General features: G+C 42.1%; 3 protein-coding genes across 6 annotated transcripts; 2 read left to right on the top strand and 1 right to left on the bottom strand.

Annotated features, from left to right (window-relative positions):
• The first annotated feature begins 34,943 nt into the window (after positions 1–34,943).
• On the top strand, positions 34,944–58,162 carry SLC14A1 (solute carrier family 14 member 1 (Kidd blood group)). Of its 2 annotated transcripts, XM_004266050.3 has the most exons (10): positions 34,944–35,083; positions 35,753–35,816; positions 41,375–41,531; positions 42,094–42,283; positions 44,853–44,981; positions 46,736–46,928; positions 49,848–49,995; positions 50,201–50,335; positions 54,948–54,997; positions 56,891–58,162. In XM_004266050.3, exons 3-10 carry the CDS (start codon positions 41,396–41,398, stop codon positions 57,062–57,064), a joined length of 1,155 nt encoding a protein of 384 aa, XP_004266098.1. In that variant the 5' UTR covers positions 34,944–35,083; positions 35,753–35,816; positions 41,375–41,395; the 3' UTR covers positions 57,065–58,162. The 2 variants fall into 2 exon arrangements, with proteins under 2 accessions (XP_004266098.1, XP_004266097.2); XM_004266049.3 differs by lacking the exons at positions 34,944–35,083; positions 35,753–35,816 and adding an exon at positions 36,670–38,206.
• Positions 58,163–138,220: 80,058 nt separating this feature from the next.
• Positions 138,221–150,977, top strand: SIGLEC15 (sialic acid binding Ig like lectin 15). The gene is made up of 7 exons (XM_033421330.2): positions 138,221–138,313; positions 139,175–139,285; positions 145,949–146,018; positions 146,404–146,787; positions 147,846–148,226; positions 149,365–149,395; positions 150,715–150,977. Exons 1-7 carry the CDS (start codon positions 138,221–138,223, stop codon positions 150,794–150,796), a joined length of 1,152 nt encoding a protein of 383 aa, XP_033277221.1. The 3' UTR covers positions 150,797–150,977.
• A 5,459-nt stretch (positions 150,978–156,436) lies between these two features.
• EPG5 (ectopic P-granules 5 autophagy tethering factor) lies at positions 156,437–285,984 on the bottom strand. Of its 3 annotated transcripts, none has more exons than XM_004266052.4 (44): positions 285,847–285,984; positions 271,713–272,657; positions 270,144–270,387; positions 268,776–268,912; positions 267,777–267,884; positions 266,827–266,900; positions 264,814–264,919; positions 262,203–262,317; positions 261,633–261,783; positions 259,013–259,168; positions 254,040–254,197; positions 252,840–252,994; positions 251,019–251,159; positions 245,532–245,696; positions 243,132–243,251; positions 241,984–242,243; positions 237,010–237,150; positions 229,814–229,958; positions 229,387–229,584; positions 228,889–228,999; positions 227,374–227,496; positions 226,206–226,372; positions 225,164–225,385; positions 223,008–223,131; positions 216,292–216,436; positions 213,562–213,733; positions 212,270–212,432; positions 204,080–204,222; positions 202,504–202,660; positions 192,893–193,087; positions 191,669–191,882; positions 188,647–188,795; positions 187,506–187,707; positions 185,731–185,803; positions 184,251–184,354; positions 178,186–178,361; positions 175,120–175,305; positions 174,288–174,497; positions 173,465–173,609; positions 167,783–168,025; positions 166,245–166,461; positions 165,520–165,735; positions 163,700–163,814; positions 156,437–161,277 (listed from the first exon to the last, which is right to left on the bottom strand). In XM_004266052.4, exons 1-44 carry the CDS (start codon positions 285,913–285,915, stop codon positions 161,095–161,097), a joined length of 7,743 nt encoding a protein of 2,580 aa, XP_004266100.1. In that variant the 5' UTR covers positions 285,916–285,984; the 3' UTR covers positions 156,437–161,094. The 3 variants fall into 3 exon arrangements, with proteins under 3 accessions (XP_004266100.1, XP_033277228.1, XP_049553717.1); XM_033421337.2 differs by having other exon boundaries at positions 285,805–285,979; XM_049697760.1 differs by lacking the exons at positions 271,713–272,657; positions 285,847–285,984 and having other exon boundaries at positions 270,140–270,280.
• Between the last annotated feature and the right edge of the window lie 2,374 nt (positions 285,985–288,358).

Here is a 288,358-nt window from a genome sequence, read left to right as displayed (position 1 = left end):
TTTATTTTAAAGGTTATTTTGTCTGATATAACTATTGTTACTCCAGCTTTCTTTTGATTTCCATTTACATGGAATAGCTTCTCCCATCCCCTCATTTTCAGTCTGTATGTGTTGCTATAACTGATGTGGGTCTCTTGTAGACAGCACATATATGGGTCTTTTTTTTTGTATCCATTCAGTCAGTCTATGTCTTTTGGTTGAAGGATTTAATCCATTTACATTTAAGGTAATTATCAATATGTATCTTTTTATTGCCATTTTGTTAATTGTTTTGGATTTGTTTTTGTAGGTCTTTTTTCTCCCCTTCCTCTTTTGTTCTATTCTCTTGTGATTTGATGACTAACTTTAGTGTTGTGTTTGGATTCCTTTTTCTTTTTTATGTGTATCTATTGTAGATTTTCAGTTTTCAGTTATCATGAGGTTTTGATATAGTAGTCTGTATATAAATAAGATTGTTTCAATTTGCTCATCTTTTAATTTCAAATGCATTTCCAATTTCCTGCATTTGTACTCTCCTCTTCTCACGATTACTCATTTTGATATCATATTTGTGTGTGGTTGATTCCCTACATTTACTGTATGTTTGCCTTTACAAATGAGCTTTTCCATTCGTAATTTTCTTGTTTCTAGAGGTGGCCCTTTCTTTTCCTCCTAGAGAAGTTCCTTTAGCATTTGTTGCAAAGCTGGTCTGGTGGTGCTGAATTCTTTTAGCTTTTCCTTGTCTGTAAATCTTTTTATCTTTCCATCAAATCTTAAAGAGAGCCTTGCTAGGTAGAGTATTCTTGGTTGTATGTTCTTCCCTTTCATCACTTTAAATATACCTTGCCACTCCCTTCTGGCTTTCAGAGTTCCTGCTGAAAAATCAGCTGATAACCTTATGGGAATTCCCTGGTATGTTATCTGTTGCTTTTTCCTTGTTGCTTTTATTTATTTATTTTTACATCTTTATTGTAGTGTAATTGCTTTACAATGGTCTGTTAGTTTCTGCTTTATAACAGAGTGAATCAGTTATACATATACATATGTTCCCATATCTCTTCCGACCTGCGTCTCCCTCCCTCCCAACCTCCCTATCCCACCCCTCCAGGAGGTCATAGCACCGAGCTGATCTCCTTGTGCTATGCGGGTGCTTCCCACTAGCTATCTACCTTACGTTTGGTAGTGTATATATGTCCATGCCACTCTCTCACTTTGTCACAGCTTACCCTTCCCCCTCCCCATATCCTCAAGTCCATTCTCTAGTAGGTCTGTGTCTTTACTCCTGTCTTACCCCTAGGTTTTTCATGACTTTTTTTCTTAAATTAAATATATATGTGATAGCATACGGTATTTGTCTTTCTCTTTCTGACTTACTTCACTCTGCATAGACTCTAGGTCTATCCACTTCATTACAAATAGCTCAATTTCATTTATCTTTAGGACTGAGTAATATTCCATTGTATATATGTACCACATCTTCTTTATCCATTCATCTGGTGATGGACACTTAGGTTGTTTCCATCTCTGGGCTATTGTAAATAGAGCTGCAATGAATATTTTGGTACATGACTCTTTTTGAATTATGGTTTTCTCAGGGTATATGCCCAGTAGTGTGATTGCTGGGTCATATGGTAGTTCTATTTGTAGTTTTTTAAGGAACCTCCATACTGTTCTTTATAGTGGCTGTACCAATTCACATTCCCACCAGCATTGCAAGAGTATTCCCTTTTCTCTACACCCTCTCCAGCATTTGTTGTTTCTAGATATTTTGATGATGGCCATTCTGATTGGTGTGAGATGATATCTCATTGCAGTTTTGATTTGCATTTCTCTAATGATTAATGATGTTGAGCATCCTTTCACGTGTTTGTTGGCAGTCTGTATAACTTCTTTGGAGAAATGGCTATTTAGGTCTTCTGCCCGTTTTTGGATTGAGTTGTTTGTTTTTTTGTTATTGAGCTGCATGAGCTGCTTATAAATTATGGAGATTAATCCTTTGCCAGTTGCTTCATTGCAAATATTTTCTCCCATTCTGAGGGTTGTCTTTTGGTCTTGTTTATGGTTTCCTTTGCTGTGCAAAGGCTTTTAAGTTTCATTAGGTCCCATTTGTTTATTTTTGTTTTTATTTCTATTTCTCTAGGAGGGGGCTTAAAAAGGGTTTTGCTGTGATTTATGTCATAGAGTGTTCTGCCTATGTTATCCTCTAAGAGTTTGATAGTGTCTGGCCTTACATTTAGGTCTTTAATCCATTTTGAGCTTATTTTTGTGTATGGTGTTAGGGAGTGATCTAATCTCATGCTTTTACATGTACCTGTCCAGTTTTCCCAGCACCACTTATTGAAGAGGCTGTCCTTTCTCCACTGTACATTCCTGCCTCCTTTATCAAAGATAAGGTGACCATATGTGCGTGGGTTTATCTCTGGGCTTTCTATCCTGTTCCATTGATCTATCTTTTGGTTTTTGTGCCAGTACCATACTGTCTTGATTACTGTAGCTTTGTAGTATAGTCTGAAGTCAGGGAGCCTGATTCCTCCAGCTCTGTTTTTCGTTCTCAAGATTGCTTTGGCTATTCCACATCTTTTGTGTTTCCATACAAATTGTGAAAATTTTTGTTCTAGTTCTGTGAAAAATGCCAGTGGTAGTTTGATAAGGATTGCATTGACTCTGTAGATTACTTTGGGTAGCAGAGTCATTTTCACAATGTTGATTCTTCCAATCCAAGAACATGGTATATCTCTCCATCTGTTTGTATCATATTTAATTTCTTTCATCAGTGTCTTATAATTTTCTGTTTACAGGTCTTTTGTCTCCTTAGGTAGGTTTATTCCTAGATATTTTATTCTTTTTGTTGCAATGGTAAATGGGAGTGTTTTCTTGATTTCACTTTCATATTTTTCATCATTAGTGTATAGGAATGCCAGAGATTTCTGTGCATTAATTTTGTATCCTGCTACTTTACCAAATTCATTGATTACCTCTAGTAGTTTTCTGGTAGCATCTTTAGGATTCTCTAGGTATAGTATCATGTCATCTGCAAACAGTGACAGCTTTACTTCTTCTTTTCTGATTTGGATTCCTTTTATTTCTTTTTCTTCTCTGATTGCTGTTGCTAGAACTTCCAAAACTATGTTGAATAAGAGTGTTGAGAGTGGGCAAACTTGTCTTGTTCCTGATCTTAGTGGAAATGCTTTCAATTTTTCACCATTGTGGATGATGTTGGCTGTCATATATGATGTTGGTTTGTCATATATGGCCTTTATTATGTTGAGGAAAGTACCCTCTATGCCTACTTTCTGCAGGGTTTTTATCATAAATCAGTGTTGAAATTTGTCCAAAGCTTTCTCTGCATCTATTGAGATGATCATATGGTTTTTCTCCTTCAATTTGTTAATATGGTTTATCACGTTGACTGATTTGCATATATTGAAGAATCCTTGCATTCCTGGAATAAACCCCACTTGATCATGATGTATGATCCTTTTAATGTGCTGTTGGATTCTGTTTGCTAGTATTTTGTTGAGGATTTTTGCATCTATGTTCATCCGTGATATTGGCCTGTAGTTTTCTTTCTTTGTGACATCCTTTTCTGGTATTGGTATCAAGGTGATGGTGGCCTCGTAGAATGAGTTTGGGAGTGTTCCTCCCTCTGCTATATTTTGGAAGAGTTTGAAAAGGATAGGTTTTAGCTCTTCTCTAAATGTTTGATAGAATTCGCCTGTGAAGCCATCTGGTCCTGGGTTTTTGTTTGTTGGAAGATTTTTAATCACAGTTGCAATTTCAGTGCTTGTGATTGGTCTGTTCATATTTTCTATTTCTTCCTGATTCAGTCTTGGCAGGTTGTGTATTTCTAAGAATTTGTCCATTTCTTCCAGGTTGTCCATTTTATTGGCATAGAGTTGCTTGTAGTAATCTCTCATGATCTTTTGTATTTCTGCAGCGTCAGTTGTTACTTCTCCTTTTTCCTTTCTAATTCTATTGATTTGAGTCTTCTCCCTTTTTTCTTGATGAGTCTGGCTAATGGTTTATCAATTTTGTTTATCTTCTCAAAGAACCAGCTTTTAGTTTTATTGATCTTTGCTATCATTTCCTTCATTTCATTTTCATTTATTTGTGATCTGAGCTTTATGATTTCTTTTCTTCTGCTAACTTTGAGGGGTTTTTGTTCTTCTTTCTCTAATTGCTTTAGGTGCAAGGTTAGGTTGTTTATTCGAGATGTTTCCTGTTTCTTAAGGTAGGATTGTATTGCTATAAACTTCCCTCCTAGTACTGCTTTTGCAGCATCCCATAGGTTTTGGGTCGTCATGTCTCCATTGTCATTTGTTTCTAGGTATTTTTTGATTTCTTCAGTGATCACTTCGTTATTCAGTAGTGTATTGTTTAGCCTCCATGTGTTTGTATTTTATACAGATCTTTTCCTATAATTGATGTCTAGTCTCATAGTGTTGTGGTCAGAAAAGATACTTGATACAATTACAGTTTTCTTAAATTTACCAAGGTTTGATTTGTTACCCAAGATATGATCTATCCTGGAGAATGTTCCATGAGCACTTGAGAAAAATGTGTATTCTGTTGTTTTTGGATGGAATGTCCTATAAATATCCATTAAGTCCATCTTGTTTAATGTATCATTTAATGTATCATTAAAGTTTGTGTTTCCTTATTTATTTTCATTTTGGATGATCTGTCCATTGGTGAAAGTGGGGTGTTAAAGTCCCCTACTACGAATGTGTTACTGTCGATTTCCCCTTTTATGGCTGTTAGTATTTGCCTTATGTATTGAGGTGCTCCTTTGTTGTGTGCATAAATATTTACAATTGTTATATCTTCTTCTTGGATCGATCCCTTGATCATTATGTAGTGTCCTTCTTTGTCGCTTCTAATATTTTAAAGTCTTTATTTTAAAGTCTATTTTGTCTGATATGAGAATTGCTACTCCAGCTTTCTTTTGGTTTCCATTTGCATGGAATATCTTTTTTCATCTCCTTACTATCAGTCTGTATGTTTCTCTAGGTCTGAAGTGGGTCTCTTGTAGACAGCATATACATGGGTCTTGTTTTTGTATCCATTCAGCCAATCTGTGTCTTTTGGTGGGAGCATTTAGTCCAATTACATTTAAGGTAATTATCGATATGTATGTTCCTATTCCCATTTTCTTAATTGTTTTGGGTTCGTTATTGTAGGTCTTTTCCTTCTCTTGTGTTTCTTGCCTAGAGAAGTTCCTTTAGCATTTGTTGTATAGCTGGTTTGCTGGTGCTGAACTCTCTCAGCTTTTGCTTGTCTGTAAATGTTTTAATTTCTCCATCAAATCTGAATGAAATCCTTGCTGGGTAGAGTAATCTTGGTTGCAGGTTTTTCTCCTTCATCACTTTAAATATGTCCTGCCAGTCCCTTCTGGCTTGCAGAGTTTCTGCTGAAAGTTCAGCTGTTAACCTTATGGGGATTCCCTTGTGTGTTATTTGTTGTTTTTCCCTTGCTGCTTTTAATATGTTTTCTTTGTATTTAACTTTTGACAGTTTGATTAATATGTGTCTTGGCGTACTTCTCTTGGATTTATCCTGTATGGGACTCTCTGTGTTTCCTGGACTTGATTAACTATTTCCTTTCCCATATTAGGGAAGTTTTCAATTATAATCTCTTCAAATATTTTCTCAGTCCCTTTCTTTTTCTCTTCTTCTTCTGGGACCCCTATAATTCAAATGTTGGTGCATTTAATTTTGTCCCAGAAGTCTCTGAGACTGTCCTCAGTTCTTTTCATTCTTTTTTCTTTATTCTGCTCTGCAGTAGTTATTTCCAATATTTTATCTTCCAGGGCACTTATCCGTTCTTCTGCCTCAGTTATTCTGCTATTGATCCCATCTAGAGTATTTTTCATTTCATTTATTGTGTTGTTCATCGTTGTTTCATCTTTAGTTCTTCTAGGTCCTTGTTAAATGTTTCTTGCATTTTTTTCTATTCTATTTCCAAGATTTTGGATCACCTTTACTATCATTATTCTGAATTCTTTTTCAGGTAGACTGGCCTATTTCCTCTTCATTTGTTAAGTCTGGTGGGTTTTTATCTTGTTCCTTCATCTGCTGTGTGCTTTTCTGTCTTCTCATTTTGCTTATCTTACTGTGTTTGGGGTCTCCTTTTTGCAGGCTGCAGGTTCGTAGTTCCCATTGTTTTTGGTGTCTGTCCCCAGTGGCTAAGGTTGGTTCAGTGGGTTGTGTAGGCTTCCTGGTGGTGGGGACTAGTGCCTGTGTTCTGGTGTATGAGGCTGGATCTTGTCTTTCTGGTGGGCAGGTCCACGTCTGGTGGTGTGTTTTGGGGTGTCTGTGGACTTATTATGATTTTAGGCAGCCACTCTGCTAATGGGTGGTGTTGTGTTCCCATCTTGCTAGTTGTTTGACATAGGGTGTCCAGCACTGTATCTTGCTGTTCATTGAGTGAAGTTGGGTGCTGGTGTTCAGATGGAGATCTCTGGGAGATTTTCACTGTTTGATATTATGTGGAGCTGGGAGGTCTCTTGTGGACCAGTGTCCTGAAGTTGGCTCTCCCACCTCAGAGGCACAGCACTGACTTCTGGCTGCAGCACCAAGAGCCTTTCATCCACACTGCTCAGAATAAAAGGGAGAAAAAGTAGAAAGAAAGAATTAGTAGAAGTAGAAAGAAAGAAAGGAAGGAGGGAGGGAGGAAGGAAGGAAGGAAGGAAGGAGGGAAGGAAGGAAAAAAGAAAGAAAGAAGATAAAGTAAAATAAAGTAAAGTAAGATAAAATATACTAAAGTTATTAAAATAACAAATAATTAAGAAAAAAAATTAAAAATCAAAAAAAAAATGGACGGATAGAACCTTAGGACAAATGGTGGAAGCAAAGCTATACAGACAAAATCTCACATAGAAGCATATACATACACACTCACAAAAAGAGGAAAAGGGGAAAAAATCATAAATCTTGCTCTCAAAGTCCACCTCCTCAATTCAGGATGATTCGTTGTCTATTCAGGTATTCCACAGATTCAGGGTACATCAAGTTGATTGTGGAGCTTTAATCCGCTGTTTCTGAGGCTGCTGGGAGAGATTTCCCTTTCTCTTCTTTGTTCTCACAGCTCCCCGGGGCTCAGCTTTGGATTTGGCCCCACCTCTGCGTGTAGTTCGCTGGAGGGCGTCTGTTCTTCGCTCAGACAGGACTGGGTTAAAGGAGCAGGTGATTTGGGAGCTCTGGCTCACTCAGGCCAGGGGGAGGGAGGGGTACGGAGTGCGGGGAAAGCCTGCGGCGGCAGAGGCCAGCGTGACGTTGCACCAGCCTGAGGCGCGCCGTGCGTTCTCCCGGGGGAGTTGTCCCTGGATCCCAGGACCCTGGCAGTGGCAGGCTGCACAGGCTCCCCGGAAGGGGGGTGTGGATAGTGACCTGTGCTCGCACACAGGCCCCTTGGTGGTGGCAGCAGCAGCCTTAGCATCTCATGCCCGTCTCTGGGGTCCACACTTTTAGCCGCAGCTCGCGCCCATCTCTGGAGGTCCTTTAAGCAGCGCTCTTAATCCCCTCTCCTCGCGCACCAGGAAACAAAGAGGGAAGAAAAAGTCTCTTGTCCCTTAGGCAGGTCCAGACTTTTCCCCGGACTCCCTCCCAGCTACCTGTGGTGCACTAACCCCCTGCAGGCTGTGTTCATGCCGCCAACCCCAGTCCTCTCCCTGGAAGCCGACCGAAGCCCGAGCCTCAGCTCCCAGCCCCACCTGCCCTGACGCGTGAGCAGACAAGCCTCTCGGGCTGGTGAGTGCCGGTCGGCACCGATCCTCTGTGCTGGAATCTCTCCACTTTGCCCTCCGCACCCCTGTTGCTGTGCTCTCCTCCACGGCTCTGAAGCTTTCCCCCTCCGCCACCCGCAGTCTCCACCTGCGAAGGGGCTTCTAGTGTGTGGAAACCTTTCCTCCTTCATGGCTCCCTCCAACTGGTGCAGGTCCCGTCCGTATCCTTTTGTCTCTGTTTATTCTTTTTTCTTTTGCCCTACCCAGGTACGTGGGGAGTTTCTTGCCTTTTGGGAGGTCTGAAGTCTTCTGCCAGCATTCAGTAGGTGTTCTGTAGGAGTTGTTCCACGTGTAGATGTATTTCTGGTGTATGTGTGGGGAGGAAGGTGATCTCCATGTCTTATTCTTCCGCCATCTTCCCCTAGTCTCCTTGTTGCTTTTAATATTTTGTCTTTGTCTTTAATTTTTGTCAGTTGATTACTATGTCTCTCAGTATGTTCCTCCTTGGGTTTATCCTACCTGGGACTCTCTGTGCTTCCTGGACTTGAGAAACTGTTTTCTTTCCCATGTTAGGGACAGCTATTATCTCTTCAAATATTTTCTGAGGTCCTTTCTCTCTCTCTTCTCCTTCTGGGACCCCTTTAGTGGAAATGTTGGTGCATTTAATATTGTCTCAGAGGTCTCTTAGACTATCCTCATTTTTTTTCTTTCTTTTTTCTTTATTCTGTTCTGTGGCAGTGATTTCCACCATTCTGTCTTCCAGCTCACTTATCCATTCTTCTGCCTCTTTTATTCTGCTACTGATTCCTTCTAGTGTATTTTTCATTTCAGTTATTGTATTGTTCATCTCTCTTTGTTTGTTCTTTAGAACTTCTCGTTCTTTGTTATACGTTTCTTGTATCTTCTTGGTCTGTGCCTCCATTCTTTTTCTGAAATCTTGGATCATCTTTACTATCATTACTCTGAATTCTTTTTCAGGTAGAGTGCCTATCTCCACTTCACTTAGTTCTTCTTCCAGGGTTTTATCTTGTTCCTTCATCTGAGACATATTCTTCTGCCATCTCACTTTGTCTAATTTTCTATGATTGTGGTTTCTGTTCCACAGGCTTCAAGGTTTTAGTTCTTCTTGTTTCTGCTCTCTGTCTCCTGGTGGATGAAGCTGGTCTAAGAGGCCTGTGCAGGCTTCCTTTACAGTGGTGGGTGCAACCAGGTCTTGTCCCTCTGGTGAGCAGGGCCGTGTCAAGGGGTGTATTTAGTGGGCAGCTGTGGGATCAGGAAGACTTTATGCAGCCTGTCTGCTGATTGGTGGGGCTGTGCTCCCTCCCTGTTCATTGTTTGGCCTGAGGTGTCCCAGCAATGGATCCTACTGGCTCTTGGGTAGGGTCAGATCTTGGTGAGACAATGGCGGCCTCCAAGAGGGCTCATGCCAATAAGTACTCCCCAGAAGTACTCCCACCAGTGTCTTTGTCCCCAGAGTGAGCCATAGCCTCCCCCCACCTCTGCAGAAAGCCCTCCAATACCAGCAGGTAGGTCTGGCCCAGGCTTCTATGTAGTCACTGCTTTTTCCTCTGGTTCCTGGTGTGCAGGAGACCTTGTATACACCCTCCCAGAGTGGAGTTTCTGTTTCCCCCACTCCTGTGGAATTCCTACAATCAAACCCCACTGACCTTCAAAGCTGGATGTTCTGGGGGCTCCTCCTCCTGAGGCCAGACCCCCAGGTTGGGGAGACTGATGTGGGGCTCAGAACTTTCACTCCTGTGGGAGAACCTCTGTGACATAATTATTTTCCAGTTTGTGGGTTGCCCACATGGGATTTGATTTTCATCATGAATGCACTCCTCCTCCCATCTTGTTGTGGCTTCTTCTTTGTGGATGTAGGATATGTTTTCTGGTAGGTTCCAGTATTTTTTTCATTGATGGTTGTTCACCAGTTAGCTGTGATTTTAGTGTTTCCATGAGAGGGGGTGAGCTCCCCTCCTTCTACTCCACCATCTTGTCTCCACCACCCTTAGGAATATATTTTTTTTAACTTTATGTCCTTATTATCATTTCAGCTCAGGCAGGCAGCAGCTCTTGTTGAAGGTGGCAAGATAGACTAGAAACTCAGTTTTAAAATAAATATTCCTTTTCATACATAATTCTCAAGGACTTTCCATTGCCTCTATGGAAGAGGAAACTTATAGGATTTATTATAACACCTTTATTGAGATATAATTCACATATCATCCAATTCACCCACTGAAAGCTTATAATATCCACAGACTTGTTCAAGTATCACCACCATCAATTTTAGAACATTTTCTTCACCCCAAAAAGAAACTCTGTACTCATTGGCAATCATTCCCCTTTTCTCCCCAGCCTCTCGAGCCCTAGGTCAACACTTATCTGCTCTCTGTCTCTATAGATTTGCCTAGTCTGAATGTTTCACATATATGAAACAATAGAATATATGATCTTTTGTGACTGGTTTCTTTTACTTAGCATAAGTAAGGTTTTCAAGGTCATCACACTGTAGCAGGGATCAGTACTTCCTTCCTTTTATGGCTGAATATGTTCCATTGTGTTGCTATACCACTTTTTGTTTATCCATTCATCAGTTAAAAAATATTTTGGTTGTTTCCACTTTTGGCTGTTATGAATTATGCTGCTATGTACATTCATGTACAAATTTTTGTGTGATTTAATTTCATTTTCGTACATCCGTAGGAGAGGAATTACTCAGGTATATGGTAACTATTTGTTTAACCTTTTGAGGGGCTGTCAGACTATTTTCCAAAATGGCTGCACCATTTTACATTTTCACCAACAGGAATGTATTAGAGTTCCAAGTTCCTCCACTTGCTCCACAGTTATATTATCTGTCTTTAATTGTAGCTATCCTAATGGGTGTGAAGTGGTATCCCATTATGGTTTTGATTTGCATTTTCTTGAGGACTAATAATGTTGAGCGTCTTTTCATGTTCTTAATGGCCATTTGAATTATCTTCTTTGATGATATATCTGTTCATATCATTTGCTTATTTTTAAAATTAGGTTGCCTTTTTATTATTGACATGTAAGGATTCTTTATATATTCTGAATACAAGTTCCTTATGAGATATAGGACTGGCAAATATTTTCTACCACTCTATTAGTTGTCTTTTCACTTTCTTGATGGTGTCCTTTGAAACGCCAAAGCTTTTAATTTTGATGAATTCCAATTTGTTTTTTTCTTTTCTTTCTTGTGCTTTTGGTGTCATATCTAAGAAACCATTGCCTAATCCAAGGTCATGAATACTCTTCTTCTAAGAGTTTGACAGTTTTAGCACTTATATTTAGTTCTCTGATCCATTTTGAGCTAATTTTGGTATGCAGTGTGAGGTAGGATTCTCAGTATTTTACAGGTGAATATATACTTGTCTCAGCACCATTTATTAAAGGCCACTCTTTCCCACTTATTGGAGTTTTCTTTCAGAACTCAGAAAAATCTTTAATTTGCATTCTTATTATTCTAGGGTAGTATTTCCCAAGGTGGTCTATTGAGAACTTTAATAAACATGTTACTAGAAAAAAGGGAAAAAAGTCACATGATCCAACAAGTTCCAGGTACATTAAGCTAAATAAAATTAAACATCTCCCTTTACTCTAGGCTTCTCAAAGACTTTAGTGCCAGCACACTTTGATGGATCTCTCACCCTTAACTTATCAGTGAAGGCTTTTTATGTGGCCGCATATTAACATCTCTAGAAGCACACTTCCAGAACACTCCCTAACACCATACACAAAAATAAACTCAAAGTGGATTGAAACCCTAAATGTAAGGCCAGACACTATAAAACTCTTAGGGGAAAACATAGGCAGAACACTCTTTGACATAGTGTTCACAGCAAGATCTTTTTTGACCCTAGAGTAATTAGAATAAAAACAAAAATAAACAAATGGGATGTAATTAAACTTAAAAGCTTTCACACAGCAAAGGAAACCATAAACAAGACTAAAAGACAACCCTCAGAATAGGAGAAAATATTTGCAAATGAAGCAACTGACAAAGGATTAATCTCCAAAATATACAAACAGCTCATGCAGGTCAATATCAAAAACAAGCTAATCCAAAAATGGATGGAACACCTAGACATTTCTCCAAAGAAGACATACAGATGGCCAACAAACACATGAAAAAATGCTCAACATCACTAATTTATTAGAGAAATGCAAATCAAAACTACAATGAGGTATCACCTCACACCAGTCAGAATGGCCATCACCAAAAAATCTACAAACAATAAATGCTGGAGAGGGTGTGGAGAAAAGGGAACCCTCTTGCACTGTCGGTGGGAATATAAATTGATACAACCACTGTGGAGAACAGTATGGGCGTTCCTTTAAAAGGTAAAAATAGAATTACCATGTGACCTAGCAATCCCACTCCTGGGTATTTGCCCAGAGAAAATCATAATTCAAAAAGACACGTGCACCCCAATGTTCACTGCAGCACTATTTACAATAACCAGGACATGGAAACAACAAAATGTCCATCAACAAAGGAATGGCTAAAGAAGATGTGGTACATATATACAATGGAATATTACTCAGCCATAAAAAGGAATGAAATTTGGTCATTTGTAGAGATGTGGATGGACCTAGAGATTGTCATACAGAGTGAAGTAAGTCAGAAAGAGAAAAATAAATATTGTATATTAACACATATATGTGGAATCTGAAAAAATTGGTATAGATGATTTTATTTACATAGCAGAAATAGAAACACAGACTTAGAGAACAAACGAGAACAAATATATGGATACCAAGGGGGAAGTTGAGGTGGGATGAATTGGAAGATTGGGATTGACATATATACACTATTGATACTATGTATAAAATAGATAACTAATGAGAACCTACAGTATAGCACATGGAACTCTACTCAGTGCTCTGTGGTGACCTAAATGGCAAGGAAATTCAAAAAAGAGGAGATATATGCATACATATAGCTGATTCACTTAGTTGTACAGTAGAAACTAACACAACATTGTAAAGCAACTATACTCCAATAATTTTTTTTTTTAAAAGAAATTAACAGGGCAAATGACCCCCCAGAATGATCCCTGCAGCTTATCATTGACACATAAATAAGTTCTGGTCAGCAGGGGGAGAAAAAAAAAGAAGACACACACTTCCAAGAAACTCAAGTTTGGGATCCACTCTTTTAATAAACTTATTCATTTGAATGCTCTTAAAATGTTTTAACTTTTTGAGAATTAAGCCACCAGCGTGGCTGGGGGTTGTTTTGTAGAGTTGTATCTTTTATTTTTAACCAGGTGGTAGCAGAAATAAGACAGTAACCTGTGAATTCCTCTGGATCTTTTTGGTAACTGGTTTAGCATGCATATTTTTGGTTTACTAGTGAGGTATCAATTTTTAAAACTAAATATTAAGCAGCGTGTTTTATTTATAGTGTGGTACAAGAACCATCTGCATCAGAATCACCTGGATGTGGTTTTAAAATGCAGATTTCTTTCTGACCTAATAATCAGAAACTCTCAAGCTGGAGCCCAGATGCTGCGCTCTCAGGCGCTCTGTTGATTCCTGTGCACACCAAAGCTTGAGAACTACTGCTCAACCTTGGATCAATGGAGAGGGCCAAGTAGTCTGTAGCAAGATGGGGGGCGGGGGTGAGGGAGCGTGGGCAGAGGCTGACAGGTAAGTAGGACCAGGATGGCTCTTCCTGTACTTCTTCCTTTCCTTCCCCATCTCCACTGCCCACTTTGTGCCCTTTTGCATGTGTATATGCATGTATCCTGTGTACACATACCATCACTGAACTCAGGCACACAAAGCACTCCTTGGTTTCTGATACCTTCATGTTGTCACCAGAGGACGCCAGAGCATCTCCGAAAGCCACGCAAGTCTTGCCTTCCTCTTCACTCTCCTTTTGCACTACAAGCTCTCCAGCCAGAGTCCAATCTCCCAATCTCAGGCCTGTCCCCCACCTCACTGATTCCCAAAAGGATATTACATCACACAAGAGTGCACAGCTGTTTTTTAAAAACCTCATATTAGTTGTGAGGCCCTGAGGAATTTGTCTAATGCCTCTAAGCCCATGTTTCTCATCTTAAGGAAAAATACGAACCTATTATCGTAGTTCTTTTAACAGTTCATTGAGATAATAAAATTAATGCTCCTTGATCAGCTCCTGGATATTATTATTCTACCATGGGCAGTGATTTGCACTGCTAGAAAACCAGAAAACTTGAACTGCAAAAACAGTTTTAAAAATTGTATTATCGGGCTTCCCTGGTGGCGCAGTGGTTGAGAGTCCGCCTGCCGATGCAGGGCACGCGGGTTCGTGCCCCGGTCCGGGAAGATCCCACGTGCCGCGGAGCGGCTGGGCCCGTGAGCCATGGCCGCTGAGCCTGCATGTCCGGAGCCTGTGCTCCGCAACGGGAGAGGCCACAACAATGAGAGGCCCGCGTACTGCTAAAAAAAATTTTTTTAAAAATTGTATTATCAACAAATTATAAACAAATCCAAGTTCTGTCTTGGCTGTCTTTCATCCCTATATTCAGAAGCTTTTCTGCCTCTTCGATAATTTTTGGTCTGGACCTTATCATTTTGCTTGCAGCACAGTTCGTGACACCAGTGGTGAGCAGAAATGCAGGTTAGCAAAGCAGTGCCTCCATTCCCACCAAGGGGCTCAGCTCCAGGCTCCACACTCACAGAGTTCTTCCCCAGGCCATGCTAGGTAGTAACAAATAGATGTCATCTAAGTGTTGTTCCCTAATTAATTGTGCTATAATTAGCATTATGATAGTTCATTTTGTGGAGGCAGCTATTGCAATAGGTGCTCTAGTGGTGGAGGTGGAAGTGAGGAGAGTAGTGGAGGTGGAGGTGGTGAAGAAGGTAGAGGTGACGGTGAAGTTGGTGGTTATGGAGCTGCTGAAGTTGGTGATGGAGAGAGGGTGGTGGTGGTAGAAGCGGCTGTGGGCTCTCCTACTTAGCAGCCTTCAGAGATTCCACCTGAAGGATAAATCCCAAACTCCTGAGCTTAGCAGCCAAAGCGCTTCACAAGCCAGCTGCTGCTTACTTCTTTAGCCTCACTTCTCACCAACCACACACACACACACTCACTAAGCTCTGCCACATTAGATATGTTATGAGCCTCAGACCCAATGCACCTTAATTTTATTCTGTCTTTGTACTATTCTTGTCATCCCATTCTTCCCACCAGAAACAGTCTTATTCAGCCTTCAATACCCAGTTCAAATGTCACTGGCATCTTTTATGAGGGGTTCCCTGACTCTCAAGGCAAAGTTGTTTCCTTCCTTGACACGCTCGTGGTATTTTTTGCATACCTCCAGTCTAACATTTTTGATCTGCCTTGTAACAGGCTGATGGGGTCTCCTTGCCCACCAGAGGTAGCCTTAAAATGACCTCTCCAAGGACCCCTTTAGACTGATCCAAGACCTTTGACCCAGTGCCCTCAGGCTGAGCCAGCATGCACTCCGTTACAGTCTTGAATGCCTACTATGAAGTTAAGCGGCAGAGCTCAGAAAACCTGTAACAAATCCATTTTTAACATATATCCAGAAGAGTGAAAAAGTAATAAGTGAACATAAATAAATTTCCAATTAATGAACATACTCATGTAACCAGCACCAGGTCAAGAAACAGTATCACCAGCATCCAGAAGCCCTTCCACAATTGTACTGTAAAATGCAATTAACTCTTGGGACTTCCCTGGTGGCACAGTGGTTAAGAATCCGCCTGCCAACGCAGCGGACACAGGTTTAAGCCCCGGTCCGGGAAGATCTTACATGCCGCAGAGCAACTAAGCCCATGCGCCACAACTACTGAGCCTGTGCTTTAGAGCCTGTGAGCCATAACTACTGAGCCTGCATGCCACAACTACTGAAGACCGTGAGCCTAGAGCCCATGCTCCACAACAAGAGAAGCCACCGCAATGAGAAGCCCATGCACCACAAGGAAGAGTAACCCATCCTCTCCGCAGCTAGAGAAAGCCCACATGCAGCAATGAAGACCCAACGTAGCCAGAAATAAATAAAATAAAATAAGCAAATAAATAAAATGCAATTAACTCTTGAAACTTATGATTTTTTAAATGAGCTATCAAATTCAAATATGCAAGTAGTTACTAGCTTTTCAAAGACATTTTAGAAATTACAGAAAACAAATGTCCCTGAGGAAGTCACTCAGAGGATCTGGAGACACTGTGTTCTTTTCCAGAGCAACACCAAAGCCCTTAGCCAACCTGGGCTGCACAGTGGGTGCTCCTGACCCTGGGAGCTGAGCCAGAATCAGGGGAGGCAGGTACACTATCTAATTAGTGAAACCACTTGAAACACAAGGTCATGTTGACTATCAGGACATTCCAGGTAGAGGTTAATGGAAGTGAGATGGAGAACAACTACTATTTGTTTTCTCTCTACCAGGGGCTTCCCGGATGCTACCTCAGCCGTACCACTGGGGGGGAGGGGGCATCCCCACCTTAAAGACAAGGAGACTGAGTAGAGTGCACAGGACTTGCCCCACATCTTCATATTATCATGCTCAGGAGCCCCAGAACCAGGATTTCCATCCCTCTAACTCTCAAGAACATCTTTCTAGGAGGAACAGCCTAGCAAAGGTATGGGGTGGAAATGAGGACCATTAGTCCTGGGGCACTTGTACACTGAGGAACTGACACACCCTTCTGACATCCCATTGAGGAGCAATGAGAGTTAGTGATGGAGGGGTGGGAAGCACCCCACTACAGAGGGAGGGTCCTAAAAACAGGTAGAGGAGCTTTGATGGAGGGCTTCTACCACTCACCCCCAACCAGCTACTTTGCCACTCCTGCCATCCCATGTGTAATGGTTAAGAATTCATGGTGGGGACTTTGGGGCGTGTGTGTGTGTATCTTGATATGTATTTTTCTTCTGCATTTCTGCAGATGCCTTGATGTTTTATGTGGGTGTGTTTAGTAGTCCCTACTGCCCTGGTATTTTCCATTAGAGGAAATGTACTGGCTCTGTTATGGATATATTGCCTTGGCCCCCAGCACCACGCAGGTGTTTGCGATGGCACCCTGACCTTCTGACCTACCGTGCTTACAGGGAAAGCACCAGCCCAGGAGCCCACATGAAGCGGTGGGACAACAAGCCTGTGTCACCTCTCTTTGTGTGCACGGATTCCAGCACACTCCTCCTTTATCTCAAGAGGCCCCTGTATTCCAAGGAGGAGAACCAGGCAGCTCATTGCCTACTCTCTCTCAGGCTAACCTTCAAGACCCTTCTGTGGGGCCTGCCCACCTGCCCAGATGCCTTGATGCCCTCTGCTGTCAGCAGCCGCAGGGTCAAAGGCATCACATGTCTTGCAGGTGGACGGCTGGGCTGGTGGCTCACTCCACCCTCACCAGCGTGAACCATTCACCTTGCCAGCCAGTCCTCTGTTTCTTCAGCTTTTAGGGGAAGATGATGGCACCTGAAGGGATGAATGAACATCTTTCCTCCACCCCATCAAAATAGAAGTCCCAAAAGACAGAAATCAGGCTCACAGAGCAAAGCAGAGGGTCTTAGTGGAGGGAAGTGCTGAATAGGCTTCTGATAAATGGCCCTGCTCACTCCTCACCCTTTTTCCTCCTTCTAATGGGACCTACTGCTCTTCTAGCTGACTGTTGTTTTAACTGCTCCCCTATTGTCCCAAAAACTTGCCCACACTCTCATCTTCCTGTCTCTTCTGAGTAAACAGCCCCCAAATTAAATGTCTCCAGGCCTGGGTTCTTGCCCAGACCAGAGTTCCCCATCTCCAACTGCATCCTGGGCATTTCCACTTGCCTGTCCAACCATCTCAAGCTCATTGTCACAAAATGGGCTTTCAATTGTCTTTACTTTATACTGTCGTTTCAAAAACTTTTATTAAAGTATAATAATAGATATTAAAGGGCAGATATCATAAGTATACAGCTTGATGACTTCTCACAAACTAACACATCCAGGTAGCCAGTGATGGGTCAAGACACAGAACATTGTCAGCACCCCAGAAGTTCCCCTTGTGCCCCCTTCCAATGGTGATTGATACCCTGACTTCTCTCAGCTTAGCCTGTGTTTGAACTTTGGGTAAATAGAATCACACAGCCTGTACTGTTTTGTGCCTGGCTTCTTTTGTTCAACGTTGTGAGATGCATTCATAGCATTGCATGGAGCTGTAGGTCATTAATTCTCTTTCTGTGCAAATAAATCATTATCTACTCTACTGTTGATGGGCAATTGACGTGTTTCCCTTTTTTGGCTGTTAGGAGTAGTGCTGTGTTGAACTTTGTGGTGCTTGTCTTTCGACGTGATCATGTATACACATTTCTTTTGTGCATGTTCCTAGGAATGAACATTTGGACTGTGGATGTGCAGCTATCCACTCCCGTAGATGCTGCCAGGCAGTTTTCTAAGGTGGTTGTGTCCATGTGTGTCTCCTCTGGCACCGTGTGTGAGTCCTGGTTGCTCCACTCCCTTACGCTTAATGCCATTTTTGATTCATCCATCCTTCACCCCAATCCTATCTCTTTCTTCCTGAAAGGCTGTTCCCTCTTTTCCTGCCTTCACTAAGTGCTACTCAAATGTTAAGGGCCTTGGACTTCCCTGGTGGTACAGTGGTTAAGAATCTGCCTGCCAATGCAGGGGACACGGGTTCAATCCCTGGCTCGGGAAGATCTCACATGCCACAGAGCAACTAAGCCCATGCGCCACAACAACTGAGCCTGCACTCTAAAGCCCGAGAGCCACAACTACTGAGCCCGTGTGCCACAACTACTGAAGCCTGCACACCTAGAGCCAGTGCTCTGCAACAAGAGAAGCCACCACAATGAGAAGCCTGCACACCACAACAAAGAGTAGCCGCTGCTTGCCACAACTAGAGAAAGCCCGCACACAGCAGCAAAGATAAATATAAACGCAGCCAAAAATATAAATTAATTAATTTTTTTTAAATGTTAAGGGCTTTATGAGGCCCATATCCAACACAGCCAAAAATATAAATAAATAAATAAAGTTATTTTAAAAAAAATGTTAAGGGCCTTATGAGGCCCATATCTTCCGTAAAACTCCCTCTGCCTATTCCAGACGCCACCGATATTACCCAAACTCTTTTAGCTCTAAACTGTGTCTGCTCACAGTTTAGCACTTAATTGCACATCATCTCATATCATTTTAGAGAGCCTTAAAATCTGTCAGTTCTCAATTAAACTTGACAGGCATTCTGTCCCTCCCTGGAAGACTGCATGATGGGCTCCCTCATAGGCCAATGATATTATAGATCCCTTCTGTGCTAAGAAAAAAGTACTATTCTGCCCATAGAATGACCAGTGATCAGACACAGCCTTGACCCTGACACTAATGTTCCTTTGTGTCTTGTTGCTGCACCAGGATTCGAGAACTACACTTCACACCATGCCCTAGGGTCCCGAGGATTTACCTTTATCCACAGTAGGATGGGGAACCAGGGATGAACAAATGATGGTTAGTGGAGGGGCAGTGGCTCAGAGCATGGCCTATAGCCTGAGAGAAGATGCTGAGTCCTAGGACAGCTGGAAGGAAGTGAACCGGCCAAGACATCATGAATTTATAGCCTAGGACCTAGGATGTAAAGGGAGGAGGAGCCAGCCATGATCCGCACCCAGTCTTTGGAGAGCCCAGGCTTCATGGGTTTGGATTGAGCCAGGTTTTGGCAGCTGGGGTTGGAACTGTCTTGTACCATCCACATTGATCTCTACCAAGGAGGCCCTGAAAATGCAGCTTTCTGTCTGCTTATCCACCTTCAAGATGACTCAGGTGCTTCAAGAACTGGCCAGTCTACACACCTGGAGCCAGAGCTTGGTCCTCCCCAGTTTTAGGAAAGTCTTAGAGGAAATTCAAAGCCTCTAATCACAGAGGTTGACCTGAAAACTGGAGTGCTGGGTGCCTGGTGCCTTAGGTTGATTGGCTTGTGGCAGCAGAATGAGAGCAAGGGCCACCCGTGTGTGTCCAGATGGCAGGGGCTCTGCCCCATGAGCTATGTGTTCCAGCCATAATGCTGTACCCTGCTCTGAGGACTGTATTTGGGACAGATCTACACCGACCCCTTTGCCACACCAAAGACATACATGCGCATCTCAGTACAGTACTGTGCAAGAACTTGCCTTACCCTTCAAGTTCCCAGAGTCACAGAGTCATTCACCCACTCATTCACCTATGTGCTCAACTAATAGCTTACGAGGATCTCTGTGAGCCAGACACGGAGCCCAGAACAGGAGCCACAGCATGAAAAAGACCAGCCCGACTCTGCCCAGGAAGCTTGCAGTCCAGTGGGCAAATTCAATGAAACAAATACTCACAAAACCATGTAATTACGAACAATGGTCAACACTGTGAGAGAAAAGAGAAACACTCTGGGAGGTGTGTCCAGTGGTTCCAGCCCTGCCCTGAAGTGTCACCTTCCCTCAGATAGTGAGTCTTCATGGGGTAACATGTGTGGTGTGAAAGGTGTATTTAACATACCTACTGTTGTAATGTAGGCTGTAAAAAGTACAATTCCACACACAGATTTTTGCCTTTTGGCCAAAGGAGTTGTATACCAGAGTGGGATGGGGGGAAATCACTGAAGGGACGCTAGTGTAAAAAGGCCAAGGAATCCAAGATGGAGGATTGAGGGATGGGGACCACCAAGGAAAATGCTAGAAAAGATCCCCAGAGCCTGGGGCCAGGGGCTGCTCATGCAGTGCAGGGAGTATCAGTCCTGTGAGTGGGCAGGATGCCGAGGTCGCTGGCTGGACACAGGAACAGGAGCAGTCCAGTTAGGCATGCATCACCCTCCCGTGACCTGTGATAATCTGTCATGGTGACTGGGAGCTGTGAGGCACTCACCAAGCCCATGTGAAGCAATTAGTACCAGGCAGAGGGTGGGACCTGACAGAGTGGCTTGATGGAGTCTAATGAGATTGAAGAGGCTTCGCCTAGAGTCCTGCCTTCTAGCGGCATGGCCCAGCGTGTGACAGCATGCTCCCCACTGCAAGTTGGAATGCAACCATGACTCACTTGGGCTCACCATGGCATCTCCAACCAAGACATTGGACTCTGTAAGCTGTCACCACTCCAGGAGCTTGAGTCCATCCCTTTTCACTTAATCCCAAGGACAGGGAGGCTTGTGAGTGGTGCTTCCCAAACTTTACAGTGCATGCAAATCCCCGGGGGACCTGGTTAAAATGCAGATTCTGATTATGAAGTTCTGAGAGAGGTGGAGATTCCTTGATTCTAAAGAAGTTCCCAGGGAATCACACATTGAAGACTTGAGAACCTTAATAAGAGTGAATGAAAGTGAACCTTCCCCTCTCCTTCATGAGTGAGTATGGTCAGATCTACCAACTATTACTCATTCAGCAAGTATTAGTTGAGCCTGAGGACTGGGATAATGATGGCACCAGTGGCAGAAGTAAGGAAGTCAGAGGTAGGAACTATTTTAGGGGGAAATAATAATAAAGGTTACCTTTGCTTGAATGCCTGTCATGTGCCATGATCTTGTTTTATCTGTATGTTTGGCAAGGTAGATATTAGTAATCTTTATTAATTTCATAATGGAATAAAGTCTTGGAGAGGTGAAGTAATTTCCCCTAGGGTGTTATATCTGGCTGAAATTTGAACCTGGTCTGTCAAACTCCGAAACCTATCTGATCCCACAATGACACGCTTCCTCGTTTTGAAAGGTAAGGAATTAGAATTAGATTCAGTCCAGTGGTTCCCAACCTTGCCTTCATGTTAGAATCATCAAGAGGACTTTTAAAGCTGCCCCACCCCAAACCAATGACATCAGACTCTTTAGGAGAAGGAGCCACTATCAACATTTTTAAAAGCCCTTCAGGTAATTCCAACGTGCAGACAAGACTGAGAATCAATGAGTTAGTCCAACTCCTCTTCTGATAAGTGAGGCAGTTGAGAAGTGATGGATGAAGTGCCAATCTTGTCAGAAGTAGCACCTCTCAATTCCTACTCCAGGACTCTTTCCAATAAACCAGCTAAACAAAAATTATGTAGAGGGTTGAAGTAGAGCGGGAGAGGAAGTAGGATGGAGGTGCTTGCCAAAGGAATATACAGAGAGAAGAACAGAGAATTTTAGTGAACAAGAGGCATTTCACATTTAAGAGATGAGGGAAAGATTCAGAAAGATAGAAAAGCTCACCAAACGGAAATCCTTGAAGTTAGAACAACATCAAATTCATCCATGAGTCCTCTACTTAGCATACGTTAGACGATGGATGAGTGAATGGAGGGAACAAGAAGGACAGGGTGCGTCCAATGGGCAAGAAAGTCTAGAAGTCAAGTTGAGTAGAGAAATGGGAGCCACACTGGAATTGAGGAAAGGGATAATGATAGAACAAAAGGACTTTACCTGGGATGAAGCGACTAATGTAAATGTGAAGGGTCACTATCAGGAAACCATGTTTGGGGATTTTATTTTTAGGACTTGGATTATTTTTTATGATAGGATGAAATGCACCAAGTGGAAAATAAGTGGACAATGTGTTTGAAGCAAAAGAGGCTTGAGGCTCTTCTAGGGATTTCAGTGCTTCATCTCTTGCCATAATCAAGGTAAAAGGCTGAGGCTTCCCACCACCTCCACAAATAAAAATCTCAGATTCTACACTGAACAAAGCTCTGGGTCCTCCACCTGCCCCCCAGGCTGCCTTTAGGTAACTTTTTTCTCCCTTCAAGGCTGTAATGGATATTAATTTAAAGCTAGTTTCTTCTTGTAAGTTGTTGGGCATGAGAAGCTATTGAGAAATTGGTTGTCAGATTAACATGGCCGTTGACTCTTTCTGAGGTCTGTAAACCCCAGATTCTGCAAAAATGTGAGCCAGGAGGAGCCAAAAATCTAAATGATGCTGTGTATTAAGAATCCACATGGGGATATTGTTTTGCTCATCACTTACCAGTATGTTCCTTTAAATTTCTTACTGGATTTTCCCCCTCACTCAACAGTGTTTAACTCATCATCCATGTCATATCTGGGTTCAATCATGAGCCCACAGACCCTTGTCTTCAAAGATGGCATCCCTTGAGCTGTGTCCTAAGCATTCTTCTGTAAGGAGGAAGGACTTTTCCTCATCCATCCACTCTCCCTGGCCCACTCTGTGACCTCAGCTGACACGTGGGTATGGCTGGCCAGTGCATTGGGGGGCCAGAGAGCTTAGGTAACCTACTCAGGACTCTCATAAAACTACTCATAACTTCTGTGACTTCACTTACATCAGCACATCCTAACCGCCAAGGCCACCTGACATAATTAAATATTAGCTCTCTATTCAAATATGTCCCTTGATCCAGGTATTGGGAGAAAATAAACAACAACCTGGGCTGAGAGAGAAAAGGCTGTAGGCAGGGGAAGTGGATAAAGCAGTGGAAAATCTATTCTTCCCTGTCTGTACCCTACTTCTTCCCATATTAATATTTCTCCCAGTCCCAGAGTTACCCCTTAATTGGGAGAAGGCACCACTAGCTCCTAGAAGCTGAGTTCTAACCTGGCTTCTTCCATTTAGAAACAAAGTGAAGCAAGTCATTTCTCCAACTAAGGATAACAACAGGGAAATTCTCTGGCTGTCCAGTGGTTAGAACTCCATGCTTTCACTGCCAGGGGCCTAGGTTCAGGCCCTGGTCGAGGAAATAAGATCCTGCAAACCGCACAGTTCAGCCAAAAAATAAAAAAGGATAAAAACAGTGTTGAGAATTGCTATATTTTATTTTTTAAAAAAGTGTTCGTGATTAATTATGAATGTTTCTAGTTCTATCACTATTTTTGCATCATAATATTAATAAATTAATTTTTATTTCAAGTAACTATCTGCAGAGAATAATGGTGCTATAATGTTCAGCTGAATTTTTTAAGTTCTAATAAAAATGGTTGCATCAAAAAATATCTAAGTCCTTCTTCACCAGGTTTACTTTTTTTTTAATACAGCACGTTCTTATTACTTATCTATTTTATACATATTAGTGTATATATGTCAATCCTAATCTCCCAATTCATTCCACCACCAACACCATCACACCCCCTGCTTTCCCCCGTTGGTGTCCATACATTTGTTCTCTACAACTGTGTATCTATTCTTGCCTTCTGAACTGGTTCATCTGTACTATTTTTCTAGATTCCACATTATTATATGATATTTATTTTTCTCTTTCTGACTTACTTCACTCTGTATGACAGTCTCTAGATCCATCCACATCTCTACAAATGACCCAATTTTGTTCCTTTTTATGGCTAAGTAATATTCCACTGTATATATGTACCACATCATCTTTATTCATTAGTCTGTCAATGGGCATTGAGGTTCCTTCCAAGTACTGGCTATTGTAAATAGCGCTGCAATGAACATTGGGGTGCATGTGTCTTTTTGAATTATGGTTTTCACTGGGTATATGTCCAGTGGGGGATTACTGGGTCATAAGTAATTCTATTTTCAGTTTTTTAAGGAACCTCCATCCTGTTCTCCATAGTGGCTGTATCGATTTACATTCCCACCAGCAGTGCAACAGGGTTCCCTTTTCTCCACACCCTCTCCAGCGTTTGTGTTTGTAGATTTTCTGATGCTGCCTATTCTAACCAGTGTGAGGTGGTACCTCATTGTAGTTTTGATTTGCATTTCTCTAATAATTGGTGAAGTTGAGCAGCTTTTCATGTGCCTCTTGGCCATCTGTATGTCTTCTTTGGAGAAATGTCTATTTAGGTCTTCTGCCCATTTTTTGATTGGCTTGTTTGTTTTTCTAATATTGAGCTGCATGAGCTGTTATATATTTTGGAGATTAATCCTTTGTCCATTGATTCGTTTGCAAATATTTTCTCCCATTCTGAAGGTTGTCTTTTCATCTTGTTTATAGTTTCCTTTACTGTGCAAAAACTTTTAAGATTCATTATGTCCGATTTGTTTATTATTCTTTTTCTTTCCATTACTCTGGGAGGTGGGTCAAAAAAGATCTTGCTGTAATTTATGTCAAAGAGTGTTCTGCCTATGTTTTCCTCTAAGAGTTTTATAGTGTCCGGTCTTATATTTACGTCTTTAATCCATTTTGAGTTCATTTTTGTGTATGGTGTTAGGGAGTGCTCTAATTTCATTCTTTTACATGTAGATGTCCAGTTTTCTCAGCAACACTTATTGAAGAGACTGTCTTTTCTCATTGTATATCCTTGCCTCCTTTGTCATAGATTAGTTGACCATAGGTGCATGGGTTTATCTCTGCACTTTCTATCCTGTTCCATTTATCTATATTTCTGTTTTTGTGCCAGTACCATATTGTCTTGATTACTGTAGCTTTGTAGTATAGTCTGAAATCAGGGATTCTGACTCCTCCAGCTTCGTTTTTTCCCCTCAAGATTGCTTTAGCTATTCAGGGTCTTTTGTATCTCCATACAAATTTTAAGATTTTTTGTTCTAGTTCTGTATAAAATGGCACTAGTAATTCGATAGACATTGCATTGAATCTGTAGATTGCTTTGGGTAGTACAGTCATTTTCACAATATTGATTCTTCCAATCCAAGAACATGGTATATCTCTTCATCTGTTTGTGTCATCTTGGTTTACTTCATCAATGTCTTATAGTTTTCTGAGTACAGGTCTTTTACCTCCTTAAGTAGGTTTATTCCTAGGTATTTTATTCTTTTTGTTGAAATGGTGAATGGGATTGTTTCTTTAATTTCTCTTTCTGATCTTTCGTTGTTAGTGTATAGGAATTCAAGAGACTTCTATGCATTACTCTTGTATCCTGCAACTTTACAAAATTCATTGATTAACTCTAGTAGTTCTCTGATGACATCTTTAGGATTATCTATATATAGTATCATGTCATCTGCATACAGTGACAGTTTTACTTCTACTTTTCCAATCTGTATTTGTTTTATGTCTTTTTCTTCTCTGGTTGCCATGGCTAGGACTTCCAAAATTATGTTGAATAATAGTGGCGAGAGTGGATATCCTTGTCTTGTTCCTGATCTTAGAGGAAATGCCTTCAGTTTTTCACCATTGAGAATTATGTTTGCTATGGGTTTGTCATGTATGGCCTTTATTACATTGTAGTAGGTTCCCTCTATTCCCACTTTCTGGAGAGTTTTTATCATAAATCAGTGTTGAACTTTGTCAAAAGCTTTTTCTGCATCTATTGAGATGATCATATGGTTTTTATTCTTCAATTTGTTAATATGGTGTATCACATTGATTGATTTGCATATATTGAAAAATCCTTGCATCCCTGCGATAATTCTCACTTGAACATGATGTATGATCCTTTTAATGTGTTGTTGGATTCTGTTTGCTAGTATTTTGTTCAGGATTTTTACATCTATATTCATCAGTGATATTGGTCTGTAATTTCTTATTTTTGTAGTACCTTTTTCTGGCTTTGGTATCAGGGTGATGGTGGCCTCATAGAATAAGTTTGGGAGTGTTCCTTCCTCTGCAATTTTTTGGAAAAGTTTGACAAGGCTGGGTGTTAGCTCTTCTCTAAATGTTTGATAGAATTCACCTGTGAAGCCATATGGTCCTGGACTTTTGTTGTTGGAAGATGTTTCATCACACTTTCAATTTCATTACTTGTGATTGGTCTGTTTATATTTTCTATTTCTTCCTGGTTCAGTCTTGGAAGGTTATACCTTTCTAAGAATTTGTCCATTTCTTCCAGGTTGTCCATTTTATTGGCATAAAGTTGCTTGTAGTAGTCTCTTACATTGCTTTGTATTTCTGTGGTGTCTGTTGTAACATCTCCTTTTTCATTTCTAATTTTATTGATTTGAGTCCTCTCCCTCTTTTTCTTAATGACTCTAGCTAAAGGTTTGTCTTCTCAAATAATGAGCTTTTAGGCTTATTGATCTTTGCTATTGTTTTCTTTGTTTCTATTTCATTTATTTCTGCTCTGATCTTTATGATTTATTTCCTTCTACTCACTTTGGGTTTTGTTCTTCTTTCTCTAGTTCCTTTAGGTGTAAGGTTAGATTGTTTATTTGATATTTTTCTTGCTTCTTCAGGTAGGATTTTATTGCTATAAACTTCCCTCTTACAACTGCTTTTGCTGCATCCCATAGATTTTGTGTCATTGAGTTTTTGTTGTCATTTGTCTTTAGGTATTTTTTGATTTTCTCTTTGATTTCTTCAGTGATCTCTTGGTTATTTAGCTGCTTATTGTTTAGCCTCTGTGTGTTTGTGGTTTTTACGTTATTTTCCCTGTAAATTGTTTCTAATCTCATATAATTGTAGTTGGAAAAGACGCTTCATATGATTACAATTTTCTTAAATTTACCAAGGCTTGTTTTGTGACCCAGGATGTGATCTATCCTGGAGAATATTCCGTGTGCACTTGAGAAGAAATTGTAATCTGCTGGTTTTGGATGGAATGTCCTATGAATATCAGTTATGTCTATCTAGTCTTTTGTGTCATTTAAAGCTTGTGTTTCCTTATTAATTATCTGTCTGGATGATATGTCCATTTGTGTAAGTGAGGTGTTAAAGTCCTCCACTATTTTTGTGTTACTGTTGATGTCCTGTTTTATAGCTGTTAGCATTTGCCTTATGTATTGAGGTGCTCCTATGTTGGGTGCATATATACTTATAATTGTTATATCTTCTTCTTGGATTGATCCCTTGATCATTATGTAGTGTCCTTCCTTGTCTCTTGTAACAGCCTTTATTTTAAAGTCTATTTTATCTCATATGAGTATTGATACTCCAGCTTTCTTTTAATTTCCATTTGCATGGAATATTTTTTTTCATCCCCTCACTTTCAGTCTGTATGTGTCCCCAGGTCTGAAGTGGGTCTCTTGTAGACAGCATATATATGGGTCTTGTTTTTGTATCCATTCAACAAGCTTGCGTCTTTCGTTTGGAGCATTTAACCCATTCACATTTAAGGTAATTATTGATATGTTTGTTCCTATTACCATTTTCTTAATTATTTTGGTCTTGCTTTTGTAGGTCCTTTTCTTCTCTTGTGTTTCCCACTAGAGAATTCCTTTAGCATTTGTTGTAGAGCTGGTTTGGTGGTGCTGAATTCTCTTAGCTTTTGTTTGTCTGTAAAGCTTTTGATTTCTCTGTCAAATCTGAATGAGATCCCTGCTGGGTAGAGTAATCTTGGTTGTAGGTTCTTCCCTTTCATCACTTTAAATATATCATGACACTCCCTTCTGGCTTGTAGAGTTTCTGCTGAGAAATCGGCTGTTAACCTTATAGGAGTTCTCTTGTACGTTATTTGTCATTTTTCCCTTGTTGCTTTTAATAGTTTTTCTTTGTCTTTAATTTTTGTCAGTTTTATTACTATGTGTCTCAGCTTGTTTCTCCTTGGGTTTATACTGCCTGGGACTCTCTGGGCTTCCTGTACTTGGGTGGCTATTTCCTTTCCCACGTTAGGAAAGTTTTCAACTATAATCTCTTCAAATATTTTCTTGGGTCCTTTCTCTCTCTCTTCTCCTTCTGGGACCCCAAAATGCTAATGTTGGTGCATTTAATGTTGACCCAGAGGTCTCTCAGGCTGCCTTCATTTCTTTTCATTCTTTTTTCTTTATTCTGTTCTGCAGCAGTGAATTCCACCATTCTGTCTTCCAGGTCACTTGTCTGTTCTTCTGCCTCAGTTATTCTGCTACTGATTGTTTCTAGTGTATTTTTCGTTTCAGTTATTGTATTGTTCATCTCTGTTTGTTTGTTCTTTAATTCTTCTAGGTGTTTGATCTTTCATTCTTCTAGGTCTTTCTTAACCATTTCTTGCATCTTCTCGATCTTTGCCTCCATTCTTTTTTCTGAGGTCCTGGATCATCTTCACTATCATTATTCTGAATTCTTTTTCTGGAAGGTTGCCTATCTCCACTTCATTTAGTTGTTTTTCTAGGGTTTTATCTTGTTCCTTCATCTGGTACATAGTCCTCTGCCTTTTCATTTTGTCTATCTCTCTGTGAACGTGGTTTTCATTCCACAGGCTGCAGGATTGTAGTTCTTCTTGCTTCTGCTGTCTTCCCTCTAGTGGATGAGGCTATCTAAGAGGTTTGTTGAAGCTTCCTGATGGGAGGGACTGGTGGTGGGTAGAGCTGAGTGTTGGTCTTTTGGGCAGAGCTCAGTAAAACTTTAATCCACTTACTGATGTATTTCCTCCCTGTTGGTTGTTTGGCCTGAGGCAACCTAGCTCTGGAGCTTACAGGCCCTTTGTTGAGGCTAATGGCGGGCTCCAGGAGGGCTCATGCCAAGGAGTACTTCTCAGAACTTCTGCTGCCTGTGTCCTTGTGAGCCACAGCTGCCCACCATCTCTGCAGGAGACCCTTCAACACTAACAGGTAGGTCTGGTTCAGTCTCCTATGGGGTCCCTGCTCCCTCCCCCTGGGTCCTGATGAGCACACTACTTTGTGTGTGCCATCCAAGAATGGAGTCTCTGTTTTCCCCAGTCCTGTCGAAGTCCTGCAATCAAATCCTGCTAGCCTTCAAAGTCTGATTCCTGGGAATTCCTCCTCCCATTGCCAGATCCCAAGGTTGGGAAGCCTGACGTGGGACTCAGAACCTTCACTCCAGTGGGTGGACCTCTGTGGTATAATTGTTCTCCAGTTTGTGAGTCACCCACCCAGCAGTTATGGGATTAGGTTTTATTGTGGTTGCTCCCCTCCTACCATCTCATTGTGGTTCTCCTTTGTCTTTGGATGTGGAGGGTTTTTTTGGTCAGTTCCAGTGTCTTCCTGTTGATTTTTCAGCAGTTAGTCATGATTCCAGTCCTCTCACAGAGGGAGTGAGTGCCCGTCCTTCTATTCCACCATCTTGAACCAATATCCGGGTGCATATTTTTATAGACCGGGTTTAATTTTTGTTTTGAATAAAACATGGAATCAAGTTTATTCTTTAAGAATAGAATGCAATATCAGAGCTCCATGGGAATTCTCCTCCATGTCTGTCATAATAACCCCACACAACTGCATTTCCTTAGCCAATGTTATTATAGGATTACTAAGGCTCTGTTATAAATCTGTGGCCAGTTGAATCATAATAGCTCAATTTACCAACTCAAGAAGTTGAGGGTGCAGTGTAGTCCAACTTTAAGCCAATTGACCAGACATGTAGTTGAATAATGTCCTGTCAATGTCCCTCTGCCTTTGGTCCCCACCCCAGCCTTGGCAGGTGCCGACAGTAGAGAAAGAAGAGGCAAGGGGAATGGGAGGAGGAGTGAGAGCCAAGAGACTCTGAATCCTTCTGTAAATCTTGGCAGCCAATTGGTGTGAGGCAGGGAGATGATAATAGGGAGCATTTCTGATCTTTAAATCAGGCGGAGCTGGCAACACTGTGCAACCAGCAGACATTAAGCCTCTAGTTAGGGCAACTGTGAGGAGGCTGAGCCAACTGCCACCTCCTTAGCTCCCGAAAGCAACCTTAGTTTAACATATCTACCCTGGCCTTTGCAGCTTCTTGGCTGCATTAATGCCAGCTCTCTCCAAGAGGCCCCCTAGTGAGTAACCCCGATTCATGTGCCTGGCTAGGAGAGAGCCTCAGCCCATCCTACTCAACCTCCAGTGGCTGACGTCTTTGCCAAGAGCCTGTAACCCTTGGCCAGCCCACTGGCTCAGAGAGCCTCATTCGCAATGCTTGTGCTAGGCCATCCCCCTTCTCTTCCTGGCCCAATTATAAAATAAAGCTCGACTTCCTAAGTTTAGGAATATTACAGGTAAACAGGGCCATGCCAGTCCCCAACACTCATTTTCCTCTACACTCCAATCTCTTCTTTCAACCTAGTCTATGTAGATTACAAAAATTCTCCTCCTACGCTTTTCCCTATTGTCCCTCATTGGGAAATTATTATTATTACTTTTTTTTTTTTTGCGGTATGCGGGCCTCTCACTGCTGTGGCCTCTCCCGTTGCGGAGCACAGGCTCCGGACGCTCAGCCCCAGCGGCCACGGCTCACGGGCCCAGCCACTCCGCGGCATGTGGGATCCTCCCGGACCGGGGCACGAACCCGTGTGCCCTGCATCGGCAGGCGGACTCTCAACCACTGCACCACCAGGGAAGCCCGGGAAATTATTATTTTTAATCCTGAATAAACAAAAGCACCAGCAGGACCATTGTTAGCCAGTATGACCCTTTCATTCAAAGGCACCCCAGCACCCCTTTCATCAAGACATTTTAGCACCATCTATAGGAGTTTTGTTGCAATAAATACATAAATGTCTAGGATGTTAAAGCTGCCCCTTTAGCCATGGTGCATTTTTGCAGTGCACACCCTTAGGTACTGGCTGAGGACACCAGATACCTACATGATGGGCCTGAAACTCGCCTGAGTTTAATTTAAGAGCTGGAAAGAAGGTGATGCATGGAAAGAAGGAATCTGATAGAAGTTATAGGTAGGGATGGAGGTTTTCTCACCCTTCTGCTGTGTGCAGAAGGACAAACAACCAGATACTCAATGGGGCTGAATAATTGCACAAGTGCATTTAAGAGCTAAAAATGTAGGTGCCTCAGTGCTTCCTACCATCTCCCATCCCCATGCTCCCCTGGCCAGGTGGAGAGATGTGTGCACTTAGTGCCTGCCTGCCTCTTGGCTCCACATCTAGGGAATGCCTACCACAAAGGGTACCCAGAGTGGTGTTCTGGGCCAATGGGGGTTTTGGCCCTTGTCTGGAGCCTCTTTGTCTGACTGTTTACCAAACCAAACACTGTGGTCCCAGAACACAGTGCAGAGGGACACTCTGTACTCCATGTGCTTTTCTCTGTGGGGGGCAGGAGGACAGGAGAAGAAGACTGAGGCTGCTTTTTCTTTAGTGCTCTCTCTCCCGTTTAGAAAAGCCCTGCTCAGGATGCAGAATAGCCCTCTGCTTGCTTGTTCCTCTTCTGCAGAATTCCTGAGTGTGGACACTGTCCTGTTATGCTGTGGTGCAAATTATTTGTAAAGTTAAATTGCCTATAGAAACATCAATATCAAGCAGCAACCAAAATGAAATAATGTTGGGATAATTTCTGAGTCAAACAATACATATTTTAAAATACCTACAAATGGGGGCTTCCCTGGTGGCGCAGTGGTTAAGAATCCGCCTGCCAATGCAGGGGACACAGGTTCAATTCCTGGCCCGGGAAGATCCCACATGCTGCAGAGCAACTAAGCCCATGCACCACAACTACTGAGCCTACACTCTAGAGCCCACGAGTCACAACTACTGAGCCTGCGTGCCACAACTACTGAAACCCATGCACCTGGAGCCCATGCTCCCCAACAAGAGAAGCCACGACAATGAGAAGTCTGCGCACACCCCACTCACCACAACTAGAGAAAGCCTGCACACAGCAACAAAAACCCAACACAGCCAAAAATAAAAACAAATAAATAAATTATAAAAAAAAAAAAGTATCTCTTATAAAAAAACCCTACAAATGCAAGACACTGTAGGAAAAATACTTAAATCACATCATTATCCATAGTTTTTTCCTCCTTTCTTCCCCATTTGTTTATCTAGTTCTTACTTCCTCTCACATATATTTTTATGAATTTCCTCAAAACCTTTCTGGAAAGAAAGAGATCTGTTATCAATAAAAAGAACAATTAGTATCCTCCAGCCCAGGTGGGACTGCACACCATAAAGTATTTTTTTAAATAAGAGACAATAGCAGAGCTGTCGCAGGGTCCAGGGGGATAGCCACTTCTCCAGTGAGGAACATGGACATAATTGCTTTCATTTCCCAGGAGCATAGTGTGGACGGGCCGAGGAAGAAAGCTGGGTGTGGATGCTTATGCAAAGTGGGTGGGGAGAGAGGAGAGAAAGAACTTTCTAGGGGCAGGAACTCTATGGAGAAAGTCAGAGGAGGGAAACCTCCTCATATGTTCATTGTGATTGAGGCAGAGAGAGGGTGACAGATGAGTTCCAAGAACGAGGAGAGGGGGGCACCTCCACCATGAGGAGGCCTGGGGACAACTCGGGAAGGAAAACAATGTCGGTGCTCAAACTCTCAATAAATGATACCAGGAGAGGCTGAAAAAAAGTCATTGAATTGTGTAATTAGAGCTGTTTAAAAGCACCTAAGAACCTATGTATGCACTTGTTATTGGGTGCCCAATTTTCCCTCTAATGTCCAGCTCAGTGTTCTCTCCAAAGCCACAGCCACTAGGCAAGGGCAGACCCTGGCATCTTGGGGTCTTGCAGTGTGAGAACTTGACTCCCACCTACCCACTTCAGGGTTCTTCCACACTCATAACTACACCACTTTGGATGTCAGAGCCAAGAAGTCTTTTCCCCTGGTTCAGGCAGGGAAGAGGGACCCTTTCAGGAATCCCCAAGGACAAACCAACCCAAATTGAGAAGAGCAGACATCCGAATGGTGACACCTCCGTGTGTCAGGTAGAGATTTACATACATAGTTACAAAACTTCATCACAACCTTACAAAGTAAGTCAACTTACCCAGCTTTACAATGAGAAATCTGAGGTCCAGAGACAGTAACATATCTCAGGTCACACAACTAGTAAGGGACAAAGCCAGGATTCAAACTCAGGTCTGCCAGGATTCAAACTCAGGTCTGCCTGACTTGGAATCCCACGTGCTTTGCACTACTTTAAGTAAACCGTATAGTACGGCTCTATCTTGTAATCAGCAACTTAAGGTGTGTCTTTACAAAGATCAGGGAAGAGGGCAGGGAGGGATGGTGGGTGGGGAGGAAGTTGCTCTGCAAGAAGACTTAAGACTCAGTACACACCCTCCACCCCTGAGCAGCCCACTCAGGCCACTGAGGCAGAAGGCTGCTTGGGTACCATGTGGAGGTGGCTTTAGGATGAGTTCTAGAGATACATGTTGATGGCTGAGCTCATTGAGTTAATTAATGAATTAATGAAAGACAAACAATAGGCAGAAGTTGGAAATACTGGATGATACTAGAGTACATCCAAGTACAAACCTCAGCGTTAGACTTGGGGCAAGTTATTAAACCTCCTCTGCAAAAAGGGGATAATGGCATTCACCTCAGAGGATTTTAGTGATGGTTAAATGACTAATGCATACAAAGCGCTTAGCCCCAAAGTGCAGAGCCCAGCACATAGAGTGAATGCCCAACCATTTGTGCAATTCCAATCATTATCATTACTACCACTATTACTATTATTACCACGAGGGATTGTAGCCCATTTGCATAAGGAACTCATGGAAACACTAGTGTGATTCCTTTCATTCCTATACCAGGCCCTCAGACTATCCTCTTGTGATTCATTTTTCTCCTTCAGGGTAACCCGAGGAATTTATTTTCTCCTTATTTTACCAGGAAGAAAATGTTGAAGGGAGATTTGCCTGAACCTCAAAATTCTGGTCATAAACCTGGACCTGTGGTCTCCCTCCCAGGCCCCAGACACACATACCCTGAGCTGCAGGGGGACACTTGGAGGTAGGGAATCCCCCCCACTCCCCACCGCATGGAGCCCTGTGGTTTGGCTGCTGTCCAGGGGGTGGAGCCAGAGACTTGCTGGCCGCCTCCCTGATGAGGATTATCAGCTCGTCCAGGTGGGCGGGAGGCCCCGCTGACACCTGCACAGCTTTCTGTGTGTTTTATTGGTTTTTAAAATTCTGTGCTCATAGAAGTGAACCAGAGTTCCCGTGATTTCTGTCATCACAGAACAAGCCACAAAAATGAAATTTAAGAAAAATGGGGAAGAAAGGGATTTCTCACTTGAATTTTAGATTCCTCTGCTGTGGAGTGTTTGCCTCCTGACTTTTAAAGGCAGCAGAGTTTGTCCCGGGATTCTCACCTGGAAAGGGGGACAATTCCAGAGAAACATTTATATTTTTGTTTTCCTCCTCACTGGGGACAAGGGCAGGTTGGTTTCCAGAAAACAACTTGTGGACCCCGGTTCTCCCCCACGTTCGCACCACACTCTGCAAGGCTTTGCTGGATTCCTACACCTGTGCAGAAGCCACGTCAAGTCTGAGAGAACATTCCACCCCGGGAGCCGATACTTAGCTCCAGAGTCTACTGTGTAGCAACGTGTCTCTCAGTTTTTAGTTTGAGTGACACTTGTTGATCCTTTTCAGTTACAAATCTTCCCCAGAATATCTCAGGGTAGAGGAAACAGCACCGGGAAAACAACAATGAGCTTGAGCAGGATTGCTGCTGGACAAAGACCTGGGAACCCGCAGAAACGATGGCAAAGCTGCTGGCACCCAATCAAGAACAGAGACAGACAGACAGAAGGCACGGGACAGGGGGCCATTTGCTTGGCAGTACTTTGGCCCTGGTGCCTGAAGTGGGAGGAGAAAAAAAGCAGCACAGATTCGCAGAGTGGGTTCTGAGTATCAAAGTGCTGGGTGCCTCCCCCAGCACCCTCCTCCTAAGCACCTCCCTTTTAATAGAGCCCAGCAGGGCTTTATCAGCCAGTGCCTTCTGCCCAGGAAGCCAGCTGCAGTGTGAGTACTCTCATCTCTGTTCATTTCTAACTGTTCCTTGTCGGGGGGTTGTCTTCTTAGACCTCTCTAATTTTTGCTCTTTTTCGCTTTTCTTTTTTTAATGGAGAAATATATTCAGATGATTGGAACTGAGTAAAAGCAGCAAAGACAGAGTTCTGGTATACTAGAAAGCCATTTACCCAAACCATGGGCTTCTTCCTGGACGCTTGCAAGCAGCGTCTTGGTTCATGGTTTCTACAGCAGGTGGATCAAACTACAGCATGGTTTCTTCCACCGGAGTTCGTGTGGAAGAGGGTTTCAGCAAGGAGTCCACTTGAGGTGCTAAAGGACTCAGGTCACCGACGCTCTATAGGAGTTTCAGGCTGTGTTTTTGAAATAAGTAAAATTGGAGATGTATCAATCCGACTCAAAAAAAAAAAGTGGGTACTGGGAATGGCCCTTTCCAACTATGGTTTTATGTGCTGTCGTGCTGGAGGGAGGGTGCTGGAACACCCATTGGGAGAAAGAATCAGTCCCACTACAGGCACGAATCTGGCAGCTTCTTTGCAGCTACCCTTTCTGATGTGGAATTCAGACCTCAAGGCTTCTAGGGGAGTGTGTTCTGAAGAGAGAAGTGTTTTAATCAGGAGACAGGATAGCTGACAGCAGTTTCTTTGTTTCTGATTACAGCTTTAGAGAAACCTGAGCACCTCCCACCGCTTAGAATCAAAAACTACCTAAAATAAAGATTACTGTAAGTATCAGATAAATGTCAATGCTGAAAATTCTCTTATGTATGATAGAGCATGAATCTTTATATGCTTTCTTCTATATCTATATCCAAAACTTTGTATTATTTGTAAAAGTGATACTTGAGGCATAGAAAATTAACAACTTTCAGGGCTCTCTAATTGTACAAATTTCTAATGTATGTTGACAATAGAATGAGCTGTACTTCCTGTAATAAAACAAGGAATGTAGTTGAGCTGAAATCTTGATTTTTCAGAATGATGAGTACTGCTTTGCTGTACTAGTGATCTGGGCTATGAAAAGTGCTTTCTAACTCCTGCTGTAAGCTCATCGGGTGCAGCTTCCAGAACATTCTTGGGATGTTACCTTCAGCACATATAGGCCTTGTTGTAGATACGTCAGCGATGCAGGAGAGTGAGGCTTACTTTGAGGCACAGTGAGATGTTTGTCAGGAGAGTCACTGCTTCGGGCAAGGGCATGGGGTGAAACCAGACGTAGCAGAGCCCTTTGCTGCTGTGCAACACTCCCTCCCCAGGGTTATGTCAGGGAGGCCACGAAGACAGGCTGTGTCTAGTGTGTCACTGAGCCCTAATGCCCCTTGCATCCCAGCATTCAGAAGCTGCTCCTTCACTGTGTGTTGACTTGAATAGAATCTTGGGGGCATCAATGTGTGTGGCTCCAGCCCGGAAGACGAAGAGCCACCAGGGCTTACCTATTCCATAAGGCTGACCCTGCTGAGTGAACGTGGATGGTCCCCACTCTGGACCCCAGTTTTCCCTTCTATAAAATGAAGCCTCAAATTATATGCTCTCTCAACTTTTTCTCTCTCTCTCTCGGCTAAGGAAATATCGTTGTTGAGCTCAAGGTTGTCATTCTCCAAGACATGGTGATTTTGGTGGTGGGGAAATGTAAAAGGGGAATGTAACAGTCCTACCTGTCTCTTTCTCTCCTTTTTTTGTTTGTTTTGTTTTTGTTTTTGTTTTTTTTGCGGTACGCAGGCCTCTCACTGTTGTGGCCTCTCCCGTTGCGGAGCGCAGGCTCCGGACGCGCAGGCTCAGCGGCCATGGCTCACGGGCCCAGCCGCCCCGCGGCATGTGGGATCCTCCCAGACCAGGGCACGAACCCGTGTCCCCTGCATCAGCAGGCGGACTCTCAACCACTGTGCCACCAGGGAAGCCCTCTTTCTCTCCTTTTTATTTCATTCTTTCTTTCTTTTTTTTAAAGTTGTGTATGAGTGCCCTACAGTTGGGTTTCTGCATGTTGTTCTTTATCAAACAAAAATATACATAATGCAACCCACTGGTCAGGTATTTGCCAGATTGTTTAACCATGGATAAACATACACATACACAGTTTTTTCCTAAGAAATGTCAGTAATATTTTCCACGGTTGTGGATTTTTCTGAGTCACTCTAGTAGAGTGTAAATTTTCAGATTTCAAACCAAGCCAGTAGAAGAAAGTAAAAATTAAATAAAAGAGGAAGAAAAAAAATAAAGAAATACCACACATACGACTTTCCTGGGACCTCTGAAGGAAGAATACTATCCTTGGATGTGATGGAATTTTTTTTTTAATAAAAAAAAAAAAGGAAACAAAAAGTTGCCACACTTGTTGAATTCAACTAAGAATTGTTTCTTATAAACAAGGCGATGTCCAATTTTTAACAATTCCTAATCAGATACAAGGAGGGGGAAAATGCCATTTAGCAGTTTCTTAGACTGGGCTTTTGCTATGCATACAAAGTGTGGCTAGCATCTTATCACAGAAAATAGAACCCATACCAGGCCTTCTCCTCACATTTGTAAAGATCAAGGCTGAGGGAATTTGTGGCATTGGCTTTGACCCCCAAGATGGAGCCCTAACAGTTTGCCTGAAGTGTTTCAGAGCCTGAGCCCACCCCTCCTTTTGGAACAAGCTTCAGATCTGTCAGCTTCCTGATAGTGGAGAAACGCAGCAGAACAAAACCTATGCATAGGTCTCTGTGCAGGATGATTTGCCATATTTTTCTTTTGTTCTAAGTGAAGTAAAATGAACATTCAATGTCTGCAGTCAGCTCATCATCTCTCTTTGCTGATGGAGCTCTTGTTTATGGAGAAGTTGGCCTTCTCTGTTAATATCTCCTCTCCCCAGGAACTCTCTGGGAGAGCTCCTGCCTCTCTCTACCTTGCATTTCACACCACAGCCAGGGCACGAATCCTGCTGATTCATCTATTTTTGCCCTTTGTCATGTATGGAAAGAAAGGAAGGATGAATGGATGGTCTTTGATTGGCGCCGCTGGTGACGCCCCTCCTGGTCCTCTTTGGAGGGACCCTTTTGGAAAAAAAGCTGGTGAGGCAGCACGCAGAGGCTTCCCCTGGCTAAGCTTGGCCCTGGCCCATGGGCCACCAGAACAGGTATGCTACCTTTGTGCAGCTTCTCTCTGTGACTCTGCTGTGTCTTTTCTGAACAGAGCCTGGGAAGTGGGTCCTCATGCTCTGCTGAGCAGTGCAGCTTGGGCTGAGCCAGATGCACAGGGGTCTTGGTCAAGAAAGTCACAAGACACTCATCTGGGGTTGGATGCCGGACCTTTGTGCTGCAGAGTTTTGACAACCATGGAAAAGCTAGGAAAAAGTAGTCTGGGATTTTTAACTTATGCTCCTCCTATTTTATAAAGTTTTTTCCTTTTATTTTCTGGTCCTGTCTTTTTAGTTGAAATTTAATGACCTACTTAGATTTGAAAAGCTTGAGCATCAGTTTAAGTTCCTGCTTTATCACCTTGCATTGCCTTTCCAATTAGGATGTGTGGATTCTTAAATTTCCCTAAAGAAATGCAAACAGTCTAGCATGATAAAATTCTAGGGTGAACCACAACCTTTAAGTTACTGGTTTCTCATAACCAATTCTCATGCCTAGGTTCTGGAGCAAGTAGTCAGGGTTCCCAGGGCTCCAGAGTATTCAGGATTTCAGAATAAATGGTTCCTGGGGGGTTCGGCCACAGCAGCAACTGTCTGCTCAACTCATGAGAAGACCCCTCTCTCTAGGACATGGCAACCACACAACCTACCCCAATATGTGGATACTGGAAAGACAAAGCACAGCAAGCCTTCTATACGTTGGGCTGTGGATTCAGATAAATGATTCAATCTTTATTCAGCTTCGGGTGGCTAGGCAGGGAACTCTGGCCAGTCAGGTTCTCAGTCATATCTGGCCAGTTAGAATATCAGGTTTCATATTTGTTATCTCTAAAATCTCTGAGGTGATGATGTATTTAAAACCCTCTAAAATAAATAAATAAATGCTGGAAATTTTGAGAACATGAATTTGTTCACCCTGGAATAACCCATATACCTAATTGTTTCTGTACTTGATGGAAAATGTCCACTTTAATGTTTTCATTCGGTGCTGCCTCTGTAGGGCCAGATCTACTCAGTCACAGAAACTCAAGGCAATTTCTTGTCATTGCCTGGACTGGAGCCTGATGCCTCTCATAAGATGCATGGCTTTGAGAATGGGGTCACTGTAGCTGAGGAAAGGGCCTTCCAAGCAATATTTTCAGTTATGATGTTTAAAGAGGGAGATAAATAAAAATAAATGATAGTCATCACTTAGATTATGAAATAAAATCCAATTTTTCACAATTGCTTAATAATTCAAACAGTTTTCCTTGTTTAACTTTGGGGCCAGCTGAGTTCCATATAGACTTAGTTTTGGTTCCTGACCTCCAGCAGTTTTCAGTTTAAGAATTTCTTAATGCAAACGTTCATTGGAAGTCTCACAAATGCTGGTTTCTATCACTATTTTGCCAAGACAAAATGACCTTGGTCTAGAATGCATTGCATGAACAGCTTCTACTTTGTGGAATGGTTGGCCATTGTTCAAAAGCAGAATGGTTAGTTGGGCAATGAAATAATACAATTGAAGTGAAATTGTGACTCAATAAAAAATGTTACATTGATTTCTGTACTGGGATTAATAGAAGCCAAACCTAAAATCTGGATGGCAAAAAATAAAAATTTAAAAAGCCATAACTTTTATTATCTGTTAATAGCCATTTGTTGGCTATGGTAAATGGAACAACGATGGGACCAAAAATAGCCACGAGAACCCCTTATTCACAGCCTGGCCACAGAGAGAAGACGAGCTGGTTTAACTGCACGAGTTTGGGGTATTTCCTTGGTCATGTCTTACATGCCTGTGGCTTCCACATTCCACACTTGTGCCTTCTGGGGTCTGATGGTTTTGGTGTTCCCCTGCTTCACACTGGCCTGGCTGTGCTCCTTGCTTCCTTGCAAACTCAAGGTAGTTTTGCCATTGTCTTTCTCCCTTTGCCTGTTTCTGGGACGACATCATTGGTATTCTTTTATATCTACCATCGGCACCATAAATCCATTTTTGTCTACAGGGTACCATATTCTGTTGATGCTGGTGCTTAGTGCTATTAACACTTATCATGAGAAGTGAGGAGTCTCATAGTGAGCACCAGTCGCGGTTATACTGTTAGTATTTCCCCGAGGCATGCTTACTGTAAGTATGCCCTGTACATTCTTATAGCATACAATTCTTTTTTTTTTTTTTTTTTTTTTTTTTTGCGGTACGCAGGCCTCTCACTGTTGTGGCCTCTCCCGTTGCAGAGCACAGGCTCCGGACGCGCAGGCTCAGCGGCCATAGCTCACGGGCCCAGCCGCTCCGCGGCATGTGAGATCTTCCCAGACCGGGGCACGAACCCGTGTGCCCTGCATCGGCAGGCGGACTCTCAACCACTGCACCACAAGGGAAGCCCCATAGCATACAATTCTTAAATTGTAATTCTTTGGTTTTCAACAGCTTGGTCCGCCTCCACCTTTCCCATTTCCTACACCTTTGTGGAATATTATTTTTCCAGTCTTTAAACATTTAAATAACAAATTCCAGAAATAAAGAATATCTGAGGCAGTTGCCTGATGTGACGACATAGTCAAGCAATCTTTGACTTGGAGAGTGAGTAAGAGGCGGTTTTCTTAGGCTGTGTTAACACACACACACTGTTTTGTAAACATTTTTTCTCTTTCAAACTTTTAAAAACAAAACTCTTTTTTGTAAAATAAAAATTTAATTTAAAATGGCTGCTTGTCTTGGAAAGTAGCTGATTGGTCTGTAACCTGACATCTGGCTCCTTTCATTGGCAGCAAGAAGCTTAAGTACATATCTTAGCTATTTCTATATCATTATCTGACTCCTTACGTTGAAATTAACTATTTTTCAGTCTTTCCCACTAGACTGAGCTCTTTGAGTGTAGGATATAGGTGCTCAATAAATATTTGTTGAGCTAGAAACTGAACCTTATGAAATTAAAGACCAGAACGTTTTTTCGTGATGGCATTGAAAACAGTGATAACAAAAGTAGTATGGGGTTTGGGTCTTGGTAATAATCTCCGTGACAACATTTCAAGAGGAAAATGGTGTTTTCTTAGTTCCATGGGATGTCATGGTCCAGATAAAGTGCCTTTAAACTCATCCTCTGTGGCTACTGTGACCAGGTCCCACACTGGCCAGTCCGAAGTGTTTTACATTATGATGTTTATGAGCTCTGTTCTTTCCTTAAGGAGCCAGAGGAAGAGCTATCCATGGAGGACAGCCCCACTGTGGTTAAACTGGACCAGGGTGGAAATCAGGGTCCACCAGTTCGCAAGAGAAGATGCCTCCCCAAGGCACTTGGCTACATAACTGGTGATATGAAAGAATTTGCCAACTGGCTTAAAGGTATTTACGCTTCCATCTCTTGGAGCAGTGGCTTTGGGGGAAACGGTTTGCTGGTTCTTCTAGTCATATCTTTAGTTATACTCCCCTACCTTCTATCTATCTCTTTCCTCTCCCTTTTTTAACCTTTTATCTTATAACCAGCAAACTTCTTCAAATTTTTTTTAATGGAGATAGTGGTCAGGGCCGCAGTCCAGTTGATATCAGAGGAAGGCACCTGGTTCCTCCTTATAATTTCGGTACTTAAAAAGTGAAATTTTACTATTGGTAATTTATTCCTTTGCCGTATGAATCTGAACCTCTAAGCATGGTAAATAAGTTCATCCGATGCTTTCTGGAACTGAGATTCTAGTAGGGGCAGTTGGATTGAGAGGAAAGAAACTGGTTGCTTTCAGGGATCTGAAGGTCACTAAGGGGAAAGGGTTCAGAGAAAAAGCTTCAAGGAATATCAAAAATTAGCTTCACCTTCATGAGAGGGGATTTTGCTCAGGGTGGGCCCTGGACTTGGGAAGGAGCCCCATTTGCCTCGCTGTTTCCTTAGCTCTGCCCATCTCATCTCTTCCAGACAAACCCCAGGCACTCCAGTTCGTCGACTGGGTCCTTCGGGGCATATCCCAAGTGGTGTTTGTCAGCAACCCCATCAGCGGAATCCTGATTCTGGTGGGACTCCTGGTCCAGAACCCCTGGTGGGCGCTCAGTGGCTGTGTGGCAACTGTGGTCTCCACCCTGACAGCCCTGTTACTCGGTCAGGACAGGTAGGCGCGTCCCTCCAAGCCTCCGCTTCTTGCTCCTTAGAACACAGGAGCCAACCAGTTACTCTGGGCAACAGTGATAAAGCCCCACCCTCCCCAGGAGAAACAACCTTTATTGCACAGAATGCTTTATATGTGCCTTTAGTCAGAGGTCAGGAAATCATTTATATCCTCTTATTCGTGGTACCTGAATAAGCGGCCAGTCTGAATGATGCCAGATGCTCCTGGCACTACATGGTAACCAGAACAAAGCTATAAGTAATTCCCAGGGTAGGGTCCAAAGGGATCTGCTTTAATGATTGATCAATTATTTATCATCAGCATTTTGTTTATTTACAAAAAATGAATATGGGTTCAGGAAAAGTTTTAGTGGCTTAAAAATCCCACTAATCCCATTATATCCTATTTCCATGCTTAGCTTAGTAAATTCATTCTTCATGGACAGTGCAAAGATTAGCTCAGCTTCCAGAGAGACAAACTGACATAAATTCCAAGTAAGCAAGTTCTGACTTAAGTAATGTTAGTGTGTCTTCTGAACTATGTGTTAGGCTAAACATAGCGTGTACTTTATAAACTATCTGCCACTGAAGAATTGATGAGCTAACTCCTACCATGGGAGGAGACGGCTCCTGCCTGACCAGTTCCTTCAGGGAGGCTGCTGGTCTTCTAGGTGGCCAGGATCCATGCATCATCCCCAGTGGATGGTCATTATACAGCTAAGCTCCTGTAACACTTACTGTAAACTGCCTAAGGGGCTTCTCGGGGAGAGAGTCCGAAAATGCTCCACTTTCCCATCAGGTCCAAGGAGCCTGACTTGTTCTCTATGGAGGGTGATTTTGTACCTTAGGTCAAATTCTGTTCTAATGCACATCAAGAAACAGTCTGTCCAGTTTGGAGGTGCGGTCCAGGATTGTATCATATCAAATCTTCTTCATTGTTTTGCCCCAGTAGAAGTTGATCCATTGTCCTTATCACGTATGGTTTAAAACAGGGGTCCCCAACACCCCCTGTTAGGAACTGGACCACACAGCAGGAGGTGGGTGGCAAGCTAGCAAGCAAAGCTTCGTCTGCCACTCCCCATCGCCTGAACCATCCCCCCGCCAACCCAGTCCGTGGAAAAAGTGCCTTCCATGAAACCGGTCCCTGGTGCCAAAAACATTGGGGATCAATGGATTAAAAGACCAGCCATATTTACATGGGTTAGTTTTCAGATCTCTTTTACTCTCCTCGGTCCTAAAGGGCACATGAAAAAGGTAATTCTGCTTTAAGTGAATACACATCTTCCTGTTGATGAAGCTGTGGCATTCCACAACATGTAGGCATTGCAGTTAATTTTTTGTTGATCAAACTCAAGCCTTCAATCCGAAAGTCAGTTGCTGAGAGGACAAGCCTTGCATAGCTCCCCACTGCCCTCAGGTATGGCCTCAATTATCATTTCCTGGGTTAAACCAATACAAGTCGCATCACCTGCCACATATCCTGAAGGATTGTTTAAGGGGGACAAAGGGCTTTTGAGCATGGAGTCTCACCTCTAATACTCTTGCCCAGATGAATATCGCCCTGCTATTGGACTGGTGCCTCCTGCTCCAGTGACAAACAGGCCGGGAGAAGCTTTCACACCATCCTGTACTGCCCTGTAGCGTGACTCATTGCTACATCACCTCCCCCTCAGGCCCTGTGTTCAACCTCGCCCACCCACTTCACCATCTGCAAACCCGTGACTCCTACAGACTTCATCCTTGAATGCTGGGTACCTTCAAGGTGCCAATTCTCAGAGCCCTGGGGGGCCTGGCTTGTCAGCCCCGGGGCTTATTCTATACAAATCATTCCATTTCTCACTTGGAGCTTCTTGTCCCCAAATATGAAATGGGAACCATTTTGGCCAGGAGTAGAAACTTACCCAGGACAACATTTAGAAGTGAGGTTAAATGCTGGGAAGCAAAAAGGACCCAAGAAATAATTAGGTGCTAAATATGCACATAATTAAATGGAGTAATTTGCCCAGTAAAAGTGATTGTTTTTCTTTGCAATAACTTGGAAATGTATATCTGGAGACAACAAAATGGAAGCACAGGAAGATGAAAATATATGCTAAGTTGGAAGATCTGTGTTTATAAGATCAAAGACACCATGGAAGTAAATTTACATTTTAAGAATCTTACATCTCTCACCAAGAAAATCAGACTTAGGAAACAGTTTCACATCAAAGCTCTATTCAAGTCAGAGGTCCTAATGACTTAAAAGAAATAATAACTTTTGGAACAAAAGGGTAAAAGGAAGCAGAATAGGTTGGATTGCTGATTTCCCTTTCCTTCCCTAGATGCTGGAATTCTATCTTTAGCTATGACACCTCTATAGGGGTTGTTCTATGTGCACATTTGCATTTTATCCATGTATATTTTACTTTTTCATGCTTTTATTAGTATTTGGCTTCTACAGACTTTGCAATAAAATCCTAAATATAATCTCATTTTCAAATGTAAATATTATCTGGAAGTTACAAGTGTCATTTATGTGCACGTCCAGCCAACATCCTCCTGGAAGCTGTCCAAGCTGTGCCTTTTGCCCACAGGTCCGCCATTGCAGCAGGGCTCCAGGGCTACAATGCCACCCTGGTGGGAATCCTCATGGCTGTCTTTTCAGACAAGGGAAACTATTTCTGGTGGCTATTATTCCCTGTATCTGCTATGTCCATGACTTGGTAAGTTGTACCTGGTTTTCAAAATGCCTTTTTGAAAAATGTATAGGGGGAGAAGGCAATGGGGGAAGTTATTATTTAGGGAGTATAGAGTTTCTGTTTTGCAAAATGAAAAATGTTCCGTGAATGGATGACGGTAATAGTTGTACAACAATGTGAATGTACTTAATGCCGCTAAACTGAATGCTTTAAAATGGTTTAAATGGTAAATTTTATGTTATGTATATAACACAATCTTTAGAAAAATATATTTTTAAATTTAGATTCAGGATATGTCTATTGGAAACATTCAAATACACCGATGCGTGTGGCCTCCACACACACCTCACAGCCAACCCCTCACAAGATTCTGATGTAATTGGTCTGGGGTGTTTCCAGGGTATTGGGAGTTTGAAGGCTCCCAGGAGGGTCTAAAGTACAACCAAAGTTGAGAACCACTCCCCACATCAGTGGTCCTCAAACATGCACACTATCGGCCTCACCTGCAAGGCCTGTTAAAACACGGACTGCTGCTCCCTCCCCCAGGCTTCCTGATTCAGTCCATCTGGGGCAGGGCCTCAGAATCTGCATCTCTAACAACTTCCCAGATGATGCTGTTGTGGCTGATCCAGGGACCTCACTGAGAACCCCTGTGCCTGTATGAACTCCCCTTACCACCTGCCCCTGTCCCCTTCAAAATAGTTCTTTACTGAATTTGATTCCTTTTTTAACCCTAAATCCTTCAAACTAGTTTCTATGTTGACACTGTCTTAAATACTTTTTTTCTTTTTCGAAAACAAACATTTCCTTCTTACCACAGTATATTCGGAATATAAAATATTACTATCCACACAAATGATACGTGTAGCCCACTATGGACAGCGTGCCCACCCTGGATGCAGCACAGATGTGTGGAGGAGAACCTGCCGGCATGGCCAACCTGCTCAGGAGGGACTTCCCACCTATTCTGAAGATAAGGCTCAAGGGCAAGAGGCATCACCTGCACATGGTCACTCACCCTCTCCCCCAATTCCGGAAACCTGGGATTCTGACCTTAAAGTGATGGCTCCTTGATTGGATCAACAAGTGAGGGAACAAAATGGGCCCAGAGACCATATAATCCAATCTCCCAGTTTACAGATGAGGGAACTGAAAGTACCTCCCTGCCCTCGGCCACACAGTTCAACTGCTCAAGGACTTAGAACTCTGCCCTCCTGCGTTTAAGATCTCTTTCCTCCAGTCCACACCACCTGCATCCTTCCTGGGACCATTGTTTTTCTTTTTCAAGACTAAATATACTAAGACTCGTGGAGATGGTATACAAGTTCAAGATCAAGTTTGCCTCTGGTGGGGAGGGAGGTGCATATGATCAAGTAGGTTACAGAAGGGGCTTTAACTGTTTAGACAATATTCTTTTCAGATGTCTTAAATACTTCAAAAATATTTTTAAAACCTAGATTTATAACTCACTGTGAGCAAACCCAGAGGATAATTTTCCACAAGCCAAATAAGCTGAGAGTTTATTTTTGACTGTATGTAAGAATTATTCTATGACAAGATTTATTCCAGGTGTGTTTGGGTTTGGGTTTGTTTTTATTTTTGGTTTTTTTTTCTGTGAAAAGTTTGGCAACACACTTTAGGGACATATTTGCCAATGAAACAAAGCCCCTCCATAGTATAGAGATTCAGTTTGTCAACCTGGCTTCCATTCCAGGGCATTGGGAGCTTGGAAGGCTTCACATGCATATTCTTCCATTCTGTTCTGTTGTTGTTTTTAGTCCAGTTTTCTCAAGTGCGTTGAACTCCGTGTTCTGCAAATGGGACCTCCCTGTCTTCACTCTGCCCTTCAACATGGCGTTGTCAATGTACCTTTCTGCCACGGGACATTACAATCCATTTTTCCCAAGCAAGTTGTTCACACCTGTAACCTCAGTTCCCAATGTCACCTGGTCTGACCTTAGTGCCCTGCAGGTAAGATACACTATCTTCTTACACCCCCACCCCCAACCCCTCCCCCCAACCCCACCCCCACCACTGGCTCTGGAAGACACCCCGTGTCCTCCTGGTTAATTATTCATGGGCATCAGAAGCTTGCAGAGACTCAGCACTGGGGGGACCTTGCCACCTTCCTCTTTTTTCTTTAAGAATTTTTTTTTAAATACTTATTTGGCTGCGCCAGGTCTTAGTTGCCGCACGCGGGATCTTCGTTGCCGCATGCGGCGTCTAGTTCCCTTACCAGGGATCAAACCCAGGCCGCCTGCACTGGGAGAGCAGAGTCTTAACCACTGGACCACCAGGAAGTCCTTTAACGCCTTCCTCTTGCCGTCTAAATGCTTATTTGTTCTACTCCAAAGCTTTGGGCTCTAAGGGATTTTTTAAATGACTATTTGGTCAAAGCTAATTTTTCTTCCTCTTTTCCTAAAATCTGCAGTGCTAACTCCAGAATATATCTCCACTGAAATTTAGACACTCTATTTCAAACTTGGCCCTTATTTGTGGGGTATGATGGAGGCCAGCCCTTGAGGCAGGGGCCTCCAGCCTGGTGTTAAGTCGTCCCTGACCTACCTCCTCCAATCAAAAGAACTGGCTGCTTACTGTTAGATCCTGTTGCAGAAGCTCTCTATTCTGCTTTTTCTTATGGTGGATCTCATAGAATATGTACAGTAATTCAGATTTCTCAGGCTTTGGAGGCATAAGAATCACTGTTTTTTAAATACTAATACAAGCTCCATCTCGACTCCCTAAATCATAATCATTGGGGTGGAGCCTAGGAGCCTGTATTAACAAGCTCCCCAGATAATAGTGACGAGGGCCAGAGTTTGAGAACCACTATCCTAGGATGTATGCTGTGTATTTCATTACAGTTGTGCATAGAGAGAGCACTATTTTTAAAAGCCTGGTTAACCCAAATCAAATTCCAGCTCTTTGTATTGGTGTTTAGTTAATAAATCTGTTTAAGGTTTCTTGATTATTTAAAAAAAGAAAAAGAAAACACTTGAAATCAGAAGAAAACCAACCTTACCTTTTTTAGGGTGCAAGAGACTGATTTTTCCGCTATCAGGTTATAAAATACCTTTTGCTGTCCTCTTTGCTGAGCAGTCAAAACATGTGAGGAGTTCAAGTAGCCTTTTCTTTAGCTTCTTGCCCAGAAAATGAATGGGAGCATTTGGAAATAACTCAGAAGGAAAATTAAAAATTTATCAGAACTGCCCATGAAAAAATAGCATTAGTTTAACTATCTAAAACTGCCCTATCTAATACAGTAGCTATTTTAATTTAAATGTAAAGTTAATTAACATTAAATAAAATTTAAAATTTAGTTCTTTAGCCTCACTAGCCACATTTCAGGTGCTCAATAACTGCACGTATTGGACAGCACAGATACAGAATATTCCATCACCACAGAAAGTGCTAGTGGACAGTGCTGACATGGGGAAGGGGAGTCTTGTCCTTCTCCTCACTCTGAACTACCTCTCCAACATCAGCATACTTATTTCCCATCTCATCAACTCCCCATTTCCCTGGGGAGGGATACCTGAGGGATAGTTCTGCTGTCCAGTTCTGTGATAAAAGACCACACAGTCTGCCTGTGTCAAGTTCCCTGGTCTAGAAGAAACAGGAAATGATCCTGTGTAGACGTGAAGATCCAGCATGGGCTGGAAGAATTTAGGCCCATCTTAGGTTAGAATCAAACTCACAGTATGATCCTGTGCCCTGGGCAAGGACCAGACTAGCATCAGAAACCAGCATTGGATCCAGCCTAATTCATGGAAGGAGCGGACACTTCCTTGTGCCAAAGCTGGCCTCCTTGCATCAGAGTCACTGCCTCCCAAAGGTCCTTGCCAAAAGGTGGAAGGAGTGAGATGGGAGGTAGGGAGGACCCCTTTCAGTGATAGCCTTGGTCAAAACAGAACTAACACAATTAATTATGCCTATCCTAGCCCTACCAGAAGTGTTGTTATAAGAAATTATCATTTGTTAGCTTGAATCAAACCCTGTACCTTGTTCCTAGGAACTGCCACTCCGTGAACACATTACCTGAGTTCAGAACTCAGCCAGAAAGCTAGAATTGTGATATTTACATGGATTTTTGTGTTCTGAGGACTGGCAGTTGTTGATAACTGGAATAAGCTAAGGATATCTTGGTTTAAATTAATACAAGCTCTCTAAAAATGTATATATAATGAAAAATAAAAAGAATTTTTAATTAAAAAAATTTTAATAAAAACTAATAAAAAACATAAAAAGTAAATAAATAAATATAAATTTTAAAAAATAAAGTAAAATTAATTAACTAATACATGTTCTCATTAACAACAGAAGTGTAAATATGGTCCTGACTCATGAACCTGCCAATAATTGCTTCGGAGTTGTGGATAAGATAACCCGACTTTGGGTCTCTGGCCTTAGCACTAATAACTAAATTACGTGGGAGTAATAATACTTCTATTGACCATAGAGATGCATTAATTTATTGGCCTCAGATCTGATAGAGAGTTGAAAGCAATAGAAGTGTGAGCTGTGGTTCCTGCCATCCTCACTGGGAGGCATGGCCGATCCTCACAGGATCAGTGAGGAGCAGTGACACAGCACTGGGAGCTTATCAGTGACCAAAGCCAGGTGACAGTGCAAGCAGTAGAGCCAGTGAGTGAAGGGTCTGGGAAAGGCATGCTCAGCACGCAGCAGGGAAGGGCTGGTGTATCTCTGGGGATAAAGCAGAAGAATGACTGAGATTTTTCCATAGAGAGAGAGAATTTTAAAAATTAGTAGCACTGATCTTGAAAGATAAGATACGCTAAATCTAAAATGACATCGCATTGTGTTTGTGGGTGCCCTATGAGTTTCTGTACGGTAGTTTTAATGACCGCATTTTCTAAATTGTTTCTGCAGTTACTGAAGTCCCTGCCTGTGGGTGTTGGTCAGATATATGGCTGTGATAATCCGTGGACAGGGGGCATCTTCCTAGGCGCCATCTTCCTCTCCTCCCCACTCATGTGCCTACATGCTGCGATCGGGTCGTTGCTGGGGATGGCAGCAGGTGAGTGTAAGACTTGTTACCAGATACTGAGCGCCTCCTCTGCTCCATCCATTGTCTCAGGCATCTTCTATACCCCAGACCTTTCTTGAAGGTCTGCTTCCAAGGGACCAGTGGGAGTTCTCGGATGACTTCCCCACCCCAAGACTCCTTCCAGAGCATCCTGTATTTAGTCCGAAGTTCTGACTCCTCCTGTCTTGCCTAATAGGACTCAGTCTTTCAGCTCCATTTGAGAACATCTACGTTGGACTCTGGGGTTTCAACAGCTCTCTAACCTGCATTGCAATTGGAGGAATGTTCATGGCGCTCACCTGGCAAACCCACCTCCTGGCTCTTGCCTGCGGTGAGTATCCTGTGCATCTGGGACATGGTTGCTTATGATTATGGGATCAACATCAAGAACAAATAGTCAGAAAGGACTGTGTGAGAAACTAGAGCAGGAGTTCTAGTTTGAGCCCCCTGCTATCTGCTGAGGATGGGACCAGGGCAACTGGCCTCCCCTCTCTGGGAGGGTTTGGGTCTGCTCTGTCTACCTCATTACTCATTTTGAAGATGAGAGAACCATTTTACAATATGTGTATGTTGAGGGATAGAAACTTGACTTGTCCTATGTTCTTCATACTAATTGTTTGACCCAAGAAACTAAAAGGAAACAAGCTAAGTATAGAGTCGGTTCTCCTGGTGAATCAGGTGGTATTAAAGGGCCCTTAGAGAATCACCTTAATCCAGCTGTTCTCAAAAATGGAGCAAACATCAGAATCACCTGGAAGCCTTGTTAAAACCCAGATTGCTGGGTCTCACCCCCAGTCCCTGACTCATTGTTAGAGGCAGGGGGAGGAATTTGCATTTTTAACAAGGTGCCGGGTGGTGCTGATGCTGTAGCTCTGGGGACCACATTTTGAGAACTGCTATATTAATCCTTTCTAACCTCTGTTTTCTAGCCAGACTCAGCCTATGGGAGCTAGAAAGGGTTCTGGAGATCTCCACTCCATCCTTCTCATTTTACTGTTGGGGTTCTACATAAGGGCAGAGAGAGAAAGTGACACACGGAAAGGCATCCATTAGGGGTAAATATAAGTCCAGAATCCACATTTGCTAACAACTTCCAGAGTTACGCCCACTACACTACTCTCCTTCCCTTTAGTACCATTCAGGCACTTAGGTGAAAACAGACCTCAAGTGCTTTGGATATGAAAAGCTACCATGGATTTCTCTGGCCATTATAGCTTCTGGCATCCCTAATTCAACACAAATAAAAGTGTGTAAGATAATGTGCTAGAATGAAGGAAATGACACTTCCTTGGGGACAAAGGGGTGGAGGGATATTGGAACATGCAGAAACTTTTGTAATCTCATGGAAACATTTGTCTAGAGTCATTTTATCACCAGATTAATCAATCCAGCCATTATTAAAGTGGTGGGCTACATGTCAGGCAGGATTTAGAGTGAGTTCCTGCATTGGGCAGGACATGGGATGGAACCAAAGATTTCTAAGGCCTAATCCAATTTTGATTGTCTGATGCTCTAGGAAGATTAACAAAACTCAGGTTGTTGTGGTGTTGCCATTCACATGTCATTTTGTCAATTTCTTTATAGTTACATAACTATTTCACCTAATAGTCTTGTCAAAATTTTTGCTCATTTTTCCATACTTGTTTAAAGCTTAGGGCAAAGGAGAAGGGTAGAAACAGATTATGTGGCCTCCTGAGCTCACCTGGGTTAGACTCTTTATTCTGAGGTTGGTTTGAGGTTTCAAACCTTTATTTTTTCTGTATTGGCAGTAGCAGCAAATATGTATTAAACACTCATGGTACAACCGAGACAGTACTAGGAAGAGCTAGAGGTTCAGAAGCTTTAGATCCCAGATGGTTTTCTGTACAGAAAACAGAAGCCAGGTGAGTAAGAGAGAGAAGCCCACAGAGACCACAAGATGCAGAGCTAGGAAACACCTACAGTGCAGAGTGAGTCCCTGGGGGAACATTATAGTTCAGAATCACCAAAAAGCACCTCCTAGAAAGGGTGGCTTTTCTGTAAGTCCTAAAAAGTAAGAGGAGGAATTCCAGTTGGTAGAAAACATGGTCTGGGCCAGCATAGGGACAGTCTGAGCACATCCTTAAAGATAAGCAGAAACTGTCTTGGTCACGGGTGTTGTTGATAAGGTCTGTGAAGGTCGCTTCACAGACTATGGGAAAGGAAAAGCCAAAGATGTTTACAGATGTGTGTTTCCCAAAGCTGTGATATCATCATTATTTTCTTTCTATACTTCTATAGTTGTACAGGCCTATTCTACCAAACAAAACAAACAAAAATTCAATCAGTACAGAAGAGTATAAAGCAGAGAATGAAAACACTCCATCCTACTCCCTAGACAGAACTTTCTTGCCTCCTTCTTATAAGGACCCTGTGATCACATTGGGTCAACCTGGCTAATCCAGGATAAACCTCCATCTCAAGATCTTTAACTTAATCACAACTGCCAAGTCCCTTTTGCCACGTAAGATAACATATTCACAAGTTCTGGGAATCAGGACATGGACGACTTTGGGGGCCTTTATTCTGCCTATCACATCTCCCTTCCTTTGGATAGATCAGATTTTCATTATTAGTAGAGCATACTGGTTAAGTCAGTATATTGAACTAGTTAAGAGCCCAGACCCTCCCTCGTGCCCAAATCCCAGCTCTGCCTATTTTCATTTCAAGAGATGCCAAATGCAGCCCACAAAGGCCGTACCAATTTCCCCTGCCACTGACAGTATATGAGAGTGCCTGTTTTACCCACACTGGGCACTGTCTTTTTCATCTTTGGACATAAAGTTTTGAGACAGACCTCTAGTCCCTCTTAAAAAGCAAATCTCACAGCAAGTTTATGCTTGCCCATATCACCCCGATACTGCCAAACAAAAGGTAAACCTTGTCAGCCAAGGTAGATAAATAACAGGCATTTATCACAGAGGTGCTCTTTTATTAGCTCCTATGGCTCTATCGGAAAGAGGACTTCGGAGTCACTGATAGAGCCTGGTAAAGCTGCCTTCCCTGTGTCCCTAAGCCAGAAACTGCATGGCCAGGGAACTCCTCAATTTTGTTATTTTATCAGTGCAAACTGTAAACACATTTTGTATCTCTTCTTACAGTTGGGTTATCATAGTAGGACTCACACATGGTGGTCTGTGGGGAGGGACGTTGTCTATGAAGGACTAGGATCCAGTCCTCCCTTCCACACTCAAGGGCCTTTTCTCTCCCTCAGCTACTCAGAACGCTGTCAGGGTCATCACCTCCAAACCATGGTGTACAGAACTTCACCTCTAATATAAGGTTTTCCTAGCCCAACCCAGCTAGTCTTAAGTGATGGGCAGCAACTGTTAGACAATCTGATACTCTTACTATAGAAAGAAAAGCAACAGGGAATTGAAAGAGCATTACAATATGAGACTCGAGCACCAAAAGTACGTTAATAGGTATTAAGCTATTGCACTTCTAGGAGAGAAATAAGGTCTCACGTGCTCAAGGGAGTGTCATAGAGAAGCTGGTACTCAGGAGAGAAGGGACAGAGTGTCCCCTCTACTTAGCCAATGGCCAGTGAATATTTCTTGAATGAGTGAATGAATGAATGAACTAAATGGGGGGAAAAGAGAAAATCTTCTAACCCTTCTCCTCAGAGCAGTACTTCCAACCCATGGTGACAGAGATGAGTTTATAGCTACTGTTTGTGAAAATATATGATTTCATTTGAGATTCATTACCTCCCTGTAAAAAACCTCTTCAAGTTGCCTTTTTACAGATGATGAAACTAGATTCCTAGTTCAGTGATTTGTTGCACAGCAAACAAAATTGCAGAACTGGGATTTGAAGCCCAGATCATTTCCAAAGATCAGCCTTTCCCATTAGCATGAGACAATTCAGATGTGAAAGAATTAGGTATACTGTAGAACAAAAACTATCAGGATAAAAATATAAAATATTGATAAATGGATGGAAGTCTATAGTAAAGGAGGATCATAAGGTCCCTCCCACCACTGCTGCCCAACTCCCCAGAGTAGCAGATGTGATTTCTCGATGGACTTGAGGATCAGATGATGAGTGTGTCTAACGCTGAGTGTTGCTGGCCCAAGTGACCATGTGGCCATTATAAGAAGGTTATTCTTCAGGCCGCCTCTGTGAAACCTAAGGGCTTCCGCGAGCCCCCTTGGGGCCAGGAATTGAGTTAGCTAGTTGAGATCTTTGATTTTGTTGTTTTACATTGAAAGTCATACATATAACTCAAATTACCTACTCTAATTTGTGCTCAAAGTAAATAAAAACAGGATGTTAATTAATTCATTGACCTGTATGCCAACCTTAATGGTATTTGGGAAAATGTTATTATGGGGAGGAATCCCAGGTCTGTGTTCAGTTTCTGCCAATTTCTGAGTTACTACATATATATATATATACACTATGGTTTTTTGGAACTGTGTATTCTAACCATTGATTTGAGAATCCCAGATGCCATGAGATTGTATGCTGTCTCAAGGAACATAAATTTAATTTTAATTATTATGCTTGGATAAAATAATGGGGAAGTTTATTTGCCATGGAAGGCCTTTTCCTTAAGTGTTATCAATAATAGCAACAAAATAGTACCACAGAAAAGCTACCTTTATTGAGTACTTACTGTGTGCTAAGCCCAAGCATTATCTTCTTCACACTCACACCAACCCGTGAGAGAGAGATTCCTATTACCTCCTTGTACAGGTGAGGAAACGGGACTTCGAGAGGCGGCACCGAGCTCGTACAGGGTGGAGTCTGGATTTGAACCCAGAGCCGCTGACTCTAAGCTCATACTTGTAACCAGGATGCTGGGCTCGCTGGTGAAACGCACAAGTTTACATTCCAGGGATTTATACCTAAAGGCAGTCTTTCCTGTAATGAAAAGTGCACCTACCAAGCATTCTTCTTTCCTTTTTTTTTTTTTGTAGCCCTGTTCACTGCCTACGTTGGAGCCAGCATGTCCAACCTGATGGCTGTGGTGAGTTTGCTTTAATCTCATTTTCTCATCAGTGTGATCGATCAGTTTTCAACGATATGGAAGCCCTCCTGAAGTCCACTTTCGTGGCATCCCGGGGCAGAATCCATGACAGATAGCCACTACTTTCCATCTGCCAGACCCACCTGTCCTCACTTACCCTCCAGCATCACAGTAAACCTTAGTCCAAACTACAATCACCAGGCTTGCTAAAAATATCAGATTGTTTGATTTAAAGGAGTGAAATTTAGGGTGTATAATATATTATCAAGTTCATACTTTAACTCTGAGTGTCAAGAAGTTGACTTTAGAATATCTTTCACTTAAACAGAAAACTGGGACTATGTATTAGTTGATAAATCAGAAAAGGGAGGAAAAGGATAGTTGGTTAAAGACCCAGATTTTTTTTTAATTAAGCCAACAGTTTTTCATACCCCTTATATTTTTTTAATCCCCAGTCAGTCATCAGTAAGACTTTTTTAGACCCATGTCCTGGCTGAATTTTTTTTTTTTTTTTTTTTTGGCTGCATTGGGTCTTCATTGCTGTGTGCGGGCTTTCTCTAGTTGCAGCGTGCAGGCTTCTCATTGTGGTGGCTTCTCTTGTTGCGGAGCACGGGGTCTAGGTGCACAGGCTTCAGTAGTTGTGGCTCATGGGCTCTAGAGCACAGGCTCAATAGTTATGGTGCACCGGCTTAGTTGCTCCACAGCATGTGGAATCTTCCTGGACCAGGACTCAAACCTGTGTCCCCTGCACTGGCAGATGGAAGTCCCTGGCTGAATTATTTAGTAGCCAAAATGGTTGCCCATTAAGAGCCTGCTGCTACTCTCTCCTTCCTTTGACTTTGTCCTTCCCCTCCCCTGAGGAGCCCAGTATCCCCAGAGTATTCTGGGGTCCCCCACCTCTCAGTGCTCTTCCTCACCGACCACTGCAGATGATGCAGGGCCGGTTCATGATAACTCTATCCATGTAGATGTGGTCATGGCTGCCACTGGGTTAGGACAGCATCTAGCCCTCTCAACAGCAGCTTCGAGAGCTTACCTGGGAGGGTCCTTCTGGAGACACAGTATCTTTATGGTGGAATGTCAAAGCCCTGTTACAGGCATGATGGGATGCCTTAGAGCTTGTGGGGCCCTTCACATCCCAACAAAGGTTCACAGACCTTGGCCTGTGGGCCAGAATTGGACAGGCTGCGAAACAGAGTCAGCTAGGGAGATTTTGAAAAATGCAGATCCTCAGACCCTGTCCCTTGGCATTTCTGGTAGAGTAGATCTTGTATGATGCCTAGGCATCTGTGTTTTTTTAAACTCTTCCAGATGTGATGTGAAGTCAGGTTTGTGTACTATCATACCCTGGGGGTCCATGTATAAGGCCAAACCTAACCAAGTACGTGGTGTGTGCTCAGAATTGTGTGAGTTGCCATGGACGCACAGAAGGAAGAGCTACCATCAAGGAGCTTACAGTCTTTTTGAGAGATGGAACAAAAAGCAGTAAAGCAAGTAGAGTCCAAGACCTAGTCTGGGTAGAGGTCAAGGGGAGAGAGGGCTGAACTAATCAAAAATGGCTCTGTGGACCTGATGAGTGGTCAGGAGCCATTGGTGGTTGGTGAAGTGTCATCTCTGGGAGCAAGGTGTCATGTTTGCTCATCCAGTGTAGGAAGTCTGACTGCATGAGAGGGAGGGAAAGACATACATCAACACTAAGGAATGCATGCTGACATTTCAGCGGCAGAATGCCCTGAGATCTTAGACTCAGTCTCCACAGGGACAAGCAGAGTCCAGAGCAGTGCCCCCAGCAAGTCATCCCCTGAGCTGAATGACAGTGGAGTGAAGCATGGTTCCTTTGAGATCCTCCGACAGGATCTCAAAGGAATGTGTGACTTGTCTCTTTTGCTCCAGGTCGGATTGCCATCTTGTACCTGGCCCTTCTGTTTGGCGACACTACTGTTCCTCCTGCTGACCACGAAAAACCCCAACATCTATAAGATGCCCCTCAGTAAAGTCACTTATCCTGAAGAAAACCGCATCTTCTACCTACAAGCCAAGAAAAGGCTGGTTGAAAGCCCTTTGTGAATGCAACCCCCATCCACAGCCATGGTCACAAGTCATTTCTGACTAACTACCCCAGTTGACTTCGAGGGTCTCAAAACTGTTGTTTTTACTACTAACAAATTTCATACTAAGCCATCGGTGATCTGTTCTTTTTCCCATTTTGTATTTTTCTTTCAGACTCCAAAACATGCCCAAACAAGTGACAAGACACATCAAGGTGATGTGCTCTGGCTATGGAATTTAAACCCCAGTGGGGCATTGGCACTGAGACTGTACTGTATTTACAAAGTCAGAATGGTCCACCAGAAAGAGGAAGGAAGACCAAAGCTAATTATTGATATTTATTGATATTCTTGGTGCTTGGTTGCACATGATGTTAACAGTATTAAAAAATTAATCTCTATAAACCAACTAAGCCTTAAGTGAATGGAATTCAGAGTCACAAAATCAAAGTCAACCCAGAATTCTCAGATAAGCCATCTGGCTTATTTAAAATCAATGCAAGTTACACATTACAGCAGTGGTCAACGTCGCAGGGCCCATCACTGAGCTCTTTCCCCAGCTCCTCAGCAGAACTGCCTCCATGCTGTCCCATGTGTGTGACATTCTCTTACAGGAGACGGTCGGTTTGTTTCAGGCTGGCAGAGTTGCAGGAGGGAGAATGGGATCCCGTCCTTCAAAATTATTCTGTATTGTCACTTTTCTTGGATATTGCAAAGGATTTTTTAAGTAGTTTATTATCTTTTTTTTAGGAGGATAGATTTGTTTTCAATGAGGTAAAATAAGAGAAGTTCCTGGCTTTACCAGTTCCTAGGTATTAAAAAGAAAAAGTTACATTTTTCTAAAATACTCAGCATAGCTATTTTTACTTTAATCTACCTAAACTGATTTTGTAAATGCCACAAAAGCAGAGAATCGAATACCAAATCATCAACATCCAAGGGCCCTTTAAAGTCACATTTTCAATTCATTTAAGGATGTTATATATTATAAAGACTGAAGGTTAATGCCAGATTGCTTCTGGGTGTTTAGAAGTTGTTTAATTCTTACTTTAAAAAAAATCACTATTTTCTGCACGCTTACAATATTCTCACTCAGAAACCAATGGTATTTGAACCATCAAGAAGAAACACAGGTAGGGGGCTTCCCTGGTGGCACAGTGGTTAAGAATCCACCTGCCAATGCAGGGGACACGGGTTCAAGCATTGGCCTGGGAAGATCCCACATGCCGTGGAGCAACTAAGCCTGTGCGCCATAACTACTGAGCCCATGTGCCACAACTACTAAAGCCTGCACACCTAGAGCCACAACAAGAGAAGCCACCGCAATAAGCCCACGCACTAAAACGAAGAGTAGCCCCCACTGACCGCAACTAGAGAAAGCCCACGTGCAGCATCAAAGACCCAACGCAGCCAAAAATAAATAAAAATAAAATAAATTTATTTTTTAAAAAAAGAGAAATACAGGTAAAGGAGTCTCCTGTTTTGCTTTGTTTGTGTAAGTTATCAATCCTATAAAGATTCTATAACCAAACATGCTGAAGACGGCAGTGGGAAGCTCCGAAATTTTGGAGAATTGGAAAATGACACTGGAATCCTGAAGGTGTTTTTCTATTTGGGTTTGAAGTACTCAGTGCAAACTATACAGTTTGCTGAATGAACAAACAGAAGAAGGGAAGTAAACCTACAAATATTTTAGGGAAAAGTTCACTTCTTCATTTTCTCAGGGAAACACTGTTCCAATTTAAAAACCTTGTGACCAAAGCCTTTTGAAACCATGACTTTGCAGCTGTCATAGAGTCATGTATATTCCTGTGGAAAAACTAAATTTTCAGTGTTGGAACTGAAATCTCCCTTGTTAGGGAATTTGTAAAATAAGAGTTGGGGGGGGGGGGGGGGGACAAAAATGCAAGCAGACCAAAGATCACCAGGACTGGAGACCCTGGGGCAAGGTTGAGGGAACCAGAGCCTCTCAGTGTCTCCAAGTCTGTGTTCACAGGAAAGCCCTAGCGGGCTGACCATATGCCCTTTTCCCACGTGCTCACACAGACTTGTAAATAGGAACATTTTAAAACCTTGTACATTGTCTAATTTAAATAGTATTCATTTTCTCAAGCTATTTTTGTTGCTAAGTGTTATCCTAATAATTTTAGTGAATATTTTATTGATTTTCCTAAGGAGTGCTTATATTCTTTTCTATTGCCTGTATGACAAATTTCTATGTAAGAATATGAATAAATTATACACACAGCTCAGTTTTGTGTAAATTTTGTTTAGAAGTCATATATGCCTTTTATAGCCATTGTGTACATTAACAATCACACGCATAGGTATGTATTGCTTATATTTCAATGTACTAGAATCCTTATTCCTTTCTTATACTTCATAGTCACACCAGATGCGTAGTTGAGAAAACCCTGTTCAATTTCAGATTTATGAGCCCATCCCCTTGGTTATCCCCTCAACTATCCATTGGTCTCCTCACTCAAGAATTAAAATGCATTACTGAGGACAGTTACAGATGTTCAGGGCACTCTCCTAACACTTGGAGAAGAATATCCTGAGAGCCAGCTTCCATGCATTCCCAGACAGGCCCTGGGTACCCATCAGGACTGACCCTGGGCCATGACCTGCCTCAGGGGTCAGTGTTCTAGGACAAACTACTGTTCAGAATGTCATCCCCCGAGGGTGAAGGCCAGTGCTTGTCTCTGCCTCCTTTAACCCATGGTTAGCATATTTGAAAGAAAACACACTAAAAATGGAAAGTTAGTCCAACCAGTTTCAAAAAGCTGCCCAAACAGGAAGCAAAAGGAAGCCACAATGACTTGGACCCTTGGAGTGCTCTCTGTCAAAACAAAACCACTCCCACCTATCGTTTCAAGATAATAAATTTTACAAGAGTGATCTGCCTCCTTTGGTATGAGGTAGAAAACAGCGAGAAGGTTTTGAGCCCTTTTTGCTAAAGACTCCAGACACTATATAATTTCTGAGTTACAGGTGCCAATTTTCTTGCTACCCAGACACTTGATGACTGTGGAATATGTTGAGATTGGAAGGTTAAGCTCCAGGAGATCAGGAATTTCCAAGGGGGCTTCTTACAAACAAGCTTGCAAGAATATTTTCAAGCTTGTTAAGTATAGAACGAGGTTTTACATATGTGACTGTGTTCAGCCTCCCCCTTATCTAACAACTTCCTTCCAAAAAGCTTTAATCTTAAGAGTTAAATATCCTTCTTGAACGTGCATTGACAACCCCCCAGACCATTAGAAGACTTGTAGATTCACAGCTACAGAGTTCCGTTTGCTAAAAAAATCTGCAGTGCAGATCTTGAAGGAATCTAAACAAATACAGTGAATGAAAGACTCTTAAAGAAGTGAATATAAGTCCTATAATAGTCTGCTTTCACAGCTGTTAAAATTGAACTATGAAATACATATAATAGGTCAGAGCAGACATATGCAAAGTCATCTAAAAGAAAAGAATACTTCCAGATCTGACCTTAACCTTATTAAGTATTAACCAGGTAGGTGTTAACATAGCTGAAGCAAGCTTACATCTGATGCAGTAGCAGGTCAACTACTGAAACTTAGGATTTGGAGGCAAACATACGCAGGGGTCTTCAGCACAGGGGGTGGTGGTCCAAGAACAGGTGTCAAGGGAGATCTCTGTGGTGGAAAACGATGCACTGGGGTATCATGGTTTAGCTAATGATCATTTAATCAAGCAGCAAATGCCTCTTATATAATCCTGTATGCACAAGCTACCTGGCTTCCTGTGTAGATTTGTCTTCCAGAGGAAAAATGTACTTGTCCACACTCATGAGTTTCTGATCCTCGATAGTTACATTTCTCATTTTAATTAATAATTTAATTCAGATACACAAGTCTTTACAAGTTTTATTTGACGTTATATGTCACCAAAAAGCAAATCACCCATGGTGTTCCAACAAATTTAAATTTCTGAGGCTACAAAGGTGGGTGGGGTTGGGGGTAGTCAGGGAAGGCCTCCCTGAGGACATGACATTTAGGCTGAGACCTAAAAAATAGACTGGAGTTGCGCAGGTGGAGGAAGGTAGAGGATGGAGGGAGCAGAGTTATTGGTGGAAGAAGTCCTCGTGGGCTTTAAGCCTTGAGATGGGAAGAAGATTTGTGCTGTCAAGGAGAGAAAGATCAGTGTGGCTAGAGCATGATGAAGGGAAAAAGCATCAGAGTGAACTCAGAAAACCAGTTAGAAGGCCACTGCGATAGTGCGGAAGAGAGGAGGTTGGACTGGACTCCAGTGGTGGCAGGGGGGGATGGAGAGAAGTCCATGGGAATAGAGGCTCATTCTTTTCCCATGCTCCACAAACCCATCTTTCTCAAGCTCCAACACAGACCCTATGTCCAACTGTCTACAGGGACCATGCCAAAAATGTCCCCTCAGTTTCAACACATCTAGGACAAAACCCAACTCCTTCAACTATTCTGCTCCCTCCCATGGTGGCTCATGGTAGAGGCAGCACCCTCCAGCCAACCACACAAGCCAGAAACACTGTGCCAGCCCTGACTCATTCCCTCACCTCTAGGTGACAGCCACATTCTAGGGATTCTACTTCCTGGACAGACCCATTCATTCATCAATTGGCAAATATTTATTGAATGACTATTTATTACATAATAGGAACCAGGACTACAGTAGTGCACCAGACAGTCAAAATTTCTTCCCTCAACAAGAGCCTTATGAGGTGAACTGACAAGTAAATGAGTAGATGGAGGAGTGTGGTGATGAGGATGAGAAATGCCAAGTGACAAGTTTGAGGGAAGAGTATTCCACTAACCTCTTCTTTCCAAGAAACAAGAAACAGGAACATATCATTAAATATCAGGCATGCATACCAGTCAGGATGCTTTTGGCTGCCAGCAACAGAATACCTGACAAAAAGTGGTTTAAACAGCATCCTAAAAGTAGGAAGTTCTGTTCCAAGTTCGATGTAGCTGTTCAGCAATGTCATCAAGGATGTGACCTCTTTCCACCCATCATCATTCTCAGCATCCTCAGATGGCTTCACTTTCATCCTCAGGTTTGTTAGCTCATGGTTCCAAAACAGCTGCCTTATTTGCAAACATCACAACCACATCAGGAAGAAGGAGGAAACCAGAGCTTCAAGAGAGTCATTCTCTCACGTTTCTGTCTTCTTATCAGGGAGAAAAATCTTTCCCAGAAGCTCTCCAAAAATACTTTCCCTGGGACTTCCCTGGTGGCGCAGTGGTTAAGAATCCGCCTGCCAATGCAGGGGATACAGGTTTGATCCCTGGTCCAGGAAGATCCCACATGCCGTGGAGCAACTAAGCCCATGCACCACAACTACTGAGCCTGCACTCTAGAGCCCATGAGCTACCTCCTGGAGAGCCCCCATTCAGTGGGCAACTACTGAAGCCCACTCGACTAGAGCCTGTGCTCCGCAACAAGAGAAGCCACCACAATGAGAAGCCCGTGCACCCACTCGCCACACGCAGCAACAAGAGCCCACGTGCAGCAACTAAGACCCAACGCAGCCAAAAATAAATAAAATAAAATAAAATAGTTTATTAAAAAAATAAAAGTACTTTCCCTTGAGTCCTTTTGGCAGAACTGGGTCGTATGGCCATTCCTGGCTACAAAGGAGTCTGGGAAAGCATCTATCTGGCACACTTCTATTATTTGCAGGACACTTGTTATTGCAAGTGAGCTCTGCCATATTGCAGCAAAAGCAAGAGGAATGGCTACTGGACAGGTGCCAACATGCCTACCTCAGTTGTATATGGTACCACTATACAGCATACAGTACCTTTGTGCCCAGACCACACTGGAGAGAGGCCATGGTGACAGACAAGACTGTCTATTTTGGGATTCACAAAGATTTGGGACAGACACCTAAACTATTACCTTTTACACAGTGATACTTTGTTGAATACTTACTGAAATATTCCCACAGTACTTTAGCTACCCCAGCCTCATACAAGGTTTTATAGCCTCTGACTAATAGGATTCTAAACAAAGGGTGAGACAACCAGTGATAACGATCAAAGCAAGGAAACTTAGGGTCCATTCATGTTCTAATCAGCCCTCTTAATCCAACAGTTGAATCCTGTAAATCATTCCACGTTGGAAGGCCCTTTTGGAAACAGCTGAGTTTCAGTTCAGTTCCAGCTCAATGAAACACTGAAAACAAATGTCCAACGTTTTCTACTTCTTGGTTCCAAATAAACAATGAGAAAGCCAGTTTTTTCCTGTTTGGGTTGGGTCCGTGGGATCCTAGCCCATAGAAGCTTTGAATTATAGCTCAGTGACATGCAAGGACTTGAAGGGATAGAAATGAAGCACAGAGGAAAGTTGGCACAATACCAGGAAACCTGGTTAAAATTAAGCCCATCAGACCAAGGAAACAATAGCAGCCAGGACATGAGTTAGTGACCCAAGAGCAAGCACATCTTAGGGCAACAACACGGGTGCCACAGGAGGAGCCAATCCAACAAGGAGGACTTTCTACATTCTGAGACCCCAGGTTGTCCTCTCAGCAAGAGGCTAGATCTGTGATAGCAACTAGCCACACACAGCACTTGAAATAAAGCTAGCCCAAATTGAGGTGGGCTTTAAGTATAAAGTACACACTGGATTCAAACATGAAGGACAAAAAACATGTAAAATATCTCGATAATTTTTTTTTACGATTTTTTATTTATTTATTTATATTTATTTTTGGCTGCGTCGGGTCTTAGTTGCGGCACACAGGATCTTCATTGAGGCGTGCAGGATCTTTCGTTGCAGCACACAAGCTCTTTGTTGTGGTCCGCAGGCTTCTCTCTAGTTGCGGCGTGTGGGTTTTCTCTTCTTTAGTTGTGGCGCGCAGGCTCCAGGGCACGTGGGCTCTGTAGCTGTGGTGTGTGGGTTCCAGAGCACATGGGCTCTGTAGTTTGTGGCACACGGGCCTTAGTTGAGGCTCGTGAGCTCCGTAGTTGTGGCACGCAGGCTTAGTCGCCCTGCAGCATGTGGGATCTTAGTTCCCTGACCAAGGATCAAACCCGCATCCCCGAAAAACAAATACCATATGCTAACACATATATATGGAATCTAAAAAAAAAAAAAAAATGGTTCTGAAGAACCTAGGGGCAGGACAGGGATAAAGACGCAGACGTGGAGAGTGGACTTGAGGACATGGGGAGGGGGAGGGGTGGGCTGGGACGAGGTGAGAGAATGGCATGGACATATATACACTACCAAATGTAGAATGGATGGCTGGTGGGAAGCAGCTGCATAGCACATGGAGATCAGCTCGGTGCTTTGTGACCACTTAGAGGGGTGGGACAGGGAGGGTGGGAGGTAGACACAAGAGGGAGGGGATATGGAGATACGTGTATACGTATGGCTGATTCACTTTGTTATACAGCAGAAGCTAACGCGCCATTGTAGAGCAATTATACTCCAATAAAGATGTTGAAAAAAAAATCATTATGATGCGACAGCCACCATCATCCATTTTAAAAGTACAAGACAAGCTCTTTAACAATCAGACATTTTACATCATTCATTTTACTCCTTGAAACTATATTTCCATTTCACTTCTCCCACAGAATTTTATCCTGATGTAATACGTTGATATTTTTATGCTTGACAGTCTTTTATTGATCACTCTCTCATATATCACAGCAACAAAACATGTATGCAAATTTGTTTAAAATTTGTTTCCTATAACCGTAAATAATAAATAATTATTAAAAAAAAAAGTGTCCCCTGCATTGTAAGGTAATTCTTTACCACTGGACCACCAGAGAAGTCCCTCAATAATTTTTTTATATTGATTAAAAGTAGAGATGACAATACTTTGGATACAATGGGTTAAATAAAATATATTATTAAATTAATTTTACCTTTAAAAAATTTTTTAATGTGGCCACTAGAAAATTTTAAATCATATATATGACTTGCATTTGTGACTCACGTTATATTTCTATTGGGCAATGCTGGGCTAGACCATGCCCAAGCCCTGGGTTCTTAATGGTTTATAAAGCCTCCATGGCAACTCAAATGGCACTGAGTTGTCAGAACTCACTTCTGGAGAATTCATTCTTCCCTTTGAAAGAATGAATGGGTAAAAAGCCTTTCCTCTATTACATTGCTAGCTAATTCTGGAGTCTTTATCACAAATCTGTGAGTTCAAAGACTATAAATGTCAATTTCAGGTAAAATTTTATACATTTCCAGGACTACCCTGTGCACAGCAAGTGTGTCATTTTTTAAAATAATTATTATATAGCTACAGAATGAGGAGACTGATTTTCTTGTGTGTGGTATGAAGTTATTCTGAAGTTAGTGCCTGAAAAGGACCCTCAGAAACACTCAGAGCTAGGGCAGCACCACTAGAAGAAGTGGGGTGCCTCCCAATGTGCCCATGTAAAGATGCCATCACCCAGATGTACTAGTACCCATCAGTCACAGGCAATGAAAAGAGTGGCGCACTAAGGAATAGTGGGAGACTGGCAAATTGAAGATTGCACCCCCCCCAACCTAAAAGCATTCACATTCAGATTTTTTTAACACTGTGCTAGGCAAACAAATCTCATTTGGCAGCTAAATTTCTTCTAATGGGCTCCATTTTACAAGTTCTGTTCCTAGGCACCTCTTATAAATGCTCTACAATGCTTCTCAACCAAGGGCATTTATCAGAATTATGCATAATAGTCTTTGAAAAATGCAATTGTTCCCATCCCATCCTGGACCTACTGAATCTTTAGTGACTCTACAGATGTTTCTAGTGTGCCTTCCTATGTAAAAGTGACTGCAAACTCAGAAAACTCAGAGATCCATGGAAGCTGGAGTCATTAAGGATGGCTTCCTGGAGGAGGTGTGACTCTGCTCTTTTTCTGACACATTCCCTCCCTGACTCACCTGGACTTGGTCTTGGAAGCTCATTTGGGTTCCTCCTGGATCCCCTGACTACCAACCTTTCCAGAAAAACTGCTAGGGTCCCAGAAAATGATGCTCTTACCAAGGGGCCATGTTTTGGTGGGCCCTGAGATTGACAGTGTAGACAGTGTATATAGAAGGTGGTCAGGGGCAAAAGGAAGTGCCTGTGGTGGAGAATCTATTTCCTTTAGGTGCACAAAACTTACATGCGCCAAGTCAGCCCATATTGACCATCATTCCCATCTCGCTCTGACCCTTAGCCAAGATGATGGCACAGAGTTCATCTTGCCCACCCTAATGCGCTATTGTTTTTCATCTGTAAGAATGAGCTAGAAATAGCCAACCAGATTTTACATAGACACAAAAAAAGCCAAGAAGGCTGACATTGTGATTCGCCAGGCCCTGCCCCTCCCCCTGCCTCTACCTCTCCACTCATTGTGTGAGGAAAGCTTGTGCTTCTCTCTCCTTCTACTGGGGACCTCCCTCAACATCCACACCTGTCCCACATGTCCCGCCTCTGACCTTCCTTTCCTCATCCAATCACCTGCAGCCCCGCCCACCACTGCTCATTACAGGGCCCTCAAAGGCCCCAAGACACAGGCCCACTGCAGCCTGAGGAGCCCCTTCCTCAGCATCCTGGATCTGATGGATCAATACCCTTACCAGACCAGTGGATAATGTTTTTATTTTATTTTTATTTATTTATTTTTGCGGTACGCGGGCCTCTCACTGTTGTGGCCTCTCCCATTGCGGAGCACAGGCTCCGGACGCACAGGCTCAGTGGCCATGGCTCACAGGCCCAGCCGCTCCGCGGCATGTGGGATCTTCCCGGACCGGGGCACGAACCCGTGTCCCCTGCATTGGCAGGCGGACTCTCAACCGCTGCGCCACCAGAGAAGCCCGGATAACGTTTTTGATGGTCACCCTGGAATACACTCGGTCAAACAGTCCAATGCAGACAGACTTTGTGTGCTTAATGCTGTGTTATAATTTGGTGCAAAGCATTATTTCTTTCCAGGCCGTGAGGTGAGGTCTAAGGATCAGTGTTAGGTGCCTGAGAGGCATGCATGCACCTGGCATCAGGATCAGCACAGTCACACCTGGACTGGATCAGGCCAACGCTTCCATGATCTAAGAGGTACCAAGACCCTAAGATGCCTTCACCAGCAGCCCCCTCCCATAGAGCCTGAAATTTCTCCATTGAAGTCTCAGTAAAAGAGCATTACGCTGTGACAGCAGCAACTCATTAAGATCTCAGATGTTAAAGCCCTAGTGGAATTAGTTTATCTGGTCTCTTCCCACCTAATAGCTGGTAAGATCAAATCCTACAGGAAAGAGATTCTAGACAGATTAGTTGTTTTGTTTGTTTGTTTGTTTTTGCAGTAGGCGGGCCTCTCACTGTTGTGGCCTCTCCTGTTGCGGAGCACAGGCTCCGGACATGCAGGCTCAGCAGCCATGGCTCACGGGCCCAGCTGCTCCGCGGCATGTGGGATCCTCCCAGACCAGGGCACGAACCCGTGTCCCCTGCATCGGCAGGCGGACTCTCAACCACTGCGCCACCAGGGAAGCCCACCCCTTTTTTAAGTGGACGTTTTTATTTTTCTCCTGCTCCTCCCCATAATGGCTACATATTGGCTGTGTTGTGGATGGCACATTTATCCCTTCACGAGGTCACGAGGAGTACATCCAGACCTGAGGGGGAAGGGTATTCAATAGACTTCTGGATGTCTCCCATGGGAAGGAGGTCGGAGCAATGCAGTTTTCTCTTAAGCAGGGACATTTTTGGAATTGTGTATATGGGAAGAAGAGGGTGTGTGAGCTCAGTGGCAAAGTGACTGTCATCTTTGTCCAGTCTGTGCCCACCTCCCAACCCTGACCCTCTGGTTACAGACCTTGAACCCCTGGCCACTGAGGGAGGCCCATGAGCCAGGTTAGGACAATCACTGCACTTTACCACAGTGATTGATTCAGGAGGTCATATGACAGCAGTTGCTGGAGTCGGTGAGAAAGAACTCCTTTCTTTCATGATGATGCAGCTGCTGAAATGTGAGTTCAAGGCTGTCAGTAGCCACGTTCCCTGCTGTGTGGAGAAAGTCCCCTGGGAGTAGGAGAGAACGAGGAGCAGGTAGAGAGAGACACAGAGTATGCTCTAGAAAGCTCAAGTCCCTGACGTCCCTATAAATTCACTGACTCCTGCGTGTCTTCCTCACCTTTTGATTCTGTGAGCTTCCTCACCTTTTCTGCTTAAGCTCGTGTAAAAAGTATAACTGTCTCTTTCACCTAAGACTCCCAACTAATCAACCAACCCGAACATTTGAGTTGAACTTTCTTAAACCATGACCTTTTACAATACTTTTTCATTCTGTTTGTCTGTCCTTGCCAACCAAATAAATTTTATTGAGCTTCATTTTCAATAGTTTGTATTTCAAAAGAAAATAGATAATTGACTTAATTAGAATTAATTATGACTGGAGATATATTTCTGTCTCCTCGTGGATAAGTCTAGAGGTAAGCTGTCCACAGTTGTGTGCCCCCAACTGCTCGGGGACCCAGGCCCCTTCTGTCATTCCCAAGGGAACCTCCTGTTCTCAGGTGACTGTTCTAGATCAGCAGTTGTCAACGAATGGCATTTCCCCCCTGAGAACAATAGGCAATGTGTGGAGACAATTTTGAGTGTCACAGCCGGGTTGGGGGGAGGGGAGGGGTGCCACTGGCATCTAGAGAGTACAGGCTAGGAATGCTGCCAAATGTTATACAACAGCACACCCTGGAGAATCGTACAAGCCCAAAGTGTGAATAGTGTCAGGGCAGGGAAACCCTGTCTAAATCTAGCTATAACACCTGTGATCCAACACTGTTGGTGGGAATGTAAATTGGTGCAGCCACTATGGAAAACAGTACAGAGGTCCCTCAAAAAACTAAAAATAGAGCTACCATATGATCCAGCAATCCCACTCCTAGGCATATATCCAGACAAAACTATAATTCAAAAAGATACATGCACCCCAATGTTCATAGCAACACTATTTACAATAGCCAAGACATAGAAGCAAACTGTATGTCCATGGACAGATGAATAGATAAAGAAAATGTAGCATATATATATGTATACATGTATATATATACACATGTGTGTGTATATATATATACATGTATACATATATATATATATATATATGATGGAATACTACTCAGCCATAAAAAAGAATGAAATAATGCCATTTGTAGCAACATTGTTGGACCTGGAGAATATCATACTAAGTGAAGTAAGTCAGAAAGAGAAAGACAAATACCATATGATATCACTTATATGTGGAATCTAAAATATGACACAAATGAACTTATTTATGAAACAGAAACAGACTCACAGAGGTACAGAACAGACTTGTGGTTGCTAAGTGGCGGGCGGTGTAGATTGGGAGTTGGGATTAGCAGATGCAAATTATTATATATAGGATGGATAAACAACAGGGTCCTACCGTATAGCACAGTGAACTACATTTGATATCCTGTAACAAACCATAATGGAAAAGAACAAAAAAAGCTGGAAAAGTGCAAATGACCCAAATGGAGAGAGCGGAGAGGAAAAAGGGAGCTGGCGAGTCCCTGGGGTTGTTTCTGTTTGCGGAATAGAGGGAGGTAGAAGAATCAGTGAAGACAGCAGGTAAATAATTCTGAGTAAACCTCTACTTAATTAAAAATAAATAAATTTTAAAAAATAAAGCACTTTGGGAGATAGAATTAAGACTTAGTGATCGATTTCATGTGGGGAATAAGACAAAGGACGTCGTCAAGGATGACTGTCCTGGACAACTGAGGTGATGGTGACACTCACTGAAAAGCGAAACACAGAAAAGAAGCAAGTTGCAGCCAAATCCTAGTAGAGGCTTCCAGGAGGCAGCTGGCCATAGCGTCTGGGCCTTAGGAAAGTGATTTGGACTGCAGGTGATGACTCAAACCATGAATCAATAAAATGACCTCAAGGAGTGAGAAGATGAACAAGCGACCCCAGAGAAAACCAGCCTTTAAGCTGAAACAGAAGAAAAAAGGCATTAGAGAGGCCAAGGAGCAGTAACCAGAGAGGTGGGAGGAGAACCAGGAGAGTGGGCACTGCAGAATCCAAAGCAAAACAGATTTAAAGAAGGGAGTGCTAATAGTGGTTTCTGTTTCTGAGAGGTTGTCCATGTGATTCCACAACAAGGAGGTCCCTGATGACCTTAGGAGGAAGAGCTTGGCATGGTGGGAGCAAAAGTTGGAGAGCCTTGGATTTAGGGGAGAGTGGGGGACAGGAAGTAGAGACAGTGAGTTGGAAAATGTTTGCTAATCTGTAAATAGTTTTTATAGGTTACATTTTTTTTTTTTTTTTTTTTTTTTTTTTTGGCGGTACACGGGCCTCTCACTTTTGTGGCCTCTCCTGTTGCGGAGCACAGGACGCGTAGGCTCAGCGGCCGTGGCTCACGGGCCCAGCCGCTCCGCGGCATGTGGGATCTTCCCGGACCAGGGTACGAACCCATATCCCCTGCATCAGCAGGCGGACTCTCAACCACTGTGCCACCAGGGAAGCCTACTAATGCTGTTTTTTTATAATCACTGACTGCACACTAGGCAAAGTTTGTGTCTAGCACCTTCCCAGCTCCTTGTCAATGCTCAATGTCAATGCTCCTTGTCACTCAAGAGCCAGTGCTCTTCTACTGCCACACCCAAGTATCTCCCTGCAGACACCCTCCCAGATCCCCCTCCTTCAAGATGCCCCACACCTCAGAATCCTTCTTATCTCCATCCCTCTTACCTCCCTTTCCCAATCTCCTGTCATCCTTTCCCTCTCTCCTTTAAGGAGTGTTCCAGGTGTTTGTACTTTAAAGGAAGACTTTGGCAACCCCAAAGAGACTCCAAGTTGGAGACTAGAAAGAGGTAAATTCAAACGGCATCTTTTGGGGAGGTTTGGGAGGAGAGCGCTTGAACAATCAGCAGTCTCCCTGGTGTGTCTTCTCCATCTTCTGGCCATAGCCTCCTACACGAACCAGAAGACCATCAATTTTACACCAGCTGTGAGAAGATACTTACTCCCAGCCCCCACCCCCAGCAGTAGGTTCTCATTAATACTTGCTACCTTCTAAATCTAAAAATGACTCAGGGACTTCCCTGGTGGCACAGTGGTTAAGAGTCCTCCTGCCAATGCAAGGGATACAGGTTCGAGCCCTGGCCTGGGAAGATCCCACATGCCACCAAGCAACTAAGCCTGTATGCCACAACTACTGAAGCCCACACTCCTAGAGCCCATGCTCTGCACCGAGAGAAGCCACCACAATGAGAAGCCCGCGCACTGCAACAAAGAGTAGCCCCCTGCTCGCCACAACTAGAGAAAGCCTGTGCACAGCAACGAAGACCCAACGCAGCTAAAAATTAAATAAATAAATAAATAACGTGTTTTCTAAAATGACTTGACACCTCCTTTCCTTTGATGTTGGGGTGTTCTTTTCAGGGAGAAAGTCTGTTAGGATAAATAAAACATTGGTATATATAAGTATTTTTCAAATTGTCTCAAAACATCAGTCCTTCCCTGGGAAGCCTCTCTCTTCCAACCCTGCTCTGATTATTAACTAAGAACCCATTGAAACTGAGATTTCCTTCAGCCCTGCATAACTGGCATTTGAATAAGCCATTAATGGTGTCTAAACAGGCCTTCTTAATAAACAGGATCACCCTGGAAGACAAATGTCACACTCCTATTATGCAGCTGCCCATAAAACCCCAGACAGCTTCCTGCTTCCCAGTTTGGACCTCCTGTGCCCACCCAGGGCAGGTGCCATTTCCCCAGTGGCTCAGTCTTTGTTCTAGGTCTCAGGTGTCACACCCTGTGGTCTTACTGAGATCACTTGAAATTCAAAGGCAGCACCGTATCTGCTGGAGGAGAGGAGGTCTCACAGGCCAGCACACACTTCCCCCCAACGAGAGAATCCCCCCACCCCCACCTTGGTCATACCTCATTATCCCTCAACTCGCTCGCCTCCTACTCTACTCCCAACCGGGAAGAGTCCTCCTTCTGTCCACCCAGCTAAGGGCTGCCTGTTCCTCCAAAGTCCGCTACAAGCCCCACCTCCTCTCTGAAGCCTCTGTTGCGCACTTAAGTGACCTTTCCTTCCAACACTCACACTGCAGATGGCAACATGTGTTTGGTTTGTGTAGCTCCTGGAGACACCTCCGAGAAGATGCAGTAGAAAGGAGGGCGAACTCTGCCAGCGGTAACTGTCTCCCGACATTAAGTTCCCGGAGGAGAGGAAGTGCGCGCTGCCACATGCCTAGCAAAGGGCGATGTAAATGGCAGACACATGATAAATACTTTCTGGTTAAAGAGAACGGGGATGACACCGTTCAGTCATTTGTTCATAATATAACCAATAATATTAGTTGCTTAAGCCTGTCGTGGACTGAGGACATCAGGACAGACACGGGACCGCGCTCCAAGCTGTAACACTCCGAGAACTCCGCCAGCTGGAGAAATCGCTCTGGGGAAGGATGCTGCCCTCGCTGGGGGCTGGGAGGCCGGCAGGTGGGGACCCCGGCGGGGCGGAACCACGGGGCGGGCAGCGGGCGGGAAGGAAGGGCGCTCGGGCTGCCGAGGCCCGTCCCCGCCATGCCCAGCCCCCTCTGCAAAGTCGCTCTTGCGACCAAGGACTCAAGACCCCCGGAGCCTGCAGCCGGCGCTCGGCGGTGCGAGCCCGCGGCGGACGGGGCGGCACCGGGAGCGGCGGAGGCGGCAGCGGGGCCTCGAGCGCGGGGGTCTCGACCGTCCTGCCAGCCCGGGTGGTCACCGTCTGCAAAGACCGCTTTTCTCGGCGGTGTAGGGAATCGCCTGCCGCCGTGCTGGCTGAAAACCCGACGGCTTAAATGCATTTTCTTAGGCTCAAACGTTGCCTTCTTTAGGGACCTTTTTAAAAACTGAAATAAGGCCACTTAAGGCCCTCACTAGTCTGGTACTGACGAGACTGCCCAGTCCCTTAAGTCAACAGACCTCCTCAGATGCATAAAACTGCTAAAAATTTCCTTAAGCACACTTGCTCTTTGAAACTCCGTGCTTTTTACATGTGCTCTTCCTTCTTCTGAAACAGCCTTTTTCTTCCATCTCCTATTTGTCCTTCAAGACTGTTTTAGTGGTCACCTCTTCTAAGAAGGCCTCCTAATACCTCCCTTTCCAGGTCAGGTGCCTCCCCTCTGTGCTCTTTCAGCACTTTAGAAATATCTCTGTTACATCACTTGCCACCTTTATCTGGTCTCTGTCACTGAAAAATTATTCACAACCTAAAAGCTGAGAGTTATGTTTTATTTGGCGGGAATTTTTAGGTCTTCAAGCCTGGGAGGCTGCATCTCAAGTAACCCTGAGAGAACTGCTCCAGGAGGTGAGGGGGGAGCCAGGAGACATAGGAGTTCTGCAGCAAAGGGCAGGTAGCCTGAACGGCAAAGATTATTGTTAATTAAAGAAAACCAGATCGCTCAAATTAAGGAATTTAGTGCTTTTCTATGTATGGGAAGAGGCAAGAGTCTGGGCTCACTGAAATCATTCCTTTGATATGTACCTCAGCTATTTGGGGCCAGTATCCTGTGTTCTCCTGTCCTGAGTTTCCTCAGCACTCGCTGTGGGTAGTGGCCGCAGTCTGATGGCTGCTAGATGGCAGGTATCCTTTTCCTTCCTGAGTTCAGGGCTCACCAGCTCACCACAGGCTGTGGCTGCAACTGTTGATGCCTATGACATCCTTCATCCCCAGCAAACTGAGCTGGGTGTCGGCAGAAACTTTATTTCTGCACACCCAGTGCCTGACCCAATGCCAGGCACATAGTACATCTCAGTAAACATTGCACGTATGAGGGAATGAATGACTTGAATCCTGGTACCAGCTACCCAAGGGCTCAGAGAATGACTTTCGGTTCTTATTGATCTCTAATTATTGAGAGTTTAATGTTCTTCATGCTATAAATTTCCAATAACTGCTTAATCACTGCTTTATAGCAAATTTATAATCCAGGTTCTTTCACATCTGTTAAACCATCTTCTGGTCTTTCACCGAGTTTGATTTGACAGTTGAGGAAAGTGGGGGCTCCCTGGCAGAACTGAAGCAGCTCATTCTCGGAGATGTAATAGGTTTGTCTCGGTGCTTGAATGACATCTACATCTCCAGGGCCAGAGAGGAGTAGAGGATGATGTGTTAAATTGCTCAGCAGCACCAATCACTGGTACAGGAGACCAAAGAAAGGAGAAGTCCTCAGAAGCAGCAGGAGCCAGAGCAAGGTTCAGGGAGAAGGTGGGACTTGAGGGAGGTCACAAAAGATGAATAAACCCCAAATGGATCCGTGGTTCCATTGTCCCCCAAGGGGTATCTGGCAATGTCTAGAGCCAATCTGGATATCACAACCAATGGCAGGGGCTGGCATCTAGTGGGAAAAAGCCAAGGATGCTGCTAAAAAGTTCTACAGTGCACAACACAGCCCCTGCAACAAAGACTCACCCAGCCCAAAATGTCAATAGTGCTGAAGCTGAGAAACCCTGGAAAAGATGGAGAGAGGAGGGAGAGAAGGCCGAGCAGAGAAGATGGTGTGAGCAAAGGCACAGAGGCAGAAATGCGCAACAAGTTACTTGAGAGCAGAGACTGCATCTTCTCTGTATCCCCGACACGTCAGGATGTGCCTGATGGGTAATTATTTGTTGGATAAATGAATGAACACTGGCCATCCTTGAATCCTATCCTACCTCTTTGGCAGCAAAGTCCTCTGCTCAGAACAAAGAAAGAAGTCAGCCTGGCTGATGTTTCTTTTCCTGATTTCACCTGCCCTGCTTTTTTCCTCAACCCGAATCTTCAGAAAAGGAAGGTTGCCTCTCTTACCCAGTTACTCATCCTCCTCAATTCACTTATCTCCTCACACCCAGCCCACTCTCAATACTCATCAAAGCTGACGGCTGGTGTCATCCTGCAGGTTTCAGGAAAGAGCAGTGCCGGCCCTTAACCCTCACTGAGCAGGCAGGTGGCAGGTGCTGGGAAACGGTATCCATCCATTTCATCCACTATAGGCCTTTTGTGACTCCCAGCAGCTCAGCCCGACCTCCCAGCCCCCAGCGTGACACCAGGGTGGAGCCTCAGGCCCTGAGAGTTCCACCCTCTTCTGGAGGACTTTTGAGTAAATGATAGGTGCCCTGTGGGCCCAGATCCATTGAACATCTTTTTATGCATATCTCAATCAGGGCCATCTCCTTAAAATCTAATTGCTTCACAGAACTTAACACCACCCATTTTAATGTGTACAGAGTGGCCAGTGAAACTGCTCAAGACAACAAATGTAGGCAGGGCAAGCCCATGCCTCAAGGCATCTGGCTCAGTAAACAAGTCCGAGAAACAGAAGAGGATGAAACACCCATCAGCACATGCAAAGCCAGGAGGACTCTGTCTATTGCCTGCCTCCAATCTGTCTACTTCCTGATTTTCCCACTCCTGCTCTCTTTTCAGGCCTCATAGCCCTCAAGGTATCTTCCTCTCTCTCTCTCCCTCTCTCTCTCTCTCTCTCTCTCTCTCCTTATCGAAACACACTTTCATGAGATTTGCTATCAGTCACCGACCCTCAGGCTAGTGTAGCCTGTGGCTCCAGAGGGCTAGAGTCTCTTATCTCTGGTTATAGAAGAAAAAACAGTTTGTCCTCCACAAAATTTATTTCAGGCTCTGGGGCACAGAGAATGTGGGATTTTGTGTGGTGTTTGTATGGGGTTGGGTGGGGGACCTCCCTGGGATTCCTGAGGAAACAGCATTATCACCTCCTTCACAGAAGCCCAACTCTGATTCTTCTAGATCAATTCATTCCTCAGATGAGCAATAGCAGTTCCAAAGCTAAGTCACATAGTTTAGTGGCAAAAACAGTATTTAAATTCAGATCTGTTCCACCCCAAGGGCTGCAGCCATAACTCCTAAGCAGGGGGAACGGGAAGTGGCACCGAAGAGGACAGAAGTATGCACGCAGATTGAAACCTATAGCAGGCCTGGCAGTTCAGGCAGGGTAAATGGAGTGTCAGACGTGCACTCATACACACAGGCACGCACGCACGCAGGCAAACACGCAGGCACACGGCCAGATCAAGGGAAGGGCCTGGAATTTCCTCCCCTAATAGACATCATAGAGCCAGATGCAGCAAGCTGGCTGGTGGGGATACGGGAGGAGCCTCCATAAGCAATCACGTGCTGCTAAGTATTGCCTTATCTCTCTGACAATTTTAAGTTAGGAAAGAGAAACATTAACAAGTAGAAGTGGTGTGGCAACATACTCTGTAATGACCTATATGGTAAAAGAATCTAAAAAAGAGTGGAGGGCTTCCCTGGTGGTGCAGTCATTGAGAATCTGCCTGCCAATGCAGGGCACACGGATTTGATCCCTGGTCCGGGAAGATCTCACATGCTGCAGAGCAACTAAGCCCGTGTGCCACAACTACTGAGCCTGTGCTCTAGAGCCCATGAGCCACAGCTATTGAGCCCATGTGCTGCAACTACTGAAGCCCGCGCACCTAGAGCCTGTGCTCCACAACAAGAGAAACCACTGCAATGAGAAGTCCACGCACTGCAATGAAGAGTAGCCCCCTCTCGCTGCAACTAGAGAAAGCCCACATGCAGCAACGAAGACCCAACACAGCCAAAAATAAATAAATAAAATAAAAAAGAGTGGTTATGAAACAGGAGGGAAGGAAGCCAGGCACAACTTTTGAAAGAATGACAGAGCCCAAGGACACGACATAAACTGAATAGAACCAAATGAGTCCAAGATGGCAGACAAGTCGACTTCCATGAGACCTTGAGCCTAAGTATACACTCATATCAGCAAGCTAAATGACACACCTATAGGTGCCATGACAGTTCCAAGACCAACCATAAGGATCAAAAAGTGGACGGTGGCCCAATTCCTGGAAATCCCCGCCCCTTCCTAAAATAGTGGAATACTCCTCCCACTCATTAGCCTATGAAATTACCCACCACTATAAAAACTGACAACCCCATACCCTGGTGCCTTTCTCACCTTCTGAGATGGCCCACACTCTGTCTGTGGAGTGTGTTTCTCTCTAAATAAATCCACTTCTTACTCATCACTTATTCTCTCACTGAATTCTTTCTGTGATGAGACATCAAGAACCTGAGCTTCATTAAGTCCTGAAATCAGGACCTTGTCTATTGCCTGCCTCCAACCTGTCTGCTTCCTGATTTTCCCACTCAGGTGTGTGATCTCAGTTGGAAGACCGTGGGTTTGGGCTGGATTCGAGTCCCAGCTGCGTGGATTCAAGTCCCAATCTGGGTTTTGGCCAGGTTCAAGTCCCGGGTGCATGGGTTCAAGTCCCAATCTGAAGTGCACGGTTTCAGATATATGTATGTGTATAACTGATTCACTTTGCTGTACAGCAGAAACTAACACAACATTGTAAATCAACTATTCTCCAATAAAAATTAATTACAAAAAGAAAAGTGGTGTGGCTTCTCAGTACTTCTGTCTGAGTACAAAGAAAGAACTAGCTGAGGCCATGAAAGTGACAGAAAACTCGTGAGATGGTGATTTCTCTCCTAATGTTGAAAGTGGACTTTAAAATACATAGATGGATTTTAAGATACATACGTGGATACATAAATATGTATAGAAAAAAATGACAAGCCCAAATAAACATACATTAACAGTATTTTTCTATGATGCAGGGATTACATTGTTTTATTATTTTGTTATTTTTCTCTTTTGGAGTTTCTGGATTTTCATGTTTGTTATAATAAACAAATATTACTTTCATAATATACATATAATATATAAATATATGTATGTTTTGAAATTAATGATAATAAACAGCCAGGACTTGCCTATCTGTCTCCATCTTATTACTTCCCTCCGTTTTGTCCTTTCCCTCACTTTTGCTCTCTCTTGATCTGTCTCATCAAGACAGCCTCTAGGAGGCAGAGTCCCTGGCACACTGGGCAGTGCAGGTGGCACAGATTTCCCGGCTCTGACCCTGAGGACACCAGGCCACGCTGTGTGCTGCAGGCTACCGCCCTGAGCCTCCAGCGGCCCCGGGTCCCCATTACTGCACATCAGCCAAGCAGCTCCAGGGATCTGGATGTCCGTGTCTTTGGGGGACCATTATTTTACCTGCCACAAGCCATGTGGCTGACAGGGTCTTGGTGCTCACGCCAGTGTCAGGCCTGAGCCTCTGAGGTGGGAGAGCTGAGTTCAGGACATTGGACCACCAGAGACCTCCCAGCCTAACATAATATTAATCAGTGAGAGCTCTCCCATAGATCTCCCTCTCAACGCTAAGACGCAGCTCCACCCAACGAGCAACAAGATCCAGTACTGGACACTCCATACCAAACAACTAGCAAGACAGGAACACATTAGCAGGGAGGGTGCCTAAAATCATAATAAGTTCACAGACACCACAAAACACACCACCGGACGCGGTCCTGACCATCAGAAAGACAAGCTCCAGCCTCATCTAGTGGAATACAGGCATCAGTCTCCTCCAACCGGAAGCCTACACAACCCACTGAACCAAACTTACCAACTGGGGGCAGACACAAAAAAAACCAGTAACTACGAGCATGCAGCCTGAGAAAAGGAGATGCCAAATACAGTAAGTTAAGCAAAATGAGAAGACAGAGGAATGCACAGCAGATGAAAGAGCAAAGTAAAAGCCCACAAGACCAAACAAATGAGAGGAGACAGGCAGTCTACCGGAAAAACAATTCAGAGTAATGAGAGTAAAGATGATCCAAAATCTTGGAAACAGAATGGAGAAAATACAAGAAACATTTCACAAGGACCTAGAAGAACTAAAGAGCAAACAAACAATGATGAACAACACAATAAATGAAATTAAAAATTCTCTAGAAGGAATCAATAGCAGAATAACTGAGGGAGAAAAATGGATAAGTGATCTGGAAGATAAAATAGTGGAAATAACTACTGCAGAGCAGAATAAAGAAAAAGGAATGAAAAGACTTGAGGAGAGTCTCAGAGACTTCTGGGACAATATTAAATGCACCAACATTTGAATTGTGGGGGTCCCAGAAAAAGAAGAGAAAAAGAAAGGGACTGAGAAAATATTTGAAGAAATTATAGTTGAAAACATCCCTAATATGGGAAAGGAAATAGTCAATCAAGTACAGGAAGCTCAGAGAGTTCCATACAGGATAAATCCAAGGAGAAACATGCCAAGACACATATTAATCAAACTATCAAAAATTAAATACAAAGAAAAAATATTAAAAGCAGCAAGGGAAAAATAACAAATAACATACAAGGGAATCCCCATAAGGTTAACAGCTGATCTTTCAGCAGAAACTCTGCAAGCCAGAAGGGAGTGGAAGGACATATTTAAACTGATGAAAGGGAAAAACCTACAACAAGATTACTCTACCCAGCTAGGATCTCATTCAGATTTGATGGAGAAATTTAAATCTTTACAGACAAGCAAAAGCTAAGAGAATTCAGCACCACCAAACCAGCTTTACAACAAATGCTAAAGGAACTTTTCTAGGCAGAAAACACAAGAGAAGGAAAAGACCTGCAATAACAAACACAAATTAATTAAGAAAATGGTAATACAAACATACATATCGATAACTACCTTAAATGTAAATGGATTAAATGCTCCAACCAAAAGAAATAGACTGTATGAACGGATACAAAAACAAGACCAGTATATATGCTACCTACAAGAGACCCACTTCAGACCTAGGGAAACATACAGACTGAAAGTGAGGGGATGGAAACAGATATTCCATGCAAATGGAAAACAAAAGAAAGCTGGAGTAGCAATCCTCATATCAGAAAAAATAGACTTTAAAATAGAGAATGTTACAAGAGACAAAAAGGAAACTACATAATGATCAAGATATCAATCCAAGAAGAAGATAAAACAATTGTAAATATTTATGCACCCAACATAGGAGCACCTCAATACATAAGGCAAATGCTAACAGCCATAAAAGGGGAAATTGACAGTAACACAATCATAGTAGGGGACGTTAACACCCCACATTCACCAAAGGACAGATCATCCAAAATGAAAATAAATAAGGAAACAAAAGCTTTAAATGACATATTAAACATGATGGACTTAATTGATATTTATAGGACATTCCATCCAAAACAACAGAATACACTTTCTTCTCAAGTTCTCATGGAATATTCTATAGTATACACCATATCTTGGGTCACAAATCAAGTCTTGGTAAATTTAAGAAAATTGAAGTCATATCAAGTATCTTTTCCGAACACAACACTATGAGACTAGATATCAATTACAGGAAAAGAATGGTAAAAAATACAAACACATGGAGCCTAAACAATACACTACTTAATAACCAATAGATCACTGAAGAAATGAAAGAGGAAATCAAAAAATACCTAGAAACAAATGACAACGAAAACACGACGACCCAAAACCTATGGGATGCAGCAAAAGCAGTTCTAAGAGGGAAGTTTATAGCAATACAATCCTACTTCAAGAAACAAGAAACATCTCAAATTAACAACCTAACTTTAAACCTAAAGCAATTAGAGAAAAAACCCCAAAGTTAGCAGAAGGAAAGAAATCATAAAAATCAGATCATAAATAAATGAAAAAGAAATGAAGGAAACATAGCAAAGATCAATAAAACTAAAAGCTGGTTCTTTCAGAAGATAAACAAGATTGATAAACCATTAGCCAGACTCATCAAGAAAAAAAGGGAGAAAACTCAAATCAATAGAATTAGAAATGAAAAAGGAGAAGTAGCAACTGACACTGCAGAAATACAAAGGATCATGAGAGATTACTACAAGCAACTATATGCCAATAAAATGGACAACCTGGAAGAAATGGACAAATTCTTCAAAAAGCACAACCTTCTGAGCCTGAACCTGGAAGAAATAGAAAATATAAACAAACCAATCACAAACACTGAAATTGAGACTGTGATTAAACAACTTCCAACTAACAAAAGCCCAGGACCAGATGGCTTCACAGAAGAATTCTATCAAACATTTAGAGAAGAGCTAACACCTATTCCTCTCAAACCCTTCCAAAATATAGCAAAGGGAGGAACACTCCTAAACTCATTCTACAAGGCCACCATCACCCTGATACCAAAACCCAACAAAGATGTCACAGAAAAAGAAAACTACCAATATCTCTGATGAACATAGATGCAAAAATCCTCAACAAAATACTAACGAACAGAATCCAACAGCAGGTTAAATGGATAATACCTCATGAGGAAATGGGTTTTATCCCAGGAATGCAAGGTTTCTTCAATATATGCAAATCAATCAATATGATACACCATATTAACAAACTGAAGGATAAAAACCATATGATAATCTCAATAGATGTAGAAAAATCTTCTGACAAAATTCAACACCCATTTGTGATAAAAACCCTCCAGAAAGTAGGCATAGAGGGAACTTACCTCAACATAATAAAGACCATATATGACAAACCCACAGCCAACATCTTCAATGGTGAAAAACTGAAACCATTCCCTCTAATATCAGAAACAAGACAAGGTTTTCCATTCTGATTGCTATTATTCAACGTAGTTTGGAAGTTTTAGCCACAGCAATCAGAGAAGAAAAAGAAATAAAAGGAATCCAAATCGGAAAATAAGAAGTAAAACTGTCACTGTTTGCAGATGACATGAAACTATACATAGAGAATCCTAAAGATGTTACCATCCTAATGATGTTTACTAGAGCTAAACAATGAATGTGGTAATGTAGCAGGATACAAAAGTAATGCACAGAAATCTCTTGCACTCTTATACACTAATGATGAAAAATCTGAAAGAGAAATTAAGGAAACACTCCCATTTACCATTGCAACAAAAAGAATAAAATACCTAGGAATAAACCTACCTAAGGAGACAAAAAATCCTGTATACAGAAAACTATAAGACACTGATGACAGAAATTAAAGATGATACCAATAGATGGAGATATATACCATGTTCTTGGACTGGAAGAATCAACATTGTGAAAATGACTCTACTACCCAAAGCAATCTACAGATTCAGTGCAATCCCTATCAAACTACCACCGGCATTTTTCACAGAACTAGAATAAAAAATTTCACAATCTGCATGGAAACACAAAACACCCTGAATAGCCAAAGCAATCTTGAGAAGAAAAACAGAGCTGGAGGAATCGGGCTCCCTGACTTCAGACTATACTACAAAGCTACAGTAATCAAGATAGTATGGTACTGGCACAAAAATAGAAATATAGATCAGTGGAACAGGATAGAAAGTACAGAGATAAACCCATGCACATATGATCACCTATCTTTGATAAAGGAGGTAAGAGTATACAATGGAGAAAAGACAGTCTGCTTAATAAGTGGTGCTGGGAAAACTGGACAGCTACATGGAAAAGAATGAAATTAGAACACTCCCTAACACTATACACAAAAATAAACTCAAAATGGATTAAAGACCTAAATGTAAGGTCAGACACTGTAAAATCCTTAGAGGAAAATATAGGCAGAACACTCTTTGCCATAAATCACAGCAAGATCTTTTTTGACCCACCTCTTAGAGAAATGGAAATAAAAACAAAAATTAAAAAATGGGACCTACTGAAACTTAAAAGCTTTTGCACAACAAAGGAAACCATAAGCAAGACAAAAACACAACCCTCAGAATAGGAAAAACTATTTTCAAATGAAGCAACTGACAAAGGATTAATCTCCAAAATATACAAGCAGTTCATGCAGCTCAATATCAAAAAAACAAACAAACAACCCAATCCAAAAATGGACAGAAGACCTAAATAGACATTTCTCCAGAGAAGATATACAGATTGCCAACAAACACATGAAAGGATGCGCAATATCACTAATCATTATAGAAATGCCAAGGTATCACCTCACACCAGTCAGAATGGCCATCATCAAAAAATCTACAAACCATAAATGCTGGAGAGGGTGTGGAGAAAAGGGAACCCTCTTGCACTGTTGGTGGGAATGTAAATTGATACAGCCACTATGGAGAACAATATGGAGGTTCCTTAAGAAACTACAAATAGAACTACCATACGACCCAGCAATCTCAATACTGGGCATATGCCCTGAGAAAACCATAATTCAAAAGAGTCATGTACCACAATGTCCATTGAGCTCTATTTAGAACAGCCAAGATGTGGAAGCAACCTAAATGTCCATCAACAGATGAATGGATAAAGAAGATGTGGCACATATATACAATGGAATATTACTCAACCATAAAAAGAAACGAAATTGAATTATTTGTAGTGAGGTGGATGGACCTAGAGTCTGTCATACAGAGTGAAGTAAGTCAGAAAGAGTAAAACAAATACCGTATGATAACACGTATATATGGAATCTAAAAAGAAAAAAAAATGGTTCTGAAGAATCTAGGGTCAGGATAGGAATAAAGATGCAGACGTAGAGAATGGACTTGAGGACACAGGGAGGGGGAAGCATAAGCTTGGACAAAGTGAGAGAGTGGCATGGACAGCTAGTGGGAAGCAGCTGCATAGCACAGGGAGATTAGCTCTGTGCTTTGCGACCACCTAGAGGAGTGCTATAGGGAGGGTGAGAGGGAGACGCAAGACGTAGAGGATATGGGGATATATGTATACGTACAGCTGATTCACTTTGTTATACAGCAGAAACTAACACAACAATGTAAAGCAATTATACTCCAATAAAGATGTTAAAAAAAATAGACAGCCTCTAGCCTTCATTCTTCAAAGACCCTCTCCACATGACAAGGAAGGTGACCACCAGAGGCTCTATCACACCTCCCCTCCCCCCTGCCGAGCCACCTCAAGGAGAGAGAAGATTTCTCTCTCCCAGTGTCCATAGACAAATCCCAGGCTCTGACCATACTTCAGTCCTCACAGATGAAACCAATCACTGTTTCCAAGAATGTGGGTTCCAGAATTAGCCTTTGTCATGACAAGCCTTGTCATGACAATTAGCCCAAATCATGAGCCCTTGCCTGTGGCCAGGATGATATCTCCAGTGCCAACAAACAGCCTAGGTCCATAAACACATAATAGAAGAGAGCCAGAAAGCTCCTACTACTCTACCTGAGTTTCTCTTTAGGATCAAATATTTTGCACCTTATAATTTTAGAATAAATGTCCAGAGTGTCATCAGATTCACCAGAAATAATGATTGATAAATTACAGAAAATAAAACACATGCCAAATGGAGACATATTTCCTTAAGTGAAACAAGTTGTATTTTGAAAGACCCTCTGGAAAATCCCCAACACAGAGCCTGATTCCCCCTGACACTTCCACACAAAAGTCTTCTCCTTCTCCAGGGAAGTAAATTTAGATCAATTGTTGTCATTGTCCATTGTTCTTCCATAAGATCCACCAAGGCCACTATGACCCTTCCAAAAAACCGATTGCACATGTGCAGTGAGACAGAATGCATGAAGCATCTGCAAACCTACCACTCAGTGTCCCTTTTGTTTAGAAGTCATGCTGGCTATGTTTCTAAAAAGAAATCATGGAAAACTTGTCTATCAGTGTTTCAAATAAAAATAAAAGAAGGTTGTGTTTGGATGTCATCTTCAACCCCTAACGTCTGCCCTGAGGGCCATAATAAAAGAATTCAAAACATTCTCACCCCTTCCCCCAGGAATAGTCAGTCAAGGGACAACACTGGCTTCAGGGAAGGCCCTGGACAAGCCTCTGTCCTCTCCTTCACTATGGAGTGAGCTCTTTTTAAACCTGAGAGCGCATTCTGATTGCTGGCAAGCCCCAGGGAAGGGGAGAAGGACAGGGCAGCAACACCAGGCATTAAAACTAACAGGGAAAGTGTTAGTTTTACTTAGTAAGTGAAACCCCTTGACCAACCTCAGATACTTGGGTTCTCAAAATTCCCATTCATTACAACCAAGGAATTAAAAGAGGACTTGCCTAGGAGGGCTTCCCCAGTTTGGGCTGACCCATAAACAAGGAAAGTTCCGAAACTACAGACCTTTTAGTTTCATTTGACTGCCTGCAAAATTATAGGATGATTTGTTACCTAAGACTCATGATCCAATATTCCTGTATTAGAATGCCACACTTTAGGGAGAAAGTGTAGCTGGTGTTGGGCACAGGCCCAGACAATGATGAAGTGCATTTATTGTCATTTGCAAGTGTTCCTTGCAGGGACATTTCTCTCAGGAACCTTGTGGAAGGAAGACAGAGTGGGCATAAACAATCTAGATGTTCTCCTCAAATAGTTAATGTCTAACAAGTCATTCATTCCTGCCACTGCATGGCGGCCACAGTGCAGAACTTGGGAGATGTAAAGATGAAAGACAATTCAAAGTTATTTCACAGATGGAACAATGGACTGAAATGAACAAGAGAAAATTTAATGTGAAGTCTTGCATTTCAGTTGTGAAAATTCAAATCATACTATTATGCAGAAGGAAGAGCACCTTCATACCCCTCTGCCCACACTTTCTCAGAAGTTCTTCTTTCTAAGAAGAAGAAATAGCAATCCTATTGGTGACATTTCAGGATATAGAGTAGACCATGTCACTATGGTACAAAGATCAAGGTTACTGAGAGTCCCCCATGTACCAGCTCCTGATCAGACCCCATTTGGAGCAGTGCTCAGCTCTAACCCTGCTTACAGGGACACCACTTAAATAGTGAAGGATCTAGAAAGTAACTGTTGGGTTTAGAAAACAGAAGACTTGGGGGTGGTAAGGAAGATGTGGGGAATAAGACAGTTTTTGTATCAGCCTTAGTTCTTGGCAATAATAAAAATCAACTCTGGGTTAGGCAAGAAAGAACCTATTGGTAAACAACAGAAATGACTGGAAGGCTTGGGAACTAGGCTTGGAAAAGAGACTGAAACAGAGAGACTGGGCAGCAAGTGATGCAGCCAACGTGCTGCAGGAAAGAAAGTGGGACTGGAGAAGATGGTCACATTCCAGGTCTCAGGTGAGTCCCTGGGACTGCCACCAAGTGTCGGTTCTTGGCTTCATGCAGGAAAGAATTCAAGAGCAAGCCATAGTAAAGTGAAAGGCTTATTCAGGGAAATGCACACTCCATAGACAGTGTGGGCCACCTCGGAAGGCAAGATGCCCCAGGGGATGGGATTGTCAGTTTTTATAGGGTTGGGTAATTTCATAGGCTAACGAGTGAGAGGATTATTCCAACTATTTTGGGGAAGGGGCACGGATGTACAGGAATTGGGCCCTCCACCCACTTTTTGGCCTTTTATGATAGTCCTCGGAACTGTCATGGCACCAGTGAGTGTGTTATTTAGCTTGCTGATGTCACTTAGCTTGAGCGTATACTGAGGCTCAAGGTCTAGTGGAAGTCAATTCGTCCGCCATCTTGGACCTAGTTAGTTCTAACCAGTTTATGTTGTGTCCTCCACGGCTATGTCATTCTTTTAAAGGTTGTGCCCTGCCCCTTTCCTGTCTCAAATGCAGCCCCAGGGGACAGTCTAGTTGGGACAGCAATGTTGGCACTACTGGTTCCACTGCTGCCTTCTCTGAACTCTTACCTCCACTACAATTGCTCAGTAATCAATGACTCATTGCTGCATATTGCAGCACTCCCTCCAGGTTCACAGTCCAGAGTGAGATCCTCCAACTAACCCAGCCTTGGTCACAGACTGATCTAGAGCTGCCAAGGTCCTGGAGAGGACTTGGCACATTTCAGATACCATGTTGGGAAAGAAAGAAACTTCCCCTAACTCCCAGTCTCCCACTAAGTCCCACAACCTGGGGAATTCTCCCAGAGAAGAGACTGAGAGGCAGCCAAAAACAAACCACCACAGGCTAACTATAAATATCTTCAAAGTCTGCAAGGCTAGGTTTATTCAACATGGCGCTGAGGGCAGAGCTGGGATCAGGGGAAGCAGATTTCAGCTCAGATAAAGGAAAGCCTCCCTCACACTGAGAACTGCCCAGACACAGGCAAAGCCATCTCCTGAGAGACAGCCATCCATACCTCAACTTGCTGGAGCAATTTAGAGCCGACCTCTTCCACTCAGCACATCCTTCTACACATCTCTTCTTGCACCCCAGTTTTCTCACTTGTTAGAGTGCAAGCTTCCTTGAAAAAAGAGACTGATTGATTGTACCTACCTTTGTGTCCCACAGCATCTGTTGAGTATAGCACACTTAGAGAAACTGAACAAAAGTTGGTCACATCAAAATAAGCAGCCCTTTTCCTGCAGGATCCCACTGTGTGACCCTGAGAGAGGTGCCTGTCATCTCCAAACCTCAATGTCAACTGGTGGTCAGGAATTCTTTTTCCAGCCACATGGCCAGCAAGATACTCAGCAAAGTATCTCCATACAGCATATCATTAAAAGGGTGGATTTTTAAAAGATGCATCCGAGCTGGTGGGAAAGCAAGAGAATTCCCCAGAGACTAGAAGGATTAGAAAAGGCATATCCAGAGCGTTAAGAAAGCACTGGAGCTGGGGTTTACCAGATATCTGCCGATCCCTGGGGCCTAAGGCACATGGGGGTCGAGGGGAAGAGGGGGATGAAAGCCTGGGGGAAAAGCAGGGTGGGGGTCATATTAGACATGCCTGCATAAAAGGATGACACCCTCCTGGATGAGCCAGGACAGTTATGTGCCTGCCTGGGCCTTGGCTCTAGATGGAGTCGGGGGGCGGGTGGGAGGGGAATACATTTTTTTAAAAAGAGAGAGAAAGAATTCTTAATAAGCTCACAGGCACATGGAATGGCCACAGGGGGTCTGGGCAGCTACAGCCCCCAGAGCAGTCACTCTGGGTACAACAGCTTCATTGATTTTTCACCAGTTTATGATAGAAAATTATGTATGTTGTGACTTTAAAAAAGTTGAGAAGCACTGAATTAAGAAAACTAGGATACAGGCCTGTATCCCCAAGAAAGAGACCATAGGATACTTTTCTGAAGAATATCCTCAACCCAAGAGGAAATATCTAAAGACACTGGCAGTGCAACAGTCCACTCATATTATCCTATAGTGAAAACCAAAGTTAGCAAGTCAGTGGGGCTTTAAATTCCCTGTTTAATCCAGCAGACAACCAAGCATCACTAGATTTTTTAGGAAATCACCTATTATGAAAGACACACTAAAACAAACAGATTTTCTTAAAAAGCAATGTGGAAGAAACAGAAAGCTATGCAGGGAGAAAAACACTTGAAACATAATGCTATCATTGATAACCTCAGAGAGACTTTTTTTTTTTTTTTTTTTTAATTTCAGCTGCATTTGGTCTTAGTTGCGGTACCTGGGATCTTTGTTGCGGCGTGTGGGATCTTTAGTTGCAGTATGTGGGCTTCTTAGTTGCGGCATGCAGGCTCTTAGTTGAGGCATGCATGTGGGATCTGTTCCCAAACCACAGATCAAACCCGGGCCCCCTGCATTGGGAGCACAGAATCTTACCCACTGGGCCACCAGGGAAGTCCCAAGAGGTTTTTTAAAGTTAGAGTAATCATGAAGTAAGAACAGGAAACTACAAAAAGTAATTTGGGGGGAACAATAAAATGTTTCTGGGTATTAAAAATATAACTGTAGAATTGAAAATTTGAATATTAAATTTGGAAGATATTGTTGAAGAACTCTTCCAGAAAGTAAAGCAAAATGACAAAGATGGAAAACAGCAGAGAAAGATAATAAAGTTAGAAGATGAGTTTAGGAAGCTGATATCCATGTAAAGGAATTCCAGTTTATTCTGATAAACAGAAAATTATCAATGAAAAGAGTCAAGAAAATTTCCCAGAAGTGAAGAACATATTTTCTAGACTGAATGGGCCTACCAAACACCCAGAGTAATACATGATAATAGAGCCACAATAAGGCACAAAATTCAGGACACTGAGGACAAAGAGAAGATGCTTGGGATGGGGGTGGGGAGGTGGGAAACGAGTTACTTACAAAGTAATAACAATCAGAATGTCATCGGGATTCTCAGCTAAAAGCTAAAGACAATGGAGGAGTTCCCTCAAAATTCTGAAAGAAAATGACTTCAACCTAAAATTCTCTTTTTTAAGTCATATTAACTAAATGTGAAAGTAAAACAAAGATATTTTATATGCAAAAATCTGAAAATAATTTACCCTTTGTGTACCCTTTCTGCAATAATTGCTGAGAAATATGAGCCAAGAGCACAAAGGATTGATTGATGTGAGAAAGAGAAGACATGGGACCCAGGCAAAAAGTCAAGGGAAACTGCTAGGTAACTGGAGGGAAGCTATCAAGACAGCAGGTGTAGACACAGCTAGGCAAGCAACCAGTCCCAGTTAGAGCAGGACGGAAGACAACTGGAAAGATATTGTCCAGATAATGGGATTTTTGGAACAAGAATGTTGTTGAATACATGGAGATCAGATATTCACCAAGGGGGACAGGGTGGGTTTGGTTTCAATTAGTGACAAATACATAAAAAATGAAGCACATAAAAAGGGAAAAAAAAAATCTTAACCATACAGAACACAAAAAGTACAAGAAGGGCTTCCCTGGTGGCGCAGTGGTTGAGAGTCCACCTGCCGATGCAGGAGACACGGGTTCGTGCCCCGGTCCGGGAAGATCCCACATGCCGCGGAGCGGCTGGGCCCGTGAGCCATGGCCGCTGAGCCTGCGCGTCCGGAGCCTGTGCTCCGCAGCGAGAGAGGTCACAGCAGTGAGAGGCCTGCGTACCAAAAAAAAAAAAAAAAAAAAAAATTAGTAAAACAGCTTCACTCATATGTCTGGTGCCCTAACTGGAATAGCTGGCAAGGCTGGGGTCTGACTAAGCCTCCCTCTGTTTACATGGTCTTTGTCCCTTCTGTGGTCCAGCCCAAGCTCCTTTAAATGGCAGCTGGCTTCCAAAGGAGAAAAAGCAGAAGTTGACAGGGCTCCTAAAGTTTAAGGTTGGCAGTCACAGTGTGTCACTTCCACCATATTCTATGGGTAAACGCAAGCCACATAACCAATACCATCTCTTAATAGGGGTGTCTCTATGATGCAGGGATAAGAAGAATTTTTGCAGACAAGAGACTGCAGTACTATATCAGAGGATTTAAGGATTAACAGGTTTTTAAAAGGTACATTTCATAAGAAAGCACAAGAAATAAGAAGGGAAATATAAAATAAATAAAGGGTTGATTTCATAAAAGTACCACTTCTCCAAAAATCAATATATAAAGCTCATGTAGTTCCATTTTGAATACCAATGGTTATTGTTTAATTGGATAATTAATTTTTAATTAGATAATTAAAATTTTAATTGGATAATAAAGTTTACAAGCCAGGAAGAAAGCCCTAACCAGAAATTAAATTTGCTGGCACCTTGATCTTGGACTTCCTAGCTTCCAGAGTCATGAGAAATAAATTTCTGTTGTTTAAGCCATCCAGTCTATGGTATTTTGTTGTGGCAGCCTGAGCATATTAAAACACAATATATATTGAATAAGGACAAAGAACACATTCTTATCTAAGATTGAGGATATAGAAGCTATGAAAGAAAAAATAGGTATATATGGTCATGAAAAATTGCAAAAAAAACATGAGCTATTTGAACAGTAAAAGATCCCACAAAAAAAAATAGTAAACAATAGCCCAAGGAAAAATATTTCTAATGTGTATCATATAAAATTAATACTCAAAATATGGAAACAGAGCTCACAAATGTCATAAGAAAATGACAGTCATCACAGAAAAGTGGACAAATCAAATTAATTTTAAAAATCCACAGAGGAACAAATCCAAATGGCCAGCAACATGATAAGATGTTCAAACTCACTATCAGGCATGGAAATAAATGTTACATAATAACTAAAAAGCACTGTATCCCTTTCTGATGAGCAAAAAAATCAAAAGCTGAAACTCTTACTCCTGATATGGACATAGAGAAACAGTATTCTCCTACATTGCTGGTTGAAATGTAAAGTATCACAACAATTTTTGATAGCCATCTAGTGCTATCACTAAAATTGAAAACGTTTATGCTCTTTGACCTAACAATCCCACTTCTGGAAATCCATCCTATAGAAATAAAATCACTAGACATAAGGACATATATTCTAGGGCATTTGTTGCAGCATTGTTCACAGTGGAAAAGAAAATGGAATCAAATAGACTGAGGGCTAACTAAGCCTACCAGACTGCCCACAGTAGTCAGCCCACCACAACAAAATGACCCACACAGCCCACATAGGGAGAATATAGATCTGGTGATGAGAGGCGAGTGAACTCCTGGGATGCATAGGACATCCCCTACAAAAGGCCACTTCTACAAGGTTGGGAAACATAACCAACCTACCAGATACATAAAAATAAAAACAGCAAGTTAGGCAAAATGAGGTGACAGAGGAACACTTTCCAAATGAAAGAACAAGACAAAGCCACAGAAGAAGAACTAAGTGAAGGAGAGATAGGCAATCTACCCAAGAAAGAGTACAGAGTAATGATTGTAAAGATGATCAAAGAACTCAGGAGAAGAATGGACCACAGAGTGAGGAGTTAGATGTTTTTAACAAAGAGTTAGAAAATAGAAAGAACAACCAGACAGAAATGAAGAATACAATAACTGAAATAAAAATTACACTAGAAGAAATCAGCAGTAAGCTAAATGATACAGAGAAATGGACAAGCAAGCTGGAAGACAGAGTAGTGGAAATCACTGATGTTGAACAGAAAAAAAAGAAAAAAGAATGGAAAGAAATAAGGAAAGTTTAAGAGATGTCTGGAACAACTTCTAGCACATTAATATTCACATTATAGGGATCCCAGGAGAAGAGAGAGAGAAAGGTGCTGAGAACATATTTGGAAACACAATAGCTGGAAACTTCCCTAATATGAGAAAGGAAGAGACATCCAAATCCAGAAAGCAAAGAGAGTCCCAAAGAGGATCAACACAAAGAGAACCACACAAAGACACACTGTAAATTAAAATGGCAAAAATTAAAGATAAAGAGAGAATATTCAAAGCAGCAGGGGAAAAGCAACAAGTTACATACAAGGGAACTCCCATACAGCTATGAGCTGACTTTTCAGCAGAAGCTGCAGGCAAGAAGGAAGTGGCACAATATATTTAAAGTGATGAAAGGAAAAACCTACAACCAAGAATACTCTACACAGCAAGGTTCTCATTTGGATTGGAGGGAGAGCTCAAAAGTTTTACAGACAAGCAAAAGATAAAATAATTTAGTGACACCAAACCAGCTTAACAAGATATGTTAAAGGAACTTCTCTACGAAAAAAACCAAAAAAAACCCATAATTAGAAAATTGCAAAAGGAAAAAGCTCATCAGTAAAGGCAAATATACAATAAAGGTAGTCAATCATCCATGCACAAAGTTAGCAGAAAAGTTAAAAGAAAAAAGTAGTAAAATCATCTATCCACAATAAACAGTTGAAACACAAAACAATTAGATGTAAAACATGACATCAAAAACAGTAATCATGAGAGCAGGAGAGTACAAATGCAGGGCTGTTAAAATGCAATTGAAATTAAGAGATCAGCAACTTAAAACAATCACATATATATAGAGATTGCTATATATAAATGTCATGGTAACCACAAAACAAAAATCTGTAATAGATACACACAGAAAAATACCCAAAAAGAATTGAAACATAACACTAAAGATAGTCATCAAATCACAAGGGAAGATAACCAATTAACAAAGTGACAATAAGAATATAAATATCAATAATTATTTTAAATGTAAAATGCTCGTCAAAAGACATAGAGTGGCTGAATGGATACAAAAATAAGACACATATATATGCTGCCTATAAGAGACTCACTTCAGATTAAAAGACACATACAACTGAAAGTGAGGGGGTGGAAAAAGGTATTTCATGCAAATGGAAATCAAAAGAAAGAGGGTTAGCAATTCTTATATGTGACAAAACAGACTTTAAAATAAAGACTATTACAAGAGACAAAGAAGGACATTACATACTGATCAGGGGATCAATCCAAAAAGAAGATATAACAATTATAAATACATATGCACCCAACATAGGAGCACCTAAATACACAAAGCAAATATTAACAGACATAAAAGGAGAAATTGATGGTAACACAACAATAGTGGGAGACTTTAACACCCCACTTACATCAATGGATAGATCATCCAGAAAGAAAATCAATAAGAACACTGGCCTTAAATGACACATTAGACCAGATAGACTTGATAGATAGATAGAGAGAGAGAGAGAGAGATAGATAGATAGATAGATAGATAGATAGATGAAAGATGATAGAACAGTCCATGAAAAAGCAGCAAAATACACATTCCTTTCATTTCCATGTTCCACTGCACATAGAACAGTCTCCAGGATAGATTACATGACAGGCCACAAAACAAGTCTCAATAAACTCTAAACTTAAGAAAATTAAAATGATATCAAGCAACTTTTCCAACCACAAGACTGGAAATTAACTACAAGGAAAAGAAAACTACAAAAAAACAGAAACATGTGGAAGTTAAACAATATGCTACTGAACAACCAGTGGATCACTGAAGAAATTAAACTTTTAAAAATACCTAGAGACAAATGGAAATGAAAACACAATGATCCAAAAATCTATGGGATTCAGGGACTTCCCTGGTGGTGCAGTGGTTAAGAATCCACCTGCCAATGCAGGGGACATGGTTTCAGCCCTGGTCCAGGAAGATCCCACATGCCACAGAGCAACTAAGCCTGTGCGCCACAACTACTGAGCCTGTGCTCTAGAGCTTGCGAGCCACACTACTGAAGCCCATGTACCACAACTACTGAGTCCACGTGCCACAATTACTGGAGCCTGTGCTCTGCAACAAAAGAAGCCGCTGCAATAAGAAGCCCACACACCACAGCAAAGAGTAGCCCCCACTCAACGCAATTAGAGAAAGCCCACACATGGCAACAAAGACCCAATGCAGCCATAAATAAATAAATATATATATATATTAAAAAATAAATCTACGGGATTCAGCAAAAGCAGTTCTAAGAGAGAAGTTTTATAGTGATACAAGCCTACCTCAGAAAACAAAAAAAAATCAAATAAACAACATAAAGGTAAAATAAAAGAACTAGAAAAAGAACAAACAAAACCCAAATTTAGTAGAAGGAAAGAAATCATAAAGATCAGAACAGAAATAAATAAAATAGAGATTTAAAAAAATAAAAATATCAGTAAAATAAGAGCTGATTTTTTAAACATATTATTTATTTATTTATTTGGTTGCACCAGATCTTACTTGCAGCAGGCAGGCTCCTTAGTTGTGATTCACCAGCTCCTTAGTTGTGGCATGTGAACTCTTAGTTGTGGCATGCATGTGAGATCTAGTTCCCTGACCAGGGATTGAACCTGGGTCCCCTGCATTGGGAGTGCGGAGTCTTAACCACTGCATGACCAGGGAAGTCCCACTAAGAGCTGATTTTTGAGAAGATAAACAAAATTGATAAACCTTTAGCCAGATTCATCAAGATAAAAAGAGAGAGGGCCCAAATCAATAAAATCAGAAATGAAAAAGGAGAAGTTACAACTGACACCACAGAAATACAAAGAATCATCAGACTATGACAAACAACTATATGCCAATAAAATGGACAACCTGGAAGAAATGGACAAATTCCTAGAACTTACAATCTCCAAAGACTGAACCAAGAAGAAATAGGAAATATCAACAGAACAATTACAAGTAAAGAAATTGAATCACTAATTAAAAAAAAAAAACTCCCCAAAACAAAGTCCAGGAAGAGATGGCCTCACAGGTGAATTCTACCAAATATGTAGGTAAGAGTTAACACCTATCCTTCTCAAACTATTCCCAAAAATTACAGAGGAAGGAATGCTTCCAAACTCCTTCTATGAGGCCAGCACCACCCTAATACCAAAACTAGACAAAGGTTTCACAAAAAAGAAAATTACAGGCCAATATCACTGACGAACATAGATGCTAAAATCCTCAACAAAATATTAGCAAACCGAACCCAACAATACATTAAGTGGATCACACACCATAATCAAGTTGGATTTATCACAGGGATGCAAGGAATTTTCAATATTTGCAAATCAATCAACGTGATACACCATGTTAACAAACTGAAGAATAAAAACCATATGATCATCTCAATAGATGCAGAAAAAGCTAAAAAGCTTTTGACAAAATTCAACATCCATTTATGAAAAAAACTCTCCAGAAAGTGGGCATAGAGGGAACATACCTCAACATAATAAAGGCCATGTATGACAAACCCGCAGCTAACATCATACTCAATGGTGAAAAGCTGAAAGTATTTCCTCTAAGACCAGGAACAAGACAAGGATGCACACTCTTGCCACTTTTACTTAGCATAGTATTGGAAGTCCCAGCCACATCAATCAGACAAGAAAAAGAAATAAAAGGAGGGAATTCCCTGGCAGTCCAGTGGTTAGGACTCCACACTTTCACTGTCATGGGCCCAGGTTCAATCCCTGGTCAGGGAACTAAGATTCCACAAGCTGCGCAGCATGGCAAAAAAAAAAAAAAAAAAAAGAGAGAGAGTAAAGGAATTCATATTGTAAAACTGTCACTCTTACTATACACAGAAAATCCTAAAGACACCACCAGAAAACTAGTAGAGCTCATCAATGAATTTGGTAAATTTGCAGGATACAAAATTAATATGCATTAATATACATTAATCTGTTGCATTTCTATACACTAATAATGAACTATCAGAAAGTGAAATTAAGGAAGCAATTCCATTTACAATCCCATCAAAAAGAATAAAATACCTAGGAATAAATATAACTAATGTTTGTACTCAGAAAACTATAAGACACTGATGAAAGAAATTGAAGATGACATGAACAGTTGGAAAGATACACTGTGTTCATGGACTGGAAGAAATAATATTGCTAAAATGAGAATGCAATCTATGCATTGTCTACATATCTACAGATTCAATGTAATCCCTATCAAAATACCAATGGCATTTTTCACAGAACTAGAATAAATAATTTTAAATTTTGTATGGAAACATAAAAGACCCCTGATAGCCAAAGCAATCTTGAGAAAGAAAAAGAAAAACAGAGCTGAGGAATCAGGCTTCCTGACTTCAGACTATACTATAAAGCTACAGTAATCAAAACAGTATGATACAGGCACAAAGACAGACTTATAGACCAAAGGAACAGGATAGAAATCCCAGAAATAAACCCACGCACCTATGGTCAATTAATCTATGACAAAGGAGGCAAGAACATACAATGGACAAAAGACAGTCTCTTCAGTAAATTGTGCTGGGAAAACTGGACAGCTACATATAAAAAAATGAAATTAAAACATTCTTTAACATCATACACAAAAATAAATTCAAAATGGATTAAAGACCTAAATGTAAGACCAGATACTATAAAACTCCTAGAGGAAAACATAGGCAGAACACTCCTTGACATAAATTGCAGCAATAGCTTTTTGGATCCACCTCCTAGAGTAATGAAAATAAAAACAAAAATAAACAAATGGACCTAATTAAACTTACAAGCTTTTCCACAGCAAAGGAAACCATAAACAAACCAAAAAGACAACCCACAGAATGGGAGAAAATATTTGCAAATGATATGACCGATAAGGGGTTAATACCCCCAAAATATAAATAGCTCATGCAGCTCAACATCTAAAAACCAAACAACCCAATTAAAAAATGGGCAGAAGACATGAATAGACATTTTTTTCAAAGAAGATATACAGATGGCCAAGAGGCACATGAAAAGATGTTCAGTACTAGTAATTATCAGAGAAATGCAAATCAAAACCACAAAGAGATATTACTTCACACCTGCCAGAATGGCTGTCATGAAAAAGATCACAAATAACAAGTGTTGATGAGGATGTGGAGAAAAGGAAACCCTTGTATACTGTGGGTGGGAATGTAAATTGGTGCATCCGCTGTGGAAAACAGTATGGATATTCCTCAAAGAACTAAAAATAGAAATACAATATAATCCAGGAATTCCACTCCTGGGTATATATCCGAAGAAAACAAAAATATTAATTCAAAGAGACATAAGCACTCTAATGTTCATAGCAGCATTACTTACAATAGCCAAGATATGGAAGCAACCTAAGTGTCCATCAACATATAAATGGATAATGAAGAGGTGATGTATATATATACACACACATATATATATAATTATATATATGTGTGTGTATACACACACACACACACATACATACATATATACAATGGAATACCACTCAGCCATAAAAAAGAATGAAATTTGCAGCAATGTGGTTGGACTTTGAGGGTATTATGCTAAGTGAAATGTCAGACAGAGAAAGGCAAATACTGTATGACATCACTTATACATGGAACCTAAAAAAAAAAACAAACTAGTCAATAAAATAAAAAAGTAACAGACTCACAGATATAGAGAACAAAATAGTGGTTACCAGTGTGAAGAGGGAAGGGGGAGGGGTGCAATAGGGGTAGGGGATTAAAATAAAATGTTGTTATGGGATTATATGAAATCGTGTGTGAAACTTCTGTAAATTGTGAAGTGCTATAGAATTTAAAATGTCTTTCATTCAATAAAAAATTTCATTTTTATTAAAAAATGAAATAAACAATGAGTGAATATAACAAAAAAGAAACAAACTCACAGATATTGAGAACAAATTAGTAGTTACCAGTGGGGAGAGGAAAGAAGGGAGGGGAAAGATAGGAGAACGGGATTAAAAGGTACAAACTACTATGTATAAAATAAACAAGATACAAGGATATATTGTACAGCACAGGGAATATAGCCAATATTTTACAATAACCATAAATGGAGTATAACCATTAAAGGTTGTGAATCACTATGTTATACACCTGAAACTTATATAATATTGTAAACCAACTATAACTCAATTAAAAAATAAAAAGAAAGAAGAAAAGACAGCATGGTTAGGAAATAAAACCGAGCAGTCAATTGGTCATAACTTGATTCCTTTTAATAAATTAGAACAAAAATGCTGTATATGTAATTGTTTGTGTTTGAATGTATGTATATATAAGAATATGCATGTATTTTTACATATATATTATATACACACACGTATATGTCATTCCATATTATGAAGAAATATGGCAGGGTGATGAATAGTAGCTATAAATATGGGTTACCTGATTGTGGGTGCAGGACACTGATGTGGAAGGGGGAAGGGAGGAAAGGGGGAAAGAAGAGCAAACTGACCAAGAAAAATGGGGGGAAAACTGCACACAGATAAGCATATATATAAATCATATTTTTTCAGCTATTAAATCTGTGTTTGCAAGAGGTTAGATGTCCAAGGATGTAAATTAAAAGTTTTTTTTTTTTTTCAAAGCACTAGAGCAGTCACCAGGACCCTGCAGCCTGGGCTGTGGGACGGAAGCAGCAGTTTTACAAAGTCTCTCCCTGCATTGCAATTACAACAAGAACTGGCAAATCAAAACTCACAGTGAGATACCACCTCAAGTCTGTTAGAATGGCCATTACCAAAAAGACAAGAGATATCCAGTGTTGGTGAGGATGCGGAGAAAAGGGAACCCTCATGCACTATTGGTGGGAATGTAAATTGGTGCAGGCACTATGGAAATAGCATGGAGGTTCCTCAAAAATTTTAAAATAGAACCACCATATGATCCAGCTGGGTATATATCTGAAGGAAATGAAATCACTATCTCGAAGAAACATCTGCATCCCTACATCCATTGCAGCATTAGTCACAATAGCCAACATATGGAACCAACCTAAGTGTCCATTGACGGATGAACTGATAAAGAAAATGTGGTGTATATATACAATGAAATATTATCCAACCACAAAAACGAAGGAAATCCTGCCATTTTCAATAACATGAATGAATCTTGAGGGCATTATACTAAGTGAAATAAGTCAGACAGAGAAAGACAATTACTGTATGTTCTCACTTATATGTGGAATCTTAAAAAACAAAATTCAGAGAAACAGAAAGTAGATTGACGGCTACCAGAAATGAGTGGGGGAAATAGGTAAAGGTGATCAAAAGGTATAAACTACCAGTTATAAGATAAATAAGTCATGGAGTTGTAATGTACAGCCTGGTGACTACATTTAACAATATTGTGTTGTATATCTGAAGGTTGCCAAGAGAGTAGATTTTAAATGTTCTCGCACCAAAAAAAAAAAAAAAGTAACTATGAGGTGATGGATATGTTAATCAACCTTATTGTGGTAACCATTTTGCAATATATACGTATATAAAATTACTATGTTGTACACCTTAAACTTGCACAATGTTATATGTCAATTATATCTCAATAAAGTTGCAGGGGAAAAAAGAACTTTGATAAGATCTGTGCTTTCAGGGACACAGCCTTGAGCAGACACTCTTCAGCCACTAGCTGGCCTTGATCCCAGAGTCAGGTGACCCAAGTGGTGAGGTCAAAATCACACCGGAAACCAAAATCAAAGCAACCCCACCCCATGCTCACCCCTGACTCCCAAACCCTTAGAAAGCATAGCCTCAGCATTCAACAGCGTGATCTCTCCCCATTTCTCTGATGCCCTGTAGTGTGTGGCAAGAGCATGGGTGTTACGGGCCAGACGATACACTACCTGTGTCCCTGGGTGCATTCCTTATCTTCTCTGAAACTGCTTCTTCATCTGTATAATGGGACTGTTGCTATCAGCGTTGTTGTGAGAATTTGATTATAAATACGGAACATTCAGAACAAAGTTGGCACTTACTAAAATAAAGAGTTGCTGATTCTCTTGTGATAGTTAATATTGTCATCATTTGGGGACAGGCTCGTGGCACTGGCCATGATGGGTAAATCAGGATGTGTAACTTTCCTTGTGAGCAAAGAAATATAAGGGTTTTTCCAGCTTGCAAATGACCTCTCAAAATAACCTGGATTTCCATCAAGTGCTGTGGGAAGTGTGATCTGGTATGAACTTTGGGAAAGTAATGAGGTGCAATATAGTATATGACTAAAGAATGGGCCTGAAGCTCGTAAGCCTAGCCTGCCTACGATTAAGGGAAACTGGTCCTTTCTGGTAGTCCCACTCCTAAGAATCTGTCCCAAAGGACTTGTGCACCAACATGTTCATTTTAGACCTATTTATAATAACTTAAAAGTGGAGGGCTTCCCTGGTGGCGCAGTGGTTGAGAGTCCGCCTGCCGATGCAGGGGACACGGGTTCGTGCCCTGGTCCGGGAAGATCCCACATGCCACGGAGCGGCTGGGCCCGTGAGCCATGGCTGCTGAGCCTGCGCGTCCGGAGCCTGTGCCCTGCAACGGGAGAGGCCACAGCAGTGAGAGGCCCGCATACCGCAAAAAAAAAAAAAAAAAAATTAAAAAAAAAAAAGTGGAAACACCTCAAATATCCAAAAAACAGGCCCATTTGTTGACTAAAATAGGCATATACTTTTCACAGGATGTTATACAGCCATATAACATGATGCTTACAGGAGGAGCTTCAAGATGCCGGAAGAGTAAGACGTGGAGATCACCTTCCTCCCCACAAGTACATCAGAAATACATCTGCATGTGGAACAACTCCTACAGAACATCCACTGAACGCTGGCAGAAGACCTCAGACTTCCCAAAAGCCAAGAAACTCCCCCATGTACCTGGGTAAGGCAAAAGAAAAAAAAAAAAACAGACAAAAGAATAGGGATGGGACCTGCACCAGTGGGAGGGAGCTGTGAAGGAAGAAATGTTTCCACACACTAGGAAACCCCTTCACTGGTGGAGACGGGGAAGGTGGGAGGGGGGAGCTTCGGAACCGCGGAGGAGAGTGCAGCCACAGGGGTGCAGAGGGCAAAGCAGGGAGATTCCCGCACAGAGGATCGGTGCCAACTGGCACTCACCAGCCCAAGAGGCTTGTCTGCTCACCCGCCAGGGCGGGCGGGGGCTAGGACCTGAGGCTGGGGCTTCGGTCAGATCCCAGGGAGAGGACTGGGGTTGGCGGCATGAACACAGCCTGAAGGGGGCTAGTGCACCACGGCTAGCTGGGAGGGAGTCCGGGAAAAAGTCTGGAGCTGCCAAAGAGGCAAGAGACTTTTTCTTGACTCTTTGTTTCCTGGTGCGAGAGGAGAGGGGATTAAGAGCGCCACTCAAAGGAACTCCAGAGACGGGCGCGAGCCGCGACTATCTGCACGGACCCCAGAGACGGGCATGAGACGCTAAGGCTGCTGCTGCAGCCACCAAGAAGCCTGTGTGCAAGCACAGGTCACTATCCACACCTCCCCTCCCGGGAGCCTGTGCAGCCCACCACTGCCAGGGTCCCGTGATGCAGGGACAACTTGCCGGGAGAACGCACGGCGTGCCTCAGGCTGGTGCAACGTCACGCCAGCGTCCGCCGCCGCAGGCTCGCCCTGAATCGTGCCCCTCCCTCCCCCCAGCTTGAGTGAGCCAGAGCCCCCGAATCAGCTGCTCCTTTAACCCCATCATGTCTGAGCGAAGAAGAGACGCTCTCAGGCGACCTACACGCAGAGGCGTGGCCAAATCCAAAGCTGAGCCCCAGGAGCTGTGCGAACAAAGAAGAGAAAGGGAAATTTCTCCCAGCAGCCTCAGGAGCAGCGGATTAAATCTCCACAGTCAACTTGATATACCCTGCATCTGTGGAATACCTGAATAGACAACGAATCATCCCAAAATGAGGAGCTGGACTTTGGGAGCAAAGATATATAATTTTTTCCCCTTTTTCTCTTTTTGTGAGTGTGTATGTGTATGCTTCTGTGTGTGATTTTTTCTGTATAACTGTGCTTTTACCATTTGTCCTAGGGTTTGGTCTGTTTTTTGTTTTTTGGGGTTCTTTTTTAGTATAGATTTTAGAGCTTATTATCATTGGTGGATTTGTTTTTTACTTTGCTTTCTCTCTTCTTTCTTTCTTTTTTTTATTACTTTAAAAAAATTTTAATAACTATTTTTTATTTTAATAACTTTTTTATATTATTTTATCTTCTTTCTTTCTTTCTCCTTCCTTCCTTCCTTTCTTCTTTCTGTCTTTCTTTCTCTTTCTTTCTTTCTTTCTTTTTCTCCCTTTTATTCTAAGACATGTGGATGACAGGCTCTAGGTGCTCCAGCCAGGCATCACGGCTGTGGCTCTGAGTTGGAAGACCCAAGTTCAGGACACTTGTCTATAAAAGACCTCCCAGCTCCACATAATATCAAACAGCGAAAATCTCCCAGAGATCGCCATCTCAATGCCAAGACCCAGCTCCACTCAACGACCAGCCAGCTACAGTGCTGGACACCCTATGCCAAACAACTAGCAAGACAGGACCACGACCACACCCATTAGAAGAGAGGCTGCCTAAAATAATAAGGCCACAGACACCCCAAAACACACTACCAGATGTGGACCTGCCCACCAGAAAGACAAGATCCAGCCTCATCCACCAGAATACAGGCACTAGTCTCCTCCACCAGGAAGCCTACACAACCCACTGAACCAACCTTAGCCACTACAGACAGACACCAAAAACAATGGGAACTACAAACCTGCAGCCTGTGAAAAGGAAACCCCAAACACAGTAAGTTAAACAAAATGAGAAGACAGAAAAATAGCAGATGAAGGAGCAAGGCAAAAACCCACCAGACCTAACAAATGAAGAGGAACTAGGCAGTCTACCTGAAAAGAATTCAGAATAATGATAGTAAACATGATCCAAAATCTTGGAAATAGAATGGAGAAAATACAAGAAACCTTTAACAAGGACCTAGAGGAACTAAAGAGCAAACAAATGGTGATGAACAACACAATAAATGAAATTAAAAATTCTCTAGAAGGGATCAGTAGCAGAATAACTGAGGCAGAAGAACAGATAAGTGACCTGGAAGATAAAATAGTGGAAATAAATACTGCAGAGCAGAATAAAGAAAAAGGAATGAAAAGACTTGAGGAGAGACTCAGAGACTTCTGGGACAATACTAAACGCACCAACATTTGAATTGTGGGGGTCCCAGAAAAAGAAGAGAAAAAGAAAGGGACTGAGAAAATATTTCAAGAGATCATAGTTGAAAAATCCCCTAACATGGGAAAGGAAATAGTTAATCAAGTCCAGGAAGCACAGAGTCCCATAAAGGATAACTCCAAGGAGAAACATGCCAAGACACATATTAATCAAACTAGCAAAAATTAAATACATAGAAAAAGTGTTAAAAGCAGCAAGGGAAAAACAACAAATAACACACAAGGGAATTCCCATAAGCTTAACAGCTGACCTATCAGCAGAAACTCTGCAAGCCAGAAGGGAGTGGCAGGACATATTTAAAGTGATGAAGGAGAAAAACCTACAACCAAGATTACTCTACACAGCAAGGATCTCATTTAGGTTTGATGGAGAAATTAAAACCTTTACAGACAAGCAAAAACTAAGAGAATTCAGCACCACCAAACCAGCTTTACAACAAATTCTAAAGGAACTTTTCTAGGCAGGAGACACAAGAGAAGGAAAAGACCTACAATACGAAACCAAAAACAATTAAGAAAATGGGAATAAGAACATACATATCAATAATTACTTTAAATGTAAATGGATTAAATGCTCCAACCTAAAGACATAGACTGGCTGAATGGATACAAAAACAAGACCTATATATATGCTATCTACAAGAGACCCACTTCAGGCCTAGGGACACATACAGACTAAAAGTGAGGGGATGGAAAAAGATGTTCCATGCAAATGGAAATCAAAAGAAAGCTGGAGTAGCAATTCTCATATCAGACAAAATAGACTTTAAAACAAAGACTATTACAAGAGACAAGGACACTACATAATGATCAAGGGATCAATCCAAGAAGAAGATACAACAATTGTAAATATTTATGCACCAAAATTAGGAGCACCTCAATACAAAAGGCAAATACTAGCATCCATAAAAGGGGAAATTGACAGTAACACCCCACTTTCACCAATGAACAGACCATCCAAAATGAAAATAAATAAGGAAACACAGCTTTAAATGATACATTAAACAAGATGGACCTAATTGATATTTATAGGACATTCCATCCAAAAACAACAGAATACACATTCTTCTCAAGTGCTCATGGAACATTCTCCAGGATAGATCATATCCTGGGTCACAAATCAAGCCTTGGCGAATTCTATCAAACATTTAGAGAAGAGCTAACACCTATCCTTCTTAAACTCTTCCAAAATATAGCAGAGGGAGGAACACTCACAAACTCATTCTACAAGGCCACCATCACTCTGATACCAAAACCAGACAAAGATGTCACAAAGAAAGAAAACTACAGGCCAATATCACTGATGAACATAGATGCAAAAATCCTCAACAATATACTAACAAACAGAATCCAACAGCACATTAACAGGATCATACATCATGATCAAGTGGGGTTTATCCCAGGAATGCAAGGATTCTTCAGTATATGCAAATCAATCAATGTGATACACCATATTAACAAATTGAAGGAGAAAAACCATATGACCATCTCAACAGATGCAGAGAAAGCTTTCAACAAAATTCAACACCCATTTATGATAAAAAAAAAAAACCCTCCAGAAAGTAGGCATAGAGGGAACTTTCCTCAATATAATAAAGGCCATATATGGCAAACCCACAGCCAACATCATCCTCAGTGGTGAAAAACTCAAACCATTTCCACTAAGATCAGGAACAAGACAAGGTTGCCCACTCTCACCACTCTTGTTCAACATAGTTTTGGAAGTTTTAGCCACAGCAATCAGAGAAGAAAAAGAAATAAAAGGAATCCAAATTGGAAAAGAAGTAAAACTGTCACTGTTTGCAGATGACATGATACTCTACATAGAGAATCCTAAAGATGCTACCAGAAAACTACTAGAGCTAATCAATGAATTTGGTAAAGTAGCAGCATACAAAATTAATGCACAGAAATCTCTTGCATTCCTATACACTAATGATGAAAAATCTGAAAGTGAAATTAACAGTCCCATTTACCATTGCAACAAAAAGAATAAAATAACTAGGAATAAACCTACCTAAGGAGACAAAAGACCTGTATGCAGAAAATTATAAGACAGTGATGAAAGAAGTTAAAGATTATACAAATAGCTGGAGAAATACACCATGTTCTTGGATTGGAAGAATCAACATTGTGAAAATGACTCTACTCCCCAAAGCAATCTACAGATTCAATGCAATCCCTATCAAACTACCACTGGCATTTTTCACAGAACTAGAACAAAAAATTTCAAAATGTGTATGGAAACACAAAAGACCCCGAATAGCCAAAGCAATCTTGAGAACGAAAAATGGAGCTGGAGGAATCAGGCTCAATGACTTCAGACTATACTACAAAGCTACAGTAATCAAGACAGTATGGTACTGGCACAAAAACAGAAATATAGATCAATGGAACAGGATACAAAGCCCAAAGATAAACCCACGCACATATGGTCACCTTATCTTTGATAAAGGAGGCAAGAATATACAATAGAGAAAAGACAGCCTCTTCACTAAGTGGTGCTGGGAAAACTGGACAGCTACATGCAAAGGAATGAAATTAGAACACTCCCTAACACCATACACAAAGAGAAACTCAAAATGGATTAAAGACCTAAATGTAAGGCCAGACACTATCATACCCTTAGAGGAAAATATAGGCATAACACTCTTTGACATAAATCACAGCAAGATCCTTTTTGGCCCACCTCCTAGAGAAATGGAAATAAAAACAAAAATAAACAAATGGGACCTAATGAAACTTAAAAGCTTTTGCACAGCAAAGGAAACCATAAACAAGACCAAAAGGCAACCCTCAGAATGGGAGAAAATATTTGCAAATGAAGCAACTGACAAAGGATTAATCTCCAAAATTTACAGGCAGCTCATGCAGCTCAATATCCAAAAAACAAACAACCCAGTCAAAAGTGGGCAGAAGACTTAAATATACATTTCTCCAAAGAAGATATACAGATTGCCAACAAACACATGAAAGAATGCTCAAAATCATTAGTCATCAGAGAACTGAAAATAAAAACTGCAATGAGATATCATCTCACACAGGTCAGAATGGCCATCATCAAAAAATCTACAAACAGGGCTTCCCTGGTGGCGCAGTGGTTGGGAGTCCACCTGCCGATGCAGGGGACACGGGTTCGTGCCCCAGTCCCGGAGGAACCCACATGCCGCGGAGCGGCTGGGCCCGTGAGCCATGGCCGCTGAGCCTGCGTGTCCAGAGCCTGTGCTCTGCAACGGGAGAGGCCACAACAGTGAGAGGCCCGCGTACAAAAATAAAATAAAATAAAACCTACAAACAGTAAATGCTGGAGAGGGTGTGGAGAAAAGGGAACCCTCTTGCACTGTTGGTATGAATATAAATTGATACAGCCACTATGGAGAACATTGTGGAGGTTCCTTAAAAAACTAAAAATAGAACTACCATATGACCCAGCAATCCCACTGCTGGGCATATACCCTGAGAAAACCATAATTCAAAAAGAGTCATGTACCACAATGTTCATTGCAACTCTATTTACAATAGCCAGGACATGGTGGCAACCCATGTGTCCATCAATAGATGAATGGATAAAGAAGATGTGGCACATATATACAATGGAATATTACTCAGCCATAAAAAGAAACGAAATTGAGTTACTTGTACTGATGTGGATGGACCTAGAGTCTGTCATACAGAGTGCAGTAAGTCAGAAAGAGAAAAAGAAATACCATATGCTAACACATATATATGGAATCTAAAAAAAATGGTCATGAAGAACCTAGGAGCAAGACGGGAATATAATCACCGACCTACTAGAGAATGGACTTGAGGATATGGGAGGGGGAAGGGTAAGCTGTGACAAAGTGAGAGAGTGGCATGGACATATATACACTACCAAACGTAAAATAGATAGCTAGTGGGAAGCAGCCGCATAGCACAGGGAGATCAGCTCGGTGATTTTTGACCACCTAGTGGGGTGGGATAGGGAGGGTGGGAGGGAGGGAGACGCAAGAGAGAAGAGATATGGGGACACATGTATATGTATAACTTTGTTATAAAGCAGAAACTAACACACCATTGTAAAGCAATTATACCCCAATAAGGATGTTAAAAAAATTTTTTTTAATAAAATAAAATGATGCTTACAAATTTTTGTGTAGGGTTAAGTTTTTAAAGCAGTATAGCAAAGAATATATACTATTTGATCTCAAGTATATAAAGAAAAAATGGAGGTAAAAAGAAAGAACTGAAAGAGAACATTCCAAATATTCCCAGTGGGTAGTAAATTTACAGATTATTTTCTTCAATCTCTTTATCATTTTCTGTACTTTTCATAATTTCTGCAGTGGGCATGCAGCACCCTGATGACTGGGGAGGAAAAACTAATATTTAAGAATGAAAACAAAAGCTGGTAAGATATTTCATTGAGCAGTAGCTGCATTTTGTCATTGGAGGTCCTCTTGACAAATACAAGCCCCTCACCCTCGGATCTTGACTTTCCACCCTCCTACACTGCCTTTTCTGCCTGGGGGAAAGCTGCGTCCCTCATGCCATCCAGGAATCAGGTAGGGACCCCTCATGTCCCAGAGCAGGGATGTCTCAGGCTGTGGACAGGAGTGGCGGCGAGCTGAGGCCAAACACCATCAGAGAACTCTGAGTCCATTGCTCTGAGCAGGGAGAGCCTCTCAGAAGGGAGAATGTTGAGAGCTCTTTGGAAGGAGGGGGAAATGTTTGTGGGGAAATCAGATAGGTGAAAAATTTTAAAAGAAGGAGTGAATCAACTCCAAAGCATCCTCCTCCTGCTTTTTAAAATTTGATGGAGGGTGCTGGTGTGTAAAAACTTCACAGTTAATGAGAAGAGACTGCACGCAGAGGACCTACCCAGATGTGGAGGAGTGGGTGGTACAAGGGAAAAGATGGCCCTGAGCTGAGTGAAATCTGCAACTTAGAACTGGTGACATTTAGCTATACACCCTCTATCTTCCCTTTTGGTTTTACTCCCCTACTTTAACCCCCTTCCTCCTCTCCTCTGATTGTTTTAATCCACCTGGAGTCCCACCCCAGGAGAGAATAGGAAGTGCAAAGGGCCATGCATTCTCTTCCCAAGGTCACTGCTAGCTGCTGAAGCTGAACTTAGCCGAGTGAAAAGAAGTAGTTGTTTTTCAGGTTTGGTTTCCAGGGGAGGACTTTGGCACCTATGCCTTTCAAAGGTTCCCTGGGAAGTGAGGGTAGTGCCCAGGGCAGAGAGAACTGGCCTCTCTTACCCTCGCTGTGCAGTTCCAGGTCCTGCCCACTCCCACCCTCAGCTCTACGGTGGATCTGGTGAAGGGTTAATGGAAAGTGAGGGTGTCTTTGGCCCTGGCACCTCCCCTGCAGTGTTTACTACTCCTGCTCCCAACCTCTCCTGTCTTGACTTCTGTTCCCATAATTCCCCCTCTGGTGAGTGCCTATAAGGAGGAGAGGCCCTTCCATGGTGATTCATGGAATCAGAAGGTTCCTTCAGGTACATTTAATCCATGGCCATGGTTTTACAGAGGAGAAAAGAGAGTCACAGAGGACCAAAGTTATAACAAATGATGGCACTGCTCTTTGAGACTCAGGTCCTTCCCAATAAACACCCCATTTTTCCAAGGAAGGGAGAGGATAAGCAGGGCCCAGTAGTTCCTGATGCCACTAACCTCTCCCCACATGGTCCTAGCACCTACCCTCCCCTTCTACCCCATGCCTGCCCTGCGTGACTGAATGACTTAGTACAATTGCACTTGCTTACTCATTTCTAATCACATCCTAGGATCTCATGTCCTCATGATGGTAAATAAAAGTGAACAGAAGAAGTCGCCTAATGACCTGGAACATCAAGTTTATACCTTTCCCAAATCAGAATTAACTTGGTCTAAATCTAGTCAAGTCAGAACCAAGCATTAGCAGATGGCCTGTCCACTTGGCCATTTTCCCCAGTCTCTTAAGGCATAGTGAGTCATTCTCAGGGGCTGGCTTAGCCAAGATGAGTCAGCATCTCCTGTTTGTGTACATGGTCATTACTTTCTCTTTAGGAAAAAAAGCCCTTGTCTATAGGTGCAATGGGCATTTCAAGTTGAAAAGCATTGATAAAAAGTTCCTCCTCTTCAAAAGACATCACCAGTTTTATACAGTGTCTGAAAACCCACCATTCAAGATATTTCTCAAATCAATGACCCTTTATAGAATGTTAGATGAGGCCAGAATAGCATTTTACTAAGTGATAGTCAGTACATCTCAGTGGTTAAAAATTCAGTTTCTGGACTGAGTTCCACTTCTGCTAAGATGAGTAAGCTCTTACTATACCAACATTACTAAAGACAACAACTATAAACTCTGAACCAAAAAAAAAAAAAAAAATAGCAAAAACAAAAAAGCCTACCTGAAGACCCTGGAGAATATACAAAGCAGGCAGAGGGAAAGTGATACTTGGAAGAAGGGAATCATATGAGGTGAGTCTCCTGTTTTTAATGACTTAGCCTGAAAGCAAGCTGCAGTCAATATCCTGAGGGGTGGCTAAACCTGGTAGAAAACCCACAGTCCTTCTGATCTGAAGAACCAGGGAACAGAGTTTATGGCAACCATAGCTGCTGGAGAATTAGGCAGAAAGGAGAGAAACAGAGAGAAGTTTCAAATTTCATGTGTAAACTCTGCCCAATTTTCTGCCTGACCCCTAATCACCCACATACAGGACAGAATTTAAGCAGCCCAGCTAAGGATAAGACAACTGAACTGAAATTAGAGATGGCTCCCCAAAAAACAGAGTTTACAGTTTGAGTCCAACCAAGTTAATTGTTTGTTAAAGCAAAAATTTTAAACTCTTTGGGAATACAACAAATCCAGCCTCCACAACATAAGAATCACAATATCTGGGACACAACTCAAAATCTCTTGGTATATGAAGAAACAGGAAAATATGACTCATTCTCAAGGGAAAAGAAAATCAACAAAAACCAATCTCAAGGCAAAGATGTTTAGATAATTAGAAAATTACTTTAAAGCAGCAATTTTTACTATGCTAAATAATGAAAATATTGTAAGTCTCAGCAGATAAATAAAAACTAGTTTAAAAAGAGTCAATGATTACCATCACATCAAAAAGAGTAAAATACCTAGAAATAAATCTACCTATGGAGGCAAAAGACCTGTACTCCGAAAACTATAAGATGCTGATGAAAGGAATCAAAGATGGCAAAAACAGATGGAAAGATATACCAAGTTCTTGGATTGGAAGACTCAATATTTTCAAAATGACTCTACTACCCAAAGCAATTTACAGGTTCAATGCAATCCCTATCAAATTACCAATGGCATTTTTCACAGAACTAGAATAAAAAATCTTAAAATCTGTATGGAAATACAAAAGACCCTGAATAGCCAAAGCAATCTTGAGAAAGAAAAACAGAGCTGGAGAAACCAGGCTCCCTGACTTCAGACTGTATATTAAGCTACAGTAATCAAAACAGTATGGTACTGGCACAAAGACAGACTTATACATCAATGGAATAGAAATCCCAGAAATAAACCCATGCACATATGGTCAATTAATTTATGACAAAGGAAGCAAGAACATAATGGAGAAAAAACAGTCTCTTCAATAAATGGTGCTGGGAAAACTGGACAGCTAATGTAAAAAAAATGAAATTAGAACATTGTCTAACACCATACATGAAAATAAACTCAAAATGGATTAAAGACCTAAATGTAAGGCCAGATACTATAAAACACCTACAGCAAAACATAGGCAGAACACTCTTTGACATAAATTACAGTAATAGCTTTTTGGATCCACCTCCTAGAGTAATGAAAATAAAAATAAACAAATGGGACCTAATGAAACTTAAAAGCTTTTGCACAGCAAAGGAAACCATAAATAAAATGAAAAGACAACCTGAAAGAATGGGAGAAAATATTTGCAAATGATGCTACCAACAAGTGATTAATCTCCAAAATATACAAACAGCTCATGCAGCTCAATATCAAAAAAACAAACAACCCAATCAAAAAAAAATGGGAGGAAGATCTAAATAGAGATTTCTCCAAAGATGACATACAGATCACCAAAAAACACAGGAAAAGATGCTCAACATCGCTAATTATTAGAGAAATGCAAATTAAAACTACAAAGAGGTATCACTTCACATTGGTCAGAAAGGCCATCAACAAAAAGTCTACAAACAATAAATGCTAGAGAGAGAATGGAGAAAAGGGAGCCCTTCTACACTGTTGATAGGAATGTAAATTCGTACAGCCATTATGGAGAATGGTATGGAGTTTCCTTAAAAAAACTAAAATTAGAGCTACCATATGATCCAGCAATTCCACTCTTGGGCATATATCCAGAAAAGATGAAAGCTCTAATTTGAAAAGATACATGCTTTGGAGGAGGAACCAAGATGGTGGAGTAGAAGGACATGCTCTCACTCCCTCTTGCGAGAACACCAGAATCACAACTAGCTGCTGGACAATCATCAACAGGAAGACACTGGAACTCACCAAAAAATATACCCCACATCCAGAGACAAAGGAGAAGCCACAATGAGACCGTAGGAGGGGGGCAATCACAGTAAAATCAAATCCTAAAACTGGAGAGTGGGAAACTCACAGACTGGCGAACACTTATACCACAGAAGTCCACCCACTGGAGTGAAGGTTCTGAGCCCCATGTCAGGCTTTAAACCTGGGGGTCCAACAACGGGAGGAGGAATTCCTAGAGAATCAGACTTTGAAGCCTAGTGGGAATTGATTGCAGGACTTCGACAGGACTGGGGGAAACAGAGACTCCACTCTTGGAGGTCACACACAAAGTAGTGTGTGCATCAAGACCCAGGGGAAGGAGCAGTGACCCCAGGGAAGACTGAACCAGACCTACCTGCTAGTGTTGGAGGGTCTGCTGCAGAGGCGGGGTGTGGCTCTGTTTCACTGTGGAGACAAGGACACTGGCAGCAGAAGTTCTGGGAAGTACTCCTTGGCATGAGCCCTCCCAGAGTCTGTCATTAGACCCACCAAAGAGTCCAGGTAGGCTCCAGTGTTGGGTTGCCTCAGGACAAACAACCAATAGGGAGGGAAGATAGGCAACCTTCCAGAAAAAGAATTCAGAATAATGATAGTGAAGATGACCCAGGAACTCGGAAAAAGAATGGAGGCAAAGATCAAGAAGATGCAAGAAATGTTTAACAAAGACCTAGAAGAATTAAATAACAAACAAACAGAGATGAACAATACAATAACTGAAATGAAAATTATACTAGAATGAATCAATAGCAGAATAACTGAGATAGAAGAATGGATAAGTGACCTGGAAGACAGAATTGTGGAATTCACTGCCACAGAACAGAATAAAGAAAAAAGAATGAAAAGAAATGAAGACAGCCTAAGCGACCTCTGGGACAACATTAAACGCAACAACATTTGCATTATAGGGGTCCCAGAAGGAGAAGAGAGAGAGAAAGGACCAGAGAGAATATTTGAAGAGACTATAGTTGAAAACTTCCCTAACATGGGAAACGAAATAGCCACCCAATCCCAGGAAGCACAGCGAGCCCCATACAGGATAAACCCAAGGAGAAACACGCTGATACACATAGTAATCAAATTGACAAAAATTAAAGACAAAGAAAAATTATTGAAAGCAGCAAGGGAAAAATGATAAATAACATACAAGGGAACTCCCGTAAGGTTAACAGCTGATTTCTCAGCAGAAATTCTACAAGCCAGAAGGGAGTGGCATGATATACTTAAAGTGATGAAAGGGAAGAAACTACAAGCAAGATTACTCTACCCAGCAAGGATCTCATTCAGATTCGATGGAGAAATCAAAAGCTTTACAGACAAGCAAAAGCTAAGAGAATTCAGCACCACCAAACCAGCTCTACAACAAATGCTAAAGGAACTTCTCTAAGTGGAAATCACAAGAGAAGAAAAGGACCTACAAAAACAAACCCAAAACAATTAAGAAAATGGTCATAGGAGCATACATATTGATAGTTACGTTAAACGTGAATGGATTAAATGCTCCAACCAAAAGACACAGGCTTGCTGAATGGATACAAAAACAAGACCCATATATATGCTGTCTACAAGAGACCCACTTCAGACCCAGGGACACACACAGACTGAAAGTGAGGGGATGGAAAAAGATATTCCATGCAAATGGAAATCAAAAGAAAGCTGGAGTAGCAATTCTCATATCAGAGAAAATAGACTTTAAAACAAAGACTATTACAAGAGACAAAGAAGGACACTACATAATGATCAAGGGATCAATCCAAGAAGAAATAACAATTGTAAATATTTATGCACCCAACATAGGGGCACCTCAATACATAAGGTAAATACTAACAGCCATAAAAGGGGAAATCGACAGTAACACAATCATAGTAGGGAAATTTAACACCCCACTTTTGCCAATGGACCGATCATCCAAAATGAAAATAAATAAGGAAACACAAGCTTGAAATGACACATTAAAGAAGATGGACTTAATTGATATTTATAGAACGTTCCGTCCAAAGAAAACAGAATACACATTCTTCTCAAGTGCTCATGGAACATTCTCCAACATAGATCATATCTTGGGTGACAGATCAAGCCTTGGTAAATTTAAGAAAATTGATATCGTATCAAGTATCTTTTCTGACCACAACACTATGAGACTAGGTATAAATTACAGGAAAAGATCTGTAAAAAATACAAACACATGGAGGCTAAACAATACACTACTGAATAACAAAGTGATCACTGAAGAAATCAAAGAGGAAATCAAAAAATACCTAGAAACAAATGACAATGGAGACACGATGACCCAAAACATATGGGATTCAGCAAAAGCAGTTCTAAGAGGAAAGTTTATAGCAATACAATCCTACCTTAAGAAAAAAGAAACATCTCAAATAAACAAGCTAATCTTGAACCTAAAGCAATTAGAGAAAGAAGAACAAAAAACCCCCAAAGTTAGCAGAAGAAAAGAAATCATAAAGATCAGATCCAAAATAAATGAAAAAGAAATGAAGGAAACATAGCAAAGATCAATAAAACTAAAAGCTGGTTCTTTCAGAAGATAAACAAAATTGATAAACAATTAGCCACACTCATCAAGAAAAAAGGGAGAAGACTCAAATCAATAGAATTAGAAATGAAACAGGAGAAGTAACAACTGACACTGCAGAAATACAAAGGATCATGAGAGATTACTACAAGCAACTATCTGCCAATAAAATGGACAACCTGGAAGAAATGGACAACTTCTTATAAATGCACAACCTGCCGAGACTGAACCAGGAAGAAATAGAAAATATGAACAGACCAATCACAAGCACTGAAATTGAAACTGTGATTAAAAATCTTCCAACAAACAAAAGCCCAGGACCAGATGGCTTCAGAAGCGAATTCTATCAAACATTTAGAGAAGAGCTAACACCTATCTTTCTCAAACTCTTCCAAGATATAGCACAGGGAGGAACACTCCCAAACTCATTCTACAAGGCCACCATCACTCTGATACCAAAACCAGACAAAGGTGTCAAAAGAAAGAAAACTACAGGCGAATATCACTGATGAACATAGATGCAAAAATCCTCAACAAAATACTAGCAAACAGAATCCAACAGCATATTAAAAGGATTGTACACCATGATCAAGTGGGGTTTAGTCCAGGAATGCAAGGATTCTTTGATATACATAAATCAATCAACATGATACACCATATTAAAAAATTGAAGGAGAAAAAACACATGATCATCTCAATAGATGCAGAGAAAGCTTTCGACAAAATTCAACACCCATTTATGATAAAAACCCTGCAGAAAGTAGGCATAGAGGGAACTTTCCTCAACATAATAAAGGCCATATATGACAAACCCGCAGCCAACATCGTCCTCAATGGTGAAAAACTGAAAGCATTTCCTCTAAGATCAGGAACAAGACATGGTTGCCCACTCTCACTACTCTTATTCAACATAGTTTTGGAAGTTTTAGCCACAGCAATCAGAGAAGAAAAAGAAATAAAAGGAATCCAAATCGGAAAATAAGAATTTAAGCTGTCACTCTTTGCAGATGACATGATACTATACCTAGAGAATCCTAAAGATGCTACCAGCAAACTACTAAAGCTAATCAATGAATTTGGTAAAGTAGCAGCATACAAAATTAATGCACAGAAATCTCTGGCATTCCTATACACTAATGATGAAAAATCTGAAAGTGAAATCAAGAAAACACTCCCATTTACCATTGTAACAAAAAGAATAAAATAACTAGGAATAAACCTACCTAAGGAGACAAAAGACCTGTATACAGAAAATTATAAGACACTGATGAAAGAAGTTAAAGATAATACAAATAGATGGAGAGATAGACCATGTTCTTGGATTGGAAGAATCAACATTGTGAAAATGACTCTACTACCCAAAGCAATCTACAGATTCAATGCATCCCTGTCAAACTATCACTGGCATTTTTCACAGAACTAGAACAAAAAATTTCACAATTTGTATGGAAATACAAAACACCCCGAATAGCCAAAGCAATCTTGAGAACGAAAAACGGAGCTGGAGGAATCAGGCTCCCTGACTTCAGACTATACTACAAAGCTACAGTAATCAAGACAGTATGGTACTTGAACAAAAACAGAAACATAGATCAATGGAACAGGATAGAAAGCCCAGAGATACACCCATGCACATATGGTCACCTTGTCTTTGATAAAGGAGGCAAGAATTTACAGTGGAGAAAAGACAGCCTCTTCAATAAGTGGTGCTGGGAAAACTGGACAGGTACATGTAAAAGTACGAAATTAGAACACTCCCTAACACCATACACAAAAATAAACTCAAAACGGATTTGAGACCTAAATATAAGACCGGACACTATGAAACTCTTAGAGGAAAACATAGGAAGAACACTCTTTGACATAAGTGACAGCAAGATCTTTTTTGACTCACTTCCTAGAGTAATGAAAATAAAAAACAAAAATAAACTAATGGGACCTAATGAAACTTCAAAGCTTTTGCATAGCAAAGGAAACCATAAACAAGATCAAAAGACAACCCTCAGAATGTGAGAAAATATTTGCAAACGAATCAACGGACAAAGGTTTAATACCCAAAATATATAAACAGCTCATACAGCTCAATATTAAAGAAACAAACAACCCAATCCAAAACTGGGCAGAAGATCTAAATAGATATTTCTCCAAAGAAGATATACAGATGGCCAAGAAGCACATTGAAAGCTGCTCAACATCACTAATTATTAGAGAAATGCAAATCAAAACTACAATGAGGTATCACCTCACACCAGTTAGAATGGGCATCATCAGAAACTCTACAAACAACAAATGCTGGAAAGGGTGCAGAGAAAAGGGAACCCTCCTGCACTGTTGGTGGGAATGTAAATTGATACAGCCACTATGGAGAATAGTATGGAGGGTCCTTAAAAAACTAAAAATAGAATTACCATATGATCCAACAATCCCCCTACTGGGCATATACCCAGGGAAAAACATAATTTAAAAAGACACATGCACCCCAGTGTTCATTGCAGCACTCTTTACAATATCCAGGTCATGGAAGCAACCTAAATGCCCATCGACAGATGAATGGATAAAGAAGATGTGGTATATATATACAATGGAATATTATTCAGCCATAAAAAGGAACAAAATTGAGTCATTTGTTGAGACGTGGACAGATCTAGAGACTGTCATACAGAATAAAGTTAGTCAGAAAGAGAAAAACAAATATTGTATATTAACTCATGTATGTGGAACCTAGAAAAATGGTACAGAAGAGCCAGTTTGCAGGGAAGAAGTTGAGACACAGATGTAGAGAACAGATGTATGGACACCAAGGGGGGAAAACCGCGGTGGGGCGGGGATGGTGGTGTGCTGAATTGGGTGATTGGGATTGACATGGATACACTGATGTGTACAAAATTGATGACTAATAAGAACCTGCAGTATAAACAAACAAACAAACAAACAAAACAACTAATACTAAACTTTCTTTGGGTTATTTGTATGGAAATATGTTAATATAAATGTTTCAGACATTACATGAAATTTCTAAAAATCTTATATGTTCTGGTATAATGTTATGTCATAATTCTAGTTATTACTTCAAAATGTATATCTCAGAAATAACTAAATTTCCTTGTCAATTGCATCATTATAAACTTTCATCAAATCTTTAACTGTTGTCATTTTTAAGTCTTTTGTCATTTACAGACAGTTCTGTGTGTACTCTGATGCTTTTGCAAAAATGTTCCTATAAAAGTGTTTCATCTTCAAGGAATTCATGGAAAAGACTCTGACAAGTACAGGTTTCTGGTAACTGACTATACTGCTGAACTGAATGAATATGCATTTTCAGAACTCTAATGGGAAACTGATGAACTCATAAAAGTGTTAACAAAAGATCAAGATAAAAAAATTAATTACATGGGACTGAGTGAACTGATGAGGATGATTATAATTTTTGTGACTTTCTGTTTGAATAAAAAAAAAAATCCCACAAGGACTCAGAGGCAAAAAATATACAAATCAATTTTCACTGCAAAGTAAAGGAGCTGTTACAGTGAAGAAGAAAAAAAGAAAAGATACATGTACCCCAATGTTCATAGCAGCACTATTTATGATAGCCAAGACATGGAAGCAACCTAAATGTCCATCAACAGATGAATGGATAAAGAAGATGTGGTACATATATACAATGGAACATTACTCAGCCATAAAAAAGAATGAAATAATGCTATTTGGAGCAACATGGATGGACCTAGAGATTATCATACTAAGAGAAGTAAGTCAGAGAAAGACAAATATCATGATATCACTTATATGTGGAATGTAAAAAAGTGATTCCACATATGAACTTATTTACAAAAGAGAAACAGACCCACAGACAAAGAAAATAAACTTACAGTTACCAAAGGGGGAGAGGGATAAATTGGGAGTTTGGGATTAAAACATATACACTAGTATATATAAATAGATAATCAACAAGAACCTACTCTGTAGCACAGGGAGCTCTACTCAATATTCTGTAACAACCTATATCAGAAAAGAATCTGAAAAAGAATAGATATATAACTGAAAAAAATAAAAACAGTGTAAACAGAAAAAATAAAACCTCTGTTCTTAAAATAAAAGAATCAATGGAAATTCTAGAACTGAAAAATGCAATATCTAAAATTTAAAAATTAATTTTATGGACTTATCAACAGAATGAAGAAAACAGAGGAAAGAGTCAGTGAATTTAAAGAGAGATCAACATAAAATATCCAATGTGAAGAGTAGAGAGAAAAATGATAGAGCCTGTAGGATAATATCAAGAGACTTAACACACATGCAATTGGAATCCTAGAAAGAGAAGGGAGATGAAATAGGGTAGAAGAAAATATTTGAAGAAATAACGACCAAATAATCCCCAAATTTGGTGAAGGACATAAATTTGCACACCTAAGAATCTTACAAACCTCAAGCAGGTTAACTAAAATAAAACCATGTCCAAGAACATTAGAGTCAACCTGCTGGAAATCAGTGATAAGGAGAAAATCTTGAAAGCACACAGAGAAAAGCAACATATTACAAAGAGGGCAATAATGATTCAAATGACTCCTGATATCTCATGTCAGAAAGAGTGGAGGCCAGTAGACACTGGATGAACATCTTGAAAGTGCTGAAAGAAAGAAAAAAACTGTCAGCCCGGAATTCTATATCCAGCAAAAAATATACATCAAATATTCAGACAAAATCAAGATTTTTTCATATAAAAGAAAACTAAAAGAATTTGTCACCAGCAGAGCTGCAGTAAAGAAATGCTAAAGGAAGTTCTTCAGGCTGAAGAGAAATTATACCAGATGAAAATATGGATATTTAGGAAGGAATTAAGAGCATCAAAAATCACGAATATCTATAAAAGACTTCTTAAACTTTCTTTCAAACATATTTGACTATTCAAAGCAAAAATTATAACACTGCCTTGTATTTATAACTTTTGTAGCTGTCATATGTCATATAAAGGAAATCTTATATGTCAGATGTCACATAAAAGAAATGGGGGGGGCTTCCCTGGTGGCGCAGTGGTTGAGAGTCCGCCTGCTGATGCAGGGGACACGAGTTCGTGCTCCGGTCTGGGAAGATCCCACATGCCGCGGAGCGGCTGGGCCTGTGAGCCACGGCCGCTGAGCCTACGCGTCCAGAGCCTGTGCTCCACAATGGGAGAGGCCACAACAGTGAGAGGCCTGTGTGCCGAAAAAAAAAAAAGAAAGAAAAGAAATGGGGGGGATAATTGTTGTTTACTACAACAAAATAATTCTGCAAGGAAGAGACTTGTATGTATATTTTTGCCAACTTTTGTAGGAACATCTAAAATATGTAGAATTGCTGGATAAGAGAATATACACAATTGCAATCTTGATTGATTATGTCAAACTGTCTCCCAAAAGATGACTGGTTGATATATCTACCAGTATTATTGATAGCCCATTTACCTACCCTCAATAACCAAAGGTTTTAATCTAGCTTTAAAATGTTTGCCAATCTAATAGGTGAAACATGGTAACTCATTTTTGATTTAATCTCTTATCTTTTAGTTACCATTGTTTGTCAGCCATTTTTATTTCTTTTCTGAGAACTGTCCTATATCTTATTAATATGTGAAACAAAGGAAACTAGTCTTTATCTACATATGCGCTGCAAATATTTCCCCTCACACTGTCATCTGCCTTTTGACCTCTTTTTCATACAAAATATTTAAATTTTCAGATAGTCAAGGTTAAAGTGAAGTTCTTAAAAGGTGAAATTTATGAAAATTTCATTTTATGGTTTCTAAGGTTTTGTCCAAACTTAGAAAGATCTCTACTTCGTGACTCATTTTGAAATCACCCATGTTTCCTTCTAACATATTTATTATTTCAATTTTTACCTTTAGGTAATTGTACTAAGAGGAATATAGATTAAGAATTAAGGACAATAAATGAAATAGAGGGTAAAAAAATAGAAATAATCAATGAAACTAAGAGCTGGTTCTTTGAAAAGATAAACAAAATTGATAAACCTTTAGCCAGATTTATCAAGATAAAAAGAGAGAGGGCTTAAATCAATAAAATCAGAAATTGAAAAGACATTACAACTGACACCACAGAAATATAAATGATCATAAGCAACTATCACAAACAACAATACACCAACAAAATGGGCAATGTAAAAGAAACAAATTCTAAGACAAATTCCTAGAAATGTATGATCTCCCAAGACTGAACCAGGAAGGAACAGAAAATATGAACAGACCAATTAGCAGTAATGAAATTGAATCAGTCATTGTTTTTTTAAAAAAAACTCCCAGTAAACAAAAGTCCAGGACCAGACAGTTTCACAGTTGAATTCTACCAAATATTTAGAGAAGAGTTAACATCTATCCTTCTCAAACTATTCAAAAATACTGCAGAGGAAGGAACACTTTTAAACTCATTCTGCAAGGCCAGCATCACCCCAATACCAAAACCAGACAAAGATATCACAAAAAACAAAAGTTACAGGCCAATATTACTGATGAATATAGATGCAAAAGTTCTCAACAAAATATTAGCAAACCAAATCCAACAATACATTAAAAGGATCATACACCATGATCAAGTGGGATTTATCACAGGAATGCAAGGATTTTTCAATATATGCAAATCAATCAATGTGATACACCACATCAATGAACTGAAGAATAAAATTATATGATCATTTCAATAGATGCAAAGAAAGGTAAAAAGCTTTTGAGTGGATAAATTCAGCATCCATTTATGATAAAAAACTCTCCAGAAAGTGGGCATAGAGTGAATATACCTCAATATAATAAAGGCCATATATGACAAACCCACAGCTAACACCATACTCAATGGTGAAAAGCTAAAAGCATTTCCTCTTAGATCAGGAACAAGACAAAGATGCCCACTCTGGCCACTTCTATTCAAAATAGTATTGGAAGTCCTAGCCAGAGCAATCAGATAAGAAAAAGAAATGAAAGGAATCCAAATTTGAAAAGAAGAAGTAAAACTGTCATTGCTTGCAGATGACATGATACTATACATAGAAAATCCTAAAGACGCAACCAGAAAACTACTAGATCTTATCAATGAACTTGGTAAAGTTGCAGGATACAAAATTAATATACAGAAATCTGTTGCATTTCTATACACTAACAATGAACTATCAGAAAGAGAAATTAAGGAAACAATCCCACTTACCATTGCATCAAAAAGAATTAAATACCTAGGAATAAACGTACCTAAGGAGATAAAAGAACTGTAAGATGCTGATAAAAGAAATTAAAGACAACACAAACAGATAGAAAGATATACTGTGTTCATGGATTGGAAGCATTAATATTGCTAAAATGACCATACTACCCAATGCAATCTACAATCCTTATCAAAACACCAATGTCATTTTTCACAGAACTAGAACAAATAATTTTTAAAATCTGTATGGAGGGGCTTCCCCAGTGGCGCAGTGGTTGAGAGTCTGCCTGCTGATGCAGGGGACACGGGTTTGTGCCCCGGTCCGGGAAGATCCCACATGCCGCGGAGTGGCTGGGCCCGTGAGCCATGGCCACTGAGCTTGCGCATCCGGAGCCTGTGCTCCGCAACGGGACAGGCCACAACAGTGAGAGGCCCGCATACCACAAAAAAAAAAAAAAGAAAGAAAGAAAGAAAGAAAAAAAGAATTAAGGAATATCCAGCTTTATTTTTTTATCCAAATGGCTCAACTGGTTTTCCCAGCATCAATTATTAAAGAATTGATTTATCTCCAGTGATTTGAAATATATGAAATATTTTATTATATATGCTGTGTTCCCTCTGCTTTGCAGGTGGTTTATGAACTCTCTGCTTTGTTTCATCAATCAGCAATGTCTCTCTGAGGAAGGGGAGATTTTAGAAATATAGAGAGGAAGAGACATGTCTGAAATTTTGGAGTTCAAGGCCAGGGAGGAAGCACAGCTTTGGGGTCAGGAGTGCTGTTGGAGCTGCTGGGAAGGAGCAGCAGGTGGAAGGGGAAGATTAGGGGAGCACTAGGCATGCATAACAGGACAAAGATAGGTGTCTAAGTTACACAATGATATTTTTAAAAGCAATAGTGTTGCCTCCCAAAATGACCAAAACTAACAATGGACACTTGTCCAAGTTCTCAGAGGACCTGCTTTAATGAACAGAAAATGGGTTTGTTAATCAGTTCACCAAATGTTTCTAAAGCACTTGAAATCATTTTGACCTCTCATAGGTATCTATTTTCCACTATTATCTTCTGTTTCACTCTTTTTTTTTTTTTTTTTTTTTGCAGTACGCGGGCCTCTCACTGTTGTGGCCTCTCCCGTTGCAGAGCACAGGCTACGGACGTGCAGGCTCAGTGGCCATGGCTCACGGGCGCAGCCACTCCTCAGCATGTGGGATCTTCCCGGACCGGGGCACGAACCCGTGTCCCCTGCACCGGCAGGCGGACTCTCAACCACTGCACCACCAGGGAAGCCCTGTTTCACTCTTGGAAGCAGGCTGTTGTTTCATCAGAATCTGAATATATGTGTATTCTACATATGCAGGATCCAAAACAAAAAGTTTATAGCAGGCCATTCTGAAGATCAGTTGGGTTCCTCCTACGAGCCAGGCCCTGGACGTTATCCCTCGTAAACCTCACACTGTGGCCCTTGCAGCAGCAGCAGCAGCAGCAGCAGGAGAGCCGCTATTATCACATGTTATGTAGAAAATCAGGAGTATACAAAGTCCCACTGTAGTTAGTGGCAAGGCTGGTGCTCAACCGCAGCATCATCTGCTGCAGAAGCTGTGTTCCCAACGGGATACCACACTGCCTTTCCCCCGTGGTCTAGAGGGCAAAGGTAGGAAATGACACAGAAAGAGGAAAATAACCAGGTTTTCCAGAGAAGAGGAAATGGAAAGAAGACACAGAAAGGAACAACTAGCCCCCCACAGAAAGGAACAACCAGCCCCCCAACTTCATTCAGAGCTAGCTGTAGGATGTGGCCTCATTTACCCTGACAGAATGACAGAGGAAATCGGGTTTTCTGTCCCTTCTCCCAGCGTGGTGAGAGCTGGGGTCCCACCAACCCGCACCCACACTCCAGCTCCTCACATCATGCCCTCCTCTCTGGAAGCCTTGCAGCCGACCCTGTCCCGTGTTCCCTGAATTGGGCCCTTACTCAGCTGGGGTGGGCAGGGAATGAGCTGGTGCTAAGGAATGAGAAACTCCTATCAGCCTGTAACCCTGAGCCCTTTGACTGGAAATTCCTGCATGTTCTGCTTACCTTTCCTGCTTGCCTCTATATTTTCACCCACCACCGCTCCTGAGGTTTACACCCTGGTTCCACTGACCTAGGAACCAGCTGGGAATTCTTTTCACCAGATTAAACCTGATTAAGAGTCTTAGGTTGCAGAGAGGGCCCTTAAGGTCCCCGGAAACAATCGTGGTTTCATGTTCCAACTCTTCCTTACCTTCTCCCAGGCATTCACACAGGGTGACCACAAACAGTTGTGCAGGTTGTATATTGCACAGTCTTACTGGGCATGTAAAGCACAGTGACCCTTGATTCACATACTTTCACTGTTTGCTCAACTCTGAGGATTCTGGCATTGACTTATACTCACCCTCAGAGACTGTGTACATACACCCCAATCCCCTCTGCTGGTGACTCCTGGGAAATTCAGGGCAAGGGAACTCAGAACAAAAGGGCAAAATCTGCCTTTGATAACTGGGAATACCAAAGTCTTCCCCCATCCCCCATTCCCACACCCCCAGTATTTTTATGTAGATCCATAAAGCCTTTGAGATATCCTACCAAGAAATTCATAGTACAGGATGTGTCTAAACAAATGGCTACATATCTGGTTTGCCAGGGACAGCCCAGTTGATGACTATCGTACTGATGTCCCCAACAGTTTAGCAATTGTCCCAGACAAAAGTATCCCAGTTTGGATAATAAATTATACAGTCACCCTAAATATAAACCACAAATGGGCCAGCCCAGAGAGACAGGGAGAAGGCAGCAACAGTTTATTGTCCAATAACAAAAACATAAATGTGAAGAACAAAGTCCCTCCCATCAGGAAACTTTCACAAGCCTCTTAGATAGCCTCTTCCACCAGAGGGCAGAACAGCAGAAGCAAGAAAAACTACAATCCTGCAGTCTGTGGAACAAAAACCACACTCACAGAAAGATAGACAAGATGAAAAGGCAGAGGGCTATGTACCAGATGAAGGAACAAGATAAAAACCCAGAAAAACAACTAAATGAAGTGGAGATAGGCAAGCTTCCAGAAAAAGAATTCAGAATAAAAATAGTGAAGATGATCCAGGACCTCGGAAAAAGAATGGACGCAAAGATCAAGAAGATGCAAGAAATGTTTAAAAAAGACTTAGAATAATTAAAGAACAAACAAACAGAGATGAACAATACAATAACTGAAATGAAAACTACACTAGAAGGAATCAATAGCAGAATAACTGAGACAGAAGAACGGATAAGTGACCTGGAAGACAGAATGCTGGAATTCACTGCCACAGAACAGAATAAAGAAAAAAGAATGAAAAGCAATGAAGACAAGTGCACATGGAACATTCTCCAGGGTAGATCACATCTTGGGTCAAAAATCAAGCTTCAGTAAATTTAAGAAAATTGAAATCATATCAAGCATCTTTTCTGACCACAACGCTCTGAGATTAGAAATCAATTACAGGGAAAAAAACTTAAAAAACACAAACACACGCAGGCTAAACAATATGTTACTAAATAACCAAGAGATCAATGAAGAAATCAGAGGAAATCAAAAAATACCCAGAGACAAATTACAACAAAAACTCAACGACGCAAAACGTATGGGATGCAGCAAAAGCACTTCTAAGAGGGAAGTTTATAGCTATACAGGCCTACCTCAAGAAACAAGAAAAATCTCAAATAAACAATCTAAACTTACACTTAAAGTAACTAGAGAAAGAAGAACAAACAAAACCCAAAGTTAGCAGAAGGAAAGAAATCATAAAGATCAGAACAGAAATAAATGAAATAGAAACAAAGAAAACAATAGCAAATATCAATAAAACTAAAAGTTGGTTCTTTGAGAACACATACAAAATTGATAAACCATTAGCCAGAATCATCAAAGAAAAGAGGGAGAGGACTCAAATCAATACAATTAGAAATGAAAAAGGAGAAGTTACAACAGACACCGCAGAAATACAAAGCATCCTAAGAGAGTACTACAAGCAACTCTATGCCAATAAAATGGACAACCTGGAAGAAATGGACAAATTCTTAGAAAGGTATAAACTTCCAAGACTGAACCAGGAAGAAATAGAAAATATGAACAGATCAATCACAAGTAATGAAATTGAAACTGTGATTTAAAATCTTCCAACAAACAAAAGTCCATGACCACATGGCTTCACAGGAAAATTCTATCAAACATTTAGAGAAGAGCTAACACCCATCCTTCTCAAACTCTTCCAAAAAGTTGCAGAGGAAGGAGCACTCCCAAACTCATTCTATGAGGCCAACATCACCCTGATACCAAAACCAGACAAAGATGTCACAAAGAAAGAAAACTTCAGGCCAGTATCACTGATGAACATAGATGCAAAAATCCTCAACAAAATACTAGCAAACAGAATCCAACAACACTTTAAAAGGATCATACACCATGATCAAGTGGGATTTATCCCAGGGATGAAAGGATTCTTCAATATACGCAAATCAATCAATGTGATACACCATACTAACAAACTGAAGAATGAAAGCCATACAATCATCTCAATAGATGCAGAAAAAGCTTTTGACAAAATTCAACACCCATTTATGATAAAATCTCTCCAGAAAGTGGGCATAGAAGGAACCTACCTCAACATAATAAAGGCCATATACGACAAACCCACAGCAAATATCATTCTCAATGGTGAAAAACTGAAAGCATTTCCTCTAAGACCAGGAACAAGACAAGGATATCCACTCTCGCCACTATTATTCAACAAAGCTTTGGAAGTTCTAGCCATGGCAATCAGAGAAGAAAAAGAAATAAAAGGAATACAAATTGGGAAAGAAGAAGTAAAACTGTCACTGTTTGCAGATGACATGATACTATACATAGAGAATCCTAAAGATGCTACCAGAAAACTACTAGAGCTAATCAATGAATTTGGTAAAGTAGCAGCATACAAAATTAATGCACAGAAATCTCTTGCATTCCTATACACTAATGATGAAAAATCTGAAAGAGAAATTAAGGAAACACTCCCATTTACCATTGCAACAAAAAGAATAAAATACCTAGGAATAAACCTACGTAGAGAGACAAAAGACCTGTATGAAGAAAACTATAAGACACTGATGAAAGAAATTAAAGATGATACAAACAGATGGAGAGATATACCATGTTCTTCGATTGGAAGAGTCAATATTATGAAAATGACTATACTACCCAAAGCAATCTACAGATTCAATGCAATCCCTATCAAATTACTTATGGCATTTTTTACAGAACTAGAACAAAAATCTTAAAATTTGTATGGAGACACAAAAGACCCCAAGTAGGGCTCCCTGGTGGCGCAGTGGTTGAGAGTCTGCCTGACGATGCAGGGGACACGGGTTCATGCTCCACTCCGGGAAGATCCCACATGCCACGGAGTGGCTAGGCCCATGAGCCATGGCCGCTGAGCCTGTGCGTCCGGAGCCTGTGCTCCGCAATGGGAGAGGCCACAACAGTGAGAGTCCCGTGTACCGCAACAAAAACAAAAAATGAAAAAAAAAGACCCCGAGTAGCCAAAGCAATCTTGAGGGGAAAAAACGGAGTTGGAGGAATCAGACTCCCTGATTTCAGATTACATTCCAAAGCTACAGTAATCAAGTCAATATGGTACTGGCACAAAAACAGAAATATAGATCAATGGAACAGGATAGAAAGCCCAGAGCTAAACCCACACACCTATGGTCAACTAACCTATGACAAAGGAGGCAAGGCTATAAAATGGAGAAAAGACAGTCTCTTCAATAAGTGGTGCTGGGAAAACTGGACAGCTACATGTAAAAGAATGAAATTGGAACACTCCCTAACACCATACACAAAAATAAACTCAAAATGGATTAGAGACCTAAATATGAGACTGGACACTATAAAACTCTTAGAGGAAAACATAGGAAGAACACTCTTTGACGTAAATCACAGCAATATCTTTTTTGATCCACCTCCTAGAGTAATGGAAATAAAAACAAACAAACAAAAAACAAAACAAGTGAAGAAACATTCAAATGAGAAGCTACTATGTGTATGTACATCTATAAGTTATGCATATATGTATATGTGTTATCGTATATACATATGCATAGATATAACGTGTGTGCATGTGTGTGTATACAGTCCTCCTGCTCCTCCTCAAGCCCTGTTGTGATGTGTGGATGGACAACAGCTCTTCCTGCACCATCTGCCCACACTTGTCCCTGATTTACGTCTTTCTGGTCCTGAGGCACTGGGGCCTGACACAGGGCAACAGGAGAGGGTCCCATCGGGCTTCCAGCTGCTGCTGCCCCAACTGCCTCTTTGGAAACTCCTTTCCCAGATCTCCTACTCTGTCTTGCCTGCTTCCAACCACCCTGGGCCTTGTCCGCACCCCCCCCCCCACGTCAATCAGCCCTCTAATTAGCCCTTGAGCCAAGCTCTGCCGCCCCCTTTGGCCTTTGAGGCTGGGCTGGGAGGCTCACTGGCCAGCCTCTCATGGAGCAGAGTCACATCTTGTCACAATAGGTCCTTGACAGAGGACTTGTGTCAGCATCCTGGCCCATGATCATGGGCAGAGACTCAGTAGGACTTTGCAAGCATCTGATTTTGAAGTCTTTGGAGACCTGAAGACTCCTGGCTTTGAGCTCAGCCATGAACAGGAAAGCTGATAACTCCAATGAGGGGAGAAACCAAAGTCCAAAAATAGGCTATATTTTCACTTGTTCAGACACTTTAGCTTAGGCACTCAGCTCTTCAGAAAGTGTGAATGATAGATTAAAATCTAAACCTGTTCTTTAAGAGCAAGGAGCTCACACTACCAGAGGATGGGCATCCCACAAGCATTTCCTGAGTGTACCATGTCTTGTAAAAATAACAAGGGAAAACAGGTGTATTTTATATTAAGTAATTAGATAACCATGGTCTTGAGGTCCTGTGTGCTAGATGTTGAAGAAGAAAAAAAATGAAAAAAGATGGCCTCTGCTTTTGGGGAGTATCATAAAATGGGGCAGATGGGCTAAAAAAAAAAAAAAAAAGAGGTTTGCAGCACCATAGATGGACCTAGAAAATATTATACTTCGTGAAGTCAGACAGATACTATGATATCACTTATATGTGGAAACTAAAAAATAATATAAATGAACCAGTATACAAAACAAAAACAAACTCACAGACATAGAAAACAAACTTATGGTTACCAAAGGGGAGAGGGAGGGTGGGAGTGACAAATGAGGAGTATGGTATTAACAGACACAAACTAATATACATAAAATAGATAAGAAACAAGGATTTACTGATAGCACAGGGAATTATATCAATATCTTGTAATAACCTATATTGGAATATAATCTGAAAACAATAACTGAATCACCATGCTGTACACCTGAAACTAACACAATATTATAAATTAACTACACTTCAACTTTTTAATATTTTTTTTAAAAATTTAAAAACTGTGCTGGCTTAAAATTATTTCTGTCTTTTCATATCATTATGAAACTAATCACAGGTGTTCAGAAAACAAAATGCCCATAGAAAGATAAAGCAAAAATTTTAATCCCAAAGACACAAAGAAATATTCTAATATTCATTTGGTTAGCCTAAATAATAAATATTAGATTGAAAAAAGGAGAATATGTCAAACCAGGGAGATAAGAGCTCTTATAAGGAAAGCAAAGGGTGCTAAGAAAGGGGCGCAAAGGAGGGGCTGTAAACTATGGTTGAGGTAATAAGACCCACACAGACACAGACAAAAATAGTGTTATGATAGAGGGTAAAATGTATGATTCAATTAAGCAAGCACTTATGATGCACTGGTATGCAGACATTGTGAAAATCAATCTGAAATACAATAAAAAATCCAAATGTCATCAAAGACTCAGGTCTTTTCTATCCTTCCACTTTGTCCTCCACATGTTGGCTTTTCATGCTAGTAGTTAGGGCCTTATAATCACAAAGTGGCTACCACAGCTCCAGACATCACATCCTAATACTAGGAAAAAAAGAGATGAGGGTTAAAGACTTTCTCTTCACCAGTTTTTCTCTTTTTATCCAGAAATCAAAAACTTTCCCAGAAGTTCCTCACCAGACTTTCTGTTGTGTTTCATTTGTCAGAAATGGGCTATGAGACAAAAGCACAGGGAGAAGAAAGGATGATAAATATCTGGTAAAGTAGTTTAGAATTGCCATGGGCTAGGCATATTGTCAACTGAAAAAAAAATGGGATTCTATTGGCAGAATACTAACATTCATCTGGTCCAGCCCTCCTTCTGGGTACATGAAAGATTGTAGTCTCCTGCCTTCTTGAAGTTACGTGTGGCCAGATGACAGTTCTTGCCAATGAAGTGAAGAATTTAATTTCTAGAACTTGGGTCTCTGTTCCTCTGTATCGGGAAACCCTGAAGCCTAGTGTTGAGGTGTAGGTATCATAAAACGGTTGACTCTGTCAACCTCATCTCTGAGTGATGTCTATGCCAGGCAGAGTACCCCACCACCAGCTCACAGTGGTCAATAGGGTAGAGCAAGCAGGAAGTAAACATTCGTTGCTTTAAGCCCCTAAGATGCAGGGAGTATTAGTTACCACATATAACCTAGCTCATCTTTGAGGCATGATTGATGCAGAAATTGATACTAGAAGTGGGGAGCTTCCTTTAAAAAAAAAAAGCAATCCTAATATTATGTGCCATTGGCTTAGCAGTTTGGTGGTAAATAGGCTGAAAAACTGATATTGGAGACTGGAAAGATGGTCAGTTTTTAACGGTGATAACTTGGTAGACAGATCATATACCTAATATACTTGTTGCTCTAGGAAAAGAGGTTTTAAAAAATTAGAGCATTAGTAGAGTGTGTGTTCATTGTCAAGGTCAAGGTATTACTAGGAAGATATGAACTCAGGAAAGAACTGGCCAGATTACAAGCAGAAATGAAAGGAAATGAGAAAGTCCCAATGCAGGTCTTTGCAAGGTTGGAGAGGACAGCTTCTCACTTCTCACTCCAAAGAGCAAAAGATAAGGATGAGAGAACTTTTTAAAATATAGTTATTCAATTGTTCACTTATACCAGTATAGATTCCTATTTATTCTACTCTATGGATTATAACCTAATACTATTGTTATTTATTTTGTTCAAATTTATTTTAGCTTTGGACATTAAGAGTTCCTTCAATTTGTCCCCATCCTTTATTTTAGCACTTCCTTAGTTTCTGGTACTACCAGATGACCCAGACACATCTTGTATTTCCCCTGCCCTGGAATCAACTGCTTCTCTCAAGGATCCCTGATTCCTTATATTGGAGAGTTTTATTTAGAAACGAAGATATGGACACTAGGTGTGCCTGTTGATTCAGGGGTACCATGGTGTCTAGACCGCTACTATCCCAGGCACACACACACATTCATTTTTATCTATCTGTATATATACATTTTAAACCAAGATTTCATACTTTTACCTCCAATTCCAATCCAATGTTACAAGGTTCATTCTAGCATTCCCCCTTTCTTAATTATAACTTTTTTCTCCAGCAGAGAGAAATCTGGCTCTCATTATCTACATTAAATCTACTTATTTGTTCAATCTTAGTGTACACATAAGTAGTTTCAGAATCTCTAACCCATATCCCTATGAGAAATTTACTAACTGGAGTACAGTGTCTATGTAGAGTTCTTTGTCTTTAACCTTATTGAGTCAAAACTGTTTTCCAAAGTAATTTAAGCTAGTTCTTTATTCTCTCCAGCGGGTTAGGTTATTCTTCTGTAACATATTTAGATGCCTTGTTGTGACTTATATTCCATTTTGGGTTCTGCCCCCATATCCTCATTGACTTTTTAAATTACATACAGTAAAATTCATTCTTTGCAGTGTATACTTCTATGCATTTTGTCAAATGCATAGAGTCACGTGTTCACCAACACAGTCACTATACTAAACGGTTCCATCATCATGAAATCCCTCCATGCAGTTCCATTGTAGTCAACCACTTCCTGAACCCCTACCCTTGGCAACCACTGATCTGTTTTCCATTCCTATAGTTTTGCCTATTCCAGAATATCATATAAATGGAATCATTCAATATGTACCCTTTTGAGTCTGTCTTCTTTCACTTAGCAAAATGCATTTAATCCATCCATGCTGTTGTGTGAATCAGTAGTTTGTTCCTTGTTACCTCTGAGTAGCACTCTCTTGTATGCATGTGCAATACTTTATCATTCACTGATTGAAGGACATCTGGTTGTTTATAGTTTGGGGTGAGTATGAATACAGGTGCTATAAACGTTTTCACACAGGCTTTTTGTAAACATAAATTTTCATCCCATTTGGGTGAATACCTAGTAGTGGAATTGCTGGGTCATATGGTAAGTGTATTTTTAACCTTTTAAGAAACTGACAAACTGCCAAAGTGGCCTTACCATTTTGCATTCCCACCAGTGAAGTATAAGTGTCCAGCTGTTCTTCTGATCATCAGCATCTGGTATTGTCAGTTTTGTTTATTTTAGTCATTCTAAAAGACGTGTAGTGCTAACTCATTATGAATTTAATTTGCATTTCCCTAATGACGAATGATGTTGAGCATAATCTCATGTACTTACTGGCCATGTGTGTATCTTCTTTGGTGACGTATCCGTTCAAATCTTCTCATTTGGGGTTGATGATGATGATCATCATCGTCATGATCATGATCATTATGATTACCATCTTCTTATTGTTGACCTTTGAGAGTTCTCTGTGCATTCTGGCTATAGAGCCTCTGTTAGAGATGTGCTTTCCAAATATTTTCTCCTAGTCTGTAGCTTATCTTTTCATCCCCTTGACAGTGTCTTTTGGAGAGCAAATGTTTTTAATTTTAACAAAATCCAATTTATCAATTTTTTAACATATCCTTTTGGTGTTGCACCTAAATACTCTTTGCCTAACCCAAAGTTACAGAGACTTTTTTCTATGTTTCCTCATAGAAATTTTATAGTTTTACATTTAGATCTATGATGTATTTTTAGTTAATTTTTGTATAAGGTGTGAGCTATGGGTCAAGGTTCTATTTACGTGTGTATGTATGTATGTGGACATACAACTGTTCCAACAGCATTTGCTGAAAAGACTATCCTCTCTCCATTAAATTACCTTATCACTTTTGTCAAAAATCAGTTGCCTATTTATTTTTCTGGACTCTCTACCCTGTTTCATTGATCTTCGTAGCTATCATTACACCAGTACCACATTATCTTAATTTCTACAGTTTTATATTTGGTCTTGAATTCAGATAATGATAGTCCTTATAACTTGTTCTCTTTTTCAAAACAAAACCTTGGCTATTCTAGTTCCTTTGTCTTTCCATATAAATTTTAGAATCTGCTTATAGAGATCTACCAAAAAGAGCCCATTGATATTTTGATTAAGATTGTGTTGAATTTATAGATTAATTTGGGGAGAATTGACCTGACTTCTTAACAATAATGAAACTTTTGAACAATGAAACAGTATATCTCTCCACGTATTTAAGTCTTGTTTGAAACACTCTGATCAGTGTGTCACAGTTTTCAGCATACAGATCTGGCATGTGTTTTTTTCTTTTTAGGTTTTTATGTAAGTACTTGTTGGGGGTTCTTTTATGTTATTGTAAATGATTCTGGAATTTTTTAATTTAAAATTCCAACTATTCATTGTTACTATATATAAGTATAATTGATTTCAGTATATTGGCCTTTTATACTGTGACCTTTCTAATCTCACTTATTAGTTTTGGGAGGGGTATTTTGGTCCATTTTAAAAAATTTTCTATGTAAGTAACCATGTTGTTTGCTAATAGAGACAGTTTATTTCTTCCTTTCCAACTTGTGTATCTTTTATTTCTTTTTCTTGTCTTATTAGACTGACTAGGACTTGTAGTATAAGGTTGAGCAGGAGTGGTTAAAAGACATGCTTGCCTTCTTCCAGTCTCAGGGGGAAAGCATTCAGTCTTTCACTGTTAAGTATGATGTTAGCTATAGTTCTTTTGTAGATGCTCTTTATCAGGTTAGGGAACTTTCCTTCTATTCTTAGTTTGCTGAAAGTTATCATGAATTAGTGTCGAATTTTGTCAAAAGCTTTTTCTGCATTTATTGAAATAATCATATGATTTTCCTCTTTAGTCTGTTACTTTAGTGAATAACATTGATTGATTTTTCAAAGTTGAACAAGCCTTGCATTCCTAAAATAACCCACACTTGGTTGTGATGTATTATCCCTTTTGTATATCGCTGAGTTCAATTTGCTAACACTTTTGTTTTAGAATTGTTTGTGCATGAGGGATATCGATCTGTAGTTTTTGTTTCTTGTAGTGTCTTTTTCTGGCATTAGAGTAATACTGACCTCATAAAATGAGTTGGGAAATGTGTGCTCCTCTTCCCTTTTCTGAAAGAGATTATGAATTGGGATTAGCTCTTTGTTAAATATTGGTAGAATTCACCAAACCATCTGCGCCTAGAGTTTTCTTTGTTGGAAGGTTTTAAACTATGAATCTAATTAGCTTGATATAGTATTATTCAGATTATCTATTTCTTCTAAAGTAAGTTTTGATAGTTCATGTATTTCAAGGAATTGGTTCATTTCATCCAAGTTGTTGAATTTACAGGCATAGAATTATTCATAATATCCTCTTGTTTTTGTTTTTTTTTTAACATCTGTGAATTCTCTAGTAAGGTCCCTTTTTCATTCCTGAATTAACTAAACAGTACTTTCAACAGCTCAAATTAAAATAATTTTGAACCCATATCATGTGCCAGGAGCTATGCTAGACACTGCCCCAGATATATGGAAGAAGGGCTTCCGGGAAGGGTTTACAGTCCAGTTGAGTACTGTGTATTTACCCCTCGGCTCTCGGCCTCAAGCCTACATTTCTACACTCTGCTCTAGGTGCTGAGGCTGGGACTCTGCAAACCACATTTCTCAGACACACTTGCTAGCTGATGGAAGGCACTAGAGAGAGGTTAGAAGATGGGAGGAGGGCTTCCAGTTCCTGTTAGTATTGCTCCAGTGCCTTGCAAAATCTCTAGGTCCAGCCTTCAGCTTCTTTTAGCAATCCAACCTGCGGAACCCCCTCAGAGGTACAGCATCAGCCAGCCGTGTCTCTGCCGCTCCTCAGCCTGTAGTCTGAGCATCAGGCACACGGTGCCCCCTTCATCCATCTGACCAGCAGCTGTGCAGGGGCCCTGCTTCTAAGCTCCGACTGCTCAGTAACCTCACCTCTTCCTTTCTCCCCACCCGGCCCCCCCAACCTTAGGAGTGGTAGCTACTTCCTGTAGTTACTAATATCTGGGCTATGTCAGAATCTCCTATTTTCTCTTTCATCCTTCAATTTTCTGTATTACCAGCTACCTATATCCAGTCCCCCTCCATGTTCAGCACTTCGCAGGGGTTTCATTTTTCTGGCTGGATCCTTACGTTAAGGAAACAAGAGGTACACAGGAAGTGACAAGTGGCCATGGAAGGGGAACGTATCGGGTGGTCAGAGGTTAGCCAAGATAGTCAAAGAGGAAGGCAAAGGAGAGACTCTCACAAAGGCCCCACTCCCCACAGGAGCCTCTCGTTTCAATCCCTGCTACCATCTGTATGCCTGGCCTCCATCTAAAACCTTGGCCTAAGCACAGACGTGCCTCTTTCCTATGGCTCCTCTCAGCATAGGGAAATAGGCTGGCCTTTTCTTATTGAGACTGTATTATCAAAAAATACAAACAGCTAAAAATGAATTATATTCATCAATTCTAGGATGTACTTGTTTTCACACTTTAACATTTCTGAGATCAGGATACATGTTGCACTCAGTGGCATCTTATAAAAAGCTAGAAATTTTTTTCTCTCTTAGTGGTATATAAAACAAAGGTGCATCTTTCAATGACATTTTAGAGTTTATGGAATAAATTATTCTGCAAAGTTTAGTCTTCTGGAGTTATAGCAAATATCTGTGGCAGAGATAGGTAACTATCCATCAACATCTGTTCCCTCTTCCCTGGTAATAAAATTTTAACTTGACCATATGGTTACCTAGTAGTGACCACATTTCCAGGCCTCCCTTGCAGTAGGTGTGGTTGTATGACTAAGTTTGGGCCAATGGGATGTGAGTGGATGTGATGTGTACAATCTTTGGATCCTGGATAAAGAAAAGGCGAGCCTTAGACAAGACTTAGAGTTTCTATCTTTCCCCTTCACACAAGCTAGACCTTGAACAAGCCAGCTTCAACCTTGAAGGCATTAACAACCCCCTGGGGGGAAGGCTAGCAGAGTGATGATATGAAGGGACCTAGATCCCTGAATGACCATGAGAAGTAAGGCCACCTGCCAGTATAAACAGCTCACCTTGGGACTGATACACGGGAGAGAAGTCACCTTCTATTTTTTTTTTTAATCCATTATATTTGGGAATCGCTTTTTTTCCCCAGTAGATTAACCTTTATCTGAACTAAAACACCTCCTCCTACTCAAGGATTGGCTCATCCTTGCCAGCCCCCAACCTGGCCACTTTTTTGTTCAGTTTCCCGATTATCTCCTTGCAACAGATACTGAGATTCTGCCCCTGTAGCAGGATATTTTAATCTGGCATTTTGATGTTCTGAGCATTTTGACATGCTTGTCTGGGTTGATTTGCTTAATAATTTTACTATTTCCCATTTATGCTGCTTGGTAATGTAACCATTGTCAATAATGATTACATTTTGGAGACGATTTTTTCCTTCCATCAATAATCCCCACTTCAAAACCTATATGGCCACAGTAAAACAGCTTCACCAGGATGAAAACCCATCCTGGCACACTAAACATGTGGGAAGGGAAAGAGAGAGGGAAGGAAAGATAGAAGGAGGGAGGGAGAGGGGAGGAGGGAGAGAGGGAGTGAAGGAAGCAAAAGAACAGCAGATTTTTCAAAGGGACAGCGGCCACAGGAAAGGGTCCTGCATCTTCCCTGTCCACTTCTCTGTTTCCCGTCCTGAAGAATCATCCGAGTGGTTCCTCTCTTGGTTTTCCACATGACTAAACCCCACGGGTCTCATCTAATCATACTTAGAGCCGCCTGGCTGCCTCTCCCCAGTTCCTCCATCACCCGCAGAGCCCGGCAGGGGTGCAGACCTGGGCACACCACCCACCCCCTCTCACCTTCCTTCCTCCACACCCACGCCAAGCAGGGGTCTCACCAGTGGCCTGGCTGAGTGCGGGGCTGCCTGGTGGCTCCATACCTCATAGCATGGAAGGTTCCTTCCAACTCCTGGCCTCCTTGATGTGCATCATCCTGATGGGTGAGTCTCCCACTCTGCTCTCTGGTGCATTTTCAGAACAGAATAGACTCTCACAAAATTTTAGGTACGGTCTTCTCTCCCTGCGCTCAGGGCAGCTGGGTTGCCAGGGCCTCCAGGCCTGTGGGGAAGGGAGAGCTGCACTTTGGGAGGCTGTGGTGACAGAAGCCAGAAGTTCAAGTCCAGGCTTTGCCTTGGGCTCCTGGTGACTTGAGGCAGTGCCTGGACTCCTCTGGGCCTCAGTGTCTCTACCTGTAGAAAGGCCTCCCACCCAGGCCTTTGCTGTGAGGATCCAGGGGCATAACGGGCCAGCTCTGGGGAGGACAGCGCAGGCTCTGACAGACTGGGGGTGGTGTTGTCATCCAAGTGCTTTGCTTCTTAACGGGCACAGCCCCGGGAAAGAGGGGAGAGCACATGGCTGTTTGGGGTAAGGGTGGGGTGACTTCACTTGGGGAGTAGGGCAAGGGATTGAGGGCACCCTGACCGCCCAGCAGGAACCCCAAGAAGTGAGTGGGAACCCTTTGCTGCAGGCTTAAGTATCAATGTCACTTCACTTAAGGTCACTTAGCTCAAGGAGTCGGTGTCCCTGGAAACAGTATTTCTCAAAAGGTGGTCATGGACCATCTGCATCAGAATCCCTGGAGTGGCGTGCATTTGTTAACACGTTCTGGGACTTCCCTGGCGGTCCAGTGGTTAAGACTTTGCCTTCCAATGCAGAGAGTGCGGGTTCAATCCCTGGTCGGGGAGCTAAGACCCCACATGCCTCGCAGCAAAAAAACCAAAACTTAAAACAGAAGAGTATTGTAACAAATTCAGTAAAGACTTTAAAAATGGTCCACATCAAGAAAAAAAAAAAAAAGCAGGTTCTCCAGCTCCACCCCAGATCTGCAGAATCAGAATATGTCAGGAGCAGGGCCCAGGAATCTGTATGTTCAACCATCTTGGGTGATTCTGATGCACAATGCAGTCGAGGGCCACTGGGATAATGACAGACAACCTTCATGAGCCCCTCTGTCCAGGCCCCAATCCTCTCCTCGACCCCGCTCAGCCTGAGACATCCTCACGACTGTGTTCCTGGACTTGGCATCCAGGCCTCCATGTGCACAACCATTGGCCATCACGTGCCACATGGTGACAGCACTGACATCATGGTGTTCCAAGCTGTTAGTCAATCTTCCTTGGGTGGGGTCCTGTCTCCACGACTGGATTATAAACTCCCGCTCCTCAGGCCTTTGATCCTTCCTCTCTAGCATTTTATAAACTCCCTCTCCTCAGGCCTTTGATCCTTCCTCTCCAGCATTCAACACAGAGTAGAGTTCTGTTCGGGACTGAGTACTAACAGCAAGTGCCTGCATAGCTCTTATTAAGTGCTGGGCCCTTTAATTAGCAATTCACGCAAGCATCATAATCCTATGGGAAAGGAACTATTATATTCCGTTTTCACAGATGAGAAAACTGAGGCACCAAGAGGTTCAGTGGGCGGTGCAGGGTGAAACTGGGATTTGAACTTGGGGGTATGTGGCTCAAGACGGGAACACGCCACCACCTCCTGACCCCATACTGCCCACTGTCCCACCCACAGAGCCCTGTGGTGGGGGCTGATAGGGGAGGGGTTTCCTTTTCCCAAGTTGACTTAACTCAGCCATGTTTCTGGATGATTTCGGGTTGGGTCCCACGTAGAGGGTGGGGCTGGAAGAGGTGACCCTGCCCACACCTGGGGCAGACAGGAGAACAGGTCAGACAAGGCTGTGAATCCTGGCTCTGCTATTTCCTAACTCTGTGGCTCTGAGCAGGTTACCTAACTTCTCTGAGCCTCGGTAAATGCGGGTCCCCATCACCTCGTGGCTGCTTGAAGAAGAATTAGATCATGGGTGGAAGGCCCCCAGCACAGTCCTGGCGCTCAGCGGTTGTGCAGTAAATGGTAATGAAACGTTGCTCAAGTCACATAACTTCAAGGGACACTAGGTTTGGGGTTTTTTTGTTTTGGTTTGGCTTATTTCTCCTGCTAAGAGTCAGCAGCTATGAATCAGTGAAAGACAAAAAAAAATTTACGGGAAGCATGAGCTGTCACATGTTCAAGTACAAAACCCAGACCACACAAATGCTCCAGCTGCATGTCACGACTCCCCGGGGAGGTGGGGCACACGTGGGAGCTCTGCAGCTGGGTCGGCGAGGGGACCCCTCTTCTCGTGGCCGGCAGCTGCTTCACCGCTGAGACCAAGAGCTCTTAAACTAGGGTGAGCAGCGTCCCTCTTCCTGAAATCCCTCTGCAGCCTCTCCATGTGGCAGCGGGCCTGGAAGCGGCCGGAGCCCAAGGGGCCTGAGAGCAAGGTGGCCACAGGTCACGGTCCCATCCCTGTCACACCTCTGAGCACAGGGCCCAGGGCTGGCCTTTGGCAAAAGTGAAGTGGAGGAATTCATCCAGGAAACCCCCCTCTTCCACTTTCCGTGACTTCTCCCTCACACAGGCGTCCCCCCCGCCCAGCACCCTGGGGCAGCCCCTCATCTCCCAGGGGCCCTCACACTCTCTTTTGTCTTTCCTTTCTGTCTCCCCCCAGATCTGCTTTTAGAAAGCGGGAGGTGAGGGGTGGTGGGAAGAGCAGTAGTCTGGGAACTCTGGCCACTGAGTGACCTTGGTCCCCACATCTCTGATGAGCTGGGGCGGCAATCACAGCAGCTGTCATCCTCGAGGACTGTCGTGCCAGGCTTTTAACGCCCAGCTCATTTACTCTTCCCCACAACCCTGCAAAGTGGGGGCCCTTTTCCCTGTTTCAGGGAGGCTCGGCGAGGTCAGGGCACTTCTGGGTGTCACAGGCTGATGTGAACTGGAGTCTCCTGAGTGCCAGCCCAGCCCTTGCCATCGCCTACACCTACGTGCAGTGGGTGGTGAGCCTGGGGCAAAGCTTGGGGCTCAGAGGAACTTACTTGGCTAGCTCTGAACCACTGCAAAAAAACAAACTGAGGAGGCAAGACAGTTCACAGCAGTCACCCAAGGACATGGGGCGCTTATCTGGGACGCGGGGAAAGGTCAGGGACTGCTGCCGTGGGCACAAAAGGAAATGGAGGCTGAATGAGCCAGGACACTTCTGCCCCTGCTGGCTCCTGCGGCCAGCAGCTGGGACCCAGAAGCCCTACCCGGGAGGAGGAGGGGTGCAGGGAGCTAGAGCACGGCAGGGACAGGTGGAATCAGAACTCCCAAGAGCAGCGCACTGCGAGGACTCTGCCCCCGGGCAGGCTCCACCCGCAGCTCTGCATCTCTGTCAGCCCAGGCGACAGGGGCCAGCTCCACAACGAAGTGGCCAGAGAAGCAAGGGTTAAAGTGGAAACAGGACAACCCGAGGGCAGAAGGGGAACAATCAGGCCTTTCCCTGACTTGCGTCTCCCAGCTCCCTGGAGCCTGTGGGGTCTGCTTCTCACCGATGGATGGAATTCCTGGTTCCGCTTCCTCCTCTCCCCTCTGGTCTCTGCCCCATTCTCACTTTTTCTCCCCCTGATAACCTGTCTGGACTATATGCAGGCCCAGAAGGAAGAATTACTGAGAGCAAACTGAGGTGCGGGAGGGAATCGGATGAAAGGCAACTGCCCAGCTCGAGCCACACACCTAACTGGGGAGGTCCGGTGGCCAAGATGAACATCTGTCTTTGCCCCAAAACACCCTCTCCTGACCCTTCAGGTGCCGCAATGCCCAAGAAGCCACCCCTGGAGTCATTCGCTGAGAACACCCCTACTAACATGTCCAGGTGTCCCCAAGGAGGGTAGCCCCTTACAGACAGCTGGGCTCATCAGACTGGCTGCCCGTTAGCTGATAATGTCAGCCCTCCTAGGGGGTGGGGAGCAGATCTCTGAGGGGCTCCACTTCTGAGGGCCACAAGTCTAGCCCTCCACGAGGCATCGTCTGTCCGTGGTGAGCACCTGCCTGGCATCATCCTTCTCCCCCTCAATGTCCATGCTTGTTTCCTCCAGAAACCTGTCACAAAAATCCCACCCCAGCAGACCTAATTCTTGTTAAAGCGCCACTCTCTGAGGACACCCCCATTGGCCATTATCCCATCACAGCCGCCACCACTGGCTTGCTTTCCTATCTGTGGTCCATGGACAGCGCCTGCCGCATGCTCAGATACAAAATCATAAACAGTTTTCTCGCTAGTTAACATAAATGCCATCACACAGAACGCACTGCACGTGAGCTACAGAGAGGCTCCCATGCACATCCCTGCCTCCTTCCTCACCAAGGAACTGGTGGGAATCTGGTTTAGCTGGAGGCAAAGCCAAGGCCTCTATTTCTGATCCATCCAGATGCCACTTCTGCCCATCCAGGTTCTGCAGATGTTTCTACTGCCGAGTTCTCGTCCCACCCTGACACCACTGGCACAGGGCTTTGGGATAATAGGTCCAGGGTGAGTTAACTACCCCTCAGTTGACTCGTGATTATGATTACGTGGAAGTTGGTACCCAGTGCTACAGCCCCAGCCCTCCCTCCATGTGCATCATCACCACAGGGGGCATGAGGGAACAATGTGGAGAGTTTAGTAAATGGCTGCACAGGACCATCAAGAGTGGATGCCTCTTTCCGCATAGCTGAGTTTTCTCAACAGCCAATGGCTTACTTTAAGTACCTAAAAGCCTTTCAGTTAATTTTATATTGACGTATTTCTCAAATGCTTGCCAGGCTTCCTTGTCATTTTTATCCAAATATCATTTTTGGACACAGATTTTTGATTTAAAATTCTCCTTAGTAAGCATCTAGAGACATCATTTGACAGATGAGCCCACTGAGGCCAGAGAGCTACGCGGACTCACCTATGGTCACAAAGTCAGGGCCAGTCTAGCCAGGGCTACAACCCCAAACAGACGCCTGAGACCCCATGCGAGGGGCACGCCTCTCATGGCAACGAACCTTTCCAAGGTGACTCAGGTCATCCCCGCGAGCAATGTTTCACTGGCCTGCTGCAGTGTCATGATGCCTCAAGGCCCTCTGCACCTACCCCTCCTCTAAAGGGTCCCTTTTGTGCTGTACTTTTATCATTTCTGTCCTGATCGTCACATTATTTTTACTGAAACTGCCTCCCTGACTGAATGCTGATTATATCACCCCTTGCTGCTTTCAATGGACTACAAACAGAAGACACTTTCTAGCTTTTCAACCTGTATTTCCCAAATCTGGGGAGCTACTTAAACAAACTCGTTAGAATCATGTATAAATGAAAAACAAACAATGGCTGGGCAATGGACAGGCTGTAAACACACTGAGGCAGCCACGGATTGTCACCATAGCTGTATCCCCAACACGCAGCACAGTATCGAGCACAAGACAGACCCTCAATATACACCTATTGAGTGAATAAGTACATGAATCAATGACTAGCTTTCAGGTGAGTTAAGGGCAAGGCCTGCGCTATTGCATGACGTGTGGTCTACGGTGCCAAGTTGAGCCACAGATGGTGCAGTTTCCGGCATCAATTTCCTGACCCCCCACCCCCACCCCGTATCGCCTTGAGCTGTCCGTCCAGAGCCCTTCTCCTTCCCCACCACTGGTTAGCACTACCCCCATGCTTCCTCCTGGTCCCACTCTCTTTGCACGGCCAGTGAAGGAGGGAACTAACATCACTGAGCATTTGCTGAGCGTCAGCACTGTCCGGGTGACCTTCACGTGTGACTTCATTCCATCCTCAATCCTCAATCCTATGAGGAAAGTACTATGCACCCCATTTTGCAGCAGAGGAGCCTGAGACCTGGGACATTAAGCAACTCACCCAAAGATCTCCCTGGAAGTGGATGAGTCTAGAACAGTGCCAGGCACAGACTGGGTGCTTGATACAAGTGAGAATGTCACCCATGTCCAGCCGTACCAAAGCTGGAATGCTCTTCACCGTGCCCAGTGGCCCACCATTGAGAGGAGGAATTTCGGACAAGGGGAAGAATGTGGGCCTCCTGTTGACCCCCGGAGGTTGATAGACATGAAGCAAGAAGAGTAGAGACCCTATCAACAGGAGCTGTGGTTCCAGTTCAGGGGGCTATCCCTGCCCTGTCCTAAGAGACATACAGGAGCTACCAGAGGGAATAGTAAATGTCCCAGGAGGCTGGGGAGCTTGGGTTCCTGCCAAAGCACATGCATTTGCTCCCTGGGTAATTCCTATTGGGACTTCCCACCTTCACCTCAAGTCCCCTGGGTGAACTCAACCAAAGGTCTCTGTGTAAAAGTGAGTCCAGGTGCCCGCCTCTTGGAACACCATGCAGCAGACAAACAGGAAACACAAGTCTCCCCCTAATGGGAGCCAAGACTGTCACACTTGGTGAAAGGGCCTCTGTGTGCCCTCTCTCCTCCCAGAGCAGAACCCAGCCAGGGAGGGAAGGGCCCTGACCTGTCATTTGTACCACACATCAGGTGCTCCCAATCTAGGCTGTCATCCTCCAGCAGCAGACCAGGGACAAGGTCTGAACATGACCCACCTATTGGCGAAATTCAGCCTCTGTTCACTGGTGCCGGATTAAACCTCCCTGGGGGGCTCTGCTCTAGGAGACAGAGTTTTGAGTGAAGTAGAAAGAAATAGCATTATTGCTTTGCCAGGCAAAGGGGGCCACAGTGGGCTAATGCCCTCAAAACTGTGTGTCCCGCCCTGGAGGGGGTAGTGAGGAGTCTTACAGTGTTCAAGGAGCAGGGTGTGATCAGCTCGTGGACACTCTTCTGATTGGTTGGTGGTGAGGTCATCAGGAGTCAGCATCATCAACCTTCCAGCTGGTCTGGGGTCTCCCTGCTTGTGGGCAGCATACAGTTAACTTCTCCCACCTGGTGGCAGTTTCAGTATCTGCAAAACAGCTCAAAGGACTTGGCTCAGAATACTACCTATGGTCTTTGAGGAAGAACTAGAGATCCTTGAATTTGTTTCCTGTCTAAAGTATAATTATTTTGTGTTGCTTGACTGTTTTCCTTTCTTTCTGCATTTTCTCACTTTTCTGATTAAATTGATTCTTTGACTATGGTTTTTCTACAGACGAAAGGCAGGCGGAGGACGTGGGTGGGGATCTGTTCCGGGAAGACCTCATAGGGTCCTGCTCAGTTACACTCCGAGGGGAAGCCTTGGCTCTGCCTGGTTGGCCAAATGACGTTGCCAAGGCCCTCAGGCTCTCTGAGCCTCAGATCCCCTTTCCGGAAGGGGGGCTAATGACAGCACCCCATGGATTGTTTCCCTTATGGAATAAGATTAGCAATGTCTCCCAGCGAGCCCCCAAAGCACCATGTACTCTGACACCCATATCCTCTCACGCCCTGCAACCTCTATGCTGATGTCCGTACTTCCATTTTACCCTTTGCCTAGAATGCCTTTAGCCTACTTCAGGGCTTAGCAAATCCCACTCCTTTCTCAAGGCTCTGCTGAGGTGGCAGCTCCTTTCTCATGGGGCTTTCAATCAACCCCTGCCCACCCACCCTTCCTGCCAGCCCGGGCACCCTCCCTTCTGCTCTCTCTCAGCAATTCAATTCAACATCAACTACTATGTGGCAGGTACGTGCTAGGCAACAGCTGCACAAATATGACCCCCACACATGTTCCCTGCCCTCCCAGAGCTTCTGGGTGCCTGGACGAGACATACAGTTGAACAGGCAATGCCCATACAGAGGAAGCACTTCTGCCAGCCCTGGGGCATGGGGAAGGGGTGCCAGACCCAGGCTTAGGGCTCAGTGAAGGCCTCCCGCTGTAGGATGACTCAGCTGAGGCCCGGGGACGACTGGGAGGGAGCTGGTGAGTGAAAGGGGCCAGGAACCATGTTCAGACAGAGGGAACATTGTTCATGTCCCTCATTAGAGCACCTGGCAGGCTTTAGTGTAACTACGGGTTCCCAGATCTGTCACCCTTACTGAGCTGTGAGCTCCAACAGGCTGATAAATTATTCTCTTGCTCTTTGTAGCCCTGGCTGTAATCCCAGTGCCTGGCTTCCAGTGGGGAATGTGTCCGATCAATGATGGCCAATTGATGAATGCACAACAGTAAACAATCCCTGGGGAGTCAGTGCCTGGCTCTGCGATGCCTGAAAAATGCAGGAGGTCAGAGGAGGCCAAGGTCACAGAGGGTGGGAACGCAGGAGAACTGAGGCAGGGGCTGGGCCTCAAGACTGGGAGATGCTTTCTGCAGCTAGAAGTACTGACTGAACGAGAAAAACCTTCAGGAAGGGTTTCTCAAATTTGGAACTAGGCCCTTTGATTATTAACAACTGAACAAATGAGCTCTTACTAGGGAAATATGTCAAGTCCCCCGCTCGGATTCAAAAGCGTACTTCCACTTGTCCAGAAGAAAGGAGATTAGGTTTAGAAGCAGACTGTGTGGGAAAAAAAAAAAGAAAAAAAAAAGAACCTTGTGGTTTTATTTCATTGCAAGCGCGGCACGATCCCAAATTAAGGTTTTCTATGAGGCACAGCTCACACAACCCAATTCATACCCCACTCTACCTGGCCTGGAACACACACCTGGAGCCCCCGGGGTCAGGACACTATACTGCAAGGAAAGTACCAAGCGGGTAGTGAGGATGGAGAGGGGCAGGTGAAGGACTAGGACCTCTGCCAGAGAAGGGAAGGCTTACTGGGTCCAGGATAGCCATGATGGGATCCCGGGAGGGCCGTCACAGGGAAGGAAGGCGAAGGCTCCCAAGAGCGATGGGCCGTCACGTGAGGGGCAGGAAACATTGGTTCTGAGCAGAAGGAATGCCTTGACCTGTAGATTACTCATAGATGGTATGGGTTCCCTGGAGGAGGGTCTGCCAGCTGTGGGCTGCGGAGATTCCTGCCCAAGAAACAAGTGTGGCTACCCCACAGAGCAAAGAGCACTGGACTTGGAGTCATGTGATGTGAAGCATGTGAAAGAACCTGGTGAATTGCAAAGCCCTTTGGAAATATAGGGGCTGGTATATTATTCCCTGTAAAGATCCCTTTCCTGAACTGTACCTGGGCACTGGAGGCTAAGCCTGTCCCTCCCTTCTGGAGGAGGCTCCCAGGCCCCCTGACCTGATCCTCCCAGCACTGACACCCATCCACCCACCCCGTTCACCCCACCCCCAGAGAAGCACACATCTGCAACAAGACAGGCGGTGACTCTCTAGCCCTCCGTAAGCTGCAGGCAGAGTGCAGCTTCCAGACCTTAGCTCAACCATACTTCAGAGGCTCACAACATGGGAGGTGAGGAAAGTTGAGCCCAGAGGCACTTGTGCAAGGCAAGGAGGCAGCATAACGGTCCACCCCTCCCTCAGCTCCCTGTCTGGGCACTGGCCTTTTGGGAAACCCGCTTGGGTTGACTGTAGAGGAATCTCAGCCACCAACTCAACACACCAGCTTCAAAACATACCACCGCCTCCCAAGTCCTCAGTTTCCCCTCTGTCAATGGGAGTGTTGCTCTGCTTGGATAAGCCCCAAGTTTCCATGCCCTAGTGCACTAGAGTGCCACAGTGAGGTCAGGCAGTCCTGAGGTTGAACATCAGCTTTGCTTCATCCTAGCTGTGTGACCTCAGGCCTCAAACTCTCTGTGCCTCGGTTTATAACATGTAACCCGGGAATAACTCTGCTTACCTCTAGGATCATTTGTGAGAACTAAAAGAGATACCACCAGGAACTTGCTCAACACAGAGCTGCACAGTAAGTGCCTTTATTATCGTCGCCATCTGGGGCAGGGGTGGGGGGGTGGTCTTGGGACTGTACTGTAACCATGGGATCCCAGGGCTTTTCTGCAGCAGGGCAAGTTTTGATGGGAAAGAGGTTGGGGTCACTGGGCCTGTAAGTGAGGTGGGACCACCCTGAGTGAGGCAAATAGTCCCAGGGAAATGGGGGGAGAGTCCAGGCACCTACAAAGTCACGGCAGTCAAAGTCCCAAGAGATTCTTCTCGAGTCCTGGGGTGGTTTTCCAGACTCCCCCCACCCCCGAGGGCAGGAGGGCGCTTCCCAAGTCCTGAGGTTTCCAGGCCCCCCGAGGGCACGGGCAGGGTTGCCGCATGCCGCCTGCCTCTCGCCCGCCCGCCCGCAGGTGCGTCGGCGCAGCGCTGGTCCATGAAGTTGCCGGCCGAGGTGAGTGCGGCGGCGGGCGAGGCGGCAGTGCTGCCCTGCACCTTCACACACCCGCACCGCCACTACGACGGGCCGCTCACGGCCATCTGGCGGGCGGGCGAGCCATACACGGGCCCGCAGGTGTTCCGGTGCGCGGCGGCGCGGAGCAGCGAGCTCTGCCAGACGGCGCTTAGCCTGCACGGCCGCTTCCGGCTGCTCGGCAACCCGCGCCGCAACGACCTGTCGCTGCGCGTCGAGCGCCTAGCGCTGGCCGACGACGGCCGCTACTTCTGCCGCGTCGAGTTTGCCGGCGACGTCCACGAGCGCTACGAGAGCCGCCACGGCGTCCGGCTCCGCGTGACCGGTGAGCGCGCCGCCCCCCTCCCCGCCGCGTCCGAGGGCTCCCTAGGTGCGGGCTCTGTGCTGGGATGGGAAGGGGTACAACAGGCACACCCCTTTCTCTAGAGCAGGGGGTCTCACACCCGGCGATGGCTACGGGCCACCCGGGAAGTTGTTAAAAAATGCCGCCGAATCCTGGCCCCAGGAAGGGCTGGGGGCGGCCTGGGTTGGGCCTTGTAATGAAGCTCGTAGAGAGTGAATATGCCCGAACAGCTCTCAGACTAGGGGGGAGAAAAACAAGGAACGGTCACCTTAAATATGGCAAGGACTGCAGTGGGCTGTGTGCACAGAGGGGGTGCACAGGGAGCCCACCAAGTGCCCGGCGCTTCTCTAGACCCTGTGGTGTAAAGATGTGGGAATCAGGATCCTAGAGCCGTGGTTCTCAACCCTGGCTGAGCATTGGAATGACCTAAGGAGCTTTGTAAAAATCCCGGAGCCCCCCTGTGGGGGACGCAGGCGTTCTGGGTTGAGTTTGACGCTGCCAAGAACCTCCCATGTGCCCTTGGGCTGGCTGGGCCGCCTCTCTGAGTGCATTTCAGTTTCTTTGCGCTTGTCCGCCCCAGTCCCACAGTCCCAACAATTCAGTGAATCGTCTCAAGTCTAGGTCCTGGCGAGGCTGTCTGGGAGTGAGAGGTGCCCTTGAAATCACTCCAGCAGACTGCCCCCAGTCGTGTGCTACTGCAATAGTAACGACGTTTAGAGAGCACTCGCCCAGGTACCCCACTTGTCAGATCTTCTCAACAGCCCCGTAATGTAAGTGATCCCCATTTTACATGTGAAGAAACTAAGGCACAGAGCGGCGGAATAACTTGCTTAAGGTCACACCGGTACTGGGACCCAGGCATAGTGGCGCCCAAGTGCCTCTTCCTTCCTCTCCGTATCACCTGCTCCCCCCCCTCCCTTCTCCAACGCTCTGGGCCAAGGGGACGGGGAGGCTGCCCCTTGCCCTTGCCTTGCCCTTTGCCTGCCGCTGCTCTGACCACACTTCACTTCCTCCCGCTCCTCCTGGGCCGTCTTCCGCAGCCGCCCCACGGATCGTCAACATCTCGGTGCTGCCCGGCCCGGCACACACCTTCCACGCGCTCTGCACGGCTGAAGGGGAGCCGCCGCCCACCCTCACCTGGTCCGGCCCAGCGCTGGGCAACGGCTCGGCCTCCGTGCCGAGCCCAGGTCAAGATCACGGCCATCAGGTGACCGCCGAGCTGCCCGCGCTGGCCCACGACGGCCGCTACACGTGCACGGCCTCCAACAGCCTGGGCCGCGCCGAAGCCAGTGTCTACTTGTTCCGTTTCCACGGTGCCTCCAGGGCCTCAGCAATCGCCCTCCCGCTTGGCGCGCTTGGCCTCAAGGTGCTTCTGCTGCTCGGCGTTCTGGCCGCCCGCGCCGCAGCCCGCCGCCGCCTAGGTGGGTGCGCCCCAGGCCAGGATGGGTGCGAGGGGCGGCCGGGGCTCTCCTCCAGGCTGACCACCTGGCATGACACAAGCAGAACATCACTTATGCACCTGTGCATCATCTCACTTTCCTCTCCCTGCATCAAGCCCAGGAGGTGGGAACCAGCGTGAGCCCATTTTACAATCAGGAAGCTGAGGCCAGAGAGGTTAGGGAACTTACATCTAGCCTAGAGTCACAGAGATGTAGACCCAGACGATATAGCTCTGAGCCCACCTCTTTACCAGCACCCCATTAATGACTCATCCAGAAGGGTTCCGACCACACACAGGCTTTCCCAAATGGCACCATTTCATTTGGTCCCAACAAGCATCCTGAGCAGCTACTATGCGCTGCATAGGTGCTAGGAATACGGAGATGAGTAGGACATGGTTCCCTGATGAGTGTGTGCTGAGGAGTAAGCAGATAATTGCAGTCTGCAGAGAGAAGTGCTACCAGCCCACGTACTACGGAAGCCCAGAGAGTGTGGGCCTCTCTCTGATGGGGCATCCAGACGGGGGCCGGGAGGGAAGGCTTTACACAAGGGGAGGCTAAATCAAAAGCTATAAGCAGGTGTGAGCTAGGAAAACAAGGAGCTAATAGTACTCCTAGCAGACGGAACAGCATGTATAAAAGAGTGGAAGCTCGAACTAGCAGGCCGTCTTCAGACAGCTGCCGTCACCCCTCCCTACTGTCACTAAGCTGGATGGGAAATTTGCTCTGGGCCCCGGAGAGGAGACTTCCCAGAGCCTCTCAGACCACCCAGGTGAGTAGCACCAGCCTCAAGCTCTCCTGGGATGAAATCCAAACTTTGTCACAGTTGCTCTGGCTACCATCTTTGCTGGGGCCACACTGGCTTTCTGGCAGCGTCTTCAAACCCACCAAGCATTCTGTGCTTCAGGGGCCTCAGAGAAGCAGGTCCTCCTGCTAAGTCGGCTCCTCACTCCCTGTCCTCCCCGGTGATTCGTCATCTTTCAGGTCACTTCTTCGCATCCTGCTGGCTAGCTGTTCCCTCCAGACCACTCTCCTCAGTGGGGCGGGCTGGACAGCGGGGCTTGTAGCCCAGAGGCTACCATGGAGATTCATGCCTCCTCTCTCTCTGTCCCTCACACAGAGTACCCAGTCACCCAGGACGCCTCCCCGCGGTAAGTCAGCTCGCCCACCCCCACCCTGCCCCCCTGTAGTCCACCCCTGGCCAAGGGGTGCAGGCTCCTCATGGAGGGCAGCCTGAGAAGGAAGAATGGGCAAAGGGCTGGGGCTGGGGTCCCAGCCCTGCTCAGGGTCCAGGCCCTCCCTGCAGCCTTCCCCCCTACTTCAGTCCACCAAGCCTGGCAGCCAGACTGGGCCACGCTGACCTGCTCCCCACGTTCCCAGCACTGACTGTGGGCCTCACACTGGCCTATCTTCCGGACCAGCTGCCTGGTGTCCGTGGTGCTGAAGGGTCATTTTTCTGGGTCTGCCTTATCTCTGCACCTAGCTGTGATCCCTGGAGGCTGCATTTCCTCTCATAGTGCCCAGCATTCTAGAACAGATCCACACAAAAGCCACCATTAGGCAATGATTCTCCCAGACACCCTGCTGAAGGCTTTGCAAGCAGAATGTCATTAGAGGTTCTGAGGGCTTCGTTGAGGGCTCACAGACTCAGCTAGGAAGCATTGACCTTGCCCCCCTCTTGGTGTCTGTCCAAGTGAAGGCCTGTGTAGAAGAAGAGAGCATCCAATTCCAAGACCTTGTCCGAGATGCTTGGGGGAGGCAGGCGGGGGATGACAGCCTTCTCTAGGACCCTTTAGACAAGCCCGGGCACTCCCGTAGCGCCGTTCCCACCCAGGCACAGCTCAGTGAATGGTTTAAGCAGACAAGTGGCCCCATCCGAACAGGAGTGGAGGCCAGGAGACCTTTAAGGGCTGTTGACCAAGGCTGCAGCTGGCTAGGTTGCTTGGCTGAAGATGGCAATAGAGAGGGCGGGGAGATGGGGCAGACAGAGGCAGGGATGGCCAGAGTGGGCAGCACAAGCAAGGGAGGGAGCCAGCAGGTCTGGAGCTGGCGCCCCGGGTGCCACCTACTGAGCTGAAGATGGGGGGTGGTGTGTGGTGAGGATCACACGAGCTCTGTGGACTCTTTATGTTTGAGAGGCCACGAGGATGTCCCGGAAGTCAGGAAAGCGGTTAGGGTTAGCAGGAGGCCCGACCCGGAGGTCAGGACCCCAGAGATGGTTTTTGAAGCCACAGATGAGATCCCTTTGAGAAGACAGAGACTCTGGGATGCTGTCACCCAGGTGGTCCCCTCCCTGGTCTGCAAGTTCTGCCGCTGCCCTGCCTCCAACCTTCGGTTAGTCTCCAGGCCTTGTTGGATGCAGGCCCCCGAATCCCCTCTCGTCCCTCCTTCGGCCCCTTCCTGGGCTATGGTTTGGGCAGTCAGAGACCCCTCCTGTTTGGGTGGTCAGCCAACTTTCTCCTGTCCACAGGCCCCAAGCTCAGGAGTCCAATTATGAAAATTTGGGCCAGATGAGTCCTCAGGGTCCACCAGCAGCCGTGTGTTCACCTTGAGGAGCCCATTGGCCACTGGCATCCCCTGGACACCATGAGGAATGAAAGCCAACATGTGGCTTGGCTGGGATGGCCCTTCCTGGCTCCCAGGCACCTTGGCAGCCCTAGCCTGGCAACGCCCTGAGGTCAGGACCCTACTCACAGAGGCTCAGAGGTCTCCTACGTGGACTTCTGTCTCTAAGCCCCAAAGATATTTCTGTCAACGGGGCAGCATTTTACACGCATGCGCACGTGTGTGTGTGTGTGTGTGTGTGTGTGTGTGTGTGCCTGCACTCGCACGTGAGCCCAGGTGACACTTCTGCAAACTCGTCTTGCCTTTGCTTACCTAGAACACTATAGTAAAGCAGGCAGGACCCTGGTCAGAGGGGTCTCCAGGCCCAGGCTCCATCCTCGTTCTGTCACCGACTTGCTGTGTGGACCAAGGCACTTTTTTCCATTCTTCGGGTCTCTGTTCGTCCACTGTTGAACAGCAACAGTAACAGTCTTCTCTGCTGGCTTCGGGCTGTCAAGGTCTGAGGAAATAGTGGATGTGAAGGGACTTGGGGCAGTACAAAGCTGTCTACAGGTGTGAGCCGTGTTACAGGCTCCTCCTTGCAGAGCGACCTTGGGACATCTAAACTTGGACAAGCATAGCACCCACACCGGCCTCGCTGGGAGTAAGGATTCCAGAGGGCAAGTCTGGGTCTGGGCTGTGCCACCCTGTGGTCCCAGGAACATCAAATCAGCAACAAGGAGAAGCCCGGTATCCCTGGCCCCTGGGGTCTCCTCTGTGACTGTCCCACACTCTGCCCTCCTCTTACCCCATCGGCTCTCTGCACAGCCTTCAGCTGGGAACTCTGGGAAAAAGGAACAAAACACCCATCATCTCAAAGCATGTGGAATCCACTGTTCTTAAGGACCAAACTCTGGGAGGTGTGAGGGCAAGTCTGGGCCAAGGGTGTCCGTGGATAAAGCAGCTGCAGCCCTGACCTCTCTACCACCTGCCTCTTCTCTGGATGTGCACTGGCCAAAAGCACCGGCCATTTCCCATTTGCCCGAGGTTGCCAGGCTGACTGCAGGGTGCTGCCTTCCATCCTCACACTCGATTGGTTTAGCTCCTGCAGTCTTTGGGGGCAGGGAGAGGGGGAGGAGGCATGCTTGGGACCCAGGCGAGCTGGCAAAAGGGCCACAGAGATATGGGCCTTCAATGGGAACAGACTTTCTTCCCTCCACAACTTTTCCAGACGCTGCAGTGGTAAATTGGAGTCACCTACAGTGAGCATGGGGTCCTCTCTGATGCTTTCCGGGGAGAGGCATGAAGGCTGAAGGATCTTCACAAGTTAATAAGCAGGGTGGTGGGCTACAAGGCTCCTCACTGGAGCCTTCGCCAGAGCAAAGGGGTGATGGCAGCTCACGGTTAACTTGGGATCATCCAGGAGGCTGTCTGAGTTGTTAAGAGGGCAGTGGAGTTGGCATTTGTACCTCTTTGTGCAGGGATACTTTGGGCACCTCCATCAAGAGCCCTGTATCGTCAGGGAAGGGCATGGGTGATGTGTCTTATACCATCTGCTTGGTCTTTGAGGCCAGTTCCACAGCCAAGAAAAAGTGATAGGAATTACTTCTTATGCATCATTTTGTGCTAGCAGTTGGCCAGGTGTTTGGGGATATAGAAATGAATAAGGCTGGCCTAGGTCGTGCTGCAGTAACAAAGCCAAATCACACTGGCCGAGAACAATTAGGGTTTCTTCTCTCCATAGCTGCATGCCCGGCACAGATCGGCAAAGAGCTGTGCGCACTGTACTTACTCAGGGACCCAGGCTCCCGGGGATCCACCCTCTCTAATGTGGATTGCTGGGCTGGAGATACAAAGAAAGCTCTAGAGGGTCTTCCACTTGGGATCATAGTTCACTGGCCAGAACTAGCCACATGCCCCACTCTCCTGGAGGGGCTGGGCAGCGTGACCCTTCACTGCACCTGGAAGAAGGGAAGCCGGAGCATTTGGGAACAGCCCTGACAACTCCACAGGAGGACTCTCCAGGGGTTCTCACGCTCGTGAGCGACACAGACTAGTAAGTGGGAAATCACGTGAGGGCATCAGTCTGCTGGGAGTGCTGTGGAGCACATACAAAGGGGTGAGTGACCCAGTCTTCGGAAGGCTTCCTGGAGGAGGGGACATGGAGATGGTACACACTGGCCACACAAATGGGGGAGAATGGAGGTTGGGCGGTAAGAAAAAAAAGTCATTCTAAGCAGAAGGGTCGTTCTGAGCAAAGGCCAGGAGGTGGGACACAGGGTGCTGTCTAAGCAGTTGAAAGTTGCTGGAGCACCAGGGTAGAGACAGGTGTGGCTGGAGCCGAGGCCACAGCATGGAGGCTCCTGGGTGTGGAGGGCTCGGCCCCAGCAGGGATGAGCAGCTGGAGGGAGTCAGGGCGCCCTGCACTGCCTGCACAGCTGCTTTCACTGTCTGACCACTGCTCTGCCCCAGACCCACAACACCTTGGGGCTGGGGTTTCCACCTTCCGACCCTGGACTCTCAGAGCAGCATTTCCCAGGTGAGTTCCAAGGATCACCTGTATCAGGAACACCTGGGACGCTTGCTCAACTCCCCATCCTCAGCACCACCTGGACCACCTGAACCACAGGCTCTGAGGGCAGGGTCTTTAGACAAATTATCCAGGGGATTTTGTCCCTAACTTTGTCTTATGATCATTTTTCAAATACACACACACAGCTGAAAAAGCAAGACGATCACCCAGGCGCCCACCACCTACATGCAACACTTACTAACATTTTGCCCTATTAGCTTAATGCACAAGTGTGTGTATATGTTTATGTGTGTGTGTGTTTGGCCGAACCACTGAGAGTAAACTGCAGACATCACAGTACTTTACCCTGTGTCTCCTGACAAGAGCATTCTCCTGCATAACCTCAAGGCCGTTATCACATTTGAGAAAATTAACAATTATTCAATAATATCATCGTACAGCCCACATTCATATTTCCCCAACTGTCCTTTTTTAGCTTGTTGTTTCCAACCAGGGTCCAGTCGACTCCAGGTGATTTTTAAGCAAGATAGGTTGGAGACTCCCTCTGAGTCAGCCTGACTTGTAAGGGTGCTGGCTGCCAACCCGGTGGTCCTTCCTGCGGTGTTTGCACTCTGGAATAGGGCTTCCTGCAGGCTGAAGCAGCAGCATTCCTCTCTGCTGCAGGGTTTCGGACACAGAGATGGACCGTGGGGAGGCACAGTTCAGGAGGGACAGGCACAGTTCCTCTACCAATTTGCTCACAGTGCCCAGGCAGCCTCCTGCTCAGCCTCCGGATAAAGCAACTGCTAGGGGGAGAAGGGGAAGGTGGTGAGGGGACTGCACTTGACCATCATCAGACCCCCTGGGCTCACCTCAGAGCCAGGGAGTCCTTCCCAACTCTCCCCTCTCAGAGCACCCAGATGCCATCGGTGGCAAGCAAGGACCAAGCCACAGGCGGCAGGCTCGGTCAGCACAGTGTCCTGGGCCTGAGAAGTGACCTAGGAGATTTGGTGTTTTGGAGACAGGACTTGGCAGTGTGGTGCAGGGGAGAGTGCTCTGCGGACATGAGAGGGGCTTCTGACACCCTGCAGCTTCCCTCTGTTCCCAGCCGCCCACCAGGCTGCTCCTGGAGGTAAGCAGCGGGAGGAAGGGCGACTACTGCCCAGGTCCACCAAGAGCCTAGCACACCTTCCCTGCCCTCAAGGAGCTCATGTCCTAAATTTTAAATTGAGATGTAGCTGCATGAGAACCGTCCACGAGATAATATACGATGAAGGTAGGCCTGCCTGGGGACAGAAATGACACTGAGTGGGGCTGAGTTTTTACATATATACATATGCCCCCTCACCAGACTGGATGACAGAGCCAGGTGAAGGCAGGGCTCAGCCAGCCACAGGGCCTTCAGGCCAGGGACCTTACAGACCATGAGTTGGGGTCCTGAGCTTTGTCCCACCTCCAGCCTGGCACTTAGGTCCAGTTCCATGCCCTCCACAACAATACCCCTCATGTTCTGGGGGCCCCTGTGATCGTCAAAGTTCCTTCCCTTCCATGATCCCAGGCAGTTCTCACTAAAAACCCAGGAGACAGGCAAGGCTGCAATTATCCTCATTTTAAAATGAGGTAAAAGTCTCAGGGAGGAAAGTGACCTGGCCAGGGTCACACGTGCTTGTGACAGAACAGCTCTGGTCCCAGCTCCTTCCACACGCATGCCTCCTTTTCCTTCCCAGGTTCTCACATGCCTTTCCTCCTCTCCTGTGCCCCTTCCTCTTTGTCATAGTTTATGAGCTAAAGGGAGAAAACACAGTCTGCCAATACAAGGATACAGAATTATTTGGGATTGGAACTCCCTGGTTTTCCAGAGTTTGGGCTGCCAGACCTTCTCTGTCCCCAACTCCCACATGCCAGTGAACTCAGAGGGGCCACAGGGCTAAAGATTTCCCTGGGAGAGGCCCTGTGGGGACACTCACCTCCACACCTCCACCAGAGGCTGCTGGCTGTGACCTCAGGTGGAAGAGCAGAGAGATGGGGTGGGGAAGGGGAAGGGGGGAGGAAGAGGAAGTGAAGGGAGGGAAGGTACAGAGAGGGGCCTTAAGAAAGGTTAAGGAGGACGTGTCAGGGAGCAGGTCAACTAGAGCAGGCTGAGAGAGTCCAAGGTAAGTCTGGCCCAAGCCACAAATTTAGGCCATTATTAAAATATGGTGTCCAGGAGAGAGATCAGGTTGGCCCCTCTGACCAATAGGCAGGGAATGTGGGTCTGTCTCCTAAAAGGGTTTAGGCTAGCAAAGGAAGACCAAGAGGGAAGAGGGCTGTCTTCAGAAGAGAAGCAGGTTTTGGAGGAAGATCTTGGCTCCCTATCCTTAGGTGAAGGATTCTCATTTGCCCCATGGTGACATGGACCACTTTGGAGCTGCATTTCTTTGGGCGTTTCCCAGCAAGGAAGCCCACCTGTCTAGAGACAGGTAACCCGATTCCTACACTAGTAGGAGGTGGGACAACTTGCCTCTAAGCCACTTTCCAAAATCCTGTGATTCTGTCTGGAGAAGGAAGCCAAACCCAGACAAGGGCGCAAGCGTTGGGGAGACACACAGGGCGCTGTCCCAGGGAAATCCCAACTGATGTAATCCCAAATCAAATGTGCGGGCCCTCTCACCATACTTTGGCCCATTCAAGATGTGTCTTAATGTAATGGAAATGAACACTAAGGAAGAACTCCCTGGCATTCCAACATGAAGTGATTTCTGGAGCAGACTGTGACCAAGCTCAGGTTGCACTGACCTCCCTGGCAGCTTGGCTGCCCTCCCAGAGGTGCCCTGCCCCCACCCAGGAACTCAGGCAGTGGAAGCCTTAGTGCAGCTTCACGTACCTTCTCCTGCTAGGATCACAAGCACATTACAGACCTCAGGGCTCTCCTGAACTCTCTGGGGTCACCAGGTGGTCCCCGTCTATGCCAGTTCTTAAACCCCCAAGTTTTAAGTTCTCTTTGAAACTAGGGGCCTCACCGATTGTGGTGAAATATCACAGAATATAGATTCTACCCATTACAAGCTTTATAATTTCACATTTTTCTTTTTGTGATTTTTGGATGAAAAGACCTGCCAACCAACTTGCCCAAAATGAGATGTCTACCACACGTAAATTAAATTTGAATCTAGTTTATTTGCAGAATTTTACTTAACCAATTCTCATTTCTTCCTGTGTTTCATCGCTATATAAAAACTCATTCTTTGTACAAGCAAGTAAAATGCCAACAATGAATAAGAAGTGAATATTGCACATTTAATGACCAAAATAACTTGTTTTTAAAGGCCACACTAGGCATGTGGGTAGGAAAAAAGAGTTGAACACATTTAAGATGTATTTGCTGCCACTTGAGTGATTTAAGCCATTGAAAGAAAAATAAATCCTAAACCTCAGTGCTTGGGAGATATTACATCATAATGAACAACATTCCTTAGTGGTTTCATTACCCCAAAATAGGGTCAGTAGTTTTTTTTTTCAAGTTATTGTCATCAGAAATCAGGAACCTATCTAGACTGAAGGAAACTTCAACTACCGCTTCTATAGGACACATGATGCCTCTATAATGTGAGAGGGTCACCACAGACCAGGATCATCACAGACCAGGACAAGGTCAGTGTTAGTGCCTGGCTAGATGCCAAGAACTTTACCCAGCACAACCCAGATGCAAATGGAAGATGACAGGAAGGAACTTTTTTTTTCAAAGCATCATGCTTATTTGCAGCATCGTACTCTCCACTTTGCTTAATAAGACAAAGTTAACTAAGCAGAAAATTTTTCAGCTCTAAATAAAATTTTACTAGCTCAGAATAAGGAGTAAAGTTGGTCCAAAATGCAGAGCAGACAGTTTTGAAGGATAAGTGCAAAGTGCCTTATTGTTAGACCTGCGACTGATGATAAACCGAGCTCTGGAGCTTGACTCACCACTGATTGAATGTGCCAACCAGAGGGCACAGCTGCTGAGAGCTGATGCTGCCCACATGCCCAGGGGAGCAAGCTTTGCTGCGTGACCCACACTAGTGTGGCCAACCCCCAAAGCAGAGGCCAGGCTGAGGGCACACGACCTAAGGAGGCACACTCTCTCGGAGCCAGCAGGCAAGTACCACCTTATATGTGTGCCCTGGGTGCCTCATTTGTTCTACCCAAGTCCTGACCCTACTGTTTCTGGGCATGGCCCTCTTCTAATAACGTGGGCTAATTTGGGCAGTTTTCCCAAAGGGCAGCCCTGGCAGACATCATGGGGGCAAAGGACTAACTAAAGGCACTAGGCATTTCGTTTGACAAAGGCTGAGGGCTGGGCGGACGGGCAGGGTCAGAGGTGTGATGAGGTATGAAAATTTCCAAAGGTCTGAAGGTCTGTCAGGAGGGGGCAGGAGAACAGCTCCAGCAGAACTATGGCCAGCGTTACCAGGAAGCCAGTTTTAGCCCAGTATAAAGCAGAACTACAACCAAGCTCACCAATGGCCACTTGGGCTTGTCCATGAGGAGCGGAACTAGCAGCCACAGGAAAGGGCAGAGGAGAGGCTGGAGGATCAGGGCTGGGATCCCTGCTGAGTGGGAGATGGGACCAGATGAGCTTTAATGCCTCTACTGACTTCAAAAGTCATGATTCTATAACATCTGCTTCGTGCTCCAGAAATTATTCATTTCAGGTTTAAAAATCCAATAGAGGGACTTCCCTGGCGGCGCAATGGTTAAGAATCCGCCTGCCAATGCAGGGGACACAGGTTCGAGCCCTGGCCCAGGAAGATCCCACATGCCGCGGAGCAACTAAGCCCATGAGCCACAACTACTGAGCCTGTGCTCTAGAGACCGTGTGCCGCAACTACTGAGCCCGTGCTCCGCAACAAGAGAAGCCTCCGCAGTGAGAAGGCCACGCACCGCGACAAAGAGTAGCCCCCATTCGCCACAACCAGAGAAAGATCGTGCGTGCCAACGAAGACCCAACGCAGCCAAAAATTAATTAATTAATTAAGTTTAAAAAATCCAGTAGAAAACTGTGTCTCACCTTCACTCGAAAGGAAGAAAGGGCATGGACACTCTCACTTGCACAACGTGGATACACTGACTGGGAGGAAGGGGGTTGGCACTTGGTTAAAGAGAGGGTGGGCTGCTCAGGGGTTTTCATTTTCTGGACCCAGCTTCCCCCACCTCGAAGAACTGAGAGACTCAGGCAACCTCGAGGAGGCAGACGTGACTGTGTCAACAGGCTGATCGTGAAACCACCAGCGACTCGTGCCAGGAGCTTCAGGAACATGGAGGGTGGGCCCTGGCCCCATTAGGCTGGGCAGACGCATCAGCAGAACCTCCCTCCCTGGCATCTGTGCCTGCAGCTTTCTGCAGAGTTAGGAAGGGGAGCCAGGAGATCAGGGGGTCGAGTGTGCCTCTCTGGCCCATCCTGTGTGAACTGCAGAAAGAAGAGTGGAGAAGAGAAGAGGTGCTTTTCATCAAGCCCAGGAAGCTGCTCTGCATCCCCATCTGAACCGGAAGCCGCTGCTGGCCACGTATGGGGAAAGTCTGCACTAGTGCACCTTCAACGAAGCTCCAGCACATAGGTGCCTTGGTCTTACTGACCCAGGTATCAACATGCAGCACTGCTAACTGTCTCTGAAACATGCCCTGCACTCTCTGGAGGTGACTATTTTGCCAACAAAAGCTCATTATTCCTGAAAGCCAGTGGGCAGACCGGTCTATTCTTTCCCAGGAGGCTACAGCAACATTGCCACCTTCTGAACTATCTTAGTGTCGTTAAAGCAATTTCTTAGCCCAGAGCCTCTCATAGGAACCTATGTGGTGAGTAAACCTTCCACTGTTAAGTGTGAGAGGAAGTACTTTTACCAACCATCTCTGATGATCAAGTTACAGTGTCAAAAAAAAAGATGACATCAGGCATAAAAAAATCTGCATCAACTTTAACAACTGAAATACTTTACAAGATAGTGTGATATCCCTAAAAATCGGATTCTTACCAGCTACAACCAAAGATTGATTTATTTTTTATAATTTTTACAGAGCAAATACATTATAAATATTATAAACCTTCAAAAATTAAGATTAAACAGAATTTTCTTTAAATGTATGTACTGTCACTCAAAAATTTCATTCTAGGATACCAATAATTACATCCTCCTCAAAGAAAACAGCACACAGAATATTTCCTGTCATAAAATCTTTGTTGCCAAATCAGCCATGGAACTGTCCACAGCTTCTAAAACGTGTTAACAAGGAAAGCTCTGAGATGCATCCCTCAGAGATGGACACTTAGTGGCCTACAGAACTTGAAGGCTAACAGGGATGATCTTTACCAGAGCATTTCCGTGGGACAGAACTGCTCTGTCCAACTAAAAAGATTCAAAATAAAGAACAGCTCCTACACACTTCCAAATGTTGGGGGAAGCACCGCAAAACGATATTTGGAAAGAGATTATCACTCAGTTAATCTATACCCCAAATCCCCCTGCTAAAAGCTCTCAGTGACTAAGACATTTTTATGTAAATAGCCTCGGGCTATAGATAGCCTGCAAGCAAAAGACACCTTAGGCCAGCTGGACAAACAAATCAATTTTGAGCCAACAGAATTATGAATATGATGACAGAAGTCAAGGTGCGAATTCCAGGGGGTAGGGGGGACATGACAAGAGCAAGCAGATGGCAGCAAAACACGGCAACACTGCAGACAGGCTTTGGTAAAGAACAAACTGTTAACAACAGAAGGCACGTGACGATTAAAAAAAAGCCAAATTTCAGTCAAGTCTCCTGACCTGACCCAGTTTCCACCGACCAGTGTTTCAGCAGGTTTGCTAGCTTCATTTGAGTTTAAATCTGGAGTGATAAAGCAAGCAGGAAACAGACAGTCAAGTTCTCTGTCTCTGTCTCTCAACAGCAGGACCTTCAGATATCAAACTTGCTGTCTGGAAAGAGCTGCAAATTTACATGTCTACAGGGGCCAAATAAGACGTGAATGAAGGAGCGGGCTGGGGTATGACCAAAGGGAACGTACGTCTACAGTGCACTGGAGAGAGGAAGCCCTGTCTACACTCTCAGCCACGGAGATCAAACAAAACACATCTGTGCACGACATGCTCCCCACAGACCACCAGCATGCGCCCCCAATGTAGACAAATGGCTCCTTCTCTATGAGGACACACGGCTGGATGGAAATGGACTTGTCACCATCTCTACTGTCCACTATAATCAGGATCAAGTGGTCACATTTTACACAACGACTCACTTTGATTCAGCATTCTCATCTCCCTTCTGAGAGAAAAATATAATAATTTAAGCTGGTATATTTCCCCACATTTGAGAAATGCAGAAATTTTCAAAGCTTTTTTACTTTGAAGGAACACAATTGGGATTCAAAAGTGAGGGTTCAACCCGATTCCCAAAGTAGTTATATCTGGCACAGGAGTCTTGACATTTAAATGAAACAGGAAAAGACAGAAGTGGAGACATACGAAAGCACCCCACCTGGGGTCTCATGAGATGACTGGATATTCGGCAACTGAGAGTGGCTCTCTACCCAAGGAGAGCTCCGTAAGTTCTCTTGTTGGATGAACATAAAAATTACAAAGTCCCTGGAACATTTTAAGAGCTAAGGAAACACACACATACACATGTGCACATGCACAACAATTACCTAGTGCCCACCAACTTGCATCTCAGTCAACTAATTCATTGGCCAAACTGCAGTGAAATTGAGCAAAGTTATTTGTGCAACAGCAAAGTTAAATGTAAACATAAACAGCAACAGGTTTATCAAGAGCCTCAGTGTTACTATCGTATGTTGTCCAAATAATGCACTTCTGGATAGAGACAGTTCACAAGAAGAGCCAGGAAGCTTTTCCCATCTTGGAGGCAATGGCCAGGACGCTTTATAAATTGTGCGGCTTGCAATATCTGATCCTGGTATTCAATGTACTGCTTACTTGACGTCAAGGATTCAAGAGCATTCAGAGCCTAAAAGACATGGAAGGCAAGAGGGTTAACCACGTGGATGCATATAACATGATTCCCGCAGGTGTAGCACACCTGCCGACGTCATCAGGTGCAACTGTGAGCCTCCAGGGAAGCTACAGAACTGGAACTAGAGGTCTCAAAGGCAGGCACTGATCAACCACAATTAGAAGGAGGCCGGCAACCCAAGCCTCTCTGGCGTCTGCCGCCTTCCACATCCAGCCTTCCCTCTTCCTGGCCTGTGCTGTTTCCCAACCCCTCCCCGCAGAGAGCCACTGCTGCAGCCAGGCTGTCTTCCTGCTTTGTCCTCCTTGCCCCAGTGCCAGCACTGCAGCCCTCCCCGCCAGATCATCTACTGCCTCTCTTCCTGGAGACTCAACCGGAAACCACGGGCATCAGCTTTAATTTGCAGTTGGGTTTGTTCTCAGATTACAAAGTAATGTCGTACTAAACCGTGTAACTAGAAATTCAGAAGGAACCAGTGGCTAAGTGCTGCCGAGGGTGAATGATAAGGTTGTTCTATCAGCCAACAAACACAACGGACAGATCAAGTTCCTCTGGCTTCCGCCCAACAGAATTGACATATTCCCATGCTTCTCTTCGGGAATAAAGAAAGAAAAACATTCTTTACTTCCATAACTTTAATTTTTCCTCCCTTCATACTGAGAGAAGAGAAGAGAAAAAGACTGTATTTAGAGAAAACAAACAAAAAATCAGAACAACGGTTCTTGGCGGGTAGGGAGTTTTGTTTTCCAGCTATACGAGCTCACCCACCCCTAGCATTCTGAGTGTGAACTGTGAAGTGTCTCTCTCATTTACGGGGACCACTGCACTAGAGGATATAGATTAAAAGATGGAATTTGCTTGGCTCAGTATATAAGGAGGGAGAAGATTTTTTGAGGATGGTAAATGAACAGGCAGCTTAGAAATAAATTACCAAGTGGTTTAAGACAGAAGTTTTGGGGTTGAAAATCAACAATGGAAGGGATTTTGGTACCAAGCTAACTGCTGTATGAACGGAGTTAATCTAAGAACAAGAATCAGTGGGAACAGGCACTCCCACTAACCATAGCGTCCATATGTCTCTCTCTTCCTCTCTCTCCCCTTTCTTTTTTAAAAAGAACAGTCTACTTTGACAGTTTGCCTAAGAATAATCATTTTATACAAAGTTGACTTCTTTCCAGTCTGAAAACCCTGATGACAAGTATGTCATCACTTAAGTCTAAATGAAGGCTGGCAAAGGCTGGCAAGGACTGGGCAACCTGCTGGCCGCAGCTAAAGCAAAGCTATGCTCCAGGTGCTGGCGGGCACAGGAGAGCAGACTTCTCAAATGCAGACTGAAATGCATGGCACTGACTTCACAACCGCCCCCTGGGACACTCATCTGCCCACTTGTGACAGCTCTTATACAACATTAGGGATGCAAATGGTGGCTGTCTAATCAGCCGGTGACAAGTATCGGGTACTGTAAAAACCAAGATGCCTGTGAAGAACCTGCTGATTTTTTCGCTACATCTTTGCTCTTAATACCGAGATATCACACTGTACATGGCTGGCTCAGACATGACAATGCCGCAAAAGACAAGAGCTGAGGGGTCTAAGCATTTACCGTGTACAGAGACAGTACTGCAGAGCAACAACAGCGTAACACTGGACCCGGACAGGCCCAGTGAATCCCAGCCCCAGCCCTCAGGGGCTGTGTGATTTGGGACAAATTACTTAGTCTCCTTCTGTCTCCATTTCCTCATCCACAAAACCAGGATAATAAAAGTTCGTATTGTATAGGGTTGTTATGAGAATTAGAAGAGTTAAAATTTTAACTCGTTAACATCAGTAAGCACTCAAGAATGCCAGCCATCGTTTTATATTATAAACCTTTGTACCTGGCCAGCCTGTTTATGGGTGAAAATAGTTATGGGGACGGGGGACCACTGCCATGTAGCCTTCCATATTTTTAGAACAAACTATTTTTCACAGCTACCATTTTGTCCATGTCAGCCAACACTGGTCCACCCCCAGACTCACAAAACAGAACCACCGCCTGGGCTCCAAGTTAAAGCCCAGCTAACCTCTATCGGTCTCAACTGTAGTCTCATCTTCTGTGCCTGTCCCCAGCCCCAGCTTGTGACGGGTCAGCACACAGTCATGTCATCAGAGCCAAATTCGATCCTAGACTGGCTTGCCCATGGCCTTGCTACTTCTACAAGGGTAGTAATAGGGCTCTGGGCAAGTTCCTACAAAAACTGGTTGACAATCCGAGGCAGATACACACGTTAACCATTTTCCAGTTAGTAGAGCCCGCCAGACAGTATGCTGTGCTGCTGCCGATCATCATCACCAGGTCATCACGTGTAAAGACTACAGGTACCACCTCCCTCCTCCTGTGGAAAACTTCTAGCCCTTAACCACAAAGCTTTTCACTGACCTGCTGAGCTTTCAGGGTCAGATGTAATTCAGAGCTCGGCTTCAAACGGATCTGATCCTTGGCGGGAACCTGAACTGAAAGAAAGGCAGCCATGCCTCGGGCAGCCACTCGGAACCTTAAGTGTTAGGGAGGGATTAGAAGAAGTAAATGACTATTAAAGTAAGCATTTTAAAATAAATACCATATTTTCTATTAAAAAATAAGATGAACACATCTCCAGACCTACTGTGGTTGTTAGCCTCTTCAGGAAAACTGTAAATATGATCAAGGAGTCTTTATCTGCCCTTCCATTATCACCACCCAAACAATGAAAACATAATTCAGTCTCAGGAATGAAAGTGTTGGCAAAGATACAGAATAACTGGAACTCTCAGCCACGGCTGGTGGGAATGTTAAAAATGGTGCAGGTGCTATGGAGAACAGTTTGGCAGCTCCTCAAGAAGTTAAATATAGAGTAACCATGTGACCCAACAATTCCAAAAGAACCGAAAACAGGTGTTCTAACAAAAACTCGTAAATAACTTTCACAGCAGCACTATTCACAATAGCCAAAGAGTGGATACAACCCAAATGTCTATCAACTGATGAATGGAAAAACAAAATGTGGTGTGTCCATACAACGGAATATTATTCAATCATAAGAAGGAAATAAGTACCAGTGCATGCTAAAATATGGATGAGCCTTGAAACTTTACGGGAAGTGAAAGAAGCCAGACACGAGAGGCCACGTATTACATGACTCCATTTATATGAGATGCCCAGAACAGGATATACATAAAGTCAGGAATCCATCAGTGGTTGCCAGAGACTTGGGGAAGAGGGGAATAGGGAGTGACTGCCTAGTAGCTATTTCCTTTTGGGATGAAGAAAATGTTCTGGAACAAAATAGTGGTGATGGTTGCACCAACATTGTGAATGTACTAAATGCCACTGAACTGTACATTTTATCATTTTTTTTTCTGGCCACACCGCGCGGCATGCGGGATCTTAGTTCCCTGACTAGGGAACGAACCCACGCCCCCTGCAGTGCAAGCACCGTGTCTTAACCACTGGACTGCCAGGAAAGTCCCTGAATTGTATATTTTAAAAGGGTTAATTAGCATGATAATTTTATGTGACGTGTATTTTACAATTTAAGTGAATCAAATCACACAGTCCTGCTAAATTCTACCACAAACAAAGGAGTACGATGTTAACTGCTTTGGATTGGGTGGCTCCCAAAGTCGCAGCAGGCTATTCCATAAGAATGCTGACATCAGAACAGCAAGGATTCCTTTCAAACCAGATAAGGCCTTTAAAAGAAAACCATGATGCAAATAGTCTTAGGAGATAAACTGGGGCTAGTAGCAAATTCTCTCACACCTTGGAATTTTTAGCGACAAAAACCTGAATGTATTTCTCATTACTTATCCCTCTAATCAGTTAACTTCTACTGCTAGACCGAGTCCCTCATGGGACCTGGGTTTCCCTGACAAAGTGCTGGCAGTGAAGCAGCTGACCGGGGTATTTTAACCTAACCTTGCACACCGTCACTGGCTCAAAGACAAAAAGCAATGTGTAGTGTGGTCAGGTTACCAAGTCAAAATACAATGAGACACTGCTAAAAAAATTCTTTGAACATAAAAGTTGTTTTAAAACGGAAAAAATAAACACCCTTTTTAAAATGTAAAGATGTAATCAGGCTCTGATTGTTTTCTTCTTAATCACTGGGAGGACCCTAGCTCAGCTCCTAAATAGAAAATCTACCAAGTATCGCACCCCCTAGGTATGTGCAGGTGTCTGTGGCCCGTTTAGAAAAGCAAAAGCAGGTGCTTCCTCACCTGTTAGACAAGGGCGACTTCCGGCCCAGCCCAATTGCCCTGAGAATCCCTGAACTGAGCCTCTCCTCGGCCAGCAGGCTCTGACGGGCCTGAAGCATGAGCAGAATTCGAATGACAGACTCCGTCAAGACCGGGTCATTCTGCTCGGTCTGAACCAGGGACAGCTGCAGGACTTGGTGCCACCACAAAAACAGCTTTGCTTCTTCCTGCATAGAGCTGGGGGCGGAGAGGGGGGAGGAAAACCAAATTCAGAGTAGATTCTTTCCACTCTCATTTAACTGAAAGTCCACACATGAGTTTTAAGTGTAAGGGACATTTAGTACTTTAAAAGCTTAGGCTGACAGGTAATGCTGTTAATAAAGTATTTGGACAATAAAGGAACAGCTGACATTTATTGCCCCTTCTACATGCCAGACAGCATATATGAGCTCGACGTCCTTTCACTTAATCAAGTGAGCTAAACGTTGTTGCCCCTACTTAACGGATATGGAAGCTAAAGGTGGTGCTTCAAAATACCTGTCTTAGGAAATAAAACGCCTGCTCAGAAAATCGGCCCATGCAAGGAAAATCTTTCTAAAATAGGTGTCACTGTACCTCATAGCCTTGTTTGTTTCTTATGTATCACTCGGGTCTGTGCACTTAAGTGGACATTAACTTAAACCCAAATTCAAGCTATCCCAATCCCATGGGTCGGTCGGCTGTAGGCAACCGGAGGGCCAATATACCTTGGATACACCTGTTCCAACCACTGGCTTAAGAGAAGCAGCACTTTCATTTCGTTCCTTAGCGTCTGCTCACTATTTAGACACTGAAGCAAGTAGACATAGAGAGTCAAGTAGCTGCCGAGGGACAGGCACTCCTGCAGAAACTCTTCAATGGTGAGCTCGGGAACTTGAAGAGACACCAGAATGGGGCCCCAACCTAAATTCTGATTGAGGGAGCCTAAGAAAAGAACACCAAGAGGTAGAGAAAAGTAAGAGCAAGAATCAAACTATTTAACTACTCTAATGAACCTTTTCACTTTAAAAGCTTCAGGTCGAGAAAACACCACTCACATTGACCCTGGAGGGCCTGACAATGCCTCATGTCTTGGACTGGAATCCCTCACTCTAAATGCCTTTGTCCTGGCTGCCAGTGCAGAGGGTATCATGAAGTCAGGTATCATGGCTGCATTTTCATAAATCACCTCTTTCACCATATTATGATCATTAAAATCTCATGTAGACACTGCCTCTCCCAGTTATCTAAGAGTTTTAACTTTACCTAATACCATTTTTAAGTATGTTATGAATACTTATGCTTTTCCGAGGGGTATTATTATTACTCTATCCTTCATAAGCATTTTTTAATTATCAAAGTTTAGTTTGACTCGTATCTTGACAGAAATTCTTGAAAATGTTTCACAAATTGAAAAAAAAATTTGATTTTAGCAACAAACAGTAAATAAATTTGGAGCAAGAGTGTTATCCTAATGGTTCTCAATTCTTTGGGGGGAATGGGAGCAGGGTGACATGGTGACACACATAGCACCTTCCACAGGGGGACATGGGAACATGGATTATTCACGTGTTGTCAAGAAAGGGCATGGGCAGGTTGCAGGCACTTCCTAGCATTCTCACTCCAGTACCCTTCGTTCTCCCCTATTGTGTGCACGATGATGTATATCTGAGTAACAGAGTCGAGAAGTACTGCTCTGAGCAATTCTTTTTAACCAGATCAGGCTGTTTCCAGAATCTGAGAGTTTAGAGGTAGGAAATAAGAAGACAAAGCGGAAGTGGGGGGCAGGAGGGGAGGTGGGAAGAGAACTCCATAATAGTTTAAAACACATGACAAAATGCAATAAGAGGACATATGAAAAACTTTAACAAGTGACAAAATAGAGAAAATTAATACAGTGGATCATTATTATAAAGATTCTGGTATATAGCGTTTGTTTTTAGGACTATGACTAGGCCTATGACATACACAATTTGCCTACCATAAAAGGATTGGTCTGACACTCCAAAACCCACATAAAATGAATTAGAGGTTCCCTCCCTTGAAACATGATGGTACCAACATGGGCCAAAATTTCTCATGCTAACTGTACATCTTTATGAAGAAAACAAACTATATTCTGAAACATCAACAACATTTACAGAGATATTAGAACAGTACAATCCCTCAACAGGAAGGGTCTGGAAAGGTATCTCCTTCAGACAAAGCTTTAACCTTCCTTGGAAAAGATGGGTCTACTGAGGGCCTGACATGACGGTCCTCTTACCCTCTTTGAAGTAAGCAGTGATGCAGGCTTCCGTCGTCTCGGCCATGTGGCGGACGGAAGCCAGGCTCTGGCAGGCGGCTGTTAACAGGGGCAGAACCACCAGCCCATGCACTTTCTGCCCAATCCAGGTCTGGATACTGCCTCGGAGGAACTCTGCTGTTGGGATAGTCGCATTGTTCATCATCATTAGGACTTCCATAAAGAGGCTGCTGAGGGCCATGTGGCGGGTCTGGCTGTCCAGATCTGAAGGGGAACAAAGCCAACACGTTTGCAAAAGGCTGCTGGTATGACGATGTGAATGTGATAAAGGGAACAATGGTGCTTCAAACTAGCTGCTCTCCAGGGGCCAGAAGGAAAATCCTTCTGTATTTAGCTTTTAAGGATAGGATGTGGCACATACATACTTTGTAAGAGCAAAGCAGGAACTACTGCGAGATCCCTGGTTACAGCGTGTGACCAAGTGATACTTTAATAAATAGACAAAATACATAGATCTCAGGAGTCATTTGGTAAACTAATTAGAAACAGTACCTCCACCCCTACCAATGCCAAAGTTGTCAATAATTCTAGAATGATTTACACACAATGAAGGTTATTATTTAAAACTAAATATAAAAGTAAGGAAAGGAAAAACCTTTTTACAGACTCCTAACAGCAGCTCTTTTATTTCTTTGTTTTTTAAATAAGAAAAATGGACAGACTGGGTCTTTCCAAAATATTAAAAGGTGAAAAAAAGAATACAACACAAGAAAAAGAGCAAATTCATTTTAAAAGAGAACTGCAAATAAGTGACTGAGGTAGATTCCTTCTTCACATCCAAGAACAGAAAATATTTTTCACTGAGGGTGTGTTGAGGTAACTATTCATCAGGCATAATTTTTGAATTGTACACTTTATTTTTATTTGTTTTTTCTTTTCTGGCTGTGCCGTGCAGCTTGCGGGATTTTAGTTTCCCGACCAGGGATTGAACCCGCGGCCCTCGGCAGTCAAACTGCAGGGCCTTAGCCACTGGACAGCCAGGGAATTCCCTTCATCAGGCATAATTTTTGCCCACTATTTCTAATTCTCCTTGAGTTGGGTTCATTGTTTTAAGGGAATAGAATTGTGGCTTTCTCACCTCAAGGCTTTGGTATTTATGTCAACGCGAGTGGGGAGGTCTTATCACACCCATCAAACCAAATTCACCCACTTGCACAGTGTACAATAAACCCTAACTTAGTGTTATCATAAGATATACTGATTATCAAGCAAGGAATTTTTAAAGCACTATATGTGTGTGAATCTACTTTTTTATGTATAAATATTCTTGGTAATAAAGGCCTTATCTCTGAATTCCAGGTGAATAAATTTTTTTTCTGATTTTTAAAAAAATTTTATTTTGTTATTGAAGTACAGTTGATTTACAATGTTGTGTTAATTACTGCTATACAGCAAAGTAACTCAGTTATACATATATACATATATATATATATATACTTTTTTTCATATTCTTTTCCATTATGGTTTGCCACGGGATATTGAATTTAGTTCCCTGTACTATAGAGTAGGACCTTGTTGTTTATCCATTCTATATATAACAGTTTGCATCTGTGAATAGTGATTTTAATCTATCTTTTAGTTATGATTCATGGGAACAAAAAATGATTGCAATAAGCCTCCTAATAGAGCGCAGCCTCTCCCCTTCCCATTCATCATCAACACAGCCAAAAAATGTTGTTCTTAAAAACCAGAACTGATCCCATCACTCTTCTGATTAAGATCTTTCTAGAACGCCCTTCACTCCTTTGCCTGGCTATTATTCAATCTTCATGGCCCAGTACATATGACCAACTCTAAATCAATTTCTCCAGTATTGCCTGCTAATTCTTCTTTCTTTTTTTTAACTAGTTTGCATATCCCAAGCCGAGGGATATGCAAACTAGTAGATGATGTCAAACATTTAAAAATGGTTGTACCAATTTACTCTGTGATCAGCAGGATATGAGAGTTAACACTGATCCACATCCTCACCAACATCTGGTACTGAAAACTTTTTAATTTTAGCTATTCTGGTGGATGTGATAGAGTATGCCATCAAGTTCTTAATTTGCATTTCCCTAAATATTAACAAGGTTTAGCATGTTTTCATATGTTTATTGGTTATTTGAATATTCTCTTTTGTAGAATGTCAATTTAAGGGTCTTGTTCATTTTTTTTACTGGATTGTCTTTTTCTTCCTTATTTTATCCAGTGTGACAATCTTAGTCATTCATAGTTAATGTAATTACTGATGTGAGTGGGTCTAAATCTACTATCTTACTATATGCTTCCAATTTCTCCCTCCAATTCTACATTCCTTTTTCTCTCTTCAATATTCTTTTAACATTTTCATAGTGGTTATCTTACAAATTACAACATGCATTCTTGATTTTTCAAAGTCTGATGTTAACTGGTTCCCAGACAATGCTAATTTCCTATTACCTTCCCTACTGTTACCATAACCCAACAACACATTACTATTACTGTTTTATAGAGTCAGATTTCATTTAGATTTTCCTATACATTTACCAGTTTCATTGTTCACCCTTAGTCTCCTCCTATTTATCTTCTCTTTATTATCTCTTTCTTTCTAAGCAGATTTTGGTTATATTTTGTGGTTCTTTTTATAATTTCTTAAGCTCAGTGTTTATCTAATTAATTTTCAGCTTTTAGAAATTTTAATATAAACATTTAAGGCCATGAAATTAAGTTTCACTTTAGCTGAATCCCACAAGTTTTGATGCTCTATTTTATTAATACAGTTCTAAATATTTTAAATTTCTGTTGTTATTGTTCCTTTGGTCATCAGTTATTTAAAAATTTGCTTCTTAATTTCCAATGTATAGTTTTTTCCCTCCTGGTTATATTTTGTTACTGATTTTTAAGTTCATTGCACTGTGGTTAGAATGTGTGATCTATCTGATACCAGTCCTCTGGGATTGATTGAGATGTGCTTTAACCCTAGTAATGGGTCAAGTTTCTTAACTGTTCAATGTGAGACTGATATGGTGTGCATTCTGGACTTAACAAGGTATATTATTCTCTACATACTCATTACATCCAGCTGTGCTATTCAGACATCCTATAGTCTTACTGATTTTCTGTCTACCTGATCCATCAGTTACTGTGAGACATGGGTCAAAATCCCTCACTGTGAGCAAATTTGACATTTCTCTTCCTAGTTCTGTCAATTTTCACCTTATGCATTTTCTTCCTGGTGAATTGAACCTTGTATCAATTTCCAACGACTCTCTTCATTTTTAATAATGTTTTTTTCTTATTTATGTAAGTAATATGTGTTTTTTATGTATATATGTGTTTTTCATGCAACTTCAGGGCAGGAACACACACAAGAGATTGTCTGGCTTGGTAATGCTTTCTGCCTTACAGTCCTATCTGTCTCATACTGATATAGCTGTACCAGCTTTCTATTTTAATATCTAATGTGACTGCCTTGTAGAAAGCTTTCTATATCCTATGCTTTAGATATACTTCTTATAAACAGCTTAAAACTGGATGTTGGGGCTTCCCTTGTGGTGCAGTGGTTGGGACACCACCTGCCAGTGCAGGGGACACAGGTTCGAGCCCTGGACCGGGAGGATCCCACAGGCCACGGAGCAACTAAGCCCGTGTGCCATAACTAAAATAAAATTTTAAAAAATAAATACATAAAAAACTGGATGTTGTTGATTATTAATCCAGTCTGACAATCTTCATCTTTTAACCTGAGCATCAGTCCATTTACATTTACCAATATATTTAAATTTTATCTTTTTATTTTGGCTATTTTTCTTACCTTCTCCATGTTTCTTGCCTTCTTTGGATTGAACAAAATTTGGCCAATCCTTTTTTTTTTAAATTTAATTAATTAATTTATTTTTTGGCTGCAATGGGTCCTCATTGCTGTGTGCGGGCTTTCTCTAGTTGCGGAGAGCGGGGGTTACTCTTCATTGCGGTGCATGGGCTTCTCATTGTCGTGGCCTCTCTTGCTGCAGAGCATGGGCTCTAGGCGCGCAGGCTTCAGTAGTTGTGGCACGTGGGCTCAGTAGTTGTGGCTCGCAGGCTCTAGAGCAGAGGCTCACTAGTTGTGGCACATAGGCTTAGCTGCTCCGTGGCATGTGGGATCTTCCTGGACCAAGGATCAAACCCGTGTCCCCTGCATTGGCAGATGGATTCTTAACCACTGTGCCACCAGGGAAGTCCTGGCCAATCCTTATCTCCTTCTACTAACTTAGAACTTACATATTTTATTTCTATTCTTTTGGTGAATTGCTTAGAATTTTTACCATTCATATTCTATGAAGACATAAATTTAATCAATCTCTTGACCCCCCTCAAACAATATTAAAACCTTAGAATGCTTTTAACTCAACCTCCTTCTTAACTTACATATATTTGTGGTCATATAATTTAATGTTAGCTTTTGCTTTTTAAAACCCCTAAATGATGATTACTGTAGTTTTATACAGGCAGTTTTTGTTTATATTTACCCACATTTCACTACTTTCTCTGCTTACTTTTCCTTCTTGCAATTCAAGCCTTTCACTTGTGATCACTCTTCTTCTACCTAAAGAACATGCTTTATTTAGTACTTCCTTTAGTGATGTCCACTGGGACAAACACGCTCAGGTTTCAAGGAAAACATCTTTATTTCACCCTCATCTTTGAAAGATGGTTCTTCTTAGTTTGCAATCCCAGGTTACAAGTCATCTCCTCACAGCACATTGAAGGTGTTATTCCACTATCTTACAGCTTCCTCTGTTGCCAATGAGAAGCCGGCTGTCCTTGTAAATGTTGAATGTTGTTCCTTTGACCCCGGTGCATCTGCACTTTCACTACAGTGTGTACAGGGGTGAATTTCTTTCTATCTACCCTGCTTGGGATTTGCTGGGTTTAATGAATCTAAGGATTGTTGTCTTCCTTTCTCAGGGCAGGTTCATTTCTAACTCATCCTTACCCTGAGTATGCCATCCTGTGTGGTAATGCACAGGAGGTCCTTTCAGGCTACCATCTTAGGCAGGCCCTGGGCTTTATCATCTCCCCTAATCTAAGGAGTGTCAGCAAAAGCCTTCAAGGTAAAAGCCAGCCTCAGTACTCCATCTACTTTTATGGGTTCCTCCTTTTACTTAGTTTCTGACTTCTGAGATTTTCTGCCACCTTGTCAATATGTTTAATTTTTGGTTTCTTAAAAACATTTTATCCAGCATCCTTAGTTGTTTTCGGCAGGAGAGGCAATCAGGATGTCCAGTCCACCAAACTGCTAGGAGCACAGGTTCTCATATGAAGTTTCTTTACAAGCCTACAGGTGATTCTGAAGTGCCCTCCCAGTTAGGAGCCAAAACATCCAGGAATGCTGCTCGATGGATGGTCTCTGGTTATCTCCTAATCACTATATCTAGTCACCTAACTTAGCCCTCAGTCCAGTTAACCTCTCACCAGCAACTGACAGTGTCTATGCCTCCTCAAGTTCTTACCATTCATGCCACCCCACCCTGGCCAGTGCTGAGAGGACAAGTGTCCCTATGGTCCAGTCATCTCTCTGACCACTGCTTCTCTGCAAACAGGAATGACAGTGTCCCGACCATCTTCCTGATCTCAAGATGCCTTATACACAGCAGGAATTCATTTACTGAGTGAATACATGACTCCACCATAGTCACTTACCAGGTGGTTTAAAAACAATGATATCATCCAAGAGCTTACACATTTCCTGTTCAAGGACTGCTAACGTGATTTTTCCATTTTGTTCCAGGGAGCTGAGGAATTGTACCATCTGGTGAGTGAAGGCTCGGCATTTTGGAACTGCATCCTGACAATAAAAAAAGATCATTCAAATGAATCCATGCATGCAGTGTTAACTGGATATTCCCTGGGAGCACAGCACTGCACTGGGAGAGGACAGAGCAGTGAGTCATATGAGGACAGACCCTGTGTTGGGGAAATAAAAATCTTTGGTAATACTTAGACCAGAACCCATGTTCTCCCAAATCCCAGTAGTAGTTTTTACTACATTAATAACAACATTAACTACACACTAAGTACTTGCCAGGAACTTTTCCAAAAACTTTTATGTTCATTTTCTGATCTAATCCTCACAACACTTTGAAGGCAAGGTATTATTATTTCCAATTCAGGTGAGAAAACCAAGGTCAGAATGGCAGTGAGTTGGGGATTTGAGTTCGTCAGACCTCAAACTCATGCTCATAACTTGCTGCCATTCTGCCGCCAATGACATTCAAATCAGTAAACCCACAGCTCACTGTCGGCCCTCAATCCTTTTCACCTCGTTAGCATGTGACACTGCTAGTAGGTAAAGGCTTACCAGAAGAAATAAACGAAACTGAAAGACCCAAGAGGCCAAAATGATATACATCCTCCAACTTTTTCTATTGAGCCATTCGCAGGATTCGAGACAGTCCTCAGTAGCACTTATACTACTACCAGCCCTGAAGAACACTCTGCCTTCTAAAGGACCCACTTAACTCACAAGATGTTTCTGGCTGTCAGTAGGAACGGAAAGACCTGCAGACACTTTTAGGAGCTTCACAATTAACTCAGCAGAAGATTCCTTTGCCAGGATGATGGATGGCTGGTAATGGCTGCTGAAATAACCTAGCACACTCTGATATGACACAACATCCACAAGATGCCACGAGAGTGAGCTTGTCTGTCCAAGGAGAGTAAGTAGAGGAGAATCCTAAAAATGAAACACACATTCCTTTAGTTCCAGAGCTCCCATTTTTTCGAGAAATATGCATCTCTCAAGTTAGGAGTACTCGTGAAAGTAATAACCAAAGTTTTGGCAAAACACATTAAGATTTATAAGTATTCAGAACCCAATTTTCAAAGGAACTCTATGATCTGGTGGTAGAACAAGCAATTAAGGAGATGTAAATTGAAATTGATTTTTATATTTGGTGTGGTTCCCTTAGACTATGAACTATATAAGAAAATCAGACACCGGGCTTCCCTGGTGGCACAGTGGTTGAGAGTCCGCCTGCCGATGCAGGGGACACGGGTTCGTGCCCCGGTCCAGGAAGATCCCACATGCCGTGGAGCGGCTGGGCCCGTAAGCCATGGCCTCTGAGCCCGCGTGTCTGGAGCCTGTGCTCCGCAACAGGAGAGGCCACAACAGTGAGAGGCCCGCGTACCGCAAAAAAAAAGAAAATCAGACACCTAGTTGAAGGCACATCCCGTATGCCATGCATATATTCACACTGAAAGAGGCACGAGGGAAACAACTTAAAAACCACAACTTCATACAGAGTGAGGATCTAGAGAGCCCTGCCAAGTCTTTATCACAGGCTCTCCAAACTTACTGGTTGATCCACCAGTTGATCTTCCTTTGCCAATAAAATCATCATGAAAAGGAGGCAGACAATCATGCTCCGGGTCTCTGGGTGGGGACTGGGATTCCAGGCATCAGAGAGCACACTGACCCAGTTGACTTCACAGAGGACAGACCCCAAAAACAAGAAGCAGCTCTTGGGGCTTCCTCGTTCCACCTAAAAGGAAACAATGTTTTTAGCTATATATCCTAAAAATGTATAGAAACCAATGTTTTCTAAATTATATACCTTTTAAATTATACTTTTTTCCCAGATTATAAAAATCATTCATAACCCTTCTGCCCTCAGAAATTTAGATTATAATATTTTTCCTTCCATGTTCAATGTACGGCACACCTTTCAGCTTGTTTGGAGTTCATTATTTATTCCACTAATTCTTTTTTTTTTTTTTTGATTTTGATTTTTGGCTGCGTTGGGTCTTTGTGGCTCCGTGCGGGCTTTCTCTAGTTGCGGTGAGTGGGGGCTACTCTTCGTCGCCGTGCATGGGCTTTTCATTGCGGTGTCTTCTCTTGTTGCAGAGCACGGGCTCTAGGCGCACAGGCTTCAGTAGTTGTGGCACGCAGGCTCAGTAGCTGTGGCTCGCGGGCTCTAGAACACTGGCTCGGTAGTTGTGGAGCATGGGCTTAGCTGCTCCGCAGCATGTGGGATCTTCCCAGACCAGGGATCCAACCTGTGTCCTGTGCATTGGCAGGCGATTCTTAACCACTGCACCACCAGGGAAGTCCCTATTCCACTAATTCTTAACAGGAAAGGAATGATCTTCCCTAGCTCCAGCCAGGGTGGCAAATCCCTGCCACAGTAAGTCACTGGTGCTCAGGGGAGCCTACCACAGTCCTCAGATGTGCTGGGCAAGACAAAGGTGATATATCTACTAGTCACTGGTTCCCAAAGCCGAGCGTGCATCAGAACCACCTGGAGGACTTGCGTGGGATGGGGGTTGGGGGGGTACCCATAGAATTTTTAATGCCCTGCATCTGGAGTAGGAACAGGAATTTGTCTTCCTAACAAGTTCCCAGGTGGTACTGATGTTGCTGGCCCTAGGACCATACTTTGAGACCTACTATATTAGCACATATAAATTTTTATATGGCCTTTTTTGTATAATGTTGTGTTATAAATATATCCCCATATCATTAGTCTTTATAATTTTTGATGACTACATAATGTTTAATTATCCCATTTAAAATATAGCGGGGATGGGGGGCAAATGTATTTTAAAGTATATAATCAATATCAAAGTTATCTCTTATAAGCCTATTTCAAGTCTGTTTAAAATAAAACATGGCTAGCTATAAATTTTTCCTTTAAAAAGAAGATTAAAAAGCTCAACTCCATTTATAAAATCGCAATCAGTGGAATTTGATGATTCATGTCTTCCAATTAGTACCATCATTATATCATGCTATTTGCTCATTTTCCCTTTTAGAAAATGATTCTTCATCCTCCTTTATAATTTGTTCTCTATCTTCACCCTCAACCCCCTCACAAACATACTTTACTATGCCAGCAAGACTCATGCAACAGAAAGGTTCCCAGCTTCTGGGCCGGGCAAAGTCATCTATCATTAGACTAAAACTCCTAGAGATACAAAGTCTATAGCATCCCTTTATAGACCATTCTATTTAATCTGTCATATAGCTAAAGCTGCGCTCTTACTTAAACACTCTCTTACAGCTCGTTAAACAAAGGTTCAATTCCATATTCATAATGATGATGAATACCTACTTTGTGCCTGTCTCATAGTCTAAACCTAGCTATAAAATCATTCTTAACTTTGTATTTCACTAAGATGACTGTCCTCAGCTTTCCTTAGAGCTCAGCTACAGAGGAGTGGCTGACAAGAGCAGCAGTGGGTGGGGTCTCCACTTACAGCACTAAAAGACTGCAGTACATTTTACTAATTGTTATAAATAACTATGGATCTGCAGTAATTAAAGCACTTAGGGACTTCCCTGGTGGCTCAGTGGTTGGGAATCCGCCTGCCAATGCAGGGGACACGGGTTTGAGCCCTGGTCCGGGAAGATCCCACATGCCGCAGAGCAACTAAGCCCATGCACCACAACTACTGAGCCTGTGCTCTAGAGCCCACGTGCCACAACTACTGAAGCCCATGTTCCTAGAGCCCGTGCTCTGCAACAAGAGAAGCCACTGCAATGAGAAGCCCGTGCACCACAATGAAGAGTAGCCCCCGCTTGCATCAACTGGAGAAAGCCCACACACAGCAACGAAGACCCAATGCAGCCAAAAATAAACAAATAAATAATAATTTTTTTTTAAAAAAAAAAGCACTTAACGTATCTCAATAATAAATGTGAATTAGGTTATGAGTAAACACAAATGAACTGGTGACTATGAACAAATAAACTGAAATGATCATAAAAAGCTAAGACAAGATTAAAGGGTTTTTTAAAACAAAAACTTAAGAACAACAGAAATGCCTGACTGGTATGCAAGTGACACTACTGTACCCGTTTTCTGACTATTGCTTCTACTGCAAAAACTCCCGCACACTTAGTGGGACTTTTTCCAGGCCATTTCAGGTCTTTTATATGATTATGATGCATTACTGGTTGTTACAATGTACTTCTGTCCCCTACAACCTAATATCCCCTTACATAACTGCTTAAAGAAACTAATGGTTTGAGTACCGATTTACATTCTACTTTAATAGAACATTTAACAAGAAGCAGTTTTAATGATACTATCCTAGAAAAACATGCATTCACAGAAACGCCAAGATTGAGTGTGACAAAGTGATTAAACTATGTATTCACATGACAATATCACCGAAGACTAGGGGATGACTGTCATATTACAGACAAAAATCTTTCTCTGGGTTTTCTGTAAATGCTGTCCAGTCATCTACTAACACAGTGAAACGATGTCCATAGGATGCTGCTTTACACAAGCACTGTCTGGGCGATACAGAATTCGGGCAGGGTCCACATTGTCACCCACTGCAACTGGGCCTAAAACCCACAGTGAACAGGTTGCTCCCAAGAAGCCAGGCTGTGACATAGAGAGTGAAGGGTTTACCTTGAAGAAGGCCTCCATGAGCATCTGGTCAGGATGCAGGTCCCTCCATGGGAGTTTCTGGTAGGCACTGTGAAAAGCATACAGAATGAACTCTGGCATTTTGGGTGCTGTACATGCTTCACAATAATGTATCAGGTGTAACCGAAGGGGTCCGTCATCACCAGGCAAGAGCTTATCTAAAATTGAAAAAGAAAATATAGCTGAAGACTTTTTGGTTTATCTTTAAAACAAGTAAAAAATTAACACAAATTTGAACTAAAAGTCTAAAAACCTAACGTTCTCAATAATTACCCAGTTTCAAAGATTTTCACGTACCAGGGAAAAAAGTGATGGCAGAGCAATAATAAAGAACGGTAATTTACTTACTAGGGCGACTGGAAGGAGCAGCTGGTGTGAGGGAGATAGCAGGCGTGAACAGTTTTTCTCTAAAACTCCTAAATATATGACTTTTTAACTCAAATACACTTCCACAACCACAACCAACTCTAGGCATCCCTTCAGTCTGTTGCCTTCAGCATAAATTCAGTCTCATGTATTTGACACCTCATTCACTTGGCACCTTGGAGAAATCGAATGTTCCTCAAAAGGAAATGTTCCAGGGACTTCCCTGGTGGTGCAGTGGTTAAGAATCCGCCAGCCGGGCTTCCCTGGTGGCACAATGGTTGAGAGTCCGCCTGCCAATTCAGGGGACACGGGTTCATGCCCCGGTCCGGGAAGATCCCACATGGCGCGGAGCGGCTAGGCCCGTGAGCCATGGCCGCTGAGCCTGCGCGTCCAGAGCCTGTGCTCCGCAATGGGAGAGGCCACAACAGTGAGAGACCCGCATACCACAAAAAAAGAAAAGAAAAAAAAAGAATCCGCCTGCCAATGCAGGAGATACAAGTTCGATCCCTGGTCCGGGAAGATCCCACATGCCGCGGAGAAACTAAGCCAGCGTGCCACAACTACTGAGGCTGCGCTCTAGAGCCCGTGAGCCACAACTACTGAAGCCCACATGCCTAGAGCCCGTGCTCCGCAACGAGAGAAGCCACCGCAGTGAGAAGCCCATGCGCCGCAACGAAGAGTAGCCCCCACTCGCCGCAAGTACAGAAAGCTCATGCACAACAACGAAGACCCAACACAGCCTAAATAAATAAATTTATTTAAAAAAAAAAAAAAGGAAATGTTCCAAATGACTAAATCTTAACCCTTGGTGCAGTAAAACTAGACTGTTAACTGTCATTCAAGTAAGTCACTCTAAAACAAATTTCACACTCTTCTGTGACCTGAATCACTCAGTATTATCCTTACGAGTATCAATTACTTTAGTGCCCTCAGGAGCATTTAGTCTGAAACAAATTTTTTCAGACTTTCTGGCTCTAAGCAAAGGAATGGAATTTGGTCAAAGAAGAGAGAGCCACATACAACGAGAGCAGAAATCTGATGGGAGTTTCGCAACACTGACTTTTGAAAAATGACTAATGAGCATCAACACACGATAAGTCGACTTATCACTGCTAACATTCCTGTGCCCTCAATCCCCAGTCCTCAGGAAACAGTAACGTATGCTTTTAACAACCTTTTAAGACAGGGGTGAAGAGTAGCATTTGTTTAAATATGGATAAAAAAGATAGTTTTGTTTAAATTAGGATGGATACGTAGAAGATGTCTAGGAGGTAATCTCTTAGGACCAGACCGAGCGTCTCTAGTCCCAGCCCAGACACAAATAAGTTCTGTGACCTCAGATGAATTCATTTTGCTTTCCAGGTCCTCATTTTTTCTCATCAATAAAAACAGAGAGCTGAATCAGACGATCTCACTAAAAGGCTATAATTTAATACTTCTTCATCTTGCTGTGCACAGTTCTTCTGTTTCCTCTCTCTGAATTGAGTTGCCAATTCTTAATGTTATCTGTGTACTCTCCTATTCCTAGGCCACTTTTTTATTTGATATACACGGGCCTGTGAGAGTGCCTGCCCTTTTATACTAAGAAACTAAATAATAGCCTTTGTGACAATAATTTTATGCTGAAATATTTGTCTCACTATAAATATGTTGTGGATGGTAATATGCAGCTAGAAGTCTACCTTTCCAAAAAAAGAAAAAAAAAAAAAGTGAGTGCTATTAGGATTTCATGTGTTACTCACTGAACCAATACTTTTATCAAGTAGACAACTCAGAGTACGGCACTGTCCTAAGTCTTGGGTTGGGGAGAGATAAAAAGAAGAATGTTTCTGTGCCTAGACTTTATATCTTATAACAGTGGCGGGGGGGGGAGGGGGAACCGAGAGGAGATCAGATATGTAAAAAGTCAATCAAAAATACTAGATGGGGGGCTTCCCTGGTGGCGCAGTGGTTGAGAGTCCGCCTGGCAATGCAGGGGACACAGGTTCGTGCCTCGGTCTGGGAGGATCCCACATGCTGCAGAACGGCTGGGCCCGTGAGCCATGGCCGCTGGGCCTGTGCGTCTGGAGCCTGTGCTCCGCGACGGGAGAGGCCACAGCAGTGAGAGGCCCGCGTACCACCAAAAAAAAAAAAAACAACAACGAATACTAGATGGGGACTTCCCTGGTGGTCCAGTGGTAAAGAATCCACCTTCCAATCAGGGGACGTGGGTTCGATCCCTGGTCAGGGAACTAAGATCCCACATGCCGCGGGGCAACTGGAGAACAACTAAGCCCATGTGCTCTAGAGCCCGTGCGCCACAACTAGAGAGCCCATGAGCACCGCAGCTACTGAGCCCGTGTGCTCTGGAGCCCGTGCGCCTCAACTAATGAGAAGCCCACGCACCGCAACAAAAGATCCCGCATGGTGCAACTAAGACCCGACGTAGCCAAATAAATAAATAAATATTTAAAAACAAACAAACAACCAACGCTGGATGAGGTACATCCAGACAATGGTATATTATTCAGCACTAAGAAGAAATGAGCTATCAAGTCATGAAAGACATGGAGGAACCTAAGTGCATATGCTAAGCAAAAGAAGCCCATCTGGAAAGCTGCATAATGAATGATTCTAACTATATGACATTCTAGAAAAGCTAAGACTATGCAGAAAGTAAAAGAAATCAGTGGTTGCCAAAGGCTGGGGTGCGGGAGGGATGAATAGACAGAGCACAAAGGATATTTAGGGCAGTGAAACTACTCTGTATGATACTGTATGAAACTACTCTGTATGATACTGTACTACTCTGTATGATACTCTGTAGACACACATCGTTATACATTTATCCAAACCCAGAGAATGTACAAGCCCCAGCATGAATCCTAATGTAAACTATGGACTTTGGGTAATAATGTGTCAGTGTAGGTTCATCGGCTATAACAAATGTACCACTCTGGTGGGGGATGGTGATAGTGGGTGGGGAGGGGGTTATGCATGCGGAGCAGGGAGGAAAGGGTACACGGAAACTCTCTGTGCTTTCTGCTCAGTTTTGCTGTGAACCTAAAACTACACTAAAAAAAAGTCTATTTTTGTCTATATATAAAATATTGGATGATACATTGTTTTATATTATAACATATATATTATTGCTACATATATTTATACATATTATTATAATATATAGTCTATTATCTGATATGCTATCTACTATATATATTGTATATAAAATACTGGATGACATATTGTTAACTCCAGGACTCAGTGCCACATAAACACATGGTAGCCACGGGGGTGCGCCACTCAGATCTCCCTTCAAACAGAACTTGCCACAGATCAGGGCACAGCACCTTTAGCACCTGAGTCGAGGCCATCCTCCTCCCAGGTAGCCCTCAGCCAACAACTAAGCACTGACCTGGCTGCTTCCGCCCAAGGTAGGATCCTCAAAAAAGAATGTTGGCACTAGAACTCCCTAACCAGCTGGCCAATACTTTCTCAGCGCTGCCCTGCAGGCTGAGACTCTTCCTACTCTCCTTTCACGGGTGTTAGGCCTGCACCAGGGTCTGAAGGCTTTCTTTGCCCACCCTTATTCCTCTCCCTCTTATTGTCACAGGCAGTACCCCAAATAAATCTCAGCATTCTGGCTCCATCATGGCGTCTGCTTCCCAAGGATTCAAACTACAACAATGTGCTATAAAGATTTAGAGGCAGGAGAGAAATGTATGCACATGAACAGATATGCAGGAGAATATAAAGGGCCCGAGGCTTCATCCAGGTAGTGGAATCAGCATAAGCAAAGAAGTGGCAGAGGGAAGATTCAAGGACTTTTAGGGAACAGTGAGTAGAGCAGTATGGCTGAACGGAATGCTTCCATAAAAAACATCACATAATGTTGAAGTGCTCTGAGCCAGACACATTTGAATGCTGAGCTAAAACATTATTACATTTAAAAGTTTCTGAATAAGAATATAATAGCATACAAACAGAATTTTTGGAAAATCAATCTAGTAAATAGGCAGGAACAGAAATGAGATAGGAAGGACAGTTAGGAGGCTATTGCAAGAATCTGGGTTGGGTGGACCTAATATCCTTACAAGCCTCCCAATACAAAACATTTAGATACACTAAGTAAAATACAACAACTCTGAAAATGCACAGCTACATACATTCAGTGGAAGAAAAGAGGTCAGAGAGACTAGGAAAGCAGAGAATTAAACTGATGCGGAAACCTCAGTTGCCCTGGGGCTGTTTGCTTATGTGGGGTTTTCAACAGCACAAGGAAACAGAAAACAAGATTTTCTAAGGACTACACCCTCACTGAAAGGGCAGATAAGTGGGGAGGGGAACGGATCTTCTCTGCCTTAGCCCGGACTGGGAGTCAGGGAGGCAAGAAAGCTGATTGTGGTAATTGAGTATGGGGTTTGATTTCATGTATCTGTGTAGTGTGAGAAACCCAAAGCCAAGGAATTACACAGAGCCAAATGGCAACAAATGCAGATCTTCTCTGGAGGCATACACCCTCATCCTAGTCCTCATGGAATTTCCACAGATAAAGTCTCTCTAAATATGGGCTCACAATAGAAAATTACAAAATACACAAGGAAACAAGCCTCTGAAGGAACATCAAACAGAAGCATGAGCCACCCCCGAACAGAAACTTGAGATGACGGAATTACTCATACAGCTCATAAAGGAAAGTAAGTATGTTTAAACATTTTAAAATAATAAAAATTGAAATTTTAAATTAAAGAAAGAAGATGCTATCAAAAAGGATCGGATAGGGACTTCCCTGGTGGCGCAGTGGTTAAGAATCCACATGCCAATGCAGGGGACAGGGGTTCAAGCCCTGGTCCGGGAAGATCCCACATGCCGCAGAGCAACTAAGCCCGCGAGCCACAACTACTGAGCCTGTGTGCTACAACTATTGAAGCCCACACGCCTAGAGCCTGTGCTCCACAACAAAGATGAGCCACCGCAATGAGAAGTCAGTGCACCACAATGAAGAGTAGCCCCTGCTTGCCACAACTAGAGAAAGACCACACACACAGCAATGAAGACCCAACACAATCAAAAATAAATAAATAAATAATTTTTAAAAAAATAAATAAATATGTTTTAAAAGGATCTGGATAAATTTTATAAACAAACATTACTTCTAGAAACTGAAATGAAAAATTCAATGGATTTTTTTTTTAAAGCAGACTAGACATAGCTGAAGAGATGGAGTAAGCTGGAAGAGAGATCTCAAGAATTTGCCCAGGGGAATTCCCTGGCAGTCCAGTGGTTAGGACTCTGCACTTTCACTGCCAAGTGTGCGGGTTCAATCCCTGGTAGGGGAACTAATATCCCACAATCCACTCGGTGTGGTCAAAAAAAAAAGAATTTGCCCAAAATGAAGCAGAAGAAAACACACCAAAAAAGTGAAAAGTCACAGAAGATAGAATAAGGTTCACCATGGGGGAAAGACAATATTTGAAAAGAGAAAGCCATAACTGATGACACTCAGCACTACCTCCCCAAAAAGATAAGAGGTTACACACTTCACACTAAATAATTGTACGGGTGATCTTTCTTTGGTCAAAGATGACAGCCTACCAAATAAAGTAAAAGTAAATAAAGTAGAAAAGCAGAGGCAAAAGATTAACTGAATTACTTAAGGAAAAGTGAAAACTAACCAGAGACATGATATAACATCTTCCTACCTTTAAAACTCTCGTGCAATGAGTCAATGCAATCAGTGAACAACTGCACGATGCTTGAGGCCACCACAGCATCACTCTCCAGCCAGGGGTAATGTCGTTGGCTGCTTTAAATAAAAGAAACACACACTTAGAAAGGAAACACTATGATTAAATTACTGTATGTCCCAGAGTCTGGGGTTTGCCTAAGTTCTAGAAAACTCTGTGTTATGTAGCCCTAAGACACATTTAGAGCACTTTAAAAACTGTAAATTCCTGGAGGTGAACTGTAGCTTTTAATATCAATCATATAATTTTATTTACTTTCCTTCCTAACATTTATTCAATGTAATTAAGTTTCAGAAGTGTGCTATCTAAATAACTATTAAATTAACACCCTTTACAACACATCCAATTTATGCCCGTAAACCCATCCCTTGTGTATCTTGGTTACATTTCGAATGCCTTAGAAGACAGTTTTCTCTACCTAAAGCATGGGGGGTGAAAAGACATGTAAAAAAAGATGGTCAAAAATGAACAGAGAGGAAATAACAAAAGGAAAAACTCTTTATATGAAATTTTTACTTTCTGAATCTGGTATAGAAAGTTCAATATAAAAATAAATTCCATTAGTTCTTCCTGGAAATAGACAGGAAGCCTAAATTATGGTAAGCAGTCTCACGGTCACCACAAAATCCTGAAGCTTGTGGATTGTCTAAGGATAGCCCTCTGGAAAAGCAAAGACCCAGAACTTTTTCTGTTTTCCTCAATGGGCTCTTGAAGCAGCCTGGATGATACAAACAATCTGGACATGGTGGTCAAAGCTCTACCCTGGTCCCAGTCTAGCCCTCACCAGCTGTGGGATTTGAGCAAGACATTCAAGTTTTCTGAATCTCAGGATCAGATTAATTCACACTTATGAAAACACTTTAAATACTGTGATATATACTGTGTAATTCTTACAGAACTCTGGACATCTACCTTTTGTTTGTATGCTTTTAGAGGAAAAAAGACTCGTAAGGCAACTCCTTGCATTTGGACAGCTCAACACCTCTGTTTTAAATGCTTGTGAAATAATGCTTTCATTTAGTTGCAGAGTTCATGTTAAAAGAGCAATTCCCACCCAGTAATTTGAAAGCCAACTTAGTTCCAAAAACATAACTGATACTAGGTAAAATCAAGTTTGCCTCATATTTTGCAGTGTTATATTATCAAAACCTAATTCAGGAGAACAACATCCGTTTTTCTGAAATTAAATACCAACCTCATTCAACTTCTTTATTGTGGAAAACTGGAAATGAGTGTCCAGTTTTGCTTCAAAATCAATAGCTCTGATCAATCAGACTAACAATTCCACAAACAGAAAATGTCTTAAGTTTACTTTGTAAAGAAGCGTTCTCTAAATTTAAAATCAGATCTGTGAATCATCAGCTGGACCAAAACACCATCAGAACTTTAAGTCTATAAATTTCAAAGAAATTTGAATATCAGAAAAACTATTTACCTTTCATTGTCCTCTAAAACCAGTATCCATGGCTTAAAGAGCTGGACGATTACTGAATGTAGGGATCTTAGCACTAAAACAAAGCAAAATTTTTAGAGACAAGAAACAAGCCCATCAAATGGAGATGGCCAACAGGCACATGAAAAAATGCTCAACATTGCTAATCATCAGGGAAATGCAAATCAAAACCACAATGAGATATCACCTCACACCTGTCACAATGGCTATCAGCAAAAAGAACACAAATACCAAATGTTGGCGAAGATGTGAAGAAAAGGGAACCCTTCTACACTGTTGGTGGGAATGTAAATTGGTGCAGCCACTGTGGAAAACAGTATAGAGGTTTCTCAAAAAACTAAAAATAGAACTACCATATGATCCAGCTATTCCACTCCCGGGTGTATATCCAAAAAAAAACAACAGCACTGGGCTTCCCTGGTGGCGCAGTGGTTGAGAGTCTGCCTGCCGATGAAGGGAACATGGGTTCGTGCCCAGGTCCGGGAGGATCCCACATGCCGCGGAGCGGCTGGGCCCATCCATGAGCCATGGCCACTGAGCCTGCGCGTCTGGAGCCTGTGCTCCGCAACGGGAGAGGCCACAACAGTGAGAGGCCCGCGTACCGCAAAAAAAAACCCAAAAAAACCAAAAGCACTAATTCGAAAAGATACTATGCACCCCAATGTTCATAGCAGCATTATTTAAAATTGCCAAGATATGGAAGCAACCTAGGTGTCCATCAACAGATGAATGGATAAAGAAGATGTGGCATACACACACACACACACACACACACACACATATACACACACACACATATACACACAATAAAAAAGAATGAAAATTTTCCATATGCAGCAACATATGGAGGGTTTGGAGGGCATTATGCTAAGTGAAATAAGTCAGACTGAGAAAGACAAATACTGTATGATATGACTTATATGTGGAATCTAAAAAATAAACCAGTGAATATAACAAAAAAGAAACAGACTCACAGATATAGGGAACAAACTAGTGGTTACCGTGGGGAGAGGGAAGGGGGAGGGGCAATATAAGGGTAGGGGATTAAGAGGTACAAACTATTAGGTATAAAATAAGCTATAGAGATATATTGTACAACACAGGGAATATAGCCAATATTTTATAATAACTATAAATGGAGTATAACCTTTAAAAATTGTGAGTCACTATATTATACACCTGTTACTTATATAATATTGTACATCAACTATACTTCAATTAAGAAAAAGAAAAATTAAGTCCACCCTTTGTCAAGATCATTGATAACTATATAGAAAATCTTCTTATCATCTGTATATTCATAAACCTATGGTGATATACAAACAATATATTTAATATAACTAAACATGTTTCAGTTTTCATTTGCTGCAATGAAATTCCTTAAATTGAAGAAGTTTTATTATAACACAATATCATGGACAATTTTATAACATGCATTTTTAAAAAATAAAAACTTAAACATTCTTAATGTGATAAATAATAGGAAGAAAGAGCTGGAGCCTGAAACCTATCTCTTTGTACTTCACCTTACAAAGGAGAGGCAGAAACAAGTTGAAGCAAGCACCCACTGGTAAGTGAATATAGGTATGACACATATATGGGTTCACACTTGTACTGTGTATTTCCTATTTCTTCTTCATGACACTCAGATATACAGATTTATCACCAAGTTTTAAATCTCTTAATGTGTCTATTCAAGTCTCTTCTAATGGAAGGTTAGAACACCTAAGCTCCATGTTGCACTAAAGGCATATTACCTGTTTTGCTGCTGGCAGATGGATCTTGGGCCAAGCAGGCCATTTCTGAGTCAAGCAGTCTTTTTACAAGGTAGCCCAAGAGTGTCTTCATATCTGCCATGTAAGGACTCCATTTTGAGAATAAACCAAAACTTTTAAAGTCCAACGTGGATAACCGAAGCTTATAAAAAAAGTTTGAGAGCCACTGTATAGTCTCCATTACCTGGAAAAGAATGACCAGTTTAAAAAATGCTTACTGAATATCTACTTTCAGTAGAATACTACAGTAGACGGTGACGGAGGGCTTTGACTTTGTAATCCAGTTGCAAAGGTATATAGCATATGAAAAGTAAATCAGCAGATTTCAAACTCCTTTTCTAAAGCAAAGGAACCATTTCTTCAACTAAATTCATGTGGACCTACATCATATAAAATTGATGAAACTGAGAGCTCTGTGGGACACTGCGTGAAAACCTGTTCGAAGGAGCCGGTGAAGCAGGAGGGTTAAGGCGGGGAGGCAAGGTACACACAGGGGCTGGTGCTGGGCTGTTCCTGAACAGAGAGGCAAGAATCAGATCTGAGGCATGAGAGAAAGCTGATCCAGCCACAGGAGGCGGGTGGGGGTAGAGGGAATGGGAGATGACTGACAAAGGAAAACACAGGGCTCTTAGAGATAAAAGGTGCTTTGTTAGATATAAATTTTAAATGTGTTCCAGTTGTTTAAAAAACATATAGGGCTTCCCTGGTGGCGCAGTAGTTAAGAATCCTCCCACCAATGCAGGGGACACAGGTTCAAGCCCTGGTCCGGGAAGATCCCACATGCCACAGAGAAACTAAGCCCGTGCTCCACAACTACTGAAGCCTGTGTGCCACAGAGCCCTCAGGCTGCAACTACTGAACCTGCGTGCCGCAACTACTGAAGCCTGCGCACCTAGAGCCCGTGCTCCACAACAAGAGAAGCCACCGCAATGAGAAGCCCGCACACCGCAAGGAAGAGTAGCCCCCGCTCGCTGCAACTAGAGAAAGCCCGAGCGTGCAACAAAGACCCAATGCAGCCAAGAAAAAAAAAATTTTTTTAATAAATTAATTTAAAAAAACAAAAAAACTACAAAGGAAATGGAAAAGAAATGCACAAAAATTTCAGAGACCAAGAGCTACACACCTGCTTGTCTGACAAGAGAACATCCGGAGAGCTTTGAAGCACCGAGGTCTCAGCAGAAGCTGCCCCCTGCTGGCAGCCTGGGGCGCAGCAGCCCAGGGCTCTTAGGGTGGCTTTCCAACACTCAGGGCTCAGCAGCTGCTCAGCAGAGCCTTACCAGGCAGGGACAGAGGACAGCAAGTCAGCATCCTTCACAAACTAACTTTCAACTTGAATCAAAGAACACATGTACTTTACAAATGAATGAGTATTAAATAAAAATCCAAAACAAATTCATAAAGATCTGTGGTGCAATGTTCATTGCAGCTCTATTTACAATAGCCAGGACATGGAAGTAACCTGTCCTGAATGGATAAAGAAGATGTGGCACATATATACAATGCAATATTACTCAGCCATAAAAAGGAATGAAATTGAGTTATTTGTAGTGATGTAGATGGACCTAGAGTCTGTCATACAGAGTGAAGTAAGTCAGAAAGAGAAAAATACCGTATGCTAACACATATATATGGAATCTAAAAAAAAAAAAAATGGTCATGAAGAGCCTAGGCGCAAGATGGGAATAAAGACGCAGACCTACTAGAAAATGGACTTGAGGACATGGGGAGGGGGAAGGGTAAGCTGGGACAAAGTGAGAGAGTGGTAGTGTATATATGACATACGTACACTACCAAATGTAAAATAGATAGCTAGTGGGAAGCAGTCGCATAGCACAGGGAGATCAGCTCGGTGCTTTGTGACCAGCTAGAAGGGTGGGATAGGGAGGGTGGGAGGGAGGGAGATGCAACAGGGAAGAGATATGGGGATATATGTATATGTATAACTGATTCACTTCATTATAAAGCAGAAACCAACACACCATTGTAAAGCAATTATACTCCAATAAAAACGTTAAAAAAAAAAAAAAAGATCTGTGGTGAAGAGACCAAAGTTAAGAGAACCTACTGAAAGATCTGTCCACATGGACACTTGACTTTCCGTACTCTTGGTAACCCTACTGGTAGTGAGCACAGCCGAGCCATCTGAGCTGGAATCTGGGGGTGGGGAGGGGACTCCCACCTACCACCCCCTGACTGGGGAATGGTAAAGGTGCCATTTTCCTGGCTGGACAATGTGAGAGAGACAACAAAGGACCCATGGTGCAGAATGCAACTGCAGAGTCTAGGCTCTGTTCAAAAGGAGTCTCTTACTCGCCCCTAAAAGTCCACTCCTACACCAGGCAAAACCTAAAGCAACACAGAAACAGTATGCAAAAGTAGAGACTACCAACCAGCACTCTGCTACCTGCAAAACTGACTTCCCAGAGGACAGGAATTATACGCCCTCAGGTCCTTTCCCCCCAGAGGTGGCACAAGGATCAACTAGGACAACAGTGGCTCATAGGGGCTGGTCTAAGGGGAAGGATGATGAGGTCAGCTGCACTAGTGGGTGGGAGGTACCTAGGGGACAGTGAAGGGTCTGTGTCCCAATAGCTACTGCGGTCTGGATCTTAGGGCAGAGGCCTAGAACACAGCTACAGGTGTGGAGCCATGCATGCCTAGAAGATGTCAGTGAAGCCAGGGAAAACTGCAATGGGCTCACCCACGGCAAATCAGACGAGTAAAGGATGAAGCCCTGGGAACACCGATATGGTGGCCAGGGAGGGATGGAAACAAGGAGGCTGGAGGTTATGGAATCTGACAGAGATGGTAGTGTTTTCTTAAGCCTGTAACTGAATTACTTTTCCTGGGAAATAAAATTTTCCTGCTAAATCCAAGTCAATGGTTGCCTATATAAACAATTTATAATCTCTTTAAAAGGTTTCAGGGAAAAAACCCACAATATATGCTTAACCAGTTTTGAAAATTTAGGGCAAAACTTAGCTATGCAAATATGCATTAAAAATTATACAAGTAGGGCTTCCCTGGTGGCACAGTGGTTGAGAGTCCGCCTGCTGATGCAGGGGACACGGGTTCGTGCCCCGGTCCGGGAAGATCCCACATGCCGCAGAGTGGCTAGGCCCGTGAGCCATGGCCGCTGAGCCTGCGCGTCCGGAGCCTGTGCTCCGCAACGGGAGAAGCCACAACAGTGAGAGGCCTGCGTACCGCCAAAAAAAAAAAAAAATTATACAAGTACATTTCCCTACCACCATTCTCCACGCACCTTGCAACTTGCCTCTATAGGAAACAATGAATGTTTTGTAGTGCTTTGAAAATGAGACCATACATTTCAGTATTCTTCAGGTAGTCCAATACATAAGACCATTAACTTATTCATTACACTATTTCTATGATGTAACACAAAGATTTGACATAAAGCAAAATTTAGTTTTCCATTACATCTATAAACAGTATGAAGTTTACATGAAAAAAAGTAAACACTATCTCATTTTTCAAATTTCAATAAAATTCCTGCCTAGTGAAATTTCAAAAATAAAAAAGCCTACACTCTTTATTTCTCCTCTGATCTCCAACACTGATGGAAAACTGCAGGAGGGGGACAGAAACAGTGGGAATTTGGAAAATTTAATGCTGCTCTCTTTCTCTTGGATAATATAAATACAGCGTATCATTATACAGGGATAAAATTCATTTGCAAAAAACAAGAGTCAAAAAATTAGGGGGGAAAAAGACTAAATTTATCCACCATTTTGGAATTATAGAGAAACCAACCGGCATATTAAGCATACTGTAAAGGAGCAACTTCCTCCTCTTCCCAAATCTATAGTCACCAGGGTAAGCAGGCCCACCCCAGTTCAGGACAGCTGCAAAGTCAAGGTAAACAGGTGGGTGCACTACTCCAGCCCCAATGTCTAAGAGCTGTCTTGCCCAATTAGGGTCCATTCTGACATTTAGGACAATAACTGACCATTTTTACAGACAGCAACCTTTTGGGCATTGTTCATTGAGCACTTTGGGTGAAGATTAGTGATTCTAAACTCCTGCATACTTGCATTATTTTTACATTTTTGGATGACATCTGTAGAATGGTAAATGTCATATTAAACATTCACTGTGATCTAATCAGTCACAATTAAGGCACTTACTTTGCATCAGCAGCCTCAGAATGTCACTGTACTGGTCAGGGAACTGGTAGAGAAGAAGGTAAGTCCAGTGCTTACAGAAAAGATTAAATGGCATCAAAATGTCTTCATCTGGTTCAAGGCCCCAGGCAGTAAGTGCCAAATGAATGGACTCCAGAAGCCTGGTACGATCAGACAGAGGAGGTTTAGTGGCGTTTAACCATTGCTTAAGATCGAACTAAAAAGAAAAGGAAATAAGAAGTTTTATTTATACTAGAAAATTAATTGAAATAGAGCAAATTGTGTGCAAATTTAGTTTGAAAATCAAAGCTTACCTAGCATTTAGCTTTTTATAAAGATTCAAACTAAAATTTATATACTTAAAAGAATCTAGGCAGTTCAGTAATTGATGGTACCATTATGCCTCCATCTATACTTCAGTCTCTGGGAATGCAGAGGCAGTTTTCTCAGCCCTGCATACTTTTTTGCAATTTAAAAATCTTGTTGGTAAGTTTTCCCTACAACACAAGGATCAGAACTTTGTAGTTCTTCTTCACTGGTCATAGTGCCACAAACAAGTGGCCACTTTATGGAACTATCTCCATCTAATGGCCATGTTTCAAAGAGTGCATCAGTTAGTGAAAATTCAGAGTATTGATATCACCTTCCAGAATCCCAAACTATAAAACATGGTCTCCCCCATTACAAACTGATATCAGTCTCCAGGTCCTAAAAAATGCCCAGGTTTTATGAGTCATAGATGTCAGAGAAGTACAACTGAAGGCAAATAACTAAGGCTCTGAAATTCTCAACTGGTTAAGTAAATTCATTGCCTTGGTCTGAGTTAATATTCTATTAGGAATAAAACAAAGGCAATTTGCTTAGATTGGGCTTATTCTAAATATGAGAGACTCTGACATGTTACAACTCAATTATCAAACACAATTAAGGCATACATTCAAAAGAAGGATGTACTAAATTATTACTATGAATATTTCAAAACTGTATGAAGTTTTTAAAGAGAGTTTGGGAGCTGGTCCTTTTTATACTACATGAGTAAGACTGTCCTATATAACAGAATCAGCGCCCCCAGAAGCAGCAGCTCTGGGATGCTATTTGAAGATGATATCAAATGAGAAAACGGCCTGTCAGTCTCCAGTCCACCTGGAGACACAGCTCCAAGGGAGCTGGGAAACAACAGCAGTATCTACATTTCAATGACAACATCAGGACTGAATGACAGCTCACCTTGGTCAGCAGCATGAAAATCATATCACTGTTGTCCTCACTCAGAAACTTCACCACTTTCTCATACAGCTGTATGAACTCTGCAGGCGTAGCGTTGGGAGTAAAGAAAGGTGATAAGAGAGAGCAGAGCCTTCTGTTCTTCAGAATGGTCTGAAGGACTTTTCTGCATTCTGATTTAGTGCCACTTATAAACACCTTGAAAGAATTAAAAAGGGAAAATGTCACTATATTCTCCCCTCCCCAACTTTTACTTAAGCACCCAAGTTTTAAGGAATAGTACATAAGGCAAATAGAATTTTTTCTAAATAAGAATAAGAAACAATCAAAAGAAATGTAAAATCGACATCGATAAACCTGTCACTTCCAATGTAAGTGATATTAAATATTCTAGATAATCCATTCATTTCATTTGGACACACCAAAGAAAATGTTTAAAAGATTAAAATACTGGGATAATCTGAATCTGGAAATTTGCAATGTACCCACCATGACTGCTAAGTATTCAAAGTGATTCTGCATTACGTCAAGAAAAAAAAACTTCTAGGTTACACATTTTATTGAGATGTGCTTTTAATACTTTTCAAAAGCTAATTTTTACAACTAACATACACTCAAGATAACCTCACCTTCTTGTAACTTGGTTCTAATGTTTAAAAGTACTAGAATATAAGTGAATTAAATAACCTCAGAGTCAGGAAAGCTTTGATAAGCTTGACCAGAGGCAGAAATAATAAAGGACAAGACTGATAGATTTGAATATATAAAATTTTTACTTCAATAAGGCAAAAATCATCATAAAATTAAAGAAAAATGACAAAGGAGAAAAATTATACCACATTCCAGATACCAGGTTAGCACTCTGAGGAGCTCTTTCAAAACAAGAAACTCTCCAACAGAAAACGTGCAAAGGACAATACCAGAAAAATCACACACAAAAATTATTAAACAGCCAATAATCATTTGAAAAGTCAGGCAATTGAACAAGTACTTAAAGAAATACAACTTAAAATAATCACAAAGTACCACTTCCCCTATTAGATTAGCAAGATTTATAAAGAATGATCATTCCTAATGTTAGTTCTAATATGGAGAATAATAAACTCAAACCCTGCTATTATAATGTAAATAGGTACAAACTTCCCAGGAGGAGAGTATAACAATATACATCAAATGCTAATCCTTTTGACATAGCAATCATACTTCTAGGAAATTATTCTAGGAAAAATAGCACAATAATTTCACAAAGATATGTAAGAATATTTAGCTCAGGCTTACTGTAGCAAAACAACCAACCTACATAAATATTCATCCAGAGGGCACTGGCTCAATACATTACAATATATCTACACCATGGAACACTATATATTAAATACCATGATATAGGTCTGTATTTATTATCAAGAATAATGTCTAAAACATGAGTTTGAATGAAAAAAGCAGGTTATAAAACAGCATGTGCTAGTTATTAACTGTGTATTTTTACATATACACACATAAACTAATAGACATAGATACACAAGACAAACTATAATGAAATGTTAGCTATGTAACCAATATCTCCAGGAGATGAGGATTGTGAGAAATTTTTCTTTATACTTTTTTTTTAACATCTTTATTGAAGTGTAATTGCTTTACAGTGTTGTGATAGTTTCTGCTATATAACAAAGTGAATCAGCTATATACATATGTAAACCCCCATATGTCCTCCCTCTTGCAAATCCCTCCCACCCTCCCTACCCCACCCCTCTAGGTGGTTGCAAAGCACAGAGCTGATCTCCCTGTGCTATGAAGCTGCTTCCCACTAGCTATCTATTTTGCATTTGGTAGTGTATATATGCCAATGCTACTCTCTCACTTTGTCCCAGCTTACTATTCCCCCTCCCCGTGTCCTCAAGTCCATTCTCTATGCCTGTGTCTTTATTCCTGTCCTGCCCTTAGATTCATCAGAACCTTTTTTTTTTTTTTAGATTCTATATGTGTTAGCATATGGTATTTGTTTTTCTCTTTCTGACTTACTTTACTCTGTATGACAGACTCTAGGTCCATCCACCTCACTACAAATGACTCAATTTCATTTCTTTTTATGGCTGAGTAATATTCCACTGTATATATGGGCCACAGCTTCTTTATCCATTCATCTGTCAATGGACACTTAGGTTGCTTCCATGTGCCAGCTACTGTAAATAGTGCTGCAATGAACATTGTGGCACATGACTCTTTTTGAAATATGCTTTTCTCAGGGTATATGCCCAGTAGTGGGATTGCTGGGTCATATGGTAGTTCTCTTTTTAGTTTTTTAAGGAACCTCTATACTGTTCTCCATAGTGGCTGTATCAATTTACATTCCCACCAATAGTACAAGAGGGTTCCCTTTTCTCCACACCCTCTCCAGCATTTACTGTTTGTAGATTTTTTGATGATGGCCATTCTAACTGGTGTGAGGTGATACCTCATTGTAGTTTTGATTTGCATTTCTCTACTGATTAGTGATGTTGAGCATCTTTTCATGTGTTTGTTGGCAATCTGTATATCTTCTTTGGAGAAATGTCTATTTAGGTCTTCTGCCCATTTTTGGATTGGGTTGTTTGTTTTTTTGATATTGAGCTGCATGTATATTTTGGAGATAATCCTTTGTCAGTTGCTTCATTTGCAAATATTTTCTCCCATTCTGAGGGTTGTCTTTTCGTTTTTATGGTTTCCTTTGCTGCGTAAAAGCTTTAAGTTTCATTAGGTCCCATTTGTTTATTTTTGTTTTTATTTCCATTTCTCTAGGAGGTGGGTCAAAAAGGGTCTTGCTGTGATTTATGTCATAGAGTGTCCTACGTATGTTTTACTCTAAGAGTTTTACAGTATCTGGCCTTACATTTAGGTCTTTAATCTATCTGGAGTTTATTTTTGTGTATGGTGTTAGGAAGTTTTCCAATTTCATTCTTTTACATGTAGCTGTTTTCCCAACACCACTTATTGAAGAGGCTGTCTTTTCTCTATTTTATACTCTTGCCTCCTTTATCAAAAATAAGGTGACCATATGTGTGTGGGTTTTTCTCTGGGCTTTCTATCCTGTTCCACTGATCTATATTTCTGTTTTTGTGCCAGTACCATACTGTCTTGATTAGTGTAGCTTTGTACTATAGTCTGAAGTCAGGGAGCCTGATTCCTCCAGCTCCATTTTTCTTTCTCAAGATTGTTTTGGCTATTCGGGGTCTTTTGTGTTTCCATACAAATTGTGAAATTTTTTGTTGTAGTTCGGTGAAAAATGCCATTGGTAGTTTGATAGGGAATGCACTGAATCTGCAGATTGCTTTGGGTAGTACAGTCATTTTCACAATGTTGATTCTTCTAATTCAAGAACATAGTATATCTCTCCATCTGTTTGTATCATCTTTAGTTTCTTTCATCAGTGTCTTATAGTTCTCTGCATAAAGGTCTTTCGTCTCCTTAGCTAGGTTTATTCCTAGGTATTTTATTCTTTTTGTTGCAATGGTAAATGGGAGTGTTTCCATAATTTCTCTTTCAGATTTTTCATCATCAGTGTATAGGAATCAAAGGGATTTCTGTGCATTAATTTTGTATCCTGCTACTCTACCAAATTCATTGATTAGCTCTAGCAGTTTTCTGGTAGCATCTTTAGGATTCTCTATGTATAAGTATCATGTCATCTGCAAACAGTGACACATTTACTTCTTTTCTGATTTGGATTCTTTTATTTATTTTTCTTCTCTGATTGCTGTGGCTAATACTTCCCAAACTATGTTGAATAATAATGGTAAGAGTGGGCAACCTTGTCTTGTTCTTGATCTTAGAGGAAATGGTTTCAGTTTTTCACCATTAAGAACAATGTTCGGGCTTCCCTGGTGGCGCAGTGGTTGAGAGACCGCCTGCTGATGCAGGGGACGTGGGTTCGTGCCCCAGTCCGGGAGGATCCCACATGCCGCGGAGCGGCTGGGCCCGTGAGTCATGGCCACTGAGCCTGCGCATCCAGAGCCTGTGCTCTGCAGCGGGAGAGGCCGCAGCAGTGAGAGGCCCGCATACCGCAAAAAAAAAAAAAAAAAGTTGGCTGTGGGTTTGTCCTATATGGTCTTTATTATGTTGAGCTAGGTTCTCTCTATGCCTACTTTCTGAAGAGTTTTTACCATAAATGGGTGTTGAATTTTGTCAAAAGCTTTTCCTGCATCATTGAGATTATTATATGGTTTTTATCCTTCAATTTGTTAATATGGTGTATCACATTGATTGATTTGCATATATTGAAGAATCCTTGCATTACTGGGATAAACTCCACTTGATCATGATGTATGATCCTTTTAATGTGCTGTTGAATTCTGTTTGCTAATATTTTGTTGAGGATTTCTACACCTATTTCAGAGATATTGGACTGCAGTTTTCCTTTTTTTTTTTTTTTTTTTTTTTGTGGTACGCGGGCCTCTCACTGTTGCGGCCTCTCCCGTTGCGGAGCACAGGCACCAGACGCGCAGGCTCAGTGGCCATGGCTCACGGGCCCAGCTGCTCCGCGGCACGTGGGATCCTCTCGGACCGGGGCACGAACCCGCGTCCCCTGCATCAGCAGGCGGACTTTCAACCACTGCACCTCCAGGGAAGCCCCTACAGTTTTCCTTTTATGCGACATCTTTGTCTGGTTTTGGTATCAGGGTGATGGTGGCCTCATAGAATGAGTTTGGGAGTGTTCCTCCTTCTGCTATATTTTGGAAGAGTTTGAGAAGGATAGGTGTTAGATCTTCTCTAAATGTTTGATAGAATTTGTCTGTGAAGCCATCTGGTCCTGGACTTTTGTTTGTTGGAAGATTTTTAATCACAGTTTCAATTTCAGTGCTTGTGATTGGTCTGTTTATATTTTCTATTTCTTCCTGGTTCAGTCTCAGAAGGTTGTGCTTTTCTAAGAATTTGTCCATTTCTTCCAGGTTGTCCATTTTATTGGCAGATAGTTGCTTGTATTAATCTCTCATGATCCTTTGTATTTCTGCAGTGTCAGTTGTTACTTCTCCTTTTTCATTTCTAATTCTACTGATTTGAGTCTTCTCCCTTTTTTCTTGATGAGTCTGGCTAATGGTTTATCAATTTTGTTAATCTTCTGAAAGAACCAGCTTTTAGTTTTATTGATCTTTGCTATTGTTTCCTTCATTTGTTTTTCATGTATTTCTGATCTGATCTTTACGATTTCTTTCCTTCTGCTAACTTTGGGTTTTTTTGGTTCTTCTTTCTCTGATTGCTTTAGGTGTAAGGTTAGGTTGTTTGAGATTTTTCTTGTGTCTCAAGGTACCACTGTATTGCTATAAACTTCCCTCTTAGAACTGCTTTTGCTGCATCCCATTGGTTTTAGGTTGTCGTGTTTTCGTTGTCATTTGTCTCTAGGTAATTTTTGATTTCCTCTTTGATTTCTTCAGTGATCGCTTGGTTATTTAGTAGCATATTGTATAGGCTCCCTGTGTTTGTATTTTTTACAGTTTTTTTCCTGTAATTGATATCTAGTCTCAGAGCATTGTGGTCAGAAAAGATACCTGATACGATTTCAATTTTATTAAATTTACCAAGGCTTCATTTGTGACCCAAGATATGGTCTATCCTGGAGAACGTTCCATGAGTACTTGAGAAGAAAGTGTATTCTTTTGTTTTTGGATGGAATGTCCTATAAATATCAATTAAGTCCATCTTCTTTAATGTGTCATTTCAAGTTTGTGTTTCCTTATTTATTTTCATTTTGGATGATCTGTCCATTGCTGAAAGTTGGGTGTTAAAGTCTCCCACTATGATTGTGTTACTATTGATTTCCCCTCTTATGGCTGTTAGCATTTGCCTTATGTATTGAGGTGCTACTATGTTGGGTGCATAACTATTTACAATTGTTATATCTTCTTCTTGAATTGATCCCTTGATCATTATGTAATGTCCTTCTTTGTCTCTTGTAATAGTCTTTATTTTAAAGTCTGTTTGGCCTGATATGAGAATTGCTACTCAGCTTTCTTTTGATTTCCATATGCATGGAATATCTTTTTCCATCCCCTCACTTTCAGTCTGTATGTGTCCCTAGGTCTGAAGTGGGTCTCTTGTAGACAGCATATGTACAGGTCTTGCTTTTGTATCCATTCATACAGTCTATGTCTTTTGGTTGGAGCATTTAATCCACTTACATTTAAGGTAATTAGCAATATGTATGTTCCTATTACCATTTTCTTAATTGTTCTGGGTTTGTTTTTGTAGGTCTTTTCCTTCTCTTGTGTTTCTTGCCTAGAGAAGTTCCTTTAGCGTTTGTTGTAAAGCTGGTTTGGTGGTGCTGAATTCTCTTAGCTTTTGCTTATCTGTAAAGGTTTTAATTTCTCCATCAAATCTGAATGAGATCCTTGCTGGGTGGAGTAATCTTGGTTGTAGGTTTTTCCCTTTCATCACTTTAAATATGTCCTGCCACTCCCTTCTTGCTTGCAGAGTTTCTGCTGAAAGATCTGCTGTTAACCTTATGGGGATTCCCTTGTATGTTATTTGTTGCTCTTCCCTTGCTGCTTTTAATATTTTTTCTTTGTATTTAATTTTTGATAGCTTGATTAATATGTGTCTCGGTGTGTTTCTCTTTGGGTTTATCCTGTATGGGACTCTGTGCTTCCTGGACTTCATTGACTATTTCCTTTCCCATGTTAGGGAAATTTTCAACTATAATCTCGTCAAATATTTTCTCAGACACTTTCTTTTTCTCTTCTTCTTCTGGGACCCCTATAATTCGAATGTTGGTGCTTTTGATGCTGTCCCAGAGGTCTCTGAGACCATCCTCAACTCTTTTCATTCTTTTTTCTTTATTCTGTTCCCTGGCAGTTATTTCCACCATTTTATCTTCCAGCTCACTTATCTGTTCATCTGCCTCAGTTATTCTGTTATTGATTCCTTCTAGAGTATTTTTAACTTCAGTAATTGTGTTGTTCATCATTGATTGTTTGCTCTTTAGTTCTTCTAGGTCCTTGTTAAATGTTTCTTATATTTTCTCCATTCTGTTTCCAAGATTTTGGATCACCTTTACTATCATTACTCTGAATTCTTTTTCAGGTAGGTTACCTATTTCATCTTCATTTATTTGGTCTTGTAGGTTTTTACCCTGCTCCTTCATCTGTAACATATTTATTTGTTGTTTCTTTTTTTTTTTTTTTGATGGGTGGTGCTGTATTCCTGTCTTATTGGTTGTTTGGCCTGAGACGTCCAGTACTGGAGTTTGCAGGCAGTTGGATAGAGCTGGGTCTTGGTGCTGAGATGAGGACCTCCATGAGGCCTCACCCCGATTGATATTCCCTGAGGTCTGAGGTTCTCTGTTAGTCCAGTGGTTTGGACTTGGAGCTCCCACCACAGGAGCTCAGGCCTGACCTCCAGCCTGGGAACCAAGATCCCACAAGCTTCTTGGAGCAGTAAAAAAGAAAAATAGGAGCAGTACAATATCAAAGAATCAAAAACAAAACAGAATTAGAAAGACAAAAATTATATTAGGAAAAATAAAACTATAACTGAAACAACTGCAACAAGGTAAAATAAAACCACAACAGAAGAAAGAAGAAAAAAAACTAAAAAAAAAAAGAAGGGCAGGGGCAGGGGGGAGGGGGGAAACAAGCCAAAGGAGAGAATAACAAAGTATAAAGAATAAAAGAAAAATAGAAAAATGAAAGATTTATTAGGAAAAATAAGAATATAAAAGAATCAACAGAACCCCAATCTAAAAGAGGAAAAAAGGAAAAAAAAAAAAAAAAAGCCTTGGCTATGGGGGCAGAGTTTAGGCGGGGTGGAATTTAGGCAGGGGTGGGGTTTAGGGTGGGGCGGGACCTAGGCAGGTGGGACGTGACGTTTGAGCATGGGGCGGGGCCTAGGCTCAGGATCCATGCAGCCAGAAAAGGCCTTGGGGGTGGGGCCTAGGTGGGGCGACATTCAAGCGTGGGGCGGGGCCTCTGCTCAGGACCTGCGCAGAAGGGGAGAGGCAGCACGTGAAAAGGAGGGCCTGTGGAGTGTGGAGTTCTGGGGTTTGTAGGTGGGGCCCTGGGTGTGGGTGTGTGGGTGGAGTTTAGGCCCAGAGCGTTGAAGGGTTTCTCCAAGTGTAGAGGTGGGGTCCTGGGTGGGGGTGTAGGGGCGGGGCTTGGGCTCTGCACAGCAGGAGGGAGGCTCCGAGGGCAAGAGGATTAGGCCCGGGAGCCCAACAGGCTTCCCGGTGCCTAAGTGGACAGGGAAAGCGCTGGCCCCGTTCCCTTCCATTCCTTCATGCCCCTCCCCCACCATCTCCCCCAGGGTGGCCCCCATTGCCACTGGACCCCTAACCGTGGGTGGGTCCCACTGGGTGTAGGAACTCCTCCCCTTCCCCAGTCACCCCTCAGGGATGCCGGTCCCGGAGGTCTGGCCTTTACTTTTGCTCCCCCTTCCCTCCCTCTCACTCCCTCAGGACCCGCGTGGCTGGAGGGGGCCTAGGTGAGCAGAAGATCAGGCCCGGGATCTCAGCAGGTTCCTGGGGACCTAAGTGGGCAGGGGAAACCTGGCCACGCTCCCTTTAGATCCTCTGCCCTCCCAATCATTCCCCAATCCCCCCCTTTCCCCTCCCCCAGCCACCCCTCAGGGACACCACTCCCGTCCCACCTCCACTTCTCCTCCCCCTGCACTCCCCCCACGTCCCATGTCCTACCCAGTCACTGGGGCTTCCTCCCATCCCCTTAGGTGTCCATGGTCCCCCTCTGGTGCCTGGTAGGTGCCCTAGTTGTAAGGAGACGCAAATTCCACATCCTCCTAGAACACCATCTTGACTCCGCCCCCTCTTTATACTTTTTATGCTGTCAGTATTGCTTACAATAAGCACTCAACAATTTTATAATCAGGCAAAAATCTATTCTAAAACATCTATTTTAATATCTGCTCAGTATCACCTCCCTAAAAGTATCCAATAAATAGGTACTTATTTAATTGAATTTGGGTGAGAGTACATGATTAATTAGTATTTATATGTTTTCCAGCAAGTGGCATTTCTCGCTTTTATGACACACTTCATAATCTGCATGGATACAATGCCCTTGCCCTTGTTAAATATCCATATATTTAACAGTAAGTCAAATAAGTAAATAAATGGTGACTAGCAACTGGGAGGCAGCAATGGACAGGTGGAGCAAGCACGGAATGTTGAGTCAGAAGACCTGGGGTTACTCTCAGCTCCAGCACTCACCAGCTGTACTCCTTAGGCAAGTCACTTAATCTTTTAGAGACCAGTTTTCTCATCTTTAAGATGGGAATGCTATCAATCACACAGAGTCACTGTGAGGGTGAAATAAAATAATGAATCAAAAAGAATTTTATAAACAATAAAGAGCTTTGGTAATACCACTGTTACCAGAAACAGCATAAGATAGAATCTGATGTCTCCCCAGAGACTTACATATATTAATAATTTAATATCTCTTGTATGAAAAGCAGAATTCCATACCAACAATTCTAACGACATCTTGAGAAGTCAACAATTCAAAGGGGCTCCTGACTTAGGTAAGACTCTGAACCTATAATATAAGTGTGGAGTCAACCATGCCTATATCTAATGAGGACACTGTAGGGACTCATCATATGTAAATAAGGCTAAAAACACAGGATAACCTTACCTGTCCCAAGATCTCAATGCATGAAGTAAAGAACTGCCTTGTGGGAGGATGACGCTGGGTCTCATCGCTGACATAATCCACAACAGTAAAGAAGAGGCTGATGCCAACCTTCTGAACCCCAGGGGTGGGGTGTGACTGGTAGGCATTCACTAGGGCCCTGTGGGAAAATGTAGGTAAGGCTATTGGTCTACAGTAAGAGAATCCAGACCCACAGTGTTTCCCTGATACTCTACATTCCTCAGGCAGTATTCTTAAGAGTCCTCAGAGCCCCATATGAATGCCACTTTAGAAATATTTCACGGGACAGCTTCTAACTTGACCCAATAACTTTTCAATACACAGAAGTGATTTTATGTCCTCCTGGGGGGAAAAAATTCAGCCTTTATTAACATTAAATATTTTCATAATTGTATGTAATTCATAATTTATTACTCAATTTCATGTATTATAATATAAATACATATTTTTAAACACAAGAACCTTGATTTCCCTAAATTTTAATATCCAAAATACTGACTTAGGTTGAAGAAAAAGATTTTTGTATAGAATAAGATCCTAGAATAAAAGGTATCTCTTCTAATTCTCACTCTGTTTTGAGTTTCTTTCCTAGTAAAAGAAACATCAACCTCTTGTTCACCTTATCTCCTCCTCCTTCCCAGACCCCCAGCCCCAATCCAACCCACAAAAGGTCTCAATTCCCCTGTCCACACTACCATCCTAATCTACTGGGGGATTAGCTGCTGGTACTAGAACGTGCAGTCACCTCTGCAGTAAAAGGCAGAGTCAAGCTCCCCTTTCCCAGGTAATGTCCTGGTGGCTTTGGGAGGAAAAAGGAGAGCTCTAAGAGAAACCACAATGGTCAAATGCAGGTTGGCAACTACACCTGAGAGCCCTAGTTCCCCTGAGCAATTCCACTGCCTACTTTGCTCAATAATCTGAATGGACAATGATGACTTCCAGGGTAAATGTGACTTTAATATAAAACTTAAGCACTACATCTCTCCGTGATTGAATTCTAATGTAATGTATCACCTCCTAATTCAAGGGTCAGCAAAATTATTCCACAAAGGGCCAGATAATAAATATTTTATGCTTTATGGGCTATAAATTGTCACTACACTCAATTCTGCCATTGTAGCATAAAAGCCATACACATTAAGTAAATAAATGGGCATGGCTATGTCACAATAAAACTTTCCTTATAAAAATAGATGGCAGGGCTTCCCTGGTGGCGCAGTGGTTGGGAGTCCGCCTGCCAATGCAGGGGATGCGGGTTCGTGCCCCGGTCCGGGAGGATCCCACATGCTGTGGAGCGGCTGGGCCCGTGAGCCATGGCCGCTGAGCCTGCGTGTCCAGAGCCTGTGCTCCGCAACGGGAGAGGCCACAACGGTGAGAGGCCCGAGTACCGCAAAAAAAAAAAAAAAAAAAAAAAAATATATAGATGGCAGGTCAGATTTGGCCCAAAGGCTGCTGATCCCTGTACTAATTAGTGGGTGACTGGTGGGTATAGCAGCATGTATGATTACTGTCAGTAATAACAAATAGTATTTTAAATTATAATGCCCTCAAAACTTACGTAATCAAGTTTTCGGCATGCACAGCGGCTTCCACAATATTAAGTGATGGTGGTTTAGCAGCTTCTGCTTGCAACTGCTTCACTTCTTTTCGCAAAACATGAAGCTGTTGGCTTATTGCTTCATTCTTATGCAAACCTTCAAACTAACAAAAGTTAAAGTGGTCAACAGACTTATTTGCCCCTACAGCTTTCTAGAGCAGATATTTTATTAAAAATATCCTGGGTATTCGATAAAGAGAATATTATTACAACTAATATTGTAACTCAAAACTCTCAGCTGAACCTGAGAAGGATGGGGAAAAAACCGTCAAAAACCTATACGGGAATCTCAGGCTTTTCATGAAGAATCAAACTTGTTCATTGCTGGTTCAGATCCTTTTGTAGGCTATGTTCTACATCACTCATGCTTCAATGCTCCAATTCTGATCAAAAATAAACTCAGTGTCTTCCACCACTGGGGCTTCTCTTGAAGCACATCAAGCCCCCCTCTGTTGGCCATCCCTCCCCATAACCATAACCCCTCTCTGTTCTCCCAATCCAGAAGCACATATAATTTGACTCAAGACACTGTGGCTGCACGTTTCATCTGCACCAAACATAAAAAGAGGATGACACAAATCTTTTAATAAAACAACTGCCATTTTGAAAGGAAGAAAAGATATATACTTATAAAAGAAACACCAAAAATAAGATAAAATACAAGGAGTGCCCACACCAGTTGCGTGCCTAGGAAAGCACAACTGACTAATTCAGTGGTTCTTAAAAGCCGGTCTTCGATAAAATTTGTATTGGTTCTCAGTAAAGATGTGAAACATAAGAAGAATTTATTGAGCTTTAAAAAAAAAAAAAACTATATTTCAATTTTTTTAAAACTATACTTTATTTAAGATTATGTCTTTCCTATTTGAGGGAGTTGTTAATATTCCTTTCTCTAATTAATTGATGGTGACCTATATGATAACTGCTTTGTATGTACATTTTTAATGTCCTTTTTTGCCTGTGGACAGATACAGAGAACATCCTAGGCCCAGGTTGCAACACAATGTAGCAGTTGTGGGAGACAGGACAGAGGGACAGCCAAGAGGAGCTCAACCAAGTAGGGGGTCAGGGCTGAAGAGGGCAGTGCAATCAGACTGGGGAGCAGAGGGGCCTGTCTTAGAGATACCTTTAATGCAGGTTAGGGAATTTGGACTTATCTTGCAGGCATGGCAGGAAATGCTGAAGAGACCAGACCATTTAGAAAGCAGGAATTTTAAATCCTACATTCTCTTCACATAGTCTTCCCCAATCACTTGGGTGAGCAGTAGAGTCTACATTTTCCTTTATATGCACCTGTCCAAACCCGGGCCTCAGCCACCACTGCAGTGATTACAGGTATCTTTTGTTTATAAATAATGTAATTACTTAATTCACAAACTTGCTCAAATGAATCCCTTATATCCCTGCCAGAATTATTTTCGTAAATTCCAGATCAAAAGCTCATGAAGGGCAATGGTCCTGCTTGTTTTGCTTTACACAGCAGCCCAGTGCAGCACAACTATGATAGATGGCATGTTGAGCCCCTACTTTTATGATCATGATAATAAGTTTCTTCCACAAAACTCACCAATGTTGTGTTAAAAATCTTTATAAAACTTCTTGTTTTACAGAAAAAATAGGCTGTTACTATGAATCAAAAGGCATAAAAGATGCTTAGCATTTTTTCGCAATAAAGTATTATTTAATTTTTTTTAAAAATGGCATAAAAGTTAACATCCAAGAGCATATAATGTTAACAATTACTTCAATTTTTACTACTGGAGAAACAAAAGATTTAAAAAAGTAAATTACTTCCATTAAACCACATAATGAATCAATACAAATATTTTATTTCAAATCTTTCAAATAACAGGCCAATGTTTAATAGCCCAAAATGTGATCAGGAGTATGTGCAGTCAGCTTTTTTGCCCAATATGTCACCAAGTACAGTTAAACTGGGTCTTTGAGAGTCACAGCCCTTGGCTGACCTGGAGAGAAAGCATCAAAGAGAGGAAAAGAAAGAATCTGAGAGGAGGAAGGAAGACAGTATGAATGAAGGGAAGTGGAAAGACAATGGGTAATAAAAAAGAGAGGCTCACTTGACTGGGAAACGCAGAGAGACAAGACTAAAATCACTTTGTAACTTGAACTTTAAAACTGCTACCCCATGTTGTAGAAACTACTGATGCTGAAGAATAAAAGAAAATCAACTAGTTTAGGAAAGTTTAAACTTTCTCACAAAAAAACCCAAAATTATCATAATTTCCTAGTCTACTTATTTTTGTTTCCTACCACTGTTAAAAGTTTTCTTTTCTTACTAAAGGGGAGGTGAGAGAGATTGAATGACTACCGGCTCATAATTACAAGAAGCTGTAGACAATAGAACAAAGCAGCATGCTGGAAGCCCGTCCCCTTGAGTCACTATAAGTAGACAAAGAAATACAAAAGTTGCACAAAGCATGTGCTTCAGTAAGTTGTTAAAATAATGTGAGGCCCTCAGGGGTCTTTTCCATCTTTCATTTCTAGGAATGAGCAATTTTTCACATGATAATAAATCAGTCCTGGGTCCAGCAAACATGCCCCACAATACCAAAGAACAACAAAAGGAACCCTATTATAAATCACCCCATATCCTCAGGGAATATCACCAAATTATTAGAGGCTTCTGTTAGGAGAGGCGACCACAGAAGAGGCACGTCTCACTTCCCAGAAAATATCTTTGGCTTTTGTATACCCCAAACAAGCTATACATAGTTCAAACATTTGCAGATGGCTGGAAATTTCCAGGGCTTTCCCTCACAGAAAAATTCTACTAAGCAATAAGATATTTTCATGATATAATTTGAAATCTTTACAAAAGAGCCATTGAAATTTATATTTAAAATACGCTTAACATGTTTTAATTTTAGAACTTAAAATTCACACTTGAAATATAAAATTATTTTCCATAAAGTTGATTTTAAAAATTCATCCAATCCAGGAATTCTCTAATCACTGAAAAAGAAGCACTCCTATCACACTAACTCAGAAAGAAAGGGGTACACATGTTAATTCAAATGAGATTTGACTGTCATGATCAGCTAGTTTTCAAAAATCAGAGCTGAAAGAGCCAAAGCAAATGGCCTGGCCATTTCCCAATATTGAATGGAAAAGCACAACTCTTGAATTTAAATAGATGCGGGCTTGAATTCCAACTGAGCCACTTAATAGCTGTGTGAGTTTGACAAGTCTCTGAGTCTCTCTGAACCTGCTTTCTCGTCCTCATTCTGTGAAGCTAAGTGAAAAACGTACGCAAAGCCCCTAGCAGATTACCTGGAATGTGAGAGTGCCCAAGAAAGGGATAAGAAATATTCTGAACAGGGCTGAGAAATAAGGTAGTGCACTGAAGTATGACCAGCCTTACCGCTTTCCAAGATTGAATGCCCAGGAGACACTTGTATTAGAGTAAAAAGGTAAGTGGAGCAGTGTGTGGTATTTAAGTCAGGATTTTGTATGGAAAGCATTAAACTGGCCAATTAAGCATTAAATTGGCCAAAGGTAAGCAGGATCAAAAATGACTGCCAATTTCTAGTAGGAAAAAGTTCCAACTTCCATGTCTTCCACAGCCAGAGAATATCTTCAGGGAGATTATTATGAAGAGTATGTATCCATCATTCATTCCTTCAAACACATCCATTTTGTGACACTGACTGTGTGAAGCACTGACAACATAAACATGAAAAAGACAAGATCCTGGCCCTCAGGTAACTCAAAATCTGTTAAAGCCTACAGAAGTAATCATAACACAAAACAAGCTGTAATGCAGTCTAACAAGTGGTGTGCTTGTGGCTCTCAATGACTGAGTCAGGGGTGTTAAAGGGTACCTATCATGTGCCAAGAGCCATTCTAGGTGCTGCTGGTAATACAGATGAATAAGGACAGGAGCTCTATTCCCAAAGAGGTTACAGTCTGGTAGGAAAAACAGCAGGTAACTACAACAGCATTTGTGCTCAAGCTGCGATAAGAGGAGGGAATATCTCAGTTTGATTAGAGGAGTCAAGAAAGACCTCAAGAAAAGATGCTGCCTGAACCAAGGAATGAAGGGATGAGCAGAAGCTCAGAAATGAGTGGGGGAGAACAAATAACAGCATATGCTAAGAACAAAGGCATGTCATGTTTGCAGAACAGAAAAGGTCTAAATTGCTAGAAAATAGAAGGTTTGGGGAGTGGGAGAGAGGGTAAATGATGTTGCTAGAGAAAGATTAAGAACAGATTATGGAGGGTCCAAAAAGACATACTCCTTTTAGACACTAGAGAACCAACGTGGGTTTTTAGCCCGGAAATGTGATCAGATTTGTATTTAAAAAGATGAATGGTGGAGAATGAACTAGATAGAAAGACTATGGACAGGAAGGCTGCTGTATTAGTTCAGGGGAGAAGTGATGTGGGCCGACCACAGGGCAATGGCAATACAAACAGAGAAAGGCATACATTTAAAGCCATTTCAAAGGCAGAACGAGTATGACTTGGAAAGCGACTAGACAGGAAGTATGGGGGGGGGCGGGGGGAGAATGATGATACTGATGCCTCGATCTCCATCTTGGGAGCCCAGGTAAGTGGAATTACAGAAAAAACAGGTTTGACAGGTAAAGATGAGATTAGTTTAGGACCTACGGAGTTTGAGGTATCTATGGGACATTCATAGAATGTTAAGTAAGCAAGAAGTCTAGACCTGGAACTCAAGAGAGAAGTCTGGACTAGACAAACAGAACAGGAGTCATCAACATATGGACTGACCCTTCGGGGGTCATGGACTGTTGAGGATCGACTGAATCTATGAACTCTCCAGGAAAAAAAAATTTCTATACACTTTCAGGGTCTTCTCTGGCCCACTAAAGACTCTTCACAAACCCCAGATTAAGAACTCCAGCACAGACAAAAGGCAAAAGCAGCTGGCATCACAGTGAAGAAGGGAATCAGGAGTAGAACCAAGCACAACCAGCAATCCAAGCGTTGAGGAACCCTGGAGGAAACTGAGAAGTGGCTGGAGATCTGAGGAATCCAGAAGAGGCCTCATGATGCCCAGCATCACCAGATGATAGAATAATGTCAAACAGGATCAACACTACTCATCACAACCATGAGGTGGTCACTGGACACCTGTATATAGAGGGGCTATAGTTTTACATTGTAATAACACAATCTACCTTCTTCAGGAATACTGTCTCCCAGTGACAGTTTCTTGATGAGCCATAAACACTCAGAACTCACTTTCCCTACCCCTGACAAACACCTCTCTTCCTACAAACTAAAGTCATCCATTTGTGTAATGGACAGCATTAGACTCAAGTACAATCTTTAACAAAAAATCAGAGCAGGGGCTTCCCTGGTGGTGCAGTGGTTGAGAGTCCGCCTGACGATGCAAGGGACACGGGTTCGTGCCCCGGTCCGGGAAGATCCCACATGCCGCGGAGCGGCTAGACCCGTGAGCCATGGCCACTGAGCCTGCGCGTCCGGAGCCTGTGCTCCGCAACGGGAGAAGCCACAACAGTGAGACGCCCGCGTACCGCAAAATAAATAAATAAATAAATCAGAGCAAACCTAACTGACTTGCTTAGATAAGCCCAAGCTTCATGGCAGCTAGAGTTTTAACTTTCCTCCACTTTGCTCTTAGCCATTAGTGAGTAGCAAAAAAAAATTTTATCTTCAGTTCCTAGAAGTATCAACCAGTAAATACTGCCCAGGACAGCTGGAATTCGCAATTACTGTATAATTTTCCAAAGAAATCCTAGTTAAGTCTCAGACTACGAAAGTTGCTTGCTGTCTTTACATTTTTAATTCCCCTGGCACATCTGCATCATTAGGCAAAATAATGGCTGGAGTAGTACTGTTGATACTGATACTTCTAGGAGCCATCAGTGGGAGTTCCCAAGCTTCTGGATTTTCCAAATGACGGGACTTCCTAAACTGAAAGTCAGGGCACTGGGCAACAAGTAAGGCCAGCAGAAAATTAAAATGTGCTTTAAGAAAACTTGGATATTTCTAGTGAGGTTATGGCCACAAAACACAGCTATTTTTCAAATTCTTTAAGCTTCTATAAAATCTCCTCTTTTTTTGCTGTGTGTCCTTTCTTGTTATTTTACTTCTTTCTTCAAGCAATCTTAATATCTACCAATTTTTCTTTTGAAAAGTATTTTTTGTGTTGTCTGTAAAAGCAAAATCTAAGGCATATTCATTTTAATCCCTATCATAGATCATCTTCTTTCTGATCTCCCTCAAAATAATAATCAAAATTATTTTGAAGGTATTTTAGAAAAGGTGTACCTTTTTATTTCAGAATTAACGAACTAAAGGTTATAAAAGAAATTTGAATTCAAGGGTTCAGATAAATCAAGACTACGATCCCTTTTTCTGAAAAGGAAAAAAGACAGGTCACTGGTAGGCTTAGAGTTAAAGCTCCCAGGTCTGCCTAGTGGTATTTTCCACCGCAAGACCCTGCAATTTAATAGGAGGTCAAGCAATCAGACCAGTTCTTTGGCTGGGACAGCAAATATTTACAACTCTTCAAACAGTAAGCTATTAGCCAGAATTGGAAAGACATTTCTTTGTACTTATCTCAGTAGTCACTTAAAAAATGCATTTTAGGAGAATTCCCTTCTCTATATAGAATTAACAGCCTGACAAAGATATGTAATTTCAAAATATGGAAAAATACCATATTTGTAAAAACACAGATTGGTAATAAAATGTCCCTTTTTTATTATAACTAGATACATTTTCAGCCTTTTTCCCACAACTCAAACTCCACCCTCAGGTGGCAAACTTTTCTTCCTGTTTTATTATTTTAGCAAGTGATCCTTCTTAAATACCTCTACCTTAGTCTTGCTAAAGCATTAGCAACTGGGGGAATAAAAACACACCAAAAGAAAATTAACTTCATAAGGTACCCGGCCAAAGATATTATCTCAGTATTTAGGAATCTCACATTCCAGGCCAAATTTCTTAATAGACGCATACAACTATGCTGAAAAAAATTAGAAATGAAATTTGAATGTAATAAAAAATATGAGTATAAAAAATTATTTCAAAGAAGACATTTTAAGAAAACAGTCTCCTAGAAAAGACTGATGAAAAATACATTAGAAGTGTTAAAATATGGACCGGCACAAAAAGAAGGAAAATTTTTGAAAGACAACCAAGAGTCAGTAAGATAAATACCCCAATTTGTAAAAGCTAACAAAAAGAGAAGCTATTTTTGTGCAAGTGTAGTCAAGGAACAGGTAGCGCCTGTCTCCAACCATTTCTTTCCCAGCTCACGGAATACTGAATTCACTTGCAGAAAGAGTACCATGCAGTGACTAAGGAGCATGCACTCTGCAGCTGGAATGCCTGGGCCTTCCTGGTTTTGCCACTCACTGGCAGTGTCACCTCGGATATGTAACTTAACCTCTCTATGCCTCTATTTCTTCATCTGGAAAATACAGACCATAAAGATACCCACCTTATAGTATTGTGGTGAGGATAAGACAAGTTCTGTAAAGTGTTTAGACTCTACCTGGCATAAAGTGAGTGCTATGACATACTGGCTAAGGCTAACCTTCCATTCTGAAGTCCTTACGATGTCATAGACCCAACTATGGCCTGTTGGCAAGCTCCACCCAACTGATCTGCTTTTCACACTGCCTCCCACCTTTGTCTTCAGTGGCTCCCCACTACCCACAGCATTCAGCCAGAGCCCCCACATGATGATCTCTTCCAATGTGAGTTCTAACCTTTCCAACATGAATCACCGCCCCCCTCCCCCCGCAAAAAAACAACTGAAACAGATCGATTGAGCCACTGACCCCTAGGTGAAGTCATGGTGACCCCATTCCCACATTCCTTCTAACTGAATCCAAAGTATCATCACCAAAATCTTTTAACACTAGTTTGAGCCCCTCTCTCCAAGAATCATCTCAATTATTCCCCTTTTCTTTTCATTTCTATCTGACTATCTGTCTTATAAGACTCATCAGCACTTACGGAAATAAGTGATTAGCTTTGTATGTATCTTCACTCTCCCCAGAACTATTAAATGTTTTGGGACATGGATGATGTACTAAATACTTCTTTCAGTCTTTCTCAATGATATGCCAATATTAGGGACTCAAACGAAACTCTCTGAATTATGAAGACACTTAATCTTAATCTTACCTGAACTGTTACAACTCCAGCTCCTTGGCACTTCTTGCCACTACTGCCTCTACACTCCAAATGCAGTGTGGTCTGTTCTTCTCGATTAACATACTGCTTGGGCATTGTGTCCAACAGCTCACTGTCCAGCACAACCTGCTGAGATTCCCGAAGAGCTGCAGTTCTGAAAAACATCATCGGTAGGTTAGAAAAAAAAAAAGTCTTAGGAAAGATTTTATGATAAGTGATAAAGGCTTCCGGTCACCCCCAGCCTGCATTAGAGAACGATAAGGCACAAGAATTCCATAGTAACAAAAAACCAAAGGTGTGTGTGCCAAGACTCACCCAAACCCTCTCCCTGGCAGTCAGAGAGTTAAAAAAGGAAGGAAAAGTAAGACAAGTTTTTAGCCAGAAACAAAGCTCCATTTAGAATCTGTGTTAGATCAACGTTTTTTTAAATGAACCCTTAAATGCAGAAGAACAAATGAGAATTCCATCCTGATTTAATCATCCTAAAGGGGTACCTTATTTGTAAGTACCAGTGACTTCTTAGATATTAGCAACTCAACCTGAGATGTGGAAGACATGAAAAGCTAGTTGTTTACATGGGTGTCAACACTGTTTTAACTGTATTGATTATTACGGTGATGTGCAGGAGGCCTGTGTGTTGCATGTGCAAACAACACACATACGATACACGACTAAACCAAAGACAACCAAGGGATAAAGGGCCAATAAGAGATTGATTCCCATGGGCTTTGCAAAGATAAACTCTTTCACTTTATAAATAAAACAGACTCTACACACACTCCTCCTCACAGGATCACAAGGTACAATCAAAACCTTATACAGTTGATCATTCTGTATCCACTGTGAACTCAAAATACTAAAATGACTTTCCCACACTTCGATCAAGTATCTGTGTCAATTTTTAAAAGAATATGGAGAGTTAGAGAGCAAAGCAGTGACAAAAGAGAGTAAATCTCATTTCATTCCCTTTTAACACCATCTTTCCAGGATCAGATTTCCTCAGGGAAAGCATAAGAAAAAAATTTAGCTGGCACTGCCGCCACTCGGAAATGCCACAAGAAACTGTACAATGTATATAGTCCATGAAAGCACCACATAATTTCTACATGAAATTAAAAGACTTGTCACAACTTGGTTAACTAAGGTAACCATCTGAGCCAGTCTGGTCAAATTACCCTGGTGGTGAGGAGGCTACTGAAGAAGCTCTTCTAGGTGCTACTGTACTCATCAGGCTGTCAAAGCAGCAAGCACAGAAGCATGATCCTGGAGGGCTTGTGTCTTACCTGGCCTGCTGCCGCAGCAGATTCAGGTCTGTGCGTACCAGCTGGATGGCGTCCTTCTGACTCAGGATCGAGGCTGAGGAAATAACTGGCACAGGAGGCCTCATTGGCTGCAGAACAAGGGGAGGTTGGGGGTCTTCGTGCTTCCGCAGGTTACTTAAAACCCTTTCTTTAGCTGAAAAAACAATTAAGTCATATTTACTGAATAACGGCTACTACTAGGTCATAATGTACTACAAAACTAAACTGTTACCTTCATAAAGAATGTTAGAGATCTGAAGAATAGTTGTTTAAATCATCAGAGGTCTAAATGAATAAAATTATCTTTTGTTCCTTCCAAGTTCTGAGGGATCACCCACCAGCCTAATAATACTCTACCCAGGAGCTGGGAGCTCAGGAGCATGTGATATGATTAAATAGAATTCCTATCCTCAAAAAGTCTTGATGATAGTTAAAGACCTACTGCTCACAATCTTAAAGTATCACCCTAGACAGCTTTGCACAACATGCTAAGGTGTTTGGACTTGACACTAGTGTAAAAGGGATCTAGTGAATAACTCGAAGCAAGCTTTAGAAAGATGGTAGCTATCATCTGGGCAGTGGACTGGGGAAATGGGGCAGGTAGCCCAGTTAAGAGTTTAATGCAGTCATCCAAATAAACTTCATAGGAATAGGAGAAAGAGGAATGGGCATTATGGAATGAAGCTGAGTGAAAAGTCCTACATTAGGCCAAGGTTTGAACAGGAGGGTGGAGAGTAGTAGAGTTAAAATGAATGAAGACATGGGCATGAACTCCTACAGAACTTATATTTATGTAGCCATACAGTCATTCATTCATTCATTTGTTCATTCACTCAAAAACTGATTTACAAATACAAATAAGAAATCATGTACCATATAAGAAAAATAAAGGTAAAAAACAGTAAATCTGTACCATGCAACTTTGCACTAGATTTCACATGATCTCATACTGGTCAATCCAACTTAAATGTTTATATTCCTACACTTAGTACACAGCTGAATACACAGTAGGTGTCCAATAAATTCCTATCTTCCCTTCCTTTCTTTTCACTACGCTATCCACATACCACACAGCTCATAGGGACTGAAGAACATGAAGAAAAATGCTGCCATGTAAGATAACAGAGGTCGGGAGAGGTCAAAGGAATTTCAAGTCAGTAAGTTAACAAAGTACTTAAGGGACTACTCTGAATTTCCGATTTCATTCCAGATATAGCATTCAATTTTCTATTCTTGTTAAGAAAAATTAAACTTAATAGCCATGACTTTACTTGGCATAAGAAAACTTGTATTGTTTGTAATCCAAACAGATGGAATTTAACATTCCAAACAGGTCAAGTCCAGGACTGTCCCTTATAGCTGGGGTTTTTCCACTAGAACTACCACTCTATGCACAGAATGTAACAAAGCTGGATATTCACCATGGGGTAAGACTCCTGACTATGTTCAAGTCTCTTTCAAGCAACATTAGGTCATGACTCTAAAGCAAATGGGGGTGGGGGAGGTGGGAGGGTCTTTTTCTAACCCAATATAACTTATTACAAAAGAAAAATCAAGGGTGGTACTTTAAATCCAAAACAAAAGACAGAAAAAAACTTAATTCAGAGCATATTTAACTATAATCACAACTCTGGACCACAACTGACAAAAAGTTACGAAGCCAACAAATTTAAGAAAAAGAAGTTGGTGTCGTAAGTATACAATAACCTATGAAGAGCTGCTGAAATTTTTCCTACAATCACAATCACAAGGTCCATCGTTTGATATAATCATCATCTAACCTGCTCTCATCTGAGAAAAACCTGAAACTAATTATTTAAAAATCTAGGCTTTAACTTTATTTAGAACTGCAACCTGTACTGATCACCAGAAACAAGACAAGTGGTGAAGAACAGGGTCTCTGAAGCCTGCTCTTCAAAGCCCCAGCTTTGTGACTTCAGAAAGTTACCTAACCACCATACACTTCAGGTTCCTTATCTGCTCAATGCAAACCCCAAATAATTAAATTCTAGCTTCTACTTTACATGTTGTAAGTCAGTTAAAATATCTTTTTAAAGCATCATGCAGAAAATGAACCACAAAGTACATAATCACTTTCCCAATACCAATTTACAAGACATACAGGGGACAGAAAAACATTAAACTATACCACAAAGGTATAATTAGCAACATCCAGACTGTGGGGAAACTCCATGGCAAGAGTCATGCCTCAGTGTGGGCCAATGAGATGTAACTGGAAAGTCTATGAGCAGCTTCTTCAAAGAGTCCTTAAAAGAGGGAGACTTCCCTACCCGCTGAATGGAATGCAAATGTGACAGCTTAAGCTTAAGCAGCCACGTTGAACCATAAGTGGATGTCAGATGTGAACACAGTGAGACAGCAAGGTAGGAGGTGCACGGGTCCTTGAAGGCTTTCAGGCCATAAAGCTACTGCTCTGAACTGCCTGCCTCCAGACTTCTTTTACATGGAAAAAAAATCCCTATCTTATTTAAGTCCTCACTGTTTTTGGAATTTCTCTCATTCAAAGCATAACCTAACCCCAAGTGGTTAACAAGTTAACAATGAACTCCTAAAAAAGCAATTCTCACTGAGGGGTACACTTTGTGAACCTTAACCCTCAATGGCTCCGATTCACTCCCTCACCCATTCATTCACTCATTCATTCACTCACTCATTCATTCAAAGGGTCTGATGCACACTCACACAACTCACCCAACAAAGGATCAGTGAAGTCCAGTGGCACTGACGAACTGCAGGGTGTAGAATGGGACTCAAGCTTGGCCTGCATCCACAGACTAATGGTTTCCTGAAACTCATAATGTATGCGCTCCATGTTCAAATACTCCATCCACAGGTCCTAAAATGGAACCACAGGACTTTAACTTTCAGAGATGAATCACATATTCACATATAAAACTGTATATTTAACTTTAAAGTGAACCCATAAGTTTCAACATGAGGTGGTCCACTCCAGGCTCTCCAAGCACTAGGATAAATCACATTTAAAATGGGCACTCTAGGGAATTCCCTGGCGGTACAGTGGTTATGACTTGGCACTTGAACTGCCTAGGGCCCGGGTTCAATCCCTGGTCAGGGAACTAAGGTCCTGCAAGCCGCGTGGTGCGGCCAAATAAATAAATTTAAAAATAAAATGTCTAACAATCTTAGGAATCTCAAAACTTTTTGACTGTGTACCATGACTGGAAAAAATTATTGCAACAGCCTCACTAAATGTATATTTATAAATTACATACATATACTACTGAACTAATATAAGACATAGGTAAAAAAAAAATTTTAAAGAGATAAAAAATAAATATATTGAAAATAATTGGATCTGGATTATATCAAGCCCTAGGTCCCAATACCAACTTACAGGAAATACAGGGGACAGAACAACATATTAAACTACACCACAAAGTTATAACCAGCAAAATCCAAGCTGTGGGGAAGCTCTATGGACAAACTACCCAGTTTCTTCAACAAATAAGTTGCAATTTAAAAAAAAGGATAAGGGGAGGACCTATAGATTTAAACAGATTAATAAGAACTATCAACCAATTACAAAATGCAGACTCTGATTCAAACAAACTGTAAAAGTAAATAAAAACAAAACTTTTATGACATTTGTAAGAGCACTGGAAATTTGAACACTATCTAGATATTTGATATTAAGAAATTACTGTTAATATATTTCAGATATAAATGCTCTTGGGTTATGTTATTATTTTTTTTTAATAAATTTATTTATTTATTTTTGGCCGTATTGGGTCTTCATTGCTGCACGCGGGCTTTCTATAGCTGCGGTGAGTGGGGGCTACTCTTCGTTGCGGTGCGTGGGCTTCTCATTGTCGTGGCTTCTCTTGTTGCAGAGCACGGGCTCTAGGCGCTCAGGCTTCAGTTGTTGTGGCACGTGGGCTTAGGTGCTCCGCGGCATGTGGGATTTTCCCCGGCCAGGGCTTGAACCTGTGTCCCCTGCATTGGCAGGCAGATTCTTAACCACTGCGCAACCAGGGAAGCCCTGTTATGTTTTTTAATCTTCGTCTTTTAAAATATGTATCAAATGCCCTCTAGGATTAGCTCCAACATGGTGGTGGGATTGGATTGGCTATAGGTGAAACTAGACACATGATACATACAGGCAGAGGGAGAAGGGCATGTCTATTATACTATTCTATTTTTCTGTATGATTGAATTTTTCATTATAAAAGGTAAAATAAATAAATAGATATGATTGACCAAAAAAAATAGAAACAGAAATTCCAGTATTTTCCTCCCACTCTCCAGTGAGCTGTCTTGCATATTTTGCATATTTGTCTTGCATAAAATATATGTCTGGCATATATTTCACTCTGGTGATGACTATATATTAGAATGGTGGACTGTCACTAGTAAAAAAGAAAGTCAACTATCAATGAACACCAAAAACTACAAACAGTAATAGCTGATGAGCAGATAAGGACTGTGGCTTTGTGGACAATGGTTTTCTTTTTTTTTTTTTTTCTGATTTGGAGTGTTCTAAAGGATACCTATAAATGTAAAAATGTTTCAGGCTTCTCAATTAGCACACTCCCATGAAGTCCTAAATCGTTATTTCCAAACCAATCATGGCACGTTATTTCCAAACCAATCATGGCACAAGGCATTCCAGACTCAGAGAAGAAACACCAAAGTCATCCGGATCACAGCCTGGATCTTGGATGTACCAAACTGTTTGAGATGCTGTACCAGATGCTCCTACTGTGTATACATATCTCCTTTAATTGGGGTCTGGATGTCACTTTCTCCACCTCTGTGCTAAAGTACTATTGACAGAGGCTAACAATTAGAAAAGAATACTGAGAATTAACAATGGGTAAGCAGAGATGTTTCAGAAACCACTAAAAGACAGAACAACTCTGAACCTGAATTACTGATTCAAACTACTAGCTATAAAATTAAATGGCCAGCAGAAACTAACACAACATTTTAAAACAACTATACTCCAATAAAAAAAATTTTTTAATAATAAAAATTTTTTAAAAATCAAATGGCAAGCAAAGACTTTAAAAAAAAAAAAAGGAAAGCAATTAACCGTGTAAATGCTAGGGAATCAAGATAAATATTAAAGAACCAAGAAAGCTATGATTAATTTTTTAAAACACTGACCAAGTACCTACTACATGCAAATTCTCAGATAAGGCTTTGGGTTGTGGAGTATAAAGAAGAGATGAGTATGGACCTGCACTCAAAAGATTTCAGGACACCATGATTATCTGTGTATTTTTCCTATTTCTCTGGCCCTATATTCTCAGCCTTATTTCTCTGTGCCTTTCAATGTTACTTCTCAGAGTTCCATCTTCAGTCCTCTTCTTAATCCAAATACTCTATTACCATTACACCCACATTTCCTACACTACCCCATTCCTGAACTCTAGACCTGTATATCCCCTCCCCACCAACTCTTTAATAAGAGCTCTCCTTGAAGCCCCTCAGGCACTTCCTCTTCCAAGTACTGTAAACAGCAGCTGCCCAACCTACAAATTTGGAAGTCCTTGTACTATCTAATCTGCCCTACAACTGTATCAATCCTAATCGAAAAATCCTATTGATTCTACTAATTCTTCTTCAATATATATATATTTTTTATAAGAACAGGCTAATTTTATTTTTTTAAATTTTTTTAACATCTTTATTGGAGTATAATTGCTTTACAATGGTCTGTTAGTTTCTGCTCTATAACAAAGTGAAATAGCTATACACATACACACGTTCCCATATCTCTTCCCTCTTGCTTCTCCCTCCATCCCACCCTCCCTATCCCACCCCTCTGGGTGGTCACAAACCACGGAGCTGATCTCCCTGTGCTATGCGGCTGCTTCCCACTAGCTATCTATTTTACTTTCGGTGGTGTATATATGTCCATGCCACTCTCTCACTTTGTCACAGCTTATCCTTCCCCCTCTTCATATCCTCAAGTCCATTCTCTAGTAGGTCTGTGTCTTTATTCCTGTCTTACCCCTAGGTTCTTCATGACCTTTTTTTTTCCCTTAGATTCCATATATATGTGTTATCATACGGTATTTGTTTTACTCTTTCTGACTTACTTCACTCTGTATGACAGACTCTAGGTCCATCCACCTCACTACAAATATCTCAATTTCATTTCTTTTTATGGCTGAGTAATATTCCATTGTATATATGTGCCACATCTTCTTTATCCATTCATCTGTTGATGGACACTTAGGTTGCTTCCATGTCCTGGCTATTGTAAATAGAGCTGCAATGAACATTGTGGTACATTACTCCTTTTGAATTATGGTTTTCTCAGGGTATATGCCCAGTAGTGGAACTGCTGGGTCATATGGTAGTTCTATTTTTAGTTTTTTAAGGAACCTCCATACTGTTCTCCATAGTGGCTGTATCAATTTACATTCCTACCAACAGTGCAAGAGTGTTCCCTTTTCTCCACACCCTCTCCAGCATTTACTGTTTGTAGATTTTTCGATGATGGCCATTCTGACTGGTGTGAGATGATATCTCATTGCAGTTTTGATTTGCAGTTCTCTGATGATTAATGATTTTGAGCACTCTTTCATGTGTTTGTTGGCAATCTGTATATCTTCTTTGGAGAAATGTCTATTTAGGTCTTCTGCCCATTTTTGGATTGGGTTGTTTGTTTTTTTGTTATTGAGCTACATGAGCTGCTTGTAAATCTTGGAGATTAATCCTTTGTCAGTTGCTTCATTTGCAAATATTTTCTCCCATTCTGAGGGTTGCCTTTTGGTCTTGTTTATGGTTTCCTTTGCTGTGCAAAAGCTTTTAAGTTTCATTAGGTCCCATTTGTTTATTTTTGTTTTTATTTCCATTTCTCTAGGAGGGGGGTCAAAAAGGGTCTTGCTGTGATTTATGTCATAGAGTGTTCTGCCTATGTTTTCCTCTAAGAGTTTGACAGTGTCTGGCCTTACATTTAGGTCTTTAATCCATTTTGAGTTTATTTTTGTGTATGGTGTTAGGGAGTGTTCTAATTTCATACTTTTACATGTACCTGTCCAATTTTCCCAGCACCACTTATTGAAGAGGCTGTCTTTTCTCTACTGTATATTCTTGCCTCCTTTATCAAAGATAAGGTGACCATATGTGCGTGGGTTTATCTCTGGGCTTTCTATCCTGTTCCATTGATCTATACTTCTGTTTTTGTGCCAATACCATACGCAAATCAATCAACGTGATACACCATATTAACAAATTGAAGGAGAAAAACCACATGATCATCTCAGTAGATGCAGAGAAAGCTTTCGACAAAATTCAACACCCATTTATGATAAAAACCCTGCAGAAAGTAGGCATAGAGGGAACTTTCCTCAACATAATAAAGGCCATATGCCATATATGACAAACCCACAGCCTACATCATCCTCAATGGTGAAAAACTGAAAGCACTTCCACTAAGATCAGGAACAAGACAAGGTTGCCCACTCTCACCACTATTATTCAACATAGTTTTGGAAGTTTTAGCCACAGAAATCAGAGAAGAAAAAGAAATAAAAGGAATCCAAATCGGAAAAGAAGAAGTAATGCTGTCACTGTTTGCAGATGACATGATACTCTACATAGAGAACCCTAAAGATGCTACCAGAAAACTACTAGAGCTAATCAATGAATTTAGTAAAGTAGCAGGATACAAAATTAATGCACAGAAATCTCTGGCATTCCTATACACTAATGATGAAAAATCTGAAAGTGAAATCAAGAAAACACTCCCATTTACCATTGCAACAAAAAGAATAAAATATCTAGGAATAAACCTACCTAAGGAGACAAAAGACCTGTATGCAGAAAATTATAAGACACTGATGAAAGAAATTAAACATGATACAAATAGATGGAGAGATATACCATGTTCTTGGATTGGAAGAATCAACATTGTGAAAATGACTCTACTACCCAAAGCAATCTACAGATTCAATGCAATCCCTATCAAACCACCACTGGCATTTTTCACAGAACTAGAACAAAAAATTTCACAATTTGTATGGAAACACAAAAGACCCCGCATAGCCAAAGCAATCTTGAGAACAAAAATGGAGCTGGAGGAATCAGGCACCCTGACTTCAGACTATACTACAAAGCTACAGTAATCAAGACAGTATGGTACTGGCAAAAAAACAAAAATATAGATCAATGGAACAGGATACAAAGTTCAATATATTTTTAATTTATCCATTTATTTAACTACTCCTGCTATTTCAATAGTTCTTCAAACGAAGCCTTTGGAAAAAGACGTCCTGCTGGTAACATCCTCTCTGCCACTCCGCATCACCATGTCTTCCTATCAACCTGAGAACTCCCATTTGTCCTTTAGGGCTCAGTTCAAAGGTCACACTCCAGCCTCAGTATGAATCAGGTGCCATTTGTGCATGTTTCCACAGCACCCTGTGCATTCCACCCCCACAGTCTTCATCACTGGATGCAATAATTTAGTCCCCCAACTGACAGTAAGCACCTTAAAGGCAGAGACTGCATCAAGTTTCTTTTCGTCTTTGTTATTAGATGCCTGACACCTTAAAGGCATTCAACAGATACTCACAGAAGGAAGGGAAGAAGAAAGAAGAAAAGAGAGGAAGGAAAGACAAAGAACACAGAAGAAAGTGAAAGACACCTACTAGAGATGAAATAGTATATACAGTGTGGAAGCAACTAGGTTTAAAGACCCAAATTGAAGTCTCTCAAGTCTCAGAGGATCCTAAATCCCATCCAATGTTGGGGGTCAATGCCCAGTAGAGTTCAGCCCCTAGAAAAAAGAAACTGGAACAGAAGAGATATGCCTACATACATACACACACACACACACACACACACACTCACACAAATGATAGCTACAGAAGCTTAACGAAAACTCAGAAGTTTTGGCCTAAGAAAGACCACAGACATCTTTGCTTGGGTACCAGGGAGAGAACAAATTAGGATATGTGAAGACTAGAATTGAGTATCTCCAAAAGGGCAACCAAAACTGTGATAGCTACAAGTAAGTCATCTCCAAAGGCAAACAAAGGTGAACTCCCTATCTCCATGCTACTAACTTTCTGTACAACATATGAATCTTAACAATCTTAACAAATTCTTACACAGTTTTATGGGAGTAGAGATGACTGCTTAAAAGTGTTCAGTTGCTGACGATTTAAAACAAGGAAGAATACAGTCAGAGAAAGGCTGTGTTTACGAGGCTGTAGAAGGTCCCAGAATGAGCTTCAAGCCTTCAGGTGAGGCCATAGTCGGGTCAGAGATTCAAAAGGAAACACTCCTACAAAAAAATCACTTATATGTTGACAAAACCACAAAAACAATGACCATACCAGTGACCCGATTTCCGTATCAACAAGTGGTTTTACCATTAGGTTATAAAAGTAACCAATTCAAATTACAGAGAGACATTGCCATGGTTTTACCTGCTGATTCTGCATCACTTTTGCTAGCCTGTGAATATCATAATGCTTTGGCAGAGAAGGGATATACGTATCTCCTTTTTGAAAATTCTCATCTTCTAGCCATAATATATATACATTGAAGAGCCTAAAAGAAAAAAACATAAATACATAAAATACAAAAAGATGTGCAGGCAAATGAAGTTTCTTACACCTCTAGGAGCACTGGCACTAAAAGATAAAAGTTCGGAAGCACATAACACAGAAAATATTTCCAACCACCACACTCCCAAGAAGGGCCAGCAAGGGAGAAAGGTCACAAATCATTTAAGTACGATGCAATAATTGCTAAAACAAAAGGTGTGAAGAAAGGGCTCTGTGAACTCTATTACTAAAGAGGGTTAAATACAGTACACAGAAAAAAATAACTGGAGAAGGTGACTTTAACACAATCCAAGGATCTGAATTTCACGCTTTTCTTTCCTGGACAATCAGTCACAGTGAGCCTTGGTGCTTGGAAAAGTTTAGATAATATTCAAATAAACACCTTTTCTGTCTTTCAGAGAAAACATTAAAAGCCATTTTAAACTTATACATTGGAAGAACCTGCCAGCTTTAGGCTCAATGACAATCCCCTGCCTCAAGGAATCACAAATAGAACCCATAGCATGTATGCACCCTGTTCCCATGAAGAAGGAACAGAAGAAAGCTAAAAACAGGGGGAAAAAAATTCTCTATTTTCCGGTAAAAACTTTTTTAAAAATTTAATGATGCTTCCTTTGTTTTTATTTTGTTTTGTTTTTACAAGGAAGACAGTCCATTTAGCTCAGATCACTGGTATTTTAAGCAGTTGTTTGCAGCAACAGGTACCAGAGTAGTCTACAGCACACAAATTACAAAGTACCAGGTGGGGACCAGGAGGTGTGGCTGGGCTTTACTCAATAAAGTGGAAAAATACCACCTTTACCCTGGCAACAGTCTATGAAGGAAGAGACCCTGGGACAGAGCTTTGAGGCTCTTAAACAGGAGGGGCTGGCACGGAGCTCTCTTCCAGCTTGACTTGGTTATATGTCTACTTCACAACATGCCAAAGGAGGGCAAAAGGGAACATCAAAGGCTTTCTTAGCTGATCTAAATGTTCAGAGATAAAGCCTTCCCAATGGTTAAGCCCAGATAAAAATACATTTTCCTTCAAGCAAGAAAGAGACAGGGAGAAATGATTCTGGAGGCTGAGAGAAGCCCTAAGGCTTTGAGGTCAATCAAGCCTGAAGCCTGAGTACTGCATCAAAATACTGGCTTTCCTCACCAAGACATTTGTATTCACTTTGTATTCAGAGTTCATTATTAAGAGCTGTTTTTATTAAGTCTTTTTTATTTTTATTTTTTGCGGTACATGTGCCTCTCACTGTTGTGGCCTCTCCCGTTGAGGAGCACAGGCTCCGGACGCACAGGCTCAGCGGCCATGGCTCACGGGCCCAGCCGCTCCGCGGCACGTGGGATCCTCCCGGACCGGGGCACAAACCCGTGTCCCTTGCGTCGGCAGGCGGACTCTCAACCACCGCGCCACCAGGGAAGCCCTATTAAGTCTTATTTATAAGACTAATATCTCGTTTACATCAAGCTTACAAATGAAAGGTGAAAGAACAGTGTGAAGGGGACACACACTTACCTCAGAGTTCTTAACCTTTTAGGGGATGCAAATATTAAGCCTATTTTTAGAAGCAGTTTTGGAAGATTATGAATCCACCGCACCCCAGGTGGATCCCACAATCCCCTAAAGGGCCTATGACTCTCACTTAAAGAACCTTGCCTGGGTCGTTTATTTCTTTTAGAGAACTATCCTAGCAGGCTTTACTAGTTGTTAACCTGCTTTATCACTTCTTTTGGTTTGTTTCTGTTATTAAATAAAGAAATAGAAGCGGTCACCAGCCCTCGGGTTTAAGAGCTTTCACTCAGACTCCAGGCACTTCACAGAGGTACATCCAAATTGCTGATTCACTCTCGTAAGAAACACAAAAGAGAAACATGACAAGATGCAAACCTATAGTCAAAACCACCTTCCATATTCAATCTAACAGGTTAAGAGAATAACATCTAGCAGCTGTAACACAAATCAAAGAGCCGGCACAAGTACCTGTGCTGCAAACAACAACATAAATGGCTAAATAGCCATGCCTCACCTCACAAGCTCCGTGTGCAGCTCTGGTGAAGTCAGGTAAGCAGGGGTGCCAGCCTGGGTCGCTGGCAGCCCTTCACTGCCCTCTGCTGGAACTCGGAGGGCCTTGCTCGCAGCGTGGTGGAAGTCAGCCACCTCAGTCAGACGCCTCTTCATTTCTTTTAGCAAACTGTTATGAGCAGGGCTTTGAAAAAACCTTCTTCCAATACAACCATCTACGGGTAGCCTTAAAAAATGCAAGCACAGATCACAACAGGATCAACACAAGATGCTCTTTCTATGTGACACAAAATTACAGTCTGTTAAGTCAGTTTATTAAATTAATACATACTATCTCTACCTCAATGGTTATAATGAGGCTCCAACAAGATGGCACATATAAAAGCAGTTTTTAAAAGAACGAAATGCTATGCAAATTCAAGACACTGTCACCACTTATAGGTACAGAAGAGATTAAAGATAGTCCCTTTTCTTAAAGAACTTGCAATCTGGTAGAAAACAGAAGTGATGAAGAATCAACATCCGTATGTTTCAAAGGGGTGAGTTAAGGGAGTGCAGGTGAACTAGAAACAGAGCTGGAGCCAGACAGCGATGGTCAGTGACAGTGAGCAGCCATGGCCGGCCAGAGTCCCTTCACACCCAGTGGAAATGCTGGCCTCCCCCCCAGGCACTGCCTGGCCTTTGTCCACAGCTGCACTACCCATCACCAGTCCCCTCGAACAAGCTCCACCATGGCCACACAAGCAGCCTCAGTTTGGGACAGTCTCTCCCTTTGCAGCTCCAGAAGCTCTCTGCTTAACCTTGCAGGGTCCCAGGGTGTTGTCTTCACCAAACTGGGTATGGGGGGTGGTAAAGAGAGAGCGGCCACAAGATACCCTGAACTCAGAAAAGGTCTAGTCTGATAGACGTGAAACAGGAAAGGAGGGAGGCTCCTAGCCAGACAATGACTCTAACTCCCATGCCACAGTGTGAGAACACAGAGCTGCAGAGCAATGCAAAGGTGGGAACTGATTCACAGAAACTTACTACTACTCTGGGTACCATACCCATATTGCGGTCCTGGGCGGTGAAGATACAGGAGGAAGAACTTCTGCCAAATGAGTGGCAGAAGAGGATGGTCAGAAGGCGTGACGAGAGCCTGGTGGGCCCAACGATAAATGAGCAGCCTCTGGAGGGACGGGACGATGGGGAGTTTCAGCTGAGCCTGGGCTTTCTACAAAAGAGGCGGGCTTTGAGCAACCATGTAATGAACACAACTGCAAACAGTCACTTCCTAAGTGATTCAAATGAAATGCTGAACATGGTGTTTTCGATTCAATAAGAAAAAAGAAAAGTCATATAAACCTTACTTCTCCGACCCCCTAGCTAACACTTTAACCTTAGTAGCAAGACATGTAGGGCAGCTTTTTTTCAAGAATTACACAGACCCCAGAATTGGACTGGGTCTTAAGCATCACCTAGTCTAATCTCATTTCCATGCCTTTCCATTCCTTTGCATGTAAAACACTATAGGGCAAGAATAATATAAAAGCCAAAGTAAATTTTATCAACCTCTTGAAAATAGAGATTTTTCTTTTTTGGCCACACTGCATGACAGGTGGGATCTCAGTTCCCCGACCAGGGGTCGGACCTGCGCCCCCTGCATTGGAAGTGCAGAATCTTAACCACTGAACCACCAGGGAAGTCCTGAAAATTTAGATTTTAAATGGGCGTTCAAGAATGATAAATCCCTTGACAGGCTCTGAAATCCAAAAGCAAAGTCTATACTATAGGACCTGAAAATAGAAGGTCTTTAATTCTAAAGCCTCATTCCAGTCTTTCTCACACTTTAGTTAGCCTAAGGATCAGCTAGGGAGTTTTTCAAAATAAATTACTGGTCCCACTCCAGACTCAGAATCCCAGAGGCCGGGGTCCAGGAATCCGATTTCTAACAAGCTCTCTAGGGGATTCTGATGCTTTAGAACAAAGGCAATCCCCTTTACACATACAATGAACACAGCCTCAAATTATTAGGTTGTGACTCTCAATGTTAAAAGAACCTTGGAAAGGAGGTATACACTTCAACTACACCATGTTAAGCATTAGTTTGGTTACTGTGCTTTCCAAACATTCGTAACAAAAGAAAACACAGAAGTCCAAAAGCTACAGGTGAACCCATCAGCATCAAAGTGTGAACCACCTTCTACCACTCAAATGCAGAACTGCTATTTGCACCTTCAGAGCTTGGTCAGGGGTAAATGCAGAGTTTATAACCAATTCCCCTTCAACAACTCTTCGGAGCTGGGAGTCTTCTTCAAAGATGGATTCCATGTTCAGGACTGTCCATGCAAACCAGACCTACAATAACACCAGGTAAAGAGGGGAATGAGCTACTAACTCAGACAGACAAAATACATCCTCACATTCCACAAATAAACATTACAGTTCCTAAAATTAACACATAGTTTTTATACCTATTTCTACTCTTATCACAGATATAAATTTACATGAAATAGGCCATTGAAAACTGTTCAATTACTTTAGAAAGGCTACTTTAGTAAAAGAAGATGTTCGTTTGCTCAACTTTAGTGCACAGGTTCCGTATCACGAGGGACAGGAAAGAGGGCCAGATGTGAGCTCTGCCCTTAAGAAGTTTTGCATTCACCAGAGGAGACAAGACTAATATAAGTAACCATAATGTAAAGTGAGAAGTGTGAGTACTGATCAGGGATTGAGTGCTACGGGAAACCAGAGGAGGTAGGGTGGGATCAGAGAAGGTAATATACCAGAGAAGACTCTAGGCAGAGACTGGAGGGGAAGGCATGCCTGGGAAGAGAATCAGCTAGGCAAAAGATGGAAACTCCAGAGATGTATGCAGATAACAGCATGGAGTGTGTTTCAGCTGGATCACAAGAGATATGAGGAAGAGCAGGAGGTAAGCATGTGATACAAAGTTGAAGGATGTTACTACTAATTTAAGTGATAAAACAGAGACATAATGGGACACACAAAGTCTTGAAAGGTGGTGATAATGATGAAAATAATGCTGCGAATTAACGAAAATGATGATAACTATAACAGCCAGCACGTAGTAAACACTGTTCTAAGTGCTTTACATGTAGGTGCAATCATTATTCCCATTTGACTGTTGAGGACAAAGAGGTTAGCCAGCTGCCCAAGGCACAGTGCTAGCAAATAGCAGAACCAAGGCTGAACCCCGGGTGGTCCGGCTCCAGTGTCCACTCTTACTTAAACGCTCTGCCCTGCAGCTGGGCAGCCTCTGCAGTCAGGCAGTTGGAGTCTTATCATGAGCTGTCTGACCCTGAGCCAGCCACTTGACTCCATAAAACCTCAGTTAACACCCCTGTGAGACAGGAATAGCAACAGCACCACCTCAGCAGAGGGCTACTGTGAGGATTAACTGAAAAAGTATTCTTACGCATAGTAAGTGTTAACAGACGTCAGTTATTTTAGACTATTAGTAACATAGGTAAGGATGATAACAATATTAAAGTTCAAAAAGATAACAGGGCTTCCCTGGTGGCGCAGCGGTTGGGAGTCCGCCTGCCGATGCAGGGGACACGGGTTCGTGCCCCGGTCCGGGAAGATCCCACATGCCGCGGAGCGGCTGGGCCCGTGAGCCGTGGCCGCTGAGCCTGCGCATCCGGGAGGGGCCACGACAGTGAGAGGCCCACGTACCGCAAAAAAAAAAAAAAAAAGATAACAAATGGTCCACAGTGGGTTTCCTACCTGAGTGGGTGTGGCCAAGCCCTCCACAAAGGAAGGAGTGATGTTGCCTGCCACGATCCAGCTCACCAAAGAAGAGAGCAGACTCCGGTCACAGTGGTAGCCCAAAGCATTCTACACCAGGGGAGCATGTGGAGCAGAGAGTGGAGGCTTTAAAAAACACAATCGATGAGCTTTTCAAGAATATCAGCAATTACCTTACTACGATGGAAGATTCTGGTAAGACACAGATTTCAATAATTAGTCCACCAGCAGTTACAATCCCAGGCTGCGCATTATAGCCAAATGTAATGAGCAGTGCTCCTCCTGGGATGTCCTTCCTTTGGCTTTATGAGAATCTGCACTTAGCAGACTACGATTACTGGATAAGACACTGTTAAGGCAGAGCTTTAAAAAGGCAGTGGCCACAGAGCAGTACTGAGAAGGGTGCATGTGGGGGAACCTCCTTAGAAGACTACTATCTAGCTGATGACTGAAAGATAAATTCTCTAACAGGTTTACCTTATGTTGCTGGTAGAGCAATTTCTGCACACAGTCTTCCTGCATCAGCTGAAAAGCTGTTTTACACAAATGGTCCATGAGGAAGAGGATGGGTTGTTCTCGGTACCAAAGTTGTTGGCTTATAAGAGCCTGAACCCAGAACTCCAATACGGCAACCGGGCCCACTTCATTGAGCTGAGTGCTTACAGAGATGTGGGCCTGCGGAGAAAGGGCTCAGGTGACGTGAAAGGTAATAACCAGCCTCCCATTTTTAAAACACTAATAAAATAATACCTACCTCCACTACAAAACCCAGATCTGTTGACCTTCTTGGTCAAAAGCACTGTGCCAAGTGCTTTGAAATGACCAACACATAGACATGTTAGCACAGGGCTGTTTGATTGGGAAGGCAGGCAAGGGTGTACTTAGGGGCTGACAGGGTCCTGACCTGGATCATGCTGTTGAGAAGCTTCACGTTGTCTCCATGGCTGGCTCCTGTCAGGTGCTGTGCCACCTTGTGGGTGACCTGTTGCGTGACACCCTGAGGGACACCGATGTCCAAGTGTAGGAAGAGGAGGAGGTGTGACAGAAACCTGCCGAGCACATAGGACAACGCACTTTACCTTCCAATCGGAAGTCAACAGAATTTCCAGTGGCTAATTACTTATGAGAAGCAAAAAATACTGACGTGTCCCATTTTTAAACCAAAGCTCTATTTAGGGATTCTGATAAATCTTCAGGAATTTCAGAAGAATAAAGTTTTCCAGTTTGACGTGGGTTAAATCTACCCATGTAGTGAACAGACCTAAGACACATAAACCCATGCAAGTTAAAGAGCATTAGAGCTGCTGCTCTATCCCCTCCCAACCCCCACTAACGAGAGTAGAGATATCTATAGAATCATTCTTCAATCTTTCATGGGGTGTCAACTCCACAAAAAGTGGCATATGGAACACTGCGGGGGGGGGGGCGGGCACGGATACCACCACATTTAAGTCACGGACGTGCCCTCGGTTCCCTGGGTGAACCAGGCTCCTTCCTCTCTCAGGGCCTTTGCCTCTGCTGGGTTTTCTGCCTGAAACACTTCCCCACATCTAACCTGGCAAACTCCTACTCATCCTTCCCATCTCATCTGCAATGTCCCTTCCTCAGAGACTTCCTGACCCCTCCCCGCCACCTAAAATACGTCTAACCCATTAACCTCCCTCATAGCACCATTGTTTTCCTTCGTGGCACTTAAAATTGGTAACTGCAGCCTGAGGACGTGACCCCTTCCTATGTGTCTGAGGGCAATGCCCAACCCGCCTGGCTCCCCATCGTACAGACAGTGGCAGCACAGAGGTTACTGCTGAGTGAGGGTGCTTCCCATTTCACAGGAGGTACAACACAGGCCAAACTCCACTGCAGTAGAAAGGGAAAGCTATGACAGGAGAGGCGCAATGAAGCCCTGTAAGAGTTCAGAGGACAGAGCTAGCGCAGGCTTTAGGGTGCAAAGGGAGAGATACAGAGGAGGAAACATCTGAAATGGAGCCTAGAAAGATTTACCTTTACTCAAAATTTAACAACTCCGGGGCGGGTGGGAGGGGTGGGAACAGCCCATTCAATTTAATTTTAAAATCTCTCAAAATTGCAAAAATCTAAAGACAATTTATTAAAATTGTTCCAGGCAGGCATCAAATTGCCTGTGTATCACTTAAGCCTTACACTCAGCTTGTATGAGAAATGGCATTATCTCATCATACAAATAAAGAAACAGAGGCTCTGAAAAGTGAAGGAACTCACCTGTGTTCACACTAGGAAAGTGATGGAGTGAGGACACAACTCAAGCCTGAAAGCCATGCGCCAACCAGAACACAAGTGGTCCCAGACTCGCTCAGGGCCTAGAGTGCTAATTTTTCCAAAAAAGGTCCCTAGGCCCTAACCCATTCCTACTGAAGCAGACTCTCCAGGGGAGGAGCTGGGAACCCATATACTTAATAAGCTCCCTCCCGTGAGGGGAGGAGCTTCTCATCCCCAGGCAAGTCTGCGACACACAAGTCTGTTTGAAATGACACACAATGGGAAAACTGTAGTGTCCCCCTCATGCCTTTGGACGTACTACCTGTCCCCTGCCATACAGGCCTCCTCCACATCAGGTCTCACCTCCCCCTTCCTCGCTCTTCAAAAGGCTCCAGCCAGATGACCTCCTCCCAGCTCCCTGGACAGGTATTTTTCTTCCCACCTCTGTGCCTTCACTCAGCTCCTCCCCAGCCTGGTCCTCTCCAGACCCTCCTCTCACCCCCTATGGATACTTAAAAAGCCCTGTCTTGCCATGTCCTCTCCACTGACCCAACACCTACCTGCACTCCGAAGCTCAATTAGAAACGCACCTCTTGGGACTATGTTGGTGGTGCAGTGGCTAAGAATCCATCTGCCAATGCAGGGGACACGGGTTCAAGCCCTGGGCCGGGAAGATCCCACATGCCGTGGAGCAACTAAGCCCGTGCGCCACAACTGAACTGAAGCCCACAAGCCACAACCACTGAAGCCCACATGCCTAGAGCCCGTGCTCCACAACAAGAGAAGCCACCACAATGAGAAGTCCACACACTGCAACAAAGAGTTGCCCCCGCTCGCCACTACTAAAGAAAGCCCACGCGCAGCAACAAAGACCCAACACAGCCAAATAAATAAATTCATAAAAAAAAAAGAAGAAACCCACAAAGTCATATTTGTGGGTCATCTCTTGCTTCTGTTCACTGAGCACCCTCTGTCTCCCTTCTGCTAACACATCCTCTCATTAAGGGAACTGTCCTTCCTCCATGCTATAGAGTTGTGGGAGAGAGGGTCTCTCAATACAGAATCCCTATACACCTTCCTCTCAGGACTGGTCAATCCCACTGGTCAAGGTGACAGGCTCAGGGAGAGCACATGAGTAAGTCACACCAATCGGAATCATTATAAGAAACAAGGATAAAGAAAAACATTTGCCTTTCCCATGGGAAACTAGCATGATGCCTGGTTCTCTCTGTAGCATGTACTTTCATTCCCCTGGAAAAAGTACAACTGCAAGAGACGGCTTGAAAGAGAGAGAAGCAGGGCCAAGGGACCTGGGAGGGTAGATAAACAGAAAGGGAAATACTACCCAGGGCCTCTCAGCTTTGCAACTATGGCCATGTTGGGACGGCAGATTCCTGGGAGAGGCTCTCCTGTGCACTGTGGGATGTTTAGTACTATCCCTGACCTCTGTGCACTAGATTTAAGTAGCAGCCCCCCTCAATCCCCTTACAACTCCCTCTCCCAACCACCTGCCCTACCTGCCCCACCCCACCAGGCTGCGACAACCAAAATGATCTCTAGACATTACCAAATGTCCCCTGAGGGTCAAAACCCCTCTAGTTGAGGACCACCACTTTAGAATGACCTGTTGTTATCAGGAGCCTTCTTCCCTAATCACATGAGCCAACACATTCCCTTCCTGGTAAAACAAGTGTGCACTGAATTTTCATCATGTGCAATTAAGAATCTTGATTCGTACCCATCCTTAATTCCTTCCCTCCCCCAGCAGCTATTTCTTTTACCCTAATTCCGTATACATTTACCATATACAGTTGACCCTTGAACCCACAGGGTTAGTGGTACTGACCCCCCATGTAGTTGAAAATTCATGTATAACTTTTGACTCCCCCAAAAACTTTACTAATAGCCTACTGTTGACCAGAAGCTTTACCAATAATATAAACTGTCGATTAACACATATTTCGTATGTTATATGTATGATATACTATATTCTTACCATAAAGTGAGCTAGAGAAAAGAAAATATTACGAAAATCATAAGGAAAATACATTTACAGTATTGTACTGTATCTATTGATACTGTAAGCTTACATCATCTGTTTACAAGATGAATCACCTGTCAGTACCTACATCAATACTGTCTTATATGTTATAAAACACTGTAGATGCTATACAGGCTAACATTACACATCAAAAACGAAAAGACAATGTGAAAAAGAAATTCATATTTATTTACAGGTAGAACAATTCCTGCACTGATAATGAAGAAGCAGCAGTATGATTGCTTTATGGTAGCCTAGTATAATCAATACGATTGTTTCACGATCATCTAGCCTATATACTAATGAATGAATCATTTTAAAAATTTTGTGGCATAGAGTATGATAGTCATATTCATAATACAGTATTAGAAACACTGTTACATTTTTTAAAAAAACACTTATCTGTGATGACAGCCTGATACAGTTTCTCGATTACGAGAGAGGTATACTGTGCAGTAGTATAATTCTTTGAAAGCAAAGTTATAAAACAGTAAGAAAAACACAGTATTAATTTTATATTAAATATCTCTCACCCTATGCCTATGTAAGGATAGGCTACCCACTTCAATACCAGTCTGGCACAGCATGTGCTACATGATGAATACTTAGGTGATGATGATGATGACACAAAAACATCTCATACAGTCCTTGCCATACGGGTGTCAGATTTTCACACAAAGACACACATATACACAACAGGTAAGTTTATCAACTGTACAGCATGATGATCGTTTATTATGCATTAAGTGGAAGTGGATCATCATAAAGGTCTTCATCCTCATTAGCATCACGCTGAGTAGGCTGAGGGGGAAGAGGAGCGGTTGGTCTCGCTGTCTCAGGGTGGCAGAGCCGGAAGAGGTGGAAGAGAAGGAGAAGAGGGAGGCACACCTAGTGTAACTTTATAGAAGTACATCGAAATTTCTGACTTCTTTGCTTTTTCATTTCTCCAAAAATGTTTCTATACAGTATCAATTCTTCCCCCGTTTGCTTTAGTTTCAGTGCTCGTATCATAGAAGGGTCCATGTCATAAAAGAAATCAAAATCAGTCTTGAATAATCAGAACCTTCTGGCAGATTGTCTAATGTTAATGTTTTCTGGCACTGCTTCTTCTACGTCTTCTTCCTCATGATCTGGCACCGGTTCAGAAGCACTCACGTCAATCAAGTCATCTTCTGTTAACTCCTCTGGTGTGGTGACTATTAGTTCTTGAATTTCTCTAAGATCCAAATCTTGAAACCCTTCCCCCACTCCCAGCCCCAACTTCTTTGCCATATCTACCAACCCTTTCATGATTTCCTTGATTGGTTTTGTCATAAATCATGAACTCATGCACATCTGGACACAGTTTTCCCCAGCAGGAATTTGTTTTGGGCTTGATGGCTTTCATGGTTTTCTATACCAACAATGGCATCTTCAATGGTATATTCCTTCCAGACTTTCAGGATGTTCTATCAGGGTTCTATTCCATAGTGTTGACAATCCTTTCCATAGAGTACCACGTACAATGAGCCTTAAAGGTCCTTATGACCCCCTGACCTAGACACTGAATTAGAGACGTTGTCTGTGGGGGCAAAGGGACTGCTATGACACCTGCGGTGTTGAACTCGTGGGGTCTGTGTGGCCAGGGGTACTCTCCGATACCAAAAGAACTTTAAAAGGCAGCCCAGTACTGGCAAGGCACTTCTTGACTTCAAGGACAAACCATTGATGGAAACAATCAAAAAAAAGGGTTCTCACTGTCCAGGCCTTGTACAACCAAGAGACTGGCAGCTGGTATTTATCTTTTCCCTTCAAGGCTGGGGGGTTAACAGCTTTACAGATAAGGGCAGTCCTAATCGTAAACCCGACTACATTTACACGAAACAGTATAGTTAGCCTATCCCTTCCTGCCTTCAATCCTGGTGCTTGCTTCTCTTCCTTGCTAATAAATGTCCTTTGTGGCATTTTTTTTTTCCCCAGAATAGGGCACTTTCATCTGCGTTAAAAACCTGTTCCGGGGCTTCCCTAGTGGCACAGTGGTTGCGGGTCCACCTGCCGATGCAGGGGACGCAGGTTCGTGCCCCGGTCCAGGAGGATCCCACATGCCGCGGAGCGGCTGGGCCCATGAGCCACGGCCGCTGAGCCTGCGCGTCCGGAGCCTGTGCTCCGCGGCAGGTGGGGGCCCGCAGTGAGAGGCCCGCGTACTGCAAAAAAAAAAAAAAAAAAAAAACCTGCTCCGGCAGATATCCTTTCTCCTCGATGATTTTTGTAATGGCATCTGGGAACTCATCTGCTGCCTCCTGGTTGACAGAAGCTGCTTCTCCTGTTATCTTGACATTTTTTAAGCCAAATTTCTTTCTAAAATTATCAAACCATCCTGTGCTGGCATTAAATTCTTCAGCTTTAGATCTTTCACCTTCCTTTTGCTTTAAGTTATCATAAAATGACTTTGATTTTTCTCTAATCATATTAGGGTCTACAGGTATACCTTTCTTATAGCCATCCTGCACTCACACAAAAGCTACATTTTCAATATGAGATAAAAAGGTATTTCACAAAAAGTACAACAGTGACAGCTTCATGAATTTCCTTTTCTTTTTTTTACAATGGTTCCTACTCTGGATTCATTTATCTTGAAATGACAGGAAGTGCAGCTGCAGACTTCAATCTATGGTACATATCATGCAATTCAACTTTTTCTTGTAATGTCATGACTTTTCTCTGCTTCTTGGGAGCACTTCCAGAATCATTAGAGGCACTTCATATGGGTCCCATGGTGTTATTTAAGGCACTAAACACAATGAAAATGACGCGAGAGCCGTAAGAGGTCACTTTTTACTGTGATGCACAATTTACTGGAGAGACAAACTGCTCAGTCGGAGAAGATTAGCGTCACAAAGCATGTTAGGCGGATACTCAACACTTGAGCTCACCTTCATGGCAACAGGAGGTGGCTACAAAATTATTACAGTAGTACAGTATGCAGCTGTAATTTAATACTGCACCTTTTATGTCTGTTTATATTTCTCTCAACCATGAATGGCATCATGTATGGTCTGTGTTTGTGTGTGTAAGTTTTGATAAATTTTAACTTTTTATAATAGATTTGTGTATATTTTATGGTAGTAGATGAAAGAATAGACTAGTATCTACATTTATTTTATACATTCATGACATACTTTTTTCTTAATTTTTTTCAATATTTATAGGCTACATTAGTTCATCTGTGAGTTTTTTCAAATTGTCACAAATCTCCAAAAAACTTTCCAGTGTATTTATTAAAATATATCCTCGTATAAGTGGACCTGCACAGTTCAAACCCGTGTGGTTCAAGGGTCAACTATAATGCAAATGCAATCTATAGGCCCTAGCATGGCCTTGCCAATATTTTGCTTCATAACTTTGTGATTACCTCAGAAGTCTTATTTTCTCCACAAGATTATCAGTGTCTCATGTGATGAGCACCTCCCTGTGTATCTTCTCTGTTTATAATACTGCCCCATGCACACTGCAATTAAAAGCAACGTGTTTTGCTATTGCTACAACAGCAAAGCCATTTGCTGCTCAAGGTCAGAAGCACTATTCCCAGTTTCATGGAAACCACCACCCTTTTCAATACTAATAAGCTATAAGCAATCCAAAATTAAATGACAAAGGGAAGTATCTTTCATGACAATAAAACTAGAATCATTATTAGAGTCACTGTTCATCACTCTGCATTCTAAAATAGGCAGGAAGTTTTCTGCCTCATAAAAAATACACTATTGAAATATCATTCCCTATATTATACTTGAGAAACCAGAGAACATAGTCATTTTGTACTCGCTGGGCTGTTCTCCACTTACTGCTCATTCTTTAGAAGGTAATACTGGCAAGGGTAGAACAAAGGCAGAATCTTATCCAGGACATGGACCACTGTTTTCAAATGCCTCGACTGGACCAGAATCCCCAAGAGTGGGATGCCTTCTGCACAGAACTTCTCAATGCTATGGAAAAAGAAAAAGGCAATGAGCATACGAGGTAGCCAGTTCATAAACTGATGTTCTTCCAATGCACTATCATACTACACGCTACCCAGATTATCTCAGGTCTCCAACCCATTTATGCATACCCAAACTTCACACAGAAATGCTAGAATCAGAACTCTAGAAGTACAAAGGAACTTAAAAGTTCATCTATATTATCATTTTATACGAAAGAAAGGTGAAGTATCATGGCCCAATTCACACAGTTTCCTGGTATAGGGTCAAATTGAGGACCCAGGTTTGCAAATTTCTAGTCCAGAGCCCTGGCCACTTTGCTTCTCAAATGGTGCTTCTTCTAAGAGTCATGGGGCTCTCATTGTCTACGTAGTCCCACAAGGTATTATAGCAAAGATTCAAAAATGAGCTCAATCTGTCTGTATAATCTGGCAGAATTTTTCTGAAATCAATGTGGCCTAGAAATTTGCTTATTTTTTTGACTCTTCAGAGAATCTATCCTTAAGAAATAATCTCAAATATGGAAGAAAATATGACAGATGATCCATGTAAAAATGTAATTTTCAGAATTATTCATAATTGTAAACTCAGAGGCATAAATGACAATGTAAATTCTGGAAAAATCCATTCAATGGGAATATTACAGAATTATCTTAAAAGTATGCATATGATGGCCAAGGGCAATATGGAAAAATATTTCTGCTAAAATGATACTAGGAAAAAACAAAACTTTATACTTCTAACTATAACTACTAGTAAAGGAGAGTTATACTGTACAGACAGGGAAAAAACAGGGATAATGTCACACTAAAATGCTCATTGTGTTGGAGTGGTAAAAAAGAGTGGTTTTTTCTCCATTTTCCTAATTCTATAGTTTGGTTACACTGCTTTAATTCTGGGGGAAAAAAATCTTTTCAAAAAATAAAAGGAATAATGCAAAGATTATGCCCTAAGGGAAACATTTACAATATTAGAAGTAAAAAACAAAGGATATATAAAATTATGCATGTAGTACAGCTCTAAAAAAGATCCAAGGAAAACATACTGAATAAAAATAAACAGAAAAATAAGCAATGTTTTATTACGATGAGAAAGATTCTGGGTGATTTTTTTTGACTATTGTTCTCTGTATTATCTATGACTTTATATTCATGTACAACTTATGTCCTTCACACTCTGCCCCCAATCCTAAGCCCATTCATAAGATTGTTTTAAGTTAGTTCTAGAATCATCCCAGATGACCACAGTGGAGTTCAGCCCCAAAAAGAAACACTCTCACCCTCACACCCACTCAGGATTCAGGAATCAGCACTAAACCAGTATTTATTTTAGAGAGGACACACAGCAGTATTAGTGAATAAAGAGCTACAGTTCCAGAATAAATATAATTAGAGAAATCATGAAACGATTAAGTTTAGAGTACTACACTCAAAGAATCCACATACCAGACACTGTTCTAAGCATGTTAAACGTCTTATAACTCACTTAAGCCTCATAAAGTAAGTCTGATACTATTATTATTCCCATTTCATAGATGAGGAACCTGAGGTACAGGAAACTGTGAATGACACTAGAGCTACTAGAAATGATGTAAAGAGTGCCTTCCAGGGCTTCCCTGGTGGCACAGTGGTTGAGAGTCCGCCTGCCGATGCAGGGGACACGGGTTCGTGCCCCAGTCCGGGAAGATCCCACATGCCGCGGAGCGGCGGGGCCGTGAGCCATGGCCGCTGAGCCTGCGCATCCGGAGCCTGTGCTCCACAACAGGAGAGGCCACAGCAGTGAGAGGCCCACGTACCGAAAAAAAAAAAAAAAAAAAGAGTGCCTTCCAAAGGGCCTATATAACATCTCTCCCCTTCCTAGTACATCAATTCTGCCCTCTTTAACTGGCTTTCAAATTTGTCCATAATTACCTGGTGACCTCCATTCACCAACAGGAAACACAGGCTTCAGCCAGGAGAGTTTTGTCAACACTTCCCTTTCCCTCCCCCCCACCTCCACCCAGCCAGACAGATATCTGGTGGAATGAAATATGGAGGGGAGGTGGGGGGTGGGGAGGAAGAAATAAGTGAGGAAGGTTAAGAGGTACAAACTTCCAATTGCAAAATACATGAGTTATGGGTATGAAATGTACAATGTGGAGAATACAGTCAATAATTATGTATTATTTTTGTATGGTGACATATCGTAAGCAGCCTTATCGGGTGATCAGTTAGAAATGTACAGAAATGTTGAATCCCTATGTTGTGTGACAGGAACTAACATAGTGTTGTAGGTCAGTTATACTTCAAAAACAAATAAACAGGGCTTCCCTGGTGGTGCAGTGGTTAAGAATCCACCTGCCAATGCAGGGGACATGGGTTCAATCCCTGGTCTGGGAAGATCCCACATGCCGCAGAGCAACTAAGCCCGTGCGCCACAACTACTGGGCCTGCACTCTTGAGCCTGTGAGCCACAACTACTGAAGCCTGCGTGCTTAGAGCTCATGCTCTGCAACAAGAGAAGCCACTGCAATGAGCAGCCAACTCGCTGCAACTAGAGAAAGCCCGCGTGCAGCAATGAAGACCCAACGCAGCCAAAAATAAATAAATATATAAAACAAACTCATAGAAGAAGAGATCAGATTTGTGGTTACTAGAGGCTGGGGGGAGGTGGGGGGTGGAGGGAGGGGAAATTGGATAAAGGTGGTCAAAAGGTACAATCTTCCAGTTATCAGATAAATAAATACTAGGGATATACTGTAATGTACATGATAACATAATTAACACTGGTGTACATTATATATAAAAGTTGTTAAGAGAGTAAATCCCAAATGTTCTCATCACAAGAAAAAAAAAATCTTTCCTATTTCTTTTTTTTTTAATAGATCTTTATTGGAGTATAATTGCTTCATAATACTGTGTTAATTTCTGCTGTATAACAAAGTAAATCAGCCATACATATATACCCATATTCTCTCCCTCTTGACCTTCCTTCCCATCCTCCCTATTCTTCCTATTTCTTTAATTTTGCAACTATATGAGATGACGGATGTTCACTAAACTATACATTTCATGATATATGTAAGTCAAATCATTATGCCATACACCTTAAATTTATACAGTGCTGTATGTCAATTATATCTCAATAAAACTGGAAGGAAAAAAAAAGAAATACCTACAAAGTACAAGTTCTGGAGATATCAAGACAATGCCCCTACCATGTTCCTACCATTAAGGAACACACAGTCCCAAAGGAGGAGGAGAAACGATTACACCTTAAGCACCCAGCTCAGAAGGCACAGGTGCTGCAGGGCAGGGGTGGTTGGTCCTTGGGCAGAATCTTCAACACCGTGGGCACTGATCACCAGGGGAAGGTAAGAGTCACTACTCTGCTCCTTAGCCCAGGACATCTCTAATTAATAAGACTCCTGGGTTTCCCTGGTGGCGCAGTGGTTGAAAGTCCACCTGCCCATGCAGGGGACACGGGTTCGTGCCCCTGTCCGGGAAGATCCCACATGCTGTGGAGCGGCTAGGCCCGTGAGCCATGGCTGCTGAGCCTGCGCGTCCGGAGCCTGTGCTCCGCAACGGGAGAGGCCACAACAGTGAGAGGCCCACGTACCGCAGGAAAAAAAAAAAAAAAGACTCCTCTCCAAAGCTTAGCTCCCCCATGAGGGTATCCTGCTCTAGTGATCTCTCCTTACTTTAAATTCTTTCTGCCCATACTCCTGAGAGGTTCCAATCTAGGCTGTACATTAGAATCACCTGGAGAACTGGCCCCTAGATCAGTTAGATCAGGATTCTCACTCTCTTCCCTGCATTGGTAGTTTTAGAATCACTGCAAGAGTGATTCTAAATGGTGGTCAGGATTAAGAACCAGAGCTCTATTCATATCATCCAGCCCATGATTATATTCTTCAGTACTGCCAATTGTTTTATGTCTCCCGTGTCCACTAAGCTGTCAACAACCTGAGGACAGCTATCTAACAATTCCATACCTCTCCTATTTCACAGCACAGGCTGAACACTAATAGCTCATAGGACAACTGGCATCCCACTGAAAATATACTGAATGTGGAAGAAGATGTTTAAATCAGGTTGCTAAAAAGGTGTTACAGTGAATCTAAAACACAAGAATCAGAAAGTATCGGCCAAAGATGTTTTAGAAAACTGGATAGGCTAAATAAAATTAATACATTGTAGGAAAATGATCCTTAATGAAAAGGATTTTTAACCAACTGAGAATTCATGCATTCAGTTACTTACTGCACCAGATTCAGTCTTCATCACTAGGGATAAAATACCACAAGACAAATATGGTTCCTGAGTCCTAACCTCATAGAATGTCTCCAATAAAATTAAACAGACAACTACATTATAGTGTGATAAATGCTACAATGGAAGAAACAGACACAGCTATGGGCTCATACAAGAGAGGCACTTGACACGATAAGGCATTTCATCCCCTTGGGTAGGTTTAGGGTTAGCTTCCTTTATACCTGGGAAGGCTGGGTTGGGCTGCCATCACTTTGAACAAAATTCGGTACAAGTGACCAATTATTTTTATTTGATCACTATTCTGAGGAAGAGACTCTGTCTACTGTTGACATAAAAATTCCACGCTGGATGATAGGTATAACTCTCTTGATAATGCAACAAGGTGATTTTCTGTTACAAATCCATGTTATATGAATTTAGGCAGCACTTCCCCATGATAAGCTATTAATCGAGGCTTATTATTTGGCCCTGATTACCCCTAGATAGATTTGATGGAGGCCTCAGACCTTGGGATGTGAAAGATGAGATTCCAGAATCACTGACTACAAGGTTCAGCAACCCTAGAAGTTCAACACAAACACTGTACCTGTGGCCCACGGCCGTCATAGCTAAGGCCAGATAACAGCCAATGGGCATGCCCGCCTTAACAGCCTTCAAGAGAGGATGAAACGTGGGTGACTCTGTCACTTCAGGCACAGTGCTGGAGAACAGAAGAGTTGCACAATTCTGCTGTATTCCATAATCATTTTTGTGCAGTTTTAACCTCAAGATCAAGTTCCAGGCCCATTGGTTAAATGAGGTCTCAGGTGTCTCTCCATATCGAACAATACTGGCCAAATATGAAACCTAAAACAATTATTTATTTGAAACCACATTAGTCACATACACATTAAATCAGTAAGCTCACCCACCCATCTCTTTTTGTGATCAACAATGCCGTCAAAAGAAAGGACATAGGGCCTCCCTGGTGGCGCAGCGGTTGGGAGTCCGCCTGCCGATTCAGGGGACACGGGCTCATGCCCCAATCCGGGAAGATCCCACATGCCGCGGAGCGGCTGGGCCCGTGAGCCATGGCCGCTGAGCCTGCGCGTCCGGAGCCTGTGCTCCGCAACGAGAGAGGCGGAGAGGCCACAACCGTGAGAGGCCGGCGTACCAAAAAAAAAAAAAAAAAAGGACATAATGCTTACTGGTACTCAGTGTTTACAGCGCTAAATTAAAGCAGTTTCTCACTCACAGCTGACTTCTGATTATTTGCTAGTCACTTTGTGAACCTGATCTGGGTCTGCTCAAGCAAGAGTAATAATATGAAAGTTGGTATGCAACAAATCATGTGCTGGTAAAAAAATTTAACAACCAGTTGGAGCATGGAGGCCGATTTATAAGGGTTTGCCCACTTTGGTAGCATAAAAACTCCCACCATGGTCAACTTCAAGCCACCAGCAGGTTAACAATCAGACCTGCGAAGTTCCTAAAAATGTAACAATCAGTTCTCCAAGCCGGTATGAGCCAGCACCAGCACACCGCTGTAGCTCAACTCAAATTCCGTAATACTAAAATGGTCATATGGAGGCTACTTCTTAAAGAAAAATCTTTCTCCAACCACAGAACTCAATTTCAATATCTTAAATTGCCAGAAATGTTCTTAGGAAACCTAAGGGTAAATATTGTAACTTTATCCACCCAGGTCATTTATAATAAAGGTTTACGTCCTCAATACATAAAAGAAGGAAATACCTGCTTCATACTTTCAGAAAGAAACCCAGCATACGGCTTCTGTGCAAGGTACTTCTGGTACGCCTCAAGAATCATTAAAGCTACTTCAGCATGGACTGCTTGATCCAGATGAAGAGTCCCCTTTTAAAGAGAAAAATCATCACAAACATGTCATCTTGATTTTTTTTGGTTATACCTTTGAACTAAAAGATTAGTCAGGATAGTAAAAAAGAACCTTGGATGCAGAAGTTTAATTTTCCAAAGCTCACACCCCCTAACAATGAAATTATAAAATGACAATAGGAAAAAGAATTGAAATCTTTAAAGAACCACTACACTGCACCAGTTAGGTGTGAGCCCGAGTCATCCCCAATCCCAGTCATAAAAGGTATCTTTGAATGCAACCCCCAACCCCCACCCTAAAATCTCCATAAATACTTTGGGTTACAAGTTTAAGGGCATTGTTAAGAACCAGGAAGATGTTGAATTATTATTAACTAAACAGAAAGATACTTAATAATTTAAGTCTACATTCCCTTTTCTTGTTCTGTCATCAGTGAAAATAAAAAAAATACTCAACAGCACAGGTAAAATACTCCTTCAGGAGCTTGAAGTTGCCTACCAAATTTCCCATCCAATCTTCCTTTACAGCCTGAAGAAATACATTCCCTAAGCCTCCGAGAGAAGAGCACTTTCCGAACGCTAACAAAAGAACAAGGAGAGGGCTTCCCTGGTGGCGCAGTGGTTAAGAATACGCCTGCCAACGCAGGGGATACAGGTTCGAGCCCTGGTCTGGGAAGATCCCACATGCCGCGGAGCAACTAAGCCCGTGCGCCACAACTACTGAGCCTGCGCTCTAGAGCCCACGTGCCACAACTACTGAGCCCGTGTGCCACAACTACTGAAGCCCGCATGCCTAGAGCCCGTGCTCCGCAACAAGAGAAGCCACTGCAATGAGAAGCCTGCGCACGGCAACGAAGAGTAGTCCCCACTCGCCACAACTAGAGAAAGCCCGTGCACAGCAACGAAGACCAAAGGCAGCCCAAAATAAATAAATAAAATAAATAAATTTATTTATTAAAAAAAAGAGTTGCTACTTTAAATGAATGAGGAGACACTCGAGGAGACTGTGCATGCAGCTCTCTGGAAGAGGGGGGCTGGGGCTTCTGTTCACAAGTCAGAGAAGGCGAAGGTGGAGAAGAGCCCCTTGCAGCTCTCACCCACCAGCACTTGAGTGAGAAAAGACCCCGATGAGACCATGAGCAGACAAGGTGGTCAGGGACACCCTGGAGGAAAAGCTCCCTGGTTTCAGTTTCCTCATCTGTACAACAGGGGTCATGTTCACGCCAAGCACACAAGACGGCTGAGAGGACTAGATGACTCGCTCAGAACAAAAGCTGGCAGATAGTTAGAGAGGGCTGAGTTCTCTTCCATTTTCCCTTTAAAATGTTTAAACATTCTGATCAAGAAGCTAACTAATGAGGCCTAGGGTAAGAAGGCAGAAAGATCTTAACAGTCAAAATGCCTTGATATTGCATCTTTGGAGACATATGATAGGTAGCAAACTCTTAATAACAATAAACTATTATGAACAAAAACTACCACCACTAAGACCTTAACATGTGCCTAGAACTGTCCTCAATGTTTTACGTGTCCTAGCTTGCTGAAACCTTACAACAGCCCTCTGAGGTAAGCCTGTTAATGTGAATGCTTACAGATGAGCAACTGAGGCCTAGAGAGTTCAGGAAGCTTGCTCAGGGTCACACAGCCAGGAGGTGGCAGAGCTGGGATCAGAACCCAGGCAGGCTGGCTCAGAGCTCAGGCTCTTAACCAGTACACAGTGTTTCGGAAGACAAGTCTGGCAATGACACACAATACAAAATGTACAAGGAGGGCTTCCCTGGTGGTGCAGTGGTTGAGAGTCCGCCTGCCGATGCAGGGGACGCGGGTTCGTGCCCCGGTCCGGGAAGATCCCGCATGCCGCGGAGGGGCTGGGCCCGTGAGCCATGGCCGCTGAGCCTGCGCGTCCGGAGCCTGTGCTCCGCAACGGGAGAGGCCACAACAGTGAGAGGCCCGCGTACCGCAAAAAAAAAAAAAAAAAAAAATGTACAAGGAAAAAGGACCAGAGGTAAGAGTGGCAATTAGGAGGAACTGCAGTAAATATCCAGAAATAAAACAACAGAAACAAATGATCCAAGGAAAAAGGGAAGAATTTTCAGTGTGGAGCAATTTATCTTCACTTACAGGATGCTCACTCTGCAAAACAGAACTAATTAGAGAAGATCCTAAACTCTGATGCAGCTAAAAGAATTTGCAGACCTTGCAAATGATACTCAAAAATGTTAATGTTTTGAGAAAATGTTTCTTTGAAACTGATGTGTGTGGACCCTCCAGTCTCTAGGGAACGGTTTTAATACATACCTGTTCGCCAAATCCCCAATTTAGTCCTTCTAGAATAACACAGGCCAATTTATTCTTCACCGTTGTCAGGTTGTAATTGAATAACCAATCCCGAATCACAGCTATCTCGGAGGCAGAAGGTCGCCAAAGATACAAAGGTAGTTCTTTAAACAAGTATAAAGAAACCTTATTTAAAAGAAAATGATAATAATTAAAATCAAGACTTAAAGGACAATCCTGTATTACTACAATACTATATTATTAAAGTGCTTACAAAATTTTTCTCCAAAAGGAAGTGGGGTTTTGCTTTTTAGACAGTGAAATGAACAACCAAATCAAATGAATATTAAAACTAATGATACACCAAAAGCACATTTTGCAATCCTTTGTAAAGGTCAAGCTTTTTTTCGTATGTAAACTGGTACACTTCCATTAAAAAAAATCACCATAGTAAGATCCAAATTTAAAGTCATGATAAATCAGTGGAAAGTCATTCATTTTACAAAAAGACTTAGCACTTTAAATAATTATTTCTTCTACATCATTTAAAAAATTATTTCTATTAGCTTCAAAGCATTCTAGGAATAAAAAAGCATTCTAGGAAGAAGATACAAGGAGTGGATGGGGGTAAAGATGAAACAAGATCAACCAAGAGTTGGTATTTGTTGAAACTGGATGATAGGTACATAGCAATTCATTATATTGTTCTCTACTTTTTATATATTTGAAAGATTATATAATAAAAGCTTTTTAAAATCCTGTACAAAAAGTCCATAGCACCACTTTTAAATAACATATCCATGTGCAAATTAAGATAAATCTGGGTTCACTTAATACAGTTTGGTTTAAGTAAGACTAATCAGAAGAGCAGTTCATAACTAATGTCTAGAATAGTGCTGTCCAATGGAAATCTAATGCAAACCACACGTGTAATTTTTATTTTTCTAATAGCCATTTTTAAAAGTCAAAAGAAACAAGTAAAATTAATTTTAACAATATATATCATTCAATCCAGTATGTCCAAAATAGTATTCCAACATGTAGTCATCACAAAAGATTACTGAGATACGTTATTCTTTTGTTCACACTAAGCCTTGGAAACCCAGTGAGTGTTTTACACTTCCAGCACATCATAACTTGGATGAGCCACATTACAAGGGTCTATAGTCACATATGCCTGGTGGTTACTGTATTGGACAATTCAGCTCCAGAACATATAACCAAGCATTTTTTAGGTTCCTGCACTACTCCAAATTGGAGGCAAAACAAAATTTGAAAGAACGGGAAAAAAAATTTGAAAGACGAGTAGAACGAATGAATTTTAAAAAGATCCTTTCTTTCCTTTGCATGTGTAGTGTGTGTGTGCAGTTAGCTAAATTTTCAGAAGGATTTGTCAATAAAGGTCTTGAATATGCTGAATAAAATGGTAAACTGGCAATCTAACAAATAGAAAAATACTTCTTTAGCCTGTAAGCATCTGACAAAAAGAACAAAATAATGGTACTAGAACAATGAGTATAGCAATGAGATCTGTCCAGAAAACCAACTATCCCCAGCTACACAAAATAATGGTATAGGGGCTTCCCTGATGGCGCAGTGGTTGAGAGTCCACCTGCCGACGCAGGGGATATGGGTTCGTGCCCCGGTCCGGGAAGATCCCACATGCCGCAGAGCGGCTGGGCCCGTGAGCCATGGCCGCTGAGCCTGCGCGTCCGGAGCCTGTGCTCCACAATGGGAGAGGCCACAACAGTGAAAGGCCCGCGTACCGCAAAAAAAATAAATAAATAACGGTATAGCATATATCTACACATCAAGAATAAAAGTGAAGCTACCAAGAAAGATCTCAGGGACATTAAAATGGGAACATTACAAAAACTCTTTGCCAGTAAATTCAACTAGTTAGATGAAATGGAAAAATCCCTTTAAAAACATAAATATATGTATATGTATAGCTGATTCACTTTGTTATAAAGCAGAAACTAACACACCATTGTAAAGCAATTATACTCCAATAAAGATGTTTTAAATAAAAACAAACATAACTTAACCAATTGACTCAGAAAAAAATAAAAATCTGTATCTGTTTAAAATTTTGAATTCGTTATCAAAACACGAAGAAAACCCTAGGCCCAGATGATTTCACTGGTAAACTCTATCAAACATTCAAGGAAGAATTATAACAATCTTACAAAAATTCTTCCAAAAAACAGAAGAGGAGGAAATGCTTCCCAACTCGTGTTACAAGGCCAACATGACCCTAAATCCAAAACCTAACAAAGATATAACAAGAAAATAAAATTACAGATCAATATCTGTCATGAATATATATGCAAAAACCCTCAAGAAAAAATATTATCAAATTGAACCTAACAATACATAAAAAGAATAATATATCATGATCAAGTGGTTTTTATTTCAGGAAACAATGATGGTTCAACATGTGAAAACCAGTCAATGTAATTCACCACATTAACAGAAAAAAGGATAAAAATCATATGACCACCTCAATGGATGAAGAAAAAACAAGTAAATACCCATTCATGGAAAAAAAAAAATTCAGCAAACTGGAAGTAGAAATTTCTCAGCCTACCAGAGAGTATAAATGAAAAACCTACAGCTAGCATTATACTTAATGGTGAACTTTGGAACCCTTTCTACTATGATAAAGAACAAGACAAGGATGTCCACTTTTACTAACTCTATTCCATATTGTAATGAAAAGCCTAGTGCATTCAATAAGGCAAAAAAAGAAATGATTAAAAAGAAAGAATCCTAATAAGAATTCCCAACAAAACAGAATTTAAAGAGTGTATTTTAAAATATATTTATGCTTTCACTGAAAGTCAGAAGATCGCTAATTTTACCTGAAGAGGATGTTAGGAAGATGCATGAATTTCACTAACTAAAGTAGAATGTCCTCTGAAGTGAACCCATGTTTCAAATTATAAAAAAGACCAATAGGAAAATATGTTATCCATTTGCAGGTTGTCATCAAAACTTATCTGAGTTCTTTCCTTTGAGATGTCCCCAAAGGCTTGGTCCTTATCAACAACTATTCCTAACCCAGAGCAATACCCACACATCTACATATAGCACAAAGGATTGTTCCTCTCCTGCTGGGCCTCCAGAAAAAGTTACCTTCAGACACACCCCAGGTGTGTCAATGAATATTTAGGTCCACAGCCACAGCTCATTCCCAGGCTCTGGAGCTAGGAGCTGATTTCAGACTAGCCCAAGGTCAAAGCAAAAATATTCAAAGCCATCTTGTTCATCTGAAGGCAAGGGGGCTTGAATAAGTTCCTCCAAAAATGTCAGCAAGTTCACAGAACACAAAGGAACCATATATTTAAACAGAGAGTGGGGGCATCTTTTAAAAGATGTGCTCTAAAAAACATTATGGGTCTAATTTGTACACTCACTCTTAAGAATATTTCTGGGCACAATTTATTACTAAAAGTATTATGACCTAATTAAAAATGTAAGTGTGGCCAAACCCAGAAAAACACTTGTCAGAAAAAGGTCATGAACTCAATCAAACTGAAAGAATCATATGACCCACTGTAGACGTCTTTGGAAATCATTCCATTAGATGATCACTAAAAAAGGAGCAACCAAAAACTTGCTGTTTGCAAATGAAAACCCCTTCACCTCAATATAATTGTATCCCAGTGGGATACAATGTTTACTTAAATAGAAAAAGTACCATGTACCGCTGCTATGGAAAACAGTATGGTGTTTCCTCAAAAAATTAAAAATAGAATTAACATATGAACCAGCAATTCTACTTCTGAGTACATACCCAAAAGAATTTAAAGCAGAGTCTCAAAGAGACATTTGTACACTCATGTTCATTGCAGCATAATTCAAATAGCGAAAAGATAGAAGCAACCCAAGTTCCATCAGCAGATGAATGGATAAACAAAATGTGGTATATACATACAATAGAATATCATTCAGGCTTAAAAACGGAAGAAATTCTGACACATGTTATAACATGCATGAACCTTGAGGTCATAATACTAAGTGAAAGAAGCCATACAGAAAGGAACAAATACTGTATGATTCCACTTCTATGAGGTACCTAGAGTAGTCAAACTCAAAGAGACAGAAAGTAGAGTACTGGCTGCCAGGAGCTGGGAGGGAATGGGGAGTTAGTTTTTAATGGGTACAGAGTTTCAGTTTTACAAGATGAAAGAGTCCTGTGGATGGATGGTGGTGACGGTAGGTAACAAAACAATGTGAGCGTACTTAATGCCATTTAACTGAAAAATGGTTAATACCGTGTGTTTCATGTTGTGTATAATTTACCACAATTAAATTTCTTTTAATGTAAAAATATATATATACTTTGCCAAGTAAAGCATTATATATCATGTATTCTTCATTTAGAAAAAAATATGTCTCATAAACCAATCTGTCACTGAATCTGCTCACTCATGAATGTGATGAAGTATTAGTAGTTATCAGTCATCTATCCTACAGGGATGATGCAGTGACTATAAGATGGAAAGGCCCTGTGCAAACATAAGCCCAGAGAAAGACACTATAACTTCGAACTTTCCTCCTGAAGTTATGACACATGACCACCTGCCGTCAGAAAAATTCATTCATTACAGCCTTATTATAGATGATGAAGAAAATCTTCAGTAAATGTATGTTTTTAAAAATGATACACTCATACAGTACTATTTGGCCATGGATGAACCTGGAAAACATTATGCTAAGTGAAAGAAGCCAGTCACAAATGACCACATATTTTGTGATTCCATTTATATAAAATGTCCAGAATAGGTAAATCTATAGAGACAAAGTAGACTGTGGTTGCTCAGGGCTGGAAGGGATGGAAGTCTGACAGCTAAATGGTATGTGGTTTCTTTCTGAGGTGATGAAAATGTTCTAAAAATAACTGTGGTGATAGTTACACATATATGTGAATATACTAAAAACCACTGACTTGTACACTTTAAAGAGATGAATTGTATGGTATGTGAATTATATCACAATAAAGCTGTTTTTAAAAACTACACAAAGATTACAAAAGGGATTGTGACAAATGACAGAACTAAACGATATACATCCAGCTCAACTTAAATTACTTCTAATTTTGTTTTTGATTGATTTAAAGCAAGGCTTCTTTCTAAATCAGAGTTGTTTCTTCCAAGACAAAAACATAAGAATTATGAAGGCAAAACAAAACTATGAAATAAAAACTATGAATTAACTATAAGCTATAATTAAAGTACAAACCTGTTACTGAAGGAGGTGGGAAAGTCACTTTGAGGAGATTAAGAGAAACAACCCACAGTTTTTTATAAGCAGCGGCCAACCCCAAGCAGGCACAGTGAACCTGAGACACAATAAATGTTTTCTTCACCCTGTTGTGCCCGTGTGACTCAGTCATCCCAACGACCTTACTATTTTTCCCACTGCTCCAATACTCTAGGGTTTAAATGAACAAACAAACAACAAAAAAAACAGAAACAAAACAAACAAAATCAGTGTTCTTACCATTCCAACCTGGTCAATGGTGTCTTGAACTCTATCCAGAAGGACAGAAATTATCTCAGGGTGAACAGCTGTGATGGCCCCTAAAAGCTCTCGACCAACCTTTGAAAAAGTTTCTCTGGTGGACAGGGTGACATAAGATACCTAAAGTAGGAGGGGGTGAAGATGGCATTTTTAATACCAATTTATCAATAAAAAAACCTTTCCATACTTTATTTAGGAGGTTTTCAAGTAAAGTAGAAAGAATCTCAGATGAAGCCTTGGCTCACACCATGTACAAAAAGATGTCAAAACTTCAGAGAGCACAACTTCAGAGAGCAGACTGTCTGGAAGGTGGGGGAAGAGGGCATGGAGGGGAAAAGCAACTGTTCGACAATGACTTTAAGTGCTGGATTCAGAAAGCACTCCCAGAGTCCTCAGAGCAATTAAGTAATCCCTCCATACTAAAACTTTTCTAAATTTGAGGAAACCAATAACATGATGAAAATCAGAATGCATTTCATGGAAATACCTACTCTCTCTCTAAAAAAAAAAAAAATGAGATCCTCAATTACAAGAGCTTCTAAAATATCAATGTTTACCAACTCTTCTTAAACAATGGGTTCGAAACTACAGGTTACAATCCAATCATGCCAATGGCCAGCAGTTTTTGGGTTTTTTTAATACAATGGAAGGGAACAGAAAAATAAGAGAGTAGAATAAAACAGAACAGAAAAATATGAGAGTGCATCACAGTAAGATTAAGTATTGCTTCAATTTCACATATGTGTGTACACACACACACAGAGGATCAGAATGTAGTTTTTACTGTGAGGACTGGTCAAAACACTTGAAATATCATTCAAGAGCATAAATATTACTTTAGCAATGGATCTTGAGAACGCCATTCAACATACGTGAAAATATACATCCTCCTCTCAATTTTTACAGACAATGAAGATAGTTTGGAATTCCAGATCCATCTAGGCCTTAATCTCATGCATGGTTACAAAGTACAAGAATAGGAACAGCTTAATAGGATATTTGATCCTGGTAAAGAACTTTAGATTACCCAGTTCTGTCATTCTCAAACTGGAGTATTGAGGGGAATGATAATAAATCTTCAAACATAATTTTACTTAGATTTGGAGGAAATTTTTTTACCAAGATAAACAGATAAATGACAGCCTACAGTGAAAATGTGTATTTAAAAATATATATATATAAAACTCCAAATAATGTTTTGGTAACCATGTGAGTTATGTCCCTCAACTCATGGGGTCCAAAGTTCACTCTCTTCCACTGTTAGGGATGGCTCAGTGAAAAAGTAAAGAAAGTGAGGATCTCATCCCAGCCTATCATTTTACAGATGAAGAAACTGAAGCCCAGAGAGGTAAGGTGTCTTTTATGATGTGAGATAGACAATGAGCAGCAGAGCTAAAACAAAGCCAGATCGTTTAACTCTAGGTTCAGTACTATTTCCACCATCTCATTTAAATTGGCTGGGAAGCCAGGTTTCCATGTTCCTCGCAGGGTCAGAGGAGTGGAAATGAGGGGGGCAGGTCCGGGGCAGGGGGAGAGAAAAGTATAGAAACTACAAATGTCAGGCAGTGCCAGACTGTCTGTTCCTTACCAAAACTCATACATCAAATGACAAGAGATAGCAGGGGGAAATGGAATGGGTGTGATTCATATTTTCGGTACTCCTTAGAAATGATCTCCTTCCACAAGTGCAGACAATACAAGATTGTCACATTTTTTTTAAAAGCAATCCCAAAAGAATCAATGGATGGACAATCCAAAAGAAAATCTTTTTAGCTGATTTCTAAAACTTAATATTCTAACCTCATATATCTCCAGAACAATAATTTTTATGAAGTCTTCATCCACATTGGTTCTTCTGGCCTGAGCCATCTGAGCAAAAGTAGTTAGAAGGCAAATCTCTTCCGAGCTATTCATGGAAGAAAGACACTTCTCAAAGTTCACAAAATGTTCTGGGTCTATAAGTTCAAGAAAATTAAAGTGGGGAGAGAATAAACATATATCAAGATATAAAATTAAAAGACTTTAAGAAATATTTAAAGATACCAAACATCTTTGTTCCAGAATGGATTTCTACAGGCATCAGGAAGAAGGCTGGGCCAGATGACATTCCAACTCTAATATAATGTTGCCTCAGGAATATTTAACAAGCTTCTGTTTCCTCATCTGTCTTAAATTTTATTTATCAGATGCTATGTGACTGGTGAAGTGCTCTGTCAACTGCAAAGCACTGCTACTATCACTAGGCAAGACATCCTCAACAGCACACTTAAAGCTACTTGGTAACTGTCAGCCAAATGAATGACAGCCCTATTAATGAAAACTGCAAAGACTAGTAAACTACTCAGTACCAACATGGCATTCCACACAAAAAATATTTGCTTATAAATGGAAATTTGGGGCAAGATATTAGCTATAATCATGACTGAAATACTGATGAATATGATTAACAATATATGTTTTGCCTTTTCCTCAGAGAATGCTCTGTAAGCAATACTACATTTTGTCACTAGAGGGCAGGCTTGATTATCAGCTTTGCCATATATGACAGAAAACTAAATGCTGCAAAGGCAAAGTTGTGTAGAGGGAAGAAACCAGTCTGTTTAAAAAATATATTCCCAATGGAACTTTTCACAGAAAGAAGGCAACAAGCCAACAATTCCTTTCATATGTTTACACATTTAAGAAATCAAAGGTAGTTCATCAAATTTCCAGTATTTTCAAAATAACTCCATGGGGCATTTACCAACCCAATTTTCATTTCCTATCCCCAAATTGGGTTTATAATAGAATTTACTATCCAGAGCATTTGAAGAATAATAGAAATTGGAACCACCATTCTAGTAAGTCAAACGACAGAGCAGTCTTAAATTTCAAAATAATTTCACATGAGTACAGAGTAAAACATTCTCTCTCAGTCCTTCTAAAAGCAAAAAGAATAAAGCCATGAAGAGAAAAGGCACACAAGGTAGGAAAGGTGGATGCTGCATATTTTGGCTGTACCTTGGAGGCGCTTCTTACACTCGGCAGGCAGGAGGGCAGTACAGAGCTTTTCCAGATTCCCGCTCCCCACCTGGTGCATGAGGTAGAAGAGCTTCCAGAGCATCTGAACAGACAGTGTCCCGAAGGGCATTTCCGACATAAACAGCCAAATGCCAAGTCTGCATGTTTTCAGAAAAGCAGGAATAATTTTATGTATCAGTCAACTTCACCATACTGAGAACGTAGACAAAAGAATTCTTAAATTCTTAAATCACACTACAGCAATTTTTCTACCATGCTTCAGTCATAAACACCTAGAGAATGGATAACAATAACAGCAAATACACATAAACGCTTAGTCTATGCCAGGCACTGTTCTATCACCACATCATCTATTTCTCAGCTCATTCCATCCTCACTATAACCCCAATTTACACATGAGGCTACTAGAACACACAGAGGATAATAAGAGGCAGAATTGGGTGTTGAACCAAAGATCCTTTTAACATCCGGGCAACAGAGAGGCTGCTTAGACTGGACGTATGTATGTGTCTGAGCATGCGCAGAGGTATATGTGTACACACAGAGACACGTGCAGTTGGGGGCTGGGGGGAGAAGGGGAATCAAAAGCCCTCCATGACTCCTCACTCATCACCAAATGAAGTTCAAACTCCTTCAAGCTCCAAGTTCAAAGGCTTCCACAAAACAGCTCAGACCCATATTCCCAACCACAGCCCTCTCTGCATTCATATAGACCACTCCTGGACAAGCCTGGAGAGAACTCCCCAACTCCAAGCTGCCATCCCTCCATTTGTGAAGCCCTCCCATGATGTCCTCCTCAGCACTATTATGAAATTCTAACCATACTTGACTATGGCATTACCCTTTTATCAGTGTTTCTCACACCACAGTGGGCAGAAAAATCCCCTGAGACTTTGTGGAAAATGCAGAATCCTAAGGCCCACCTAAGAGATTCTGAGTTTGCAGGTCACAGCTGGGGCCCAAGAATCTGTACTTTTTTAGTCACCCCAGATGACTCAGACTCAAGCCGTCCTTAAACCACACATTGAGAAACATAAATGTGTAATTTATGTACACATACTAGTGTACAGCAATTTGAGAGCAGAAACCAAGTCTTTGCATAAACCAGTGTGTAACCCTGAATCTTTTTTTTCATTATCCAGTACCTAAACCAGTATCTCAAAAACAATCAATACTCAATAAATGCTTAATAATATTTTGTTATATGAATTTTATCTCAGGAAAAAAATATAAAAAAGAAAAACAGGGAGGTACTCAAAACTGTTGCTGTATTTTGGGCAAAACTATAATTTAACCAATTATAAATAATGTTTATTAAGAAAAAAAGAAATTAAATAGTGCATGCTTAACCCATGTCTGCGGCCCACCAGGCCACTAGTGGTCCGAACCACCACTGACCTCGACTCTGAAAAGCAACAGCTAGATAACTGAGCCAGAGTTAAAGAAACTTCTCTAAGTTCAAGTGGGTCAGGCTTCCGTCTTATTAAATAATTATCCCAACACCTCACATGGGACTTGATGTTCTTGTATAAAGGATCCCAAAATAATGAGGCCTTAAAAGTAATGTCATAAGACAGTAAATATTTCCAGCTACAAAATTTCCTATATGGCAGACATGAAGTAAGTCTGGCTTAGGTCTCTGTTGTCTATCTTTTGGTTTGGGTTTGTTTTGCTTTAGCTTGGGGGTATAGCTACTGTCAGAAATTTCCACTGGAGTGCCAAATAAATTTAAATTTCATGGCTTTAAATACCTGGTTCTCATATGATGTATTTCTAAAATAAACTATACTCAAAAACAATAGCTCTCAGCATTTTCAAATTTAAAACAATTATTTGTGTCAATTACATATTACAGGAGGGGCTCACAACTCAGCGTATAGGACCTAGTAAGGAACCAGAGAATTTCCTCTACAAAAGCTTTGCCTCTCAGCTAAACAAACACAAGATTGGGTGACAGGAGATCAGAGATGCAAGACTTTTCCCGAGCACCAGGCAAGCTTCAGTGAGCAGTTGCTACTGTGTTGACCCCCTGGCACAGGATTTGGTACACCTTGTGAGACCACCAAATTATGGACAAGAATAATCTAAAGATAAATTTCTAAGCCCAAGTTCTCTTTATCTTAGACCCACACCTTCTGAGTGCCTAAGAGTAGTTTTAAGACTTAGAGTCCTGACCTTTCTCTAAATCAGCAGTTTTTCTGTTCCTCATCTGAAACTACACAAAAACAACCACCACCTACATTTGAGAAATCCTTTATGGTTTAAAAAGTCTTTCCACATATGACTGCATTTCATCCTTATACCCATGAGGTCTATGGGTAGGATCGCCATCATCATCTCCACTTTATAGATGAACAAAGTGAGACCACAAATATTAAGTGACTTGCCCAAAGTAACAGTCTTGGCAGACCAGTACTCAAACCCACTACATAACACACATAAATAAGGGGCTGATTCTTCCAATCCAAGAACATGGTATATTTTTCCATCTGTTTAGCTCATCTTTGATTTCTTTCATCAGTGTTTTATAGTTTTCTGAGTACAAGTCTTTTGTGTGAAAATGACTATACTACCTAAAGCAATCTACAGATTCAATGCAATCTCTATCAAACTACCAATGGCATTCTTCACAGGATTAAAACTAAAAATTTTACAATTCGTATGGAAACACAAAAGATCCCAAATAGCCAAAGCAATCTTGAGAATGAAAAACAGAGCTGGAGGACTTCAAACTATACCACAAAGCTACCGTAATCAAGACAATATGGTACTGGCACAAAAACAGAAATATAGATCAATGGTACAGGATAGAAAGCTCAGAGATAAACTCACGCACATATGGTCATCTAATTTATGACAAAGGAGGCAAGAACATACAATGGAAAAAAGACAGCCTCTTCAATAAGTGGTGCTGGGAAAACTGGAGAGCTACATGTAAAAGAATGAAATTAGAATACTACCTAACACCATACACAAAAATAAACTCCAAATGGATGAAAGACCTAAATGTAAGACCAGACACTATAAAACTCTTAGGGGAAAACATAGGAAAAACACTCTTTGACATAAACCACAGCAACATCCTTTTTGACCCACCTCCTAGAGTAACAGAAATAAAAACAAAAATAAACAAATGGGACTTAATGAAACTTAAAAGCTTTTACACAGCAAAGGAAACCATAAACAAAACAAAAAGACAACCCTCAGAATGGGAGAAAATATCTGCAAGTGAAACAACAAAGGGTTAATCTCCAAAATATACCAACAGCTCATGGAGCTCAATATCAAAAAACAAACAATCCAGTTAAAAAATGGGTGGAAGACCTAAATAGACATTTCACCAAAGAAGATATACAGATGGCCAAGAGGCACATGAAAACATGCTCAACATCACTAATTATTAGAGAAATGCAAATCAAAACTACAATGAGGTATCAGCTCACGCCAGTCAAAATGGCCAGTATCAAAAAATCTAGAAACAATAAATGCTGGAAAGGGTGTGGTGAAAAGGGAACCCTCCTGCACTGTGGGTGGGAATGTAAATTGATACAGCCACTATGGAGAACAGTATGGAGGTTCCTTAAAAAACTAAAAATAGAACTACCATATGACCCAGCAATCCCACTACTGGGCATATACCCTGAGAAAACCATAATTCAAAAAGAGACATGTACCACAATGTTCACTGCAGCTCTGTTTACAATAGCCTGGACATGGAAGCAACCTAAGTGTCCATCAACAGATGAATGGATAAAGAAGATGTGGCACATATATACAATGGAATATTACTCAGGCATAAAAAGAAACGAAATTGAGTTATTTGTAGTGAGGTGGATGGACCTAGAGACTGTCATACAGAGTGCAGTAAGTCAGAAAGAGAAAAACAAATACCATATACTAATGCATATATATGGAATCTAAAAAAAAAAAAAAATGGTACTGATGAACGTAGTTGCAGGGCAGGAATAAAGAGGTGGACATAGAGAATGGACTTGAGGACATGGGGTGGGAGGGCGAAGCTGGGGCGAAGTGAGAGTAGCATCGACATATATACACTACTAAATGTAAAATAGTTGGCTGGTGGGAAGCATCCACATAGCACAGGGAGATCGGCTCGGTGCTTTGTGATGACCTAGAGGGGTGGATAGGGAGGATGGGAGGGAGGCTCCAGAGGGAGGGGATATGGGGACATGTGTATACATATGGCTGATTCACTCTGGTGTACAACAGAAACTAACACAGTACTGTGAAGCAATCATACTCCGATAAAGATCTATTAAAGACGCAAAAAAAATAAATAAAAATAAGGGGCTGAGACTATGAGGCCCATGGCAAGAGTGTCAACAGCTCAGAAGGCAGCAGAAGTGGGGGGTGGGGGGTGGGCAGCAGTTCATGGGTGGAGCCGGGTGGGGCGGGAGGCCACTCATCTCCTCTCAGAGGGCACAGTGCTGCAGCAGAACCTGCTCCCACACTTGGCCAGGAGCTCAGGGAAGATAGTGCAGGATGAGCTGCCATGCCCCCACCTCTGCCTCAAATGTATCCTAGACTGTAAGCAGCAGCAAAGACGGCATGATCAGAACACAGCCAAGACAGGGGACCCGGACCCAAGATAGTCCTAGACCTTAATACCCACAGAGTAAGACAACTTGCACAATGTACTGAGTGCCTACTCTGCCTCACTGGGGGCACTAGAGTTGGGCATGAAATACAATTCATCCCCTGGTCAAAGTTACCTCAAAAGTTCAGGAGAAACTGAAAGAAACCTGAAAGAGAGATCATTTCAGGCAATACTACACAAAAGGAAACTAAAGCCCAAGAATTAAGCCAAGATAAGAAATAGATGAAATACACTGACACTATTGTAAGAGTTCTACTTCAGTCAATGACTTTCACTCCAATCTTTCTTACTAGCCAGGGAGCTATTTCTCAACAATTATCATCATACTTCTTACCTTTTGGCTTTCAGCACATGTAGTACAGCTCTCAAAAAGAGCTCATCAAACTCAACCTGTAGTTTCTCCACGGAGTAGGGCTGCAGGGCCAATCCCGAACCTTGGTTGTGGCTCACATACTGGGCCCAGTGGTCACTCACATAACCAAGGATCATCCTGAGCGTGAGGAAAGACAATGCAGCACTTTGCATGAAGGCACTCAACACCAGCATCTTTACATTACATTTGCAGCATTACTTTATTCAACACATATTTATTGAGCACTCACTATCTTCTAGGCTCTAAAGGGGATGCAATGGAGGGAAAAAACCCTACCCTCATGGAGCTTACATTTAGTGGAGGGCAAACAGACAATAAACCAAATAAAGTAAAATATGCAGTCTGTCACATGGTTATAAATGACACTGAGAAAAATCAGTAGGAGAGGGAAATGAAGTTTCTCTGGAGTGTGGGGGAGGAGGGGCCTCACTGAAGAGGGACACGTGAGTAAAGACTGGACGCAGTCTCAGGACTACCTAAGGGAAGAGCATCCAGGCAGAAGAAGCAACCAATGCGAAGGCTCCGAGGGGTGGTCGGTATGTTGGAGGAACAGCAAGGCAGCCAACGTGCTAACGCAGAGTAAATGAGGGAGAGAATGGCTGGAGAGGAAATCGAAAACGTGACAGGAAAGCAGACCATGAAGGGTCCTGTACGCCACTGTGAACACTCTGGCTTCTACTCGGAATGAGCCTGGGAGCAGCAGGGTGTGAGCAGAGGAGTGATTTACAAGAAACACTGGAAGCTGTTCTGAGAATAAGCTGGGGGTGGGGTGCGCAAGGGAGCAAGGGCAAAAGCAGGAAAACAAGTCAGGTGGCTGTTGTGCTAATCGGTGAGAAATAACTAAAGATGAACTATGGTGGTAGCAGTGAACATGGTGAGAAGAGGCTGGATTCTAGAAATAGCAGGTTTCATTGACTCAAAGGATGCACACCTTTCATGCTTTAATCTCTACAACTGGAATGTCATTAAAATTGATGACATGCCATTATTTGGCAGCATTTTTTCCTTCTTAGTGGTGCACAAAATATACCTTAGGTTTGATGAAAGATGGTGTTTTGAAGGTAGAGATGACAGAATTGACCATCAGGTTGGGTGAGGGGTGTAAAAAGAAAAGCCAGGGATGATACCAATGCTCCGGCCCGAGCAACTGGAAGGATAAAGTTGCCACTTACTGAGACTGACAAGACTGTGAGAGGAGCAGTTTGAGAGGTGGGGAAAGAGGGCCCAGTTGGGGATTATTAAACTATAATGATGATCATGAGTCATCCAAGTGGAGGTGCCGAGTGGGCAGCTAGATATACAAGCTTACAAGAAAGGTAGAGGCTGGAAATAGAACTAGGAATTTTAACTGTATTTAGATGATATTTAAAGACATTAGAATAGATGGAATCCCAAGAAACAAGTTTGGATAAAGAGGTCCAGGGATGAAGCCCTGAGGCATCCAACATTAAGAAGTCTGGGAGGCGAGAATGAAACAACCAAGGAGGCAGAAAATGAACAGCCAGTGAAACCGAGGAGAAACCAGGAGAACATGGTATCCTGGAAGTCAAGCAAAGAAAATGCTTTAAGGAAAAGTGACCAATCATGACAAAGGCTGCTGTGTGAACTGTGTAAGAGGTAAAGCAAGATGAAGACTGAGAGGTGGCCATTGGATTAGTTAGTAGCACAAATTTCATTAGCAACCTTCATTCTTCAGAGCTCTTTGGGTAGTGTTGGGGGCGAAAGTCTGACTGTGGAGACTTCAAGAACTTCAGGGCATCCTATATCACTTACCTGGCTTTATGAAGCTGAAGGATACGTATCTAAAATAATTAAAGTCAATTATGTTTTGGAAACAAAAGTATGGGAGTGGGAGAAGTTTTACAGTTTTTTGGAAGTTTTCTTTCAAGGTAAGGGAGGTTGGAAGAAATAGCAGTGTATTTATATACACTGTAAAGATAGAAAAATTGATGATACAGAAAAGAGGATACAAAATTAATTCAATGAAAAGCAGTGCATTTCTCAGAATTTACTCATATTTGATAGTAAAAACATAAACCTACCTTTCATGCAAATAAATGATAATGCTTTCCCAATTCAAATACAGTGGGCACTGATGAAATCTTTGCAATTTTCTTTAAATGGTATTTTATAGAAATTACAGTAAATAAGAGAGAAAACAGAGAAATAATAATGCAAAAGAGCTACTGCCAATTTTCCACAGCTACACGACAATTCCCAGGCAAAAGCTAGGAGATAGAAGAGAGTAAAGGAAGGGGAAAGACCCTGTATTTTCTTTGACCTCTCCTTGACCCCTTCTCTCTGGCCAAGTTCAACCCAGCAGCTGCTCTGAGGATCTTGACTCCAAGAACAACTGTCTAGCAAACCAGTTTCAGATTTGAGATAATTAACCAAATATTCTGACTGGAAGTATTTATTTAAAATTCCCAAGAGGTAGACGGTGAAGAAAAAAAATTCTTAGTTTTATGAGAAATAAGACCTGAACTATACCACTACAAATGCCCATCATCCCAATTATACAGTGTCTGTGACTGACCAGGGTGAAAGTTAATAGAAACAGACGAACCAAGAGCAGTATTACCTGATCATATAACCAATTCGCTTGACAAACTGCCTATAGCGTGCTCTATTGAAGGTTTCTAACCCCACAGCCAGAAGTTCCACTAAGGAGTTAGCAAAGGCAAAAATTTTCATCATCTCTTGAGGTATTGTTGTTTCAGGTAAATAATCACCTAGAAATTAATCAAAGAAAAGGGAAAAAAAATTATAATTACTATGGAAAAACACTGAAAGATGTGGATGTCAGTATATTAATGAGGAAAGAAAGCCAAGATAGAGAATCCCCATTGCTCTGGCTCCTATGTCAATATAAAATGGGAAACTTGAGACAAAGTGCAAAATTAAAACCATTTATTAAAGCTGGGCTATGTGCAAGCTGGTCAACCTTATGCATGTAAGCACCAGGGAGGAAACTACAATCACAAGAGAAAGGAAGGAAGCCTCGCCACGGTGATGTAATCATCTCTGTATAGTACAGCCAGGCACGGGGAACCCGAATCAGGAGCCTGCACGAGACAGGACTTGATGCTAAGTTCCTGTGTTTGAGCTTGTCCCTACCACATTTTACATATGACAAAACGAATTAGTCTACCTTTTGCTTTAAACCCAAGGAGATGTTGGAAGAGTTCATGAAATGGGAACTGTGATAGAAGGATAACCAAGTCATCTTCATTAAGGAGAATCCAACTAGTCTCAGGGTCTTCATCCTAAGGGAGAAGATGCAGAATCATGTCAGCTGATTTGACCAGATGACACCATGGTCTAGAGTTACAGGAGCTGAATTACCACAGGTCTCAGTTGTACACATGTGGTATTCTCATGAGTCCTCGTGGACTTCTCCTCCAGGACAGAAATTTATACTGTCAGTTCTATTAGATGACCTGTAAATCCCTTAAAATTGCAAGCACAATTTTATGTGTATCTGAGTCATATCCATTCTTCAGTGGCTGAAACTGCTCTCAATTAAATTTCCATCCCAAAGAAGATGAAAAATAATTCCTCTAGAATAGGGATCTTACTATAAATCTCAGTGATTTGACAACATCAATTAAAGAACCATTCACTAAGAGTCCAAGTTATTTTATCCAGAAGTCTCTTCTTGCCCCAAAATTAAGGTCTACTGCTGTACTCAACTGACTTACCAAGAAGCAATTAGCATTTGCTATGGATAACCAAAGTTCTGTTGTCAATTAGTGTTGCTGAAAACAGGATAAAAATAACAGTGGTCATACACAGGGATCACATAGGGGAAATAGCTGGAGTTTTTTGTTTGATACAGAGCACTAAAGTCCCCTTAGAAACCAAATTGATTTGTGTCCTAATATGTGCTACATTCAAAAGGGAATACTGTAAAAAGACGCAGAGATTCTAAAGAATTATCACCTCAGTTTCAACAAGGGACTAATGCAATTCATTCATAATTTCCTGAAGCCACTCATTTTTACCCTCTTACATGTCCTAAATGGCTAGCAAACAAGAGCCTCAGAAATTCTACCTTGAGCAGTCCTCAGCTCCGGCTATACATCAGAATCAACCATGGAGGCTTTTAAACATTTGGATGTCTGGGTGTGGGCCAGGGCAAGGTTTTTAAGTTGCCCAGGTGGTTCTAATATACAGCCGGTGTCAAGAAACCACTGACATGGACAATTCACAGTGCCTTCCGCCCATGGCCTTTTCTGAGTCAACAGCACTCCCAGCATCCCCTCCCCAGACTCCTGAATCCACTCAACATCCAGTGAATGCTAACCAGGAGCCAGACACAATTCCAGAGTCCTTAATGATTACCTGTCTTTAGGAGTAAATGCAGGAAACTTACCAGAAAAAAAAGACTCCTCTCTTAGGAGAAACCAGTCTTGGAAGAAAAAAAAAAACCTGCTCCATCACAATCTTTAAAAGAGCAATTTGGGACTTCCCTGGCAGTCCAGGGGTTAAGACTTGGCATTTCCAATGCAGTGATGCAGAGGACACAGGTTCAATCCTTGGTCGGGGAACTAAGATCCCATATGCCGTGTGGCAAGGCCAAAAAAAAAACCAATTTGTACCAGCTCCTGAGAACCTGTCTCCAGATGACTGTTCAATCTCTAGCAAAGAAGTCTGCATGGCCACATCATTTACCATCATCTCACCACCTCCTACAAGTCCCAGGAAGAGCACAATGAGTGTGAAGGGGCTCCTGCTTCTGAATGAACACCTCGGTAAATACAGACATGATCCCACAGCTGCCATGCTGTCATTCTAAGGAGTGCCCACTGCAAACTTTCAACTCCTTTTGAAGAGAAGGGGTTGCAGTAAATTTAGTCCCTGGCCAACCTTGAACAAATACACCAAATCAGGATTTTGACCATAAAAACGCATTAGATAGGGCCGATAACTAGCTGGAAAAAAAAAAAAAAAAGCCTCACCTATACACTAACCACGTATACAGTAGAAAGAAAAGTCAATAACTGTTATCTTGAGAAACTGGGGATTTTTTTGTTTGTTTTGTGGGGTTTTGTTTGTTTTGGCCAATGTTGTGCAGCATGTGGGATCTTAGCTCCCTGACCAGGGATCGAACCCGGGCCCCCTGCAATGTTGTGCAGCATGTGGGATCTTAGCTCCCTGACCAGGGATCGAACCCGGGCCCCCTGCAGTGGAAGTGCAGAGTCCCAACCACTGGACTGCCAGGGAATTCCCAAGAAACTGGGTTTTGATCATTAAATTCTCACCAGAAACAGAAAATTATCTTCCATCTTTCAAATGAGAAGATCTAGATAAGAAGTTTGTAAGCGTTAAGGCAGAACCTTGGCAAGATACAGCTCTTTGTTATACAGACTCAGAGTATCTGTAGGTGACACCTCAAGCCCAGAAAACCGTTGCTGCATAAAATAAAATCCTAATAGAAAGTGTACATAATATGTAAACACTTCCAGGTTCCAGACTCTCCCAGCTGCACAGGGAGATGGTCTAGGAAGGGTGGCAGCAGAGACACTGGCTCAGAGCACAGGCTCTGCATTTAATGACGTGTGATTTGGGACAAATTCCCTCAACCCCACCCGCACATGTTTCCTCACCTCTAAAAGGGGGATGAAAACAGTATTTGCCTCGTGGGGCTGTTGGGAGAATTAAATGGGCTAATACATGAGAAGTGCTTAGAACGATACTTGGCACGTAAAAAGAAGAGCTCAGAAATGCTTAATCAAAATGCTGTCAACATGACGACTAACCTCTTCTCCTCCCTCATCTACTAGTGTCCACGTCCCGGATGCAGGCCCCGAGGAGGATGGATTCCGCTCACTGGGCTTCATGTGGCACAGGAACTCGGCTCGATTTCTAAAGGACAAGGGAAATCACTCCAATCACCTAAACATAAACACAGAAAGCCCACTGCGTGCATTCTGGATCATCTACTCGCCCTGAAGAAGAGTCAGACATCCACTCAATCTTCAAATGGTTTGAATTAGTAAACAAGAAATAATAACTGGCTAAAACTCAAGGAGACCAAAGCTTCGCTAATCGTGGTGTAGAGACCACAGCCATTCTGGGTCAATAATGATGAGGAACCGCAGAGAAGCACTTATGCCAGCACAGTGCCCCCCCACAGCGGGGCCTCAGTACACCCAGGACCACACAGTACCTGAACTCTAACCGGCTCACAAAGCGTTCAGGAAACATGCTTTACTGAATAAAAAAGGATAATCTGCAGGTAATGGAGAAGCTGGTTTAGGGGGAAAAGTACACCTAAACACCACAGGTAGGAGCAGCCCCTATATCCAGGCGGTGAGAGGGAGGAATCTGGGGGAATTCCTGCCAGCCAGGCTTTCACAAGGTGCTGGCTGGACCTGGCGAGTCAGTGTAACCAGAGAAGTTTCTTCTCTCAGACCACCACCCAGTTCTCAGCTCTCTGCTCCTTCCTCTCTGGCCTAACCCCGAAAATTCATCCATTCCCTCCTTTCACCAGGAGCTCTCCTCCAAGACTTCCTGTTTCCAACCTGCGGGGCTCCAGTCCTGCAGCTCCACATGTCCACTGATAGTTGCCACTCGTATGTGTCCACTTGCAAACCCCAATGACCTCAAATTCTCCTCCTTACCCAACGGCTCTCCTTTCTGTCTTTTCGGTCTGTTGGGGCTGCCAACACCCTCTCAGTCACTCAGACTCAGAGTCTACAGAGTTAGGTCTGAGCCACCCTTGCCCACATTTTCTTATTTAATCAGCTACTTTATCCTTTCCTGGGAAGATGACCTTCCCGTTCCCCACTTTCTCTTTCCCAAGACCAGCACCAATTCAGGCTGGGGGCAGATAGGCTTTCCTGGATCAAGAGCCAGTGGGAGTAACACAGTTCAAGGTCACCTATACACACCTCTGCCTTCTCCCCCCACTTAAGGATGTGCCCTCTTGATGCTGGATTCGGTTCCAGAGCCAGGAGAGCCAGATGTCTGCAACCGTAGACAATTCAATGCAAGAAATGAGGCAAAAGCACATCTTCTTCTGCCTCCGGTCCATCCTAATCTTCCTTAAATACAACTTCTACCCTTTTTCAAAAACCTTCAATTGCTACAAAGGCCAGACCATCTCAAATATCTGTCTTAATTTCAAGGTCTTCTATAATCAGACTCACCCTAGTTATTCATCTTTATTATCACCCCCCCCACACCCCTTCACTCCAGCCAAGCTGCTCTCCAAACTGCCCCCTGCACAGCTATCCTTCCCTGTACTGTGGGCCACTGCTCACTGTTCTCCCACCTACAGTGCCCTCCCTACTCCTCTCCTGCTGAAGTCAGTTCCATTCTTCAAACCCAGCTCATCCACCTGGAACCCTCTGACTACTCCACTCTACTCTCTTTACTCTCTTCATTTCTACTGCATCAATCATGGCTTCACACAATTTAGCACTTGAATCTCTTTGACTGTGCTTTTTTTTTCCTCTGCCACTAAACCTCTCCTTCTAAGGAAGAGATCATCCTTTTTTTCTCCCCACAGCACCACAATGACATATATGACAGGAGTCGCAAATCCACTAAAAAGGAGGACCCAAAAAAGTTAATCAGTTAAAAAAAAAAAAAGGCAGTTAAAAGGGTCACTTTGGGACAAAGGGTATTAAACCCAAAGAAAACCTGCAATGTTAAATTTTGGAATGCTGACTCTTCTCTTAGCGATTGTTTGGATCTGGGCAGTTTAGGAAGCCAATTGTTTGATAGAACATTTTCATTTCTACTTCACAAAGCTCTTCCACACTTACTTGACAGGAGACATTAGCAGGGCAAGGGACTGCATAAAATGAAAGACCCCTGATGGGTTATTCAACACTTTGATCTGAAATCAGAAAAGGAAAAGGCATACTGTAGAAAACCAACAACCCAAGTATCCATAATGTTAGTTCACCAAAATTTTGACAAAGGGAGCTGTTAAGGAAGCAAAGATGGAACTGGCATCTCATCCACAAGAGTGAGAACACCTGTGGGTTACCTGGCAGTACTGACTGGGCTGTACTCAGAGAACAGAGGTAGCTGAGCCATTTACATCAATTACCTGAAACAATATGGACGGGAGGAGTATACTGCTATCTTAATCCAAAGATAAATAAAAACAAAAAATCCTCCTTCTACCTAAAAAGATTCAAATTTCTTGCCACCAGAAATACTAAAGAAAAGGTAACATGGAGAATGACCTGGAGAATGACCTGGAATACATCTGGCCCCACCCATCTGAGGGGTTGCTATGAGTTAACAACACAACCCAAAGGCAAGCAGCAGAGATGCCTAAATCGATCACACAGACCTGAGATCTCTGCTAGTATTAAAGAACTTTGAGATGCTTGTGGCTGCTTTTTTATCTGTACCAACTGTAGTGTGAGATGGATTAATTTAGGACGTTGTGTTGAATATTACAGAAAAAAGTCCTAGCAAGCCTTACTGCACAGAAATTTTACAGAATTAAATACTACTAAACCTACCAAGCCAGACTACAACTGAACTTTTGCAATTCCATCTTAATTTCATCAGTTTTGGGTGGTCCAAGAAGTTGCAGCATAATAACTCCTACGAATACAGACTAGATATATCCCAATAATTTTATTTTAAATATCAATATTTTTAAAGTAGGCTTATTTTTTAAAGCAACTTCTTCAGGAAAAATGTTTAACAAAATCGCCTCCCATTCTCTTCAACATTAGAAGGCCATTCATCATACCTGGATGAAAGGAACAGCCCATTTACTAACACCAGCCGGGCATCGAAGAATATGGTTTAGAAGGAAGAGGTGATCTCCAGGACAGCCAACTCTTTGTAACACTGATACCTAAACAATAAAGGATGTATAGTTTTACTATTTACAAAGACGAATGTTTTTAAGGGTCTAATGAAATCACTTATCCGATATTTAAATACATGTGATCTTTCAAAAGAGTAACCAGACATAAGATATACCACTGACTGGTTGAGTTTCTACCACAGAGGTACACAGAGGCCTATGAACCTAAGAGCACTCTGATAAAAATATCATAAGCAGTTTCTCTGCAAACCCAATTTTTATTATCTGGCAAATTACAAATCACTAATGTTCCTGGCCACACATGAATAGATATAAGTCAAGCAGTTTAATCTATTCCCAGTTTGTAATAGTTTCCCAGATACAAGTAAGTATGCTTAGAACCTCAGCCCATATCTAAGAATGCTAGCATGAACCTAAAAAAAGCACCCAAGGGAGCTCCATTGAGAAACATAACCAGTAAACGAACAACCTCTCCCCACGTAACACACCTGATATCTTTCCTAAAGTTCCCAAATCCTGATTCCTTTTTTTTCCCTTAAAAAATTTTTTTAAAGTATAAGTACAGCATTAAACACAAGATGATAAAAAAGTGATATGAACAACTTTTAGCTCACATACCTATATTCTGAATATACATCTAGTCTTAAATTTAGCATGCTTCCCACATTTCCATTTCCTTCTAAGTCGAAGGCCAAAGATAATTTAACATAAACTTTACCAGAGAGAAAAGCACTGTGTGCTTAATAATGCACTAGATCAGGATAACTTATTTCCACATGTCATGAGCAAAGAAAACGTCACTAATATATTAAACAAATTAGCTGAAGAAGCTATTAAAGAAAAACCTATAAGGAAACAGGAGATAATTCTTAAATTATCAGGGAAATAAAGGACAGTATACTATGTCTATTTCCTTACCAATTTCTGCAGCCAGAGAAGAAGATCATCATGGAACTGAGTATCTTCATTAACTCTCCTGGTGAACATGAATAAGACACTAATGCACTCCTTTAGCTGACACAGATCAGAGGGAATGCTTTCTACCTGTTTAGAAGCTATAAATTAAAAAGAGGATTAAATGAGTCCCATATAAATGGTATTTGTGGGAGAATTTTTAGTGTCTCTACTTAAAATAAATAAATAAATAAATAAACTATTTAAAATATTTAATTCAGATGAAAATCCAAGCAGAAAAGTTACATCAAAATATCTGAGTTTCTACTAAATATGTAAACTGAAAAAAGTATTTAACTTCGTGAAGTATTTCAAAGCAAGAAAAAATTAACTTCATCAAAATTTTTTATTTAAAAATCAGCAAATCTCTGGCCTAGCCCCAGCTCTCTGATTAGTTATGAAAACGATAAGGGGGAAGAAGTTTTTTATTTTAAATGATCCTAGTATCTCTCCAAGAAATAAAAATTGCATACGTAATACTTATCATATAGTAAAGGCTAATTTCTTTTTCTTTTTTTTTAAATTATTTATTTATTTATTTTTGGCCGCGTTGGGTCTTCGTTGCTGTGCACGGGCTTTCTCTAGTTGCGACAAGCAGGGGCTACTCTTAATTGCGGTGCGTGGGCTTCTCATTGCGGTGGCTTCTCTTGTTGCGGAGCACGGGCTCTAGACGCATGGGCTTCAGTAGTTGTGGCACGCGGGCCTCAGCAGTTGTGGCTCATGGGCTCTAGAGAGCAGGCTCAGTAGTTGTGGTGCACGGGCTTAGCTGCTCCGTGGCATGTGGGATCTTCCAGGACCAGGGCTAGAACCTGTGTCTCCTGCATTGGCAGGAGAATTCTTAACCACTGAACCACCAAGAAAGCCCAAGCCTAATTTATTAAAACCCAAAATAAGATGAAAAATTCAGAACATTATAAATGCCCTGATGAAAATTAAACACCCCAACAAAATGGACAAGCAAAAATAAAGTGCAACAGACAGAATGAAAAAGTATTGTGATTATTAGTTTTAGAATCAAAAACTATATTTGGACTTGAATTGGTAATGAACACATAAATTAGGACAGTAAGAGACATTAATGATAAAAAGCAAACTTTTGGCTTCCTAGAGAAGGAGAGAATGACAGCCCACGGGGTAGGGAGACCTGGCATTGCTCCCAAGAAATGTTATTAAGGCAGATCTCAGTCCTGTATTGGGGGAGGTAAGGTAAAACAGCAAGCACAAATTATCCCTTATAATATCTGCACACAATAGAGTCCACCAGATTGTATCCCTCAATTCTTTTTATATTTTAGACCACAAGAAAGAGTGAGACTTTCATTACTTACACACCTTGGCCTTCCTGATGAATTGCTAAAGATCTCAGAACAGCCGAACTATTGAGCAATGTGTAGATGTAAGACTCCACTTGCAACCGTGAGAGCACAGAAGTGTAAGAATGCAGCGCCAAGGTCTGGTGGAGGTGCTCAGATTTGGCATCAAACAGTTTTTTTAGCTCTCCCAGTGCATTTTCATTCATCTCCACTCTCTGGTAGCGATGATGGCCTGAAACTTTCACTTGATCAGCACAGATACCCTAGCAGTGGGCAAAAGGGTGAGATATGAAGCCAGTTACTCTTTGCTCTTGAAGCCTGTATACAATACACAGGCTTCAGTACCATCTTCAAAGAGCTTACAAATCGCAGTGAGGGAACAATACTACTACGTAGAAAACAGTGAAGCTACTATACAACCAGGTGCCAATCACAAAGGCATCACAAGTTCAGAGACGAGAAGAGAAATCCTAAAATGCAGTAGGTGGGGAAAGGTGCAAGAAAACAATAGAGCTTGTCTCTAAGACCCTCATGATTGATGACCTTACCTTCTACTTTATAAACACTGAGGTCAATGTGATATCCCCTCAACTTCGAGAGACCTCAAAATATCTCTGTACTTACCCTCACCATTCTTTGTGATTCTGCTCAAAACAAACCCCTCCTTTCCAATATTAACCCTCCAACTGTTTTCTTGATTCTATTCTCTCTTTTTCAGTATTTTCAAGTTTCTCTCTCCACAGGATCCTTCCTATCTACAAAGAGATACACAGGTCTCCAAGGAATGACGATTAGGGTTGGGGGAAATCACACGTTTCTCCCTGACATCTCCTCCATCTTCCCTTCACTGCTAAACTTGTCAAGAGTAGCCTTCTCTTCCTCGCCATCCCTCCCAGGCCACTATGCAATGGCTTTCCTGATGGCACCTTGGCCTCCATAGGGTCACATCTTATTGCCTTCCCTATTTTCTCATTTCCTCTTGACCTCGTTCCATGGATCATCCTCCCCTTGACACTCTCTACCCATTAGATGTTCCTGGCATTATGCCCAAGGTCACAAGCTAAATGGCCCACAGGCTGAATCTGGCCTGGAGACATGACTTGTTTTGGCCTCTACTGTGCATGAGTGAGTGAGTGAGAGAGAGAGAGAGAGAGAGAGACAGAGACAGAGAGAGAGAGTGTGTGTGTGTGTGCGTATTTAGTTGCCAACATTTACAAATCAGGATCCCTCACATAAAAATCCAGATTTCTAGCTTCTCTTAGAAAAACATAAGATGTGGCAATGCTGAACCAATATAACCTCACAGCAACAATCAACTATAACACTGGAGCAGCTCCCCATGCTGGACCAGGCATGAGCTTACCCAGTGATCACCGTCCCACTCAACCTGTTTCACTTCTCCAGGTTACCTGCCTGGCCCCTGTGGGCATATGACACTGTGACTCCTGCACTCAATTACTATGGGCTAAGACAGGGTCAGTGTGGGTAAAAGGAGCAGACTCCAGACCTCAATGGCATCACAGGAATAGCAGCTCCACTGAAAATTCCCCAGGCTCCTGCAAGCTTTATGCTACACTAGTCAATATACCTGTACAGACAACTGTTCCTCCTTGAAGTGCCATAGTCGACTTTTGGCATTTTGGCAATCAGACATCAGAGCAAGGAGCTCAGCTTCAGCCAGCAGCAGCTGCTTCCTACAGCGTGAGTAGTTCAAAAGCAACTCATAAAATTCATGCCTGTCCTGATGAGCCATGCTGTCAAATTCTTCTAAATATGACTCAACATTTTCCAGCCATGAACCAGGCTCAAAGACTTTTAGCTGTTCTTCAGTAAATGGTACTATTTCTGGTTGAGATGGGAGCTCCGGGTAGAGTCGCTCATTACGAAGCAAGGGTTTCACTGCCACCAAAGCCGGTATATCCCCAGCAGTTTCAGCTGGCAACTGGGGATACAGTTTTTTCACTCTAGGTGGCTGGAAAATGTCTTTGGCTTCACAAGAACTCTGCAAGCCAACATTTTGTAGCACCTCTGAAGAAAGACCCAAGGCTTCTTGGTCTTCTCTCCTATTCTGAGTATCTCTGACCTTCAAATTTTCCACTTCCTGCTGAATATAAGAAACATTAGATTGCAGTGTGCTTTCCAAAGGTCCACATTGTACCAGTTTATCTTCCTCCATTTCTGTAATGTTCTCGGGGGGTTCTACTTTGGTTCCGACATTGCCTCCAGGATCGACCTTCGGCTTGACTGAATCATCCCCAGCACAGGCTCTGATCTCCTCTCCCTCCTTTAGACTCTCTGTTTTACATGTCAGGGACTCTTCATTGCTTCGAGTTAAGGAAGTGAGTGGTACATCAAACATTTCACTCTCGTTTTGTCGACTAGCATCATTCTGGGGCTGGGAATCGGTTAACTCCTTTAGATGGTCTCCTTGGAATTCACAAGGTGGGGTAGGGATTTCCAGCTCTCTGGAGGTTTTTGGAAGGGAGACTTCATCAGACTCTTCCCTCTGAAGGGTTTCATATTTCTTCTTTTCCTAAAACAAGATTTATAATGTGAAATAATTTATAATATAACAATAACTGATGAGGAATTTTTAAATTGTATAAAAAAATCTAAGTTCACTTCATAAGCAGTGTGTTTCATATTTCATATTATTCAATTTTGAGAATGCTGAATTTGGGAGATTCACTAGTCTAATCCCTACAGAGGAAGACATGAGAATAAGCAACAAATTATGATTCAAGAATGGAGAAGGAAAGTCTTAATTAGGCTGTTCTCCATTCTGCTAGAGGTTAAGTAAGAGAGAACAGTCTCCAAGTATCTTAGGCTTCAACAGGTTTGCATCCTGACAAACATATCTATTCAAATTTCAGGCAGAAAAAGTCAGGCCAACTTGAAATAAATTAACTATAGTACTGGATTATAACCTCAGAATAAAATCAATATCCATGAGTCCATACTCACATAACTAAATAGATAAACATATATATATGTTATATGTATCTTTTTTTCCTTAATGGACAAGAAGTGGCACTCTTCCTTACAAAAGTCCAATTAATAAATGTAGATGGAATGAGAAAAACAGAAAATCACAATTAGAACACCATGGTAATAACTGCCACAGGCAAGAGGCAAGATCTACTAAGTAATGAAAGTGAGTGAAAATTTAAGCAGAAGCAGAATATTTGTATAGTCTCAAAGTATCCCCTAAATATTTAGTAATTACAAAGGGAAAAATCATAAGTTTCAGTGGAGAATCCTGGCAGTCAACACCTTAACCAAGTGATCAGGGTTACTATAACCAGTAATACATCCCCATACGATGTTCTGAGAAGGCTTATCCCCTCTTCAGTACCCTTTCTAATAATGTATAACCTCAATCTAAGCATGAGAAAACACCAGACGAAAACCCAAATTAAGGGAAAGTCTACAAAATAACTGAAGTGTTATGATCATCAAAGAAAAGACAAGACTGAGGAACTATCAAAAGACTGGAGAAAACTATTAGAGACATGACAACTGAATGCAACGTAGGATCCTGGATTGGACACTGGAACAGAAAAAGGACATTAGCAAGAAAACTGGTGAAATTCAAAAAAGTTCTATATTTTAGTTAATACCATTGTACCAATGTTAATTTGTTGGTTGTGATAAATGTTCTACAACATAGAATTTACAGTTACATAACACAAGAAGATGCTGGACGAGAGGCACGTGGAACTCTCTGTATTATATATGCAACTTATTAAATCCAAAATTAATTCCAAAAAAACAAAAAACAGTTAACCATTTAAAAAATAAGATAAAATAAATTATGGTTTTATAATGAAGTATCTCTGGCATTAACACACAAACTAGACACACAGGAAAGAAGCCTGGATAAAAAAGAAGAAAAAAATATGGAAATATTTATTATTTATTTATTTAAATAAAATTGTTACATCCAAAGAAACTAAAAAATGACTGACTCACTCAAATACTTCCCTCACTATAAATTTTTTTTTTTTAATGTGGGGTGTTTTTTGGCTATGTTGGGTCTTCGTTGCTTCACGCGGGCTTTCTCTAGTTGCTGCGAGCGGGGGCTACTCTTCGCTGTGGTGCGAGGGCTTCTCATTGTGGTGGCTTCTCTTGTTGAGAAGCACGGGCTCTAGGCGCGCAGGCTTCAGTAGTTGCAGCACGGGGGCTCAGTAGTTGTGTCTCGCAGGCTCTAGAGTGCAGACTCAGTAGTTGTGGCGCACAGGCTTAGTTGCTCCGTTGCCTGTGGGATCTTCCCGGACCAGGGCTCGAACCCGTGTCCCCTGCATTGGCAGGCGGATTCTTAACCACTGTGCCACCAGGGAAGTCCCCACGGTGAAATTTTAAGGAAGGCAAAATCATGGTTACAAAGTTATCAGTGATTTTGGATTATGTTGTCCAGCAAACGTCCAGCAAAAAAAAGCTGACAAGTAAATAGCCAAAAAAGTAAAACATTTATATGCACCTAATATTAGGAAGAAAAGACGAATGTTTTTGAAATGGAATTTGAGCTCAGTTTGCTGGTAATGAACTACCAAATGTTTACAAATGGTGGTGATGCAAGAAGCAACGTGTCCCTCCAAAATTACTTTAATCTGCACCGTGGATATCAGATTCCGAGAACAGCCACACAATGCATACAAACCACTTTGTCAAACTGCCTAAAATCATGAATACCAGGAAAGCATTACATGAGTATTTATAAGAAAATGAAAAAGTGGGTCCAATTACACTGCAATGATGTTTAGCACACTAGCTATAATAAATAGGCCTGTCAGATTGAGAGGTCAGAAAAAAGAAAATTAGGAGAGGGAGGCCAATGGTTACTACAGTGGGAGAAATACTGGTGTACTGTTCAGGGCAGAGGCCAAATTTTAGTGAGCTGAACAATCAAGAAATGAAATTAAGAAAACAATTTCATTTATAATGAACAGAGAACAAAATACTTAGGGATGAGCTTAACAAAAGAAGTGTAAAATTTATACTCTGAATATTACAAAACAAAATTTGAAAGAAATTAAAGACTAATAAGTGAAAACACATTCCATTTTCATGGATCAGATCACAATATTGTTAATATGGCAATACTCCTCAAATTGATATACAAATTCAATACCATCTCTATCAAAATCCCAGCTGCCTTTTTTGCAGAAAATGACAAGCTGATCCTTAACCTCATAAGGAAATGCAAGGAACCCAGAATAGATGAAACAATCTTGAAAAAGAAGAACAAAGTTGGAGATTTCACACTTCGCAATTTCAAAATCTACTACAAAATTACAATAATAAAGACAGTGTGGTTCTAGCACATGGACAGACAAACAGATCAATGAAACAGAACTGAGAATCCAGAAATAAACTCTTTTTTTTTATCAACATTTTTTATTTCTTGTCTTTTTTTTTCCAAGTTGTTGGGAGCTTTTTATTTATTTTTTTAACGTCTTTATTGGAGTATAATTGCTTTACAATGGTGTGTTAGTTTCTGCTGTAAAACAAAGTGAATCAGCTATACATATACATATATCCCCATATCTCCTCCCTCTTTCGTCTCCCTCCCACCCTCCCTATCCCACCCCTCTAGGTGGACACAAAGCAACAAGCAGATTTCCCTGCACTATGCAGTTGCTTCCAATAGCTATCTGTTTTACATTTGGTAGTATATATATGTCCATGCCACTCTCTCACTTCGTCCCAGCTTACTTTCCCCCGCCCCGTATCCACAAGTCCATTCTCTACATCACCGTCTTTATTCCTGTCCTGCCCCTAGGTTCTTTTTTTTTTTAACATCTTTATTGGAGTATAATTGCTTTACAATGGTGTGTTAGTTTCTGCTTTATCATGTACCACAATGTTCACGGCAGCTCTATTTACAATAGCCAGGACATGGAAGCAACCTAAGTTGTCCATCAACAGATGAATGGATAAAGAAGATGTGGTACATATATACAATGGAATATTACTCAGCCATAAAAAAAAACGAAATTGAGTTATTTGTAGTGACGTGGATGGCCCTCTTAGAGTATGTACGTACAGAGTGAAGTAAGCCAGAAAGAGAAAAACAAATACCGTATGCTAACACATATATATGGAATCTAAAAAAACAAAAAAAATGGTCATAAAGAACCTAGGGGCAAGACGGGAATAAAGACGCAGACCTACTAGAGAATGGACTTGAGGATGTGGGGAGGGGGAAGGGTAAGCTGGCATGAAGTGAGAGAGTGGCATGGACATATATACACTACCAAATGTAAAACAGATAGCTAGTGGGAAGCAGCCACATAGCACAGGGAGATCAGCTTGGTGCTTTGTGACCACCTAGAGGGGTGGGATAGGGAGGGAGGGAGGGAGGGAGATACAAGGGGGAAGAGATATGGGGATCTATGTATATGTATAACTGATTCACTTTGTTATAAAGCAGAAATAAACTCTTATGTTTAAGGTCAACTGATTTTCAACAAGGATGCCATGACAATTCAATGGGGAAAGAACAGCCTTCAACAAATGGTGTTAAACAACTGGATATCCAAAGAATAAAATTGTACCCCTATCTTATATCATATACAAAAATTAACAAAAAGGATCATAGACCTAACATAAGATCTAAATCTTTTAAACTTTTCAGAAAAAACACAGGAGTAAATCTTAGTGAACTTGGGTTAGGCAAAGCCTTGTTAGACATGACACCGAAAGCACAGCAACAAAAGAAAAAAGTAGATAAATTGGACTTCATAAAAATTTTTAAGATTTTGTGCTGAAAATCAAAATATGAAGAAAATGGAAAGACAACCCTACAGAATGGAAGAAAATGTCTTCACATCAATTATTATATAAGGGGCTTATATACAGAATTAAAAAAAGAACTCTTGTAACTCAAGAATAAAAAGATGAACAATCCAATTTAAAAATGGGCAAAGGATCTGAACAGACATTTCTCAAAAGATAATACACATGGCACATAAAAAGATGCTTAACATTATGAGTCATCACAGAAATGCAAATCAAAATCACAATGAGGTAACATATCACACCCGCTAAAACTACTTAAGTCAGATAATAGTTAAGTGTTGACAAGGATGTAGAAAAATTAGTATCCTCAAACACTGCTGGTGGGAAGCTAACATGATGCTTCTCTATGCAAAAGAGTTTGGCATTCCGAGCCATGGCGATGGTGACACAATCTTGGATCATACCAAAAACCACTGTATTACACATTTTAAATAAGTATAGTGTGTGAATTATAGCTCAATAAAGCTGTTAGATGAAAAGATGGAAGATTTTAAAAACTCAGAGAGTTGAGAAATAAATGAAAAGTAAGGAAGCAGAGATGGGAATGTGACATAGAGGGAGAAAATTTTAGTTGTCTTTTCTTAAACTGTAAGAGACCTCTGGGGGTGTTAAATGTTAACTGGAAGAGAAGATAGGGAGCTGGAAGTAGGCCAAGGTGGGCCACAAGATCAAGGGCACAGTAAATAAACACACCTCCTGCAACCCACAGGCCACCTCAGGCTTCCTCTCCAGCCTGTCCCTCAGGAGTTTTTAACTTCCCTTTGCCAAGGGAAGTTGTTGCCCAACTCTGACCCCACCAAACCACTTCCTCTTTCCCTACTCCATGACTGCCCTTGCAATTTCAAATTCTTCCCCTCAGCTAAACAAAATGAAGTCTCCAGCTGCTACTATCAAACTTGCAGGCCCACATCCAGCAGATCTACCTTCCTGGGAATAATCACAACCATAACAGCAACAGATAATGTGGTTAGATAATCAATTAAAGAATTTTTTAAACCTTCCTAATGCTCCCAGAGAAGAACACATAAGACTTTGGGTTTTATTTCCCTTGGGGGTGGAACTCAGTGCTTCTCTGTTTAATTCTCCATCTGTGCTGTTACAGAAGTTAGGTCCAAAGAGGAATTAACCTGGGGTTGCCCAGGAAAGGAGGTGGGGGAAAGGAGAGGAAAGCTGGTAATTTGATTCAAAGAATGGACTGGCCAGATCAGAGAAGGAAGGCAGAAGGAAAAGATGAACAACTGCGAGACACACAACTGTTTGAGAGGGTAGCAAAGGCCTGCCCCTGCCCCTCACAGATCCCTGGATAGGACAGGATGTCTGGGGTGCATATGCGGAGGGAGAAGGGGTTCACTGTGTTCATCACCAACGCCATGGCCTCTAAGCAGTGGTGAGCTCCCTGTGGCTCAATTCACTTCTCCAAAGCACAGAACAGGGGAGCAGGTCCTGAAAGGTCTCCTAGCCTCCAGCCTCTGCCCTACCACCAATTCATCCCAAACACCACTATAAGACTGGTCTCCCTAAAACACTACCCTGAACACCACAAAAACAATCACAGCTCTCCACTTAATGAAAGTCTGGCTCTTAACTTTGGCACTCAGTGCCTTTGATGACTCAGTTATGATCCTGTCCCAAGACAAAATCGTCAATGACCACATCAACCCTTCCACAGCACATGCTTTACTCTGAACTCTGCGGTGTGTACTTGCCATCTGGCCCTGGTCACGTGCTACCACATATGGTTATTTATCTTTATGTTGTGTCCCCCAAATGACCACAAATATCTTGAAACCAGAGAATATATCTTATGCTTTTTTGGATCTGATCTGCCTCTGATTTTCAACACTTTGTTCAATAAACATTTCTTGAAACAATAATGATGACTTATAGTTCACAAGAATTTACTGAGTACCAACTGTATGCTGAGCTCCTAGGTACTTGCATCCTAAAATGAAGAAATTATTGAATTATCCAACAAATGTGCTCTGGCACATTCAGAAATTTATTTTTATATGCCTCACAGAAAGCAAACGGACTATCCAATGAATTCAGAGAAAACTGAACTTTTATGCCAAAATCTGAATCAAATTTTACACTTAAGATACAAAATTTCATTTAAAAACAAAAAAGAAAGCCAACTTCCAATTCCTTTGCCTACTTGAGTTAACCAGAGATAAAGATTAGAGCCTACTGTATATATAACAATCATTACAGATCACAAAATAAAATTCAAACAGAACTCCACGTGTATCAAGCTGTGTGTGCAAAAATTAGTGCTTACATAATTTTATTTTAACCAAAAGACATGTTTCTTACAACTGAAAATGGCCTAGAGATTAACATTTCTTTATTTTTGATCTCTACATAAGTTACGTACAGGTAGAGAACCAATTTTAAAATAATTCCACAGGAGAAAAAATAATCAAGAAGTTATACAGAAACAGAAGAGTTGTTAATAAACACAAAAAAACTTACTTAACCATACATTACAGTAAATATGCCCTACAGTGTTGGTGTATGTGTGGGGAAAAAACCTAAAGAGCACATAACAAACTGCTACCAACAGTTATCTCCAAGAGATGGAATTCAGGGCATTTCATTTCTGTGTTGTATACTTCTCTCTCTCTCTGTGTATATACTCATACATACACACTTTTTTTAAGCAATGAGCACTTTTGTAATCAGAAAAAAAGTTTTGTTTTCTTTTTAAGTTTGGAAAATAAGTGGTCACTTTCCATTCATCACTTGCAGTTCTTCCTCTTTAAACTGTACTAAGTAAAAATATTACAACTCCTTTCCATCCTTAAAAATATTAATGAGCTACTTCTTCATAAATGATAAAGGTTCAGTTTTACACACTACATAGAATACTTTTGTGGGATTACTTTATTTTTTTTCATTATTCTGAAAGTATTTATTAGGTAACTACTACTGTATGTTAGGCATAGTTCTAGTACATGGGGTACATGAAGTGAACCAAACAGGAAAGCTCCTTGGCCATGGGATTACTTTAAATGCAGGGTCTGTTTATCATGAATGTCTGTATCCACGGCACTTAGCACAATGCCTGGCACAGAACAGATAAAAAGGGCTTGGACACATGAGTCCAACTATCAGCTCAAGAGCTCTCAGGGCAATTTTACCCACACTCCTTGGGATGTACAAGAATGCTTTACAAGTAAAAAGGAGAAGGATGGGGATTATACATTTTGCTGAGAATACAACATCTCCTCCTGGCTGCCACTTCTTTTGTGTTGCTCTTAACAATCTTGCTTCACGTATCAGCAGCACTTTCCATGCTTCATCTCTTCCTCTTCCTTTCATATGCTTTTTTCTCTCAGCTTCTAGGACCCCAAACATATCCTACCTCACCGGTCACTCCTCACGCTCCTTTGTTGATTCCTGCGCCTCTCCCCGCAAAACTGGAGTGCCCTTGGGTCCTGTTCTTGTCACCTGTTCCTAAGGTAACCTAGTTCGGTCTCTGGTTTTAAATAACTACCTATATGCTGATGACCCCAAATCTTTTATCTCTCCCAAACTCTAGATCCACATATCCAATCCATTTGGATGTCTGACATTTATTTCAAAATTAGCATGTCCTAAACTGAACTCCTGATCTGCCCCCAAAAGCTGTCCTACTCACTGCCTCCTCCCTCTCAGAGTCACCCCTGACTGTTTTCTCATATCCCAACCAAACCAGCAACAAATAGTCTTGGCTAGATCTTCACCACCTCTGCTTTACAACTCTGGTCCAGGCCACCATCCCCTCCTGCCTGGATCACAGCAAAAATCTCTTAGAAGGTCTCTCTGCTCGTACTCTTGCTCCCTTACAGTCCGTTCTCAACGAAGCAAGCACAGTGACCCTTTAAAATAACTTAGATCATATCACTCCTCGGCTTGGAACCCTGAGGTGATTCCATATTTCACTCAAAGTACGAATCCTTACAATGGCCTACAAGGCCCTACACGACCTGGCCCTGTGTCACCTTCCTGACTTCAAACACTCTCCCAAATACTCTCCCCTCATGCATTCCACCCTAACGACACTGCTACTGCCTTAAGGCATTTGCCCCAGGTGTTCCCAAGATCCAAATGGCTAACTCCCCCATCTCTTTCATGTCTTTACTTAAATTTCACTTTCAGTAAGGACTACCTTGACTGCCTATATAAAAATCACAACCCGGACTTCCTGGTGGCCCAGTGGTTAAGAACCCACCTGCCAATGCAGGGGACACGGGTTCAAGCCCTGGCCCGGGAAGATCCCACATGCTGCGGAGCAACTAAGCCCGTGCACCACAACTACTGAGCCTGCGCTCTAGAGCCCGCGAGCCACAACTACTGAAGCCTGCGCGACTAGAGCCTGTGCTCCGCAACAAGAGAAGCCACCGCAATGAGAAGCCCATGCACCACAACAAAGAGTAGCCCCCACTCGCCACAGCTAGAAAAAGCCCGCGCGCAGCAACAAAGACCCAACACAGCCAAAAATAAATAAATAAATAAATAAACTTATTTTTAAAAAAAATCACAACCCATCCTAATCACCAGTACTCAGCTCCTTACCCTGTTCCTCTTTTCCTTTTTTCATAGCACTTGTCATCTTCTAATATATTATACATTTTATTTATTTTTTTTATGGAGTTTTCTGTTTGTCTTCTCCTACTAGAATGCAAGCTACGTTAAGGCCAGGTTCTTTTTTTTATTTTTTATTTTTCCTCTGTTTACATCCCAAGTGCTTAGAACAGTTTCTGGGACATAGTGGGTGATCGATGAGTGTTTATTCAACAAATAAATGGATCTTAGGAGGCACAACAGGAGCTAAATAATATAGAACATCCCCCAACTTCACTCTTATAATCACTCATGGGAAGGAGGGACTAAGAGGTAGAAATCATCTAGGCCAAGAAGCAAGAGGCGATGGGGATTTAAAGGTCTCGGTTTCTGTTATCAGTTTTCTGGGACACATCTCAGTCTATCCTTAGCAATTACAATATGCTTTTACTATTAATGAGTTGTGGGCATTCAGAATTTAGTATTAACTGCAGAAAAACTTTCCACGACTATAAAATATACTGCTTCTGCAGAGTAAATCCAATCTAAAAATCTACTGTTCTTAACCCATAATCTACCATGATCAATGAAGTCAGGGTCCTCCAAGGTGGGTGAAACTAATCAGGACTATCTCTCAGGTATCAAGTGATAAGCACCAGATAACCACAAACTAGCAACGTGAGCTCATCTTCCAAATGATTAACATTAAGGAATATAGGTCAGCTGCTGGGTCAAACTATCGAAAGGCAAAAGCACATGACACTCCTCACTTCCTGAAATGAGCCTTGGAACTACTTTATCGTTCCATTAACAGTAACCAAATTACACCACAATGGTAAAGGTTTCATTAATGTAGGACTTCATGATCATAACCAAACCATAACCAGCACTAAGTAATAAATCTATTTACTCTAAGAGAAGAATCAATTTTCTAAACTGACAAGTATGAGGGCTTGCTGATGTCGTGGACTTTTTCCATTTGTCTTCTCATACTATTTAGAGGAAATTTACCAGAGTAAATTCTTCTGAGTGACAAAGCTTGGATATATTCTTCAATACTGGTATTTTTTCCTTCATTCAACAAACATTAGCAAATGCCTACAAGGGCTGTAAATGGTATTAGGAAAAAGACAGGTCCCTCCCTCACTGAGTTCACAGTCTAAGGGAGAAGAGAGATGTTAACAAACTAACTGCAAGTGAGATGAGTGACACAAAGGGGTGCAGAGCGCTACTAGTGGGGGCTGGGGGCGGTGGTAATGTGGGCGATGAGGGTGATGAGGTTTAAGCAGAGACCTCATGAATGAGCAGGTGAAGAGGGACAGGAAGAGGTGTCAGCGCAGAGTAAAGAGCATGAGCAAAGGCCCTAAAGCAGGAAAGGACATATACAGTTGAGAATCAAAAGAGATAGTAGTGAAGACCAGAGGCTGAGGAGAAAGACAGAATCCAGAGAGTTTAGGGCCTTGAGTCCATACTTTGGACTCTTGGACTCTGGGCAATGGGAAATCTTTGAAAGGCCTTAAATAGGAGAGCAATCATTTTGGGGGTTTGTTTATAAAAATATCAATCCAGCTTTAGTTTAGAGAATGGGCAGCAAGAATGAACTTGGAAAGGCCATTTTAGCAAAAATCCAAGAAATCTTCCTTGGAGGATGGTTGAATTAGTCAGGATGGAGAGAAATGGGCAGAATCAAGAGAATAGTTACAAAATACAATTAGCAAGCCTTAGTGACTGAGTAGATTTGAAAGGTGACTAAAAGTATGTCAAGGATTTCTGGTTTGATCAAATACCTCTGGAATTAAGGCCTCTTTATAAATTTTAAAAGATAAAAAATAAATTTATGTGTGGGGAGGTTGCCCACAATGTGTCAATAAAATGAGCAATTGGGGACTTCTCTGGTGGCGCAGTGGTAAAGAATCTGCCTTACAATACAGGGGATGCGGATTCCATCCCTGGTCAAAGGAACTAAGATCCCACATGCCACGGGGCAACTAAGCCTGTGCGCCACAACTACTGAGCTCGCAGGCCTCAACTAGAGCCCAGGCGCCCTGGAGTCTGTGCACCACAACCACAACTAGAAGAGAGAAAACCCACATGCCACAACTAGGGAGAAGCCTGCACGCCACAATGAAAAGATCCCACACACCTCAGCAAAGATCCCACGTGTCGCAACTAAGACCTGACACAGCCAAAAAATAAATAAATAATAAATAAATCTTTAAAAAAAATAAAATGAGCAATTGGGTTTTTTGTTGTTGTTGTTGTTGTTGTTTGTTTGTTTTGCGGTATGCGGGCCTCTCACTGTTGTGGCCTCTCCCGTTGAGGAGCACAGGCTCTGGACGTGCAGTCTCAGCGGCCATGGCTCATGGGCCCAGCTGCTCTGCTGCAGGTGGGACCTTCCCGGACCAGGGCACGAACTCGTGTCCACTGCATCGGCAGGCGGACTCTCAGCCACTGCGCCACCAGGGAAGCCCGAGCAATTGGCTTTTCATGATGGATTTAAGTTTGATTTTTAATTTTTTATTTTAGAAAATCTGTTCTAAACAAAATAACAGAGCCTCCCTGGTGGCGCAGTGGTTGAGAATCTGCCTGCCAATGCAGGGGACACGGGTTCGAGCCCTGGTATGGGAAGATCCCACATGCCGCGGAGCAACTAAGCCCGTGCGCCACAGCTACTGAGCCTGCGCGACTGGAGCCTGTGCTCTGCAACAAGAGAAGGCCGCGACAGTGAGAGGCCCGCGCACCGTGATGAAGAGTGGCCCCCGCTCGCCGCAACTAGAGAAAGCCCTCGCACAGAAACGAAGACCCAACACAGCCAAAAATAAATAAATAAATAAATTTATTTTTAAAAAAACAAGAAACAAAATAACAGAGAATCCTCTTAACTGACCATTTTTAAGTATTTATAACATTCTATCTATAGATACACATAGATATGTAGAACAATTATTAAGCTACTGTACCGAGAATTACGATTTTGGGCTTTAACTTGAGTCTCTTACTAACTGCATGACTTCTGGCTTATCATTTAACTTATCTAGGCTTTAGTTTCATCATTCATTTTGAAAAAAAAAACCCTACAGATTGAGAATTAAGATCCTGCTCTCTACAGATGGATGTTTACATGTTATACACTACTGTATTCTAGGTTCAGGGACCTTATGCATGGCTGACCAATGGCTTTTTACTTCCTCCTCTATTTAGATAGTCCTTTATCAGCCCAATACAATGCAAAATTACTTCTCTTAAAAATGTTTCTGAAATTAGTAGCAAAATGGCTTTCTCCCCAGAGTAATTCCTCACAGACCTGGGTACACTGATGCACATAACTCCACTACAGTTTTTTTTTTTAAGGCACCATAATGAAAGGGATCTACATAAGTCATTTACAGCTTATTAAATATGGTAGCTTTGAACACCAGTCTCCTGCTAAAATCTTGTTCTCATGAGAAAATCCTATTTTCGTATCATTTTTAAGTTACATCTGCTCTGGAACATCACCTACTTGTAGGAAAGGAAATTTTCTTTTTAATACCACCTTCATTATTTCCTTAATATAAATTCAGTTTCAGGTAAGCCAAAATTATATATGTCCAGCTATCCATGGGCAGCATTTAATCTGTTCACTGTAAAATAAATGTCATTTCAGAAAACATATGGGTACGAAATGAAAGCCCAGACTGCGCCTGCAAACAAGACAAATCAACTTTAAATCACACCAATACCACACGTTAGTATAATCCAGGAAACCCAGAAAATTCAGATCTGTCCCTGCTGTATGAGTCCCGCTCTGGTTTAATTTCTGGTCATTCGTGCCCCATCATAAACAACCAGGATAATGATAAATAAACAGCAGCAGCACCACTGTCATCTTGAATTTTTAAACTGAAAAGGCACATCACCACAGCCTACTTTCTGTCTCTATCTGCAAAGCTCTTCCAAAGGATACATTCTTGAATGGAGGAGGGGTCCCTTCCCTCTTTATGGGAAGAGGGACTGAAAATGTTCACAGATTATAAAGGAGAAAAAGAGAGTTAAAGATGAGACTGGGAAGAGAAAAGCTGCTTCACGATAGGAATCTAGACCCGGGTGAGAAAAGTCAAGAAAGGAGCAGAAAAGGAAGAGCCTAGTGAGGTCACAGGAGGAAAAAGAAAAAAAAAAGGGCTCCTGACAAAGTCCGGCAGAGGAACGTGAAGGAGGCACAGAGGAACAAGTCTGGTGTCAATGGGTGGGGGGATCAAATACGGGGAAGTGGGGACAGAGGATGAGAAGGGCTCAGGGGACGGAGGGCTCAGAGTGGGCTGGAGAAGCCGAAGAGAAGAAAAAAGACAGCGCACCTGCCAGGGCCTGGCAAGGATGGGATGGTCGGGTTCCCTCACCTTGGTTTTAGTCCGGCTGGCCTTGGCCTTGGCCCTGGCCCGGCGCGGGGGCCTCACCGCCTCGGCCATAGACCCTGCGATGGCAACGTCGCCACTCGTTTTTGTCAAAACTCTGCGCTTTCCACAACCTGCCCAGTTCCGGCCTCCGGGCTGTCACGTGATCGAATCTCCACCACTCCCGGGGGAGGGGCGGCAACTCGGAGCCTCTACCGGCAGCAAAGTAGGACAAACCACTCCGGGAGCCCTTTTCACTGGAGGATGGTGGCCCCGCCCCCTTACGTCCAGGCCCCACCCCCTGACCCCGGCAAGCGCGCCTGGCTCCGGCCACGCTCGCCAATGGCTTGGAGTTGTCTTGGGTCCCGGCGTTACCTCCCGAACTGAGATCACGTCCTTCTCGCTGGCTCCGCCGAGCCGCACTCGGTCTAGGCTCCGGGAGCTCTCGCACACCTCACCCACGTTGACTTAAAGGAGTCCGGGGAGAGTGCTTGTCAGTCTTGTTTTGACCCTTAGATAACCAGGACCAGTCAACCTAAATCTCTGTTTTGCACTCGAGAGCTTTGATGCCTATCCAGTTGTGCGCTTCAGTTTCATCCTGTGTAAAGGGGAAAGATGATACTTGCCTTTTCCAGTATAGTGAAGATTAAATGGACTAATCGTCAAAGGTGCCTGGTAGCCGCGAGCGTATCTGTAAATGGTAGTTATTTTCATACTGTCCAAATTCCCAGGCAGCAAAGAGACATCTGCGCCCAAGAGGGCAGACAAAAAAGCAGAAAGACAAGACCCATAAAAGTATTTTTCATGTCGATTTTACACACCTTCATTTAAAAATTCCAGATGTGAAAACTTGGCTCCATCTCCCTTTCCCAGCTCTACAATTTTTTTTCCAAAGCACTTAGTACCTCTTAAAATACTATTATAATTTGCTTTTATGTTTGTGTCTGTCAACCTGGCTAGAATGTAAGATCCTTAAGGGCAGGGGTCTTTGTTTTGTTCCCTGAGGCATCCCAAGAGCCTTCTAGAACACTAGCCTGTAAGTGGTAGGCTCAATAAATTTTTGATGAATCAAATGTATGTGAGTTTTGTCTGATGGTGGGATAAAATAGTTGAGATGGAGGGGGGCCAGTGGGGAGACTATCCAAGAATAAGGCATGAAAAATGGAAAGGACTTCAGAGATGGAGTCTTCACAGTGTCTTATTTATGAGCTAACTGAGCATATAAAATACAGTTGTAGGGAGGAAGGGAGACGTAAGAGGGAAGAGATATGGGAACATATGTATATGTATAACTGACTCACTTTGTTATAAAGCAGAAACTAACACACCATTGTAAAGCAATTATACTCCAATAAAGATGTAAAAATATAAAAATAAAAGAATATATGGTAAAAATGATGCAAGGGAGACATAGCCTGGGGAAATAACTGCATTCTGGAAGTCTCAATTATGGGTAGGCATATATTTATATTCTTCAATCTTAGGGAAATAAGATAATTGCAGAAAACTACTTCTTTCTAAAAATCTCCTGTGTCCTTATGTATAGATGTCTTATAGCGTTCATACAATATATTTTTAACTGATGATGTCTATAATCATGCTTCTTTCATGAATGCACCTATAACTCCAATTCTGACACTGCTCAAAATAAAGGTTTGTCATTATTTAAAGCTCACGAAGTGCATACCCACAGAATTGCATGATTTGGTTTAGAAGTACATGTAACTTCCCCGCAAAAGGCCATTTTAATGGCATTATGTTGATATCAATTAGCGTTTCAGGGGGTGAGGAAAGGATACCTTTAATCTCTATTCCTAAAAAGTCAGTCAGTGACCTAGACTGATGGAGGTTTGAGAAGATTGGCTTGTAGATATCATAAAATCTTTTATCAGAGATAAAAACCCAGAAAAAAAATATACAGTTGTAAGCAAATAGGGTAGGGGCGTCCCCCAGAGAAAGAGAACCAGGCATGGCTTACTTGACATAAGAGAGCCATTTAATTTTTTTAAACTTTTATATCAACTTCTTTTTTTTTGCGGGGGGTGGGGGGGGCAGGTGAGGGGGTAACTTAATCAGCATTATACTTTATTCATGTTATTTAGAGAAGCCATTTTAGGCCTAACCCATTTTGTAATGTAAGCCTGGCCACAGTGCTTGCCTTTGAACAGGTCTCAGTAGTAATTATCTAAGGGAACAAAGGAACAAAGAACTGTAACCAGGCAAGAAAAGTAACAATAGCACAGATAACAAATCAGCTGTAAAGACTCCCAGTTCTGTTTCAAAGGTAAAGATTAGCCTGAAGCACTTTCTTCAGCTGTTTTGCAGAATTTAAACACTCCCCAACCCGGGCTCCAGCGCTCAACCACCAGATCAACTGGAACCTAAGTGATGATGATGTTGACCTTTTCTGACCCTTCTGACTTCAGTCACCTAAAGCTTGGAATCTGTTTACTTTTGCCCCAATTTAATGTTGAATTCTCCTCTTCTCAAGCCCCTTCATGAATATCCCTTAGCTTAA

Source organism: Orcinus orca, chromosome 15 (assembly GCF_937001465.1).
Source record: "Orcinus orca chromosome 15, mOrcOrc1.1, whole genome shotgun sequence".
Classification (NCBI taxonomy): Eukaryota; Metazoa; Chordata; class Mammalia; order Artiodactyla; family Delphinidae; genus Orcinus; species Orcinus orca.
This window is presented reverse-complemented; position numbering and strand designations above follow the sequence as displayed.

Coding starts and splice junctions, on each gene's coding strand:
- SLC14A1 (XM_004266049.3), top strand. CDS start 37,841: ATGAACATTCAATGTCTGCAGTCAGCTCATCATCTCTCTTTGCTGATG. Junction 42,284..44,852: donor CTGTTACTCGGTCAGGACAG/GTAGGCGCGTCC, acceptor TTTTGCCCACAG/GTCCGCCATTGCAGCAGGGC. Junction 44,982..46,735: donor TCTGCTATGTCCATGACTTG/GTAAGTTGTACC, acceptor TGTTGTTTTTAG/TCCAGTTTTCTCAAGTGCGT.
- SIGLEC15 (XM_033421330.2), top strand. CDS start 138,221: ATGCGGGTCCCCATCACCTCGTGGCTGCTTGAAGAAGAATTAGATCAT. Junction 139,286..145,948: donor ACACCTACGTGCAGTGGGTG/GTGAGCCTGGGG, acceptor GAATAACTCTGC/TTACCTCTAGGATCATTTGT. Junction 146,788..147,845: donor CGTCCGGCTCCGCGTGACCG/GTGAGCGCGCCG, acceptor CGTCTTCCGCAG/CCGCCCCACGGATCGTCAAC.
- EPG5 (XM_033421337.2), bottom strand. CDS start 285,915: ATGGCCGAGGCGGTGAGGCCCCCGCGCCGGGCCAGGGCCAAGGCCAAG. Junction 212,433..213,561: donor CTGCTGCGGCAGCAGGCCAG/GTAAGACACAAG, acceptor GATGTTTTTCAG/AACTGCAGCTCTTCGGGAAT. Junction 163,815..165,519: donor AAGTCGCCCTTGTCTAACAG/GTGAGGAAGCAC, acceptor CTAACACTTAAG/GTTCCGAGTGGCTGCCCGAG.